Here is a 284358-nt window from a genome sequence, read left to right on the forward strand (position 1 = left end):
GCGAACCAGAGCTGCACACCAAAACACCGTTTACCTTCCCGCGGGAGCGGTACCTATTTATCTACTTGCACTTTGACGTGCTTTTGAACTGCTAGGTTGGCAGGAGCAGGGACCGAGCAACAGGAGCGCACCCCGTTGCGGGGATTCGAACCGCCGATCTTCTGATTGGCAAGCCCTAGGCTCGGTGGTTTAACCCACAGTGCCACCCGTGTCCCTAAAAGTGACATGACAATGGTATAAATAGGTTTTTAAAAAAGGTAAAAGGTATAAATAATATGGAGTTAAAACAAAACAACTCATGCCAGATAAAATTACATGCAAGGGGGCCAAGACACAGATCCTAGAATGGGACTTGACAGCTAGAAGCAAGCTTGATGTTGGTGGAGCATGGGACTCCCAATCTCAGGGTTGTGGATTCAAATTCCACATTGGACAAAGGATTCCTGGATTGCAGGGGATTGGACTATAGGCCAATTAGGGTCCCTTCCAACTCTACAATTCTATGGTTCTATGATTGCCAGCAGCTGGGGTCACAAGAATAAGGGAGCCAGTTTAGCCCCCACCTCCGTGGTATTCCTGAGTGCATCTCTGTACGTATTTCTCATATAAATCACTGGCTGTCATTCACCGATTAGTATGAAAGGATAGGGATGCACTTTACACATTCATTCTATGACAGGCATAGGCAAACTTGGCCCTCCAGATGTTTTGGGACTACAACTCCCATCATCCCTAGCTAAACAGGACCAGTAGACAAGGATGATGGGAGTTGTAGTCCCAAAACATTTGGAGGGCCGAGTTTGCCTATGCCTGTTCTATGACAACACAGCACTAGGAGATAGCATTGCAGTGGAGCAAAACCTGCTTGACTATCCATCCTCCACAGACAAGAGACACCATGGGGGTGGGGGGAGTAGGTCCAGCCCTACCTTGAGGCAGAGAGCCACCTCGGGTAGCAGAACAGCAAGGTGCTAGAGGATAGAGTTGCACAGCATCCTCTTAACTAGTCTGCTGCCTTCAGGCCTCGGAGAAGTGCCTATTCCATCACCAGTGTTGAAGTAAACGCCTGCTGCTAGTTTGGTTGTCTTCTGCACACAGAATGAGGTTTTTGGGGGTGGACACAGTGCTGGTGCCAGGCTATTTTGCATCCTTGGCAAGGCTAACTACTTGCACCCCCCCCCCAAATGCTAACTTCAATCTTCAAAAACGGGTATCTCGCAGGAAAAAAATGAAATGCACAAAACTCTAAACTTCTAGAGTTATTTTAAACTGCAAGGATAAGTAATGTAACCATCTTGGATTATCTTTCTCTAATGCAAAACGAAATGTTTTAGCACACGAGTCAAACTGTGGTGCTAAAATTTAAGTTTCTTAAAAGTTTCAGTTTCAGGGACATAAAGATCTCACTTTGCTTGCCTTTTCCTTTGCAAATTTTGCCACCCATTCCTTCAGATGTCGACGCTTCGGCAGATTCAACTGATATAGTTGGCAAGCCAGCTAGTCTCTTTTGCGGTATTGTTGAGCATATTTAAATCTGAGCTTTCACCACTTGTCGCTGACACTGGAAGTGTGAGAAGGCTCCTTAGAGCAGCAGAAACATTAGGCACATTATCCAGAATTTTTTGTGGTAGTATGAAGAGTTGTATGTACTCCTCACAGCAGCATAAACTTTGGAAGTCTTGGAGTTACTGCTATAAGTTCACAGCCCAGATGTTCAGCATCAGTACAGTATCTTTGTTTCCATTGTGCATCCATGATTTTTCCAAATTCTTGCAGACCTTAAGGACATCTTCAGTAGATTTTTTTATTGATATATATCATACAGAAAGCCAAATAGGGAATTATATTATTGTAGCTGTTGGAATCTCTCTTCAACAGATTATATGGCCATGTCTAAACAGCACAGTAGAAACCTACCGGTACTTTGGACACGCATTGCCTTTTCTTGGGCCTCAAACTGCCATTACTTTTCCTTTTTTTTCTAACTTGTTCCGTCTCAAAGTTTGGTAGTATTTCTAACTCATTTGCCATCTCAGTAGCATCTATCAAAACTTGTCTATCTGTTTCATATATTCATTTAAAAAAACACATTTCTAATATATTAATTTCTTCAAATATAATACAATTCTTCAAAATATAAAAGTAAAATATTATCAGAAATTTATAAGGTATAACAAAAAACTAATCTTTACAAAACTGTACATTTAAAGCGCGTTGTTTACCCCAAAGAATCCTGGGAGCTGTAGGTTGTAGAGCTATAATTCTCAGAAATATGTTGAATGCGTATGTCTAGAGACAACGGATGAAACAAATGCCATTTGTGTTTAATGGTTATCTCATTTGTATTTGCTTAAAAATCAATAAAAGGTGTTTTAAAATAATAATTCTCAGAAATACAACCCCCTCACAGAACTACAGTTCCCAAGATTATGGGGGAGGGGGAACCGGTGTGCTTTAAATATATGAGTCTTTTCAGTGCACATAATTGGGCCTGGAGAGGGCTGACTGATATCTGGTTTTGAACATCGTGATATATCACCAGCTAAACACTGCAATATACTGATATATTATAATGTATGAAATGTGGATGGAGCTATGCAGAGGCACTAGCCGGCTTCACGGTTTTCCCCACATTGTGATTTTTGCATAACACACACACAAACACACACATCAGGGTTTGCAATATATTGCCAGAGAGGGATTCCTCCCTTATTTTCCTCAGGGCCTGGAGGCCATGTTTGGTTTAGGGAGAGGGACAGATTTCAATAAACAGCACCTGGCCATTGCTCCAGTCTTTGGCAATGGTCTTTCCACCCATCCCACCGTCTGCCCCCCCCCCAACAACCACTAGTGCTTAAACAATTAATAATAACACCGTAATAATAAAATCCTTTCAGGACCATTCTTTCCCACATATGCAAACCTTCCCAAGTCTCCCTATTCTCCAGGGACAGTCCCAGATTTAAAGAAGCCATCCCGGTTCCTGATCTGATCCCAGAATGTCCCGCTTTTCCTTAGAACATCCCTATTTCCCTCAGAAAAATGTTGGAGGGTGTGGCAAGACACCTCTATTTTCATTGGAGAAATATTGGAGGGTGTGGCAGGGTGCCCCTATTTCCCTCGGAGAAATGTTGGAGGGTATGGCAGGATGCCCCTATTTTCATTGGAGAAATGTTGGAGGGTGTGGAAGGGTGCCCCTATTTTCATTGGAGAAATGTTGGAGGGTATGGAAGGGTGCCCCTATTTTCATCGGAGAAATGTTGGAGGGTATGGAATAAGACGTTCCCCAGGGCTTTTTTCAGCCGGAACTCTCCGGAACTCTCCGGTGGGCGCCATTCCCATTCTAAGAGAACGAGGGAGGTGTTCCTGGTGATCTCCGGCACCTCTTTTTCTAGAAAAATAGCACTGGGTTGTCCCTATTTTCATCGGATAAGTGTTGGAGGGGGTGTTATAGGATGTCCCTATTTTCCCTGGAGAAATGTTTAAGGTTGTGCACAACGTGCCTTCCACATGCACCATGTCAGGCAAAGGAGCCACTAGGGTGTGCGCCGGCGAAACTGACTTGCTGAGGTTAGGAAACAGGCTGTGCTGAGTATTCATATTAAAGCGCCTCGGGGAAAGCCTTGGCCTCTCCCTTCTGTAGCTCTGCAAATGGGAGAGGCAGTCAAGCCAGATGGAAGAAGAGCAGTCTCTCATTTCCTCGAGGGACAGAGCCTGGCTTAGAGCGTACTCAACAGGCCCCAGGGCAAGGATGCTTCCATTGTGAGAGGCACTGAGAAAATTCCTTGCTCTCTCTCTCTCTATAGATATATAACACAAAGACCCTTGGTGGCCTGCGATCTGGAGAGGGAACTTTTCTCAGGGCCTCAAGGGTGGAGGCCTTTTAGCTAGGTTATTTCCGGGTGCAGGGATTTAAGGACACATGGCGTCATAACTCACAGGAAGCTGCCTGGTGCCAGGTCTAAAAGTCCATCCATCCAGCCCAATAGTGCCTGATCTGACTGGCAGAAACTCTTCAGCGAATCAGGCACAGGTGTTTCAAATCATTTGATCTGATTTCTTTCCGCAGGGCCTGTAAGACAGAGTTGTTCCGCCTGGCCTTTGGCTTGGAGCCAATTTGATTCCCTCCCTCCCTCCATCTCTTTCTTTTTTCTTTTCCTTCCCCTCCTGTGATGAGGCTACATTTTAATATTTTGATGTTTCAATATTTTAATGTTGTATTTTAATTTTGTTTTTAAGTTGTAATCGTTCAACTTGTTTTTATTATTGCTTGTAAGCCGCTCTGAACCCGGCCTTGGCTGGGGAGGGCGGGGTATAAATAAAAATTATTATTATTATTATTATTATTATTATTATTATTATTATTATGTCTTACCTGATCACCTTTTTAACAGGAGGTTCAGGAGACCACTGGTCCCATCACCTCCTGGCAAATACAAGGGGAAGAAATGGAGGCAGTGAGAGATTTTACTTTCTTGGGCTCCATGATCACTGCAGATGGTGACAGCAGCCACGAAATTAAAAGACACCTGCTTCTTGGGAGAAAAGCAATGACAAACCTAGACAGCATCTTAAAAAGCATCACCTTGCCGACAAAGGACCGTAAAGTAAAAGCTATGGTTTTCCCCGTAGTGATGTATGGAAGTGAGAGCTGGCCCATAAAGAAGGGTGATCGCTGAAGAATTGATGCTTTTGAATTATGGTGCTGGAGAGTCCCATGGACTGCAAAAAGATCAAACCTCTCCATTCTTAAGGAAATCAGCCCTGAGTGCTCACTGAAAGGACAGATCCTGAAGCTGAGGCTCCAATACTTTGGCCACCTCATGAGAAGAGAAGACTCCCTGGAAGAGACCCTTTCCCTGATGTTGGGAAAGATGGAGGGCACAAGGAGAAGGGGACAACAGAGGATGAGATGGTTGGACAGTGTTCTCAAAGCTACCAGCATGAGTTTGACCAAACTGCGAGAGGCAGTGGAAGACAGGCGTGCCTGGCGTGCTCTGGTCCATGGGGTCACGAAGAGTCGGACACGACTAAACGACTAAACAACAACAGAAGACTAAGAATGGAACTTTCTGCGTGCAATGGCCTCAGGTATTCTGGTAGCCTAATGCATTTGAACATGAAAATTATTTTTAAAATTAAAATGTAAGACACGTTCAAAATTTTTTAATTAATGCCAGGCCCAAATGCTTGAGTGCCTTTGCATGACTTAGATCCTAGAAGCAGAGTTTTCAACGCTTAAAATTTTAAAAAGCACCTATCTGGGAGGGATCCATGGGCAGAGGTCAGGTAATTGATCCCAGAGTGGCTCTGAAACATAGCCAGGCCTGATCCTGAGCACCACTGTATTCGATAGGTCTTCCTCAGAGGTAACCATGCACAGAACTGTCACCACAGATGCAGTATTTTGGAAGCACATTATTTCAGAGTTTGAATGAAGCTCACTAGGAGACCTTGGGACAATCACTGTCTCTTGACCTAACTTACCTCACAGGGTTGTTGTGAGGATTAAATGGGGGGGGGGGGAGAGAGAGCTATGAAAACCTCTGAGGAAAAGGTGAGATATAAATACTACAATCAAATCAAGTTCAAAATTTATTGACACCAAGGATCATTGATTGATTGATTAAGTTTCTAGTTCTCATGAGACTCTTGGACATAAGGGAATGTCTGCAAAATATTGCAAGTGTCTACAAAACATTATTAACAAAACATTATGAACTCCTGTATGAACTATTGTCCAAAATCATCATTCCCTGGAGAATTCTCTTTTTCAAAGGCCTGCAAAAATGTCGACACTATTGGTAAGCAGGAAAACTACTGCCACCTAGAGGGTTGTCTAAGCATAGCTCCAGGACCAAATTACCTATACTTTTGTGCTGTGTAAAATATATATAATAACAGCAGCTCTGAACTACTCAAGAAGAAGGAATGAAAGAGGTGTTTCCAGCACCTAGATCAGAACTCTCTCTTGCAGCCTATGGATGTTTATTCAGAAGCAACCCCTAATAACACGGCTGAATTTGAATGAACAGCCCAATCCTATGCAAAGTTAGCTGCTCCTAAACCCATTGATTTAAATGGCATTAAACCCTGCACAGGACTGGGCTGTGTGTGTAGATAGTACTGCAGCCTTCGTGGGACTGAAGGAAGGAAAAGTTAGGATAAAGCCAGTCTTCGAGAAATCTCCCTTTGAGTAGATAAGCGTGAGCTTGGAGACTGGACTCCAGTTCCAGCACATATAAACCCCTGCATAATAACACCAATTGCAATGACAATAAGCAAATATTCTGTCCCTGCTGCCCCCCACTTCCTAATCTGTAAAGTGGGAACAGCATTCAGGATGGTGTTTTTGAATTTTTATTTTCTTTGCTATGTGCCAAGGGCGTTTGATCCTAGTTGCCTCGTCTCTTGCATGTCAACTAAATTGCACAACACTGAGTTGGAAATTGTTACCCAAATTAGGGGTGGCAAATCTGTGTGGGTAATCCTCTCCTATTGTGCTTGTTAGCAACTTTATTTATATATATAGGCCATCTCTTCAACCTTTAGGAGCATATCTGTATATACTGAAAGATTACTACTATTGAAATATAGGGACACGGGTGGCACTGTGGTCTAAGCCACCAAGCCTCTTGAGCTTGCCGATCGGAAGGTTGGTGGTTCGAATCCCCGTGACGGGGTGAGCTCCCGTTGCTCTGTCCCAGCTCCTACCAACCTAGCAGTTTGAAAGCACACCAGTGCAAGTAGATCAATAGGTACTGCTGTGGCGGGAAAGTAAATGGTGTTTCAGTGCATTCTGGTTTCCATCACAGTATTCCGTTGCGCCAGAAGTGGTTTAGTCCTGCTGGCCACGTGACCCAGAAAGCTGTCTGTGGACAAACGCCGGCTCCCTCAGCCTGAAAGCGAGATGAACGCCGCAACCCCATAGTCGCCTTTGACTGGACTTAACCGTCCAGGGGTCCTTTTTACCGTACCTTTTTACTACTGAAATGCATTGGTTCCTTCTGAATGCCAACAGGAACATGGTGACAGGGCTAACCTAAAACAAGCCCCATTGAGTTCAGCAGGGATTACACTCAGGTAAGTAGCCTGAATTTCTGAATGGCAGTTACAAAGCGTGATTGTTTCCTTACACAGTAGTCTTTAGAGAAAGCCTCCCCAAACAACAATTTTCTTTGGGCTTCATTGTCGGCCAGGTAAATCCAGTGGCGTAGCGTGGGGGGTGCAGGGGGGGCTGGCCGCACTGGGCGCAACATCGGGGGGGGGCGCTCACACTTGCAGCTCTCTGCCCCTACCTGGCTCACTCACTCTCTCTCACTGCAGTGCTGGCTGTGCGAATCCGATCCGAGCCGCCAGGTCGCCGCCCACTGTGGAGGGGAGGGTGCCAGGCGTGCGGTGCGGTGCGGAGAGAGAGAGAGGGACTATCTGGGGGAGGGACAGTGCAGGGGGGGCGCAAATTACTTGCCTTGCCCTGGGTTAGGGGGCGCAAATTACTTGCCTTGCCCCGGGTGCCAGTGGCGTAGCGTGGGTTGTCAGCACCCGGGGCAAGGCAAGTAATTTGTGCCCCCTAACCCGTGGATTTGCGCCCCCTAACCCTAACCCCCAGATGTTGCGCCCCGGTGCGGCCGGCCCCCCCCTGCAACCCCCACGCTACGCCTCTGCCGGGTGCTGACAACCCACGCTACGCCACTGGGTAAATCAACTGAAGCACGTTCTCTAAACAGGCCCTCTAAACCAATTTAAGTTGGGATCCACAATCTTAAATCCACAAATCCTTTTCAGTTCAAGCACAGTAAAGAGATTTCCACTAGAACCAACAGTCATGTGCTTTTTTAAAATATGTGTTTTTAAAGGAGGAACTGCACCCCAATGTTTCTTGCCTGCACACAAACACATACTTGTGGATATACATGACCTTTCTACCCATACAGTATATGCATTTTTCAAAAATGCAGGTTTGTCTTGCTTGCAGACCATGGTTTTCGAGTGTACGTGCTAAAAATCCAGTGTGCTTATAACACAGACCTAAGAAAGAAAGCCAGCCACGGTGCAAGCCCAGTCTGGCTCCTCTGCTAAATGATAGGAAATTGGAAACAATTATTTCCTTCCCCTTTGTGCTGGCCTCCTTAATCTTCCAAAATAAAGAGAGAAATGGTTTTAGTTTCTAGGAAATCGTTAACACATACTTTTCTGGAAAGTGGCAGAGAAATACCTGGCCTTAGCCCAGTACAACAACTGCGAGCGCATGCTTCTCCAACGTTCCCTAAACCGGAGAACCTAAACTCCATACCTGGACGAAATTATCTCTCCTTAGAAGAATTTAGCACATGCTAAATTGTGACTGTGGAAGCCAGAAATCCCACAAAGAAAGTTGTTCTATATTATATGATATAGGATATATTATATTTATGATACATATCAGGCATGTCCAACAGGTTGATCACGATCTACTGGTCGATCCTGGATGTGTCCCAGGTCGATCGGGATCGCCTTAGTGTTCCTTTTGCCAACCCTCCCCCCCCCCCAAAAAAACTTGACAAATTTTGCCAACCCTCCTCTAAAAAAGCTCAGCAGCTCCTGACAATGACAGTGGGTAGACCAGTATTATTTTTTTCCACAATAATATTTATTATTTTCCATACATAGACATAACAAAAGAAAAAGTTGACAATAATAAAATAATATAAAAAATAATATAAAACATAAAATACAACAAATCATCACTACACTAACACCTAATTAATTAAGATCCATTTTCGTAGACATATTATTTGACTTCCTCAAATCTCTTCCATCTGAATTTCTTAGTAATTATATATAGCAGTTTCCAATATCAATATTTCATAAAACCATATCACAGTCATAATCATATTTCCTAACTTTTTTTATCATACATTTTCTTATTTATATGTTTAATCCCAATGTAATCCTAGGCCTAATTAATTCTTCCAAGTGATTACATATCTTTAATATTACAGTATTTATTCAGATAGTCTTTAAATTTCTTCCACACAGCCAGTATTTTTACACTGTAGGTAGATCGCAGTCTCTTGGGAGATGGACGTGCCTGATATGGTACATGATATTATGATTATATGCGCCTTGCAAACACAAGCGGCGTGAGCAAACCGTGATCCAAGCCTCGATTATTAAACTAAAACGAAAACCCATGATGCTTCTGAAAAAGAGTTGGTGATGATGCCAGCCGATGTCAGTCACTTTCACAGTCCAGGGTCGGCGGTGATGCTTGCTTCCTATTCACTCAGTGCCTAAAGGCTGCGGGGTGGGAGCTGCATCTCTAACAACCTGTGAGCATCGCGCTATGACTCACCTGGAGTCTGGGAAAGCGCACAAAGATCTTCCCTCCCTCATTGGCGCGTTGCGTTTATTTACTTGTCGCTGATAGGCTGGAGCCGCTGCCCATCCCTCTCCCTCCCCCGCCCCCTGCTTGATGCTTTCCTTTTTAAAGGGCCAGAAGCCGAGCTCCTTGTCACTCCCCCCTCCCCCCCCACCAGCACCACCCCTGGATCTTCTTGCTGCCGCTTCCTCGTAGCATCAGACGCTCTCAAGCCCCTGCGACCTCTTGCTGCCGCCATGCGCTCCATCAGGGTCTTTCCAGGAGTGCTGCAGCCTCCTGTGATCCGATGGAAGAGAGGAACGGGACGCTGCCCTCCCTTGGGCAATGGCAGAGCCGGCTCCTCGGCCTCGGCTCAAGGCAGAGAGGCAGCGATGGTGAACGGGCGTCACCAGCAACACCAGCAGCTGACGGACCAGTAAGGGATGCATGGGCCATGTGTCGTATCACTGTGGTGGAGGGGTGTGTGCATAGGTGATGTCAAAGTGTATTTTGTTTTGCCCATCCAGGAACTGTATAGATTTTGTTAAGCAAGAACTGGGTGCAGGATTGAATTAGGGGACTCTGGTGTCCTCCAGATGTTGATGGACTGGGCATGGAGAGTAGTGGTGCAGCAATAAAACGGCTAGCACATTTGCAAAGCTAAGAAGGGTCCGGTATGGTTCCAAATTGGATGGGGAAACCATGTGTTGAGATTCCTGCATTGCAGCGGGTTGGACTAGATGACCGTCAGGGTCCCTTCCAATTCTTCAGTTCTATGATTCTATGACTTCCACGTCTCATCAGCCCCAACCGGCATGGCCTTTGGCTAGAGATGTTGGGAGTTATAGTTCATCAACATCTGGAGGTAGTGCCGGTTCACACACACACACATTAATGAATTGACTCCTCTACAATGCAACCTTTTGTTTGGCGCTAGCGAACTTTCCGCACTCAGATACCCAGCCCAGCTGATATCCTGGCAGAAATTATCCAGCCCCACTTTGCTTGTATGTTTCTTTGCAGAATGACCAGCTGACAAATGCTGCCATTCTTAGGAGTGCTGTTAAACTTAAGGTGGTGTGGGGGAAATAGAAAACCCGGGCTGTCACGATCGATGCGATTCTGGAATTGTGACGCACTTAGGGCTTCAAGCGCTGCCAAGCCTTGCACACTGAAGGGACACGTCTGCCCGTCCAGAGGCAGAGAAAAGAAGCCAGCTTGTCAGACTTCCAGACATACGGCTTTTGTCATTTCCGTGCTCTCTTATTTTTGATGCCAATTATTTCCGCCCAGCATGAAACACCTAAAGTGCTAAAAGTATTTGCTCCCTGCAGAAATGCTGGCTGCCGTTTGAAGCATACTCATAAAAGAGTAGAATTGCATTCAACATGGAAGAAAACACAGGAAATAGGAGGCAGGGGGATTGTGGTAGTGGCATAGCCCCCACTGCCAGTGTCTATGTGATTATGAAAACCTCTACAAGTGATTTGTTTTGGGGGGTTTAAATTATTTCTCCAGAATCTGAGCACTTTTCCCTGTATCACTCTAGTGGAGGAACTCCTACAGTCTTTTAAAGGAGCCCACTAGGGCTAAGATGGGATTGTAGTTCAAAATATCTGGAGAGCGCCAGAATAGCAAAAACTGGGTTAACCTGTCCCCAGCCACATTTTTAGTTCAGGTGGAGGAAATGTGCGGTTTCCAACAAAACGTAACATTGAAAATTTTCCAATACTGGGCTGCCTTCAGATGTTTTCAGAAAGTCGTATAGTTGTTTATTTCTTTGACATCTGCCGGGAGGGCATTCCACAGGGTGGGTACAACTACCAAGAAGGCCTTCTGTCTGGTTCCCTATAATTTCACTCCTCAACAGAGAGGGAACCGCCAGAAGGCCCTTGGAACTGGACCTCGAAGTCAGGGCTGGACAATGGGGGTGGAGAATCTCATTCAGGTATACAGGGTCAAGACCATTTAGGGCTTTAAAGGTCAGCACCAGCACTTTGAATTGTGCTTGGAAAAGTACTGAGAGCTGATGTAGATCTTTTAGGACCGCTGTTATATGGTCCCGGCGGCTGCTCCCAGTCACCCTTCTAGCTTCATTCTGGATTGTCAGTGTGGGTGATGAGATTTAGAGTTCAATGACAACTGGAGGTTCCTTACCACTGCTTTAAAAAGTCTTGCTCTCAAATCACCGGTATTTATTTTTAGAAATCTATAACCAACCCTTGCCAGGAGGGATATGTTCCTTTGCTTTATTCCTTTGCCTCTCTGTGAGTTCCATTCTCAGGCTGCTGCTACCACTGCTTGTTTTTTAACTGTACGCTTACCTGAGAGGTTGCCCATACCTGAAATGTGCAACATGAATGCTTTACATCAGTGTTTCCCAAACTTGGGTCTCCAGCTGTTTGTGGACTACAATTCCCACCATCCCTGACCAGTGGTCCTGCTAGCTAGGGATGATGGGAGTTGCAGTCCCAAAACAGCTGGAGACCCAAGTTTAGGAAACACTGCTTTAAATAAATGAGTGAATGTTATGTAGGGGTGAAACACGACCTGTTCTCTGTTGTGGCCTCTTGTCTCTCCGCAGGGATGTGTCAGAAAATGGGATGCTGCCTCGCCTTAGTGACCTCCTTTTCTACACAGTAGCTGAAGGCCAGGAATGTATCTCCGTTCATAAATTCACCAGTGTAAGATGCTTCCAGCTGTCCTAAAGGGTGGGTGGGAAAGGTGGGACTTGTGGGGGGGCATATTCCCAGGCCTGCCTGGAGATGCTGAGAGTGAATCTGGGACCTTGCGCACTGCAAGCAGATGTTCTACCACTTCCTACAACCACATGAGGAATCGGGCATCTAGAACCTCTGTCGAAATAGTGAGCAGAGCTTTACACATCTGCACCCATTAAAAAATCCATAGAAGCAGGAGGCTGGTCTCATTTTCTTTACTGCAAGAGCAGATACCTTCCCCCCCCCCCTTTAATTTTCACCGGATTTTTATTAGTTTTCTGTAACAAAGTTTTAAAACATTTTGTCATTTTTATACCTAAACCAAACTTAATGAAGGAAGACTGGATCGCAGGTGGATATAATACAAAGCACATGATTTTAAAAGGCTAGTTACGGTGGACCAGTGGCGTAGCGTGGGGGGTGCAGGGGGGCCGGCCGCACCAGGCGCAACATCTGGGGGGGCGCGCTCGCACTCGCAGCTCTCTGCCCCTACCTGGCTCACTCACTCTCTCTCACTGCAGGGCTGGCTGTGCGAATCCGATCCGAGCCGCCGGGTCGCCGCCCACTATGGAGGGGAGGGTGCCAGGCGTGCGGTGCGGTGCGGAGAGAGAGCGAGGGACTATCTGGGGGAGGGACAGTGCAGCGGGGGGAGCAAATTACTTGCCTTGCCCTGGGTGGTAACAACCCACGCCACTGCGGTGGTTTCTTTGTACACTTTTCCAATAGCTCAACTGAGAAAATAAAATAAATGGGAATGGATAAGAAGAGGGGTTTTATCCCTCTGCAAGAGCAGGGACGCGGGTGGCGCTGTGGGTAAAAGCCTCAGCGCCTAGGGCTTGCCGATTGAAAGGTCGGCGGTTCGAATCCCCGCGGCGGGGTGCGCTCCCATTTTTCGGTCCCAGCGCCTGCCAACCTAGCAGTTCGAAAGCACTCCCGGGTGCAAGTAGATAAATAGATAAATAGGGACCGCTTACTAGCGGGAAGGTAAACGGCGTTTCCGTGTGCGGCTCTGGCTCGCCAGAGCAGCGATGTCACGCTGGCCACGTGACCCGGAAGTGTCTCCGGACAGCGCTGGCCCCCGGCCTCTTGAGTGAGATGGGCGCACAACCCTAGAGTCTGTCAAGACTGGCCCGTACGGGCAGGGGTACCTTTACCTTTACTTTACAGCAGGAGATATGAGATGTTTATTCCGGTCCATATTGCATTTGAAATTTTGTTTGCGCATGAAATGGTTTTTAATTGTTTGTATATATACTGTTGTTTTTATATATGGTATTGTTTTCCATTGTTTCCATTGCTGAATTATTATTATTTTTTTACTGTGCAATCACTTCAGGATACTTTATAGGAAGCAATTCGAAAATGGAATCAAATAAACAAATAAATAAAAATACTCTATCCCGTTCTCATCGCCTCTTCTTGCTATGTGTTCATCTGTGTTGTTGGCAGAGGGCGCCTTCATTTTTTAAAAAAAACAACTCTATTGCAAAACAATTTACTTATAACAACACAGACAAAGACAATACCTCAATGACAACTAAACATCAACTAACAACACATCATCTAACATCACACACACTTTTGACTTCCGATTCACCTCATTGTGCTTTCTACGTATTTTTAACCTTTACGCATTTCCTGTTATATCTTTTACATATCCAGAAAATTTTCTACATTTATAGTTTCCCTTAATATTCAAGATTCAATCTAGACCTGTCAGGAGATTTTCATTTTCACAATATTGTTTTAGATATTCTTTACATGTTATCCATTCCTTGCACACTTTCTGGTTTGAGTTTCCTCTTATTCTCCCAGTCATTTTCTCACGTTCCAAGTATTCTGTCATCTTCGCCTGCCAGTCAAGAGGGCGCCTTCATGTGCTCTTCTCAATTCAGGCCTTGCAAGCCACTGGGCTTTGGACCTCGGATCCACGCCTTCGAGACTGCATGAATCGTCTGCAAAAGGCAGCGCAGGAGCCCAGCGCTGGTGGGTTGCTGAACCGGGAACTTTTCCGAAGGTAGGACATTCCTTAGGTACAGACAGGGAAGCTAGGAATACCTTTGCTAGGCTGACCTAGTTGGTTCCGCTGCCATGCAGGCAAGAAGACAGTTAAGGTGGGCAGTGTTGATTCAATTACAAGCAAACATCCCAATTCCCTCGTCCTCTAATGTCTTATGGCACATTACTCAGCTGCTCCCAATTCAACTCCCCACCTGTCTTTTCTGTCCTCAGGTGTGTGAGCAGCAACATTGTACTGCTGACCCAGGCCTTCCGGAAGAAGTTTGTCATCCCCGACTTCCAGGAGTTCACGTCTCATGTGGAGCAAATTTTTGAAAGCGCCAAAGGACTCCAGGAGGGCAAGGTAGAAAAATCAAGTAGGGCATGAGGGCAGAGGCTAAATACAAGCAAATCACAGTGCAAACCTATATATACAGTGGACGCTCTGGTTGCAAACGTGATCCGTGTGGGATGCACGTCCACAACCCGCAGTGTTCGCAACCCGCAGCGGCACGTCTGTGCACGTGCGGGTTGCGATTTGTTGCTTCTGCGCATGCGCAAAGCGTGATTTAGCGCTTCTGTGCATGCTTGTTGGCCGAAACCTGGAAATAACCCGTTCCGGTGGTGTAGTGGTTAAGAGCAGTGGACTCGTAATCTGGTGAACCGGGTTCGCTTCCCCGCTCCTCCACATGCAGCTGCTGGGTGACCTTGGGCCAGTCACACTTCTCTGAAGTCTCTCAGCTCCACTCACCTCAAAGAGTGTTTGTTGTGGGGGAGGAAGGGAAAGGAGAATGTTAGCCGCTTTGAGACTCCTTGGGGGAGTGATAAAGTGGGATATAAAATCCAAACTCCTCCTCTTCTGGGTTTCGGCTGGTCCATAACCCCAAAAAAATGCAACCTGAAGTGTCTATAACCCGAGGTATGACTGTACCTCCTTAGAAGTGAGTCACTTTGAGTTCCCTGGTAAGCATGCATAGCCAGCATGGGGAGCCACTGTCCCCAATTGTTGGCTATTCTGTCTGGGGCTGAAGGGATCTGCAGTCCGACAATATCTGGAGGGCCACAGATTCCCCCTCTCTGGAATATAAGATTGCAACCTCAATTTCTCTATCATCTTCCACCTGTCATTCTGTTGGGCGTCAATCAGGGCTGACTTTTGAGGTCCCTTCCAACTCTGGAATGCTAGGATGCAATAAATTATCTATGCTGAACAGGGAGAGTTTACCCCTCCCCAACAATAATCACCTCCCTGAAGTTTATATTGACATCCCTCAGAAAGCATACCTTTCCACCAATAGATAGTTTGGGTTCTGAAGATAGTGGGTTTTGCTGAATGGTAAGTTAATAGCTGGACGCAGGTGGCGCTGTGGGTTAAACCACAGAGCCTAGGACTTGCCGATCAGAAGGTCGGCGGTTCGAATCCCCGCAACGGGGTGAGCTCCTGTTGCTCGGTCCCAGCTCCTGCCAACCTAGCAGTTCGAAAGCACGTCAAAGTGCAAGTACATAAATAGATACCGCTCCGGCGGGAAGGTAAATGGCATTTCCGTGCGCTGCTCTGGTTCGCCAGAAGCGGCTTAGGCATGCTGGTCACATGACCCGGAAGCTGTACGCCGGCTCCCTCGGCCAATAAAGTGAGATGAATGCCGCAACCCCAGAGTCGGTCACGACTGGACCTAATGGCCAGGAGTCCCTTTACCTTTACCTAACCTTCCTCTTCAGTCTACTGATTTCCATCAGTTGAGTGACAGCACTGGAAGCTGCCTGTGCTGTCCTCCATTAGGTGGGCAGATAGCTGAGATGAGGATAACTATCCTTCACACACACACCCATCCCCATTGCTTAATTTGGGGCTGATTTCTCATTCCCTTTTCTAGGTGGCCAACTACATCCCACAGCTAGCAAAGTGCAATCCAGAGCTCTGGGGCGTGTCTCTTTGCACCGTGGATGGTCAACGGTGAGTGAAAGGGACCTGAACCTTAAATATGGGATTGAACACAAAGAGATAGGAAACAACTCTCCTGCTGAACATTGCTTGGTGCTGTCAGGTTTCAGGGACTTGTCTTCCTCCCCCCCCCCCTTTTGACAGAAGATAAGCAGAACAAAGAGAAAGGAGTCTCTTACCAGTTAGAGTTTTTAGTGATCACATCGAGAGAACAAATAATCCATTTCTAGGAATGAAGGTGCTCCCAATTAAGGTTTCCACCCTAGTCACCCACTTCACTGGGGACATTTCTGCATCTTGCAATCTGATCTCGCAACCATTGTACTTTCTGAGCAGCCACCTTATCTGCTCTCTTTGACCTTGGGCTGATGCTTTCCAGCAAAAGCGAGTCTGTTAACTCTCTCTCCCCCCCCCCCCCCGGTTCTTCTTCTCCTAGCTGTTCACCACCCAGTTCTTCCCAACTTCGGTCTCCTGAACTATGTCTCTCTGCAAACCACTGTTCCAAATCTACTGCCCCACTGTTCCTGGGAAGATTCAAGATCCTGAGCAGGGGATGGGGGAGGCTCCCACCATTCCTCCTCAGCAGAGGTGCATACAGTGGTACCTCGGGTTAAGTACTTAATTCATTCCGGAGGTCCATTCTTAACCAGAAACTGTTCTTAACCTGAAGCACCACTTTAGCTAACGGGGCCTCCTGCTGCCGCCGCACCGCCAGAGCATGATTTCTGTTCTCATCCTGAAGCAAAGTTCTTAACCCGAGGTACTATTTCTGGGTTAGCGGAGTCTGTAACCTGAAGCGTATGTAACCCAAGGTACCACTGTATTAAGGAGGCAGAGAAAGATGGTTCCTTCTGTCGTCAGATGTGCCTGTGGACCCCCGTAGGGATGGGGAACCTTGGGATCTGGCACCATTTGTTGCCCTTCAGTTTTCTGTGTCTGGTCCTCACTGTAATTCCCATGGCAGATCTATTTCTGGATGCAGACTAGGATGCCGGAATGTTCTGGGCTAAGCATAGACTCGTCTGCCCCAGGACTGGCAGGGAATTCTGGAAGAAAGAGCTACCAGTCTGTATGTAACTGTGAGCAAGCAAAGCGCTCTAAAATAAATCTCTTCACCTAACATAGTTGAAGATCGTGTTCTGGTTTTTAAGAGCCCCAGCCTCTGAACTCAGCCCCTGAACCCCTCCCAAAATCACATTTCTGCCAACCCTGCTCCGCACCCTCCTTAAGTGTTTTTGCTTGGCTAAAATTTGTCCTTGAACTCTGATAACAAGTCCTGCTTACCTGGATAGAGAACAGGGTAGAAGTTGGCCTACTGCGCAAAGGTAACATTTCCGTTCATTACTCCTCCAACGTTTTCCTCTGGCCCCATACATCACTGGTGTGCGGGCCCCAGAAGTTTGCTGAGAAGGGAATGTGGCCCTTGGTTTGAGAAAGGACCCCCACCGCTGGAGTAAGGGGTTACAGGAATCCCATGCGGATCCCTGGAAAGCCACTTCCGGTCAGTACAGATAACGCTGAACTTGTTGTTGTTTAGTCGTTTAGTCGTGTCCGACTCTTCGTGACCCCATGGACCAGAGCCCGCCAGGCACTCCTGTCTTCCACTGCCTCCTGCAGTTTCGTCAGACTCATGTTTGTAGCTTTGAGAACACTGTCCAACCATCTCGTCCTCTGTCGTCCTCTTCTCCTTGTGCCCTCAATCTTTCCCAACATCAGGGTCCTTTCCAGGGAGTCTTCTCTTCTCATGAGGTGGCCAAAGCATTGGAGCCTCAGCTTCAGGATCTGTCCTTCCAGTGAGCACTCAGGGTTGATTTCCTTCAGAATGGAGAGGTTTGATCTTCTTGCAGTCCATTGGACTCTCAAGAGTCTCCTCCAGCACCAGAATTCAAAAGCATCAATTCTTTGATCAATTCTTCTAGAACGCTGAACTAGGTGAACCCAATAGTTGGTAGAAGGAAGATTCCTATGTAACTCTGGCTTCTAGCACCCTTACTTATTAAAAATAATGATTTGGTCCCCTTGCTATTTTATCATTGGCTAGCTGAAGGTGGCAGGGTTAAGGTGGCATCTTCTGTCCTCAGTCGCCCTCTCTGTCCCTCCCAGGTATTCCATGGGCCACACCAAGACCCAATTCTGCCTGCAATCATGTGTCAAGCCCCTTAAATACGCCGTCGCCGTCAGTGAACTGGGCACTGACCGAGTGCACCAGTATGTCGGCAAAGAGCCCAGCGGGCTGCGTTACGACAAGCTTTCTCTCAACGAGGAAGGTAAGGTGGGCAGAATTCCAAATGACGAAGAATGGAGGAGTGATGGAGAGCAGCCAGTGTGTCTCTGTGTGAAATACCAAGGTTTGGATCCACACTGATCCAGCCACAAAGCTTACAAAGTCCTCTTGGGCAAGTCGCTAGCCATGCTCACGCGTAACACTAAACCATGGTTTGGCTATATACAAATGAGCTGAAGTGAACCCAAGCAAAGCTTTGGAGTTGGGTGTTTTCTTCCCTCTTCCCATATTCTTCAACATTTCTCTGATGAAAACAGGGACTGTTTTCCCTGCGGAGACTTTGAGTCTCTGCAATGGGTTTTCATGGAGCGAGACCACCAGGAATGAGCCAGGTCTGTGCAGATTTTGTTTTTGCTAATAAAGAGTTAACTGTTGTTGTTGTTTTCTAATAAAGAGTTAACACCACTTAATTCGTATGATCTACTGCTAGCTCGCTCCCAGCACTATAGCATGGGAACATGAACGTGCAAGATTGTTACCATCAGTCATTCCAGAACACTCTGTGTGTGTGTCCCTGTGTCAGACAAACCCCCCATAATTTGGGGCCAAGCTGAGGCATAATAAGAGGCAATGTTCCATGGTCATGTTCCACAATGATCACTGATGCCAGCTATATATATTTATATACAGACAAACCTTGGTTCCCAAACGCCTCCATTCTGGAACATTTCGGCTCCTGAATGTCGAAAACCCGGAAATGAGTGTTCCAGTTTTCGAACGTTTTTCAGAAGCTGAACATCTGACACAGCTTCCGCTTGAGTGCAGGAAGCTTCTGCAGCCAATCGGAAGCTGCACCTCAGTTGTCGAATATTTTGGAAGCCGAACGGGCTTCCGGAATGGATTACATTCGACAACCAAGGTTTGATTGTGTTTATATTTAATTTTCTTACACCGACATCCAATCTGTACATGTAACTCCCTGGTGGTTCCCCATTCAGGCACTGACCAGTCTCAGATCTGCTGAATAATAATAATAATAATTTATTATTTATACCCTGCCCAGCTGGCTGGGTTTTCCCAGCTACTCTGGGTGGCTTAGCTTCAGTAAGATGTTGTACCATCTTCATGCTACACCCTTGGTACATAACTGGATAGGCAAACAATATTATGCTCTTGGGCTGGCTGTAGGTTTTGTCTTGATGGACTTAAGCAAGGTGAAGTTTGAATAACCCTGCATTTTTCTTTTTGCGTCCAGGCATCCCCCACAACCCTATGGTGAATGCAGGGGCCATTGTCATCAGCTCTCTCATCAGGGTAAGGCATCTGTAGCCACAGTTCCAGAGGTGGGCTTGGGTTGCCCTGCACTCGATAGTACAAAAAGAAGAGGGCACATCACATTAAGGGGGTAGAGTGAGCACACCTATGGAACAACCAAACCCTGTCCTGAAGAATACGAACTGGAAAGGAAAGTGGCCCATGCCTTGAGAACCACTTTTGTCCTTGGAAGTTCTCAAGTCATGGACAAAACTTAAGAGGAATAACTGCATTAGGATCGCCTTTGTTGCCACCCAACAGCAAGCAGAATCGCAGAACCATAGAATAATGAAGTTCACAGCTCAGGATTGTAGTGAACTAGCAGCTTTGTGCCTGGTGTCGCTTGGATCTTCTAAGAAGCCAAAAATTTGGTGCAGTTTTGAAATCGGTGGTTTAAATCGGTGCAGTTATTGAAAGGTTCAGTCGGACATGTTGTTTCAAAATGGCACCCAGATTGTATCCAAACCTGCTGCTTGATCTCAGGAACGATTGTGCAAAATTTGATTACAATATTTTAAGAGGTGTTCAAATGCAGAGTGAACCGACAAGCATTTTTTTAAACTATAGATTATGCTGGTGTACCTCAGTCAAGTTAGTGGTTGTCGTTAACAATGGGCTGTAACTTAGAATGGCGCTGAGTATCAAGTGTGGCCTTTCTTCCTCGGTAAAGTGTAAACCTCACAGCTTTACCTGAGGTCTGGACTACAGCAGTTGTGGAAGGATTCCCAGGTTAGGTGACTGACCCATGGCATCAAGATCTGAATCCAGATTATTGCCCCTAATTTGGGGTCTCTGTGGTTGACCTGTATCTCTAAGATACATAAAATCATAGCCAATGAGGCGTAGCGTGGGGGTTGCTGTGACATACTCTCTGCCGCTGAATTTTAGTCCTACTCAAAGTAGATCCTTTGAAATTAATGGAAATGACTAACTTAGGTCTATTAATTTCACTGAGTCTACTCTGGGCAGGACTTCGCTGAGTGCAACTCAAAAGTTTTTCAGAGCTCAACTGACTCCTTTTCTTGTTTTCTTTTAGATGGGCTGTAAGAAAGCTGAGAAGTTTGACTACGTGAGTGTGGCCTTTGCCACTTATTTCAAATCTCCATTTTACAGTTTCTCAAGGCCCAGGTTTCTCAGGATGGCGGAAACCTATTCACTGGACAGTCATTTCTTTTGCAAAACAATCCTGAGTTCTGATTTGGTCTGGGATTCCAGAATCCCTTGGAAGCTAGTGCTGGAGAGTGAGGAACTTGCAGGGCCCACAGAGATGTACTTTCAAATGTGGTTTTTCCTCAGCTAAATTGCAGAACGACAGCAATATTTCTAAAAGGTCCAGTTGGAGTTTGACCTGAGGCAGCTCTAAATGACCTCGGCCCAGTATACCTGAAGGAGCGTCTCCACCCCCATCGGTCCAGCTCCGAGGGCCTTCTGCCGGTTCCCTCACTGTGAGAAGTGAAGTTACAGGGAACCAGGCAGAGGGCCTTCTCGGTAGTGGCGCCCTCCCTATGGAACGCCCTCCCATCAGATGTCAAGGAAATAAACAACTATCTGACTTTTAGAAGACATCTGAAGGCAACCCTGTTTAAGGAAGTTTTCAATGTTTGATGCATTTATTGTGTTTTTTATACAGTGGTACCTCTGGATGCAAACAGGATCCGTTCCGGAGCCCTGTTCGCATCCTGAAGCGAACGTAACATGCGACTTCACATGCACGGGTTGTGTTTTGCCGCTTCTGTGCATGCGCGTGATGTCGTTTTGAGCGTCTGCGCATGCTCGAGCAGCGAAACCCGGAAGTAACGCGTCCCGTGGAGCGCAACCCAAAAATGCTTAACCTGAAGCATATTCATCCCGAGGTATGACTGTATTCTATTGGGAGCTGCCCAGAGTGGCCGGATGGGCGGGGTATAAATAATTTCTTATTATTGTTATTATCAATGGCAACCCTCTGTCCATCTTTTGCCATGGGTAAGTTCCCTGTCTACAAGCTAATACATGTAGACTATCATCACCGTCGTCTATTATTACTGCTGCTACTCAGTTAATTGAATACTTCTCTTCAATTAATAAATAAAATGATTAAATAAAATGATTAAATAATAATACTACTAATAGGTGCCTATTCGTATATTAAGTAATACTAGTGTAACATAAAATGGACACTGAGGGGAAAGAACTCTTCACCGACTGACAATTTCAATAAGCAGGAAAAGGAAAGGAAGCTAAAGAGAGATGGGGGCGGTGGTCTGGATCACAAACATATCTGGAAGACCTTCTTGCTTTGATTCTAGGTATTGGATTATTTGAAGAAGATGGCCGGAAACGAGTATGTGGGATTCAGCAATACCACGTAAGGCCAGCAGGAGGGGCAACGGCACCCTGCCTTGCTTTCGCAAGAGATGCTAATAACGCTTGTTTTGCTAGTACAGTGGTACCTCTGGTTACATACTTAATTCGTTCCGGAGGTCCATTCTTAACCTGAAACTGTTCTTAACCTGAAGCACCACTTTAGCTAATAGGGCCTCCCGCTGTCGCCGCACGATTTCTGTTCTCATCCTGAGGTAAAGTTCTTAACCTGAAGCACTATTTCTGTAACCTGAAGCGTATGTAACCTGAAGCGTATGTAACCCGAGTTACCACTGTACTGGGTTTTTTTTGGTTTTTTAATTTAAAAAGTGTGGATGTGATTGAAATTGGCACGTAGGGCAGGGAACTCTCATTTTTATGTAAATGATAATTCTTGAAGGGTGGGCACCCAGCATCTGGAGAGAGAAATCAAGGAGTGTGTGTGTGTGTCTTAATAGGTTTCAATCGGAGAAAGAAACGGGAGACCGGAACTATGCTATTGGGTATTATCTTAAAGACAAAAAGGTAAGAAGGAAAGGAGGAGGAGGAGGAGGAGGGAGTTCTGTTTATTTTTTGATTGGTTGCTTGTATTTCGTTAAAATTCCATACAAGACTTAGAACCAGAAAATGGGGTAAAAGGTAAAGGGACCCCTGGCCATTAGGTCCAGTTGTGGCCGACTCTGGGGTTGCGGTGCTCATCTTGCTTTATTGGCCAAGGGAGCCCGCGTACAGCTTCCGGGTCATGTGGCCAGCATGACTAAGTCGCTTCTGGAGAACCAGAGCAGCGCACGGAAACGCCGTTTACCTTCCCGCCGGAGCGGTACCTATTTATCTACTTGCACTTTGACGTGATTTTGAACTGCTAGGTTGGCAGGAGCAGGGACCGAGCAACGGGAGCTCACCCCGTCACGGGGATTCGAACCGCCAACCTTCTGATCGGCAAGTCCTAGGCTCTGGTTTAACCCACAGCGCCACCCGTGTCCCCTAGAAAATGGGGTAAAGGCAGGGAAACATTGTTCCAGCAGATGAGGGACCCATCTTGGGTTGCTGGATGATGTTGAGAGAGGGTGCCTCGGTCCATCCTTGCCAGTGTCTGATGTTGTCGTATTCATTTTCTTCCCTGTGCCACAGTGCTTTCCACAGGGAGCGGACATGACGGCAGCTCTCGACTTATACTTCCAGGTGAGTTGGCTTTCTGGACCCCCTCCTCAGCTGGGCATTTGGGTTCCTCCTGAGTTATTTTCCAAGTTCAGAGGATCGAGGCTGAAAGTGTAATCCGTGAGAGGGATGAGTAAGCAAGATCTTTCTGCTGGGTGTGGCAGGACTGCAGCTGAACCCAGAACTGCAGTTTTTTTGTGGATGCCTGGATTTATCAAATACACTGTGTAACCTGCATCTCAATGGAAAATAACCATCTGTTTAAAAACATACTAAGAATAGATTATTTAGCAATTCTTAATAGCTAACAGAGATAGCAGGGTCACCGTTTTGAGAGGGCCGTTCCCAATGCAGTGCTTTATAACACAGGTTGCTGTTTCTGCAGAGCTCCTGTGCTCTTAAAATGCACAGCTTTTTTGCCATTTAATCTTGAATATATCCAGGATTAGGCCTTCACTAGAGTGGAAATAGTGAGACACTTGAAGACTTCCACAGGTTCTTTCCAGTGTGTCTGGCACATAGCTTTGGCAGAGAAACTGATCTAACAAAGCAAGATTTATGCATTGTAGCACAGTATCCATTTATTGCACACATTAATAAGTCCACATCTGGGTAATACATGCTCATTCTTTCTGGAACAAAACTCTTACCACTGACAGTCACAATCTGCTATTCATTTATCTCATAGTCTGCTCATTTTCTTATGTGCGAAATTATCTTGTATTCCTGTACTGTATCTAGTTCCCCTGAAAGTTGTTATTGGCTTGTTATAACTAACCATTGCATACTGCATTTTAATGAAAGTTCAAGAAACACACACACAAACGTGTGTATATATATATTTACCCCCTGGCTTATGTTAGTTGTTATTGGCTTGTTATAACTAACCATTGCCTACTGCATTTTAATGAAAGTTCAAGAAACACACACACAGAGTGGTACCTCAGGTTATATACGCTTTAGGTTATGTACGCTTCAGGTTACAGACTCTGCTAACCCAGAAATAGTGCTTCAGGTTAAGAACTTTGCTTCAGGATGAGAACAGAAATCGTGCTCCGGCGGCGCGGTGGCAGCAGGAGGCCCCACTAGCTAAAGTGGTGCTTCAGGTTAAGAACAGTTTCAGGTTAAGTACGGACCTCCGGAATGATTTAAGTACTTAACCTGAGGTACCACTGTGTGAGTGTGCGTGCGTGCGTGTGTGTGTGTATTTATTTATTTATTTATTTATTTATTTATTTATTTATTTCCAGGAGTAGGCCTTGAACCTCAATGTGAATTTTGTCTCTCCAGCTGAAATCTGAAATGGCACTCCAGTCTTTACAGATAAAACATGTTTTTCAAAAATCACAGTAACCTGCCCATCCCCCAATAACTTCAGTTATGAAAAGCCAACCTCAATAAGACAGATTTTCCCCAAACACCTGAACAACTGGTTCTAGAAAAGCACGGACAAATTCAGGTGCAGATTCTGCAACACACACACACAGATTCCCACGCCACGGTTAGTCTGCTCCTTAAGCGGGTTGAGGAACCTGGTTTGAAATTTCCATAGAATTATATTGATTTGAATCCTTAGTGTCCAACTCTGTTCCAAAGAGGGCATTCTTAGAAATTCAATTCTAGGTTTTCTTCTAGGCTGGTGATTCATGACGGAACCAAAAGTTCAGTCCAGTTTTGCTTCTTTTCCTAGAAGCAATCTGTACACTGCTCAAAATCAGGCAGATTCTAATCAGTGCTAAGGTTATTTTAGAACTTATGCAAACATAAGGGTGGGGTGAGGGAATAGATAGTAAAGCCCATCTTGGACTAGACTGCTTCAAAGTGCAGCTGAGGAGAGAGACTTTCCATGTTTGAATTGCAATCCATGTAAAAAACCTGTTGTACCTAGAATGTCAGTGAAAAGGGATTTCTCCCACATATGCTACTTTCTCACATGAAGGGAGATTTTGACGTGAGGAGTATTCAAATACATAATCTACCACCTGTAGTCTTTTAACTGGAAAGACGGCATATTTTTCTCTGTGTGTTAAACAGAGAGTTGTGCCCTTCAATGTCATGTCTCAGCAGAGTCCAGGGTCCATTTCTGGGACTTATTTATAGCTCCAGACCAGTGGTGACAAAACTTTTTTCAAAGAGGGCCAGATTTGTTTAAGTGAAGGGCCGTGAAGGCCAACCAAATGGCTGGCCAGAGTTGTTAACCCTTTTTTTTAGGATTTTACCCCAGGAAATAAACTGCCACAGGGGCTGGATTAAACCAACCAACGGGCCGGATTAGGCCCCCGAAACGGACTTTGCCTGCTCTAAACCATGGGTAGGCAAACTAAGGCCCAGGGAGTGGATCTGGCCCAGTCGCCTTCTCAGTCCGGCTCACGGACGGTCCAGGAATCAGCGTGTTTTTACATGAGTAGAATGTGTCCTTTTATTTAAAATGCATCTCTGGGTTATTTGTGGGGCATAGGAATTACAGTGGTACCTCTGGATATGAACGGGATCCGTTCCAGAGCCCTGTTCGCATCCAGAAGCAAACGCAACCTGCATCAGCGGGTCACGATTTGCCGCTTCCGCGCATGCGCGCGAGGTCATTTTGATTGTCTGCGCATGCGCAAGCCGCAAAACCTGGAGTTAACGCGTTCTGTTACTTCTGGGTCCCCGCAGAGCACAACCCGAAAGCGCTCAACCTGAAACACACTTAACCCGAGGTATGACTGTAGTTCTTTTTTTTCTTTTTCTTTCAAAATATAGTCCCGCCCCCCACAAGGTCTGAGGGACAGTGGACCGGCCCCCTGCTGAAAAAGTTTGCTGACCCCTGAGCTAGACACTGGAACCTATTATGATCCTCATACCTTTGAATATTGCTTCTTTGTTAATTATACAATAATGACTTTTCCGTTTCCCCCCCCAACCCCTTTCCCTCCACCCTGCAAAGCTGTGCTCTGTGGAAGTAACTTGTGAGTCCGGCAGTGTCATGGCGGCCACATTGGCCAATGGTGGCATCTGCCCCATCACAGGCGAGTGTGTGTTGAGCGATGAAGCTGTCCGCAACACCCTCAGCCTCATGCACTCGTGTGGCATGTATGACTTCTCTGGGGAGTTCGCCTTCCATGTAAGTGTCTGCAGTATCTTTTGGTGGGCTGCAAATGGGAGACAACAATATGTGCTTCAGTAGTGTGTGTGTGTGTGTGTGTGTGTGTGTGTGTGTGTGATGGTGATAATGATGATTTATTGAATTTATATACCACTCAATACCCGGGGGTCTCAGGTAGGGGCGTATGAAGGGGGGGCAGAGAGGGCAGGCTTCTGAATTCCAGTTGCTGGAAACTGCAAGAGGGTTGTGTTCAGGTCTTCCTTGTGTGCCCTTCTAATAGGCATCTGATTGGCCACTGTGGGAAAAGGATCATAGCTGTCAACCGTCCCTTATTTGGCGGGAAAGTCCCTTATCCCAGCGCTGTGTCCTGCTGCTGTCCCTTATTGATGATGTCCCTTAAATTTCCCGGGTTTCAAAGGAAGCAGCTCCTCTCCCTCCCTCCCTGCCGGCCAGGGAGGAGGGAGGCTCCAACTGTGTTGCTTGGCTGCGTTGCTCACCCAATAAGGAGTCTAAGAATGACTGGGGGGTGGAGCTTGCATGCCTTGTGCTGATCAAATCGGCCACGTTGCCTAGGGACTCGCCTTTGCTCAGTGCTTCCCAGCGGAGAGGTGACGGTGGTTTCCCTTGCTGCATCCCCTTTGCCGGGTTGCTGCGCTGTGGGAACCACCGCTTGAGGCTTCGTTTGGCTGCTGGCTGGGCTTTCTGCCTTTGGCTCGGAGGGGCTCAGAAGTTGAACATACCTGTGTTCGGAAAATCCCTTATTTTGGCTGCCGATCCCTTATTTCGAGGCTGCCGGTCCCTTATTTTCAAATCCGTAAGTTGACAGCTATGAAAAGGATGTTGGCCTAGAAGGCCCACTGGCCTGATCCATAAGAATATGCTCTTACAAAACATGAGGAAGAATTCTGTGCCACTCAAAAGCAAGCTCATTCCTCACCCTTCATCTAATTTCCCTCCCGCTTTTGCTTCCTCATTTTCAGGTTGGTCTACCTGCCAAATCTGCCGTCTCTGGCGCCATCTTGCTGGTGGTGCCCAACGTCATGGGTGTGATGTGTCTATCGCCCCCTCTGGATAAAGTTGGCAACAGCACGAGGGGGATTGGGTTTTGCCAGGTGAGTTGCCCCACGGCCATAACCGGTAGAATGAGTTCTGATAAAGCCATCAGTGAGAACCACCTGGTTGAATTGGGAGGGATGGCTCCGTGAAGGTCCCTCTTCCAACTTCCATTCCAGTGGTGCGTGATGAATTTTTTTGCAGGGGAACAGTTAGAGCCAGAGGCACCAGCTTGCAAGGGTGATTGGGGCAGGGATGTTGTGTGTGAGAACCGCACCTCCCTCCCTAAGCCAGGCAGAAGCTTCCCAGACTTTGGGAAGGAGGCACCAGGTTAACATTTAGGGGACTAGCCTAGTCCCCCTAGTCCATGGGTAGGCAAACTTAAGGCCCAGGGGCCGGATCCGGTCCAATCGCCTTCTAAATCTGGCCCGCAGATGGTCCAGGAATCAGCGTGTTTTTACATGAGTAGAATGTGTGCTTTTATTTAAAATGCATCTCTGGGTTATTTGTGGGGCCTGCCTGGTGTTTTTACAGGAGTAGAATGTGTCCTTTTATTTCAAATGCACCTCGGGGTTATTTGTGGGGCATAGTAATTCGTGCATTATTTTTTTTCCAAAATATAGTCTGGCCGGTCTGAAGGACAGTCGACCGGCCCCCTGGACCGGCCCCCTGCTGAAAAAAATTGCTGACCCCTGCCTAGTCCAATGACCACATGCCACCTCTCCATTCTGAAGGACAGCCTTTGCTGACTTGGTGCCTTCCAGATGTTTTGGGCTACGATTCCCTTCAACCTAAGCTGGCTTGGGCTGATGGGAGTTCCATGTCAGGGCACCAGATGGATGAAAAGCTGTTTTAGGAGTAAAGTGAAAATAACAGCAAAACTCCATCCGCACTGAATGAAGTCAGTATGCTTCTGAATATCGTTTGAAGGGCGTGGCTGGAGGGGAGAGGGCCGTTGAGCTTTGGTTCTGGTTGCATGCTTCCCGTAGTAATCTTGCTGGCTACTGTGAGAGCAGGAGTAGACCTGCTCATTGACCGGATCCAGCATCAATCTTCTTCTGTTCTTAAAGGAAGCAAATGGAGGCACAGGTTACAGCAACAGCCAAAGCGATATTTTTCCATCTTTGCCGTATCAACCAGTTGGTCCCTTACCTTTCTCGCCCTGATCTGGCCACAGTGATCCATGTGACGGTCACCTCCAGGCTTGACTACTGTAATTCGCTCTACGCAGGGCTGCCCTTGAAGCTGTCCCAGAAACTCCAGCGGGTGCAAAATGCAGCAGCGAGGCTCCTCACAGGTCCCTGCCATGGAAGCATATTCACCCAGTGCTTTTCCAGCTGCACTGGCTCCCGGTGGAGTACAGGGTCAGATTTAAGGTGCTGGTTTTGACCTTTAAAGCCCTTCACGGCCTAGGACCCTCGTACTTACGGGACCACCTCTCCCAGTACGCCCCACGGAGGACCTTAAGGTCCATAAATAACAACACCCTAGAGGTCCCGGGCTCTAAGGAAGTCAGATTAGCTTCAACCAGAACGCTCTGTCTCGTGAGACCAGGGCCCTGCAGGATCTGATTGCTTTCTGCAGGGCCTGTAAGACAGAGTTGTTCTGCCTGGCCTTTGGTTTGGAATCAACTTGATCCCCTCCCCCTTTTTCCTTTTTCCTTTCTCCTTCTGTGATGGAACTCTTATTTGGGGACTTCCCTGGCTTTTTTCTGGCCCACGTAGGACCAGTCTGGATAGTTGGTCTTGGTGAAGATTTGACGTTTTCATCCCCAAAAAGTTTTTGATTTGAGTTTCTGCTGAAATGAGGCTGCATTTTAATGTTGTGCTTAATCTTGTTTTTAAGTTGTATTTTAATCAGTTGTTTTTACCTGGTGTTAGCTGCCCTGAGCCCGGTCTTGGCTGGGGAGGGCGGGGTATAAATAAAATTATTATTATTATTATTATTATTATTATTATTATTATTATTATTATTGCATTTGTATAATCTATAAAAATCTAGAAGTTGCCTGATTTTTTTCTGGTGCAGACTTTGGATTTTATTTCAAACCTTCCAAGTTTGGGTTTCCCAAACTTGGATCTCCTACTGTTTTTGGACTACAGTTCCCACTATCCCTGACCACTGGTCCTGCTAGCTAGGGATGATGGGAATTGTAGTCCAAAAACAGCGGGAGACCCAAGTTTGGTAAACACTGGTTTAACCCTTTGAAGGTTTCATGGTGAAATATTCTGCTTGTGACTTCACACTTCGGTTCCCACTTCTGACCACTTTCCACTGTGCTTTGCATGTTCCTTGCTACCTTTTGACTCCTCTTTCTGCAGAAACTGGTCTCACTCTTCAACTTCCACAACTACGACAACTTGCTGCACTGCACCCGCAAGATGGACCCACGCCGTGAAGGAATCGAAGTTAGAGTAATGACGCAAACGGTTGTCTGAAAGATAATGACAGATTTTAGTGGAAGAGGGCAGAAGTGAAGTTTGGGATGGGATGGGATGGGATGATATATATATATATATATTGCACCAATGACCCCTCAGCATATTATGATAATAAGCTCTGGATTCTATGCTGTTGGGTGCTTTGACGATAAAAACTTTTTACTTGTCAGGCTGGCAACGACTGGACAAGTATTATTTACAAACTCCTCCAGATAGCTTCTGTGATAAGTCCCCACACCTCTCACCTTCTCTTTTTTCTTTATAATATTTATTAGATTTTCCACAAATACAGAAATTACAACAACAAAAGAATCTAACACAACAAAATAAAAAGAGGGAAAAAGCGGGAAAATACAAAAAACCCAAAAATGCATGGAAAAAGAAAACAGAGGAAAAAACAGCACCCTCCCTCCCCCCAACACAAAAAAGGAACAAAGGGGGGAAAAAGAGCAAAAAACAAAAACATTTAAAAAAATAGATTTCCATTTTCTAAATTCCGTATTTCAATAACTTATCCACCTCGCTTTTTGTATTCCTGTTGTTAATCAGGTCAGCAAATTCTTTCCATCTTTCACTGCTTACTCACTTATTTACCTTAATCCATTTAAGCCTTATTCTCTTGTCAGCATCACACTATAAATAAGCATCTAAAAAAGAAAAAATTATCCAATCTCCAATTCACTAAATAAAGAGAAGAAAAAGAATAGAAAAAAAGAGAAAACCTTAAATCTTATATTTTTAAATCCTAATATCATATACCCTTATATCCTAATATCTTAATCTTTATGTTACTTCCACTAAAGCCAAATAAAACCATTCCATCATCTCCCAAAGGTTCTTAATCATTCCATATTATTCCAAATACTATTTTTATTTTAAAATTCCCAATTTTTCCCACCACCTCTCACCTTCTCAGTCAAGAAATAACTGGCAGAAATATCCAAGCAGCTCCCAACCGCCACCTCCTTTCCCCAATACCATCAATTATTTGAAATATATTCCCAATTATCTGAAATATATTCCCAATTAAATTGCATTACAAATGCTAACATTTTTTGCTTTAGTTACAGGTAGGTAGCCGTGTTGGTCTGCCGTAGTCGAAACAAAATAAACAAATTCCTTCCAGTAGCACCTTACGAGACCAACAAAGTTTGTTATTGGTATGAGCATGCACACAAAAGCTCATACCAATAACAAACTTTGTTGGTCTCTAAGATGCTATGGGAAGATTTTTTTATATTTTTTGCTTTAATCAACATGCGTACGTTGGGAGGGTTGAACACCTCCAAAATGAGGAGGACTAGAAATAATAATAATAATAATAATAATAATAATAATAATAATAATAATTTATTATTTATACCCCACCCATCTGGCTGGGCTTCCCCAGCCACTCTGGGCGGCTTCCAAAAATATATATTAAAGCACTGCAATACATCAAACATTAAAAGCTTCCCTAAACAGGGCTGCCTTCAGATGTCTTCTAAAAGTCTGGTAGTTGTTCTCTTTGACATCTGGTGGGAGGGCGTTCCACAGGGAGGGCGCCACTACCGAGAAGGCCCTCTGCCTGGTTCCCTGTAACTGCTTTTCGCAGTGAGGGAACTGCCAGAAGGCCCTCGGAAGTGGACCTCAGTGTCTGGGTAGAATGATGGGGGTGGAGACCCTCCTTCAGATATAATGGACTGAGGCCGTATACCGGACATAACATTTTGAGTACTGTGTGGGTGAATCACAGAATACGAATAGTCCCAGCTGTAGCACATTCCATAAAGTTCAGAACTTTATACAGTGGTACCCCGCAAGACGAATGCCTCGCAAGGCGGAAAACCCGCTAGACGAAAGGGTTTTCCGTTTTTCGATGCGCTTCGCAGGACGAATTTCCCTATGGGCTTGCTTCGCAAGACGAAAATGTCTTGCGAGACTTGAGATTTTTTTTCGCTCCCCACCCCCTTTTTCTAAGCCGCTAAACCGCTAATAGCCTTTTAGCAGCTAATCCGCTAATCCCTTAAACCTTTAATAGCCGCTAAACGCCGCTAAACCGCTAATAGCGCTAATCCGCTAATAGGGTTGCTTCGCAAGACGAAAAAACCGTTAGATGAAGAGACTCGCAGAACGAATTAATTTCGTCTTGCGAGGCACCACTGTAATAGCTTCAAAATAAAGGTAAAGGTTAAGGTACCCCTGCCCGTACGGGCCAGTCTTGACAGACTCTAGGGTTGTGCGCCCATCTCACTCAAAGAGGCCGGGGGCCAGCGCTGTCCGAAGACACTTCCGGGTCACGTGGCCAGCGTGACATCGCTGCTCTGGCGAGCCAGAGCCGCACACGGAAACGCCGTTTACCTTCCCGCTAGTAAGCGGTCCCTATTTATCTACTTGCACCCGAGAGTGCTTTCGAACTGCTAGGTTGGCAGGCGCTGGGACCGAACAGCAGGAGCGCACCCCGCCACGGGGATTCGAACCGCCGACCTTACGATCGGCAAGCCCTAGGCGCTGAGGCTTTAACCCACAGCGCCACTCGCGTCCCCTTAGCTTCAAAATAGGATTAGGCAAATTCATGGAGGATAAGTCTATTGGTGGCTGCTAGCCACACGAGCTATGCATCGCCATCAGTTACTGGGAATCACAGTTGGGGAGAGTGCTGTTATGCCTGGGTTGCAGGCTTCCCATGGGTATCTCTTCTTCTTCTTCTTCTTCTTCTTCTTCTTCTTCTTCTTCTTCTTCTTCTTCTTCTTATTTAAAGTTTTTATTTATACAACAAGAAAAACAAACAAACAAAAAACACAAATACCAAATTATACACAAATTACAAAAATAACCATAGACACATAATATTCTTAGCAAACAATAAAATATCTATTGGTCTTAACACTAAAGACCCAACCTCCCGTCTATTCCATACTTCAAATTCATATTACTTATTGCCAATACACATTTTTTTTTATAATTAAACTTATTCTCATTAAATCTAATTTCTTATATCTACCTTACAACTATTACTGAAGTTCCTCGAATGCTGCAACAGAATTTAAACTACTATATTTATTTTTCAGATATTCTTTAAAAACCTCCCATTTAGAAACAAATTCCTGTTTTGATTTATTCTTTATTTTTTTCTGAAAAACCATCTAATTCAGCATATTCTGTCATCTTTTGGATCCAATCTTGAATAGAGGGGATTTCATTACTCTTCCATTTTTGATCAAAACTCTTGCTGCCACCGTGGCATATAAAAAGATACCCTTCCTCTTTTGTGGAATATCCAAATCTGTTATTCCCAGGAAGTAGGCCTCTGGTTTTTTATTGGGTATCTCATTGACCATAGTGAGAACGAGCCTTTGGCTTGATCCAGTAAGACTTTTCTTACATTCTTAACACCTCGCTCCATCTCTTTCAGAACAAGACCGTGGTGAACCTGCTGTTTGCTGCCTACAGTGGCGACGTCTCTGCTCTTCGGAGGTACGGGCCAGCCAGACTTAGGGGAAAGACAGTGCTGGGGAGAGATTTCTTGAACTGCCTTTCGATATACCATACAATATCTTTATTGTCATTGTCCTATACAGAACAATGAAACTGAAAAATCTACATAAGACATTCAAAAACCCCTAAAACCTCTGAAACCCCATTTAAAAATACAATATACTCCTATAGAGGGACGCGGGTGGCACTGTGGGTTAAATCACAGAGCCTAGGACTTGCCAATCAGAAGGTCGGCGGTTCGAATCCCCGTGACGGGGTGAGCTCCCGTTGCTCGGTCCCTGCTCCTGCCAACCTAGCAGTTCGAAAGCACGCCAAAGTACAAGTAGATAAATAGGTACCGCTCCGGCGGGAAGGTAAACGGCATTTCCGTGCGCAGCTCTGGTTTGCCAGAAGCGGCTTAGTCATGCTGGCCACATGACCCGGAAGCTGTACGCCGGCTCCCTCGGCCAATAAAGTGAGATGAGCGCCGCAACCCCAGAGTCGGCCACAACTGGACCTGATGGTCAGGGGTCTCCTTATACTGTGTTTAAAACCAGAATTGCATTTGGGTAGAAACTGCTTCTCAGGCGGCTAGTCCTAGTCTTTATGACCCTGAACCTTCTTCCAGAAGGCAGAAACTGAAGGAGATAATTTCAGGGGTGCACACTATCCTGCGCTATCTCTGCAGGTTTCTTATGGCACCTGGCAGCAAAAATTTGATCAAAGGTGGGAGGAGTGCACCCAATTATTCTCTCTGCAGTCTTTACAACCCTGGAACCCTGGGATGGGAAACTTGTAGCCTTCCAGATGTAGCTGGACTACAATACCCATCAGCTCCAGCCAGAATGGACAGTGGCCTCAAGGATGATGGGAATTGTAGTCCAACAACACATGGAGGGCCATAGGTGCCCCATCCTTGATCAAGTTCAGTGTTTCCCAAACTTGGGTCTGCAGCTGTTTTTGGACTCCAAAAAACAGTTGGATCTAGTTTATCTGACTATAGTTTAAGTTGCTCTATGTGGTAGTCCTCCTCAGAGTAGGCCCATTGAAATTAAGATACATGACTAACAGCCTGTTAATTTCAATGGGTCTATGAGCAGAACTAGCATTGGAAATAACACTGACTCTCTTCTTGGCTTCCCTCTAGATTTGCCCTGTCAGCCATGGACATGGAACAGAAAGACTACGACTCCCGCACAGCTCTTCATGTAGCTGCAGCTGAAGGTAGCATGCTGGGGCCACAAATGTTTCATGAGTCTAGGGCCATGTTTGCACCTTGCAGACTTGCACAGCCCCAACGCACCTCAGGCCTTCAGTCATGCACTTCTCTGGTGTGCTTCTGCCCAGTGTTTTTGCACCTGGCTATGGACCACTTAAGGTCGGCAGTTTGAATCCCCGTGACGGGGTGAGCTCCCGTTGCTCGGTCCCTGCTCCTGCCAACCTAGCAGTTCGAAAGCATGTGCAAGTAGATAAATAGGTACCACTCCGGCGGGAAGGAAAACGGCATTTCCGTGCACTGCTCTGGTTCGCCAGAAGTGGCTTAGTCATGCTGGCCACATGACCCGGAGGCTGTATGCCAGCTCCCTCGGCCAATAAAGTGAAATGAGCGCTGCAACCCCAGATTCAGTCACAACTGGACCTAATGGTCAGGGGTCCCTTTGCCTTTACCTATGGACCACTTAATGACCAAGTGAAGATGCCTGGGTGCCAGGATGGTACCTGACATCTCCACCTTCTGAGGATCATTGGATATGGACTGTTCCCATACACCAGGCATGGCCAAACTTGGCCCTCCAGATGTTTTGGAACTACAATTCCCATCATCCCTAGCTAACAGGACCAGTGGTCAGGGACGATGGGAATTGTAGTCTCAAAACATCTAGAGAGCCAAGTTTGGCCATGCCTGCCATACATCAATGCCCCACCCTGTTGAATTCTATCAGTTATATTTTATCTGCACAAGCAGAATAAATTTCTGGATCCCAAATGCTTTTTCCTGTGCAGCCTGAGCAGGAGCAGTCACAATTGAGAAAAAGAGGTCGGAATGTTGTTGTTTAGTCGTTTAATCGTGTCCGACTTTTCGTGACCCCATGGACCAGAGCATGCCAGGCACTCCTGTCTTCCACTGCCTCCCGCAGTTTGGTCAGACTCATGTTTGTAGCTTCAAGAACACTGTCCAACCATCTTGTCCTCTGTCGTCCCATTCTTCTTGTGCCCTCCATCTTTCCCAACATCAGGGTCTTTTCCAGGGAGTCTTCTCTTCTCATGAGGTGGCCAGAGTATTGGAGCCTCAGCTTCACGATCTGTCTTTCCAGTGAGCACTCAGGGCTAATTTCCTTAAGAATGGATGTGTTTGATCTTCTTGCAGTCCATGGGACTCTCAAGAGTCTCCTCCAGCACTGATAATCATAGTCCATCACTTGAAAAACAAGACTTTAGAGCTATATTATGCAAAAATAGCAACTAGTCATTCCATTTTGGCGACTGCAACCTTGGTTTAAGGAGCCATTTTGCACCCAGATTATATATCTGAGTTTCTAACACTGCTTCTGCCGTAAAAGTGGAGCCTAGTGTGGTGGCAGCGCTATGGGGTCAATGGTGCATTGCTTCAATACAATGCGACACACCGTTTCTGTTAAGTGCACTCACCATGTTCTTTGAGATTTGTTGTTGTTTTGTCATTTAGTCATGTCCGACTCTTCATGACCCCATGGACCAGAGCACGCCAGGCACACCTGTCTTCCACTGCCTCACGCAGCTTGGTCAAACTCATGCTGGTAGCTTCAAGAACACTGTCCAACCATCTTGTCCTCTGTCGTCCCCTTCTCCTTGTGCCCTCCATCTTTCCCAACATCAGGGTCTTTTCCAGGGAGTCTTCTCTTCTCATGAGGTGGCCAAAGTACTGGAGCCTCAGTTTCAGCATCTGTCCTTCCAGTGAGCACTCAGGGCTGATTTCCTTAAGAATGGATACGTTTGATCTTCTTGCAATCCATGGGACTCTCAAGAGTCTCCTTCAGCACCAGAACTCAAAAGTATAAATTCTTCGGCTATCAGCCTTCTTTATGGTCCAGCTCTCACTTCCATACATCACTACTGGGAAAACCATAGAGGAACATAATAAGAATCAAAGGCTATCAAAGATACTGAACCAGGGACATAAGTGGGGAAGAGGATTTAGGTGCAAGGATAGTGAAAATGGCCAGCGAAAGATAGAAGGCATCGGCTGGGAACTGGAGGTACCTGACGAGAAGAAAATAAAGCTATGTATTGATGCTGAAGAGGTTTCCATTAGAGATGGAAATGTAAGGTACCAAAGCACAGGTGGATAACCTGTACCCACCATTCCAAGATCTTTTTTTTTTTTTAAGATATTTATTGAAATTTCAACATATTACAAAAATAAAAAAGAATAAGAAGAAAAAGAAAATACAAAGTAAAAACAGTTAAAAACAGATCAGTCTTTTCATATCTTATCTTTCATTTGCTTGTTTCCCTGACCTCCTCACACCTCCCTTTCTTGTATTCCAGTTCAATTAGTTAATTCAGCAAATCCTTTCCCTCTTTGATTTTATCCTAATCTTTTATCTTAATATATTATAGCTTTAGATTATCCCCTGTTAACAATCCATTTTTACATATTCCTTTATAACATTGCTGCTAAAAACCACTTAACTTCAATCCAACATCATTCTAACATTAATTAATTTTGCAGTATTTCTGTAAATAGTCTTTAAATTTCTTCCAATCTTCTTCCACCGACTCTTCTCCCTGGTCTCGGATTCTGCTGGTCATTTCCGCCAATTTCATATAGTCCAGCACCTTCATCTGCCATTCTTCCAGAGTGGGTAAATCTTGTGTCTTCCAATACTTTGCAATAAGTATTCTTGCTGCTGTTGTAGCATACATAAAGAAAGTTCTATCCTTCTTTCTTTATGTGAGGGCGATCTGGCTGCGACATCTGTCACCCCATTGATCGCCAGGGTTGATTCGGCTGATCTGGCTGGCTAGGCGGGTGTCCCCTTCCTCCCTCACCGCTCCATGTGCGTCCCTCCCGAAGCTGCGCGCTCGGTGGAAGAGGACGACCATCCCAAATAGAAGGAGTGTACCGTTCTTCGGTCAAGGGTATACGATAGCTGCGCTCCCCTGCTAGAACCTCCAAACAAGCCCACCATTCCAAGATCTTCTTGGACTCCAACTCCCATCAGCCCCAGGATGGTGGGAGTTTAGGTTTCTCTCCCCTGCTCTAAACTTTTACATGTCTCCACAAACTCTATGCAACCTTAGGGATAAAAGATGCAGGAATCTCTGTCTCTCCCCCCCCCCCCTTACATTCCCAGCTAATCAATTTTCTGTGTTTTAAGACAAAAGTTAATTTCAAATATTTTGACTAAGCAGTACTATACAAAGTAATGCTTGTTTTACCCTGGGGCTGGAAAAAGTCCCAGGCTTTAATGTAGGTTAACGAGTATTTTTAAGGCTCTGTCTTAATGAGAGGTTAGCAGACAGTCACAGCTCATACACAAGGAACTCTGGTTTTGTAGCAAGAAAGGGACCTCAGATTAAACTATCACTGTGCTCTCTGCAAGCTATAGGGGTTTGGGGGGCAGACCAGGGGGCATTTAGGAAGAAATAAACCTCTTTCAAGGCAGCTTAGGTTTACAGTTTCGCTGTGTCCATCTATTGCTATGAGTAAGCTACTTGCTCTGTAATAACCTTCCTGCAATCCACCAACTCTCTGCTTAAATAACTTTGTGACTTGTTGGGGGTGGGGGTGGGCCAAGAGGTTGAAACTTAAAATTCTGTTATTCCTCCCCCCTGCCCAGGTCACCTGGAGGTTGTGAAGTTTCTGGTGGAAGCCTGCAGAGTAAATCCTTTTGTCAAAGACAGGTGAGGGATAGTAGGCTTATGAAGGACTGGGGAGAGGGCAGGTCTGTTCTTAGCTGGGACATCAGGGATTGCCACAGCCGAAGACAAGATGTCAGAGAGCTTGTTGGGCCTTCCCATTTGGCCCACTGGTGTATTTTGGCCCAAACCACCCCTACCTATCAATCTGTCCATCACCAGACGACATACAAAATTGGGTGCGACAAGTAAACACATGGAGCCAAACTGAACAGGATTAATTGGGCACAAACTTTAACCTTGCTTCTTCCTTTCCAGTAACATAAGGCACTTTTTGAATGAGGTACCCATCTATGGTGGCTGAGAAAAGCACCCATTTTTATTTTTTAAAGCACCAAATTCTAGCTTGATATGAAGAATCAACAACATACTGTATTTTTTGCTCTATAAGACTCACTTTTTCCCTCCTAAAAAGTAAGGGGAAATGTGTGTGCGTCTTATGGAGAAAATGCAGGCTGCGCAGCTATCCCAGAAGCCAGAACAGCAAGAGGGATCGCTGCTTTCACTGCGCAGCAATCCCTCTTGCTGTTCTGGCTTCTGAGATTCAAAATATTTTTTTTCTTGTTTTCCTCCTCCAAAAACTTGGTGCGTCTTGTGGTCTGGTGCATCTTATAGAGCGAAAAATACGGTACATAAGGGTATGCTCCCAATTCATCCTTTCCAGCTGCAACCATGGTTTGAATTCAAACTGCACCAACAAAGATGCACTCCTCCTTCTTCCTTTGAATCACCTAGCATCATACCTCTTCTCGTGACTGACAGGCAGGCAGTCCCAGCCACCCATCAAAGTGATCTGTGTTGAGTTCTAGATCTGGCCTACTGACTAGATCCAGTTTCTAAATAGATAGTAGCTGCACATGCCTTCATCTCTTTCCTTCTCTGCAGGTGGGGGAACATTGCCTTGGACGATGCTACGCAGTTTAATCACTTGGAAGTGGTGAAGCTACTCAAAGATTACCAAGACACCTACGTATTGGGAGCCAGCCAGGCCCGGGAAGCAGCTGAGGACCTTTCCAAGGAGAACTTAGAAAGCATGGTGTGAAAATTGTGAACTATTCTGTTAGCTGCATTTCAACACAGATTTAACTAGGTCACTTGCTCTCATTTCTGAAAGGAGGCAGACACACCAGCGGACATACTTCTGCTTAGGATTTGAGCTGAGATGTGGTTGGGTGGGTGGGTCCATCCTAAAGGCTCTTCCTGAAGTTTCATGTGGTCGGTCTCCCAATTCTTGGGTTATAGGAAACACCTACACCAGTTAGTTCCATGCACAAGCTCGTTACTTGGTGCCACAGCAGTAAACTTGAGTCCACAGAAACTGAGCTAGCAGATATTGCGCGAGACCAAAGTGGGACCTTGTCTCTTAAGTGCTGACACTTCACACTGCCTGTAGATCAAAGCAGACACTGCTTACATAGGCAAAAGGCATTTAAGGGCCAAAGTAGGCCTGCCCCTTTGCCCTACACTGTTATCCCCACTAAGTACTATGACTTTCTGTTGCTCCCTTCTTTCAAATAATTATGAACCTCAGCATGCAGTCCTAGTATTTGTGTAATTGGGATGGGGGAAGCTTTCAGGCTATGACTGCAGAGTTTTATCTTTTTTAACATTGCCATTTGATATACAATTTGTTAGGGTGGTTTGCAAAACAAAAATACTTTAAAACACCAGCTTTGAAGACCAGAAAGGGGCAAAGTGTACACCCACCTCAAGCCGTGCCTGCAATGCTAGAGATAAGACAATCTCTCTGGGCCTTAGTTTTCTAGACAAACTAAATATTGCCCTAACTTTCTAGACAAGTCCCAGGATAAAAGTGGCAAGATCAAGAGGTGCGGAGCGATGTGGTAATACGGGTAGACAGAGTTACAACCCTAAGCATATTTGTTCAATATTTAAGTGTTAAGTCCCAACTGAATTTGCATGAGTCGAACAAGTGCATTCAGAATTGCACTCTGGAATAAAGAGAGAAGTTCAGAGCAAATCGTAGTGTTTTCGTCACAGAGCCTATCTCCTTTCAGCAGCAATTCTAGACTGAAAGGTTTGTTTGTTTTAAAGCTTTTCTTAAACCATGGGATATTTTCAGGAAAAAGCACTGGTCAGTCCAAAGCAGCTTAGGAGAGCACCAACAGAAAATACAGTGTTTCAGATAAATTTATTTTTATTGATTGTGATAACTACACAACTGCCAACACACATACAGTTAACAGAATGCTGCTCTTCCTTGATTCAAAAAAATAGCTCCTTGTTGTCTTCAAGTTGTGTTCTATAAAATAAAGCATACCTCTGGAGAACGTGTCAGTGTGCTAGATCTGAGAGTACTGTGAAAAGAGTGACCACAGATAGCTGTTTTCAGAACATTTCTGGCTTGATTTGTCACCCATATATTGCTGCTCCATTAAACACAGACAAAACCCTGTACAAGGAAACTCCTGCTAAGCCAGGCTATAATGGAATGAGGTGGGATTATTGGGCTGTGTATTAAAAGAAAGTAATTCCTGTATAACTGATTATGTGCCACAAAGTTTATCAGTACAGGAGGATTAGAGCTCCAATGGGTATGTCAGCATCTTAGATGCAGGCTTAGTTTGTCCTCCCACTGGCCCAGCAGAGGGCAATAGTGGCTATGCATTGTACACAGAGAGATCCAAGTGGAGTTTCCCTGCCTCCAGACATCCGAAAGCCTAGGCAGATACTTAGGCTGAGCAAGGGGACTCTATACATTATTAAGGACATGGGATAAGAGCACCAAAAGGTGTGGCTGATCACACACAATAGCTGCAAAGAAACAAATTTGACCGTGGAGCAACCACATACATTTTTCCATATGGATGAACCCTAATTTAAGTCAAGTGTATCCCGTGTTTGTAGACAGCCAACCAACCTCCTTTTACGAGAATATTGGAGCAGAGACAGAAAATCAGAATATGTGGCCTTCAGTGCTCTGAATAATATTTTACTACATTCCAAATGAGATACGTTTCAACCCAGAATCCAAAGGTCTCATCTTTTCCTAAGAGAGAACAGTCAATGGGCTGAATGGTATATATAGATATGAAACTTTGGCTCCTATGACAAGGGTATTGCAGGAGAAGGATTCCTTCTTTTATGTACCACTCTGAAGCCCCATATTCCAAGCAGTTTGTCTCTCCAAACATCACTAAGCTGGAGAGGTTTTCAGTTCCTGTCGAGATTTTCAGGTACATCGAGGCCTGAATGCGTGATCAGTTCACCATCCCAGAGGGCAAAGGCGGGCACTAGGGGGCCTTGGAACTCAGCAAAGATGCTGTGGACGGACACATGTTTGCTGACATCCACCAGGCTGAGTTTCTTGCTGTCGTAGTCCAAGAACAGACCCACTCTCTCTGGGTGGCCGATGTTCTTGATTGGAGTGGTCTCATTAGCGAACATGGCATTCCAGTGCCGGTTCGCATAGGAAAAGACCCAGGAGCGGTCATCTACTCCAACGCAACCGTCCCGGGAGATGTCCACGTCTGCTACCCCTATGCGGAATTGCTGCGATTCTTTGACGGTCACTTCCCAGTAGTGACGCCCACTGGAGACAGCCGTGTCACCCAGTACCACAGCCCAGTCTCTGAAGCGTTCAGGATTCCGGGGAACACTGGTGGGGTCGATCCCCACCATACGGTAAATGACACCAGTGTTCTTTTTGAACAGATCCAAGCTGCTGTGGGCCGTTCTCTCATCCAGCTTGAAATTGATCTCTGCAGTAAGAAAGAAAATTGCATGAGAGTGCATACGTTTCTCTGCTTCTCTCAGAAAAGGAAGCAAGGTTACCAGAACCATTTTACTCTGTGATCGCCAAGGATTTCCGCCTTACAAGAGGTGAAGAGATGTTGCTGGACTCCCAACTCACACCATCCTCAGCCAGAGTTGTAATCCAGAAACATCTGGAGGACCACAAATTCCCAACCCCTGACCCTGCCTTACAGTTACATTTGTTGAACTAAGGGAACTATGATGTTTCCTTTTGCACAGATAGATGTTACTAGAAATAACAACACACTTCTACCATAGGGGAAATGGGTGTACAGTGGTACAGTGGTGATGAATGCCTCGCAAGACGAAAAACTCGCTAGACGAAAGGGTTTTTCGTTTTTTGAGTTGCTTCGCAAGACGAATTTCCCTATGGGCTTGCTTCGCAAGACGAAACGTCTTGCGCCTTTTTTTTTTAAACCGCCAATGCATTCCTATGGGAAACCGTCAATACACATTGGTGCTTCGCAAGATGAAAAAACTCGCAGAACGAATTAATTTCGTCTTGCGAGGCACCACTGTACTTGCTAAATAATTAGACAAGCATAAGACATCAACTTGGAGAAAAGGTTTAAGGGAATAGAGCTATCATTCAATTAGACATTTCAGTTGTTCCAGTCAAAAGCTGCAACAGTTTCTGTAAGAATAAAAAAAATGTTCTAAAAGCAAAGTATGGTTTTTCTTCAGATTCATGTATTTTCCTGAGATTAGAATGAGAAAGGCACCCCTTTTTATATTTTATCAGAGCATAGACAACATAAATTAGGCTATCCCTGTCTAATTAAGGGCATAACTGGGCCACCAGCCATAAATATGGAGGGGAGCGTGGATTATAAACAAGGTCACTCAAATAACAACTCTCTCCCCTCTGCAAAATGCAATTCCCAGAAATGCTATGGTTACCAACACAACCATTCAGGAGGCTGGGTAGTACCCAGCTGTGCCATATAGTAACTTCATCCTTCTTCTTCTTCTTCTTCTTCTTCTTCTTCTTCTTCTTCTTCTTCTTCTTGTGATTATTTCAGCTGGCACCTTCATTATATACTTTTAGATGCCTGGCACAAACATGCCTCTTCAACCAGACCTCTGGCTGATTAACATCCGATACCTTTTTAAATGTGTTGTGGCAGAGGATGGGAGGTTATGGGTTTGTTTCTATTATGTATTTTGTGTTGTGAACCGCCCTGAGATCTACGGAGGAAGGGTGGCAAACTGATTTAATAAACCACAACAGCAACTGAAATAGTAATATTTTACTGGATGAACACTCCACCACTTTATAGCCAAGAGTCAGCATTCAGCAGTCGTCTATGTAGCATTATGAATCAAAAGGCAATCTTACCCCAGAATCTACACAACTATACACTCTCTACTTCTGTAAGGGTTTTCATAGCAGCGTAATTGTTCCTCTGTGGTAATGTATAGACTACAGTAGATCAGATAGATAGATAGATAGATAGATAGATAGATAGACAGATATAGATACACACACGTACACAAACACTTACGGACTTACATTAGGGATATCTGGAATCGAATAAGGAACTTCCTGCCTGCAAAGTCTGTGTTTTAATACTGAGCTACAGAAGCTCTCTTTAAATCATACTATGAAGAACTGCAAAACTACAGTGGTACCTCGGGTTACATACGCTTCAGGTTACATACGCCTCAGGTTACAGATTCCGCTAACCCAGAAATAGTACCTCGGGTTAAGAACTTTGCTTCAGAATGAGAACAGAAATCGTGCTCCGGCGGCGCGGCAGCAGCAGGAGGCCCCATTAGCTAAAGTGGTGCTTCAGGTTAAGAACAGTTTCAGGTTAAGAACGGACCTCCAGAATGAATGAAGTACGTAACCAGAGGTATCACTGTATTGGCAAAGAGTCTTGCAGGAGAACCACTAAGCATTATAAATGGCAGCCATGGGCTTAGCCAGGATTAATGGGGATGGGGGCAGAGCCAACCTATCTGTGATGCGATGGGTCAGTTAGTTAAGCATTTTAAGTATTTCCTTCTGGGAGTTATAGGGGTAGAACTACCTAAACAGTATAGAAATTTATTCATGTATGCAACTACAGCAGCAAGAATGTAATTTGTCCCAAAAAGGAAAGACGACGACCTGACGAAAGAAGAATGGACACAAAAACTTATGGACTATACAGAAATGGCAGGGGCGGGAATCAGAAATCAAGATAACTAACTTTTTACAAAAGAATGGAAATGGTTTATTGATTATTTGCAAATAACTACCCGACTTTTAGAAGACATCTGAAGGCAGCCCTCTTTAGGGAAGCTTTTAATGTTTAACAGACTACTGTATTTTAATACTTTGTTGGAAGCCGCCCAGAGTGGCTGGGGAAACCCAGCCAGATGGGCGGGGTATAAATAATAAATTATTCTTATATTATTATAAATTGTAAATAGATAAGGACATTGTCAGGATTATCGTTATAACTGGCAGTTTTGTAAGAGTATATAATTAAAGTATGAATAAAATAATAAGTTAATTTAGAATATGAAGGAAAATATTTTAAAAAATTAAGGAACCGCAGAAAGAGGAAGTTGAGTCTTGAAATGTTTAAATGACTGTAGAACTACTGATATGCATATAACTGAAAATTACAAAGTATTTTCATTTGTTTACTTGATTTAGGGGGGCAGCTACCCCCTGCACCTCCATGACTGCTACAGTGAATAATATATTCAGCTTCGAGTCTAAGCTAAGCTGATTTATTTATAGCACTTATACACCACATAACAACAACAACAACAACAACAAATTCTAAGCAGGTTACATACAATATTCTATAAAAGTCGCAACAACACACACACACGCCATGTTAAACTCATTTTGCTGGCCAAAAATCAGATGTTCTGAGGCCCTCGAAGTATCCCGCCTCTTTATGAAGGGCTTTGCTACTCATTAGCAAATAATGGTACTGCTCTATTAACTATTCTTATTCTTATTCTTATTAGCAGCAGCAGCAGCAGCAGCTACTTAACGCGAGCGACTCAAGGACCCTTAATTGGTAAAGGTGCAAAAGAGTCGACTCGGCAGAGGTCCTGCGCGTTTAAGAGCATCGTAGCAGGCAGAAGTTCAACCGGTGCAGGTTTGCTCGATGTGACGGTGCGGAGCCATCTGCCTGCTGAATTTCTACCTCAGCTATCATAGCCCAAGGGAAGGATGACGAGCAACCCTAAACACGGTATCATCGTGCCCGAGGAAAGAAACATTCGTAAGCAGCGCAGAGCCGCCATTGGGTATAACCGCAAGTACCTCTCCGGGGCGCTTCTCTCCCTAAACGGCGCCCCGCGACACACAAGCTCCCGCCTCGCTGTTTCACACCCCTCAGCATGGGCGCCGCCATTTTGGAAAGGGCACTGCTCAACCACGCGTGGACGACGCCTGCGCGATTGCTCTTTAAGGCTGCTGCGGCCGCCATCTTGGAGGAGGGCAACACCCGCCCCCGCCTGCGGATCTCTCCCGCCATCTTAAAGCCAAGCTGTCGCTATTGGTCCGGGAGAGCCGAGCTTCAGGGTCGCCATCTTCTCATAGGGCGCGGCGCTTTCTGACGCCGCCGGCGCCATCTTGAAGCGGAGGGAAGGCCGGCGAAGCCGTCATTTTGTTCCTGTTAGAGGGGTAGTGCGTGGTTGTGGGCTAGAGAAAATAAATTGTTGAGATTCTTTTGGGAACGAACCCAAATTGTTGAGGGTTTTTTTTTGGGGGGGTTAGAAATCTCCCCCCGCCCCAGAAAATAGTGGTTTTAAGCTTTTGTTTTTATATATATACAATTTTTATTAAATTTTCTGTTTTACAATTTAGAATACTCATTTAAACGTCTTTAAAATATCCATGACTTCCCTTCTTCTCTTTCCATGGTTCATTTTACATATCATAAATTCCTGCATATTTTACATAAACTAAAGCGTTCAGTATTCCATTATTACATCCATCAAAACTGATTTACACTGTTGAATTTATCTTAATGCTGCCAACGTTTCCAAGCATACACAATTTCCCCTCTTATGTTCGATAAACATTTTCCAGTCTTCTCTCAACATACCTTCTTGTTCTCTTACCCTATATGTTAATTCCGCAAGCTGCACATATTCCATCAGATTTTAAGCTGTTTAATGTGTTACCGCTGCCACACATCTGGGTTTTCCCTGACATTTTGACGGTTTGGCAAATTTACCCCCTGACGCCATTTTTACACCCTAAACCCAGGACGTGTCAGGATTTTTCTTGACGTATGGGAAGCCTAGTTAACCTACTTGGCTAACAAGTGCATCTGGGAAGAACTTTACGTATTGTGATTTCTATCTGCTCTTAAACTTCGCTATAGGTGTACGGTTGCAGCCTTTGTTCTGGCAAAATACGATTCCCATCCTCTCTGGTGCTGAAGTGACTCCAAAGCAATCCATTATAATCTATTGCAGCCTAACAGGGTGGCCCCTCTGAAATTATTTGTAAATCTGGGCAGAGAACTCTGCATGACTATTTCAGGCCTGTGGCAACACATCTAAAAAGGAATATGAGCCTATAAAAACTACTTGTGGTTGTGTAAACAGGCCTGCTTTGTTTTATGTTTAATGTTTTGAGCCAGAGCTTTAGCATGGCTAAACCGCTTCTGGTGCAACGGGACACCGTGATGGAAGCCAGAACGCATGGAAACACCATTTACCTTCCCACCGCAGCGGTACCTATTTATCTACTTGCACTGGTGTGCTTTCGAACTGCTAGGTTGGCAGGAGCTGGGACTGAACAACGGGAGCTCACCCCGTTGTGGGGATTCGAACCACTGACCTTCTGATCGGCAAGCCCAAGAGGCTCAGTGGTTTAGACCACAGCGCCACCCGCATCCCTTTTATAAATTTAATAGTGTGTGTGTTGGTTCAGTTAACTGCAAAAGTTTAAAAAGGTTTGAAAAAACACACTCAAAATTCCATGTCACTTTTGCAAACTGCTTATGTTTAACCTGACAGAATCACTATGTTTGCAGGTGAATTAAGACAGTCGTTTGGCACCAGTGGAAATTCAGCCGCAAAGGACATAATAAAATGATACAAAAAACACAACAACAACACAGGTTTTTTCTTCCTCCTTGGATTTCAGTGACAAATGTACAATAGCACTGAGAGTTTTTGATGGGCTTATGGTGGTGGTTCTAGCAGTGAGTAGTTAACCATTGGTATTAAGTTACCGTATTGCTAAAAGGTTCAGCAGTTTATTGCCGTTTCCCTGGGTTGCATGGGAAAATGAAGTGCATAGAGCAGGAATGGAGAACAATTTAGTCCTGCTATCATGGGCAGAAATAGTTTGAGTAGAAAATAATTTACAATAGCAGTGTTTCCATACATCATTATTCCGGGCAAGGGGATATGGAATTGCACATAGTTTTCTGTTGCATCAACTTCCATTAAAATTGTGCATCTCCATTAAAATTTATTGAGTTTGGGCACATATCAACTCCCTGAGCTAGTTTAACATCCAATCATTTATTGCATGTTTAAGAACAATTAAGCCCACGTCAGTGGGCTCTGATTGCAAATCCCTTCTACAGCCTTTCCAGTCCCAATTTGCCTAGTGTATTTCTTATCCCCAAAGCAAGGATGGCTCAAGGGATGGTGTTTTGTTGTTGTTGCCACCTAGAATCCTCTGTGTCATTGCAAAGGATTGTGGGATGCATTGCACTACAGTAATTATAATTTGTCCAGGAAGTCAGTCATGCTGGACATCAGATTTGCATGTTGCTTTATATATAGTGGTTGTCTCAGTGGTCAGTTACAGATGTGTCTCCTTCGCTGTACAACCTGAAGCGTTTTTGAAAACATAAGCATCACTACCTTGAAAAACAGGTATGTGAGATATGGATGATGGTGATGCCACTGCTACAAGAACCTATTGGTATTTATATACCTCTTAATGTCAAAATAGGCTTCTAAGCAGTTTACAAAATATAAAAAACAGTCAACAAAAATTTTAAAATATAAACATCTATAATTAAAATACACAGTAAAACCATCCCATTAACAACAAAGCGATTAAAGCAGGAGACGTGGGTCAAGAGATCAGAGGGAACTAAGATTTGAGAAACTCTTAGGGTTTGAATATTTGTACACCAATTATCAGAAACATTTTGCACACCGTACGGCCCCATTGGTGTTCAGTGCCCTAGTTTGAAAAGACCCCCCTGTAGATTTCAAGTTGAAGCTGATTATTCAAGCCTTCCAGTTTTGGGCAGAAGACAGGGATCTGTTCCTGCTCTCCGTTGCCTGCTTCGAAATGGCTGCCATATTGTTCTGTTTCCAATCTTTCGACCCCAAAGACTCTGCTGGATGCTAATTAAATGTGACAGGGACATATGAACGCTGCAGGCTGTAGGGAGGTGGCCTTTGTTCCCACCTTTTCATTGACAGGATTGTTCTGGCTCTTTGCAGCAAGTCAGCAAGCGGTGGCCAAAGAAAAGAGAGATGAATAGAGCGAGAGAGAGAAAGCATATGCCAGCGAGAGGTCAACAGAAGGCCTTGCTTTTGCTGAGCCAGGTGCTGACTTTACAGAAACCAGGAGAGGGATTCTACTGAGTTGTCAACACATGGCACGCAGTAGGTTTGAAGTAACCACCCAGACCACTTCCTAAACCCCGCTATGGTCTCCCTTCAGTACTAAAGCACACATTCTGGTGTTAGGAACGGAGGAAGCCGAGTAGTGGCTTCTGAAAGCTGAGATGTGTTTTCTGCTAAATTAAAATCGGAGGCACGCTTCACTTTTTACATCTGAAAAGGTTGGGTTTTAGAGCATGTTAAGAGTTAGCGTTTATACACCCTCAAAGCAGCTGATCCCCTTGTGTTCCTGCATGTCATTGGAACAGGGCTTATCCAAAGCAGTGACTCCTGCAGAGACACAACAGGCGACTCTCCTGTGAGCAAAGGTGTTTCTGCTCTCTGCATCAGGAGTGGGGGGGGGGGAATGTTCCAATCACTTTCTTTGGGACACTTTATGAAGTTTAAATGTCCTTGCTACATGTGCTAAGCATCACATCTGAACATTTAAAGCACCTTTGCACCACTTTAACAGCCATGGCTCCCCAAGGAATCTTGGGAAGTGTAATTGAGTTAAACGTCCCAACACCCTTAACACAGTTCCCAAGAGTGCTTTCAATGTAAGGTGTGGATTTGTGTACAGTACAGTACTGCGAACATGCCAGCAGCCCATTCACCAGGGCCATCGATTGCTTGGTGTGACATTAATGGGCTGGCATCCATGGTCCTGAATGGGGTAACTGTGCCCCTGAAGGACCAGGTGCGCAGCCTGGGAGTCATTTTGGTCTCACAGCTGTTCATGGAGGCACAAGTCAGTTCTGTGTCCAGGGCAGCGGTCTACCAGCTCCATCTGGTACACAGGCTGAGACCCTGCCTGCCCACAGACTGTCTCTCCAGAGTGGTGCATGCTCTGGTTATCTCCCACTTGGACTACTGCAATGCGCTCTACGTGGGGCCACCTTTGAAGGTGACTCGGAAACTACAACTAATCCAGAATGCAGCAGCTAGACTGGTGACTCGGCGTGGCTGCCAAGACTTCTATAACACCTACATTGGCTCCCAGTACGTTTTCAAGCAAAATTCAAAGTGTTGGTACTGACCTTTAAATCCCTAAACGGCCTTGGCCTAGTATACCTGAAGGACTTTGAGGCAAATTATTTTCAAAGCATAGAGTAATGCAGAAATGGAACAGAATTCTGAATAAAACATGCACAAAAGTAACCAGAAACAGTAAGGATCTGTCCAATTCTAGCAAAGGTTAGGGATTTAGCTGGTTTGGTAACTTCTGTGTCTTGTCTGAAGGAGCGTCTCCATCCCCATCTTTCAGCCCGGACACTGAGGTCCAGCGCTGAAGGCCTTATGGCAGTTCCATCACTGCAAGAAGTGAAGCTACAGAGAACCAGGCAGAGGGCCTTCTCAGTAGTGGAGCCCGCCCTGTGGAATCAGATGTCAAGGAAATAAACAACTATCTGACTTTTAGAAGACATGTGAAGGCAGCCCTGTTTAGGGAAGTTTTTAATGTTTGATGTTTTATCACATTATTATTATTATTATTATTATTATTATTATTATTATTCTGCTGGGAGCCGCCCAGAGTGGCTGGAGAAACCCAGCCAGATGGGCAGGGTATGTATGTATGTATGTATGTACAGTACATAAATAAGGTTAATTCGTTTAAATGTGATCGGGCACACATGGAAAGCTTACAGGAATATTACCTTATCCTGTAGCCCTCAAGCAATATAAAAGCAAAGACAGATGAAACCTCAAAAGAACTATTGAGAATGATTATTGTGTCCTATCACTCTTTTTCCAGGGGCAACTTCGTCTGATGTCATCCATTCCAACACATCCAAATCAGTTTCCTACTATAGCTCTACAAGCTGAGAGGGTGGGCGGGAATAAGCTGTTCAATGCCATACCTACTGTTCAATGCCATATCTGTGCTGTGCTGGTCTTCTGTTTGCAATGCATGTGTTTCCACTAAAAAATACTCAGAAGTTATACAGTCCATTCTACCAATTCAGAATTCGTAACCAGGCTTTTCCCAAAAGTCTTTGCTTAGCCGGCTTTGTCATTGGCATGGCTTTTGCTGCTAGTTATTATGCCTTTTGTTCCTAGCTGTTTCCTTCGTGATGGTGTTGCATGTTGTCCTTCATGTTGCCTTTATTGTGCCTTGCTGTTTTTGCTTGTCCCTTTGGGATTGCCTTGGGTAAAGAAAATGAGTTATGAACAACAACAACAACATTTATAGGGCACACACTATTGCTGCATTCTTGGAAGTAGATGCAAGAGGAACTGTCCCAGACAGAACAAGAATGTTGTGACACAAAACGTTGCTGTTCCAGGCATGCAAACTGAGTTTTCTGCATTGGCTTCATAATCTCTTCCTTCCTCCTCTCTCACATTGCAAAGGAACTGGGGATCAATCCAGACTGGGCCTGAGCATGGCATGTGTCCTACTTGGTCCTGCAAAACATTACCTACAGATTCATGTCCACTAGGATGCAAATTTGAACTTATTTCTGTGCATATTCAGTTACCACTCTTGTGCTCACTCTCAGCAATGGAAAAGTCAGCATCACATCTAACTGCATGATCTCTCTTTGGGGGAGGGGGAAAACACCTCTATTGCCTGTTTCATATTTAAATTCATTGAAATGTGTGCTATCCATCTTTGATCATACAGAAATGAGTTCCAGCCTGGGGCAATGGTAACTGTGACAACTCTCTTCAGATGAGCTTCAAAGGAACCTGTTGCCTTGACATCTTCAGTGTCAACCCAGAGATTCCCAACATGCACGCGCACACACACACACACACATTAAAGCATTAAAAAACAACAAAATATTTTGTCTTTTCCCTCCCTAAAGATTTCCCCCTTTATCCCTTCCCCTCAGACCCTGGACGGGGAAGGACAAGGCTGATAGTAGGATGCTAGTTGACCAAACCCAGCAGGGCTGTGTCAAGGGCATTGTAAGAAACTGTGTTATGACGATGTATCATGAGTTGAGGACACTTACTATGAATAATGGGCTTTAGAGACTTCTTGGAACATCTCATGAACTCCAGCACCAAATTCTACTTCAGATCATTTGGCTGTTCCTTGATATCCTCCCTTCATCGTCCTCTGGATTGTTTCTGCTTCACCCTTAATAGGATGCTAACAGGGGAGGGTGAAGGGAGGGAGGGAAGGAGGATGTGGGAGAAAGGTGGACCACTAGATGAAAACAACAAAGCACCTTCCCTCACTCAGATCAGAATTTGCAGCCAGACACCATGGGCATCAGGGAGGTAAGAACATCCTTCTGTGACTATAGGAGGCAGTCAAATTGGATGTATTTTGATAGTGTTCACCCACAACTCCCTTCCTATCATGTAGTTGACGTCCACCTGTTTTCCCCTGTAACAATCCATCTATACACTTGATCAGTCATTTCTGTCAGTAGGTTCTGTCCTTTTCACCTTTTCTGATCCCTCAACACATTTTGCTTCAGTTCATCTGTCCACTTTGAAAACGTTCACCAGATCCAGAAAACGGACAATGTGGCTGCTAACAAACAGTAGACTTAACAATGCAGACAGCATATTTTCCTCAGGGCCGGTATAAGTATCAGGGTTCAGAATCGGAAAAGAAATGTTTTAAGTTGCTAGCAGATACTGTACCCGACGGAAAGTACAGAATAATTTTTGTCAATGGATGTTTTTAAAAATCAGGGGCTCCGTACTGGTGTCCCTTAAATCAAGTTCTGAGTCACTAGCTGAAGACCAATGGGATAGCTAGATGGATTTGATAGCCTGTTATTGGGACTTAAATTGATTGAAAACCTTGTGTGTCATTCCAGTTTGGGATGCCAATTCTTTCGTTGTTGTTTTCTTGCATAACACACAAAAGGCTACATGCATCTTTCTTATTCTTTGGCGATTACTCGTGGCTGAGTAAGATTGTCTTCCATAAACATGGTTTTAAAAGTGACTGTGGAGGCCAATTCTGGATCCACACATCCTTTCACAGTGGGGACATAGGTTTCCTGGTGGGAGTTGATCATGGTGAGGGTTTGCCAAGCGTGCCTTCCTTTTAGCGCATTTCTCCCTTTCATCCTGAGTTTGAGCATCTTCAAAACCCACGACACCTTTGGTAAAGGCTGTTCTCCAACTGGAGCGCTCGCAGGCCAGTGTTTCCCAGTTTTTGGTGTTTATACTACATTTTTTAAAGATTTGCCTTGAGAGAGTCTTTGAACCTCTTTTGTTGACCACCAGCATTAGGCTTTCCATTTTTAAGTTTGGAGTAGAGTAGTTGCTTTGGAAGATGATAATCAGGCATTTGCAGAACAAACACCATGGTGCGCACAAGGGATTGGAGGGGGAGATTCCTAATCCTGTTGGCCAATAGAGCACAGGTTGTGTTTTCAAAGTCAATATACCTTTGACTGCCAGATGCTGGAGACAACTATGGGATGGATATGCCGCCCACAAGCGTTCTTTTGTGAACACCTTTTGGCATCCATTTGGCAACTGGTGGGACTCCTGAATGGTCTCTTGTTTTGTTTTGAACTGTATTTTTATTTAAGATTTTCTTGGTTTACAAAAGTATGTGCAATGTGTCTCTCTTCTTTTCCCCAAGTAAACATTTTTTACAGATCAGTTTCATTTGTTGAGGAAGAAAAGGGGGAAAGAGGTGGAGGGCGGGAGAGATGAGTGGGGTTGGGGTTGGGTGGCGATGTTTCTATTTTACTTAATATATGTGGCGCTTTGTGTCAGCGTCACTTGTGCAGGTTCTCTGCTATTCACTTGTGTTCCTTTGGTGGTGAGAGATGTTGGGGTTGGCCTAGGGTGTGGTTATTCATTTGTAGTTGGCTGTGGTGGTGTTCTTCTTCTATTTGTCTTCTATTTGTCCCCGTGTCGGTTTCAGTTTATTGGTTAATTTTTCTAGTAAGGCTGTTTCCCATACTATTTGGTACCATTGGTCCATGCTTACTCCTGACAGGTCTCTCCAGTGTCTGGTTATGGTGTTTCTGGCTGCTGAAAGTAGGTGGGTTATGAGTTCTTTGTGGTGTAAATGGGCATTATTGTCTTGGAAGATGTTTAGTAGAGCCAATTCTGGGGTGATTTCTAATACTTGCTTAGTTATTTTACATATTTCTCATATGTCTGCTGTCCAGAATACTTGGATTTTGGGGCACTCCTACCACATGTGGAGGTATGTGCCTATGGAAGTGCACCCTCTCCAGCATTTTGGTGAGGTTCCTGGGCGTATTAGCGCTAGTTTTTTGGGTGTTAGGTACCACCTGTAGGTGAGTTTCAGAGTGAGTTCTTTTCTTTTCATTGATATGGATTTAAAGGGGGGGGGCGGGTTTAGACCACATTCTGGTCCATTGAATGGTCCCTTGTTCTCACTAAGCCATGATTCTTATGTTTTATTTGCACATACTATGTTTCCACAGTGCATGAGATCAATGGATCCCTCATTGAGATGCCATTTCATTATATTTCTATGCTGCCAGCATCACAAGGAGCTCAGAGTGTCCCCTCCCTCTTGTACCATCAATTTCATCTTCACAGTAACCCTTGAGGTAGGTTAGTCAGGCTGAGAGAGAGTTACTGACCCAAGGATCACTCAATGAACTTCATGGCCATGTGAGGAGTTAAACCCAAAGTCTCCCTGGTTCCACCTGACACTGACCACAACACCATGCTGGCCTCCGTGATCTTTGGGCTTGATTTCTCTTACCATATTTATTCTGGTGGTTCAATAGATATGGGGCTAAGCCTGCATATTTTCTCCCCAGGATCAATCCTCTGCCAGTTGGGGGTTTGGGTTTTAGAGAAAGAAGTTACCTCTGAGAGGCATTCCTGCTTACATAGGCACACTCAAGGTACTTCATGTGGCCTGCATCACATAATGGGGTGCGGATGCATAATAAAAAGGTTTCTGTACTTTGAGCCTTGAGGGGCAGGCATTAGAAAACAGACTAGGCCAGCTGGAATCCCATTCCAAACTGGACTCCCTCCTACTGCTTAATAACTCCTTTTAGATCAGGAGATAGGAACCTCCAACCCACAGACCAATCTTGACCACCAGGGGTTTCAACTAGGCCCACAAGGTTGTTGTTGCTGTTGCTGTTTTGCCTACCTGCAAATCAGGTGACATCACCCAACAGGAAGGTAGCCTAAGCTGTTGCTAGGTTTGGCTGTGTGAGCAAATCGTCTGTAGCCTGCAGAAGGCAGGACCGAACCCTTGTCTATCAAGTGAATATCCTATGGGGAACTTGCATTTGTAGCCAGAAAGAGAGAGAGAGGTGTAAAACAAAGAAAAAAGACTTCTACTCACTGTCCATTGGCTGGAAGCAGAAGCCTCCTTGATTCAGGTATCAGCCCTCACCCACAGACCTCCTTTGACAAGACAACCCACTTGCCAATCATCTGACTTCAATAAGATGTCAGATGGTCAACATGTCGCATGCTTGATCCCATTCAGTTGCCAAAGCTGGCTCACAGATTGGCCCACGGGCTCAAAAAGTCCCTCACCCTTGTTTTCAATTAAGTCATTCATCTCAACAAAGATATTAACCAGAGGAAACCCCTAATGCCCAGCTGTTCTGGTGCATTTGGGGATATATTCCAGCTCCTCCCTGCATCATGGACTGGAAAAAAATCCATGGAAACTGAAGACTGGAATTTGATTTTCTATTGTACTTTGGCCGTGTGAAGAAGATAGGTCTGATGTTAAAACATATGTAGAGAATGGCTTGCGTTAGCAGGTCAGATGGTTGTAGTGGCCCATTCCTGGAACAAGCAGAGTCTTCTGTGTCCATCTGCAGGTGATAACGTCCCTTGACTCTTCCTTCTTCCCTCAACTCCAGGAACTGCAGAGCCGTCAGTTCTGGTGCCGCCTGCTGGCAGAGGCAGGAGGCACCCTGATCTTCGTTTGGGTGGTGCTGGGCGCCTCATCCCCTGTGAGCCCCAAAGAGGTGCTTCCTTCCCCGCTTCAGCCAGCCCTTGCTGCAGGGCTGGTAGCTGTCAGCTTGGCTCACTGCTTTGGCGACATCAGCGGTGCCCAAGTCAACCCGGCACTCACGGTGGCCTTCCTCTGCACCCGCAAACTGGACGCTCTGCACGCAGCAAGCTATATCCTGGCCCAGTGCTTGGGCGCCATCTTAGCTTCAGGAGTCTTCTACCTTGTGTTGCCCACCTCAGCCATGGGGCAATTGGTCACCAAGGTGAGTAAGCTACACTCCTTTCTCCCTCCTTCTTCCCCCCCATGAGGCATTTTAACTTTAACTCTGCCCACTTTAGCCAGGAATAGAAATAAAACAGAGTAGCCATATTTGGAAGAGCAAAAAATGAGGACACGATGGATAGAATAATTTCCAGTTGTTGTTTTTGTGTGAAAAATCAATAAATAAGATTCACCCAAGAGAAAAAAAGGAACATCCTAAGAAAAAGCGGGACATTCCAGGATCAAATAAGAAACCGGGACAACTTCTGTAAATCTGGGACTGTCCTTAGAAAATAGGGACACTTGGAGGGTCTGTGTCAGGAATGAGCCAGCTCCAAGCAAAGGTTTGCAGCCAACTGCTGAAAGCAGCCCAGAACAGAGAAGCTTAGATGTTAGTCAGGCAGGGGAGAGCCGTCAGCTGCAGAGCTCGGCTCTTTGGGACCTTGACGGTCTGGTTGATAAGGCAGTAGCTGAGAGCAAGCTAGAACACAGCCAAAGCTCGCAGGAAGTACAAAAAGGTGTGAATAGAAACAGCCTCTCAGAAAAGGAAGAGGTTGGAGCTGATCCACTAAGTCTGAAGAGTCAGCGAATGGGAGGGCTGCTAGATAGGAAGCAAAACAAGAGATGTAAGGATTGTAAATTCAATATCTTCTGTCGCCGCCAGAAGGAGATTTCAGAAGGGTCACCTTGAGTAATGAAGCCAGAGAGAGAGCCTCAAGGTTCATAAATAGCAACATCCTAGTGGTCCCAGGCCCTAAGGAAGTTAGATTGGCTTCAACCAGAGCCAGGGCCTTTTCAACACTGGCTCCGGCCTGGTGGAACGCTCTATCTCATGAGACCAGGGCCCTGCAGGATCTGATTTCTTTCCGCAGGGCCTGTAAGACAGAGTTGTTCTTCCTGGCCTTTGGCTTGGAGCCAATTTGATTCCCTCCCCCTCTTTCTTTTTTCTTTTTCCTTTCTCCTCCTGTGATGAGGCTGCATTTTAACATTTTCATGTTTCAGTATTTTAATTGTTGTATTTTAATCTTGATTTTAAATTGTATTCATTCAACTTGTTTTTATTATTGCTTTTTAGCTGCCCTGAGCCGGCCTTGGCTGGGGAGGGTGGGATATAAATAAAAATTATTATTTTTATTATTATTTTTATTATTATTAAACTGGTTTTAAATGGAGTCATAGAATTTGGGGGGAGCCCATCAAGTCCACTCACATGCTGAGTGCAACAGGAAGATCAGCTGGTTGAAGACATTATGCAGTGTACTAACAATTTCAACATAAAAACAGTTCAAACTGCAATATTTCAGGTCAGCAGCGAAGGGAACGCTGGACAGGCCTTGGGAATGGAAGCTTTTTCCACTTTCCAGCTAGCTCTCACCATCTTTGCTGTAGAAGACCATCGGAGGCGTGAGTTGGGCGAGCCTGGAATCTTGGCCATTGGCTTCTCTGTAATCGCAGGAGCACTAGCTGCGGTAGGAGCCTTTGCTCGTGGTTTATAAAGTCCAGATTGATTGAAGGTTTTGTGGCTCGAAACCTGGGCCCAACACCTCAAGTTGCCCACGACTGAAGGCTGATTTTTAAAGTCATTCCCCCACTTCCCCTGGTGTTTCAGATGATAGCATCCCTCCTACTGTTTCATAAGACGCATGGAATGTCAGGTTGAATTACAGTGGCACCTTGGTTGTCAAACTTAATCTGTTCCAGGAGTCTGTTCAGAACTGTTCCAAAACCAAGGCGCGGCTTCTGATTGGCTGCAGGAGCTTCCTGCACTCCATCGGAAGCCATGGAAGCCACGTTGGAAGTTCGGTTCCCAAAAAACGTTCGCAAACGGGAACACTCACTTCCGGGTTTGCGGCTTTCGGGAACTGATTTGTTTGGGAGCCAAGCCATTCGACAACCAAGATACCACTGTACTTAAAGAGAGCAATATCCTAGTCCTCAACACTTCAGAAAACAATATATATACACTGGAACCTCTACTTACCACCATAATCTGTTCTGGCAGTCCATCCTTTAGGCAAAATGGGTCACTGGTAGAAGTGCCGTTGTGCGCATGTGCAGACGACGGCAGCCACTTCTGCGTGTGCGTGAATCACGGCAAACCTGGTATTTACTTCTGGGTTTGCCACGGTCGCGATTTGGATCAGGCGGTTATAAGTAGAGGTTCTACTGTAATTTAAAAGATGCTCTGTCTGCAAAGCTTTGACCACATTGGCTTTGTAATTGATGTACCTCCCAAAGTACAATCTTATATTCCTTGTATTGCTGGCTGTACCCTTCTGTGTCAGCCAAGTGATTGTGACTGAAAACCGGAGATTGAAAGAATCATGCAAAATTGGCTGGATAAAGAAAGAGTAAGCTCAGGCCTCAAGCAGGGAATTGATTTTAACAGCTGCACACACAGCACTGCATTCAGTCCTGCTGCACAAAGGAGGGCTGACAAATCAGAAAGTATACCAAAACCAACTGGCACACACAGAAAAAGTTTGTAAGGAAATACATACATATTTGCACAATGGATTCAGATCACAGAACGTGGGGCTGTTGGCTGAAGAATCAGGGTTTTTCTTTGTGTTTGTGTTTGTGGTTTGCAGAAACCTTTACTAGTACTTTACTAGTACTAGTACTGTAATTCGGGAGTGAAGCAAATTTAATACCAATGGTTGGGAACAGATTTTGAGACCCTATGGGCAGGGGGACTTACTTCTATGTAGCACCTAGCACATATTAAGTCATTTATGAACAATAGATGATGTTCAGCAAGACACACTCTTGGTTGTTTTTGAGATAATGACAACAAACTAACTCACAGAACAATCAGCCCAAAGGAGGGAGATGGACCACCACTGACTATACCATAATGATATCTCTGCAGGGCACGTTCTCCGGAGGCAGCATGAACCCAGCTCGGTCCCTGGGACCAGCTGTCGTGACAGGAATCTGGGAACATCACTGGGTAAGTGGATGGAGGAGAGCCTTTTGAGAGGCGAGTGGTTCTTTGTCCTCCCCCTTTTCTGACTTCATGTCTTTCAGTTGGCCCTCAGTGCTCCAGTTTTTTCCCTTCAAGCTTTTCTGGCTTAGTGTAATTATTTTTCATTTTTTAAATATTCTTTATTGAATAATAAAAAAATACAGAATTACAAGTGCGCCGAGTAGGATAAGACACACACACACACACAAAAAGAAGAAACAAGAAATAGCACCCATGTAGAAAACTAAACAGAAAAACAACAAAAAACACATTGTGTGCCTTACAAAAAAAAAGGGAGAAATTGCTTTGTAGTTAACAATTGTAGTTAATGTATTTTAGTTGGCCCTCAGTGCTCCTGGTTATTATTATTATTATTATTATTATTATTATTATTACTGCCTGGGGTGCCAACTTGAATAAAATATTGGTGGGGGCAGGTAAGCCCTGACCCACATAATCGATCACATGATACGACGCACATACTCCATTTGAATGGCAATGTGCATGAATTTGGGGGGAGGCCCCCTCAAATATTTTATTGGAGGGGCTGAAAGTACCTCAAGCCCCTAGGAGTTGGCTCCTGTGAAGGCTGCTTAGAAACCCTGAGTGTTGCGATTCTCTGCCTCTCTTGGGATCCCCAGTGGCGTAGCGTGGGTTGTGAGCACCCGGGGCAAGGCAAGTAATTTGCGCCCCTAACCCGGGGCAAGGCAAGTAATTTGCGCCCCCCGCTGCACTGTCCCTCCCCCAGATAGTCCCTCGCTCTCTCTTCGCACCGCACACCTGGCACCCCCCCCCCCACAGTGGGCGGCGACCCGGTGGCTCGGATCGGATTCGCACAGCCAGCACTGCAGTGAGAGAGAGTGAGCGAGCCAGGTAGGGGCAGAGAGCTGCGAGTGCGAGCGCCCCCCCCCCCAGATGTTGCGCCCGGTGCGCCCGGCCCCCCCTGCACCCCCCACGCTACGCCACTGGGGATCCCACCAAGTTGATTCAGTCACTTTAAAACTGCCTCCCTTAACTCATCCTGGTTGCTTTCGGGCCTACTTCTCTATCCTCAAGGATGAGACAGGTGCTTCACAGGTTGCCTCTTTTGCTTTCTCTCTCCTCCCCTCCTTCCAGGTGTACTGGCTCGGCCCCATCCTCGGCGCAGTCCTTGCCGGCGTCTCCTACGAATTCTTCTTTGCCAACAATGCTTCGCGGGAGAAGCTGGTTGCCTGCCTGACCTGCCGCGACATAGAGATTGTGGAGGCGGCCAGCATGTCTCGTTCTTCTGTCTCCGCTGCTGCCGCTGCCAAGCCGCCTTGCAATGGGGAACACAGCACCGAATAGAAGGCAACGCCTTTCCCTCTCCGGCTTCCTGCTGCTACCCCCATGCAATAATAATATAATAATACAGTGGTGCCCCGCAAGACGAATGCCTCGCAAGACGGAAAACCCGCTAGACGAAAGGGTTTTCCATTTTTCAATGCGCTTCGCAGGACGAATTTCTCTATGGGCTTGCTTCGCAAGACGAAAATGTCTTGCGATTCTTGCAATTTTTTTTCGCTCCCCACCCCCTTTTTCTAAGGCACTAAGCTGCTAATAGCCTTTTAGCAGCTAATCTGCTAATCCCTTAAGCCTTTAATAGCCGCTAATAGCCGCTAAACCGCTAATAGCGCTAATCCGCTAATAGGGTTGCTTCGCAAGACGAAAAAACCGCTAGACGAAGAGACTCGCGGAACGGATTCTTTTCGTCTTGCGAGGCACCACTGTAATTTATTATTTATACCCCGCCCATCTGGCTGAGTTTCCCCAGCCACTCTGGGCGGCTCCCAATCAAGTATTAAAAACAATACAGCGTTAAATGTTAAAAACGTCCCCGAACAGGGCTGCCTTCAGATGTCTTTTAAAGATAGGATAGCTGCTTATTTCCTTCACATCTGAAGGGAGGGTGTTCCACAGGGTGGGCGCCACTACCAAGAAGGCCCTCTGCCTGGTTCCCCCTAACCTCACTTCTCGCAATGAGGGAACCGCCAGAAGGCCCTCGGCGCTGGATCTCAGTGTCCGGGCTGAACGATGGGGGTGGAGATGCTCCTTCAGGCCTACTGGGCCGAGGCCGTCCTGTATACCTGAAGATATACAAAATTCTCTCCTCTTAGCAAGGCTTCCACTTTTACCCAGCTGCTATCTTCCATATATAATCATCTGTGCTCTGGCACTAGGATGGGACTGGAATCTGAACCCCTCAAGATGGCACAGCCTAACATTGGTGGCACAGAGCACAGCCACTGGTTCTGGCCCCAACTTAGAGAGTATGGCGGCCTCATAGGCTAACACAAGCAAGAGCTGGAAACCAGGATTCCTGGGTTCTCTCTGTGTAAGGTCCAGCGAGCTAGAACATGGTGTTCTGGTTTCTGTGCCCAGGATGACGGACATGGCAGACAAGGAAAGGCCTGGAAACCAAGGCTGCTAGGTTCCATTCTACACTCCGTTGGCAATTTCATCATGTAAAACCCTGGACCAGTTGACAGAAGACACATCTGGGTTCACTGGTATATCGCCAGGTGATTCATAGGTAAATCAGCATGGAGTATGATGATTCCCAATTGTTTCAACAACAGCAGCAACCCCTCGCTCTCTCCTCAACTATACTACCAAAGAAAGCTTGGTGCAATTATGTGTGTATTTTTTGTGGTGGTGGTGGGGAGGCCTGTGATTTCTGGTTTTTCTGGTTCTTAAAAAAAAGAAAAACATTTCTGGGATCAGAAGTAAAGGTCTTTTGCTGCAACCTCTGCACACCCTCCAACATTCCTCCGATGAAAATAAAGGTAAAGGTACCCCTGCCCGTACAGGCCAGTCTTGACAGACCCTAGGGTTGTGCGCCCATCTCACTCAAGAGGCCGGGGGCCAGCGTTGTCCGGAGACAATTCCGGGTCACGTGGCCAGCATGACATCGCTGCTCTGGCGAGTCAGAGCCGCACACGGAAACGCCGTTTACCTTCCCGCTAGTAAGCGGTCCCTATTTATCTACTTGCACCCGGGAGTGCTTGTGAACTGCTAAGTTGGCAGGCGCTGGGACTGAACAATGGGAGCGAACCCCGCCGCGGGGATTCAAACCGCCGACCTTTCGATCGGCAAGCCCTAGGCGCTGAGGCTTTTACCCACAGCGTCACCCGCGTCCCTCTCCGATGAAAATAGGCTTGTACTATTCCATACCCTCTAACATTTCTCCAGTGAAAATACTGTCGTACCTTGGTTCTCGAACAGAATCCGTTCCGGAAGTCTGTTTGTCTCCCGAAAATGTTCAAAAACCAAGGCGTGGCTTCCAACTGGCTGCAGGAGCTTCCTGCACTCAAACACAAGGCACAGACATTGCGTTGGACATTCAGGTTCCAAAGAAACGTCTGCTTCCTGGTTTGCGGCATTCAGGAGCCAAAACATTCAAGTCACAAGGCATTCGAGAGCCAAGGTACAGTACAACTGTAGGGACGTCCTACCAGGCCCTCCAGCATTTCTCTGATGAAGATAGGGATGTTCTAAGGAAAAGCGGGGACGCGCGTGGCGCTGTGGGTTAAGCCACAGAGCCTAGGACTTGCCGATCAGAAGGTCAGCAGTTCGAATCCCTGCGACGGGGTGAGCTCCCGTTGCTCTGTCCCAGCTCCTGCCAACCTAGCCGTTCAAAAGCAGGCCAGTGCAAGTAGATAAATAGGTACCGCTCTGGCGGGAAGGTAAACGGCATTTCCGTGTGCTGCTCTGGTTCGCCAGAAGCGGCTTAGTCATGCTGGCCACATGACCCGGAAGTTGTACGCCAGCTCCCTCAGCCAATAAAGCGAGATGAGCGCCACAACCCCAGAGTCGGTCATGACTGGACCTAATGGTCAGGGGTCCCCCCTTTAAGGAAAAGCGGGACATGCTGGGATCAAATCAGAAACCGGGATGGCTTTTGTAAATCTGGGTCTGTCCCTGGAAAGTAGGGGCAATTGCTGGTGGGTTTGGGGGTGCTAGTACAGTGGTACCTCAGGTTAAGTACTTAATTCGTTCCGGAGGTCCGTTCTTAACCTGAAACTGTTATTAACCTGAAGCACCACTTTAGCTAATGGGGCCTCCTGCTGCTGCCGTGCTGCCGGAGCACGATTTCTGTTCTCATCCTGAAGCAAAGTTCTTAATCCGAGGTACTATTTCTAGGTTAGCAGAGTCTGTAACCTGAAGTGTATGTAACCTGAAGCGTATGTAACACAAGGTACCACTGTAACAGCAACAACGAAACAGTAGTCGCTGCAAGCTTCAAGGATGCCCATCCTTACCCCATGCCTGTGTCTCATTTGCCCAAATATTAGTTGCAGCGCTAGAGAGAGCATCTCAGAGTCACCACTGTGTCGCTCTGTTCTCTTTGCCACATGGGTGGAGTTCAACAACAGGTCTAAGCCAACGTCCCTCTCTAAACCCGATGCACACTATCAAGCACAGTGAGGAGTGCTATGGAGTGAGGGGGGGACGCATGCTGCCTCCCCTCCCCCTGTGCCTGGAACACGCTGGGCCAGGGAAAGGGCTGAGCCAGCAAGTCCTATTATCCTTATCCTCGCCCCTTTCAGGCCTGATCATTTCCCTCCCTCCGGCCCAATCACAGAGCAAGCTGGCAAATCCCCTGGAGCCCAGAGAGAATTAGAGTCCCTTAAACAGATCTGACTAAACCTCGCCTCCATAATGCTGAGGTGACAAATATCCCAGAGAGGCCTCTTTCTAAGCACAGGGGGGGCCTGGTTTCATCCACATCCCCCCCTCTTTTTTTTGTTTTTTGTTGAGTGGTTAACCCCTGAAACTCCAGCCACAGGAGTCCTGTCTCCAGCGTTATCTCCTCTGTACAGTTTTGTTTGGTTCCTTAGCATACCCTCCAACATTTCTCCGATGAAAATAGGGATGCCCTAAATAATAATAATAATAATAATAATAATAATAATAATAATGTTGTTGTTGTTGTTGTTATATTATTTATACTCACCCATCTGACTAGGTTGCCCCAGCCACAATGGGCGGCTTCTAACATGGAAAAAACCTCATAGTAAAGCATTAAACTTTTTTTTAATAAAAAAACCTTCCCCATACATGACTGCCTTCGGATGTTTCTACGGGTTGTATAGTTACTTATCTCGTTGGTTCAGGAGTCACATAATTCCATATCCTCCAAAATTTCTCCGATGAAAATAGGGCTTGCCGATCAGAAGGTCGGCGGTTCGAATCCCCGCGACGGGGTGAGCTCCCGTTGCTCGGTCCCTGCTCCTGCCCACCTAGCAGTTTGAAAGCATGTCAAAGTGCAAGTAGATAAATAGGTACCGCTCTGGCGGGAAGGTAAACGGCATTTCCGTGTGCTGCTCTGGTTCGCCAGAAGCGGCTTAGTCATGCTGGCCACATGACCCGGAAGCTGTATGCCGGTTCCCTCAGCCAATAAAGCACGATGAGCGCCGCAACCCCAGAGTCGGCCACGACTGGACCTAATGGTCAGGGGTCCCTTTACCTTTAAGGAAAAGTAGGACCTTCTGGGATCAAATCAGAAAGCGGGACGGCTTCTGTAAATCCGTCCCTGGAAAATAATGCTTCCCAGCAATTGGCATTCACTCTGGGCAGCTTCCAACACATATAAAAACATAACAAAATATTAAACATTAAAAAACGTCCCTATACAGGTCTGCCTTCAGACATCTTCTAAAGGTTGTTCAATGGAACCTCAGTTTTGGAACGTAATCTGTTCCGGAAGTCCATTTGACTTCCGAAACGTTCGAAAACCGAGGATCAAAGGGCTGTCAGCAAGTTCAGTGGGGAAAACTGAGAAACTCTCCTCAGAAGCCATTTGTCTTCCGAGGCGCATTCAAAAACGGAAGCATTCACTTCCGGGTTTTTGGTGTTCGGCTTCTGAAATGTTCCACTTATCTCCTTGGCTTGGGGGTTGCAAAATGCCCATCAACTTTGGGGGACCATGGCCCCCTCAATATTTTTTTGAAGGGACTTAGTCCTTAGGAGTTGGCTCCTATGGTCCACAGCCACTAGGCCATGCTGTACCTTGTAGCACAAGTAAACTTAAGAATCCCAGGGGTTTGGCTAGAATAGGAGAATCCCCAGGATAAGGTAAAGGGATGTAAATGTGTTTGCTGGGATTAAGGGCTACTCCAGAGCATGGGTGGGCAAACTAAGGCCCGGGGGCCGAATCTGGCCCAATTGCCTTCTAAATCCAGCCCACGGACGGTCTGGGAATCAGCGTGTTTTTACTTGAGTAGAATGTGCCCTTTTATGCATCTCTGGGTTATTTGTGGGGCATAGGAATTTGTTCATTATTTTTCTTCAAAATATAGTCCAGTCCCTCACAAGGTCTGAGGGACAGTGAACCGGCGCCCTGCAGAAAAAGTTTGCAGACCCCTGCTCTAGAGCCTGGGAGTGATCTGGCTTTGGTTTCAGATGAAGGAACCATTATGGGGACTGGAAGGAACGACAGTTCAGCTAAAATTAGGCTGTTATACACACCAGAGGTTTCTTGTTCCTCAGTCCAAAGCCCATGACATGAAAGTGATGGCAGGTTCTCCTGACTGAAGTCAATACAAGTACATTCCCCTCCGCATGGATCGACACATCTCAAATCGACCTTGTGAATGGTCTTGATCTCAACATAGCATAACTTGCTGCAACCTACCTTTTGGAAGGATTTTCTCCCTGAGCAAACCAAAGTACATTTCAAGATGTGCAAATCCAGTGGGAGGGAAATGCCGGACAATATCATCAGAAATTACTGCTCAGTAAAGAGGTTTAGATTGGTGCAGAAAATTTTGTTTCCCCACATCTCAACACACAAGAAACACAGGCAACAAGGCCAAGGGAACCCTGTGGCACGGCCTTATAAAGCAAAGAAAAACACACAAGGGACATCACTGCTTCAAACATAAGCAGACACTTTAAAAAAAGACATAAATCCAGGCAGGCTGCAGCAATAAGCAAGCAAAGGAACCCAGTGGTTAATCTGCAAAGCATGTGCAAACATGCTCAGCACCAGGGATGGCCCAGTTGGTCTCAAGTTTGTGGGTTCAAGCTACACTGCGCAAAAGAGTCCTGCATGGCATGGGATTAGATGACCCTCGTGGTCCCTTCCAACTCTGTGATTCGTTGAGGAAGCTGTTGGTTCAAATCCACACCTTGGCTTTCTATTTTTACCCTTCCCCAGTTGCTATTGAACAGGAGATGATCATAACACTTGTGGAGACACATGAAGGTTCAGGACAACGGAGGGCAGAGAGGGGAGGCGGCAAGGAGTGCTTGGCTCTCAAAAGCCAGAAATATCCCCACTCTGGCTATCACCCCCCCCTGGCTGGTGAGGAGTGATGCATCACGTACTGACAGGAGGACACAGGGCCTATGTCACTGCAGAAACCACTACCACACAACACAGTTGGCTGGAAGGAACCCACACTTGTCAAAACGGTCCCTGGCATTACAACCAGGGCCTCAGAGTGGCACGCATGGCTGTGAAACATGCATTTGGGAAGCTGAAGATGCGTTGATGGCATCTTAACCACACAAGAAGATGGCAAGGTTGAGAAAGGGTGCGTCGTGGTGTAATGGTTAAGAGCGGTGGACTCGTAATCTGGTGAACCGGGTTCGCGTCCCTGCTCCTCCACATGCAGCTGCTGGGTGACCTTGGGCTAGTCACGTTTCTCTGACGTCTCTCAGCCTCACTCACTTCACAGAGTGTTTGTTGTGGGGGAGGAAGGGAAAGGAGATTGTTAGCCGCTTGGAGACTCCTTAAGGGGAGTGAAAGGTGGAATATCAAGTCCAAACTCCTCTTCTTCTGTGGGGCTTGGATAGGATGCTCCTGAAAGGGAGTTCTCAGCAATGCATCAGATCCAAGATCTACATGTCATTGTGGTCCAGGGATGCACCACTAGGAGTCCTTTAGGGACTATGGGGAAAATACAAAGCAGCCATGGGCATCAGGCTGCTGGATCGAGGTGAGCAAGCAGGTGGAGGAGCTGAAGAACAGGTGAGCATGGGCAGCAGGGCACTGGGCATGCCAGAGCTGTTGGGGACAGGGGACACTGTGCCCATAATTTGCTGGGCTGGTTTCAGTGAACACAGCTGCTCAGAGACATTTGCTGCTCAGTCACGCTGTCAGGAGCGAGCCAGCAATAAATCACACAGAGTAAGTGAAGTTAACTCTTTATTGGAAGAAACAAGAACTGCCCAGGAACTGCTAGGCCTAAAGAGCACAGCAACTCTTCTTCGGTAAGTCTTGCCCCTATGAAGCAGTTGTGGAAACTGAAGGTCTCCGCCTTCCCGCAGCTGCATAAGTCTCCTCCTCTCCTGGGTCTTTGCTTCTCCCACTTCATACCTCTCCTGGTCCTGTGCATAACTGTCAACTTACAAATTTGAAAATAAGGGACCAGCAGCCTCGAAAATAAGGGATCAGCAGCCAAAATAAGGGATTTTAGTCAACCAGCTGAAATACGAAGTTAAAAGGGACCAGATAATTTGGGAGAGCAGTGCTGGTTTTTAGCCCTTCGTTTCCAGAGGTTGCTGCTCAAGACACCAGCTGATGAAACACTGCAATTAAATAACTACAAGCAGCAACCACTTTTCGCGCAAAACGAAGTCCAAGCTACGAAGATGCTGCTGCAGTTCTGTATCTTTTCTCTCGTGCTCCATCTGCAGCTCTCAATTCCATCAGGTGGGGTGGGAGGAAGGGGGGGGGAAATAGCACCCAAAGTAAACCCGCAGATCAGACCATCTATGCTAGTCTACCACTACAAATCTATGGGAGAAGCGCTTGCGGTCCTTCCTCCACTTTCCCCCTCCATGGTTAGCCCTTGGAACACCTGCCCGCGCCTCTGCCTCCTCCTCCTCTCTCTGAACTGCTTTCTCTATGGTTGCCCTCACTCTCCTCTCAAGGCTCCTCAGCAATTCATAGGGCACGCCAGGCTGCCCATCTCATTCGGGTCCTTTGGCAGTGCAGTCGCAGTATGGCCTAGCGGGGGGGGGGGGGCGGCAGCAGGCAGAGGGGAGGCCCCAGGCAGAGAAGCTCAGTTCGGCAGCTGCAAGGAGGATGGCGGTGGAAGGGCCCGAGGCTCCCGCCAGTCCCGGCAGGGAGGGGCTCCTGGGGGCCGAGGCTGGTGAGAGGAGGCCGGGGGAGAGGGGCCGGGCAGTCAAGCAACACAGTTGGAGCCTCCCTCCTCCCTGACCGGCAGGGAGGGAGGGAGAGTAGCTGCTTCCTTTGAAACCCGGGAAATTTAAAGGACATCATCAATATGGGACAGCAGTGGGACACGGCTCTGGGATAAGGGAGTTTCCCGCCAAATAAGGGACGGTTGACAGCTATGGTCCTGTGAGACCACCGGGGAGGGGAGCTTGTTGCAGCAGGAGGGGGAGACACCCTGTCTTCTTTACCAGCCTGATTCATCTCTGCCTCTTGGCCGCCCTCCTCTCTTATTTCTGATTCTGGACTTCTTTCTGCCACGGACTCTCTCTTCTCACTAAACCCTGTTGCCTCTTCAGCTTCCGACACCTCCTCCCAGTCTGCTCCATCTTCTCCCTCTGACCACTCACAGTTGTCCCACCACCAATCCCCAGGCTCTGAGCCTTCTTCCCTTGGAGGTTCTCCAGCTGGTCGCCCCCCCCCCCGCCATTCTTCTGTGTCCAACCAATCCATGACACACATCCAAGACAACCGCCAGCAGGAGACAACCACCACATGCTCCCAGGGCAACTGTTGGACTTGCAGGCACATCCTGATGACATCCTTGCCAAGGGCAGCATCAGTTGGTGCTGGACTGTCTGCCACGTGCAAGGAGACTGGCAGCTCTGTAGGGAACATCTGGCTGTGTGCTGGCCAGTGCTGGGGGAGACTGGGTGGGCCTCTCTCATGATCTGTGCTGCAGAAGGGAATATTTTTGGGACAGCTTACAGTACATAGGTATGAAAGCGATTTAAATGCAAGTAAGATGCGGGTGGCACTGTGGGTTAAACCACAGAGCGTAGGACTTGCCGATCAGAAGGTTGGCGGTTCGAATCCCCGCGACGGGGTGAGCTCCCGTTGCTCAGTCCTAGCTCCTGCCAACCTAGCAGTTTGAAAGCACGTCAAAGTGCAAGTAGATAAATAGGTACCACTCTGGCGGGAAGGTAAACGGCATTTCCGTGCGCTGCTCTGGTTCTCCAGAAGCAGCTTAGTCATGCTGGCCACATGACCCGGAAGCTGTACGCCGGCTCCCTCGGCCAATAAAGTGAGATGAGCGCCGCAACCCCAGAGTCAGTCATGACTGGACCTAATGGTCAGGGGTCCCTTTACTTTATCTTTACCTTAAGACATTAAACCATAACCAAAGCAACAGAAGATGCAGAAACAAAACTCACTGTACCCCTGGTCCAAAGTTAAAACAGATATTTAAAGAGACAACATTATTAATAGTATTAGTACAGTGGTACCTCAGGTTACAGACGCTTCAGGTTACAGACTCCACTAACCCAGAAATAGTACCTTGGGTTAAGAACTTTGCTTCAGGATGAGAACTGAAATTGTGCAGTGGTGGCGCAGCAGCAGGAGGCCCCAGTAGCTAAAGTGGTACCTCAGGTTAAGAACAGTTTCAGGTTAAGAACGGACCTCCAGAACGAATTAAGTTCTTAACCCGAGCAACCACTGTATTAATATACTCCCTATACCCACAGGTCTCAGGTGGTTCACAGGTTAAAATTGCAATATTAAAACACAAAATATATAATCAAAAGAAAAACAGAAACAACCACTCCCCAGGTCTTCTGGCAAAGACTCAGGCAGTATAAGCTATTTAAGTTATGCTTGGTGCAGACTGCCTAGCCGTTTGTCAGACGGCAGTGGATCCAACTGCCACAGCAGGTCGCCATGAATGGATAAGACAAGGAAAAGTTCTTACCAACTGCTTTTTGTTCTATATTCACAGAGAGAGGCTTGGAAATGCAGTCTCTTGGAATAACGGTGTTGCCACGAGTGAGTCTCCACCCCCTTCCTCTCTCCCCTCCCTCTCTCCATTCATGCACCATCACTACGGGTGCTGAGAAGTGCCCTCTGCCTCTGAGCTCTCTGCTCTCCTACTTTCAATGCTCTCCGGGTTCTGGGAGGGGGGTCTGGAATGCTTTCTAAAGAGACTGTGTCCGTCAGCTGCCTCCCCCTCTGGTGCTCCTTCTTCTTCCTCCTCTCCCATTATTTCCCCTCGTCTGCCTCTGAGCTGTGATCTCCCTCAAACCCCTGTTGTAATTCTGAACTGTCTTCTTCTCTGGAAGGGGGAGGTGGTCTCCACCATTCCTCCTGTGCCCAGTCCCTGACACCTTTGCCAGCAGAGCTTATCTGCATACTGGATGCAGCACCTCCCTTGTGTGATCTGAAAGGCAAGAATCATAGAGTTGGAAGGGACCCCAAGGGTCATCTAGTCCATCTAGTGTTAGAGCGATAGAGCGGAAGAAGAAGAAAACAAGTTTTCCACATTTGGTAAAGAAAGTGGGGCATGGAAGATGGCAATAGGGGTTATATGTTGCAGGAAGTGTCATGCCTCTCCTCTTTTCCACCTGTGTGAGATGCTCTGTTTGGTACCCCAGTTACTGGAAGTGGGCGGGAGCTTACCAGCATGGGGGGGGGGGGATGGATGTCTCTCCTGTGTGGGAGGGATAGCACTCCTTTCCTGCTGTTGTGAGGGGAGTAATATGGGTCAGACATATGACATATGACAAAGTGTGGCAAGGGAGGCCCTCACAGCACAGGTGTACTTTATAGTGAGGCTGAGGCTTCCGGTTCCGCCCCGCCTTAATGGAGGCAGCCCCCACAGCAGCAGGAGATCATTGGCAAAGGAAGAACAAGAATGATTGAGGGTAATTATCCTTGCAAATTCCTTCCAGGGATGGGGGGGAAAGAGCTTCACTTGCAGTTCATCTCGGTACCTGGCTCTCGCTCTGGCATGGAATGCGGGGTGGCAGAGAGGCGCTGAGTGCAAAAGCACATCGCCTGTCAAAAACTCTCCAATGCTACCATTAAGCAGCAGATGTTCTCCTGTTAATTAGAGCTTAATTGGACTAAAGTACAGGCACGTACTAGAAGAGGTGAGATCACAAACTGTCGAACAAACCAACTGCAAGAACTCGAGATAAGATTTAATTCAGTGCAAAAGAAGGTGGGGGGAGGGGAGCCTACGGTTTCTTTATCTAAAGTTTTCTTCTCTCCATTCATGATTTGGCAATCCTCCTCTGAAGGTTAGTTCAAATTATATTTGTAAAGGTTCACAATAGAAACTTAGAGCTGACTCTTCCCCATCCTTTATTATTTACGAAGTGAACTGAAAAACGCTAAGAGGATTTGGGATTTAATTTAATTGGAAGTATAATTGCTCATATATCTTCAGTTGGAAGGAAGGATGAAAGGAGTCTATGAACTACCAAGGAATTTATAAGGCACAGTGGCATATTGTGCATTGCCAGCGCCCGAGGCCATGCAGAGGGGTGGTAGGGAGGGAAACAGATGGAGTACACATGTGCATTCAAGCATCCGTGTCACCCAGGAGATAGCAGCCGCAGATGTAAGAATAGAAGGAGTCGTTCCGTTGTCTGGAGAGGTCACTTCCTGTTTTGCATGGAGATAAAGAACAACACAACTTTTAGAAGGCATCTGAAGGCAGCCCTGTATTGGGAAGCTTTTTAAGTTTGACGTTTTATTATATTTTTATGTTTGCTGGAAACCGCCAACAGTACCTGGGGCAAGACAGCCAGATGGATGGGGTATAAATAAAATAAAATAAAATTTGAATGGAGCCCAGCAACGGAAGTGTGCAGCTGTATTGAGGCAGACCAGGTGTTGAAATTTTGTGCCCCTAACAATTTTACGTCAAGGGCAACCACCCCTGTGCCCCCCATACCATACCACTGCTGGTGCAGAGTTGGCAGTGTGCCCAAGTTCCTACTTGTCTTGCCAGAGTGGTGCATGCTCTAGTTATCTCCCGCTTGGACAACTACAATGCGCTCTATGTGGGGCTACCTTTGAAGGTGACCCAGAAACTGCAATTAATCCAGAATGCGGCAGCTAGACTGGTGATTGGGACTGGCCGCAGGGACCACATAACACCGGTCCTGCGAGATCTGCATTGGCTCCCAGTACGTTTCCAAGCACAATTCAAAGCGTTGGTGCTGACCTTTACAGCCCTAGACGGCCTCGGTCCAGTATACCTGAAGGTGCGTCTCCACCCCCATCATTCAGCCCGGACACTGAGATCCAGCACCGAGGGCCTTCTGGCGGTTCCCTCATTGCGAGAAGTGAGGTTACAGGGAACCAGACAGAGGGCCTTCTCAGTAGTGGCACCCACCCTGTGGAACGCCTCTCTTCAGATGTGAAAGAAATAAGCAGCTATCCTATCTTTAAAAGACATCTGAAGGCAGCCCTGTTCAGGGAAGTTTTTAATATTGAATGCTGTACTGTTTTTAACATTTGATTGGGAACCGCCCAGAGCGGCTGGGGAAACTCAGTCAGATGGGCGGCGTATAAATAAATTATTATTATTATTATTATTATTATTATTATTACTTGTGTTGTGAGGTCAGGCTGTATTATGCAAAGTGCTTCCTTTTTGTTCAAAGTGCCCTCAATGCCAATGTTCCCAAATGTGCATGACATGACGCCAGGGGCATATTACCTCATGCCAGGCATCCTGCATACAATTTGTGGCCTCCCTGTGTGTGGTTTATATACTGGGAGTGGTGAGGTGTGTGATTAGGTGCTGAGCTGCACTGTATCCTATGCTCTGACATGGCGACGTTGGCTGCATGGCCATTAACATGGGGGTGGCCACTGTGATTACCTCACCCCCAAAGTCAAGAGGAAATCTAGGTCTTGGGCTGGTGTAAAGCTCTCTCACTGACAGTGATGTAGCCATGGCTCGAAGGGGTATAGGATCAAGCCAACCTGGTATTGTCCATATAGTCTTGGACTACATCTGGAGGGCACTAGGTTGCCTTGGACGCGGGTGGCGCTGCGGGTTAAACCACAGATCCTAGGACTTGCCGATCAGAAGGTCAGTGGTTCAAATCCCTGTGATGGGGTGAGCTCCCGTTGCTCAGTCCCTGCTTCTGCCAACCTAGCAGTTTAAAAGCACATCAAAGTGCAAGTAGATAAATAGGTACCACTCCGGCGGGAAGGTAAACGGCGTTTCCGTGCGCTGCTCTGGTTCGCCAGAAGCGGCTTAGTCATGCTGGCCACATGACCCGGAAGCTGTACTCTAGCTCCCTCGGCCAATAAAGCGAGATGAAAGCCGCAACCCCAGAGTTGGTCACGACTGGAGCTAATGGTCAGGGGTCCCCCCTTTACCTTTAGGTTGCCTTAGATCAGGGTTTCCCAGCTGATGTTGGACTACAACTCCCATCATCCCTAGCCAGTAGGACAAGTGGTTATGGATGATGGGAATTGTAGTCCAAAAACTGCTGGAGACCCAAGTTTAGATTAGGCTTAGATTCAGCAAAGTGCTCCTCCCCGTGCCACTCCTTTCCTGCTCATGACTCCGCCCTGTCTTAGCTGTTCCGCCAGTGAATATTCACTGGTGTGTCTCAGGCATTCCTCTCATATATTTTGTGTGTGTGGTGGCGGGACCTTTTGCACTCTGCTGATGCTGCAGGGCTTCTGCAGAATCCTGTAGCTCCTCTATCGATGCATTTTCAGCATAGGATTGCTGCCTCAAATCAGTTAAAAATAGGTATATCACCATATGTTCTTCTTTAAAGCGCCAACGGTTTCCTGGTGTCTAAACAATGCATCCAGGTATATCACGGCTTGGAGAAGAATATCAAACACACGGCTTGGAGATGAACAAAATCGGAGGTGCATTTCAGACAAACTAAGCGTTGGTTATATCCATATTGACTCAAATGGGAGGGTTATGATTACCTCACCCACTGCAATCCCTGGGATTTAAAAAGGCTAAGATTTGATTGGATTACGCGATGTAACAATGCCATTAGCCAGTACGGAGGTAGGATCAGCTAAAAATCCAGTTTTAATATGTGACGAACAAATCACAGAATAAATATTTCAGCCCCAGCGTGGATACAGGTCATACCTACCTTCCAAGGGCTATCTAATTCTGTTCTTCTTCTGTGACGGAAAGTTGCAGGATTCTTGTTGTGGCAAGAAAAGAACTCAGTCTGGGTGTGGGGATCTGAAGGCCAGGGTTTTCCTATGGGGAAATTTGACACCATCAGATCAGGAGCATATATATCCATGATTTGCAGAAAGAGACACAGATGTGATTTGACAGCAGTAGTTTCCGAAGGTACGCAGCCGAGATCTGGAAAAAAAATATCCGTTAGAATTGTGATGCATTTAGAAAGAGGGTGCCAGGCTTTCTCGTACTAGTATAACACCAGCCTGTCTTTCAGTTGTTGAGTGGATGCTACAAGGCCTAAAAATGACCTCACCCTGATGCCATACTCTTCAGGGATCATGTTGCATGGTCTCTGCTCCCTCCTGCACAAAGCTTGTTGCAGCACTAAAGACATCATGTCTGCTCCATTCTTTTGCATAGGGAAGAGTTTTGGCCTTGCAAACAGAGGAGCTTTGGAGACGAGTCCGTTACACCTCGGAAAACCTGCAACTTGGGGAAGCCCCTCCTTGAACCGCCCCAGTTCAGAGAGGAGGACCGATGCCTTTTCTATACCAGGCTGCAACCAAAAATACCCCCACAAATTGGCCCCTTGTGCTGCAGTAGCATCCTTGGGAGTTATGACCCGTCTACCCCCAGCCAGGAGTGTTTCCGTGAAGCTCCTTAGCTGAAAAGTGGAAAGAGGGAAACGTAAATGCACAAAGGAGTTGATCTATGAGGAGGATCAAAACCCTGAAGCCGGAGCAGGATCTGGCTGTCTCCTTGTGTACTCCTCAGCCTTTTTTATAAGCACCACCGCAGCTTCCCAGGCCAGGCAGGGAAGAGTTAAGAGACCCCAATCAGTTGAACTCAGTTCCCACCTCCTGGGCTGGGCTAGGGAGCCTTATAAATCTCACAGCCGGGGTAGAAGGCAATGGGCTTAGGTGGAGCTCAGCAGCAGCAGAGAGGAGCTTGGAGACTGCCCTGCTGCCGCTGCGCACCGCACCTCCACCGCCGTCCTGCCTCGCCATGTGGGAGGCGCGTTCCTCCTCCTTCTGGAGGGCTGTCTTTGCCGAGTTCTTCGGCACCATGTTCTATGTCTTTTTCGGCCTGGGGGCCTCGCTACGCTGGGTGGTCGGCCCCCTGAACGTTCTGCTGGTGGCCTTGGCTTTCGGCTTGGTGGCGGCCACCATGGTGCAGTCTCTAGGCCACGTGAGCGGAGCGCACATCAACCCAGCCGTCACCATGGCCTTCCTGCTGGGCTCACAGCTCTCCCTGTTCCGCGCCATCTTCTACATGGTTGCCCAGCTGCTGGGAGGAGTGGCCGGCGCAGCCGTGCTTTACGGAGTCACGCCAGCAGCGTTGCGGGGTAACCTGGCACTCAACACGGTAACTGGATCGGGCAGAGGGTGTTTGAGGAGGGTGGCACCCCTATAATCTAAACATCCAGAAGGTCATATTGCTGCATGCGAGAGCTCCACTGATTGCATAGCATAGTGGGGGGTTTTTAATTCTGAGTTATTAGGGACAATCCCAAGGGTGCTAGAAGGAGGAGAGGGATTCATAAGGAGTCTTGAGTCCCGAGATCTAGGAAGGAAACAACCCACTAGCATAGGGCCTGGAGCCGGACTCTACATGCATTTGTGGGAGATGCATGAAACATTTGTCTCAGCTGCTATCTTTGATTGACAGCTTGTCAACATGACTTTGGCTTCATAACTGGGTGGCACCTGATGTGTGTGTGTGTACATGTGTGTGTATATGTGTGTGTACTGTGAGGGAACTGAGGAGGATCACAAAGGAATGCGAGAGAGGAATATTTGAGGATGATTGTGTCATGAAGACAGCATAATGGGACTTCATAAGTGTCGGCTTGGGCTATACGTAGGTTTTCCACGCATCAAGCGAACAAACGCCTTTGTGGCTTCTGCCAGCTGGATGAGCGCCATGCATGTGAACGTTGTTAACTGCCAGACAGAATGCAGAAGAGGAATCTTGCAGCCAATAAAGGTTTTATGTTTGCGTTATATATTGATTTAAGAAAAAAGGCAACTTAACCCTTAGGCATGAAAAGGCCTGTCATCTGTTGAAGCCCACACCTAAATAATCTGCTGGTTTTATAATGATTCTATCTTTATTTCAAGATCAACTTAGCTTCTTGGGAGGATGTTTTGTCGTTTGTAGCTCACAAAGAGCCCAATCCTAAATACGTTTACTTAGTCAGAAGTATGTCCCGCTGAGTTAAATGGGATTTGCACTGCGGCAGGTTTTCATAAAATTTAAGCTTGTGCCCGTAATGAACACCTCCCATTGTTTCATGGGCTGTGGGTTGTTCCTCTCAAAACTCCCTCAACCGCATGTGATCTGATAGCTCAGTTCATTCTCCTAACAGAACGGTTTAAAGGAAACCCAGAATTACTAGTTGGTTTTTCGGCATCCGTCTGTCTCGGGAGCTAATGGAGGAATGTGGTATATTTTAGGTACCGTAATAACTGACTACATGACTGTTCCTTTATGGAGTTGAGAGCAGAACTGCCAAAGAAGCTGGCAAATGACCATAGCTGAAATTTAAATTTCCCAAATCAATTTTGTATCAGGAGTCCTTCTCCTTATTTAAATTTAGATGCTTCCACCTCAGAGATGTTGGTTTGATGCCAGATGTTCAGATTTCTTACTCTGCCTGTTGGTGTGATTTAGGCTTCCCTAGAAACATGTTTGGATTGTCAGAATTTACACTTCCTTCAGAAATTACATCAATCTGTTCTAGGCCAGTCTAAAGGATTTTGGCTCTGGTTTTTTGTTTGTTTTTTTAATGCAGTGCTTCACAGCTTCAGCTGGAGACATTTGATTCAGGTAGGACTGGGATGAAGTTTGGGATAACTCAGCCAAAGATGTCAAGACCTGGTACCTACGCTTAAAATAGGCTAGCTTAAATTTTGGTCCACTCAGTGATTAAGAAAGCGAAAGCATCTAGAGCAACAAAGATAAAGAGATGAGTCTAGGGATTTAAGATCTACCAAAAAAAAAACAAAAAAAAAACCCATAAAGTAAGAGTATGTATACAAACAAAAAAATTAACATTTGCAGAGCATTTTTTCTCCACTAGGTTGAACCTACCTTCCCCCAAGCTTTGTTGCATGAAGGTCAGACATAAATTCCTAATGGAGATGCAGTCATGATTTCAAATTCCCCTTTTCTCCAGGGAGGCTGCAGGTTGTTTAAAAGAAATAGAATGTTTATCCAAACACTTTTTGGGTGTATTGAAGGAGAGATAGCAGATTCAGCGCTAGCACCTAGAGCCTGGGGCAACTGCTAGGCAGGGATCACCACTAACACCCCCCCTCAGGGGACGATGGGTGGGGCAAAACACTTTATTTTTCATGGTCCTGTATGGTCAGTGGCACCAAGTGCCTAACTCCGGCTGCCATTTAAATTTCCCACAATGCCCCTGGTGGACATGATGGAAAAATAAAACCAAGGTCCAACCCAGGCTTGACAGATAATTCAAAGCAGTCCTAGCCTTCTTAGCTAGGGCAGGGGGGCAGGGAATTGGGCTTGTGGGTTTAATTAGGTGCCCCCTTACCACCACCCCAGATGGGACGTGGGTGGCGCTGTGGGTAAAACCTCAGCGCCTAGGACTTGCCGATCATCAGGTCGGCGGTTCGAATCCCCGCGGCGGGGTGCGCTCCTGTTGCTCGGTCCCAGCGCCTGCCAACCTAGCAGTTCAAAAGCACCCCCGGGTGCAAGTAGATAAATAGGGACCGCTTACTAGCGGGAAGGTAAACGGCATTTCCTTGTGCTGCGCTGGTGCTGGCTTGCCAGAGCAGCTTCGTCACGCTGGCCACGTGACCCAGAAGTGTCTGCGGACAGCGCTGGCCCCCGGCCTTTTAAGTGAGATGGGCGCACAACCCTAGAGTCGGACACGACTGGCCCGTACGGGTAGGGGTACCTTTACCTTTACCTTTACCACCACCCCTGCAAATAATTCAAGGATGGATGATGATGAGAAAATTGAAGAGAGCTACAGTGGTACCTCGGGTTACAGATGCTTCAGGTTACAGATGCTTCAGGTTACAGACTCCACTAACCCAGAAATAGTACCTCGGGTTAAGAACTTTGCTTCAGGATGAGAACAGAAATCGCATGGCGGTGGCACAGTGGCAGCGGGAGGCCCCATTAGCTAAAGTGGTGCCTCAGGTTAAGAACAGTTTCAGGTTAAGAACGAACCTCCGGAACAAATTAAGTACAGTGGTACCTCGGGTTACATACGCTTCAGGTTACAGACTCCACTAACCCAGAAATAGTACCTTGGGTTAAGAACTTTGCTTCAGGATGAGAACAGAAATCGCATGGCAGCAGCGGGAGGCCCCATTAGCTAAAGTGGTGCCTCAGGTTAAAAACTGTTTCAGGTTAAGAACGGACCTCCAGAACGAATTAAGTTCTTAACCTGAGGTACCACTGTATTTAGGCTTATGTCGCCCTTAGCCTAATTCCATGCAGGCAACAAGGTGGGGTAGGGTGGGGTGGTAAAAAGAGAAACAAAAATGGGGGGTGGTGTGTGTTTTCTCTCTTTTGGCTCTGCCTCCTGCCACTTGTTTTGGGCTCTAGTTTTTACAGATGGCTTTGGTTTCCCCCTGACAGATCACAGGAGGAAAAGTTCCCAATTCCTGCTGCAGCACATAGCTTGGCACACTTGCTAAATTAATGTCAAGGGAGGCAGTGTGGTGCAGTGGTTGGACCAGAACCTATTATCACTCGAGCCACAAAGCTCAGGAGAAAACACTTGCTTGCAGCCACCCTCTCTCCTCTTCTTTTTTCTTTCTTTGTCTTTTTATTATTAGCAAAATCATACATACATAACCGATAAACACATAAAAAGAAGAGGAGAAGAAAAAGAAGGGGGGCAGAAAAAAGAAAAATTAAAAAGAAAATAAAGAAAAAAATAACTATATCAAAATGACACCTTAAACAATAAGAATACCTATCTACTGATAAATACTGTTGAATATAATTCAAACCTATATTGATATTTATTGTATATTCTAACCTTCAGTTTGGATTGAATCCCTTTACCATTTATTATGTTATTGACATCCTTCTGCCTCTTTACGGTTTTGGTTCAAGTTTTCCTGTTTTATACCCCGTGTTTAATTATTTATCCTCATCTTGGAATGAATAAAAGACATTTCCCTATTTGCAGAGTTATTCAAAGCACAGCCAAGTCTTAATATTGGAACCTTGTTTCATCAAATACTTGTTAAAACATTCCCATTCTTTTTTAACTTTGTTGATTTATTTCTTATTGACTCTGTAATTTTCGCGAGCTCCAAGTACTCGCATATTTTTAGCTGCCATTCCTCTCTTCATGAAATATCCACTCTCTCTCTTCTTAGTCTATCCCACAGGGTGCAGATTAGTCTGAACTTCTTGGAATAAGATGGAATATATACAGTGGTACCTCGGGTTAAGTACTTAATTCGTTCCAAAGGTCCGTTCTTAACCTGAAACTGTTCTTAACCTGAAGCATCACTTTAGCTAATGGGGCCTCCCGCTGCTGCTGCTGCGCCGCCGGAACACAATTTCTGTTCTCATCCTGAAGCAAAGTTCTTAACCTGAAGCACTATTTCTGGGTTAGCGGAGTCTGTAACCTGAAGCGTATGTAACCCGAGGTACCACTGTAATATGATAACACTCTTTGTCCAAGGGCATTCTTATCTGCTCCCTACTTTTTCCACACAGTGGTCTCAATTTGCATAGGGTGTTTTATAGTGGGGTGTCAGGGAACTGCCATCGGCTCAGAGGTGAGAGGTGGAAGGGCAGTTGGGTTACAGGAAGCCTCCAAACTTCGTGAGAAGCAGCACTTCCTCCATGGAGGAGGGAAGCCCTGCCTTTAGTGGGGAAGAGATACAGGGCTCGGAGGATGCAAGAGAGAGCCAAGACACCGTGCATGAGCAAAGCGGGGGGGGGGGAGGCAGGTCCCCCTTTAGCCACGCCCTCTCTGCGCAGTAGGTTTACGCACAGAGAGGGGGGCGTCGGCTGGGGGTCAAGAGACTACTCTGCTGGGGAAAGTTCAAGGACTGCCCACTCTCAGATTCTGCTAGTGACTGAGCAAGACATGGAATTGAGACGTTCTCAGTGGCGTAGCGTGGGTTGTCAGCACCCGGGGCAAGGCAAGTAATTTGCCCCTAACCCGGGGCAAGGCAAGTAATTTGCGCCCCCCCCCCCCCGCTGCACTGTCCCTCCCCCAGATAATCCCTCACTCTCTCTCCGCACTGCACGCACGCCTGACACCCTCCCCTCCACAGTGGGCGGCGACCCGGCAGCTCGGATCGGATTCGCACAGCCAGCACTGCAGTGAGAGAGAGTGAGTGAGCCAGGTAGGGGCAGAGAGCTACGAGTGCGAGCGCCCCCCCCCCCAGATGTTGCGCCCGGTGCGGCCGGCCCCCCCTGCACCCCCCACGCTACGCCACTGGACGTTCTGCACTGTAAATGTTTTTGCAGCAATAATAAACCCTTTGCAAAGACCAGTGGGGATCTTGCCTGTTCACTCTCGAGCAACCACGCCGGGGGGGGGGGTGTTGTTAGAACTTTGTGGGTGCCAGACTCCCCTGTGGGTGCCAGACTCCTCTGTGTTATGAGTTTCAGGCTCCCTCATGTTATTAGTTTCTGGGTGCCAGACACTGAACCTCTGGATTCAGCAATTGTTAAAATATTAAGCCGGGCTAGTTTCCCAATGAGGAAATTGCCTGTGGTGATGGGCCATTAGGAAAGCTCTGCCCCAGATGGCAAATAGGAAGGGGCCCTCCCTCAACTCAGAGTTAGAAGACAAAAGCCAAAGTTTAGAGGCTTTAGAGTTGGCTGGGATGTGACCTGGAGGATAAAGGTTGCAGTCTGGTAAAGGCGGCAAGATGGAAAGCCGCGGCTAATTTCTGTCCTGAAGCCACGGCTGCTGCTATGGGAGAAGCAAGACCCGCTTGGGGTGCCACTGCTATGAACCCCTCTATCATAGGCTCAGGTTGTATATATGTGTAAATAAACCACATATCATAAAGACACCACAGTCTCCTCTGTGCCTCATTTCCCAAAGGAAACATGAACCCTGGGTAAACATGCCTGGAACCCCTGGACTCTTGCATCACTCAGAAATTGGGGTGGCATGCAGCAATCTTCTCCTACTTTTGTGAGGGTATGGAGGGCTGGTGGTCAAATTAGAAGGCTTTTTGGGGGGTACCCACCAGCTGAATTATTCTGTATTTGCCTAGGGTGTTAAAACTAACCTAGAATTAGTCATATAGCCCTTGAAGAGTAAAAGCATATCATCATTAATGCATTTTAAGCGAGTGAAATAGTGTCTTAAACTATGTGGACTCTCACTAATTGGAGTCTGAAGCTCCAGTGTCATGACAGTGTCATGACTTGCACCTTTGCTGGGCTTATGGTATATACCTGAGACTTGATGGGTAGGATTCTGTCACCACTCAGCTCTGGAGGGAACTGGCATGTCTTTACATCAGTCAACCAGATCAAGTCACTAATATTCCCTGGTCCCTACAAAGGCTTCCTGGTGCTTTTTTTAACCTACTTTTCTCCCTTGCCTCCCTTCACTGTTCGACAGTGGAATTTGCTGCCAAGGAGTGTGGTGGAGTCTCATTCTTTGGAGGTCTTTAAGCAGAGGCTTGACAACCATATGTCAGGAGTGTTCTGGTGGTGTTTCCTGCTTGGCAGGGGGTTGGACTCGATGGCCCTTGTGGTCTCTTCCAACTCTATGATTCTATGATTCTATGATTCACTTCTGTTGCCTCGGTCAACTCCTAACACCACTGGCACCAAGTCTGACAGACAGACCTCCGCATTGCCACCTGGTAAATGCTTTGCCCAAATCTCTACATCCAACTTTTGATTAGTAAAGGTAAAGGGACCCTTGACCATTAGGTCCAGTCTCGGACGACTCTAGGGTTGTGACGCTCATCTCGCTTTATTGGCTGAGGGAGCCGGCGTACAGCTTCTGGGTCATGTGGCCAGCATGACTAAGCCATTTCTGGCGAACCAGTGCAGCGCACGGAAACGCCGTTTACCTTCCCGCTGGAGCGGTATATATTTATCTACTTGCACTTTGAGGTGCTTTCGAGCTGCTAGGTTGGCAGGAGCAGGGACCGAGCAACGGGAGCTCACCCCATTGCGGGGATTTGAACTGCCGACCTTCCGATCGGCAAGCCCCAGGCTCTGTGGTATAACCCACAGCGCCACCCGCGTCCCTTAACTTTTGATTAGCTCCATCAATATTTGCTAGGCATGGAAAAGATGCCGTGAGAGTTGCCTTCCGTATTGTAAACTGCAAAGTTCTGGACACCATGTCAATAATTATGCTATGAAGCTTATTGCATGGTCAGAACAGTAGTAGGGGGAAGGAATGAGGTGTGGGCTTCTGTCGTTTCCTCATGGTTCTGTCCTCCTTTGTGTCTCCCTGATTTCAGATACACCCCAGTGTAAACGTAAGCCAAGCTACAGTCGTGGAGATCTTCCTGACCTTACAGTTCGTCCTCTGCATTTTCGCCACCTATGACGAGAGACGTAACGGGCGCATGGGATCTGTAGCGTTGGCTGTGGGATTCTCCCTCACTCTTGGACACCTCTTTGGGGTAATGACTCTGTGCAAGATGCACAGATGTGGTACCAGATGTAGCCTATTTGCACAGCAAGACAGGGCCAGATTACCTTCATATTAGCCATGCGTACTTCTATCTCGGTTCTGTGAACAGCCCCACACATAGCGCTGTGCTGCCCTCCTCCATAGCTGTCAATTTACAGATATGAAAATAAGGGACCAGCAGCCTCGAAAATAAGGGATCAGCAGCGCAAATAAGGGATTTTGCTTAGCTTATGAGTTCCATCGGCCCTTCCCCACCCGAGAGGGAGGGAGAGAGACTCTCGCCCATGCCGCCCGCAAGCTTGGCATGAGGTGGTTGCGGTACCGCGGTGGCCGCTGAAGCGCTGGCCTTCTGTGTCCCTCCCCTTTTCCTCCTCCCTCAGGCTGCCGCCGCCTCCGGCTCCCCCTGGCAGAGCAGCGGAAGCCTCGCAAGAGAGGGGCTGCCTGCCTGTCCGCCGCCACCCGTCTTTCACAACATGCACCTGAGGGGAAAAGGGAGAGACGGAGATGCGGCAGCTTGTGTGCTCGCTCTTTCGAGGCGGAGGATCCCGAGCCGCTGCTTCCCTCCTGAGCCGGGCGAGCATGAAACCCGGGAAATTTAAGGGAAATCATCAATCCAGGAAAGCAGCGGGACATGGTGCTGGGATAAGGAAGTTTCCCGCCAAATAAGGGACCGGTTGACAGCTATGCCCTGCCCATGCTTTAGCACAAACCTACTTTTCCATCAGTTTGCAATGCAACAGATCATGTTGGCTGCCTTGCTGTCGAGATTATGGGGGCCTTTTCGCATGTGATCAAAAGGATTTCCCAATATGGGAGTGGCCATATATGGGAGTACAAATAGAGCAATACTGAGACATTCAGAGTGAATCACAGCTGCTGGAAAAAGGGAAATATTATGGTGTTTGTTGACCGTCCATATCACTGCATTTTAGCAGAGGATGTGACAGAAAGCTACGGGATCATATATAAATCCCACCAAGCCTTTAGCTGGAATGGGGAATGAATTCAATTCGATTCACATTTAAAGGCAAACACACATAATTTGCACTTTCTAAAATAATATGCAAACTGAAATGTAGCCGTCCTTCAAAATGTGCAGTTCTCAGAATTTTGCAATGAAATTCTCTGACCTAGTAAGGCATACAAATATGTATATCCTAGGGTAAAGTTTGCATTGAAATGTACACACTAGTGGGGGAAAAACATGCAAACATTATATTCATGAAACTTGCTTTGCAAAAATGTATGTGTTGGGCAAAATTTGCACTAAAACGTGGACAAAATTCATTGTGGATTCTAAAACCAACCAACCAACCAGAAACTGATATGCAAGAACTGACTTAAAGACTAAGAAAACGAGACACTGAAATTGACAGCTTGGTGTGGTGTCAGCCTTTAGAAAAGAAATTGGACCTGCTTGGGGTCCAGGGACATGGGGGGAAACAGTTTCTCCATTCTAACCTTACTGTCTTGCAGATGTACTTCACAGGAGCTGGCATGAATCCTGCCCGATCCTTCGCCCCGGCTGTCATCACCCGCAATTTCACCAACCACTGGGTAAGGAGAGGGTTTGGGGGTAAGAAAGCAGGCTTATTCATAATCAGGTGTGTAACAACATATCAAGCTAAGGGTTGTGGAGAAAGCTCTGAGCTGATCAGGCCGGATTCCTCCAAGGCTCTGTTTCACATATTCTAGGGTTGCCCCTCCTACCCAGCCAGATGGGTGGGGTATGAATAAATTTATTATTATTATTGTTATTATTATTATTATTATTATTATTATTCCTCTCCCTGAAAATCCATCCTTCATGAAGGCAGTGCTGAGCAGGACACCTAGTAGATCTCTGCAGATGCAAAGCTCAGATTGGAGACGGGTTCAATTATTGTGTCTGGTTCAAAGGAGTATTTGGGTCAAGGGTGACATGGAAGCACCCTAGAACTCTGTGTCACCCCAGATAAAATGAAGATAACCCAAGCAGAAGACTCCCATGTCAATATCTTCAGGTCACCTCATAGGGGAGCAGGTTATGGTGCCCCGTGAATAATTTTAAACACAGTTGCCAACACTTAAAAATAAAATAAAACAAAGCCCTGAAGTGTCTGCCCTTAGTCTGTGCCAACTTTGTACCAGCTATTTTTCCTGGTTATATGCACTAATTAGGACATCCTGGAATAGCTGGTGCAGCCCTAAACTAATATTGGGTGGTATCCATCATGTTTGTTCCTTCAAGGTTTCTAGAGAACTTGAAATAATTCTTTTACGTCTCTTTGCACATGTATACTAGACCCAAGAGCAATAATCCCAGGACCAGGAGGTGCAAATAGAGGAGAAAGGAATTTGCCAACAGTATTGGTGCAGACACGCCCTTAGGACAAAGACAGGCAATCATTCTTAAGAGAGCTGACATGATATATACATTGTTATGAGGGGAAAAACCTGCTCCTTTTCCCTTATGGGGTACCCAAGAGGCCATATAGAGTCCTTTTGTAGGTTCTCTATGGGTAGGAGAAAATAACAGAGACCAACCAGAGAATATTGAGAAGCAAAGCAGCTAGTAAGCCTGATATTTAATTAAAGCTGTTGAAACACACACACACAGGAGGGACCGCGAGCCATGCGCACAAGCACTTATATAGACATTTTAAATTGCCCGCCCTGGAGTCCAAGGCCACCCCCAGAAACATCATACATACATCACAGAAGGGGTGTGGCCCAAGACCACCCCCTTAATACATCAGAGAAGGGGCAGAAATCTATCTGGGTGTGTTGTTTCTTCCTGTCTGCCAGGTTACCTGATTGCATTATCTGGGTTTTGGCCACTCTTTTGTTATGATAACTACTCAATTCCTGAACCCGGGTCACAGGTCACAGGCTCACACACTATTCATATCTTGAATGTGCTCTTAAGACAGGATTTGTGAAAGAGACATTGGGGAGATTTCCCATTTCCTTCAACCTTGCAGAGAAATATTTGAGGTGATTTTGGGAGAGAGAAAATGGTTTCAGGACTTTTCTGTGGGGTTCAGACATGTGGTTTACACATTTGTATGTGTTTGCTTGGTACATTTAGGAACATCTATGAAATAAACTCGGAGTCGAGAGTGGATTTCATACTCTTTATTCAGCTCATTAGTGGTGAGGAGGAATGGAAGTTCCCCCAGAATGTCTGCTTTATATACATTATTTACACAATGGGCCCCACTTGATTGGCTAATTCCGGGATTCACCTGTAGGCCAATCAGGTTGCGGATTCACTTCCACCTGGAGCTGGATTGGGTGGCTCCTGTGGACCAATCAGACTGCTGCATTCTGAATCCTATTGTTCTAGGGCCAATCAGACTGCTGCATTTTGGATCCTATTCAACTCAGTACATAACAATCTATTTTATATATATAAGACCTTCAAATTCTTATAACAACATGCAGCCTATTCATTTGCCTCATGGTCACTTCTGCTGTGGAAACAATACGGGTTGCTAATATTCTCTATTTTAGAGTCTGTGAGGTCATTCTTTTTGAATACACACCAATGTAAAAGTTCCTTTTGTGTAATAAACTAGAACAGCAAGTGAAACTGTTTTCTTTTGTTTCCCCCACACAATCCTTCTGAAATTTGAAGTGGTATTGCTTCCAAACTCCACCACCTTGCTCTGCCAGCTTCGTAACTGTTATGTACTGAAGTTCTCACCCTGGGCCAGCAGGGGGATACTGTAGATAGTTCAGCAGCTTCCGAGGCCACGGCCTCCTCAATGGCTTTCTGCAGCGTGAGGTTTGGCTTGGCGAGGAGACACCGTTGCAGACGGATGTCCCGGACCCCGCAGACGATTCGATCCATCAGGGCATCATCTAAGTCTCGGAACTCACAGTGCATTGCAGCCTGTCGGAGGGCAACAGTGTAGTTGTTAATTGACTCCCCCTCTGCCTGGTTCCGGTGGTAGAACGCATGGCGGGCAGCAATCTTGGACGGCTTTGGCACATAGTGGTTGCAGAGCTTCTCTTTAATCGTGTCCTACGGTGCTGCCTGGACTGCTACAGGTGCAACCAATGCTCGGGCCGTCTCAAACACCCCAGGCCCACAAAGGCTGAGGAATAGGCCCCGCTTCCGCTCCTATGATACTTCCATCAGCTTGTTGGCTTGGAGGTAGCAGTCGAACCGAGCGAGGTAGGAGTCCCATGATTCAGAGGCTGGGGCAAACGGCGGTAGAGGCACAAGTGAAGCCATGGTTCCGATGCTGACGTGGAGGCGATGGAGGGAACACTGTGCTCTAGCCAGAACGGTCAGCTCTGAATTGGTTTTGCTCCGTGATTTTGCTCAGTGTTTCAGCTCAGTGATTCAGCTCAGCTCAGAGAGTGGCCGCATCTGGCTATGCTCTGATGTCCATCGATCCCATCATCGTCGCCAGTGTTAAGTTGTGGGTGAACATATCAGACGACACAGCGATTCTCCAAACAGCTCTTGTTTATTCACAGGTCAGAACAGAACTGAACTGAAGGGTTCAGCCAGCCTGCTTATATAGAGCTCCAGTACAACGTAACTGTAACAACTTTCTGTAACTATCCAATCACTGAACGTCACTTTCGATCCCTTATTTGCATATGTGGACCTGAACTATCTACAGTATCCCCCTGCTGGCCCAGGGTGAGAACTTCAGTACATAACAGTAACTGAAGCTCAAGGAGAGTTATAAGCCTCTCCTGTGTCTCATCGCTCCTCCTTTCTCTGTGCTTCCTCCTCTACTTTCTAGGTGTATTGGGTTGGACCAATTGTTGGCGGTGTGATGGGCGGCTTCCTCTACGACTTCATCCTCTTCCCCCGGATGCGCGGGGTCAAAGAGCGTATGTCTGTCCTCAAAGGCGACCGGCCAGCTGAAACCAGCGCCCCGCCAGAGCCTCCTGGGGAACCCGTGGAGCTGAAGACGCAAGCGCTATAAGCAGTGACCTTAGGGTGACAAAACCACAGCACACACACACACCCCTCCTCTGGGGAGAGAGGGGGCAGCAACCACTGGCCCAGTATACAGACTGTTATTGCTCCTGGCCAGTAGGAAGCGGTGCCTTAGGAGACACAGATCCGAAGGGACAGTTTGTTATCCGGTCTCTCTCTCTTTCTCTCTCTTTTCAAACAAACGGGACGATGGAATGGGGAGAGCGGGTGGGTGGGGGAGATGGTGTCATTGCCTGATTTTTAAAACACTTTTTTTTTGCGGTGAGAAATCTTGAAAAAACGGCTTTAGGGGGAAAGGTGTAGGAGAACAATTCCTCCTGATCTCCCTGTTTGAATTCCTGCAAAACTCCAGAGTTGCTTCTATATGTGTGTGTGTGTGTGTGTGTGTGTGTGTGTAACTGGACATGTGGAGTCCTTGCCACTTAGTGCTGGGTGTATGCATGAACGAGTGTGTGTGTGTGTGTGTACATATAAATATATATATATATATATACATATATATATAGGAAGGCATTGAACAACATCTATTCCCTTCACAGCTTTCCATTTAAGGCCCCCACTGTTTTCCGCTGCTAACTTTCTTGGAGACAGTTCATCTAGCGTAGGATTGAGAGGCCAATTCAGGCTCCTCTGTGCTTTGTCGCAGCCTCCTTTCACTTCCCTCCCTGCTCTGATCTGGTCCCCATCTCATCTCTGTGGGCTTATGCCAGCAATAATAATAATAATTTTTTATTTATATCCCGCCCTCCCCAGCCGAAGCCAGGCTCAGGGCGGCTAACAACAATAAAATAACGCAACATTCTAAAATCATTTCATTAAAAAATTACTTCAAATCAAATTGATGGCAACCATTGGTCCAGAGTTCTATGAGGATTACAGAAGGAGGGGGTCAGGCTGTGCCTCAGCTAAAGGCCTGGTGGAAGAGCTCTGTCTTGCAGGCACTGCAGAAAGATGTCAAGTCCCGCAGGGCCCTAATCTCTTGTGGCAGAGCGTTCCACCAGATCGGAGCCACAGCCGAAAAAGCCCTGGCTCTGGTTGAGGCCAGCCTAACCTCTCTGTGGCCCCGGATCTCCAAGATGTTTTTATTTGAAGACCGTAAGGTCCTCCGTGGGACATACCAGGAGAGGTGGTCCCGTAGCTACGAGGGTCCTAGGCCGTATAGGGCTTTAAAGGTTAAAACCAGCACCTTAAACCTGATCCTGTACTCCACTGGGAGCCAGTGCAGCTGGTATAGCACTGGGTGAATGTGATCCCACAGCGAGGACCCCGTAAGGAGTCTTGCCATGGCCTTCTGCACCCGCTGGAGTTTCTGGGTCAGTCTCAAGGGCAGCCCCACGTAGAGCGAGTTACAGTAATCCAGTCTGGAGGTGACCGTCACATGGATCACAGTGGCAAGGCATAAAGGCTTGGCTCAAGAAGGGATTAGGGGAAGGAAGCAGCAGGTGAAAGGGAGAGAGTGGAGGCCGAGAAGCAGTGTTTTGACCACCAAGCGAGATCATGGCTGAGGTGACTTTTGAACCAGAGATGTCCCAGTTCATACTCTCAGCCGTTGTACAGCTTCCCCTCTCTGACATCTCCCTCCATTGCTGCTTCCAGACATTTTAGGAGGTGTGGACAAAAGGCATCCTGCAGGTTGTATATTGCCTGCTTCTGGTTCTGGGTATTTTACACTGATCTTCCTGGCTTCATTGATCTTCAAGCAACAGGAGACGGAAGGTTCTCCACTGTCTATGCTTGGTTCTGTGTACTCTTTATCTATATAAACAGTGCACTATAAACACTCAGGCATGTTCCTCAAAGACGAAGGACATGGCTGGAATTGCAAGACCCTGCCTTGAAGGCAATTCTAGAAATCCTGCATTTTCTGTTCTCCATGCGCAGTCACTTTTGACATCATTTCATGTCCCTTTCCTCATCTTCTTACAAGGAGATTGTATGCCATCTTCCCTTGGGCATGGTATTGCCTGAGATTTATTGGAGAGTGAAAGCATTCATATATATTAAAAAAGGCATGAAGGCTTCCTTTAATTTAAAAAATGAAAGCATTGCTCAAAACATGTTGTAGCATATATTCTGATCAAAATAAAAATTAACACATAATAAGACGAGGGCTAATTAACAAACTCAAAAGATACCAGTTTCAGACAGCTCACACCTGAGAATCCTCAAGTTGTACATTCAGTTTATGCCCTGAAAATTAATGAAGTATCTGCAAGTTGTGGGGAACTTGTGGAATTCTCTTTAGTGGTGCTATGCTTTGCGCAGGCAGAAGCTTTCATCTTCTCCATAGCTGAGCACAATGTGAGACTTCCGCCAATCCTGTAGCAGAGGCACATAACTTGGGAGGTGGATGGGTGGTTTCTTGATCTTAAACAACTTTGGTCTCAGATGAATTGGTTGAAAGCCTTATATATATATATATATATATATATATATATATATATATATATAATTATGAAATACAGAGAAGAACAAGCCTCGCTGAAGGGAATCAGCATGGCTTTTAAAAAGGAAAGTCCTGTCTTGACAAGCTTTTCGAATTCTTAAAAATATCAACAAATGTGTGGATGGGGCAATCTGATACAGACATTAGTGTTGCCAAAAAACCCCAACACCCCACCATTTGCTGAAGGCCCTCACCAACTGCCCCTGAGAAAATTTAGCAGTCATGGTATAAGACTGCCATCGTCGAGCTGGTACCCTCCAGATGTTATTATTTATTGAAGTTCTATACCACCCTATACCCGAAGGTCTCAGGTCACAGAACAAGATCAACATATAAAACCACAATATATATATAATCAAAATAAAACAACCCAATAACACCCCCTCAAAAAGAGCCACATTTTAAAAGGGCATAGGATGTTATTGGGCTACAACTCCCATCAGCCTTAGCTAGCAGCATCTGGTTGGCACCAGGTTGGTATAAAAGGACTAGAGGATTAGAAGGTAGGAATATATTGATTTCCCCCCACAATGGAGGGAAGTAACCCATGGAATCCCTCAAGGACAGGTGCTATAGAACATAAATCATTCAGAGTTTGGTGGAGTGTGGTGGAGTCTCCTTCTTTGGAGGTCTTTAAGCAGAGGCGTGACAACCATATGTCAGGAGTGCTCTGATGGTGTTTCCTGCTTGGCAGGGGGTTGGACTCGATGGCCCTTGTGGTCTCTTCCAACTCTATGATTCTATGAGTCAGGATGAGCCATTTATAGACTGCATTAAATTACTAGTACAGTAGCAGTAATGATCCAGCACAATTTCTCCAAACTGGGTGAGTGGGCACCATAGTGCAAATGAGATTTAAGGTAAGTAAAGCAATGCACACTAGGACCAAAATATCCCAACTTGACATATACACTGATGGGATGTCTTTTACTTTACAAATAAAGACCTCGAGGTTGTGATGGACAGCTCAATTAAATTTCACTAATGGCTTATATACACTTTGCTTTCCTTCGCTCTTTCCACGATTTAAAGCTCTGTCCATGTGACCTTTTGTTGTTGTTGTTGTTCCAGAGCCTGCGAAAACCTGCTCTTTAAAGATGATGTTTGCTCTGATTCAGTTTTAAAAAGCAGGTTTTCGTAGGGAAAGCTCAGGACGAAAAAAGAGGGGCATTCAGACCCAGAGCTTTTAGGGAAGTGTGGAAAAGCCCTAAATGTGCAGCAATAGTTGGAGGAAAAACAAATCAGGACATAAATTTAAAATAAAACTGCTGGTCTCGGAATGCCATCATATAAAACCAATAGCGTAGTGCATTTAGAACGCTGTGTACAGTTTTGGCGTACCATCTCAAAAAGGAAAGAACAGAACAGGAAAAAGTAAAAAAAGGGGGGGAACAACAAAAATTGTCAAAAGGTTGACGCCTCTTCCTTAATCATTTGTAGCTTTTTAGTTCAGCAAAAAAAGCCATGGGGATGGGGAAGACATGACAGAGGCTTATAAAATCACGAATTGTGTAAAGAAAGGGGACGAGGGGAAAAATATTCCTCCTAATAGTCTCTCAATTGATTGGGAGTAGATTCAGGGCGGACAAAATCAAGGAACTTATTCACACAATATGGTCAATTGTGGAATTGGATGGTCACTGGCTTGGTGGTTTTAGATGAAATTGAGTCAACAGGCACAGAGAGTAGGTCTCTCAATGGGTATTAACTATTCTAATTAAATGGAACTTCCCTGCTCAGAGAGGTATTATACCTGAATGTCAGTTGTTGTTCTCTGGGTGTCTTTATTTATTTATTTTAAGGGAGGGGGTTGTTGCTGCCTTCATTTCTAGCTTGTGGGCTTCTGAGACGCTTCTGACAAATGCATGTTGGGAAAAGGATGCTAGACCAATTGGGCCCTTGGTCTGAAACAGCATAAGTCATATTCTTATGGAGCTAGATGAACCATTTGTCTTACCCAGCATAGCCATTCTTTTATGCTCTTTATTTACCACCAGGGAGTAGATCATTTTCAAGTACAGACTGACCTGTCTAGACTATTTCCAAAAGGAACTGTACTGTAAGAGTCCTGCGCAGAGATGGGAAAGACCTGTTGGAGTGAGAGCGGGTGACTGATGGTTTCATAAGAGAAGAAACTCGGATGAAGTGAGATTGCAGATGTTTCCACCTGAAAGCAAATGCTTGTTTTCTGCAGTGTTGGCATGTTTTAGCGGTGGATCTTATTTTTCAGATATATTGGTGTGAATTGGTTTTTGGAGTCTCTCTGCTGCAACGTAAATAGTAAAAACTGATGTGATTTCAAAGCCTCATCAATGGACTCAATCTGGAGCCACTACATTGAGGTCTGTGGGATTATATCCACCATCATATAAAGCAACATGAACAGGATGAAATCACATGACTCTAGAATCTCTCCTCTGCAATAGATTTCCTTCATTTGGGTCAACAAGTGGTTTGAATCTGGACTCACTTCACAGCAGCCAAAGGGGTTATGACTGGAGCCAATGGAACTGAAACTGATAGCACTGAGATGATAGATGATAGATAGATAGATGATAGATAGATGATAGATAGATGATAGATAGATGATAGATAGATAGATAGATAGATAGATAGATAGATAGATGATAGATATAGATAGATAGAGATAGAACAAGTGATATCAACGACCACTCCTCTGAAATCAGCAGACAAACAGTTGGTGTGAGTTCAGTCACTTCACTGAAGTCGGTGGAATGACACTAAATCACCCCGTTAGCTGGGTTTATACTGAAATCAAAAACTGGCCCATCCAGAAGATTTGCTGTGTGTGAGACACCAATGATTTATTTGTTCTTCCTCGCTTTTTTTCCATGCTGGATGGTAGCATGTCGCCTTTTCCAGTGAACAGATTAACCTTCTCTTTCACAGGTATAAAGAACTCCTTTGGTTATTGTGTTGGAATTGTATTCTTTAATTAAATGCTGTACTTTATTTTTGGTAATAGCTCTCCATCAGGGAAATCTGTCAGCTTGACGTAGTTAGAAGGACACTTTCCACGACAAGGATGGTATAGGCTCTGTGATACATGATATGTTGCAGAAAATGAACTCTGGGTCTTATATATTCAGGCCTTCAGCTGATCCAGGTCTGATCAGCTCAAGAAATTAAATATCACTGACCTATTAGACCTTAAGATACAGAGGTTCAGGCTGAAATTCTAAAATACACATACTAGGGAGCAAGCCCCATTAAATCTAAAGGAATTTACTTCCAAGTAAACATACATGCCAACCTAGCAGTTCGAACTGCTAAATACACATACTAGGGAATTCTAAATGAACATACTAGGGAATTCTAAATACACATACTAGGGAGCAAGCCCCATTAAATCTAAAGGAATTTACTTCCAAGTAAACATACATGCCAACCTAGCAGTTCGAAAGCACGTCAAAGTGCAAGTAGATAAATAGGTACTGCTCCGGCGGGAAGGTAAACGGCGTTTCCGTGCGCTGCTCTGGTTCGCCAGAAGCAGCATTGGCATGCTGGCTACATGATCTGGAAGCTGTATGCCGGCTCCCTCAGCCAATAAAGCGAGATGAGCGCCACAACCCCAGAGTCGGTCACGACTGGACCTAATGGTCTGGGGTCCCTTTACCTTAAACATACATAGATTGCCTTCTAAGAGTTATACCAAGGCATTTTATCATAGGATAAGTTTATCGACGGCAACATTCTACAGATTTCAGTGAAAGTGGGTCTCCTTCATGTCCTGCTTCCCAGCGGAATCTAGTTGACCACTTCATACCAGATGGATCTTTGATGTGATCCAGCGGAGTTCTTCATGATATCTGTCATTGGTATACAACAGTCAGGATTCTGGAAGTCTATTTCCAGCATTAGAAGTAGAGTCAATATTTTTAGCCAGAGGTGAAATTTAAATTCCAATCTGGATTGTGCAAATGTTGCCAATTACAGGAGGTGATTAGGAAGTTGGTTTAAATTTAAACATGCATGCAAGTCAATCTGCTTTACATGCCCAGGACCTGAGACCGAGCAACCAAACCTGGAAAATGTTTGTTGAGTAGAAACACCTCACAATTGCATAGCTGTCAACTTACAGATTTGAAAATAAGGGACCAGCCGCCTCAAAAATAAGGGATCAGCAGCCAAAATAAGGGATTTTAGTCAACCAGCAGCCAAACGAAGCCTCAAGTGGTGGTTCCCACAGTGCAGCAACCCGGCAAAGGGGATGCAGCAAGGAAAACCACCGTCACCTCTCCGCTGGGAAGCGCTGAGCAAAGGTGAGTCCCCAGGCAATGTGGCCGATTTGATCAGCACAAGGCATGCAAGCTCCACCCCCCCAGTCGTTCTTAGACTCCTTATTGGGTGAGCAATGCAGCCAAGCAACACAGTTGGAGCCTCCCTCCTCCCTGGCCGGCTGGCAGGGAGGGAGAGGAGCTGCTTCCTTTGAAACCCGGAAAATTTAAGGGACATCATCAATAAGGGACAGCAGTGGGACATGGCGCTGAGATAAGGGACTGTCCCGCCAAATAAGGGATGCTTGATAGCTATGCAATTGGTTAAGAAGCAACTAACAAAATTTCAGGACTTCCATACTCCTGCATCCAAACAGAAATTATTCTTAGCATTTCCAGTAGTGTCTATTGTAACTGGAGCTTTCCTGGGCTGCATTATTCCTAAACGAAGGAGGGGAAGGAAGCATAACTAAAGGAAATGGGAAAGGTGCTTCACATTTTTAACAGGACTTGCAATGTTACTAACCCAGATCTTTGCTTACTGGCATTGCAAAACCCCTTCTACGCTACAGTACACATTTAATAAATCCAAATTCTCAACATCTGGAGAGCAGGCCTGCCATTTGCCAGACATAGGGTGTCCCTTAGAAGAGCTGCAAAATAGCTGAACATCCCATTTAAAACAGCCATACAACGCAGATGAGACTTGGCAATAGCAACCTGCCATATCAGAGCAGAGGTAACAAAATCGGGGCAAAACACACACATGCTGTGCCCCATGGAGAATTCCCTCCACAGTCTCCCCACATAGACGCTACCGGTGAATTCACATAGGAAGCTGCCTTACAGTGGCGTAGCGTGGGTTGTCAGCACCCGGGGCAAGGCAAGTAATTTGCTCCCCCTAACCCTTGAGCCAGGTAGGGGCAGAGAGCTGCAAGCACCCCCCCCCAGATGTTGCGCCCGGTGTGGCCGGCCCCCCCTGCACCCCCCACGCTACGCCACTGCTGCCTTATAACAACTCAGACCTTTGGTGCACCGAGGTCAGTATTGTCTACACTGACTGCAGCTCTGCAGGGTTTTGGGCAGCGATGCTGTGAATTGGACCTGGGATCTTCCGCTTGCAAGATGAGCTACAGCCCTTCACATTTTAGTCATGCGGCTGTGAGCGCACGCCTTGCTTGATTTTATTTTTCTCTTTTTTTGTGCAACCCACATCGTTTCCCCAAAGCTTGACTTTCCCACCTGAAACATAAGGCCTGAGAGAATTATAGCATGTATTTACCTCAAACCCGTTAAGATATCCACACCCTCACACTTCCACAGTGGTTGTAGATCTATTATTATTATTATTATTATTATTATTATTATTATTATTATTATTATTATTCCCCCTGAAAATTGTCCTCAAAATGGTTGCAGGCCTTTGAGGTGGTTTCTCAAGTCTTCAAATCAGAATTGTCTGTAGTCTCAAAATTTCATTTCCTAGGACCCCCTTGGAAAAAGCCAGTTTTCTCCTTGTGGTGTATGAATACACCCCAAGACAAGTTTGATCGAAGCACAAGTACCCATTATGTCCATGTAGCAAATGTCTCCTATTTCCTGCAACTGTTTTCCTTTAGTTCCCTCCCAGTTTTATCATGAAAATGTAATGAATAAAGGCCGGTATTCCCCATTTCTTACCTGGTTATTTGATCAAAGGTTGACTAAACTTTCAGCACTTGAGCACTGCCTCGGAAACAGCCACAACTAATTTTTTTTTTTAAAAATGCACATTTCGGCATCAGCGGCACGTTTGGAGAGAACGCTGTGATGTCAGCACATTCCAAGTACAGTGGTACCTCAGGTTAAGTACTTAATTCGTTCCAGAGGTCCGTTCTTAACCTGAAACTGTTCTTAACCTGAAGCACCACTTTAGCTAATGGGGCCTCCCGCTGCTGCCGCACGATTTCTGTTCTCATCCTGAAGCAAAGTTCTTAACCCGAGGTAATGTTTCTGGGTCAGCGGAGTCTGTAACCTGAAGCGTATGTAACCTGAAGCGTATGTAACCTGAGCTACCACTGTATGCACATTTATTTAAGAATTTCCACTGAGTTCAAATGGGCTTATTTCCAAATAGGAGTGCATAGGCTTGTGCTGCCCAGCTGGGCCTGGTGCCACGCTCTTTTCTAGAGTCCCACATCTTTCTGACTCACGTAGATGCCCACACAGGCAGCTTCCATCTTGCTAATCCCATTTCACATCCACCCCAGTATAGACAACTGAGAGCACTTCCAGACAGAATCTTATTGTGAAATTAGTGCTGCTCATGTGCCAAAGTTTTCCCACCACCCACCCAACATTATCAGAAGAAAAATGCCAGCCTGTTCTTTTTCTGCATTTAATTCTGAATTTCCCATTCTGCAAGAAACTCACTTAAGTCAAAAAATAACCTGCTGTACATCCACATTTATTACAGGTGTGAAGGCTTTTTTGCACTTGTTTTCTGGAGGCCTGTTTCCCACAAGAATGGTGAGGTTTCAGTGGGTGGGCTTTTGTTGCCAGACCGCTAATTCTATTCATTCCTCACCTGAGCAAATCCTTGCCATTTTGTTTCTGGCAGCCCCAATGATACAAACATACCTATATGTCTAAGGGACTCGGGTGGTGCTGTGGTCTAAATCACAGAGCCTAGGGCCAGTGGCGTAGCGTGGGGGGTGCAGGGGGGGCCGGCCGCACCGGGCGCAACATCTGGGGGGGGGCGCTCGCACTCGCAGCTCTCTGCCCCTACCTGGCTCACTCACTCTCTCTCACTGCAGTGCTGGCTGTGCGAATCCGATCCGAGCCGCCGGGTTGCCGCCCACTGTGGAGGGGAGGGTGCCAGGCGTGCGGTGCGGTGCGGAGAGAGAGCAAGGGACTATCTGGGGGAGGGACAGTGCAGCGGGGGGGGGGGCGCAAATTACTTGCCTTGCCTCGGGTGCTGACAACCCACGCTACGCCACTGCCTAGGGCTTGCCGATCAGAAGGTCGACAGTTTGAATCCCCACGACAGGGTTACCTCCCGTTGCTTGGTCCCTGCTCCTGCCAACCTAGCAGTTTAAAAGCACGTCAAAGTGCAAGTGGATAAATAGGTACTGCTCCGGCGGGAAGGTAAACGGCATTTCCATGCGCTGCTCTGGTTCGCCAGAAGCGGCTTAGTCATGCTGGCCACATGACCCAGAAAAACTGTCTGCGGACAAACGCTGGCTCCCTCAGCCTGTAAAGCGAGATGAGCGCTGCAACCCAAGAGTCGTCTGCGACTGGACTTAACGGTCAGGGGTCCCTTTACCTTTACCTATATTTCTATCAATTGCCGCCTGCAGAGGGCACATGGGACTTTCAGCAGCCTGGTTCAAAGGATTTATTCTTCTCAAGATCTCTGCACAATGCATGTGGGGAATCAGCTGGGAAACTGTAACTGCAGTACATACCGTACATTGAATCTTAAAATGTATATATATTTACACACATGCACAGATACATACACACACAGATATCTTCCCCGAGACCTCTTTATCAGTATTTCAGTATATAATTCCTGCTGTGTTTATATTATTGCAGGATGGGGGATGAGAGGAATGTGTGGCTGTGTTGTTAAGGATCACAGGGCACTAGAGGGTATGGATATTGCCACCACCCACTAAAACAAATAGCATACCCTCCAACATTTCTCTGATGAAAATAGGGACATCCTATAGCAGATAAAAGGTAAAGGTAAAGGGACCCCTGACCATTAGGTCCAGTCGTGACCGACTCTGGGGTTGCAGTGCTCATTTTGCTTTATTGACCGAGGGAGCCGGCGTACAGCTTCCGGGTCATGTGGCCAGCATGCCTAAGCCGCTTCTGGCGAACCAGAGCAGCGCATGGAAATGCTGTTTACCTTCCCGCCGAAGCAGTACCTATTTATCTACTTGCATTTTTGGCGTGCTTTCGAACTGCTAGGTTGGCAGGAGCAGGGACCAAGCAATGGGAGCTCACCCCATCGCGGGGATTTGAACCACTGACCTTCTGATCGGCAAGTCCTAGGCTCTGTGGTTTAACCCACAGCACCAGCTAAATATCTGTCTTATGCAAGACCCCGGTATTATTTCCTTTGCCTTCCCCGCAAAGAGACACCAAACAGATATTGTACCATCAACATCAACACCACCTTGGGGGGCAGGGACAACATGACACCATTTTGTCTATTGTGAAACATGATAACTAAGGGCTGCTAATATCTGTTTTGTGTACTACTGGTGCATATATATATATATATATAGGTGCAATATATATATATATATATATATATATATATATATATATATATATATATATATATGCATGCACACAAAGAGGTACAGAAATATGGGTGCACATACCTGGAACAGATGAGGGCAGTGGAGGGTGAGAAAAGAGGGAATGAGGGAAGGGAAGTAAAAATACAGCACAGAAACTGTCTGTCAGGCTCTGCCCACTGATGTGTGGATGGCATAGCGCTGAATAGCAACAACTATCCAAGCACAATGCCACAGAGATAGATAGATAGATAGAGAGAGAGACAGAGACAGAGACAGAGACAGAGAGAGACCAAGAGAGACCTGAACAACCCTTTTGTAAAATAAAGGCCCCCCAAGTTATGGGCTACGAAGTTCACAGGGAGACAGAAACCCATTGTGAACCTCCCTGAGGGCATCCTACTGAGGCTTCAGAAACTTCTTGATTTTTTTCCTTCCAGCCAAATAGTTCTACCAAACCCAGAAAAATCTTGATTGCAACCCTGGACGGACCACCATTATTCACTACTGTTGTTTTAAACTTTTAACCACACATCGAAATCTATTTTAAAAAGCAGGTTACACTTAAATCCGCCTCTTCCTTCAAGGAGTTCAGAGTGTTTAAAGATTGGCTGGCCGTTTCTGCATCTCCAAAAAAGTGGAAATGCATCATTATAGGGTCATCGAGTCCAACCCCCTGCAATGCAGGACTCTCAGCTAAAGCATACTTGGCAGGTGGCCATCAAACCTCTGCTTAAAAGCCTACAAGGAAGGAGAGTCCACGGCCTTCCACGAGTCCTGATGCTGCTATCAAGGCACACGAAGCTCAGCCTTTGTGAATGAGCCCTGAAAGCTTTCCTCCAGGCATTCCTGTCATATTAGGGGGAGAACTTTTTTGCAAAGTGATGAAAAAAAGGCATGCACTTTGCAATTTTTCAAAATAAACTTGTTCACCGCATAAAAGGTATTTCCCTGATGGTTTGTTGTTGTTTTTTAACTTCCGAGTTTTCAAATGATTTAAGATTTAGACAGATTTTTTCCTGAGCGCCTGGCGTCAAAAGAAAGCAATTTAAAACCACTGTTGTTGAGACATTTCATTTCGAATCTGCTAGACAGGGCCAGACACAGATTATGGTGACAGGTGGGCGTCCTAACCAGCCCCCAAAATCCTGGCTACGCCCAGGGCTGGATTTAGATTTGATGAGGCCCTAAGATACTAAAGGTAATGGAGCCCTTTACAGTGGTACATCAGGCTAAGTACTTAATTCGTTCTGGAGGTCCATACTTAACCTGAAACTGTTCTTAACCTGAAGCACCACTTTAGCTAATGGGGCCTCCTGCTGCCGCCGTGCCGCCAGAGCACAATTTCTGTTCTTATCCTGAAGCAAAGTTCTTAACCTGAAGCACTATTTCTGGGTTAGCAGTCTGTAACCTGAAGCATATGTAACCTGAAGCGTATGTAACCCAAGGTACCACTGTATATGTCCAGCTGTCCTTTATCAACAACAAATTGTTGCTGTTTTTTGTGTTGAATATATGGTAATTTATGGACCTAATATGGTAATTTATGGACCTAATAGGACCTAAATATGGACCTAAACCGTTTGCACAGAACAAAATATGTATTTTATCAAAGTACATCCTGTGTTTTTCCCCTTTAATTTTTTTGGGGGGGCCCCAAGAAAGTGGGGCCCTAAACTTTAGCTTAATCCAGCACTGACTACGCCCATGGTTGCTCGCAAAGCCTTCCTTTCTGCGCGCGCCTCCCCAACGGGCTGCAAAATTAACTTTTCGCTCCACCCCGTGGAAAGCGGAGGCGAGTGAACGCTCGCTTAAAAGGGCAATGCCAGGCTCGCGCGGCCGAGTTGAACCGAATGGCCTTACTTCTGAGCAAAAGGCGGCAGAGTCCTGCGCCTCCTCTGGCTAAGCCGGGCCTGTCGCCGGTGGCCCTTTTAAAAGGAGCGAGAGCGCATTCGCGCGCCATTTGGAATCCGGGAGGCGCGAGGAAGTCGGCAGCGCGGACAGGGAGGCGCTGCTGCTGCTGCTGCTCCTTCTCCTCCTCCCGGTGCAAAGTTAGGGCGGGAAACGACGCCGGTGCAGATGGAGCGGCTCGCGCGGGGCGGGTAAATATGGCGGTTTGGGGAGGCCGCGGTTCAGGTTTGCAAGGCGCATTGCTAAGCTCTTGGGGAATGCGCGCAGCCTGGCGCTACCCGGCTGCAGCCCGCTTGGCATTTGCTAGGGAACAAGTACAGTGGTACCTCGGGTTACAGACGCTTCAGGTTACAGACTCTGCTAACCCAGAAATAGTGCCTCGGGTTAAGAACTTTGCTTCAGGATGAGAACAGAAATCGTGTCCCGCGGCGCAGCGGCAGCGGGAGGCCTCATTAGCTAAAGTGGTGCTTCAGGTTAAGAACAGTTTCAGGTTAAGAACGGACCTCCGGAACGAATTATGTACTTAACCCGAGGTACCACTGTAATGGGATGGGGGGGGGGGGGAGGTGTTGGCAGGCAGTGTTACAATATGGCCTTGCCCTATCCAAGATGGAAGGGTATCTCTGTCAGAACAAGTCACAACTTGTTTTGAAATGAATCCCACTGGCTTGGGTAGAACTTAGTTCCCAACAGGGTTGTTGAGGTATATTTGGTCATTTTCTGTCCTCCCATTTTCCTGCAGATTCATGTTTGCGTACACATGCTTTAGATTTTAAAGGGGGAAGATAAACTAATCCCAAAGCATCTTTAAGCTTCTAAATACAGTGGTACCTCGGGTTACATACGCTTCAGGTTACAGACTCGGCTAACCCAGAAATAGTACCTCGGGTTAAGAACTTTGCTTCAGGTTGAGAACAGAAATCGTGTTGCGGCAGCGGGAAGCCTCATTAGCTAAAGTGGTGCTTCAGGTTAAAAACAGTTTCAGGTTAAGAACGGACCTGAACGAATTAAGTACTTAACCTGAGGTAGCACTGTAGTAGGGATGGGGGGGGGGGAGTCTGAGGTGTTTCTGCTGGCAACCTGGAGAAGGAGTTCAGGTTTGGGCGGAGGGTCCGGATGGGGGCATTAAGAGCACTCGGATGCCGTTGATCCTCCGTAGTCATCCTTGTTGGCCTTGGCGGTGGTGAGGTTTTTTGGGGAGGTGGGAGGACCGTGGCTTTAACAGCCCGCTCTGCGTCATCTACTGTATTGGGGGCAAGAGCCCCTATTCCTGTTGTTGTTGTTTAGTTGTGTCCGACTCTTTGTGACCCCCTGGACCAGAGCACGCCAGGCACTCCTGTCTTCCACTGCCTCCCGCAGTTTGGTCAAACTCATGTTCGCAGCTTCGAGAACACTGTCCAACCATCTCGTCCTCTGTCGTCCCCTTCTCCTTGTGCCCTCCATCTTTCCCAACATCAGGGTCTTTTCCAGGGAGTCTTCTCTTCTCATGAGGTGGCCAAAGTATTGGAGCCTCACCTTCAGGATCTGTCCTTCCAGTGAGCACTCAGGGCTGATTTCCTTCAGAATGGATAGGTTTGATCTTCTTGCAGTCCATGGGACCCTCAAGAGTGTTCTCCAGCACCATAATTCAAAAGCATCTATTCTTCGGTGATCAGCCTTCTTTATGGTCCAGCTCTCACTTCCATACATCACTACTGTGAAAACCATAGCTTTAACTGGGCGACCTCAAAACCAATCAAAGTTTGTAAAGAATGTATTTCCGGCTGCAGCAAGAAAGGGGCGCGGATGTTTTGACACACCAAGATCTGCGCGCTGTACAAAGGCTTGTCGCTCATACTTCTATGTTCTGTGTCGTCCCCGTCCCCCCCCCCCCCGCTTTTATGATTTGATTGCCTAAATTATGCCAATAAAGGCCGAATGTGTGTTCTTCTCCAAAGCTTTCACGCCAAAACAGCATGATGAGACAGCATTGGTTCTCCTTTGCGTGATGAGCTGTTTTATTAGTTGCGAAAAGCACGTTGCAGCCGGATTTTTTGTTGTTGTTGTTGTTAACACACTTTCCACCCGGCAGTGATTTGTTGGTTTTGGTCACCCAAGGAATGGGGGCGTTTCTCACCCCCCCCCCAACAAAAGCAAGCATTGTGCGGACCCGGAGACGTAACGGGAGGGTTGCGCTTGGAGATGTTATAATCTGAGGATGGAGATTTGTGAGAGAGGAGTATACTTCTCGCCAGGCATTCGCTCTAGCTGCCAATAACCCCGCGGCCGCTTAAAGCCCACCGATTCCCCCCGGTGGGATTTCCACAAAGCTAGCCGTAGCTCCTGGGATTTGCAAAGCGATGACACGCGCGTTTTGCAGAGCCTTGCCTCTTGCAAGCCTTGCTGCAGCTACCTGCCCGTTTCCCGCCTTCGCCCTTCCTATAGGCGCTCAGGAGGTTTTAAATTTTGCAGGAAGGCAGGACTCGCGCACGCGTCTCCCTGGCACGGCACCGAAGGCCTCTTCCCGTGTCGAGCAACTTCCGCTTGCGCGGAGGCTGTCATTGGCGGCTGCACGGCTTTGCGAGCATCTTGAAAACGCTGGAGACGCCGGATCTCTCCACCCACCCTCCCCGCGCTCTGTTTTCGGTATTTCTTGGAGATCGTAACAACACGGAGGAGACTTCTCTTTTTAAATAGCAGTAATAATAATTCAGGACCCGACCCCCCCCCCAGACCTTGCAAAGATTTCCTATATTCCATCTGCTCCAGATTAACGACCCCGGGTTAAATCCAGGTAAGGAAAGCACTTTTTCTGCCGCCCTTGCAAAACTTCTCGGCGTTGTTTTGTTTCGCCCTTGAGGTGGCTGCTTTTTTGTGATTGCCGTGGCAAGGAATCTGATGGAAGATAAAGAGGACATTACTTGGTCACAACAACTAAAGCGGTTGCTAACCAGTTTAGTGTATCTCTGGGGTCGATCATTGGAACTAATAAATGCATTTCAACGTGTGTGTGTCCCACCCTCCGTCATTATTTCAAACGTGTCTCCAACTGCTCATTTGTAATTTCTCTAGGTATTGCTTCTGCTGAAGGGAGACTGGTTTTTCCCAGCACTCAGAAGCAAAGTATTTGTATCTTTGGAGAATTGCAGCCTTCATTGCTAGGTGCCCACAACACCTTTAGCATACTGTTGTTCACAGCACCCTGAGAGGATTGAAGGTGCAGGAGCAGTAGGAATGCCTACTAGTATAGATGAGCAGCACTACTTATAATTTTACATGTTTTGTATTTTTTTTATTGCAAGCTGCTGTGAGGACCTTGGAGTTAAAAAGTGGGGGGGGGGGGGGGGATATAAACAGGTTTTGCCATCTCTCCTTGCCTGGGCAGAGCATTAACTTTTCATTTTTGCTCCTTTAAATTCTGAGAGCTCAGTACTTGCAAAATTGTGCAATATTTGATTGTTTTATTAAACTAGGAATAACTGCTCGTCCTCATCTTTTTCATCTCTTTAGCCATATACAATGGTGCCCCACAAGACGAATGCCTCGCAAGACGGAAAACCCGTAAGACGAAAGGGTTTTCCGTTTGCAGAGGCGCTTCGCAAGACGAATTTCCCTATGGGCTTGCTTTGCAAGATGAAAATTGACGAAAAATTTTGAATTTTTTTTCCGCTCCAAAACCCCTTTTTCTGAAGCGCTAAGCTGCTAAAAGCATTTTAGCAGCAAAACCGCTAATCCCTTAAGCCTTAAAAAGCCGTTTTTAGCCCTTAAACTGTCAATAGCGCTAATAGCGCTAATCCGCCAATGGGCTTGCTTCGCAAGACGAAAAAACCGCAAGACGAAAAGACTCGCGGAACGGATTCTTTTCGTCTTGCGAGGCACCACTGTAAACCTGTTCTGCTTCCATTACATTGTAACCGGCTACAGCTGTGCTACTGATGCTGACCAACACTGACACAAGCATAGAGTTAAATTTACATTATTCTTCTCTTCCCTCCCCTCCCTCAGTTTTACATTCACATCAATCCTGTGAGGTAGGTTGCACTGCCAGACTATGACTGGCCCAAGGACAGCCAGTAAACTTCACTGAGGAGTCTTTAGTCCTAATCCTCCCTACTTTGTACTACTTTGTTGTTGTTGTTGTTGTTTAGTCGTTTAGTCGTGTCCAACTCTTCGTGACCCCATGGACCAGAACTCCTGACTTCCACTGCCTCCCGCAGTTTGGTCAAACTCATGTTCGTAGCTTCGAGAACACTGTCCAACCACCTCGTCCTCTGTTGTCCCCTTCTCCTTGTGCCCTCCATCTTTCCCAACACCAGGGTCTTTTCCAGGGAGTCTTGTCTTCTCATGAGGTGGCCAAAGTATTGGAGTCTCAGCTTCAGGAGTCTCACTCCTTCCAGTGAGCACTCAGGGCTGATTTCCTTCAGAATGGAGAGGTTTGATCTTCTTGCAGTCCATGGGACTCTCAAGAGTCTCCTCCAGCACCATAATTTGAAAGCATCAATTCTTCAGCGATCAGCATTCTTTATGGTCCAGCTCTCACTTCCCTTAGTACTCCTAAGCCCTGTTGAAACCAATAGACTTGCTTCTGAATAGGCATGGCACAGATTGCTTTGGTGAGAGCGGACTTGAACATGGTCTTCCCAGTACTAATCTGACACTACCCAGTACAGCACACAGAATATTGCCATTCGCAAAGATTTAAGCTAGAAAGACTCCAATCTTCCTTCCAGTGTTGTGGTGGTTTGTCTGGCAGGACCATATATCAGTCTGAGTGGGTATGGCAAGAAAGCAGTCTTGAGTGGGATGTGGGTGTTCATTTCCTGAACAGAAAGTCTGAGGGTACACACTGTATTCTAGAAATTCTGCTGTCTGAAATTCGTTGGCTTTAATACATTGCCTTCATTTAATACAAAGACTTCATTTGCTGTGCAGAATGTTCTGTCTCAGTCTACAGATTTCTTTGCTATTCAGGCATATCCTTAACTTTATGAATGCAATGATTTGCATGGTACGTGAAGTGCTTATTGCATCCTATGTAACAGAATATTCTTGCAACCTTAAGATAGGTTAGATCACATCTCATTCTCTTTGAGTATCTCTTTTCCAACAAAGAGACATCACTCAGTGCTCTGTTTTAAGTGTTCGTCTTGCCCTGGCCATTTCCCATATGTGCCTGTCCTCAGGGCCCATCTGTAGACTAAACTCCAAAATTATTATTATTGTTAATGTTATGATTATTATTAAATTTGCAAACTGCCCTTGATCTGTAGATCTCAGGGCAGTTCACAGCATCAAACCACAAGATAAAAATACAAAATGCATAATAAAAACAAGAACGAAACAATAACCACCCTCTCCCGCCCCCCCCCCCAAAGTACTGCAACCATAACACCAAAATTCAGCAATCCCAATGAACTATAAAAACATTTGTGTAAATTCTGCACAGGTTATTGCTTCTATGGTGCAGGTTACTCTTGGCAAGGAAGAGTTTAAAGGAGAAGAACATATTTGTGGAACTTATCAAAACAAAAAATGAATTGTTTAAATTTTGAAAAGAAAGCAGGAATGGGAGGTGATTTCATGTGTTCCTGTTAAAGTCCCAAATGGAATTAATAAACCTTTTAAAAAAAGAGTCTGTGTAGTATTTGATGCATGCACTAGATCAGGGGTCAGCAACCTTTTTCAGCCGTGGGCCGGTCCACCATCCCTCAGGGCATGTAGTGGGCCGGACTATATTTTGAAAAAAAAATATGAATTAATTCCTATGCCCCACAAATAACCCTGAGATGCATTTTAAATAAAAGCACACATTCTGCTCATGTAAAAACAACAGGCACGCCCCACAAATAACCCAGAGATGCATTTTAAATAAAAGGACACATTCTACTCATGTAAAAACACACTGATTCCCAGACTTAGGTTGCCTATCCCTGCACTAGAAGGACGAGAGAAAGAGAATGGTTCCACTGATTTATTTGGGAAGATTTAAAAGCTAATTCAAATAATTCTTTTAAGTAGTGTGCGTAAGGATAACTGAATTCAGGGGGCTTCCAAGTGTGTTTAAGGCTGCATTCCCATCCTGTGGACATTGAAGAAGTCTTACTTATGAGTAAAATTGCATAGGCTAGCATTGGAGAGTCCGGGGGAGGCATATACTATAGTGTTTTTGTCCTCCCATTTTAAGTGATGCACTTGACTCAAGGCTCCGTTGGTACTTTTCGGTGAGTGACAGTTTTCAGTATTCAACACCTTGAGAGGCTGTGCAATTAGCCCCACGTGCCCCCTTCCTTTCCCTTCTCCCTCCTGCAGCCTCCCCGCACTGCTAGGTGTTCAAAAGGAATGCTAGCGTTATTATCACATGCAAGTGCCCAGCATTGCCTTCTACTCCTGTCACGTTGCTTTCCTATATTCCTTTCCCGCCTGCTTTGCCCTGCTCACGTGTGCATGCCGGCTGCTCCCACCCTGCTTGCAGAAACGGAGGTGTGACGATCCAAGTAGGATGGGTTGCTGGGTTTGTCTCTTCTTTGCTCCCTGCTTAATTTCACAAACTTGTAAATATATGTGGCTTGCTCTGTTGCTTGCAAGTTTTATTCAAACCTGTCGCTGTTTCATTCCCTCTGGGGATCTGTATAATTTGCATAGAATATTAGGTGGAATTTGCTGTCTCTTCTCCTCAGTTCACAGGCATGTGTGTGCAGACTTTGACTGGATATGGAAATCTGTCGCTTTCCAATTTTTGCTGCTCACTCAGCTGTGATGGAAGTACGCTATTAGCCCTTTCTAAAATTCAGCTCGTTTGGAGAAGGAACTTCTGAGTGAACTCTTGTGCCTTGCAAGCTGATGAATCTGCACTAGCCTTTAAAAATCCTGGAGAGATTGTGTTTTTTGGGGAGTGGGGGGGGGGGTCTGTGCCACAACTGTACAATGCAGAGTTCTAAGACTGCAAAAACCACTGAGTGCAACAGGAAAAAAGTTTCTGTGTGCACCAGCAGTAGGGCTGGTGCACACAGATATATCACCAGCTAAATGTTGTGATAGGGCCACGGGTGGCGCTGTGGGTTAAACCACAGAGCCTAGGACTTGCCGATCAGAAGGTCAGCGGTTCGAATCCCCGCGATGGGGTGAGCTCCCGTTGCTTGGTCCCTGCTCCTGCCAACCTAGCAGTTTGAAAGCCTGTCAATGTGCAAGTAGATAAATAGGTACTGCTCCGGCGGGAAGGTAAACGGGGTTTCCGTGCGCTGCTCTGGTTCGCCAGAAGCGCCTTAGTCATGCTGGCCACATGACCTGGAAGCTGTATGCTGGCTCCCTCCCTCGGCCAATAAAGCGAGATGAGCGCCGCAACCCCAGAGTCGGTCACGACTGGACCTAATGGTCAGGGGTCCCTTTACCTTTTTAAACATTGTGATATATCAGTATATCACAAGGTCTGAAATAAGGATGGAACTATGTAGAGGCGAAAAGTAGGGCTTGGGCGTTCAACATCGTGATATATCACTAGCTAAACAGCTAGTGTAGCATCGCAATTCGCGATACGTGACCAGATCAAAAGTTATGAAACCGTTATTACGCTATGGACATCAAGCTGGTTTTGGACGATATATTGCCCAGCCCTAGTGTGTGAATTAAAAATAGCTGGGGGAGTCTGCAGTACCCCCTTCCCCCCCACATACTGGGGGGACTAGTCCCCCTCCATCTAGATATCTGATCACCTTGTGAGTACTGATGGAATCAAGGTAGCTCATGGTCTTCTTGTTGTTTTTTAAATGTGAAACATGCAGGAATAGTTTGCAGAACAGTAATCTATTTGAGGAGGGCTTCCGTACATGCTGGTGATGGTTGGAAATGGGGTAAACTTGATGAGTTGTGCAAAATGCTTGCAAATGGGAGAGATTCAAAGCGTCGTCGTTGGCCAGCTAGCCAGGCCCTGTAAGTTCTGCCACCCATGGGCAAAATTTGCTTTGGACACAAAAGGAGAACGTTTTCCTGGCCATCTTCAAATGATGCCTTGTCTCTTTTGAAACACCTTTTGCCGATCCATCAGTGTTGTGCTGGGGGTGGGGCTGCTTTCTTGACCCACTTCACATTCACTGGCTTTTGTTAGCGCACACAGCGGTGCAGAGAGCGGTTGAGAATGCGGCCTGTTATCCAACTCAGGTACACTTTCCCTGGTAGGCTATTGACTTTCTCATACTTCCCCAGGGGGCCAGTTTCCTTGGAAATTTGAATGAAACTAGGCCCCAGTCACCTGCGGGGAGGAGCAAGAAACCACATGTGAGCTGTGGCTCACAGGGTGCCTAAATAAGCTGTGGTGTGCAGGGTTGTTTTGGATCAATGTGGTTGCATTGTAAGAACTGAGGCCAGTGAGGGCTGAAAACAGTTTTCCTGGGGATTCTCATTGTCTTCATTTTACTCCAAAATTTCAAGAAAAACCCAGGGTCCTGGTACCCCCAAAGACCTACCTGTGCACACAACAATTCTTTCTTTCCTTCTTTCCTTATCTTAGTTTTACTTCGTTTTAACTGCAGATTCAGAGAGATAGGAAAGTTGTAAGCGCCATCTTTTATATAGGGCTTTATAGTGTATACAGCAGGCCTTTGCCCCCTGATGTTGTACTCCAGCTCCCATCATCACTGGCCATTGGCCATGCTGGTTGGGACTGGTGGGGGTTGGGAGCCCAGTAACACCTCAAAGGTCACAGGTCCTCCCCATTCTCCTGGGTTATTATTATTATTATTATTTTAATATAATATTTATTACTTTTTGAACAATTCAAACATTACAAAACCAAACATAGACAGAAAAATAAAAACCTATACAATACAATATAAAAACACCACATAACACTAAACACAAAAACTAAACAAAACAATATAAAACACTCAAACAATTTCAATATCATATCTTTCATTCACTTCTTTCACCAACCTCCTCACACCTCCCTTTTTGTATTCCACTTCTGTCAAATGTTTCAGCAATTCCTTTCCATCTTCCTCTGTTATCTGTCCTATAATTATCCTAACACATTCTAACCTTATTTTACCTTTAAAATTCCATTAATCTATTTATACTTAAATCCTTATAACATTTCTACTGAAGCCATATAACTTCATTCAAGCATTTTAACCCCATTCTTCTGGGTTATAACGCTTTGCATATGACGTCCCAATCCTTAAAACAATTCCTGTACGGTAGGTTAGCGTTTTGTCCATACCGGAGATGGAGGTGAGTCACAGCTTGCCCAAATCCGCATAATTATGACGCAAGAATTATACAGTGGTACATCAGGTTACAGACGCTTCAGGTTACAGATTCCGCTAACTCAGAAATAGTACCTCGGGTACAGAAATTGTGCTCCGGCAGCGGGAGGCCCCATTAGCTAAAGTGGTGCTTCATGTTAAGAGCAGTTTCAGGTTAAGAACAGACCTCCGGAACAAATTAAGTACTTAACCCGAGGTACCACTGTACTGATATCTCCTAGTCTATATGCTGTTCTAACAGCCAAGTGTCAGAATCTCCTTTGCCACGATGAAGTAGGGCCGATGCTTACAAATGAAGAAATGCATGGAGGACGTGAAACCGCTTGCTGTGCCAGTGAGATGTTGATAAATGGTGGCTCACCCAGTGTTAGAAGCTGAGATGTTTAATCTAGGTGCCAAATGACTCCTTAAACTGGTGGTTTTCAACCAGTGTGCCATAGCACCCTGGGCTGTCTTGAATGATAGTCAGGGATGCCGTAGGCAACACTGGCCTCTGTCCCTCCATCCTCTGACGCCCTCTCACATCTCTGCCTCCCAAAGGCTTGCATAGCTGTTTATTGCAGCAGCCCTGGCTATAAGCTCCATAGGTGAATGGTGCCTCTGGGAGGGCACCTCTATTTGGGGCAGGGGCGAGCAGCTCAAAGACTGGGGCAGCAGCTATGGCTGCCCAGAGGACTCCCAAGGAGAGGGGAGAGGAGGCTGAGGGAACACTACACAAGGGAGGGTGTTCAAAAAGGGTGAGAGGCTGCCAGCTTTGCAGGCAAGGAGTGACACAGCTGGGCTCCTGAGCCACACAAGGGTGCCCAAAAAAGAATATAGTTGGTTAAGGGAGCCATGAACTCAAAAAGGTTGAAAACCTCTGCCCTAAACCAAGGTTGCAGTCACCAGAACGGAATGTCTATTTGCCATTTTGGGGCACAACTGCTCTAAAGTCTTTATTTTTCAACTGATGGACGGACTGACTGATTCTCAGTTAAACATCTGACTAGTTCAGATGACAGCCTTGAAAGCCAGGCTAAGAACTTTGAGAACTTAAAAGAAGAAAAGTTACTTGATCCAGGGATATATATTGGCTTATTCCAACCTCTTTTTCTTAATGGTGACTGCTCTTGCTTGGGGGCAATTAGGTCCCAGAAATACTTTCCGCTGATCTGGTTAACGCGGTCCTTTTCCCTGAAATTTGTAGTGGTTCAAAGAGATCTATCTACCTGCTGCTGCTCATGTTCATGTTATCACACAGAGTAGCTGCAGCAAAATGAAGTGGCCACTGTGGAGATTCTGGTTCCAAGACACATCATCTTTTGGTTTTGAAATGGAGGAGGTGGCAAGGTTCAAGCCTGACTGGGAGCCATGCTGCATAACCTCAGGTGGTGGGTGTGACTGATCTTCAGTGGAAGATCTGTACTCCCCTGCGGGCATCTCCTTGCATAATTATGGTTGCTTCACATGTTCCAGGATTAAGCCCTTGGTTTCAGAGTAGGTTTTAAGGCAGAGCCTGACTCAGAGCACTGGGCCTAGACCCATAGGAAGAGAAGGATTTAATGTGAGCAGGCCATTTAGAGTTTTTTAGCAAGGCCTGCTCAGCCATTAGGCAGGGTGCGGCTGCTGCCTCAGGCAGCAGAAGCCCCTGAAACAGCGCCCCCACGGCCGCCCTGCCTCCACCACTGCCAGCGACGGAGAAGCAGCGCCAACATCTGCACCAGTTTCGGGTGAGATCACATCCATTTGGGGTGTGAGCTCACCCCAAACCAGCATGATTTCGCCTGAAATTGACATGGATGCAGCACAGCGGTTGCGGCAAGCAGTAGCGGCAACAGGTCTGGTGGCGGCAGTGTTAGAAACTCAGAGATATAATCTTTGCTGTTTAGTCGTTTAGTCGTGTCCAACTCTTTGTGACCCCATGGACCAGAGCGCGCCAGGCACTCCTGTCTTCCACTGCCTCCCGCAGTTTAGTCAAACTCATGCTGGTAGCTTCGAGAACACTGTCCAACCACCTTGTCCTCTGTCGTCCCCTTCTCCTTGTGCCCTCCATCTTTCCCCGCATCAGGGTCTTTTCCAGGGAGTCTTCTCATGAGGTGGCCAAAGTATTGGAGCCTCAGCTTCAGGATCTGTCCTTCCAGTGAGCACTCAGGGCTGCTTTCCTTCAGAATGGATCGGTTGGATCTTCTTGCAGTCCATGGGACTCTCAAGAGTCTCCTCCAGCACCATAATTCAAAAGCATCAATTCTTCGGCAATATAGATATAAGCTAGGCGCCAATTGTCTCCATAAACCAGGGTTATAGCTGGCAAAACAGACGACCTAGTTGCCATTTTTGGGGCCGGACGGTTCAAAAAGTTATATCTTTCAATACGACTTTTAGGTTCCTGAAATTCATTCCGATAGTGCAGATAAAATATACTGGATAGAGTTCTACAGGATGTGGTTGCTAGTGTGTGAAAACAGTCAAGATTCAAGGACACCTCAGGCACGCACCTCCAGATGGTGGAGACATCTGGTGCCATCTTGGTGCCTGAGCATCTTCACCTGGTCGCAAGAGGCCGATAGCCAGGTACAAAGTGCGCTTGGCGCCTGGGTAATTTCGAACGGTGGTCAGCCTGCCCCTACAGCGCTGGTCTTACTTGCCAATTCTCCATAACGAGACTTCAAGCTGCCGCTTGCCAGAGGTTGTGCTAAAATGTCAAAATCCCTATCTTCCCCCACTGAATATTGCATCCACCTAACCAAGATACCCCAGAGGTATCTGAGCATGAGTCTTAAGTTACCGTATTTTTTGCTCTATAAGACTCACTTTTTCCCTCCTAAAAAGTAAGGGGAAATGTGTGTGCGTCTTATGGATCAAATGCAGGCTGCACAGCTATCCCAGAAGCCAGAACAGCAAGAGGGATTGCTGCTTTCACTGTGCAGTGATCCCTCTTGCTGTTCTGGCTTCTGAGATTCAGAATTTTTTCCCCCCTTGTTTTCCTCCTCCAAAAACTAGGTGCGTCTTGTGGTCTGGTGCGTCTTATAGAGCGAAAGAAACGGTATGTGGTTGCAGAAGAGGTTTGGGCTCCCAAACATTTCTCCTCAACTTGCACACACACACATACGCATCCTCCCTGCTGCATAGTGACCTAGGTTATCGTGACATCCTAGAGACTGGAAAGTAGGTTAGAATTCTGCAGCGCTTTGTGTAAGTGGGCCAGTTACACAAACCAGGTTACGTCCTGTCATTTTGAACTCAGCGTGAACTCCAGTAGCGGTGGATTGGGGTGAGTTAAGAAGGGGTTGCCTTGTCGAGAAGTGGTGGAGAAAACGCATCTCCTTTTCCTGCTCCTCTTTAGCAGCCCAAAGTTTTGCCAGTTGTCTGCAGTCTTCTAGTTCCCAGCAGCTTCTCTCTTTCCCTCTCGTCTTAAAAGCGCCAGGAATTTTGGAAGCAATCCAGCTGCATTCGTCTGAGGAGTTTGCGTGCATGAAGCCCCAGGAACCGGAAGGTTCTGCTGGTAAAATAAACTTACACAGGAGTAACGTGAGAAATCCCTTCTCTGCTTTCTGATCTGTAAGCCAGGAAAGGAGTTTTATCTGTCCTCCCTCTCTTGATCTTCTTCATGGTTCTTTAAGGCTGTGGCAGTTCTGTGATATCCCTGCTTCAATAGCCTTGGCTATTGGAAAAACCAAGGTTCAGGGCATGGGCAGGCGATGGCAGAAGCGTTTCTGAAGATCTATAGTCAATTTGCATGGAAATCTTAGTTTGCTGTAGAGAAGACCTATGCAACAGCTCTGCCTGTTTTAGCATGCTTTAGCTTCTGAGCAAAGGGTCTGCAGATTTTGGCTGAGATTAATAGCCAAGCCTTGTTTCCGGCGAAGTTCTACTTTTTCACTTGTTGACCTGCAGAGACAAGGTAAGTCTCTTTTGCATTCCCTGGCAAGGGACAAGTAGCGGCTGTAGCACGTTTACGGCAATCTTTCTTGTCCATCCCATGACTCTGGTTGGTGCTGTGTCCCAGCAAACTAACTTAAATGTCTGTTCACCTGCTGGTAGTAATATTTGAGGATCGCAGCTTCTGAAGTTTGCTAATTGCATGGGAGAGGGGGGCAGGGAGCTGCAATTAGCTAATTTGTGGGGTAATAAAGGGACGCGGGTGGCGCTGTGCGTTAAACCACAGAGCCTAGGGCTTGCCGATCAGAAGATTGGCAGTTCGAATCCTTCAACAGGGTGAGCTCCCGTTGCTCGGTCCCTGCTCCTGCCCACCTAGCAGTTCGAAAGCACGTCAAAGTGCAAGTAGATAAATAGGTACCACTCCGGCGGGAAGGTTAATGGCGTTTCCATGCGCTGTTCTGGTTTGCCAGAAGAGGCTTAGTCATGCTGGCCACATGACCCGGAAGTTGTACTCCGGCTCCCTCGGCCAATAAAGTGAGATGAGCGCCGCAACTCCAGAGTTAGCCACGACTGGACCTAATGGTCAGGGGTCCCTTTACCTTTTTAAAGGGGAAGAAAATTGCATAGCCATAGGAAAACGTGGATTGTATGAACCCGATCTCCTAATGTGGCCAAACAAGGGTGGTCTTGGCTGTGTCTACCTGATAGCCAATTAGTAGGTGATCCGTTTGGCTTCTGTTGATTCTGCATTCGCAAAGGATTGTGAATTTTGACTTGGTTGTGTGACTACTACAGTTGGGAGACTCAGGTTCTTGATAGCATCCCTTTAAAAAAAAAAGCTGTGTGGATAAACATGAGTTCACACAGTCATTTAAGATCAGGCATAGGCAAACTCCGGCCCTCCAGATGTTTGGGATTACAATTCCCACCATCCCAGACCACTGGTCCTGTTAGCTAGGGATGATGGGAACTGTAGTCTCAAACATCCGGAGGGCCGGAGTTTGATTATGCCTGCTTAAGATGGTGGTTCTGTGGATCCTAGGCAATGAATTTGTATCTCAGTTGGGAGACTATAGGAGAGTCTGTTGTATTAATTTTTTGTAGCCAACGTTTATTTATATAGAGTATGACATGTTGCAGACGCCTGCAAAAAACCACCAGGGCAGTCCCTCTGACTTTCAACACTGCCCTCAGTAATTACTTGGGCCACGCAGAAAATGGCATGTGCTTTAAAAGGATTATCAACATCTGGGGATATGAGAGGGAGTGTATGAGAACTATGTGGTATTTTATTTCCTTTCTCCAGATTTTGAGATAATGGCAAGAGTTGTTGCCAGCTTATCTTGCTTGCTGAAGCCAGACATACTGTACATTATTTTATTTTTTTGCATTTGCACTCCATGTTTCCCCCTTCAATATGCCATATATGTTTTATGCCTATCCTCAGTTAATTCCCACAACAACCGATGTAAGTGAGGCTGAGAAGCAGCAACAGAGTGGGGATTTGAACCCGAGCCTCGTAGCCCAGAGCCTATTAGAACAGCAATCAGCAGAAAAAGGAGGGGTCATCAAGGAGGACTGTGCTTCAAAATACAGTGGTGCCCCGCAAGACGAATGCCTCGCAAGACGGAAAACCCGCTAGACGAAAGGGTTTTCCGTTTTGGAGGTGCTTCGCAAAACGAATTTGCTATGGGCTTGCTTCGCAAGACGAAAATGTCTTGCGAGTTCCTGCGGGGTTTTTCCCCAGCCCCTAAGCCGCTTAACAGCTGTTCTCTAAGCCGCTTAACAGCTGATGCTAAGCCGCTTAACAGCTGATCTAAGCCGCTTATCAGCTGATCCACTAAGCCGCTAATAGCCTTTTAGCAGCTAATCCACTAATCCCTTAATAGCCGCTAATCCCTTAATAGCCGCTAAACCGCTAATAGCGCTAATCCGCTAATGGGCTTGCTTCGCAAGACGAAAAAAACCGCAAGACGAAGAGACTCTCGGAACAGATTCTTTTCGTCTTGAGAGGCACCACTGTATTAAAATTGAGAACAGTGTGGAAAAAGCCCCCTGCGTGATTATAGAAATAAGGAATGGTCAAATAAAACAAGATAGTGAGTTATACCAGCGACTGATCGCAAGAGGAGATTGTTAATATCAGAATTGGAAAATTGTGAAGTAATAAAGAAGATAGCAGAAAGATAAAGGATGGGCATTTGGCTTTTGAAATCCAGAACACAGGAAGTCCCACTGAAATTAATTAATTCGGATTATATAATTGGCTATATTGTTTTTTGCATGTGGAAAGATTTGGTTTGAATTTGTTATTAATATGAATGTTTTTTTTAATTGGAAAATGAATAAAAATTATTTACAAAAAAAGAGGGGGGAAAGAACCCTAGCCTTGTGAGGTTTTTTGTTATAAATACATTTTATTAGTTTTTAACATATTAATTAACATTCATACAGCAGAACTTCACATCTTATACAATATTTTTTGGACTTCCGTCAACGCCTCTGATGATTTTCCGTTCTTATCACTTATTATACATTTCTTAATTTCATATTACCTTTAATTATCTTTAACTAATAATTCTCCTCATTGTCTTTTTTGCAATATTTCAAAAAAACCACCTTACAAAACTTCTTGCAAACCTACTAGTGTAATCTGTCCATCACAAATACTTTTCAAATGCAGTAGTGCATAAATTTCCTCGTCTTCTGAGAATCTCTGGTCTCACAGGTTTCGAATCCTTCCTGTTAGTTTATCTAATTCTGCATAGTCCATCAATTTCATTCTCCATTCTTCTTTCATCGGTAATTTTTTTGCTTCCAGTTTTGTGCCAAAGCCTCGTGAGATTCTAGTCCGACACAGTAACCCCTGGCAAGCCAGTGCCTGGATTTCTGCAGGCAACAAAAGCCGTTTTGTTTTACTGAGCTGCTGCCCTTTTTTGTGAATGACCATGCAACTCCATAGGGACGTGGGTGGCACTGTGGGTTAAACCACAGAGCCTAGGACTTTGCCGATCAGAAGGTTGGCGGTTCGAATCCTCGCGACAAGGTGAGCTCCCATTGCTCGGTCCCTGCTCCTGCCAACCTAGCAGTTCGAAAGCACCTCAAAGTGCAAGTAGATAAATAGGTACTGCTCCGGCGGGAAGGTAAACGGCGTCTCCGTGCGCTGCCAGAAGTGGCTTAGTCATGCTGGCCACATGACCCGGAAACTGTACCCTGGCTCCCTCGGCCAATAAAGCGAGATGAGCACCGCAACCCCAGAGTCGGCCACGACTGGACCTAATGGTCAGGGGTCCCTTTACCTTTATGCAACTCCATGGCTTAATATTGCTTCTGTTCTCCGCAGGCTCCCTTCTTTCATTTAGGCTGAGATTTATGGACTTGTACATGATGAATTGCGAACTCTTGGCGACGTGCAGTGCCCTGGGCTTCTTGGAAGGGGACATCTACCACAAAGAGCCGGATTGCTTAGGTGAGAGACCCCAGGGGGTAGCAGGTGTATATTGGAGATTTAAAGAGGGGGCGGTATGCCTGTCACAAGGAGACTCATTAATGGAGCCAGTTGATATGCGGATGTGGATGGGGGATGCATTTTAGGGAAGCGTGTGATTTTTATACACTTAGGAAAAACCGATCCGTCATTAGAGCACAAGACTCTTAATCTCAAGGTTGTGGGTTCAAGTCCCACCTTGGGCAAAAGATTCCTGCATGGCATTAATAATAATAATAATAATAATAATAATAATGTAATTTATATCACGCCCATCTGGCTGGGTTTCCCCAGAAGGTCGGCGGTATGAATCCCCGCGACGGGGTGAGCTCCCATTGTTTGGTCCCTGCTCCTCCCAACCTAGCAGTTCAAAAGCACGTCAAAGTGCAAGTAGATAAATAGGCGGGAAGGTAAACGGCATTTCCATGTGCTGCTCTGGTTCGCCAGAAGCGGCTTAGTCATGCTGGCCACATGACCCGGAAGCTATCTGCGGACAAACGCCAGCTCCCTCGGCCTATAGAGCGAGATGCGTGCCGCAACCCCAAAGTCATCCCCGACTGGACTTAACGGTCAGGGGTACCTTTACCTTTACCTTCCCCATCTGTTGCTATTAAACAATATATAATGATATATGTGTTCGTGTTTTAGTATTGTTAAGATAATCAGGGGTTTCTGTTTTTCCATTTTTAAAAAGGGCTTCTTTTTGCAGCAATAATATAACCTTGCTTAATTTTTAAGTGGTGGGATAGGAAGGCCATGTGCTTTTTTGTTTCACATCCTTTCCAATGTTGCTCCCACATAACCCTTCTCTCCCTGCCCATCTCTCCGTGTTCAGAGAGTGTGAAAGACTTGATCCGCTACCTGCGCCACGAAGATGAGACGAGGGATATTCGGCAACAGCTGGGGGCGGCACAGATTCTGCAGAATGACCTGATCCCTATCATCGTCCAATACCCTCAAGACAAACAGCTCTTTGATGCTGTTATCAGGTAACCCGCGTGGGTGAGGGATGACTTGCTTGGCTCCTGTAGGTTTAATAAAACCCATACATTAACATTATAATAATCAGGAGCTCACCAAGTTAGTGGCTAAATATCTTTAGCTGGTTTTTTGTCATCGAAACACATTGCAGACATATGATCTTCCCGGAGACCTAGAGATGTAATGTTAGACTCCTTTGCCTCTTTCATTTGACAAATGTTTTGTGTCACTGGGAAGGCGGTATTTCTGTATTGATTTGCTATGGATGTCTGTATGTGATGCCAATAAAAGGTTTGATGAATGAATGAATATTATTCATGTACGTACAATGTTCCCTGACAGCGCTTTGATGAGAGACAGGACTAATAACTTATTTCAGTCCAAAGCCTTGATTGTGAAGAAGTCGGAGGTCACAGTGTAAGGGCATACAATGCATAAATGAAATTGGGATATATCTAAGGAGTGACCCTTTATAAGGAGATACAAAAATACTCTGAAAAAAGGAAGGCCTGCAAAAATTGTGGCCGGAACTTTGATAATGTTCCCAGCTTTCTTTAATTTTGATCTGTCATGGAGCTACGGCCCGATGGCAAAGCACCACTCTCTGATCTGGATCAGGACTGTATACTTTGTGGCCCACAAAGCTGAATGCAGCCCCCTAGGGATTCGATAAAGGGAAGAGTGCCATTCAACCAAGTTTTATTCAGCGTTAAAATGAATTTGGTCGTATTGATTCATTTCATTGGCTCTGCTCTGAGTAAAACTTGGTTGAATGCCACATAGAGTTTCTTAAGATGAGTGTTCCTCCTGAGACAGCCCTTTCCCTTGTGGCCATATACCTAGAATCATGGAATTGTAGAGTTTGAACCCAATGGTCATCTAGTCCAACCCCCTGCGATGCAGGAATCTCACCTAGACCTTCCAACCTTAAAAACCTCCAAGGCGGAGAGTCCACCATCTCCCAAGGGAGCCCATTGCACTGTCAAACAGATCTTACCATCAGAAAGTTCTTCCTAGTGTTTATTCAGAATCCCCTTACTTGTAACGTGAATCCATTGGTTTGAGTCCGGAGCAGGAGAAAACAAGCTTGCTCCATCTTTCATGTGACAGCCCTTTAGATATTTGAAGACGGCGATCATATTACCTCTCTGTCACCTCTTCTCCAGACTAAAATACCCAGCTTCCTTAGCTGTTCCTCATAAGGCTTGGTTTCCCTCTGAAAGCAGGATCCTGAATGTGGCTTTGCTTAATGGTCCGAAGAGATGGGCCTGTTTTTTTCCTACTATGAGAAAAGGTGCTTCTTTGTAATGCACTCTTATAATTTTAAGACCTAAAATGAGTCCCAAAGACTGTATCATCTGCTGGTTTTAAACCTGGCTCCAGAAAGCCTCAGGTAAAATAAATTTCAGTTCTTCCTCCTTATTTCTCACATTCGCTCTCCTTGAACAGAGCAGGTCAGCTAGTGGAATCTCTAGTTTTATCACTGGCAGCCTTAAGCAGAGAACCACTAGCCCCATCAAGGCTGCTTGCTCGCTTAGGACTCCGTGAAGCTATTTCACAGTACAGTGGTGCCTCGCAAGACGAAATTAATTCGTTCCGCGAGTTTTTTCGTAGAGCGAGTTTTTTCGTCTTGTGAAGCACCACGGCGGGGAGGGGTGGGGAGAAGCAGGGCAGCTGCCGCAGCCGGTCCTTGGACTCACCCGCGCCTTGTGGACACCGTGCGACGCGGCTGCTGGAGGGCGGCGGGGCTCAGGAGCACGACTCCGGCTGCAACGCTGGCTGCTGGCGGCAACGGCTCCTGAGGGGAGCGCGTGAGGGCGGTGGGCAGCGGCGCGAGGCAGCCAGAAGGTCGGCCGGAAGGTCGGAGGAGCCGTCAGCAGGAAGGTGGGAGGGAGCCGGAGGAGCGGGGAAGCGAGCGTGCGTGCGTGCGTGCAGTGACTGTCGCCATGACAGGAGAGGCAGGGCTGTTTCGTCTAGCGAAGCAAGCCCTTAGAAAAATCCGTTTTGCGAAGCACCTCAGAAAACGAAAAACCCTTTCGTCTAGCGGGTTTTTCGTCTTCCGAGGCATTCGTCTTGCGGGGTACCACTGTAATTGTTGGAGCCTCTTATTTTGTTTTCTTTTTCTCCTAGGTTAATGGTAAACCTAACCCAGCCAGCTGTCCTCTGCTTTGGCAAACTCCCCCAGGAAGCCAGCTTCCGACACCATTTCCTGCAAATCGTCTCTTATCTGCAGGCTTACAAAGAAGTGAGTGGTTCGTAGCAGGAGCTCGGCCTACACTCAAGTAGGACCCTGGTGGGGACACATGCCCAACTGGCATGTTCCCTCCCTCCTGGTCGGTCGTTCGGGAGCTTTCTTCACCCCGAACATCACAGTGACCGATGCCAACAGACATCGGCACACTTAGCGATCCTCAGAGTTTGTGCAACTTGCGTGACAGACCTCAGCAACTCAGCATTTTGGCTAATCTACTTTTTTTACATATTTACACACGGAGCACTGCAACATGCCTCCCTCTCTCTAGCATCAGACAGCTCTCTAGCATCAGACATCACAGAAGGGGTGTAACCTAAGACCACCCCTCAGATACATCGCACCTACATCACAGAAAAGGCGGTCTAAAACAGAAATTTGAATATTGATTTTCTCTTGTTGTTTATCTCCTGTCTGGCAGGTTACTTGATTGGATTGCCTGGGGAGCCTGGCCAGTCTTTTGTAATGAAAAATACTTAGTTCCTGGGCCAGGTCAAAGGCTCACACCCTATTCAAACACAGACATACCCTTAAGACAGGATTTGTGAAGGAAAAGACAATGGGGAGGCTTTTCTACTTTGACCTTGCAGAGAAAACATTTGGTCACTTTGGGACAGCTTGGGAATCAAAATGGTTCCAGGTCGGTCTTCCTGTGCTGATCTATGTATGTGCTTGGTTGGTACACTTATGAACATTACCATATATCTAAGGCCATAAAATTCCTATCACAGGGGAGACTAACACGCTTCCTTCTCCACCTTGTAGGCATTTGCCAACGAGAAGATCTTTGGGGTACTGAGTGAAAAGTTATATGACCTGCTGCAGCTGGTGAGTAATAATAATAATAATAATTTATTATTTGTACCCCGCCCATCTGGCTGGGTTTCCCCAGCCACTCTGGGCGGCTTCCATAGAAACAAAAAATACAGTAAAATATCACAGATTAAAAACTTCCCTGAACAAGGCTGCCTTAAGATGTCTTCTAAATGTCAGGTAGTTATTTATCGCTTTGACATCTGATGGGAGGGCGTTCCACAGGGAGGGCGCCACTACCGAGAAGGCCCTCTGCCTGGTTCCCTGTAGCTTTGCTTCTCGCAATGAGGGAACCGCCAGAAGGCCCTCGGTGCTGGACCTCAGCGTCCGGGCAGAATGATGAGGGTGGAGACGCTCCTTCAGGTATACTGGGCCGAGGCCGTTTAGGGCTTTAAAGGTCAACACCAGCACTTTGAATTGTGCTCGGAAATGTACTGGGAGCCAATGAAGGTCTTTCAATGAAGGTAGTACTGTTTTGGCCCCCAGTCCCAGAAGTGGCACTTTGTGGGGGACCCGATCCTCAAGTGCAAGGAGCCAGAAGGGATTTAGGGAATGGATGTGGAAGGGGACCAAAAAAAGGGGGTGGGAGGGCAAGGTTGGGTTTTGGGCAGAGGCAACAAAGCTCTGCCCTGTGACCCACTTGTGTTGTGGGGGGTTTATATATGATGACCTGCCCCTTCCTTCCTGCCCCCAGGACTGGGAACAGCGTCAGGAGGAGGATAACCTCTTAATCGAGCGGATCCTGCTGTTGGTGCGCAATGTGCTGCATGTCCCGGCCGATCCCAATGAGGAGAAGGTACTCGCATGTCTGAAGGGTGGGCACCCAATTGCGGTCAGGCTGCTACTGGTCTAGGGCTTTGCCTGAAGGTGCGAAAGAAGCACCTGAGCTTTTGCAGAGGTTCACCTACCTGTATCTCTGCTTTCACAGTAGTCACTGCTTTGGTTTTTTTTTATACCCCGTTTTAGGGTGAATTACTGTACTTTTCCGTGTACAAAATGAGGTTTTATATTTTAAAACCGTGTTTAAAAATTGGGGGGGTTGTCTTACACAGTGTTACCTCAGGTTACATACGCTTCAGGTTACATATGCTTCAGGTTACAGACTCCGCTAACCCAGAAATATTACCTCAGGTTAAGAACTTTGCTTCAGGATGAGAACAGAAATCGTGCTTCAGCGGCGCAGCAGCAGCAGGAGGCCCCATTAGCTAAAGTGGTCCTTCAGGTTAAGAACAGTTTCAGGTTAAGAACGGACCTCCGGAACGAATTAAGTACTTAACCCGAGGTACCACTGTACACGGATAGTACACATAGGTGGGACTTGGTTTTTGTTGCTGTGGTGAGCTGGAGATTGTCAGCGGCTATTGGGCGTGTTATTGGTGGCTTCGGCAAGGGCACCCTGCCCCCAAAAGCTCAACAGATCTGGGCAATCCTTTCCGTCTTATACATGGGGGCGTGTTATACACGGAAAAATACTGTATATAATAATGGCTTGACTTAGGCTTGACTTGAAGCAGAGGCTTGCTGGTTTACACATTCACATTATACGCACATCACTACACATTCACCACGCTATCGTTAAATCTGCTGGATAAGGGGTGGAGGGGAACGGGAACAGTCATAGGTTTTGCTTGTCTCTGGTATATTGCAAGAGATTTGCTCGCTATGTCACGCTAGTACGTGAATTGACATGATAGATTTCCACACACAACCTCTGCAGGAGTGAGGTGTGTCAGTAGTTCTGCTTAAAATGTGCATTGCACATTGTCTCCATTTAGATTATATAGGAGTAACCCTAGCAAAAAAATTGAGGGATTTTGCTCCTGGTCTGACATTGCAGACTAGGTTAGCACTGCTGAGCTACGGTTTCGGTAGTCGATCGGACTCCTGGAACAGATTATGTTCGAGAACTACGACACCACTGTATATATATTTAACACAAACTTATTGTTCCTTGGAATGCAGTTTGAAAGCCAGCAACGGATAGTGTCCCTGTCCTCAACAACCACAGTGTCCTTCCTTCCTTCCTTCCTTCCTTGCTTGCTTCCTTGCTTCCTTCCCCTCACCCCTTGGTATCCCTACTCAGAAGAAGAAGCACCTTAGGTCATGAGGACCGCAGTGCCCTTGTACTCAGGCTCCTGTGGTCTTTCTCATAGAACATTGACGACGATGCCAACACTCACGACCGGGTGCTATGGGCCATCCACATCAGTGGCATGGATGATCTGCTCAAATTCTTGGCCAGCTCCCAGAGCGAGCAGCAGTGGAGCCTACATGTGCTTGAGATCATCTCCCTTATGTTCCGTGACCAGGTAAGTAAGGGGAGGAGGAAGAGGGTTGGACAAGGCGGGCGATAGTCTTCAGGTGGCTGAACCCAGGCCTGTTGAATTGCTGGTTGGGCTGTCCTTTGGATACAGTCTGTGTTAGAAGTTGGCAGTGCTATTTTTCTAGAAAAAGAGGTGCCAGAGCTCACCATGAACACCTCCCTTGTTCTCTTATACAGTCGTACCTTTGAAGTCAAACTGAATCCATTCCAGAAGTCTGTTCGACTTCCAAAACGTTCAGAAACCAAAGTGTGGCTTCAGATTGGCTGCAGGAAGGTCCTGCAGCCAATCAGAAGCTCCGTCGGCCGTTCGGCTTCCAAAAGAATGTTTGAAAACCAGAACACTCACTTCTGGGTTTCGATCTTTCGGAAGCCGATTTGTTTGGGAGCCAAGGCATTCGAGATACACAGTACGACTGTAATGGCAATGGCGCCCGCCAGAGAGGTGCCGGAAATGAGTTTCCGGCTGAAGAAACGCTCTTGAAGTGGGAATGAAGCCCCAGGAATTTAGTGGCATTCAAAACATATATACTGTAGAAAGGGAAGAAGGAAAAGGGAGAGTTTGAATACAAGACGAAAGAGGAGATGGCAATAGTTTTCACCTGTACTTGTGAGAGATTTGTGGGGTTTGGTGTAATTGGGACAGTTTTTGGTGGGTTGGGAAACAGCGGTTGCTAACAAAACTAGTGAATAATAATTTTATTTATTTATTTATACCCCACCCATCTGGCTGGGCTTCCCCAGCCACTCTGGGCGGCTTCCAACAAAATATTAAAATACAGTAATGCATCAAACATTAAAACTTCCCTAACCAGGGCTGCCTTCAGATGTCTTCTAAAAGTTTGGTAGTTGTTGTTCTCTTTGACATCTGGTGGGAGGGCGTTCCACAGGGCAGGCGCCACTACCGAGAAGGCCCTTTGCCTGGTTCCCTGTAACTTGGCTTCTCGCAGTGAGGGAAGCGCCAGAAGGGCATCAGCGCTAAACCTCAGTGTCCGGGTAGAACGATGGAGGTGGAGACGCTCCTTCAGATATATTGGACCGAGTATATCTGTGATACATAGGAACAGGACTTCCAGGTTTAGAGACAATGTGCCTTCAGATAACGCATGCGAAGGGCAAAAACGGACATGTCTTGAGCGTGGTCATTTTGTGAGTCTTTTCACTTGGTCACTGTTAGGTGAAGTGATGGGTGAGTTAGTTGACATTTAGATCTCGCTGTTCTCTAGCAGGCTGCCTTGCTGACCAAGCCAGCAGGGCCCAGTGGCCGGGCATGTTGGGTGTTTCAGTCCATCAACATCTAAATGGCCACAGGTTAACCTTCCCCGGTCAAACCTAACACGGTTGTCCTTATGTTTAGCATTTTGTAAGCCTTCTCAAAGTTGGGAGGCACAGAAGACAGGCAGAAAGATTGCCTTGTCCTATAGGCAACCTGCAGTGACTACTCTGCCTGGGATGGGCTTGGCATTGGGTGAGCCTAGCTTGGCTTGCAGGAAGTCACAGAAGTCCGTGTCCCCAACAGAACCCAGAGCAACTGGCAGCAACAGGGCAGGCCCGCTCAGCCAAGGAGCAGAGCGCAGACGCCGCTGAATTGGAGCACCTGAGGCAGAAGGAACTGGCTGAGAAGAAGAGCCGGGTTCTCCAGCGGAGCAGCAGGTGAGGCAGGGTGGATTCGATGTAAATCAAATCGATTTCAATCACTAGTCAGTAAGACCTGTGCTTCTAACACTTCTGATCCTTGATTCAAACTATGCTTGTTCCCCTGATATATGCATCTGCTTCTCCCTTTCCCCGCAGGCACTCTCGTTTCGGTGGCTGCTACGTCATTCAGGGCCTGAAGTCTTTTGGAGACAGAGATGTTGTGATGCATAAGGGACTGCAAAATGTAAGTTGATGTGGGTGCAGGTGTGTGTGTGTGTGTGGTGGGGAGAGTTGTTCCCTTTGCTACTTTGGGTTGTGAAGTGTGTTAAGTATAGTAATTTAATTCGCAGACATTGTCAATGCTTGCATGTGTGTAAAGGTAAAGGGACCCCTGACCATTAGGTCCAGTCGTGGCCGACTCTGGGGTCGCGGTGCTCATCTCGCTTTATTGGCCAAGGGAGACGGCGTACAGCTTCCGGGTCATGTGACCAGCATGACTAAGCCGCTTCTGGTGAACCAGAGCAGCGCACGGAAACACCGTTTACCTTCCCGCCGGAGTGGTACCTATTTATCTACTTGCACTTTGCCATGATTTCGAACTGCTAGGTTGGCAGGAGCAGGGACCGAGCAACGGGAGCTCACCCCGTCACGGGGATTCGAACCACCCACTTTCTGATCGGCAAGCCCTAGGCTCTGTGGTTTAACCCACAGCGCCACCCCACTTGCATGCATTACTTTGTGTTTAAATTGGATTGGTTGGTAACCAAGTTCAGAGAGTTTTGTAGGGGTTCTCATGCGATTGGCTCTCGTTGGTCACATTGGGGGCATACAGTGAAGGAGAGACTCTGTTTTATGTGAGGCAAGATGGCTGTGTTTTAGAATCCACAGTGAACACCGCTAGGTTGAATTGAATGTTGGAGTGCTTCTCCGCTTGGGAGAAAGAGAGCAAAGATGCAGGAGAAGGCAAAAGTGGGCAATCTGTCATAGGAGCTGCAAGGCCTGGCCTGAGATACAGAAGGCTGAGTGCTGAGCTCTGGAAAGAGGAAAATACAGTTGTTTGGAAGTTAGAAGAAGAGACCGTAAGCCCATGCTTGAACAAGCACGCGACTGTAAATATTATGTTTTAAATTATCTTATAACTAGAGTTTCTGCAAGTAAAGCTTTTGAATGTTAAAGTCTGGGCATTGGTTTAATTTCCAAAGAAGGGTGTCAGTCATGGTTTGAGCTTCTTAGCTGCGTTTTCGCTACTCTTATTTCAACAAAAAAGTGGTAGCCCAGAAAGCCCTCACTTGCCTACCCTTACAAGCCCCCTCAACTGCAGAGGAAGCTGCAGTTGTGGATTCTGTACCTATACTCCTCCTCTGGTGCCCCTCAGGTGTGGAGAACCTGTGGCCCTCCAGCCATCGCTGAACTACGCTTCCCTAGCAGCCCCAGCAAGCATGGCCAATGGCCAGTGATTATGGGAGTTGTAGTTCAACAATATACAGAAGGCCAGGGGTTCCCCACACATGGTGGGCAGGAATGGGGCAGGAGAAATAATAATAATAATTTATTATTTATACCCCGCCCATCTGGCTGGGTCCCCCCAGCCACTCTGGGCGGCTTCCAACAAAACACTAAAATACAATAACCTATTAGACTTTAAAAGCTTCCCTAAACAGGGCTGCCTTTAGATGTCTTCTGAATGTCAGGTAGTTGTTTATCGCTTTGACATCTGATGGGAGGGCATTCCACAGGGTGGGTGTCACTACCGAGAAGGCCCTCTGCCTGGTTCCCTGTAACTTGGCTTCTCGCAGCGAGGGAACCGCCAGGTGAAAGATGGGGGGTGGAGACGCTCCTTCAGGTATACAGGACCAAGGCCGTTTAGGGCTGTAAAGGTCAGCATCAACACTTTGAACCGTGCTCGGAAACATACTGGGAGCCAATGCAGCTCTCTCAGGACCGGTGTTACGTGGTCCCGGCGGCCGCTCCCAGTCACCAATCTAGCTGCCACATTCTGGATTAATTGTAGTTTCCAGGTCACCGCTGCAGCCATCCCCACCTTCTTATCTTCTCTGCTCTCTCCTGTTCCTGGGCAGGTGAAGAACTACAGCCACGATCTGGCCAAGGAGGTACGGCGGGTGCCAAAGAGGCGCCAGCTTGCCCGCGACGGCGAGGGCGTCTCTCGCCGCTCAGCCCTCAACGTGAGGCTTTTCCTCAAGGAGTTCTGCGTGGAGTTTTTGGAGAACTGCTACAATCGCCTGATGTGTCTGGTCAAGGTGAGAGTGGTGTCCGTATCCTGCCAAGCGAGTTTGGGGGTGGCAAATGGAGCGTCCTGGAAAGGGGAAGCGGGAGGGGAGGGATGTTGGTGGTGTTGGGCAGAGCTGCAGCACTGCCTTCCCCGGGGATATCGGTTCCTTAACATAAAAGTGCCAACTCAGCCGGATCTGGCAAGACATCATCCTTATTTCTGTTCCAGATCAGAACTTTGTATTTTAAGGATTTGATTTTAACTTTTGTCATTGGGCAGTAAGAGTTTAATCCAGTGACGCCGTTGCACAAACAGAACAGTTTCCACTTGTGCTACAGACCCTCCCCCACCTCGAAAAAAATCTGCATCGGAGAGTTGGAGGAACTCCCAGAATGGATTGCCGGTTAATGACTTTGCTGGATACAACCCAGTATAAATATTGTAAAGAAAAACCGGTGCTGGTTGGTGTGATGGGTGACAAATGCCCTGGAAGCACATGGAGATGAATAGGTCTCATAAAGACCTCCCTCCAGTCCTTTCTTATTGTGCAAATAAAGAAAGGTAGAAAGGTGCAAATGTTCATATTTTACAGTGGTACCTCAGGTTAAGTACAGTGGTACCTCAGGTTCCATACGCTTCAGGTTACACACGCTTCAGGTTACAGACTCCGCTAACCCAGAAATAGTGCTTCAGGTTAAGAACTTTGCTTCAGGATGAGAACAGAAATCGTGCTCCGGCAGTGCGGCGGCAGCGGGAGGCCCCATTAGCTAAAGTGGTGCTTCAGGTTAAGAACAGTTTCAGGTTAAGTACAGACCTCCGGAACGAATTAAGTACTTAACCTGAGGTACCACTGTACTTAATTCGTTCCGGAGGTCCGTACTTAACCTGAATCTGTTCTTAACCTGAAGCACCACTTTAGCTAATGGGGCCTTCTGCTGCTGTCACGCCGCCAGAGCCCGAGTTCTGTTCTCATCCTGAAGCAAAGTTCTTAACCTGAAGCACTATTTCTGGGTTAGTGGAGTCTGTAACCTGAAGCGTATGTAACCTGAAGCGTATGTAACCTGAGGTGCCAGAGTATATAGAAGTTACCACCACTGTGCTCTGCATCTGAAATTTCTTGCAGTCCACAGTGCACATAATAGGAACCCAAACAGAGGAGCAGTAACAGGATCAGCTGCTTCCTCTTGATGTTCCTCTTCTCCCCTGTTCTGCAGGATCACCTGATCAGGGAGAAGGCCCAGCAGCACGATGAGACCTACTACTTATGGGCCATGGCTTTTTTCATGGCCTTCAACCGGGCTTCGTCTTTCCAACCTCAGCTGGTTTCTGAAACGGTTAGCGTTCGGACTTTCTACTTCATTGAGCAGAGCCTGACCAAGTACTATGAGATGTTACTTATGGATAAGAAGGAGGCTACTTCTTGGTCTAGAAGGTAAGGGGCCTTAGTCACCCTGTGGAAAGGCCTGCTGGGTTTCCCCCTCTTGTTTTGGCTGTGCGACTGAGTCCTTTTGTCCCTTGTCTCTCTCTCCAGGATGCATCTGGCTCTCAAAGCCTACCAGGAACTGCTAAGGACGGTGCACGAAATGGACCATTCTCAAGAAGAAGCTTTGCGCAACAGCAGTCACATCATAAAGAGTGAGGATTTTTAGTTGTAGAAAACACAACCTCTTAGGACAGAGTCCTTTTGGAGTCCATGGCTCCCTTGACCAACCACATTCTTTCTGCGGCACCCCTGTGGGGCTCAGGAGCCCAGTTGTGTCACCCCTTGCTTGCAGAGCCGGCAGCCCCTCACCCTTTTCAAAATACCTTCCCCTTGGGGAGTGCTCCCTTGGCCTCCTCTTCTCCCCTCTCCTTGGGAGTCCTCTGGGCTGCCGCCCCTGGTCTCTGAGCTGTCCTCCCTGCCCCCAAAAGAGGTGCCTCCTCACACTGTCTCACAGGGGCCTGGGAAGCACCCCCTGGCCAGCCCCAGAGGCACTATTCGCCTGCGGAGCTTGAAGCCAGGGGTGTTGCAACAAACAGCTGTGCAAGCCTTTGGCAGGCAGAGATGCGAGAGGGCATCAGAGGAGGGAGGGAAGGGAAGAGGGACAGAGGCCAGTGTTGCCTGTGGCACCCATGTCCACCATTCAAGGCACCCCAGGGTGCCACAGCACACTGGTTGAAAACCACTGTCTTAGAACAATGTCCTGTCTGTGCTTAAGACCCAGTTCTTACTGAGAGGCAATGACTTGAGAGCTTTATGTGTTGGGCGGATGTGCTGTGTTAGGTAGCCTCAGGAGCACATAGATGATAATGGAGAAGAAAGAAACGGTTGTCCGTTTGCTATTGTTTTCAATTTATGAATTGCCATTTATACACGTCTTTTTAGAAATATTATCTCTAAGAAACAGCTAAGCCGCTGAAGATCTTGTTGGAAAGTCAACAGAAAACAAGCGCCCAAAACAGAGACTTTTCCATACAGCTGGAAAAGCTTGTCAAAACAAAAATGTCTTCTGTTTCACGGAAGTACTGATAGTAGGCACTTGTCAGGGATACTGTTCCACAGAACAGGGGCATCTGCTGTACTGTGGACAGGGCTTTTGATATTTTTTGGACTTGGAAGGAGAAACTCCTTCAGGACACAGTGACCCTACTAGGTCTATAAGGCAATCTCAAGGAACCTGGTCGTGAGCTGTACACAGGTTGCCCGGCCCCCAAGTGGATTTAGCATAAAGTGCTTAGGATCCTATTCCTTCCGCTATTTTTTAATTTCTTGTAGAGCAGGAAACGCTGGCTTGTGTGCACGGATAACACTAACAACATGACCACCTCTTTCTCCCAGACAACATTTTCTACTTGATGGAGTACCGCGAGCTGTTCCTCACCCTCTTCCGTAAGTTTGATGCCACAAAGCAGCCGAGGTCATTCCTGAAAGATCTGGTGGAGACCACTCACCTTTTCGTGAAGATGCTGGAGAGATTTTGCAAAGGGAGGAACAACCTAGTGGTCCAGGTATATTGGTGTCTGGGGACAAAGTCCTTTCCATGCAGGGAAGCTGGCGGGTCCCAAGTAGGCCGCACTAGGCCTCTCTATTTCAGCCAAGCCACACAGACCCATAGCCGTCAACCGTCCCTTATTTGGCAGGAAAGTCCCTTATCCCAGCGCTGTGTCCCACTGCTGTCCCTTATTGATGATGTCCCTTAAATTTCCTGTGTTTCAAAGGAAGCAGCTCCTCTGCCTCCCTCCCTCCCTCCCTGCCAGCCAGGGAGGAGGGAGGCTCCAACTGTATTGCTTGGCTGCATTGCTCACCCAATAAGGAGTCTAAGAACGACTGCGGGGTGGAGCTTGCATGCCTTGTGCCGATCAAATCGGCCGCATTGCCTGGGGCGCTTCCCAGCGGAGAGGTGATGTGGTTTTCCTTGCTGCACCCCCTTTGCCGGGTTGCTGCACTGTGGGAACCACCGCTTGAGGCTTCGTTTGGCTGCTGGCTGGGCTTTCTGCTTTTGGCTTGGAGGGGCTCAGAAGTTGAGCATACTTGTGTTCGGAAAATCCCTTATTTTGGCTGCTGATCCCTTATTTTCAAATCTGTAAGTTGACAGCTATGCACAGACCTGCCCTTCCCTATACATAATATAGGGTGTCAGGTGCGGGGATAGGTAAGGGTGGGGCTTTGCAGACACCAACAAACAGCTGATTGCCAGTACCTGCGAAACCCCTTCCGCAGCGCTTCCTAAGCTGATCGTTGGTGTCTGTGAAGCACTGCACACACTTTCTGGGCAAATCAGTTTCATTTGTTGAGACATTAGGAAGAATAGGGGGAAAGATGAGTGGGGGTGGGGTCGGGTGGCGATGTTTCTATTTTACTTAATATATGTGGGGTTTTGTGTCAGCGTTGTTTGTGCAGGTTCTCTGCTGTTCACTTGTGTTCCTTTGGTGGTGAGAGAGGTTGGGGTTGGCCTAGGGTGCGGCTGTTCATTTGGGGTTGGCTGTGGTGGTCTTTGTTTTCCTGTGTGAGAGGGGTGGGTGGGTGTTTTGGATCAGGTTAGCCATACTGATTTGTATGCTGTTGGTGGATTTTTGTCATTGTCTTGTTGGGCTGTGTATGTGATAAAGGGGAGCCATACCGGGGTGAAGGTGTTTGTCCCTGTGTCGGTTTCAGTTTATTGGTTAATTTTTCTAGTAAGGCGAGAGGATTGATTTAATCACTTTCCCTGGGCCGTGCTTGTGGACAAAGGGCTTTAGCATTGCTACACTTCTGTCAGCAGCCCCTTTTCCTCAAAAGCTGGCCCAAAAACCAGGAAGCTGTTGGTTGGTTTGTTGCAGAGCAAGAAAATCAAGAGGAAGAAGAAGCCTGCTAGGTCGGCTGTGCAGCCCCGAGCACCTGAGGAGCTGGAGAAGATGTGGACGAGGCTGGCTGAGCAAATTGATAAATGCATCAAGGTAGGATAATGGGAAATAACCAGTCTTGACACAGCAGCTTGGGGGCTTCTGTATTTTGTTTTCTAGCTGACCGGAAACGGAGAGCGGCGCTTTTGCAGCTCTCTTGTTTGATCCAGTTCTAAAATGCACAAGGTTCTGAAGTCATAAAGGTAAAGGGACCCCTGACCATTAGGTCCAGTCGTGGCCGACTCTGGGGTTGCGGCGCTCATCTCGCTTTATTGGCCGAGGGAGCCCGCATAGAGCTTCCAGGTCATATGGCCACCATGACTAAGCCGCTTCTGGTGAACCAGAGCAGCGCACGGAAACGCTGTTTACCTTTCCGCCGGAGCGGTACCTATTTATCTACTTGCACTTTGACGTGCTTTCGAACTGCTAGGTTGGCAGGAGTCTGAAGTCATAGGAACACACAAAAGGGAGCTGCCTTTTGCTGTCAACTTAGGCCATTGGCCCACCTAGCACTCTCTTGTGCAGTGCCTGTCTAGGGTTTCAGAAAGGGACCTTTGCAGTCCCCATCTGACTGGGCTTGAATCTGGGGCGCTTCTACACACAAAGCTCTACCATTAAGTTGCAACCACTCCTCAAAAGTCATGCAGAGCTTTGCATATAGATACGAGTACAGAAAATAAAATCAGACTCAAATATTCTGGTTGTTTTTTTTTAAGTCTTCCAAGTGCATGGAAAAATGTAAATAAGGCAGAGGGGGTAAAACCCCTCACCCACCTCTTGAGCAATTTTATAGTAAAGGGGACCCCTGACCATTAGGTCCAGTCATGGCCGACTCTGGGGTTGCGGTGCTCATCTCACTTTATTGGCCGAGGGAACCAGCGTACAGCTTCCGGGTCATGTGGCCAGCATGACTAAGCCGCTTCTGGCGAACCAGAGCAGCGCACGGAAACGCCGTTTACCTTCCCACTAGAGTGGTACCTATTTATCTACTTGCACTTTGACGTGCTTTCAAACTGCTAGGTTGGCAGGAGCAGGGACCAAGCAACGGGAGCTCACCCCATCACGGGGATTCGAACCACCAACCTTCTGACTGGCAAGTCCTAGGCTCTGTGGTTTAACCCACAGAACCACCTGCATCCCTAATATTTTGCAAAAGGAAGTAAACTGTCTGTGTTCAGTTGGAAAATTCTATTTATTAGATATTCCATTTGTATCCAGCTTTTACTGCAAGAAGCTCAAGGTGGCATGCATGGTTCCCCCCCTCCCTTTTTATTTAACCAACAACCCTATGAGGTAGGTTGTGGGGGGAGAGGGGGTGACTGGCCCAAGGTCACCTTACACCACTCTGGCTCTGATAGTACTGCCTAGTGTACTGATCATATTTTCTAGTTGTGTGAAGTCTGGATATTGGTCTGTGAATGTTCAGTTGCCAACAGTGGCTTGGTGACACTTGTTTTGCAGTTTCGCTTTTGCATCTTGCTAAAATCTTCTCAAGAGAGGTGTGAAAACCGATGTTAGTAGTGCAATAGCCCACTGAATTTGCTCAGCCATCATTCATGCAGTGCCTTCTGGAAGCCAGTAGAGGGGTTGGGCTGCTAACTTGCCAGATGTTGAGCTGGTTTTGTAAGTCCTCTAGCCCTATTTTGAGATGGCGCCACAGCCTCCTTTCCGAAGATTTGATAAAAAGCATGTGTTTGGAAATGCAGGCAGGCTTGCAGTCTGAAAAACGCGTTAAAATTAAAAATGTTCCTATCATTTGACGGGCAAAGAATTCCGCCCTGGTCGAATAGAACTCTCCAGTGCGTGTGGCAGAAAAACCTTAGTGTGAATCTGCATTCAATCCTTCCTCTTTGAAAGTTGACTTACTTTATTAATCTTGCCCTCGTTGGGAATACATCCAGCATCTATCTTTTATTTATTTATTTATTTATTTATAAACCTAAACTTTTCAGGTTTATACATTTAATTGATTTTACAATCACTTTAACATTTCAAAGCTTGACTTCCTTCCCCCTCTTTCTGCAGTTCCTTGAATTTATTCATTAATATATTATGCATATCCAAATTCATTTATTTATCTACTTTAAATATATACCCTTACGAAACTGCAGGTTATTACCGTAATACTGCCCATTGGTTTTATCTGTTTGTAAATATTGAATAAACCATTTCCATTCTTTTACAAAAAGTTTGTTGTCTTGATTTCTTATCCTTCCGGTTAGTTTCTCCATTTTTGCATATTCCATAAGTTTTTGTATCCATTCTTCTTTCGTCAAGACTTCTTCTTTCCATTTTGGGGCAAATAACATTCTTGCCGCTATAGTTACGTACATAAATAAATTTCTGTACAATTTAGGTCAGGGGTAGGCAAACTAAGGCCCGGGGGGCCAGATGCGGCCCAGTCGCCTTTTCAATATGGCCCGCGGATGGTCCAGGAATCAGCGTTTTTTTACATGAGTAGAAAATGTCCTTTTATTTAAAATGCATCTCTGGGTTATTTGTGGAGCATAGGAATTTGTTCATTATTTTTCCTCAAAATATATTCCGGCCTACCATGTGGCCTGAGGGACGGTAGACCGGCCCCCTGCTGAAAAAGTTTGCTGACCCATGATTTAGGTACAGTGGTGCCCCGCAAGACGAATGCTGGGCAAGACGGAAAACCCGCTAGACGAAAGGGTTTTCCGTTTTGGAGGTGCTTCGCAAAACGAATTTCCTATGGGCTTTCTTCGCAAGACGAAAATGTCTTGCAAGTTGCTGCGATTTTTCCCCGCTCCCCACCCCCTTTTTCTAAGGCACTAAGCTGCTAATAGCCTTTTAGCAGCTAATCCGCTAATCCCTTAAGCCTTTAATAGCCGCTAATAGCCGCTAAACCGCTAATAGCGCTAATCCGCTAATGGGGTTGCTTCGCAAGACGAAAAAACCGCTAGACGAAGAGTCTCACGGAACGGATTCTTTTCGTCTTGCGAGGCACCACTGTAGTTCTGTCCCTATAATTCCCCAAAGAAAAGCTTCTGGGTTTTTTTACAAAGGTTGTTTTCCGGCATCTCTTTCTTGCCGTCAGGGTCCTGAGCCTCTCCCAGAGGATGTTGTCCCTTTCGATGCTGCATCGGAAATTCCACTGGAGGAGCAGCGAGCTGAGGCCATGATACGGATCCAAGACAGTCTACTGGCTGGCCAGGCACCTGAAGCTCTGTCCCTCTTGCGGTCAGCAAGGTAAGGAAGTGGCTTCAAGGAATGTATCCGTGTCCTTTAATCATAATAATCATAATAAAATTTTATTAATATCCCGCCCTCCTCAGCCGGGCTCAGTGCGGCTAACAACAGTAAAAGTAACACAGTTTACATAAAATCAGAATCAATTAATTGAAATACATTCTAAAATCAATTCATTCTAAAATCAATTCAGAGTCAAATTAATGGCAACCATTGGGCCAGAGTTCTATGAGGATTACAGAAGGAGGGGGTCAGGCTGTGCCTCTGCTAAAGGCCTGGTGGAACAGCTCTGTCTTGCAGGCCCTGCGGAAAGATGTCAAGTCCCGCAGGGCCCTAGTCTCTTGTGGCAGAGCGTTCCACCAGATCGGAGTCACAGCTGAAAAAGCCCTGGCTCTGGTTGAGGCCAGCCTAACGTACCTGTGGCCTGGGATCTCCAAGATGTTTTTTGTTTGAAGACCGTAAGGTCCTCCGTGGGACATACCAGGAGAGGCGGTCCTGTAGGTACGAGGGTCCTAGGCCGTATAGGGCTTTAAAGGTTAAAACCAGCACCTTAAACCTGATCCTGTACTCCACCGGGAGCCAGTGCAGCTGGTATAGCACCGAGTGAATGTGATCCCGCAGCAAGGACCCCGTAAGGAGCCTTTCCGTGGCATTCTACACCCGCTGGAGTTTATAATAGTCTGTGAAGCACAATTGGTGAATCAGAGGAGCTGGAATCACAGAGTTGGGAGGGACCCAAGGGCCATCTAGTCCAACCCCTTGCAAATACAGGAATCTCGGCTAACACATCCATGACAGATGGCCATCCATCCACCTGCTTTATAACCTCCAAGGAAGGAGAGTCCACCACCTCTTGTGGGAATCTGTTCCACTGCCGAACAGCTCTTATTGCCAGAAAGTTTCCCCCGTATGTTTAGTTCGGAATCTCCCTTCTTGTAACTTGAAGCCATTGGTTCGAGTCCTACCCTGCAGAGCAGGAGAAAACAAGTTTGCTCCTCCAGAAGCTCGGCTCTGCCCTCACCGGTCCTGGAAGGATCCTTTAAAAAAAGTCCCATATACTCAGAGACTTTGTGCCTGTTCACTGAGGGATAGAGGAAGCCCAGAGCGCTTGTTCTTTAGATGTCCCTTTTATGAAGAGGCACGTAGTGAGAACATTGATCCCCTGCTGGTGAGGCTCGCTGACCTCCCAGAAAAGCAAAAATTTGACCTTTTCCTGTTAGGCAAAGATCATAAGACAACCTGGATGATCGCCAGATTTTGTGTAGGCACAGACCATCCCCCAACCCAAACTAGTTCGTTAAGAAAATCCCCAAGTTTTACGTGTCTATACACTTATTGCATTTATAAATTTTAAATTTATTGTGCATTGTTTTAAATGTTTGCTTTCCTTCTAGGATTGTACCCCCAAGTGTGTTTTATAAACTGCTCTCCGACCGTAATAAATTATCTATATCTATCTATTTAACAAGCTTGCTCCCTCTTCCACATGACAGCCTTAAGGTAGTTGAATATGGTTATTTTGACACGCAAAGTTGACCATCTCTGTTGTAAGAAAGCTGAAAAGTAAAGGAAGTGTTGGAAGCAGCTAGGTTTTCAGCGTCATTGAGTGGTTTTTAGCAGCACCGTTTAACAAATGAACGTGTGCAGCAGAAGGGTCTTCTTCCAGAAATGCATGGCAAATGTCCCAAGCGGCTTGCAATCTAAATGTTGACACGAGGGACTAAGAAGAAGAGGAGATGATCATGGGTTGGGGAGGAGTGACATGGGCAATATGGGGGTTCTAGCCCCCCCAACTAAGAAGAGATTGCCAGCTTCACATAGGCCTATTTTGTTCTTTAGACATTTATCTAAAATGTTCTTAGGAATGTTATTTGGAAGGAAGCATTTATGAACGTATTCATGAAGGCCAGTTGGATGCATCTCTATGCACAGACATAGACGCAAGGCACACAAGTAGAGATGTTTGCTGGATTATCACCCTTGTTCACAGTTCTGTAGTTGCTAAAGGGGTGTGTGGGCATAGAATCATAGAGTTGGAAGAGACCACAAGGGCCATCGAGTCCAACCCCCTGCCAAGCAGGAAACACCATCAGAGCACTCCTGACATATGGTTGTCAAGCCTCTGCTTAAAGGCCTCCAAAGAAGGAGACTCCACCACACTCCTTGGCAGCAAATTCCACTGTCGAACAGCTCTTACTGTCAGGAAGTTCTTCCTAATGTTTAGGTGGAATCTTCTTTCTTGTAGTTTGGATCCATTGCTCCGTGTCCGCTTCTCTGGAGCAGCAGAAAACAACCTCCCTCCCTCCTCTATGTGACATCCTTTTGTATATTTGAACATGGCTATCATATCACCCCTTAACCTCCTCTTCTCCAGGCTAAACAGGCCCAGCTCCCTGAGCCGTTCCTCATAAGGCATCGTTTCCAGGCCTTTGACCATTTTGGTTGCCCTCCTCTGGACACGTTCCAGTTTCTCAGTGTCCTTCTTGAACTGTGGTGCCCAGAACTGGACACAGTACTCCAGGTGAGGTCTGACCAGAGCAGAATACAGTGGCACTATTACTTCCCTTGATCTAGATGCTATACTCCTATTGATGCAGCCCAGAATTGCATTGGCTTTTTTAGCTGCCGCGTCACACTGTTGGCTCATGTCAAGTTTGTGGTCAACCAAGACTCCTAGATCCTTTTCACATGTACTGCTCTCAAGCCAGGTGTCACCCATCTTGTATTTGTGCCTCTCATTTTTTTTTTGCCCAAGTGCAATACTTTACATTTCTCCCTGTTAAAGTTCATCTTGTGGACTTGGTTTTGACCCAGTTCTTGATGTTGGAGTATCAACCCTCCTCTACCCTACCTGTTGCACACAGCTAATAAGTCCTGCTTTCCTTCTGTTCCGTAAGGGAGGTGTGGCCAGAAGGAGATGTTTTTGGATCGTCCTCCCTTGGCCCGGATGAAGAGACAGAGCTGCTGAGACAAATCTTCTTCGCCAGCCTGCCTCGTGAGTGTCCGTTCTCCATGAGTCAATAGAAAGGACAGCAACAGGGCGGGGGGGGGCTGCGAAGGCTCTTCCCAGGGGAAGTCCCGCCTTCCCTTACGGTGGATCCTCAAATGTCCTTACATTTGACACACCCCTTCAAATGCACGCAGGACAAACAGCACCCGAGACCGATGAACCTGAGGAGGCAGCTGAAGAAGAGGAAGTCGCTGAGGAAGAGTTGGCGTCTGTAAACGTGTCAGAAAAGGAGTTCAGTTTCCTGGATTACATGAAGCGGTAAACAGGGTGTTGTTGTTTTTTGTAAGAGCTCCCCCCCCCCCATCCTTCTGCGTGCCCAGGGCGTTTCAAATGTCTTGAGGCTGTTTCCTCTGGCATTTTTGTCCGTGTCATTTTTTAACACCCTTCCCCCGCCCCCAATCCATCATAAGGACTAGAAACTTTACTTAACGAAAAGAAAGAGAGACTGAACTTTAGGAAGCCGAATTCTGTGCCCATTACCACGTTTTGCGCTTCTATGCAGCCCAGACTATAAATATCTCGCCCTGGTCTTTACGCTATGGTTACCAGATTTTTTTCAATGAATCTGGAATCTGGGGACACTTTTTTTTTTTTAGCTGAGTAGCAACAGGGAGGCAGTAGTGAGGGGTGGTGAGGCAAAAGACCCTGGGACTAAGCACACATGCATATTGTATAAAGGTGCAAAACCCTTCTTTCACACCCTGTGAAACAAATGCACAGAGGTTTTTTTAAAAACTGGGTAATGGCTGCCCGTCTGCGGCTCCCGAGCCTCCCCCAATCTGTCAAAACAAAGGGGGAAGGGGCCAGGAGATCTGTACTGCCGGACATCCCCGGTTTCCCTTCGGCAGCGGCAGTCAGCAGCCTGGAGTCAGCCAGAGCCAACTGCGCTACCAGGCTGGCTCCGGGCTGCTGAGGCTGCCGCTGCCATGTTTCCCGGGGACAGATTTGCAAATCTGGGGACGTCTGGTAGCCCTACTTTACGCTGAACGTGTTTGATATCTACACCCTGGTGTGCAGGTTTGCCAGTGCCAGTGTGGTCAAGGCCTATGTCCTGCTCTTCAAGAACTACCAGCAGAACAGCGCCCACACTAACCACTGCGTGGTGAAAATGTTGCACCGCATCGCCTGTGACCTCAAGATGGAGGCACTCCTCTTCCAGCTTTCTGTCTTCTGCCTCTTCAACCGGCTGCTCAGTGACCCTGCTGCTGCAGCTTACAAGGTGAGGTTCACGGTAGCTGGGTTGCCCTGTGCATCATCAGAAACGTGAAGGCTGCAATCCTAAATTCACCTACTAAGGAGCAAGCCCCACTGAACACAGGGGGACTTTGTTCCCAGGTAAACGTGTGTGGATTGATCTGTGAACAGGGAAATTGCAAATTCAAACCGTGCCTCTACCACCCAGATGACTGTAGCAGTCTTCATCCTCTCTACCCATAAGATGATGCCTTGTTGCAAGGTTGTTGTAAGAAATAATGAGAACATTGTTTTGAATGTTTTAAGGCACCATGTGTACTCGATTCCTCCCTTTTGTTTTTCAGCAGTACCTAGCCCTTTTATCTGCATGTCAAAAAGGGAGGGGCCTTTTTACATGATCTTTTGAGAATCATCAGGAATGCCCTTTTGGATTAATGTTTGTTTCCTTGGTAGTTTGCCGAGGAAGGAATCTGGCATGAGTCAGTTGCAAAAAAAAAAAGTTGCTTAAGTTTTATAAAGCAAGCTAAGAAGTAGAAAAAAGAAAAGACAATTCCCAAATCTGCAGATTGTTTTTTTCTGCGTGCTTGAATCTGACATGTATCCTATCTCCTCCTATGTATGCACTATTATTAAGGAAACCTAAAATACCTCCGGGACCGCCTCTCCTGGTATGTCCAACAGGGACCTAACAGTCTTCAAATAAAAACATCTTGGAGATCACAGGCCACAGGGAGGTTAGGCTGGCCTCAACCAGAGCCAGGGCTTTTTCGGCCATGGCCCCAATCTGGTGGAACACCCTGTCACAAGAGACTAGGGCCCTGCAGGACTTGACATCTTTCCACAGGGCCTGCAAGACAGAGCTGTTCTACCAGGCCTTTGGCCAAGGCACAGTCTGACCCCCTCCTTCTGCAATCCTTATAGAACTCTAGCCTAATGGTTGCCATTAATCTGATTTGAATTGATTTTATAACGAAATGATTTTAGAATGTTGCATCATTTTAATGTTGTTAGCTGCTCTGAGCCCGGCTTCGGCTGGGGAGGGCGGGATATAAATAAAAATTTATTTATTTTTATTATTATTTAATCATGAAATATTCCCATAGTGCTGAGCAGCAGTGACTGCTGAGCCCTGAGATTTCAAATAAATAAATACTTCTCTCCAACCCTAGGAGCTGGTGACCTTTGCCAAATACATTGTGGGCAAGTTTTTTGCGCTTGCAGCCAACAACAAGAAGGCCTATGTGGAGCTGCTGTTCTGGAAAAGCACGGCTGTGATTCGGGAGATGACTGAAGGCTATGCTTTGGCAGAGGAAGATGAAACGTGAGCTCCTGGAGTATTTTTCCAGTAACTTTTAAGTTTCTGAAGGGGCATTTCCAGAAAGGAGTGGCCACACTCTCAATATATTCCTTTTTTGTTTTGTGGGGATGGTGATTATTTAACAAATATCTATGTGTATAAAGCAGACAGTGGAACAGGGAAAAAACCTCATAGGTCAAAATTACAGTATGATGCAATATAAAACTATAAAAATCCTTCCCAAAGCAGTGGCGGCAGCACATTTTGAAGACATACAGCAAGTGAGGGGCCTTTTTGCCTTTAAATTGAGGGGCGGAGGGAGGGAGCACAGTATTCAAGGACTTCCACGCAGGGTTGCCACATCATGGCAATGACAGGAGAGTTTCCGGCATCTTCTGCCCACTTTCCCTCACGTGCTTTTGGTGAGCAAACCTCCAGCTGAGTGTGGGTATTCACATGTGAAACAATCCCAGGTTCACTTTTTAAATTACAGTGGTGCCCCGCAAGACGAATGCCTCACAAGACGGAAAACCCGCTAGACGAAAGGGTTTTCCGTTTTTCGATGCGCTTCGCAGGATGAATTTCTCTATGGGCTTGCTTCGCAAGACGAAAATGTCTTGCGAGCCTTGAGATTTTTTTCCGCTCCCCACCCCCTTTTTCTAAGCTGCTAAACCGCTAATAGCCTTTTAGCAGCTAATCCGTGAATCCCTTAAGCCTTTAATAGCCGCTAATAGCCGCTAAACCGTTAATAGCGCTAATCCACTAATAGGGTTGCTTCGCAAGACGAAAAATCCGCTAAACAAAGAGACTCGCAGAACAAATTAATTTCATCTTGCGAGGCACCACAGTATTCCACATCAAATACCAAGTCAGAAGAATTAAAGTTAAATCTCTTTTTATTGGGGGGCGGGGAGCGTAAAAGCACACGTCAACCTTCCCATCTAAGTATTTATTCTCTCTCCTTCTCCAAACAGCTCTAACTCCCTCAAGGCTGTTCAGTGGACTGAGGAAGACGAGGAGGAGCTGAAGGAGCTTTTCTACAAGTACAAGGAAGTGGAAGGTACCAAATGATATGGATGGGGGGGGGACAGCGTTGCAATCTAAATACAGTGGTACCTCTGGTTGCGACCTGAAAGAAACGCAACCCGAGTCTGTGCACACGTGGGTCGCATTTCGCCGCCTCTGCGCATGCGTGTGATGTCATTTTTGCGCGTCTGCGTGAGCGGCGAAACGCGGAAGTAACCCTTTCCGGTACTTACGGGTCGCCGCAGGACGCAACCTGAAAAGATGTAACCTGAACCGAATGTACCAAGAGGTATGACCGTAGAGCAAGATTGAGACTTTCAATATAGGATGTCTGTATTTTATCCACTTGGATAATAGTAATAATAATTTATTATTTATACCCCGCCCATCTGGCTGGGCTTTCCCAGCCACTCTGGGCGGCTTCCAAAAAAATACTAAAATACTGTAATACATCAAACATTAAAAGCTTCCCTAAACAGGGCTGCCTTCAGATGTCTTCTAAAAGTCTGGTAGTTGTTGTTCTCTTTGACATGTGGTGGGAGGGCGTTCCACAGGGCGGGCGCCACTACTCAGAAGGCCCTCTGCCTGGTTCTCTGTAACTTGGCTTCTCGCAGCGAGGGAACCGCCAGAAGGCCCTCAGAGCTGGACCTCAGCGTCCAGGCAGAATGATGGGGGGTGGAGATGCTCCTTCAGGTATAATGGGTCGAGGCCGTTTAGGGCTTTAAAGGTCAGCACCAACACCTTGAATTGTGCTTGGAAACATACAGGGAGCCAATGTAGGTCTTTCAAGACCGGTGTTATCTGGTCTCGGCAGCCGCTCCCAGTCACCAGTCTAGCTGCCGCGTTATGGATTAGTTGTAGCTTCCGGGTCACCTTCAAAGGTAGCCCCACGTAGATAGGGTTGAATGCTAAATTCTACCTCAAAAAGGACTTCTGGACCCAAATTTGGGGGTGGGGGTGGGGAAGGCACTTTGAGCTGGCCCCATGTTGCAGTTTGGGATGAGTGGCAGGTGCTAAATCTGAAAAGGCTAATTCTGGTTGTAGGTGCCACTGTATTCTGCTCTGGTCAGACCTCACCTGGAGCACTGTGTCCAGTTCTGGGCACCACAGTTCAAGAAGGACACTGACAAACTGGAACGTGTCCAGAGGAGGGCAACCAAAATGGCCAAAGGCCTGGAAACGATGCCTTATGAGGAACGTCTGAGGGAGCTGGGCATGTTTAGCCTGGAGAAGAGGAGGTTAAGGGGTGATATGATAGCCATGTTCAAATATATAAAAGGATGTCACATAGAGGAGGGAGAAAGGTTGTTTTCTGCTGCTCCAGAGAAGCGGACACAGTGTGAGCAGGCAGGTGAGCGAAATATGTAGGCCGCTTCTTGATTAGGGAAAGCCTTTTGCTTCTTTATTTTTCTTGCATGAGGGTGGAGAGCCTGGTCTTCCTCCTCACCCAGCCACTAAGCCTCTCCCCTTTCCCCTTCTCCAACACCAGGTGAAGATATCCTTAACAACATCCTTTCACACCTGACCACTCGCAACTGGACGCGCAAGCAGGTGGCCAAGCGATTGGTGCGCTTGGGGCTTGCAAGGAGCCTGCGGGATTTCCCTCGCGAGAGGTAGGTCTTTGTTCAGAGGGCTGCCTCGGGGCTATGGCATTCGATAACAGTTGTAGGGAAAGAGTGTGGCTTGCCTCTTCAATAATAATAATTTTATTTATACCCCACCCTCCCCAGCTAGGGTGGCTAACACCAGTAAAATTACAGTAAAAACATAATGGGGGGGGGACAATTTAAAATACAGGTTAAAATGCAATTTAAAATGCAGCCTCATTTTAAAAGTAGCCCTTAGATCAAAACCATAAGGGGAGGGAAACATAAGGGTCAGACAGAGTCCAAACCAAAGGGCAGGCGGAACAGCTCCATCTTGCAGGCCCTGCGGAAAGATGTCAAGTCCCGCAGGGCCCTAGGCTCTTGTGACAGAGCATTCCACCAAGTCGGGGCCAGTACTGAAAAGGACCTGGCCCTAGCTGAGACCAATCTAACCACCTTGCGACCTCCAAAGTGTTGTCATTTATGGACCTTAAGGTCCTCCATGGGGCATACCAGGAGAGGCGGTCCTGTAGGTACGTGGGTCCTAGGCCACATAGGGCTTTAAAGGTCAAAACCAGCACCTTAAACCTGACTGACACTCTCTCTCTCTCTCTCTCTCTCTCTCTCTCTCACTCACTCTCTCTCTCTCTCTCACACACACACACACACACACACTTTCCAGAATTCCTAGTGGATTCTGGTTGTAGGTGCAGAATTTGAAGCCCTTGTACACAAAAATCGTGATTTTTTAAAAAGAGCAAATATTGATTTTCCATTGAGTTGTTAGGCGGCATGCAGAGGCTGCCTGTGGAAGCCTCTAGAAAAGCTGCTGCACCCTTTTAAGTGCCAGGTTTTATTTTGCAAGATAATGATACGCTTGAACATTTAGATAATCTCTTTTAGGGCACGCAATCTGAATGTCCTTCACTCACGTTTTAAGCGCAACAAATTGGGGCATCCCATGGAGTTGTTCCCATCCTAAATATTTGTACCTGCATATCAGAATTGTCCTTCCCGATAATGCCAATTTTATGGTGAAAATGTACTGTATTTTGTGACGTGTGTAAAGCATCAAAGAAACACATTTGCTTATGTGCTGAATAGTCTGTAACCTGAAGCATCTGTAACCCAAGGTGCCACTGTACCGTATTTTTCCGTCTATAAGACGCCCCCATGTATAAGATGCCCCCTATTTGGGGGGGCTCAGATTTAAGAAAATCCATCCTCGGCGCTATCTTTGTATAAAACGCCCCCTAATTTTGGACATTATTTTGGGGGGGGGGCCTAGTCTTATACACGGGAAAATACGGTATATAAATAAAAGATTGTGCAATGCAACGTTACAGAATTTGCACAGCCCTGCCCTTTTCCCTCGTGTAATTCAGTCCATGCAGGCTTCTTACTGGAGAACCTTGTCCTTTTTCTTTCTTATCCTCCTTTGCTGCACCTTATAGTTTCACCCCCATTTCCTTGCTTGCTGGGAAATGTTGAGGCGTGGCAGGGAGCGCCATAGTTGCTATTGTACGCTTTCTTCGGCAGGAAGGGGACACGCATTGCATTGTGGACGGAGGATCAGGAGCTGGAGCTTCAACGCCTCTTTGAGGAGTTCCGGGACACAGATGGTGAGGGTCTGCGTGGTTGGAGAGTCCCGAGTTTGCAACCACAAAAGGGATGCCTGCTCTTGTAGAGGGGGCGGAGCTTAATACCTTCTAAACCAGGGGTGGCCCTCCCATATTTTGTCGGTCTGCAACTCCTGTCAGCCCCAGCCAGCAAGGCCACTGATGATGGGAATTCCTGCCTCCTTAAAGCCACACTCACAGACTTTTTTGGTGCCAAGTTTGCTCCAGTGCCGGGGTTATTTTTCCAGCAAACCTCCAATAACCAGGGTTATTAACCCCCCTTCACCCACATCTGCTTTCCCCCCCCCCCCAGCTCCAGGATAATATTATGTGCAACACTTAAACCAGAGCTTTCCAAACGGTGTGTCGTGACGCATTAGTGTGTCCGCCTGCAGCGTGTCACATAATAGTGTCTGTTAGATAGGGGTTAGTTTAACCTCTGGTTTGCTAGTAAAACGGAATTACGGTGTCGCGAAATGATGCACGTGTAAAAAGTGTGTCATCAACGTGAAAAGTTTGGGAAGCTCTGACTTAAGCAGTAATATATGTACGTTTAAGGGACGTGGGTGGCACTGTGGTCTAAACCACTGAGCCTCTTGGGTTTGCCAATCAGAAGGTTGGTGGTTCGAATCCCTGCAACGGAGTGAGCTCAGTCCCTGATCCTGCCAACCTAGCGGTTCGAAAGCACACCCAAAAGTGCAAGTAGATAAATAGGTACCTCTCCAGCGGGAAGGTAAATGGCGTTTCCGTGCATTGCTCTGGTTTCTGTTGTGCCAGACGCAGCTTAATCATGCTGGCCATATGACCCAGAAAAACTGTCTGTGGACAAACGCCGGCTCCCTCGGCCTGTAAAGCGAGATGAGCGCTGCAACCCCAGAGTCGTCTGCAACTGGACCTAACTGTCAGGGGTCCTTGTCCTTTACCTTTTTATATACAGTGGTACCTCGGGTTAAGTACTTAATTCGTTCCGGAGGTCTGTACTTAACCTGAAACTGTTCTTAACCTGAAGCACCACTATTGGGGCCTCCTGCTGCCGCTGCACCGCCAGAGCCCGATTTCTGTTCTCATCCTGAAGCAAAGTTCTTAACCTGAAGCACTATTTCTGGGTTAGCGGAGTCTGTAACCTGAAGCGTCTGTAACCTGAAGCGTATGTAACCTGAGGTACCACTGTATACATTTGGCATTTCACGTATGGGGGTTTTAACAGAGGTGATGCCAGAATGGTCTCTGAGAAGAACGATGCGCTCAGCATCCTCATAGCCGTGTTCCGTGGGGGCACACAGAAGTGAGGGAAAAACATTCGTTCTTGGGAGCGAGTGCAGAGTGAGTCCTTCCTCGGTTTTTCCCTCTCTGCAGATATCCTGGCCAATGTGATGAGGCATATCACCGCTAAGCGCTCCAAGGCCCGCGTTATCGAAAAGCTGCTCAGCATGGGGCTGGTGTCCGACCGAAAGGAGCTCTACAAGAAACGCAGGCGCAAGCCTGGCTCCCTTGCTGCGGTATGGCACCCACTTTCTGTTCTGTTCGTTCTTTTCTCCTGCACGCAGGCGAGTGATAAAATGCTTCTGTGAATGTGCATGGTTACCTCGGTATCATTGGACAGGTCTTTTTTATTATTTTTATTTTATTGAATTTATTGAATTTAAAGCCCTAAACGGCCTCGGCCCAGGAGGAGCGTCTCCACCCCCATCGTTCTGCCCGGACACTGAGGTCCAGCTCTGAGGGCCTTCTGGCAGTTCCCTCACTGCGAGAAGCAAAGCTACAGGGAACTAGGCAGAGGGCCTTCTCGGTAGTGGCGCCTGCCCTGTGGAATGCCCTCCCATCAGATGTCAAAGAGAAAAACAACTACCTGACATTCAGAAGACATCTTAAGGTAGCCCTGTTCAGGGAAATTTTTAATGTGTGACATCTTAGTGTCTTTTTGGTCTTTGTGGAAGCTGCACAGAGTGGCTGGGGAAACCCAGCCAGATGGGCGGGGTACAAATAAATTATTATTATTATTATTATTATTATTATTATTATTATTATTATTGTACTGCGCTATACAGTGGAACCTCTACTCACGTACGGAATCTGTTCCAGAGGTCCGTTCATGAGTCGATCGGGATCGCTAGTAGAAGCGCCGTTCTGTGCGTGCGCATTCGGCGGCAGTGCCGTTCTGTGCATGCGCAGATGGCAGAAGCCACTTCTGCGCGTGTGCGAATCGTGACAAACCCGGTATTTACTTCCGGGTTTGCCGCGGCCGCGAATCAAATTGTTCGCTAGTAGGGGCGGTAGGGTGGCGGGTGGCGCTGTGGGTTAAAGCCTCAGTGCCTAGGGCTTGCCGATCGAAAGGTCGGCGGTTCGAATCCCCGCGGCGGGGTGCGCTCCCGCTGTTCGGTCCCAGCGCCTGCCAACCTAGCAGTTCGAAAGCACCCCCGGGTGCAAGTAGATAAATAGGGACCGCTTACCAGCAGGAAGGTAAACGGCGTTTCTGTGTGCGGCTCTGGCTCGCCAGAGCAGCGATGTCACGCTGGCCACGTGACCCGGAGGTGTCTTCGAACAGCGCTGGCCCTTGGCCTCTTTGAGTGAGATGGGCGCACAACCCTAGAGTCTGTCAAGACTGGCCCGTACGGGCAGGGGTACCTTTACCTTTACCTAGGGGCGGTGGTAAGTCGCGGTGCTACTGTACCTGGGGGTCTCAGGGCTGTTCACAGAATAAAATCGAGATGTAAAACTGCAGAATACATAATAAAAATAAAAACAACAACCCAGTAGCCCCCCCCCCAAAAAAAATTCTAAAAGGGCATAGGATGTAAATCAACCAAAGGCCTGGTTAAAAAGGAACGTTTTTGCCTGGTGCCTAAAAGAGTATAATGAAGGCGCCAGGCAAACTTCCCAGGGGAGAGCATTCCGCAGACGGGGAGCCACTGCAGAGAAGGCCCCGTTCTCGTGTTTCCACCCTCTGGACCTCTTGAGGAGGAGGCACATGAAGAAGGGCCTCAGAAGATGATCTCAGGGTCTGGGTAGGTTCACATGGAAAGAGGTGGTCCTTGAGGTATTGCGGTCCTGAGCCATTTAACCAGCCGTCTTGGGCTGGTTGGCTCCCTTTTCTCCTCCAGCGACTTCAAGACAGGCCTTGCTGGGATTGTTACCTTTGGGTTTACCTGTGGGTAATGGCTTGATTTTATTTCTACGTAGTGTTTGTGTTGGTTGTTGGAGGAGTAAGATGCCTCTTGTTAACTATGTTCCCCTTAGCGAGCTGTCTTCTTTTCCCTTTCAGAACAAAGACATGTTCCCCAAGGATTTTGCAATACCTGACCTGGGCGAGGCTGAGGAAGATGATGAAGAAGAGGAGGAGGAAGAAGAAGAGGATGACTTGGATAGTGAGAAAGAGGGGGAGTCAGCCTGGAAGGATGGTGGCCATGATGCGGGTGGGCAGCCTAACAAGAAGGGTGGAGCTGCCTCAGCTAGAGACTGCCAGGAGCTTGTGCAATGCCTAAGGCAGGAAGGTATTATTATTATTATTACTATTATTACTATTATTATTATTATTTATTATACCCTTCCCATCCGGCTGGATTTCCCCAGCCACTCTGAGCGGCTCCCAACAGAATATTAAAAACACGATAAAACATTAAAAACTTCCTGATAAAGGGCTGCCTTCAGATGTCTTCGGAAAGTCAGGTAGTTGTTTATTTCCTTGACATCTGATGGGAGGGTGCTACCACCAAGAAGGCCCTCTGCCTGGTACCCTGTAACCTCACTTCTGGCAGTGAGGGAACCTCCAGAAGGCCCTCGGAGCTGGACCTCCGTGTCCGGGCTGAATAATGGGGGTGGAGACGCTCCTTCAGATATACTGGGCCGAGGCCGTTTAGGGCTTTAAAGGTCAGCACCAACACTTTGAATTGTGTTCAGAAACATACTCCTCCCTCCCTTAACAACTGGTCTGCTGGGAAACCCTCAAAATGCCTGCTGCGAAACCTCCGGGAGGTTCTTGGGAGCATGCACAGTTCAGGAAGTTCCTGGCCTGGCCTCTTAGGCATTTACCATCAAACTGCATGACTTTGCGTGAACCTTTGGAGATGCCCATTGCTCCCCTGTGGCCACATTGGAAAGCTGCAAGAGGCTTCCAGGGATTCTTAGGATTGCCCGGAAGACCTTTCTGAATGTTTCCTAGATTTGGGGATCAGCATTGGGGCAATCTTTGGAGTGTGGAGATAGCAAGAACGCTGATTTGGTGTAGTGGTTAAGAGTGCCGGATTAGGACCCGGGAGGGCAGGTTTCAAACCCCCATTTGGGCATAGCTCACTGGGTGGCCTTGGCCTAGCCACTGCCTCTTAGCCTAAAACCTACCTCACAGGGTTGTTTTGGGGATTGAGTGAGGAGGTGGAGAACCATGTATGCCACGTTTTTGGAGGAAAAAGTGGGATATAAACACAAGGAGTAATGAAGTACAGTGGTACCTCGGGTTAAGTACTTAATTCGTTCTGGAGGTCTGTTCTTAACCTGAAACAGTTCTTAACCTGAAGCACCACTTTAGCTAATGGGGCCTCCCGCTGCCGCCGCACCACCGGAGCACGATTTCTGTTCTCATCCTGAAGCAAAGTTCTTAACCCAAGGTACTATTTCTGGGTTAGCGGAGTCTGCAACCTGAAGCGTATGTAACCTGAAGTGTATGTAAGTCGAGGTACCACTGTAGTTTTTACGGTTATATCAAAAATTATGACTCCCATCATCCCTAGCTTAGCAGGACCAGCAGGACAGCTGGAGGCGTAATATTTACAACCAGATGAAAGTTTCAGTTTTGGAGTAATAAATTTTCAGAGTACAGTGGTACCTTTGGTTACGTACTCAATTTGTTTTGGAGGTCCGTTCTTAACCTGAAGCACCACTTTAGCTAATGGAGGCCTCCTGCTGCCGCCGCACCGCCACTGCACAGTTTCTGTTCTAATCCTGAAGCAAAGTTCTTAACCCGAGGTAATATTTCTGGGTTAGCGGAGTCTGTAACCTGAAGCGTATGTAACCTGAAGTGTCTGTAACCCGAGGTACCACTGTACCTTCTCCCCATGCTTCTCTGTTTACCCACACAGTATTTGGGCCTAGGATGGCAGAATGGACTTTATGCCTCTTCAGGTGGGAAGTACAAATTTTGTTCAATTCCCCAGAACATCCCATGCAAATAACACAAAGAATCTCCAGCCCAGTCATTTGCCTGCAGTGCTGATTTAAAAGCAATAATACAGAGGAATTTAAGCATTGCAGGGGGCAGGGAGCATTTTAAAACGCTGATTTCGCTGACCTATCTAGTTTTTTACCACCTCGCCCCTTTCACACATATCAGAGAAGGCCTGGTCTACCCAATAACACTGGGCCTTTCCTAAAGTTATCGAAAGGGGGAGCCCCTTCATCTTTCCACCCACTTTTGTCTTTGTAGGTCTGTCCGGCCCTCTGCTATGGCTCCAGAACTGCCTGAACCGGACAGCTTGTGACCGAGAAGAGGATGGTAAATACAGGGAGAAGGTTGCAGATTCCTGGTTCTTGCGGAGGCAGGGGGAGGCTGAGGAAGAGATTTAATATTCCCCTTCTGCTGCTCTCAGCCTCCTCTGGAGGAACGATGTGTGGGCCAGCTAGCAAATAGCCAGCACGTGTAGACACAAAGTCAGAAAAGCTAAAGCACAGAATGAACTCAGGCTTGCTAGAGAGGTTAAAAGCAACAAAAAAGGCTTCTATGGGTATGTTCGTAGCAAAAGGAAGAACAAAGAAACAGTGGGGTCACTCAGAGGAGAAGATGGTGAAATGCAAACAGGGGACGCAGAAAGGGCTGAACTCCTCAATGCCTTCTTTGCCTCAGTCTTCTCCGATAAAGAAAACAATGCCCGACCTGAAGAATTTGGAGGAAATGATTCAGCAGAGGAAACACAGCCCAGAATAACTAAGGAGATAGTACAAGAATACTTGGCTAGTTTAGATGTATTCAAGTCTCCAGGGCCAGATGAACTGCATCCAAGAGTATTAAAAGAACTGGCAGATGTGATCTCAGAACCACTGGCAGTCATCTTTGAGAATTCTTGGAGAACAGGCGAAGTCCCGGCAGACTGGAGGAGGGCAAATGTTGTCCCTATTTTCAAAAAGGGGAAAAGAGAGGACCCAAATAATTACCGCCCAGTCAGTCTAACATCAATACCAGGGAAGATTCTGGAGCAGATCATTAAGCAAACAATCTGTGAGCACCTAGAAAGGAATGCTGTGATCACCAATAGTCAGCATGGATTTCTGAAAAATAAGTCATGTCAGACTAACCTGATCTCGTTTTTTGACAGAATTACAAGCCTGGTAGATGAAGGGAACGCAGTGGATGTAGTCTACCTTGATTTCAGCAAGGCATTTGACAAGGTGCCCCATGATATTCTTGTAAAGAAGCTGGTAAAATGCGGTCTTGACTATGCTACCACTCAGTGGATTTGTAACTGGCTGACTGACCGGACCCAAAGGGTGCTCATCAATGGTTCCTCTTCATCCTGGAGAAGAGTGACTAGTGGGGTGCCACAGGGTTCTGTCTTGGGCCCGGTCTTATTCAACATCTTTATCAACGACTTGGATGATGGACTCAAGGGCATCCTGATCAAATTTGCAGATGACACCAAACTGGGAGGGGTGGCTAACACCCCAGAAGACAGGATCACACTTCAAAACGACCTTGACAGATTAGAGAACTGGGCCAAAACAAACAAGATGAATTTTAACAGGGAGAAATGTAAAGTATTGCACTTGGGCAAAAAAAATGAGAGGCACAAATACAAGATGGGTGACACCTGGCTTGAGAGCAGTACATGTGAAAAGGATCTAGGAGTCTTGGTTGACCACAAACTTAACATGAGCCAACAGTGTGACGCGGCAGCTAAAAAAGCCAATGCAATTCTGGGCTGCATCAATAGGAGTATAGCATCTAGATCAAGGGAAGTTATAGTGCCACTGTATTCTGCTCTGGTCAGACCTCACCTGGAGTACTGTGTCCAGTTCTGGGCACCACAGTTCAAGAAGGACACTGACAAACTAGAACGTGTACAGAGGAGGGCAACCAAAATGGTCAAAGGCCTGGAAACAATGCCTTATGAGGATCGGCTAAGGGAGCTGGGCATGTTTAGCCTGGAGAAGAGGAGGTTAAGGGGTGATATGATAGCCATGTTCAAATATATAAAAGGATGTCACATAGAGGAGGGAGAAAGGTTGTTTTCTGCTGCTCCAGAGAAGCGGACACGGAGCAATGGATACAAACTACAAGAAAGAAGATTCCACCTAAACATTAGGAAGAACTTCCTGACAGTAAGAGCTGTTCGACAGTGGAATTTGCTGCCAAGGAGTGTGGTGGAGTCTCCTTCTTTGGAGGTCTTTAAGCAGAGGCTTGACAACCATATGTCAGGAGTGCTCTGATGGTGTTTCCTGCTTGGCAGGGGGTTGGACTCGATGACCCTTGTGGTCTCTTCCAACTCTATGATTCTATGATTCTATGATTCTATGTCACCTCCCCTCCAAACTTCATTTAAGCCAGGTTCCTTGAGGTGCAGCAAGACCAGTACAGTGGTGCCTCGCAAGACGAAAAGAATCCGTTCCGCAGGTCTTTTCGTCTTGCGAAGCAAGCCCATTGACGGAGTAGCGCTATTAGCGCTATTGACCTTTTAAGGGCTAAAAACGGCTTTTTAAGGGGTGGGGGATTAGCGGTTTTGCTGCTAAAATGCTTTTAGCAGCTTAGCGCTTCAGGAAAAGGGGTTTTGGAGCAAAAAAAAAATTCAAATTTTTTCGTCATTTTTCGTCTTGCGAAGCAAGCCCATAGGGAAATTCGTCTTGCAAAGCACCTCTGCAAACGGAAAACCCTTTCGTCTTGCGGGTTTTCCGTCTTGCGAGGCATTCGTCTTGCGGGGCACCACTGTACCATAAACTTTTATAGTTGGTTAACTTTCATCTTGCTTTGTTTTTCTGTACTTAACCTAGGTTATTTATTTCTTTTGTAATACTGAATTTATTCCGCGTTTGTGAAGCTGTTGATTTGTCATTTTATTTTGCTAACACGCCCTGTATTTTGCCTATTATGTTTTCTCCTACGCTCTGCGTTTTAATGTTTCCGTAGAGTTGGAAGGGGACCTCAGGGGCCATCTAGTCCAACCCCCTGCCGTGCAGGAATCTTGTGCCCAATGTGGGGTTTGAACCCACGACCCTGAAATTAACTTTGTCTCATGCCCTACTGACGGAGCTCTCCCTTCAGTCCAAGCTGCTTTGGGCACACCTCATTGTGGGAAAGCAGCATATAGACTCGAATCAATCTGGGTTGTCTAATAAGGAAGACAAAGGCTCCAGAGCCAAATATCCACCAGGATGTTGTAGACAAGAATACTATACTGCTCTTTCCCATATGGCTCTAGAATTAAGCTTGATAGATTCCTGTTTCTCCAGGATGTGCCCAGCCAGTACCTTTGGTGCCACTGTCTGAAGACAATGAGGATGCCATGGAACACAAGCCCTTCCAGAAGCTTCTGCGTAAAGTAGGGATTCGAGCCCCAGCCAGTGAACAGGTAATTGTTTTGCTAGAGGATATAAAGGTAAAGGGGGACGCGGGTGGCGCTGTGGGTTAAACCACAGAGCCTAGGGCTTGCCGATCAGAAGGTCGGCAGTTCGAATCCCGTGACGGGGTGAGCTCCCATTGCTCGGTCCCAGCTCTTGCCAACCTAGCAGTTCGAAAGCACGTCAAAGTGCAAGTAGATAAATAGGTACCGCTGCGGCGGGAAGGTAAACGGCGTTTCCGTGCTCTGCTCTGGTTCGCCAGAAGTGGTTTAGTCATGCTGGCCACATGACCTGGAAATCTGTCTGTGAACAAATGCTGGTTCCCTTGGCCTGAAAGCGAGATGAAAGCGCCGCAACCCCAGAGTCGGTCATGACTGGACCTAATGGTCAGGGGTCCCTTTACCTTTATAAAGGTAAAGAACCCCTGGACGGTTAAGTCTTGTCAGAGGCGACTATCTATCTATCTATCTATCTATATATTATAAGATGTTTATTAAAGTTTTCAATATATTACAAAAATTAGAGCAGAAAATAAAAATAAAAAGAGTAATAAAAAGAAGAGAAAATACAAAATAAAAACCTTTAAAAACAAATCAGTCTTTCCATTTCATATTTTTCATTTACTTATTTCCCCGACCTCCCCACACCTCCCCTTCTTGCATTCCAATTCAATTGGTTAATTCAGCAAATCCTTTCCCTCTTTAATTTTATCTTAATCTTTTATCTTAATATATTATAGCTTTAAGTTATCACCGTTAACAATCCATTTTTACATATTCCTTAACACTGTTGCTAAAAAATCCCGCTTAACTTCAATCCAGCATCATTCTAACATTCATTAATTTTACAATATTTCTGTAAGTAGTCTTTAAATTTCTTCCAATCTTCTTCCACTGACTCTTCTCCCTGGTCTTGGATTCTGCCGGTCATTTCCGCCAATTCCATATAGTCCATCACCTTCATCTGCCATTCTTCCAGAGTGGGTAGTTCTTGTGTCTTCCAATACTTCGCGATAAGTATTTTTGCTGCCGTTGTAGCATACATGAAGAAAGTTCTATCCTTCTTTAACACGAATTGGCCAACCATGCCCAGGAGAAATGCCTCTGGTTTCTTCAGAAAGGTATATTTAAATACCTTTTTCATTTCATTATAAATCATCTCCCAGAAAGCCTTAATCCTTGGGCACGTCCACCAAAGGTGAAAAAAAGTACCTTCAATTTCTTTACATTTCCAGCATCCATAAAGAACCCCTGGACGGTTAAGTCTTGTCAGAGGCGACTATGGGGTTGCGCCACTCATATCACTTTCAGGCCGAGGAAACCGGCATTTGTTCACAGACAGCTTTCTGGGTCATGTGGCCAGCATGACTAAACCACCTCTGGCGCAATGGGACACAGTGATGGAAACCAGAGTGAACGGAAACACCGTTTACCTTCCCGCCACAGCAGTACCTATTTATCTGGTGTTCTTTTGAACTGCTAGGTTGGCAGGAGCTGGGACAGTGGGAGCTCACTCTCATCGTAGGGATTCAAACCACCGACCTTCTGATCGGCAAGCCCAAGAGGCTCAGTGGTTTAGACCACAGCGCCACCTGCATCCCATAGAGGATATGGAAGGAGAATGGGTTTGTGAGTGTAAAATGTTTTTTAAAGAACAGGCCTTTTATGCAATACAAACTTAAGTTTACAAACTTAATCCGTTCCGGAAGTCTGTTCTTAAACCAAAGAATTCTTAAACCAAGGCGTGCTTTCCCGTAGCAGCGGGGGACTCAGTTTACAAATGGAACACACTCAACAGGAAGCGGAACATGTTCTGCTTCCAAGGCAAAGTTCACAAACCAAAACACCTACTTCCGGGTTTGCAGCGCTCTTAATCCAAGTTGTTCATAAACTAAGCTGTTCTTAAACCAAGGTACCACTGTGTTGTATTTATTGTGTTTTGGAAGGGCAACTTTAATAATTCATTGAGAAAGACTATTTCATCATCATCATAAATTTATTATTTATACCCCACCCATCTGGCTGGGTTTCCCCAGCCACTCTGGGCGGCTTCCAACAAAAGATTAAAAATCCATTAAAACATCAGTCATTAAAAACTTCCCTAAAGAGGGCTGCCAGATATGTTCCTTCTTTCCCTGCTTTAACTGAAGCTGGGTTTCTGTGAGATTAGCTATTTCCTGCTTAGAATAAGACAGCCGAGTGTCGCTCCTAGGTTAAAGTGACCCAGAAGAACTTGAAATGCATCCAAGATCCTAAGTTAACACATGTTAAAAAGTATGAGCTCCAGGAATGTTTGGTACAGTCCCACACCAAAAAAAACCCTCTATTTAGCCCTGTTCATCATTTGTGGTTTTTTCTGCTTTGTATATACATTTTTGGAGATGACTGAGGACAAAATGTTGAAAGAAGTGGGAGAAATATAAATATATATTCAGGAAAGATGAGCAAAAGCATTCCCAAATGCTCCTAAACAAAGATGGAAGTGCTTCAGTCTCATCAGCCACAGTTTTGTGTTAAGTTTGTGGCTTTGGTAGAACAGCAGCTTGTGTTCCTTTATTGGCTCTCGCTCTGTCTGCAGAAATATTCCAGCGTTTGTGCTCTGTTGCAACGTTAAACGTTCAGTTGGCTCTTTGTAATCTTGCCTTTCATACAATCATAGAAGATAAGATAATTATGAATGTGGTCCTCCCCCCATTTATTTCGTAAAGGTTTGCCTTTCTATCTTGGTATCTGTCCTTTCTCCTTTTTTGACTATGTTGAAGTGTTTTGTCCCAGTGATTTATGACCAGAGCAGGTTTGGATTATGTTCTCCTGTTTGCCCAAGGCCTTCTTGCGAAACAGAATTTTCCCTCCCTCTCTCCTCCCTTCTTAGTGTCGCCTCCACACATTGCATCTGCTCTGGAGCCAGTGGATGAACCCCTAGAACAGATTTTTTTGGGGGGGTCACACATGAAGAGGATAAGTTCCATTGCACAAGTGGAACTCCTTGCACGAATGAAACGACTTCGTTGCATACAACCCTTTGGTTTAAAACCAGGCTGGCGCAGCAATCCTTGAGCTCTGCTGCTCTTGCGACTAATTTGCGGGCAATCCCCTCCTTTAGCTCTGCTGGGGACAAGAAGCTTGCAAGAGGGAGCCAACAGCAGAAGCAAACAGGAGCTGTTGTTGTTTAGTCGTGTCCGACTCTTCGTGACCCCACGGACCACAGCACACCAGGCACTCCTGTCTTCCACTGCCTCCCGCAGTTTGGTCAAACTCATGCTGGTAGCTTCAAGAACACTATCCAACCATCTCGTCCTCTTTCGTCCCCTTCTGCCCTCCATCTTTCCCAACATCAGGGTCTTTTCCAGGGAGTCTTCTCTTCTCATGAGGTGGCCAAGTATTGGAGCCTCAGCTTCAGGATCTGTCCTTCCAGTGAGCACTCAGGGCTGATTTCCTTCAGAATGGATAGGTTTGATCTTGCAGTCCATGGGACTCTCAAGAGTCTCCTCCAGCACCATCATTCAAAAGCATCAATTCTTCGGCAATCAGCCTTCTTGATGGTCCAGCTCTCACTTCCATACATCACTACGGGGAAAACCATAGCTTCTACTATACAGACCTTTGTTAGCAAGGTGATGTCTCTGCTTTTTAAGATGCTGTCTAGGTTTGCCATTGTTTTTCTCCCAAAAAGCAGGCGTCTTTTAATTTCGTGGCTGCTGTCACCAGGAGCTAGCAGCATGTATTTACCTTCTTTACTTCCTACAGGAATCTTTCTGGCGCATCCCAGCCAAACTCAGCCCAGAGCAACTACGACAAGCAGCTGCTTCCATTGCCTCAAAAGAAGTGGAGGGGGAGACCAAAAATCAAGTAGCCGGTAGGTGTATGGAAGGGGAAACACACTGAAACAACCCTCTGCCTGTTGAAAAGGCATGTCACTCCCTTGTTCCAGCAGCGCCACTGGCTACCAGTCTATTCTGGGCACGCACAATTCAAAGTGTTGGGTACAACCTATGAAGACCCATATGGCTTAGTTACAGGTAGGTAGCCATGTTGGTCTGCCGTAGCCGAAACAAATTAATTAATTAATTAATAATTCCTTCCAGTAGCACCTTAGAAACCAACTATGTTAGTTACAGTGGTACCTCGGGTTAAGAACTAAATTCGTTATAGAGGTCTGTTCTTAACCTGAAACTGTTCTTAACCTGAAGCACCTCTTTAGCTAATGGGGCCTCCTGCTGCTGCTGCCGCTGCTGCGCGATTTCTGTTCTCATCCTGAAGCAAAGTTCTTAACCTGAGGTACTGTTTCTGGGTTAGCGGAGTCTGTAACCTGAAGCATCTGTAACCTGAGGTACCACTGTATTGGTATGAGCACACAAAAGCTGGTCTCTAAGGTGCTACTGGAAGGAATTATTATTATTATTATTATTATTATTATTATTATTATTATTATCATCATTATTATCATTATTACTATTACTACTACTACTACTACTATAACTATTTTGTTTTGTTTTGTTTCGACATATGGCTTAGGTCCAGGCTATTTGGGAAGCCATGTTCCCTCATACAAACCTACTTGGGTTTTGAGATCAGGAACTAAAAAATGCAGAATGAATGAATTAGAAGCTCAATTGTTCCTAGGCCCTCTGAAGGTCTCATTCCCCTTGCCAGATAAACCTTTCACTTCCCTCAACCTCCATTGTTTGTCATCTGTAGAGCTGAACCTGCTGCCTCAGAATTTCAGAATGTGAGCGGTACATGACATCACAGAAGCTCAGCCAATTCACACACACAGACAGAAAGCAGTTCTAGCGTGTGTGTGTGTATATATACACAATCTATTTATTTAGAGTCTGTTATTGCTGTACATGCACCCTCTGTGTGCTGTTGTAAAATGAGGGCGTATTTGTGCACTAGTTTTCTTCCTCCTCTTGGCAGTTGTCCATATAACATGGAAACGGTTTCACATGCTACTTTTCTGCGTTTAGGTGTCTTAAAACACCCAAGTACAAATAAAGGACAGGCACTAAAAGCATCAGCACTAATGCCTAAACTCAGCCCTCGCCTATTGCACAACTCGGTCTAGAATAACTTCCTCAAACTGGTGGTTAATCTGTAACCCATTTTAGCATCCTAGCTCATACTGACATTATTGAACCCAAAAGCGTTAATCTGGATGGGCATGCTCTCAAATGCTTACACAGGGTTCTCCCCCTCTTCAAGTTTAAGTTTCGTTTCTTAAAAAACATGTGAATTTGCGGAATTGGTTGCTGCCGTCTCATATCGTTGCATTTATCTGGGTGGGGAAAGATTCTGGCAGTCCTGGCAGAATCAGGGAGACATGGGAGACAGCATCTGTAATCAGGGCAATATGTTTTTCAGGCCTAACCAGCCTTTGACCCCTTGAGCAAGACATAGCCCAACTAGCATAGTAACCTTCCAGGGGCTTGATGAACCTCCTGCTTTTATACTCTCCTGGTATGCCCCGCAGAGGACCTTAAGGTCAATGAATAATCATAGTTTAGGGGTCCCGGGCCCTAAGGAAGTCAGATTACCCTGGGCCAGGGCCTTCTCAGTGATGGCTCCGACCTGGTGGAATGCTCTGCCCATGAGATCAGGGCCCTGCAGGATTTAACTTCCTTCCGCAGGGCCTGTAAGACAGAGCTATTCCGCCTGGCTTTCAATTTGAACTTAGCCTGGTCTTTCATTCCCCTTCCTTCCCTCCCCTTTTTATGAAGATTACCCTCTCTGGGATCCCACAGCTAATTCTCTTGTGGTCTCCTCGCTGGCCCAAGTAGGACTAATTTAGCCAGCTAGCCCTGGTGATCATCTAATGTTTTTGGATGGATTTCCCCCCTAAATTGATTTTTGAATTATGAATTTATTGTTATTTATGTTTTATACTATATGCTGTTTTTTGTTGCATCAATTAAGTGTTTTAAATTTGTTGTTAGCCGCCCTGAACCCGGTTTTTTGAACCAGGGAGGGCGGGATATAAATAAAAATTCATTATTTATTATTATTATACCTGACTGGGACAAGGGAGCACCTGGCAAGCCATAAAGCAGGCATATCCAAAGTCTGTGTTGATTTAATCTGACCCCCGTGGCAGTATATAAAGGTAAAGGGACCCCTGACTATTAGGTCCAGTCGTGACGGACTCTGGGGTTGCAGCGCTCATCTCGCTTTACTGGCCAAGGAAGCCGGCGTACAGCTTCCGGGTCATGTGGCCAGCATGACTAAGCCGCTTCTGGCGAACCAGAGCAGCGCACAGAAACGCCGTTTACCTTCCCGCCGGATCGGTACCTATTTATCTACTTGCACTTTGACGTGCTTTCGAACTGCTAGGTTGGCAGGAGCAGGGACCAAGCAATGGGAGCTCACCCCGTCGCGGGGATTTGAACCGCCGACCTTCTGATCGGCAAGTCCTAGGCTCTGTGGCTTAACCCACAGCGCCACCCGTGTCCCTCTCCAGGAGATGCACATAGTGTAATAAAAGCAGCAAAGTTAATAATAATAATGATGATGATGATGCTGCATTTTACTCATTCAGTTGGGAAGACTTCTCAGAACAAAAATGTCTTCAACTGCTTCTGGAAAATCCAGGTAGTGAACACCTGTTGCATCTCCACAGGAATGCTGGTTGCACTGAAAGCCCCACTCTGAGTTACTGTGGAGAGGGCTTCTGAAATCCTTGGAACTTGCAGAAGAAATTCTTCCTTCATGAGGCAGTGACCTACAGGGGTTACAAAAGGGACATCTCAAGTAACCTGTCCCTGAGCTGTATTAGGTGAATACAGCCATGGGCACAAAATTCTATAGACGTTGCTATGCCTGAGATGTTCAGTAATTCATTATAATTACAATAGCCTGTGCTGCAGTTGGGTGTTTGGGAGACCAGCTGTTCTGGAAAGTTCTAGCACCTTCCTTAGAGATCTATTATTCAAATTAAGTTTGTTGGGAACCTTCAACTGAATTAAGTGCAATTCAGTAACTAGTTTGCCTTGCTACCAGGCCGCCACCTCCCTTTGCAGAGCTTGGCTTTGTCTTTCCAGCTGACGCGCTTTCTTTCTTGTCGGTTTCAGCGGAGGAGCATCTCGAGACAGAGGAGCCAAGATGCCTGACTGCGGAAAAGTAAGGACTGTGGGGGCACCGGGGTGTGGGAAGATGACAACGCCTCATACAAAGTGGGCAAGAAGAATTGTAATAGCTTAAAAGCATGGAGGAGACTGTAATAGCCAGAAACAAACTCAGGTGTATCATGCAAAATGCATTCATACGTTTTGTCCATATCTTGGGCAAAAAAAGTGAGAGGCACAAATACAAGATGGGTGACACCTGGCTTGAGAGCAGTACATGTGAAAAGGATCTAGGAGTCTTGGTTGACCACAAACTTGACATGAGCCAACAGTGTGACGCGGCAGCTAAAAAAGCCAATGCAATTCTGGGCTGCATCAATAGGAGTATAGCATCTAGATCAAGGGAAGTTATAGTGCCACTGTATTCTGCTCTGGTCAGACCTCACCTGGAGTACTGTGTCCAGTTCTGGGCACCACAGTTCAAGAAGGACACTGACAAACTGGAACGTGTCCAGAGGACGGCAACCAAAATGGTCAAAGGCCTGGAAACAATGCCTTATGAGGAAGGGCTAAGGGAGCTGGGCATGTTTAGCCTGGAGAAGGGGAGGTTAAGGGGTGATATGATAGCCATGTTCAAATATATAAAAGGATGTCACATAGAGGAGGGAGAAAGGTTGTTTTCTGCTGCTCCAGAGAAGCGGACACGGAGCAATGGATCCAAACTACAAGAAAGAAGATTCCACCTAAACATGAGGAAGAACTTCCTGACAGTAAGAGCTGTTCGACAGTGGAATTTGCTGCCAAGGAGTGTGGTGGAGTCTCCTTCTTTGGAGGTCTTTAAGCAGAGGCTTGACAACCATATGTCAGGAGTGCTCTGATGGTGTTTCCTGCTTGGCAGGGGGTTGGACTCGATGGCCCTTGTGGTCTCTTCCAACTCTATGATTCTATGCAGAATACAGGAAGCTGCCTTTATTCAAAGTCAAGACCATTGATCCATATAGCTCACTGTTGTCTACACGGACTGGCAGCAGTGGGGATTCAGGCAGGAGTTGTTTCCTAGCCCTAGCCAGACTTTCCAGGGGTTGCAAAACTGCTATGACTCTTCCCCTTTCTATATTCATTCTAGTTCTTGGGTGGGGTTCATTTATAATGGAATTGAGCGGCTCTGTGCTTCAAGCCGAGGATTTTTTTTTGCATATCTGATTCATAGAGGCAGAAAACAATGAGTCACATGCAGCCTTGCACTTCCAGCTGTCAGACTGAGAGCTGCCATCTTCTGAGCAGGAGCACAACAAGGAGAGAAGTTGGCTGCTTCCTGCCCGCTCCCATTTGCTGCCTCTTTTTGTTTGGTATTTTCTGAATTCAATCGATGACCAGCCATCAGCAACTGGAATGCTGCTGCTCTGATTTTTCTTACTTGGTTTTCTTCCCCATCCCCCATTCAGTCCACGTTCTTTTCAGAAGCTTATAATTTGATACAAAAGCAAAAACCTGGCACACCGTTATACAATGGTACCTCGGGATGCGAATGGGATCCGTTCCGGAGCCCTGTTTGCACCCTGAACAAAACGTAAGATGCAACTGCGCGTGCGCATGACATCATTTTGACCGTCTGTGCATGCGTGAGCCATGAAACCCAGAAGTAACGCGCTCCGTTACTTCCGGGTCGCCGCAGAGCGCAACCCAAAAGCGCTCAACCTGAAATGTATTTATCCTGAGGTATGACTGTACAGTGGTACCTCGGGTTAAGTACTTAATTCATTACGGAGGTCTGTACTTAACCTAAAACTGTTCTTAACCTGAAGCACCACTTTAGCTAATGGGGCCTCCTGCTGCTGCTGCTGCGCCCCCGGAACACGATTTCTGTTCTCATCCTGAAGCAAAGTTCTTAACTTGAAGCACTATTTCTGGGTTAGCGGAGTCTGTAACCTAAAGCATATGTAACCCGAGGTACCACTGTATAGGTTTGTGCCACCTGAGCTACAAGTTTTGTTGGTGGAAACCTGCCTAGAGCACTGGGGGTGGGAGCTGTAGCTTCTGATTCTGCATTCTTCTCTCCCTATGTCTGGCATTTGTATGTGGCAGGCACACACCAACACCCCTCTTTCTTGCCCTTGTTTCCAGGGAGCAGCCCATCCAGCCCCCTCTGGGACCCAAGCGAAGGCGCTTGGTCATTGACGGTGAGGAGCAGGAAGAAGGCAACAGCCAAGGTATGTTTCGTGGCAGCAGTGTAGTTAACTTCCATCAAACACCTTTCCCCAACCGCCATCTCTTTCCCAGCCCCTACAAATAATCCCTTTGATGCTTCTCCTGGGTGCAACTTGATCACAGATCATCTGTTAGGAGTGTTGCTGGTTGTCCCCAAGTTGTGGAGACTCATTTGGCATCCGTATGAAAACTTGAGCCTTCAGAGTTAATGACTCACTTCTGTGGAATGTTCTCCCAATAGGGCTCATCCACACTTACCGTATTTTTCGCTCTATAAGACGACCAGGCCATAAGACGCACCTAGTTTTTGGAGGAGGAAAACAAGAAAAAAAACATTCTGAATCTCAGAAGCCAGAACAACAAGACGGATTGCTGCGCAGCGAAAGCAGCAATCCCTCTTGCTGTTCTGGCTTCTGGGATAGCTGTGCGGCCTGCATTCGCTCCATAAGACGCACACACATTTCCCTTTACTTTTTAGGAGGGAAAAAGTGAGTCTTATAGAGCAAAAAATACGGTAACCGCCACCGCCACCCCCTGCTCTTTCCAGGAACAGGTCCATGCTTAAAAGCTTTGTGTCTGAGCGGTTTTTCTCCCCGCAAAACCCACAGTTAGCGCTCAGTCGCAGCATATGTCAATTCGTGTTTTCTGCAGAGTGCCCTTTGCACCGATCGAGCTTTAAAGGGCGGGTTTTTCAGGGAAAACTCCCGGGCCAAAAAAACACACACCCAAAAGTGCTCAGATGTGGAGCTTTCCAGGCACCATGACCTGTGCTTTTAAGAGCGTGGAGGAAAAGCAATGTGGATACGACCTCAGCTGACACTTTCTATATTGACTTCCAAGCATTTACTGAAGGCTTCTCTTTGCTTCCGGTCTTATGCAGACAATTAAGGAGGAGGGACATCTGTAATAGTCAAACTGGTGGTCTATGTTAATTTTTGTGGTGTTTCTATTTTAACTGTAACCCGCTTTGCTGTTGTTGTGCTTTTAATGAAATTGCAGTATACAAATATTTTAATAAATAAAACGAACAATATCCGAAAGGCTGTGGGTTCCCCATCCCTCATGTAAAGGCTTCTGTGAGCTCAAAGTACCTGCCCATGAAGGAAGCTACCTACCTTGTCTGCATTCACCTGGTCAGCATCGAGGTGCAAGGGAATAGCAGGCCATTCTGCCCTATTTCTGCTGCAGATGTTGACTGTATTTCCTCCCCCCTTAGTAAGACTGTCATTGTTTTATGTTTCCACGAATTAAAATCAATTGAAGAACAATAGAGTAGCAACCCCCCCTTCACCCAATTGAGAAAAATAGGGAAGTAGGGGGATGGCAGAGGCATCAGTAGGCTACTAGAACAACCAGCAAGATATACTAGGAGATAAGAGAGACAAAGGGCTCTTGATAGAAGTTGGGGCAATGGTCTGCAGAAGAAAGACAGTGCTGTGATTAGATCATTCCATCCTTCCTTCACAGTACAGAGAGGGCAGCAGAAATTACCTGCCACCCCCTGCCCAAAGAGGCTGCCCGCTGCCTTTATGCATGAGTCACTGCTTTGAGTCTCCTCCTAATCACGAGGCATGACTAGAATCCTCAGCTTATCAGAACTTCAGAAACCCTGCCAAGAATACATTACTGAGGTTCGATTGGGGGGGGCAAGGACAGCAGAAAGGATGTTCATTATTCGGTAATGGATAGCAGTGAGAGCAGCTTCTCATGCGCTCTCTGTGTGTTTATCCTTCAGCTTCTTTCCCCAGAATGCTGAATAATTCCCACTTTCTGCAAAAAATCCCTTTAAGTCACAGCACGGCTTTTTCCATCGCCACTTTATCCCTTGCTCTCTTAAGATCACGCTGTGTTTTATCTTTGGCACCGCAGGGTCCAGTGACGAGGACGAGCCTCAGCCTGCTGGCAAAAGGAAGTGCCGGCGAATTGAAGAGGAGGAAGAAGATTGAAGGAGTTGGCCCTCCCTGGCCCAGTTCGGACCAGTTACACCCACTGTCAGCTCTGGAGCTGCAAGAACCACCTCGGGCAGAGGGGTCCTTGATGAAGCAGCCTGGAAAATACCTCTCTCTTTCTCTTCCCCAGCCCCGGTCTCCCAGTCTTGGTGCACAACACTTCATAGTTTTTGGGAATGGGATGCAGGCAGACTGAACATGTGAATGAGGCCTGCTAGAGAACGAATGCGGGGAAAAGAAATGGGAGACCTGCCTAAGGAGGGAAGAGGAAAATGGGCTTTCTGCCCTGCTCTGTTGAAGCTGGTACAGGAAGAAGCTTCGCTTTAAACTGTTCTGTAACCATTTGTAGCTTACGACACCTGTGACACGGGGCGTTTGTTCTGAATGATGTCTGCTGAGAGCCAGCAAAAGCCACCCTGACAAGCCTGACCTGCCAGGCAGAAGTAAGGCATGTTGGCTCTTTGAATCTTAAGGCTACTTGGCTTTTGGATTCGCCACCGCTCCCTTTCCGAGCTTGGCCAAAACACGACCTCATCCCTGTGCTCAAGTCTCACATTGCCTTACAATACATGCGCGTGGCCTTCTGTCTCCATTGCGCCTAGGCACCTACCCCTTGACATTCCTTCTTCAAAAATGGGTGCTTGTACTGGAATCACATAAGACTCGTTTGACGTTGGGTGTCAAGAGTTGAATTGTTTTGGGAGGGTGGGGTTCAAAAGCAAAGGTGTGCTCCTGTGCTGAATTTTGCTCCCAGATTATTGTTCTCACCACCAGTTGCTTCAGCAGTTTTCCTTGCCGACAGCTATTGACTTCGTTCCTTGGGTTGTTCCAGGCAGAGGCAACGTCCGAGATGTATAAGGGTTGCCTCTCATTCATGGCAGAAGGGCAGGAATGTTAGCACGTGACTTGTGTGCTTGTGTTGTGTTTTCATAATAAAAGTCCCCAAAACACCCTTGGCTGACTAGTTCTAAAGAAATAATAATAATAATAATAATAATAATAATAATAATAATTATTATTATTTATTTATACCCCGCCCATCTGGCTGGGTTTCCCTAGCCACTCTGGGCGGCTTCCAACTGAATATTAAAAACAGTACAGCATCAGACATTAAAAACTTCCCTAAAGAGGGCTGCCTTCAGTTGTCTTTTAAAAGTAAAATAGTTGTTTATTGCTTTGACATTTGCTGGGAGGGCGTTCCACAGGGCAGGCGCCACTACCAAGAAGGCCCTCTGCCTGGTTCCCTGTAACCAAAGTTCTGTTCCCAGAAATCCCAACGTTTCTTCCTTGTTTTACATAGCTGCTGAAAAATGCAAGAGCTTCTTGAGAGAAGAGGATGAGGGCTTTGCAATGGTTTCAGCGCGTTGACTTTCCTTAAAAAGGAGGAAAGCAGTAGTAATCCTGCTTTTAGCAATTTCAGGTTTTTCTGTAATTTGAGTATTCCCACATTTGCACATGGGCTCTAGCTCTATATGTTTGCATCAAGCCTGATTTGTAACCCAGGCCCTGGGATGGGGAACCTGGTGCACTCCAGATGTGGTTCGTCTCCAGCTGCCATCAACCCCACACAAAAATGGTAAAAGTAAAGGGACCCCTGACCATTAGGTCCAGTTGTGGCTGACTCCGTGGTTGTGGTGCTCATCTGACTTTATTGGCTGAGGGAGCCGGCATACAGCTTCCGGGTCATGTGGCCAGCATGACTAAGCTGCTTCTGGCAAACCAGAGCACGGAAACACCGTTTACCTTCCCGCCGGAGTGGTACCTATTTATCTACTTGCACTGGCATGCTTTCGAACTGCTAGGTTGGCAGGAGCAGGGACCGAGCAACAGGAGCTTACCCCATCACGGGGATTCGAACCACCAACCTTCTGATCAGCAAGCCCTAGGCTCTGTGGTTCAACCCACAGCGCCACCCGCGTCCCTACACAAGAATGGACTCATCCACAATTCTGCACACCCCACTGCTTTCCCCCGAGAAATCTTGCTGAATCGGAGCAAAATGTCAGCCGGTTTTTTTTTGCAAATTGAGGTTCACTCCTATTCAGCCTGGGTTTTCCTAGGGGAAAACACGGGACAATTGGAAAACCTTTTGACCCTTTGCTTTCTAGGCATGGAACAAGTGTGGACAGGCCCTGTGACATTGTAGTCCAATATCTGGAAAAACACAGGGTTACCAGCCTAAACCTTAGAGAGCAATTGCTGGGAGTTCCGAGTGGGGAGACTGTTGTTGGCACTCATGACCTGTGTTGTGAGCAGCGTGGGGTTTTCTGGTTGGCCACTCTTGAGAACAAGGTGCCGGACCAGATCGGTCTTGGGTCTGATCCAGGACATAAGTGCAACAGGTATTCCCTGCAACCGGTATTCAGGGACAGGTCTGCTTCTTACACTGGAAAACACGGCCAGCAGTAGCCGTACTCTCTCCATAAATTTACCCTAATCCTCTGTTGGAACAAGACTAGCTGGTGGCCATCGCTGCATATTCTGGGAAGCAGTTGCATTGACTTAACTATGTGCAACTTAAAGAGTTGCCTTCCGCTCTGTGCCCTGAATCGGCATTCAGCTTCACGCCATGCACAACTTTATAGAACCCTTATCATGTCTGCCCTTAGTCCTTTCCACACTCGAAATCCCCAGATGTAACCGTTGCTGGTTAAGTGAGTAGCTCCAGCCCCTTGATCATTTTGGTTGCAAAGGACTTCTTCGGGAATTCCCGCTCAAAGTAGCTGCTGAATCAGCGCCAGAGAACTGCAGCAGAAACCAAAATGAGTTGAGGATGAATACTTCTGTGCCCCTTGATAATGAATTAACTTGATAATGGAGCCAAGTGTTGCAATGGGGTCTGCTGATAAGACCCCAGAATATAGATATATAAGCACTGGGGAAACAGCTCTTCGTTCCCACCTTGGTAATTATACGCTTGTGCCTCGTCTCCAAACAGGTAAGCTGCTCCATTCTGGTGGATGGGCAGGGGCCAGCATGCTATGGGGGGGGGGAAGAGATTTTAGGAGACTTGTATAGGGGCAAACCTTAGGGTTTCCGTTTGAAGATGAGGGCCAGGATAGTGTGTTAGGCTAGCAGGGAGGCCCCTTATGTTTCCAGAATGAGGATCAACATCTGGAGAAAATAATAATCTTGGCATGTATAATGTGGCTGTTCACTAGAAGCAGCTCGGATGCTGTGATATTGACCAGATCTCTAGGAGTTCCTTGTGCAAGCAAACTTGGCTGCTTGCAATTCATGGCTGACTCAGCTGCTTTATGAGATTGTGTTTCCCAAGTGCCGGCACCAAAGGGAAAAGACACTGCTTTGTCATAACCTTTTCCCCCAGTGAAGAACCCTGATTGCTATTGTTTTAAGCAGCTTTGACAGCGCCATATGGAACTCTGACCTGTACAGGATGTAACCTTCAGAACATAATGGGGTTTTTTTCGAACGCTCGGTTGTTCATTTTTCGTCTCCCACCATATCTTGACCTAGATCTTGAGGGTTTGAACAAGGAATGGGGAATCTTGAGAGTTAAACAACAACTAAGGGAAAGGTAAAGGGACCCTTGACCATTAGGTCCAGTCGTGACCGACTCTGGGGTTGTGCGCTCATATCATTGCCAAGGGAGCCAGTGTTTGTCCGCAGACAGCTTCTGGGTCATGTGGCCAGCATGACTAAGCCGCTTCTGGCAAACCAGAGCAGCACACGGAAACGCCGTTTACCTTCCCACCAGAGTGGTACCTATTTATCTACTTGCACTTTGACGTGCTTTCGAACTGCTAGGTTGGCAGGAGCAGGGACTGAGCAACAGGAGCTCACCCCGTTGCGGGGATTCAAACCGCCAACCTGATTGGCAAGCCCTAGGCTCTGTGGTTTAACCCACAGCGCCACCCGCATCCCTAAACAACAACTAGACAGCCACAAATTCCCTTGCCATGATTTTCCTCTGCTCTTGTTTTTTCAGGAGGCACATGACAGGCAAGCTGTTTTTTCTGCCTCCTCCCCTTCTGAAAACATTCTGCTGCTTTCACACTTGGAAATAGCAGCTACTGTAGAAAAGTAGGTGAGTGGGTGGGATGCCACTGGCAAACCCTCCAAGTGTCCCTATTCTCCAGGGACAGTCTCAGATTTACAGAAGCCATCCCGGTTTCTGATTTGATCTCGGAATGTGCTGCTATTCCTTAGGATCTCCCTATTTTCATGGGAGAAATGTTGGAGGGTATTGAGTTATGCAACCCCCAAGCCAAGGCGATAACTTTAGAAAACATCTGGAGGCAGCCCTGTATAAGGAAGTTTCTTTTAACATTTTACTGTGTTTTTATATGTGTTGGAAGTGCCCAGAGTAGTTGGGGCAACCCAGTCAGATGAGCGAGGTATAAATCGTAAACTTAGTACATAGGTAAAGGTAAAGGGAACCCTGACCATTAGGACCAGTTGTGGCCGACTCTAGGGTTGCGGCGCTCATCTCGCTTTATTGGCCGAGGGAGCCGGCGTACAGCTTCCAGGTCATGTAGCCAGCACAACTAAGCCGCTTCTGGCGAACCAGAGCAGCGCACGGAAACGCCGTTTACCTTCCCACCAGAGTGGTACCTATTTATCTACTTGCACTTTGACATGCTTTGGAACTGCTAGGTAGGCAGGAGCAGGGACCGAGCGACGGGAGCTCACCCTGTCACGGGGATTCGAACCGCCGACCTTCTGATCGGCAAATCCTAGGCCCTGTGGTTTACCCCACAGCGCTACCCGCGTCCTGCAAAACCTACTATATAGGATATCCCTATTTTCATCAGAGAAATGTTGGGAGGATATGAACTAGGAGAAATGGTTCCAGCCTCCTGTTCTTAAAGCCATCGCCTTCCGGCCAAAATGTGCTCCTGATGAAGGGCTGAATGATACATTTAAAGCACATGACGTCCCCAGATAATCCTGGGACCTAGTCTACTCAGTTGTGGCTCTAGCACCTTTAATAAACTACAGCTCCCAGAATTCTTTGGCAGAAGCCATGTGCTTTCAAGGTATGGAGTGCATGTGACCCTTGTTTCAAGGCTTTCTATTGGCTGATTGAAAGGCCCTGTGTGGGATTACTCATCAGCAGAGTAGGTGTTCCCTCAAAATCTCTGTCTAGACCTGACAAAGAACTTGGGGTGAGATTAATTCCCTCTTAAGGGGAAGGCTGACTTTCACTTCAATCATCCAAAAAGAAGTGAAGCATTTTGGGGCACGGAGTCCAAACTAAAGCAGCTTTTCCTAGGGCACATTCTTCACAGAAAGCAGCTGCAAGCGGAGGTTTTTTTAGGAAGCCACTCTCATTTGAGTAAACACAAACTCCTAACGCCCTAAGCAGACTTAACTCTGGCTGCTGCCACTGCTGCGAGGGCATAGGTCCCAGCATGATGGTAACTGCTTTAAACAGTGATTGCTTCCCCTGAAGAATCTTGGGAGATGTAGTTTGTTGAGGGTGCTGAGAGTTGCTGGGAAACCCCTATTCCCCTTCTAGAGCTATACAGTGGTACCTCAGGTTACATATGCTTCAGGTTACCTACGCTTCAGGTTACAGACTCCGCTAACCCAGCAATATTACCTCAGGTTAAGAACTTTGCTTCAGGATGAGAACAGAAATTGTGCTCCGGCGGCAGCGGGAGGCCCCATTAGCTAAAGTGGTGCTTCAGGTTAAGAACAGTTTCAGGTTAAGTACAGACCTCCGGAACGAATTAAGTACTTAACCTGAGGTACCACTGTACTTAATTCGTTCCGGAGGTCCATACTTAACCTGAAACTGTTCTTAACCTGAAGCACCACTTTAGCTAATGGGGCCTCCCGCTGCTGTTGTGCCGCCAGAGCCCGAGTTCTGTTCTCATCCTGAAGCAAAGTTCTTAACCTGAAGCACTATTTCTGGATTAGTGGAGTCTGTAACCTGAAGTGTATGTAACCTGAAGCGTATGTAACCTGAGGTACCAGAGTATATAGAAGTTACCACCACTGTGGTAGAACAGACCTCTGGAATGAATTAAGTACGTAACCAGAGGTACCACTGTATACAGAGTGGTTTAAGAGTCCATTCCTCTTCCCAGAGTTACTCCGGTAACTCTGAGGAGAATAGGGGTCTCCTAACAACCCTAGTCCATGTACTTAAAAGTCTGCAGTCCCCAGTCAGTCTAAACCACTGAGCCTCTTGGGCTTGCCAATCAGAAGGTTGGCGGTTCAAATCCCCATAACGGAGTGAACTCCTGTTGCTCTGTCCCACCTCCTGCCAACCTAGCAGTTTGAAAGCAGGCCAGTGCAAGTAGATAAATAGGTATCACTGTGGTGGGAAGGTAAATGGCATTTCCGTGTGCTCTGGTTTTTATCACAGTGTTCCATTGCACCAGAAGCCGTTTAGTCCAGCTGGCCACATGACCCGGAAAACTGTCTGTGGACAAACGTCAGCTCCCTCAGCTTGAAAGTGAGATGACCCCATCCAGGGGTCGTTTACCTTTTTACCTATCCCAGTGCCACACTCCTCCATACAGATTCTCAAGTAAGAGCTATATATTCTTCTGTCTCCTTTCAACAGGACTTCCAATGAATCTGTCCAACATGTATCGGCCCTCGCTGCCTCCCAAGGCCTTCTTGACTTTCTTTGTCTTCTTGCTCCTATGCCATGAATCGGAAGTCCACTTGCTGTCCATGGCGAATCCCAGGGAGAAGGCCTCTGAAGACCACCCACTGACCTCTGACTCCCCCTCTGTTCCTCTCCGCATCTTCCTGAGCTCCATCTCCCCCAAATCCCCCCAGTTGCCCCGAAAAGGGGTTTCCTGTGAGGACTTGATGCCTGAAGCCCTGGACGGTTTTGCTGATGTGCCTGAGCTCTCCCAGACCCTCATCCGAGCCGCATTAGTGCTGGCCCTGCAAAGGGCAGGCTGTAGCCGGCATGCGGAAACCCTCGTCTTGCACCTCTACGAGGAGCTGGGACAGGTAGATTCGGACGACCTCCTGTTTGTGATGGCCGGGTCTCTGAACACCACTCTTTCCCCCGGTCAGAGGAAGAGCAGCGTTGCCTTGCAATTCAACTTGGACCAGCTTGCGCAAACGCCGGTCCATCACTGCCGAGGTCTGTTGCCGGTGAACGGATCCCTCCTGTACGGCAAGGCGCACAAAGTCTACCGGGGTTTTCCGGCGGCTTCCAAAGCCTGCCACCGTCTAGGGGATTCCTGTGCCGGAGTGGCCTCCAATGACAGCAGCAGCTTCTATGTGGTGGAAAGAAAGGGCAGCTACTTCCTGCCCCGCCATGGCGCCACCTCCTGGCTCCACCAGTGCCGCAGGCTTGGAAGAGGCCGCCGTTCCACCGCGGAGGACTGCGACAATGAGACCGAGGAGAAAATCTACCTTATCCTGGACTGGATTCCTTGGGTCGGCGCCCTCTACAGCTTTGCCACCAGCGTGTACTTTGCAAAGCTGAACTGCATGGAACTGGCGCATCAGCGTGCTATGAGCTGCGCCATAGACATAGGCCATGATTTGCTGCTTTTTGCGACTGGCGGGGCCAACGGCGTTCTTGGCATGGGGATTTATTCAGGGCTAAAGCCAGGCTTGAAGACGGCGGTGCGTGCCATGCTGAGGTATTTCAGAGCGGAGATGCACCCTTTTCCTGTCCCTTCCAACTACTCTGGCCCAGTCACCACCTTCTAGCTGCTCCATAACTGTTCCTAGCCCAGATGAAGCGACTCTCGTGAAGGCTCCATCGCCTAGAGAACACAGATGTTTTTTGGGGTGGCGAAAACAGAGGATCCTTATTTGCTTGCTTTTGTCTGCTAGAAGTGCTAGTTCAAAGTGCTGGTTTTGAAATTATTAGAAAGGCCTGGGATAAGATATCTGTAAGCAATGTGGAAAATGATTGTTGTTTTTTTTAAAAAAACTGAAGTTATGCTATTGAGTTGTACAGGAATTGTTGGACTTATTGAATAAAAGACTTTGCTCCTGTACATGAGAGTGGGTGCCAGGCCAAGACCAGCCATCCCTACAGAAGGAAGAAGCAAAGAAGATGAAGAAGATTGGCAAACTAAACTATTGAACTATTTAGGTTAATTTAGTCGATGTAGAATCCAAGACAGAAAGAGGACTTTGATTATTGAAAAAGATTTGATGCTCGTCTTTTAAGCTTTGTATATATACTTTTAAGTTAGTATAACTTTTGAAACTCACTTGTATTAAGATGAACAAGGTTTAAAAATTGGACTATTAAGATTAAAAGGTTTTTAATCATAATATTAAACATAATAATTCTCGAAAATATCTCAATCAAGAGAGACTTGACTGTGAATGCTCTGGATCAGTGTCTGAATGCATTGGTTTTACTGGTTGAGGCTAATAAATTGTGCTTGAATTTTAGGAAAGCAAGATGCTATTTGGGTGGGTGGTCTGGGAAACAGTCAAGTTACCTGTTCTGGATGGGGTTGCACTTACTTTGAAGGTGCTTCTTCTTCTTTGGCAATCCCTCGTAGCCGAGTAAGATTGTCTTCCATGAACATGGTTTTGACAGTGAGTCCATAAGTGAGGCCAATTCTGGATCCACACGTCCTTCCACAATGGCGACATAGGTTTCCGGGCAGGAGCTGATCATAGTGAGGGTTTGCCAAGCATGCCTTCCTCTTAGCACGTTTCTCCCTTGTGTCCTGAGTTTGAGCTTCAACGTCCAAAGTTCGTCTTCAAAGTCCATGACACCTTTGGAAAAGGCTGTTGTCCAATCGGAGCGCTCACAGGCCAGTGTTTCCCAGTTGTCGATGCTTATACTACATTTTTAAAGATTTGCCTTGTCTTTAAATCTCTTTTGTTGACGTTATGTAGTTAGGCATTGTAGTATGAATGAATTTTGTTCTGTATTCTTTGTTTTATAGGATATATATAATAATGTTATGTTACTAAGCAAATTTAATAAAACAGAAAAAAATTAAAATCTCTTTTGTTCACCACCAGCATTACACTTTCCATTTTTAAGTTCAGAATGGAGTAGTTGCTTTGGAAGACGATAATCAGGCATCCGCACAACATGACCAGTCCAATGAAGTTGATGTTGAAGAATCATTGCTTTAACACTGATGATCTTTGCTTCTTCCAGTACACTGGCCTGTCTTCTCAAATGATGTGTAAAAAATTTCGGAGACACCATTAATGGAATCTTTTGAGGAGTTGGAGATGGCGTTTATAAGTGATTTATAGGTGGGCCACTTATGAACACCATCTGAAAGAAGCAGGTGCATAGCTTGAGGATACTTCTGGATCTATCTGTCATCCATAGTGCCCTTGATGGCAAGGAGTGGCTTACGTGGGTGGTGCTGTGGGTTAAACCACAGAGCCTAGGACTTGCCGATCAGAAGGTCGGCGGTTCGAATCCCCGTGACGGGGTGAGCTCCCATTGCTCGGTCCCTGCTCCTGCCAACCTAGCAGTTCGAAAGCACGTCAAAGTGCAAGTAGATAAATAGGTACCACTCTGGTGGGAAGGTAAACGCCGTTTCCGTGCGCTGCTCTGGTTCGCCAGAAGCTGCTTAGTCATGCTGGCCACATGACCCGGAAGCTGTACGCTGGCTCCCTCGGCCAGATAAAGCGAAATGAACGCCGCAACCCCAGAGTCGGTCACGACTGGACCTAATGGTCAGGAGTCCCTTTACCTTTACCTTTAAAAGGACATAGCTCCAGCTCTTAGATTGTGTTGGTTGCAAAGGACTTCCCCTGTGTTCTGTTCTCGGGTATCCCTACTAAAATAAGCTGCTGAATCAACGCAGGGAATGCTGGGAAAAAAAAAAGTTGACAATGACCCTTGCAAAGAACTTGATAGTGAAGCCGTGTGTTGCAATGAGGTCTGCTGATAAGACTGACCAACCAGGGTAGAGATCTATAACACTGGGGCAAAAGGCTCCAGATTCCCACCTTGATTCTCTATATGCTTGTGCCTCCTCTGCAGAAAAGGTAAGCTGCTCCTTCCTGGTGGCAGGCAAGTAGGTGGGAAAAGGCTGGCGTGGGGGGAAAGGTTTTAAGGGACTTGCAGAGGAGCAAACCAGGGTTTCATTCTGGAGACAAGGTAGCAGGACAGAGTGCTAGGCTGATAGGATCAGCACCTGACATAGCATTGCATTCCTTTATTTCATTTCTATTCCACCCTTTCTCCCAAAAGAGCCCAATATCAAATATGGTCTTGAAAGACCTACATTGGCTCCCTGTACATTTCCAAGCACAATTCAAAGTGTTGGTGCTGACCTTTAAAGCCCTAATCAGCCTCGGTCCAGTATACCTGAAGGAGCGTCTCCACCCCCATCGTTCTGCCTGGACGCTGAGGTCCAGCGCCGAGGGCCTTCTTGCAGTTCCCTCGCTGCGAGAAGCCAAGTTACAGGGAACCAGGGAGAGCCTTCTCGGCAGTGGCACGCGCCCTGTGGAACGCCCTCCCACCAGATGTCAAAGAGAAAAACAACTGCCAGACTTTTGGAAGACATCTGAAGGCAGCCCTGTTTAGGGAAGCTTTTAATGTTTAATAGACGATTGTATTTTAATATTCTGTTGAAAGCCGCCCAGAGTGGCTGGGGAAATAAATATTATTATTATTATTATTATTATTGATCAGACCTGTGAGGGTTCCTTGTGCAAATGAACTTGGCAGTGTAGCAAAGAGTCATGGCTTACAGAGAGCTTGTCCACATTGGAGGAAAATGTGGATTTGAACCAGCCTACCTCCCCATTAATTTGGGCAGGTCCATATGACAACCCCCCTCCCCGCCCCAGTGTTCTCCCAAACCTTTCCCTCTTTTAAATGTGAGGTTTTCCCATCCTTGGAAAGCTCAACGTGGAAGAACCCCCCACTTGAAGTGGGAAAGGTCTGGAACAACACTGGGTTGGAATCCAATTTTATTATGACGCGGTCAAGCCTTGAGCTGTTTTAACTGACATTTGTAAGATTTGTAAAATGGGCTTGAAGTGTCTTGATTTGCTTCTTAAACACCACATACAGTGGAAAGTATCTTCTGTCCTTCGGCTTAGCGTTCTGTTTGTGATGGAGCTCCCTGTCTCACATTTGTTTGTTTTAAGCCAGCTCAGACAGCTCCATGTGGGACTCTGACCTGTGGAGCATGTTCCCTTTAGATGTTTGGGCTCATCCACCTCCTCTTTCCCCCAGGAAAAAAAAAGGCTCTTTATTCTTTCATTCAGGCATAGGCAAACCCGGCCCTCCAGATGTTTTGGGACTACAACTCCCATCATCCCTAACTAACAGGACCAGTGGCCAGGGATGGTGGGAGTTGTAGTCCTAAAACATCTGGAGGGCTGAGTTTGCCTATGCCTGCCTTAATTGGATCAAATGGCATTTCAGGTTTTCTCTGGATTGACGTTTGTTCCGATTGAGAGGTAAAGAGCGGTTTTCCCTGTGGAAAGGAACAGGGCAAGGAGAAATCTGCTGGGACCTGTGCTTTCTAGGCATGAAACACGGATGAGCCCATAAAAGCATTCCCCCCCCCCCAATGCTCCTTTATTCATTATCTCCAACTCCCACTGTTTCTGGTTCCGGGTATCAGTGGTGTAGCATGGGTTGTCAGACCCGGGTAAGGCAAGTAATTTGCGCCCCCTGACCCGGGGATTTGCGCCCCCTAACCCCCAGATGTTGCGCCCGGTGCGGCCGGCGCCCCCTACACCCCCCACGCTACGCCACTGCCGGGTATTGAAGGTTTGCACCAAGGATTGAGCAACTGTTGCTGGACTACAGTTCCACTGGACTGATGGAAGTTGGGAGTTCAACAATATCCTGGCAGCCACAAGCTCCCTTACCCTGATTTTCCTCTGCTCTGTTTTCCCAGGAGGCAAATGATAGGCAAGCTGTTTTTTCCTGCCTCCTCCCCTTCTGAAAACATTCTGCTGCTTTCAATCTTGGAAAGAGCAGCAAATGAAAAATGACAAGCAAGTTGGTGGTTGAGCTGCCACTGGGAGAAAGGGTCCCAGCCTCCTGTTCTTAAAACCGCCTTCTTTCAGCCAAACATTGTGCTCCTGATGAAGGGAGGAAGCACTTTTGGTGCCCAGGGGCAGCTCTTGGTCCCATCCGTATCAGACTTTTAAAGCATGTGACTTTTCCCAAAGAATCCTGGGAACTGGAATAGAGTAGAGTAGTTTGGATTTGATATCCCGCTTTATCACTACCCTAAGGAGTCTCAAAGCAGCTAACAACCTCCTCCCCCTTCCTCCCCCACAACAAACACTCTGTGAGGTGAGTGGGGCTGAGAGACTTCAGAGAAGTGTGACTGGCCCAAGGTCACCCAGCAGCTGCAGGTGGAGGAGCGGGGAATCAAACCCGGTTCCCCAGATTACGAGTCCACTGCTCTTAACCACTACACCACACTGGCTCCCTGTACTGTAGTGTACCTGCCGCAGACCTGCAGCTCCCAGCAGCCTTAACAAGCCACAGCTAATGTGATTTAAAGCTTTGTTAATTAAAGGTGTGGTGTTCCTGTGCCCCTGGAAGCTGATCCAAAGGACTGTGGAGCTCAGGGCCCCTAGACCATCTCATAAACATATGAGAGCTAGATATTTCTCAGTTTCCTCCTTTCAACAGGACTTCCAATGAATCTGTCCAACATGTATCGGCCCTTGCTACCTCCCAAGGCCTTCTTGACTTTCTTTGGCTTCCTGCTGCTATGCCATGGATCGGAAGGGCGCTTTCTGCCCATGGCGAATCCCAGGGAGAAGGCCTCTGAAGACCACCCACTGACCTCTGACTCCCCCTCTGTTCCTCTCCGCATCTTCCTGAGCTCCATCTCCCCCAAATCCCCCCATTTGCCCCAAAAGGGGGTTTCCTGCAAGGACTTGATGCCTGAAGCCCTGGACGGTTTTGCTGATGTGCCTGAGCTCTCCCAGACCCTCATCCGAGCCGCATTAGTGCTGGCCCTGCAAAGGGCAGGCTGCAGCTGGCATGCGGAGACCCTCATCCTGCGCCTCTACAAGGAGTTGGGACAGACAGATACAGATGACCTCCTGTTTGCGATGGATGGGACTCTGAACACCACTCGCTCCCCTGGTCAGAGGAAGAGCAGCGCTGCCTTGAGATTCTTCTTGAACTTGCAGGCGCAAACACCGGTCCGGCACTGCCAGGATCTGGTGCCGGTGAACGGATCCTTCCTGCACGGCAAAGAATACAGAGTCTACCGGGGCTTTGGGACGGCTTCCAGAGCCTGTTACCGCCTACGGGATTCTTGTGCCGGAGTGTCGTCTAACGGCAGCAGTTTGTTCCATGTGGTGGCACGAGAGGGTAGCTATCTCTTGCCCCAGCGTGGCGCCTATTCCTGGCTCCGTAAGTGCCACGGGCCTGCAAGAGGCCGGCGTTCCACCCCGGACAACTGTACTAGTGAGACGGAGCAAAAAGTCCATGCAGTCATGAACTGGATTCCTGGAGTCAGCACCGCCTACAACCTTGGAACCACCATTTACTTTGTGGCCAAGGACTGCCAGGAGCTGGCAGAGGAACGCGGTATAGATACCCTTGTAGATGTCAGCCAGGATACACTGCTCGCAGTGACAGGCGGGGCAGGCAGCCTTTGGGGGGTGGGGATTTCTGCAGCTCTAAGGCCGGCGGTCCGAAGCGGTGTCCATTCTTTGATACGCTACTTCCGAGAGAAGGAAGAGCCTTATCCTGTCCCCTCCAATCACTCAGGCCCCGTCATCGTCATCTAGTTGCAACAAAACGCTTTCTCTTCTCAACCAAACGTTTCTTGCTATAAAATTGTATGCTCAGTCTGTTATTTGTCGCATGCTTTTGCATACTAGATATTGTAATAAAATCTGCCCTTACTCCCTTATGGGGGGACACAAGAGCCCTTATAGAGTCCTTTGTAGGTTCTCTATCGGTAGGAGAAAATAACAGAGAATACTGAGAAGCAAAGGAGCTAGTAAGCCTGATCTTTATTGAACTGTTGCAACAGGGTGCTCCCCTCACACGCAGGAAAGGAGGAGGACCCAGAACCAAGGTGTGCCTGCCGTTATATAGACATTCTAAATTCCCTGCCTTGGAGCTCAAGACCACCCCTCCATACATCATACATACATCACAGAAGGGGTGTAACCCAAGACCACCCCCCACAAACATCATACCTACATCACAGAAAAGGTGGTCTACAACAGAAATTTGAATGCTGTTATTTTTCCTGTCTGCCAGGTTATCTGATAATGCCTTATCTGTTTGCCTTTCCTGGTAGTCTGGCCATTCCTTTGAGATGGTGCTTACCCAATTTCTGAGACATTGGGAAGGTTCCTTCACCCCCTCCCTCCTTGCAGAGAAAACATTTGGTCAGTTTAGGAGTCAAAATGGTTTCAGGGCAGTCATGTCTGCTCCAGACATGTGGTCCACATATCTATGTACATGCTTGGTTGATACATTTATGAACACTTATTATATATATAAGACCTTAATTTTTTTTAAAATTTCAATATGCTTTGGGCATACTGTGGTACCTTGGTTCTCAGACTTAATCCATTCTAGAAGTCTCTTCCAAAACCAAAGCGTTCCAAAACCAAGGCGCGCTTTCCCATAGAAAGGAATGCAAAATGGATTCATCCGTTCCAGACTTTTAAACACAACCCCCGAAACAGCAATTTAACATGGATTTTACTATTTGACGAGACCACTGATCCATAAAATGAAAGCAGTAAACAATGTACTGCAGTCACACAATCAATCAATCAGTAGCTGAACTGGGCTCCTCACAGTCACAAAAACAAAACAAGAAAGAGCTGCAGAAACAAAAACACAAAATAAATAGCAAAAACAAACAGACCTCAGTGTAACACTCAAAACGGAAGTGTGGCACTCAAAACGGAGCACGTTCGGCTTCCGAAAAATGTTCGCAAACCGGAACACTTACTTCTGGGTTTGCAGTGTTTGCGTTCCAAGTTTTTTGAATACCAAGGTGTTTGAGAACCAAGGTATCACTGTATCTAGTATTTGGGCATAAAGGTTTTGCATCTTGCAGTGGGTCTTATGGAGACTTTTAGGAGGGGTTGGCATTAATGCCCGAGCAGATTTTTTGAGCACCAGATACATTTGTTACATATTGATTTCCTCCTTCATTTCTTCTTGTCTGCCTTGCATCTCATAATGCAGTCCTTTCTTGCAAGCTTTCTCCCTCCCTCTCGCACTTGCTTGTTTCCTTTTCCTCGTTCCCTACAAAAATAATTGCACGCGAATCTTTGTGCTTATTCTACCCATTTAGAACAGGCGTTTGATAGCATTTGCAATCTGGAAATGCGGTGCTTCCTGAAACATGCTTCTTCCACCCTTCAGCCGCCCAGCATTGCCTGCACTCAAAGCGTGTGGGAATTGCTATCAGAATGATGCGCCGCCACGCTAATTTTGATTGTGGTTTGGAGAAGGCCAATGTCATCGCTCCCATTTCTGGTCAAATGTCACCCTCGGCAAATGCAGTGGGTGGGTGTGCAGTTATGCAAATATATAAGAATTGGAAATAAACAGTCAAAGGTCGCCTATAGATGAACCACTCTTGCCAGAATTGTTCCCTCTTATTTCCGATGTTCAGGCTATGAGTGCCGTCGTGTGAGGAGCGGAAGTGGCACCACCCACACACAAGATAGAGTTATCTGAAAGCTTGGGTTTGGGGGGAAACTCCCAAGATTTGCAACACTAATGAATCCTGTATGCTCAGCGATCACAGCATACCATGAAATGCAGGAACCGACTAGGGTGGCTGGAATTCTGAACAAGGTGCAAGATTCTTGTTGAAGGTTCTACTGACATTTATCTTATTTTTTAAAAAGGGGTTGGTGCTTCTGGGTTTCCCTTAAAGCAGCCTTAGATGTTGCTGGACTACAACTCTCATCATGCCTAGCTAGCAGGACCAGAGGCCAGGGATGATGGGAGTTGTAGTCCACCTGAGAAAGGCTGCTATAAATGAAACCTATGGTCTATAAATGAACCTATTGTCTATAAACCTATGGTCTATAAATGAAACCTATGGTCTATGGACACAGGTGGCACTGTAGGTTAAACCACAGAGCCTAGGACTTGCTGATCAGAAGGTCGGCGGTTTGAATCCCTGCGACGGGGTGAGCTCCCGTTGCTCGGTCCCTGCTCCTGCCAACCTAGCAGTTCGAAAGCACATCAAAGTGCAAGTAGCTAAATAGGTACCGCTCTGGCGGGAAGGTAAACGGCGTTTCTGTGCGCTGCTCTGGTTCGCCAGAAGCGGCTTAGTCATGCTGGCCACATGATCCGGAAGCTGTACGCTGGCTCCCTCAGCCAGTAAATCGAGATGAGCGCCGCAACTCCAGAGTCGGCCATGAATGGACCTAATGGTCAGGGGTTTGGATTTGGATTTGATATCCCGCCTTTCACTCCCTTTAAGGAGTCTCAAAGCGGCTAACATTCTCCTTTCCCTTCCTCCTCCACAACAAACACTCTGTGAGGTGAGTGGGGCTGAGAGACTTCAAAGAAGTGTGGCTAGCCCAAGGTCACCCAGCAGCTGCATGTGGAGGAGCGGAGACGCGAACCCGGTTGCCCAGATTACGAGACTACCGCTCTTAACCACTATACCACACTGGCTCTCAGGGGTCCCTTTACCTTATGGTCTTTACAGGCACAAGGGATCACAAATGTCAAACAACCCTCTGCACATGGCCCATCAATGAAGTCTGCTTTAAGCATTAAGTTCACATGCAGCCCATGCACATTCTAGAGCAGGGGTGGGGCACATTTTTGGATCTTTATCTGCCCCCCCCCCACCCCATGGGACAACAGTGATAGGTGGATAGAGCAATCAGCTGGTGTAAACAATCAGAGGGCGTTTCCAGTCCTCTTGTTGGCACTTTATGCTTTCAGACTTGGGACAAAGGAGAAAGAACATGAACCAATTTGAAACCACCAGCCTGTTAAACTTTGGAACCACTCCCTTTGCTCAAATTCAGCTTTTACTCTTAATATACTCAGAGGAGCCTTACATTGGACGTTTCTTCACATGTTCTTCTATGTCGCTATGAAAGAATATGAAGCAATTGCTTTGGGTAGCAGATACTGGTCTTGGCGGTGAGCAAACTCAAGCTCTGTCTTGTTTAGAAGACAATTGGGGGGGAAATGTTTGCCTTTGTTTCAGATGCACACTGCATGAAGAAAGGAATAGGGGATTTACACTCACAAGTAAGATTTGGACCACTGCAAATCATACAACCACATGCCCATGAAACTAGATAGCGCTGAGTTGCGTCTGACCCAACACTTGTTCTTCAGTCTTCAACCATTGAGCAAAAGCAGGCTCAGGCATGCATGTTCAGTGGTTGATAACTGCAGCGCCATGTGATGGCTTACACTTGTGATTGGATTGTCAGAGATAAAACACCACAAGCAGGAAGAGCTTATCTCCACAGGCCAGTACTTTTCAGTGGGCTCAGTAGACTACTGCAATGCGTTATATACATGGAGGTGCTTCTGAACTGAAGATGGTTTGGAAACTTTAGCTGGTGCGGAATTCAGCAGCCAGGTTGTCCACCAGGGCAAAATGGCATGAGACCATAACACTAGTCCTGGCCTGACTGCACTGGCTGCCAATCAGTTTTCAATTCAAAGTACTGGTTTTGAAGCACTTGAATGAGATACAGTGGTACCTCTGGTTACGAACTTAATTCATTCCGGAGGTCCGCTCTTAACTTGAAACCGTTCTTAACCTGAGGCACCACTTTAGCTAATGGGGCCTCCCGCCGCTATTTCTGTTCTCATCCTGAGGTAAAGTTCTTACCCCAAGGTACTATTTCTGGGTTAGCGGAGTCTGTAACCTGGAGTGTTTGTAACCCGAGGTACCACTGTACAGCCTTAAGCGAGAACAGGCCTTTTCTGTGGTGTCTCACTGTTTGTGGAATGCTCTCCCCAGGGAGACTTGCCTGGAACCAGGAGTACCAACTTGAATACAGTGGTACCTCGGGTTAAGTGCTTAATTCGTTCCGGAGGTCCATACTTAACCTGAAGCACCAATTTAGCTAGTGGGGCCTCCTCCTGCTGCTGCTGCGCCGCCGGAGCACAATTTCTGTTCTCATCCTGAAGCAAAGTTACAGACTCCGCTCACCCAGAAATATTGCCTCAGGTTAAGAACTTTGCTTCAGGATGAGAACAGAAATTGTGCTCTGGCGGCGCGGCGGCAGCAGGAGGCCCCATTAGCTAAAGTGGTGCTTCAGGTTAAGAACAGTTTCAGGTTAAGAACGAACCTCCGGAATGAATTAAGTACTTAACCCAAGGTACCACTGTAAAAGTTGTTTATTATTATTATTAGGTTGCCCTGGGCAAATTGAAGGACTAATATAATTAAATAACTAATTAATTTATTTTTTAAAAAATTAGGAGTCATTAAACAACTGCAAAGAATCCAGCCAATGCCCAGGGCTCAGTCTCCGCCCCCGTCGCTGACGTCATTCCTGGGAAATCGAAATTCTCGGCGGCTCATTCCTCCTTCGGGTCGCCCCTCCCTCCGTGCCTAAGGGCCGCTGGGCTCTTCGTCCAATCGCGCGGAGCGGTGGGCGGGGCAGCACCCTTTGCCCCGCCCACCTTCCTTCCAAGCCGCCGCTTCCTCCAGCGCCGAGGGAGGGAGGGAGGCGAAGGCGCTCCCTGGAATTGCAAGCTGCGAAATAACTTTTCTCCAAGGCGGCTGAGCGCCGGGTCTTGCGGTTTTGCACAGGTAGGAGAAATGTATGGGTACCAGGCCGGGGGGGGGGGGGAGCAGAGGGCCAGCTTGGGATCGGATGAGTTGCGTGTTAGGGGGGGGGGAGGGAGTAGCATAGCACTGTTGATCTGCCAGGTGGATCTGGAGATCTTGGCATCTGTTTCCGCTTTGGCAGAAGATCGCGGCTCTCTCAGATACCTGCACTGCTTGCAGTAGGTCGGCAAGGATTTCTGGCTTCCAGTTGCTTCACAGTAGGAATCGCAACCACGACGACACCCCGCCCCAAATGCATTATATTGCTGCGAAGTCCGGAAAAATAATAATAATAAAAGCTTGTGGATCTATAACCACGGGGCGATGAGCTCTGTTCACTCCCGGAATTCAACAAATAAACCCCTGAGCTCGGGATTTTTAAGTTGCAAGCACGGTATCTGAAGGTATAGGGAAGTTTGTTTTAAGGTGTCATGTTTTATGTATGTATGTCTCTGGCTTTTCCTGAGACCCCGCATTTCTGAGACCCTAAACCATTGCAAAAGCCTTAGGTAAAGGTACCCCTGACCATTAGGTCCAGTCGTGGCTGACTCTGGGGTTGTGGCACTCATCTCGCTTTATTGGCCGAGGGAGCCGGCGTACAGCTTCCAGGTCATATGGCCAGCATGACCAGAACAGCGAACCAGAGCAGCGCACGGAAACACCATTTACCTTCCCGCCAGAGCGGTACCTATTTATCTACTTGCACTTTGACGTGCTTTCGAACCGCTAGGTTGGCAGGAGCAGGGACCGAGCAACGGGAGCTCACCCCTTTGCGGAGATTCGAACCGCCGACCTTCTGATCGGCAAGCCTTAGGCTCTCCACATCCCTTCGCAGAAGTCTCAGAACACAACAAAACAAAAACGCCTTGACCAGAAGGTACCGTAACTTCAGGAAGCTCAGGGAAGGGGCATTTCCTTGCACCCCAGTCTCGCATTGTTCAGGAAACTGCACCCCAGGCTCTGGAGAGTGTTTTACCTGGGGTCACACAGGTGGTCCTGGCGAGGCGGAAAATGGATGGGAAAGTCCTCTTTGAAAACTTGCTTTGTTTTAGGATTCCAGTCAAGGGCAGGTAGCATCTTCAACTAAGTTCTATTTCCGGAGGGGGTGGTCTGCCCCAGGGCTCCCTTGTTGAACTTTACGGCTCCCTTGACCAATAAAGCGAGATGAGCACCACATCCCCAAAGTTGGCCACGACTGGACCTAATGCTCAGGGGTCCCTTTACCTTTAAACCCTATATCATGCAGATAGCACACTCCCACGAAGCCCGGAACCCCTGGAATCTCGCACTGCTCAGCGATTGGGATGGCGTGCAACAACAATAACGTTTTTGCTCACTTTCTTCCTTCAACATGTCCTCTGGTACTTTCACTTCAGAGGAAGGAGACCTTTCTTCTTGGCTGCCTTCCTTCTTGCTTGCCAGGAGTTGCTGGCATGGCTCGTGGCCAGGGAAGAAGAGCGAGGAAGGAAAACTGGGCAGGCGGTGGCACTGAGGCAAACTGATGAGTCCTGTTCCACCGTTTGAGAAACAGCATTTTTAGATTTATGGGTGAAGTGGGCTGTGGTTGCTCCGTTTGTTCTGTGGAAAACCCTGGTTTTTGGTGCTTCCAGGCTTGTTGTTGCAAGCAGGTAATTCCCCCCCCCCCTTAATTGGTAGGGTTTTCTTCCAGAATAATTTGTTGTTGTTTAGTCGTGTCCGACTCTTCGTAACCCCATGGACCAGAGCACGCCAGGCACTCCTGTCTTCCACTGCCTCCCGCAGTTTGGTCAAACTCATGCTGGTAGCTTCGACAACACTGTCCAACCATCTCATCCTCTGTCGTCTCCTTGTGCCCTCCATCTTTCCCAACACCAGGGTCTTTTCCAGGGAGTCTTCTCTTCTCATGAGGTGGCCAAAGTATTGAGCCTCAGCTTCAGGATCTGTCCTTCCAGTGAGCACTCAGGGCTGATTTCCTTCAGAATGGATCGGTTTAATCTTCTTGCAGTCCATGGGACTCTCAAGAGTCTCCTCCAGCACCATAATTCAAAAGCATCAATTCTTCGGCGATCAGCCTTCTTTATGGTCCAGCTCTGGATGAAATCAGGGTTGGGTGGGCAGGGGACTGGAAGAATGATGCCGACAGAGACGTGTGGACGATGTGAAAACTTGGCATTCATCCTGCAACTGATACCCATCTGGAAGCACCTTCCTTTGCCCCATAGGGAAAAGTGGGTGAAAGGCATAATGTGACTAGATAACAGCTGGCTGCAATGATGCTCAACCCAGACAGTATCAATTGGTTTGAATTCCTGGCTGACAACTCCTGACTTGCTTTGAAAGCCATTGAGAGTCAGATTTGTTACAGTCCTAAGGCTTTGCATTTTTATTTGTAATTTTCCTATTGGATTTTAACTACTGTAAACCATTATTATTATTATTTTTTAAATGAAATTGCAGTATACAGCTTAAAAAACCAAATAAATAATCTGACCTCTGCATAAGTAAATCCCTTTGACTGCTTTTAAACCCTGTTGGGTTTGAATAGGCTCTTGTTGAGAACTTAACTTTCATGTTTCTGAAAGTCTTATGGTATCTGGTTGCTTATTATTATTATTTGTTTGGTTTGAATTGTCCTGTCTTCCTCCCTACCCCCATTGCTTGGCATTTTCTCTCCTTGGTTTCACATCTCCTTTTAGTTTTTGACTCTGAAAACTGGCAGAGTTGCTTAAATCTCATGGTAGCAGACTTTTGTAACTGAGCATAACTCAGTTACGATTTCTGATTCAGAGGTCAAATTGGAGTCTTTTTTTAATGTTAGCATTTTATTGTCGCTGTTTTTATTGGTGAAGGGAAAATTGCACAGCCAAGAACTAAAAAGAAATAGTCATAGTGCACTATTGCATCCATTATTTGTGAATTGCTCAAATTAAAATAATTTAACCGATTGCATGTTAAACTGGAGAAGTATAAAGATAAATATATATAGTAAGAAACTGAAATATACAAAACGCTTGCATCACGTTGTTCTAGCACAGGGGTCAGAAAACTTTTTCAGCAGGGGGCTGGTCCACTGTCCCTAACCTTGGGGGGCCGGACTATATTTTGAGGAAAAAAGGAACAAATTCCTATGCCCCACAAATAACCCAGAGATGCATTTTAAATAAAAGCACACGTTCTACTCATGTAGCCTGCCCATGTCCTAGCATAATGGAAGAAGAACAATAAAATACTTACAGTTTGCTGTAAGGATAAAAAATTTTTTTATATGTCCCCTAAAAGCAAATTATGGTTATTACAATCTATTACCTACTCTTCACCCTAAGGCCTTAGGGCAGGTTATAATAATTAAAACACAATGTTAATATTAAAACACAACGAACAACTTACAATTACAGAAATAAAGTGGGTCTTTAAAATATGCATCTCAGGTGTCAAAAGCCAGGGGAAAGAAGTTTGTACAGTCACCAAAAGCTGTACAGTCGTACCTTGGATCCCAAATGCCTTGCGAGTTGAACGTTTTGGCTCCCAGACGCCGTAAACCTGGAAGTGGGTGTTCCAGTTTGCAAGCATTCTTTGTAACCCGAATGTCAGGTGCGGTTCTGTGGCTTCTGATTGGCTGCAGGAGCTTTCGTAATATTTACAACTAGAAGAAGGTTTCATTTTTGGAATAATAAATTTTCAGAGTAGTTTTTACAGTTAGATCAAAAATTACTTATTTGGTTATACTATTAGTAATACATAGACAGATAATTATGAAGTTATTGTGAGGTTTAATGAGTTAACTGTTTATATTTGGACAACTTTTCTGCTGTGCTTTATTGGAAGGAGAAAAACAATCATTTCCTTTATAACAATTTAAACAATTTATTTAAGGAAAACAGTAACATTATAGCATATGTATCCATGTTTGTTAACTGATGTGCTTAAATGGTGTAAAAAACACACACACACCTTAGACTGAGTTTCAGCACACATGAAAAACTTAAAACAAATCCTTATTTCCTGATGAATGGTCGTTGGACGATAATGTAACTTAAATAGGAAACTATCTTTAGAAAGATATTTTTCCTCCAAAAGCATTTAATTTTGAAAATCTGATTTATATTTTAAAAATTGATTTAAATTTTGAAAATCTGATTTTAAAAAATCACTAATTTTTATCCACCCTGCATTGTTTTTAGACTTATGTACAGTGGTACCTCGGGTTAAGTACTTAATTCGTTCCGAAGGTCCGTTCTTAACCTGAAACTGTTCTTAACCTGAAGCACCACTTTAGCTAATGGCGTCTCCTGCTGCCGCCACGCCGCTGGAGCACGATTTCTGTTCTCATCCTGAAGCAAAGTTCTTAACCTGAGGCACTATTTCTGGGTTAGCGGAGTCTGTAACCTGAAGCGTATGTAACCTGAGGTACCACTGTGTCTTTAATCATCAGCTATCCACTTGCCAATACCTGCACATGCAATATTTTAGCATCTGCTGTATATACAAGTGAGGTTACTCCACAAATGAGCCAATCCACACTAAATCAGTAATTGTCATTTCTAAAATAATTCTCTTTCCATCTCTATATATGAAAGCCCAATAGTTCACTTTTACTAGGCGTTTTCTCTTTTATTCTTATCTGCGCAGTTCACTGTGTCCAAGCTTCCTTCCAAACCTCTTAAGTTTCCGGCCCAAACATCTCTTCTTGTCACGAAGGATGAGGAGGTAAAATCAGTTATGATCGACTGGGCCAAAGATATAGGGCATAATATTCAAATGGAGGATTGGGAAAGACTTTGGAAAGATGGTTTAAGATTCACTGCATGCACAGTTATAAAAGAAAATGTTATGAAAATGATGTACCGATGGTATGTAACACCTGTGAAGTTAGCAAAAATGTATAAGATAAGCAACAAATGTTGGAAATGTAAAGAAAAAGAAGGTACCTTTTTTCATATGTGGTGGGAATGTAAGAAGGTAAAATGCTTTTGGGAAATGATTTATAATGAATTGAAGAAAATGTTGAAATGTACATTTGTTAAGAAACCAGAAGCATTTTTACTAGGCATTACAGGTAATGAGATAAATAAGAAAGAAAAGAAGTTATTTTTATATGCAGTGACAGCAGCAAGAATATTGATGGCCCAGAAACGGAAACAGGAGGAATTACCTACGATAGAAGAATGGAGAACTAAAATGATGGATTATGCAGAACTGGACAAAATGACAGGAAGGATCCGGAATCGACGAGATCAAAGATTTACAGAAGATTGGGAAAAGTTTATCCAATATATGCAAAAACTGAGTGATAATAAAATTACGTTTGTAAGCTTTAAGGAAGCTCTGTGAGGGGAAAGGGTTAAAAGGGCAGAAATGTGTAAAAAGTAACAATAGGGAGGAATGGCAGACAAATTGAGGGAAGTAAAAAAAGAGAAGTAAGATGTAATTAAAATGTATGGAATGTATAAATTTGCTTTTGTATTTGAAAATTAATAAAAATATACAGTGGTGCCTCGCAAGACGAAAAGAATCCGTTCCGCGAGTCTCTTCGTCTTGCGGTTTTTTCCGTCTTGCGAAGCAAGCCCATTAGCGGATTAGCACTATTAGCGGCTATTAAAGGCTTAAGGGATTCGCGGATTAGCTGCTAAAAGGCTATTAGCGGCTTAGATCAGCTGATAAGAGGCTTAGATCAGCTGTTAAGCGGCTTAGCAATCAGCTGTTAAGCAGCTTAGCGAACAGCTGTTAAGCGGCTTAGGGGCTTGGGAAAAGGGGGGGAGGGGGAAAAAACCCCAGGAATCGCAAGACATTTTCGTCTTGCAAAGCAAGCCCATAGCAAATTCGTTTTGCGAAGCACCTCCAAAACGGAAAACCCTTTCGTCTAGCGGGTTTTCTGTCTTGCGAGGCATTCGTCTTGCGGGGCACCACTGTAATATAAAAAACAAACAAACAAACATCTCTTCTCGTCATCTGTTGTCCATTCTAAAATAGGACCTGTGACTTGCAGTTTCTCTGTTCGCTATGAAGGACTCCTTTCAAACTTTTCATGTTCTGACTTGCTTCCTCAGGCATTGTCAGCTGTGAGGAGCCCAGTCTTGACCCTTCCGCCAGCAAACATGTCTCAGTGGCAGCAGATCCAGAAGTTGGATGGACCTTACCTGGACCAGGTGCACTACCTTTATTCTGAAGACTGCCTGCCCATGGAAGTACGAGAGTACCTTGCCTATTGGATCGAGGAGCAGAACTGGTAATGCCACCTGGGTCGCTGTCAAGAAAGGAAACTCCTATTTCCTGGCTATTTCTTGCCCCCCAACCGCCACCATTATGGGTTGTCCACCATTTTGGCTTCTCCATTGTGTATGGTTGACACCATATTTAACACACTATGATATACCCAGGCCATTCCCCCCCCCCCAGCCATAACTCAGTTCCGGCACCTCTCAGGTGAGCTCCATTTCCATTATAAGAGAAGAAGGGACGTGTTCATGGTCAGTTCCGGCACTTCTTTTTTTAAGTAAAAATAACCCCCAAAGAATTATGGGAGCTCTGTTTTGTCATGGATGCTGAGAGTTTTTAGGAGGTTGGAAATTGATGGCTGAAATACCGTATTTTTTGCTTTATAAGACTCACTTTTTCCCTCCTAAAAAGTAAGGGGAAATGTGTGTGCGTCTTATGGAGCGAATGCAGCTGCGCAGCTATCCCAGAAGCCAGAACAGCAAGAGGGATTGCTGCTTTCACTGTGCAGCGATCCCTCTTGCTGTTCTGGCTTCTGAGATTCAGAATATTTTTTTTCTAGTTTTCCTCCTCCAAAAACTAGGTGCGTCTTGTGGTCTGGTGCGTCTTATAGAGTGGAAAATATGGTATTTTTGTGTTTTCGTATTGTACTGTTTTGTTTTGTTGAGTTATGTGCTGTGTGTTTTATTTTGTTGTGTTTTCTTTGTGTGTCTGTGTAGTTTATAAACCAATAAAGACTGATTTTTTTTTTAAAAAAGAGAGAGTTCTTAGGAGATGCCCCGATTCCATTCACGGAGCTGCAATTCTCAAAGTGGTTTAACAATTGATACCTCTTCACAGGGAACACTGGGAATTTTAGCCCCATGAGGGAAGCAAAATGTTATGTTGTGTTGTTCCCATTCCTCACCCACACACCCTGGAATTTATTTGCTGCCTCACCCCCCCCCCCCAATTTCCCCCATCAAATAGCAGTGACTCTGTCACTGGGAGTCCCAAGTGCGAAGTACTGCGACTCCTCACCGGCTGCTCTTGGGTAAAGCACCCTTGTGGCCAAGGTGGATTTGATTTAAATCAAATCGATTTAAATCACTAGTCAGTAAGACTTTATTTCAGTCATTATTATTTTTTACAGAAAGACTCATTCTTGCTGGTATAATCTTAATATTTACAACCAGATGGAAGTTTCATTTTTGGAGTACTAAATTTTTCAGAGTACAGTGGTACCTCGGGTTGCATACGCTTCAGGTTACAGACTCCGCTAACCCAGAAATATTACCTCAGGTTAAGAACTTTGCTTCAGGATGAGAACAGAAATCGTGCTTCAGTGGTGCGGCGGCAGCAGGAGGCCCCATTAGCTAAAGTGGTGCTTCAGGTTTAGAACAGTTTCAGGTTAAGAACCACTGGTACCTCGGTTAAGTACTTACTTCGTTCCGGAGGTCTGTACTTAACCTGAAACTGTTCTTAACCTGAAGCACCACTTTAGCTAATGGGGCCTCCTGCTGCCACCGCGCCACCACTGCACGATTTCTGTTCTCATCCTGAAGCAAAGTTCTTAACCCGAGGTACTATTTCTGGGTTAGCGGAGTCTGTAACCTGAAGCATATGTAACCTGAAGCGTATGTAGCCCGAGGTACCACTGTCGTTTTTACGGTTATATAAAAAATTACTACGACTCCCATCATCCCTAGCTTAGCAGGACCAGTGGTCAGGGATGATGGGAACTGTAGTCCAAAAACAGCTGGTGGCCTAAGCTGGGAAACCTTGATCTACAGTCATAACTCGGGATGAATACGCTTCAGGTTAAGCATTTTCGGGTTGTACTCCGCGGCGACCCGAAAGTAACGGAACGTGTTACTTCCGGGTTGCGCTGCTTGCGCACGAGCAAACACTTGAAATGATGTCATGTGCAGAAGCGGCAAAACGCGCTGTTGCGTGTTACGTTCGCTTCAGGATGCGAACGGGGCTCCGGAACAGATCTCCGTTCACTTCAGGATGTGAACAGGGCTCTGGAATGGAACCTGTTCGCATCCAGAGGTACCACTGTACAGTGGTACCTTGGGTTACATACAGACTTCGCTAACCCAGAAATAGTGCTTCAGGTGAAGAACTTTGCTTCAGGATGAGAACAGAAATTGTGCTCCGGCAGCGCGGTGGCAGCAGGAGGCCCCATTAGCTAAAGTGGTGCTTCAGGTTAAGAACAGTTTCAGGTTAAGAACGGACCTCCGGAACAAATTAAGTACTTAACCCGAGGTACCACTGTATATCCTTGTTTTTGTGCGTTTGAGCCAAGGATTCACCCTCCCTCTGCCATTTCTCCTTCGTGTCCCTTTCAGGAACGAAGCGGCACGATCCGAGGCTTCGCAGGCTTGCAACCTTTTCCACACCATGCTGGGGCTGCTCGACGATCAACTCGGACGTCTCGTTTTGGGGGAAGAAAACAATTCTAACATGGTCCTCAAGCACAACCTGCGCCGCTCCAAACTCAACTTACAGGTATGGGCCCGGGGTGTTAAGCTTTTATCCATATTGGAGGGCTGAGACGTAGGGAAACAGCCAAAGCAGAACTAGTATTTCCCTGGGAAGATAGGCCGTGGAGAAGGCAAAGGCATACGAAACTATAAAAACCAGTTTAAGACCCTAAAATCCATGTAAATGAAATTCTATATACAGTCGTACCTTGGTTTTTAAACAGCTTAGTTCTCCAACGTTTTGGCTCCCGAAAGATCGAAACCCGGAAGTGAGTGTTCCAGTTTGCGAACGTTCTTTTGGAACCCGAACGTCCGACGGGGCTTCCGATTGGCTGCAGGAGCTTCCTGCAGCCAATCGGAAGCTGTGCTTTGGTTTCCGAACGTTTTGGAACGTTTTGGAAGTTGAACAGACTTGTGGAACGGATTCCGTTCGACTTCTGACGTACGGATGGATGTAAACATGATTTGAATGGTTAGAGTAAAATATGCAGGGATGTATGTGACATGTAAAATGAACCATGGAAAGAGAAGAAGGGAAGTCACTGGATATTCTAAAGTTTGTAAAACGTTTATTTGAAATTGCGAAACCGAATTTAATAAAATTATTACACACACACACACACAAAAATACAAAATTAAAATTGGTTGAAACAACTTCATAATTGGAAGAATGGGATGAGTCTGTATGTATATGTGCATTTGTGTGTGTTGTATTGTGGGGAAAAACCTAGGTGGACTGAAGCCCACTTTATCGTATACATTGAGGTATATCTTTAATATCTTCAATATATTCTCAGTTGGCAGTGAGGGAGAGGTAGGGGATTCATATTTATGTGTGTTACACACACATGCATGAGCAAAGAGAGAGAGAAAATGTGAAATGAAAAAAACATAGAATTCCTCAAGGTTGTGATGCGATGTAACCTTTGGGTATAGGGTGGTATAGAAATAAAATAAATAAATAAATATCCCCCCCCCCTTTCTGATTTTTATTGAGTTTTGTGCAAATATAAACAAGACGAGACAAAGCAAACAAATCTACAGAAAATCAAAAAAAGAAAAACGGGGGGGGGGGGGGGGGAGAAAAGCAAATCATGAACAAAAATGAAATGAATTTAACTATACAATACTATCCAAAACATCAATTCTCAAACAAAATACTTTCCTTTTGTTATCCTATTTTCAACTTCCATCTACCTCTCCACAATTCATTCTATCTATCTGGTACGGTTTTTTCCTGTATTTCAATTCCTGTCCTCATTTTGGAAACATTTTTTCTATTTACAGATTTATTCTAGGCACAACCATATTTTGCTTGTTGAATCTTGTCTCACTAGACAAGTGTTAAAGCGTTCCCACTCCTTTTGGACTACATTGATTGCTTTATTCCTTAACTATTTGGTCATTTTTGCAAGTTCCAAGTATTCGCTTAACTTTAATTCCCATTCTTCTCTAGCAGAGGTTAAATGAATGATTGAATGAATGTGGGAAGTACCTCCTCCTCCTGTCAGTACTGTAACCGGATTGTTGCAGCATGCTTGCATGTCCTTTTGGGTCATTTTGCTGTGGCCTTTCCTTCCAGGCCAAGTATCAAGATCATCCAGAGCAACTGGCCAACTTCATTGATGGCTTGCTGAGAGAAGAGCAAGGGATCCTCGCAGAAGCCTTGGCTGGGTCGCGGGTAAGAGAAACTCGCTTATAATAAAATAATAATAATCTATTATTTATACCCCACCCATCTGGCTGGGTTTCCCCAGCCACTCTGGGCGGCTTCCAACAGAACACTAAAATACAATAACCTATTAAACACTAAAAGCTTCCCTAAACAGGGCTGCCTTCAGATGTCTTCTAAACGTTTGGTAGTTGTTTTTCTCTTTGAGCGCGTTCCACAGGGCGGGTGCCACTACCGAGAAGGCCCTCTGCCGGGTTCCCTGTAGCTTTGCTTCTCGCAGTGAGGGAACCGCCAGAAGGCCCTCGGCGCTGGACCTCAGCGTCCGGGCAGAACGATGGGGGTGGAGACGCTTGGTGCTCATGCTGGGCTGCCGGATCTGCTCCTTGTGCTACAGTTCTCCTCATCCTCCTTCCGAGCGGCACAATGTCTCTTGGTCATAGCCCTAGTTTGTTGGAAGCTTCCGCCTCCTTAATTTCCTCCCATCGTTTGCTCTCAGCACATGCTTCTCTTCAGTACAGTGGTACCTCAGGTTAAGTACTTAATTCGTTCCGGATGTCCATTCTTAACCTGAAACTGTTCTTAACCTGAAGCACCACTTTAGCTAATGGGGCCTCCTGCTGCTGCCGTGCTGCCGGAGCACAATTTCTGTTCTCATCCTGAAGCAAAGTTCTTAACCTGAAGCACTATTTCTGGGTTAGCGGAGTGTGTAACCTGAAGCGTATGTAACCGGAGGTACCACTGTATTTATGCCACGAGTTGGCAAGGTTTACCGGCCATGGGCCGAATCACTCCCACAGAGATTGTCTGTGGCCCGGTCTGGCGCAGTGCGATGCTGGAAATCGCATCTGCCCATGTATGCGGTGCCGGAAAACGCTTCTGCACATGCCCAGACGCCGAAAATCACGCATGCGCAGAAGCGATTTTTGGCGTCTGGACATGCGCACATGCAATTTCTTGTGCGGCTCGGTTCAGGGGTGGCTCATGAGCTTGTAAAACGGTCTTTGTGGGCCTCATCTGGCCCATGGGCCACACGTTGCCGACCCCTGATTTTCACTGAAAATGAGCCATACTAGTTACTAAATTGTACAGTAGTACCTCGGGTTGCATACGCTTCAGGTTACAGATGCTTCAGGTTACAGACTCCGCTGACCCAGAAATAGTACCTCGGGTTAAGAACTTTGCTTCAGGATGAGAACAGAAATTGTGCTCTGGCGGCGCGGCAGCAGCAGGAGGCTCCATTAGCTAAAGTCGTGCTTTAGGTTAAGAACAGTTTCAGGTTAAGAACAGACCTCCGGAACAAATTAAGTACTTAACCTGAGGTACCACTGTACTGTGAGATGCCTTTACTTGCTTTTTTTGCATCCATGTTTTCAGTTTGCATCTTAGAACTGAGCTTGGCATTGGAAAATTTGCCAAATCTGCGCTCACTCTCTCACTCACACACTGGTGTTACGGTAGCGAATAGAAGAACGGTCCAGATAAGCGAGTAATAAGAGCAGTGATGTGTGGTTGACAGAAAGAAGAACAGGGAAGTATTCACGTAAGGTGGTCAGTCCCTTTTGAATTTGTTTTTCAAATGAATTTTCACAACAGTGTGGGCTAGAAACTTTAAAATGGCTGACACCTTTGGGGCTCTACAACAGGCTTGCTTTCTGTGTGTGTGGAACTGGAGAAGATGGGCAATCCTAGGCACATACTCTCTCTGTGGGCCTTCTGCAGTGATGATCCTCAGCACCAGTGCATAGTTTCCAAGTCCGTCTGTTTTGTTTCCTCTCCCTCCCTCTGCAGGCACGGGTGGAACCACCCCCAAGTGCCTCTGTGGTCCTCAACCCACATCACAACATTGAGAGCCGGCTCGTGGATATGCGAAGGGCTATTCAGGTAAGAGTGCGTGTGTAATACCCGCTGGGTTGCTTGCCTTTCGTTGCAGTGTTATTTGCAGGGATTTCCAGTTCTCGGATGTGTTAATTCAACGGATCCTGTACGCTACCCATTTTGTGTGCAATATGCTGTGATCCTCTCCCTGACCCTGTTCATGCAGTAGATGCCAGGAGCTATAGCTGATATATATGCAGTGTATTTGTATAGACCCCCTCCCCTCCCATGACCTGTTGCAGGGTTTAATTTTGTTGTTGTTGTTGTTGTTGTTATTATTATTATCGTAACGGGGTGAGCTTCCGTTCCTCGGTTCCTGCTCCTGCCAACCTAGCAGTTCGAAAGCATGTCAAAGTGCAAGTAGATAAATAGGTATCACTCCAGCGGGAAGGTAAACGACGTTTCCGTGTGCTGCTCTGGTCTGCCGGAAGCGGCTTAGTCATGCTGGCCACATGACCCGGCAGCTGTACGCCGGCTCCCTCGGCCAATAAAGCGAGATGAGCGCTGCAACCCCAGAGTCGGTCACGACTGGACCTAATGGTCGGGGGTCCCTTTACCTTAGGCTTCCTTTTCCCCCAAGCATGTTGCAGGGCATGAGCATATTTGCCTAATATTTGCATATTGTAATTTTTTAAATAGAGGGATGCAAATGTAAGTGGTGGGTGACTGGGGTCTTCATCCCACTATATCATTTTCACCCCACTATATCATTAAGAATATCAAAACCGTTTACAAAAGTATCTGCATATAATAAAAGCACACACGCAAAAATTAAAACTGTGGCTCATCAGCTAACGGTCATGGAAAGATGGGTTCTTAATCGCCTGCGTAAACCTGCCAGAATCGAAAGGTTTTCAGCAAGCGTTTAGAGGTTGAAACAGAAGGCGCTTGCTGAATCTCTGCTGGAAAAGCTTTTTGCAGGCCTGGTCCGATGACACTGAAGGCTCTATTTCCTGTTGATGTCAAAAGAGCCTTGGGGCAGAGCCAACGTGCGGTTTGGTAAATGTGAAGCTTGAACGGAGCTTACAGAGAGAAATGCTTTTTTCCTGAATAGCAAATACTTCCTGTAGCCCTATACAAATCGGCTGAGTGTCGAAATGGTTTAGCCCCTATGGTAAATATCTCCTGGTCTAGGCCATTCCCCTGCTTAAGGGAAATTGGCAGTAAAAGGTAAAGGTAAAGGTACCCCTGCCCGTACGGGCCAGTCTTGACAGACTCTAGGGTTGTGCGCCCATCTCACTCAAAGAGGCCAAGGGCCAGCGCTGTCCGAAGACACTTTCGGGTCACGTGGCCAGCGTGACATCGCTGCTCTGGCGAGCCAGAGCCGCACACGGAAACGCCGTTTACCTTCCCGCTAGTAAGTGGTCCCTATTTATCTACTTGCACCCGGGAGTGCTTTCGAACTGCTAGGTTGGCAGGCGCTGGGACCGAACAGCGGGAGCGCACCCCGCCGCGTGGATTCGAACCGCCGACCTTTCGATCGGCAAGCCCTAGGCACTGAGGCTTTAACCCACAGCGCCACCCGCGTCCCGAAATTGGCAGGGGGACCCTCAAAAGTAAATAACGGGGGACCCACCCTTACAACTTGAATTGGAATAGGCTTGGAAAAACGGATTGTCAGCCTCCCCCCAAGAGAAAACGTGCCGTTTCCGTTGGCCCCTTAGTCCAGTGCAAAGTTCAGACCCTGTTGGTGCCTGTTGATGCCTTCCGGAACGCTGAGCGGTCCGAGACTTCCCCCTCAATTTACCCGGTTGTGGAGGCGGCAACCTGATGTGAGGCCCTCAAATGTTGCCCCGGCAGAAATCATGGGAATTTACTGGGGCAGTATTTGAAGGTGGCCTTTTAGAGGTCTTGCCATAACATCTCCCCCCTTGCTGTTGCCACACAGATCACAATGTCCCACACACTTCAGTGTTTGTCTCACAACCTCCTGTTTTAAAAAAGGGAGTACAGTGGTGCCTCGCAAGACAAAAAGAATCCGTTCTGCGAGTCTCTTCATCTAGCGGTTTTTTCGTCTTGCGAAGCAACCCTATTAGCGGATTAGCGCTATTAGTGGTTTAGCGGCTATTAAAGGCTTAAGGGATTAGCGGATTAGCTGCTAAAAGGCTATTAGCAGCTTAGCGCCTTAGAAAAAGGGGGTGGGGAGCGAAAAAAAATCTCAAGAATCGCAAGACATTTTCGTCTTGCGAAGCAAGCCAATAGAGAAATTCGTCCTGCGAAGCGCATTGAAAAACGGAAAACCCTTTCGTCTAGCGGGTTTTCCGTCTTGCGAGGCATTCGTCTTGCGGGGCACCACTGTAGTTGCATCCCTTCACTCCCGTTTTGGGAATAGGCAGCTGCTTGTCTGGCCAGAGTTGGTTATTATTATTATTATTATTATTACCCCGCCCATCTGGCTGGGTTTCCCCAGCCACTCTGGGCAGCTCCCTACAGAATATTAAAAACACAATAAAGCATCAAACATGAAAAACTTCCCTAAACAGGGCTGCCTTCAGATGTCTTCTAAAAGTCAGATAGTTGTTTCTTTCCTTGACATCTGATGGGAGGGTGTTCCACAGGGTGGGCGCCACCACTGAGAAGGCCCTCTGCCTGGTTCCCTGTAGCTTCACTTCTCGCAGTGAGGGACCGCCAGAAGGCTCTCGGAGCTGGACCTCAGTGTCCGGGCTGAACGATGGGGGTGGAGATGCTCCTTTAGGTATACTGGGCTGAGGCCGTTTAGAACACAGACAGGCTCTCGGTGTGGGAGTGGGTGGGCTCCTGTTCAGCCCTTACTCTTCAGGGTGGGTTGTCATGCAGGCAGGGCACCCCTGGTCCCGCCTGTTTGGAGTTGCTTATGTTGACTGAGAATGCCACCTGGTTCTGCTCCATAGGGTCTGAAATGTTCCGTAGGCCATCTTGAAGATCTGCAGGATGCCTTTGACTTCCGTTACAAGACGCACCAGATGCTGGGTGAGGAATACAAGAAGAGTTCACCTAGTCCAGCATCCTGTTCTCCCAGTGGCCAATCAGATACCTTTGGGGAGTCTGCAAGCAATACACAGTCCTCCATCCACCTGTGATTTCCTTCAACTGGTATTCAGAGGCATGGCTAAGATTGGAGGAGAACTGTTCTCTTCAACTGTCCTTAATTGCTGGGGGTGGTCTCTTTTAAAAACAGACAACTTGCCCTGCTTTCTCTTGCAAAGTCCACAATCTTTGCCTTCTTGTCTTCTGATTTCCATGCCACATGCCTAAAAACAGCTGGCAGGTGTGGGTACGTGGGTTTCTGTGTGCCGAACCATTGTGGTGTCTCTAATCTCCCAGCTTAGATTCTGTAGATGCCTCCATCTTTCACATCTCCCCTTTACAAACTCTAGTGGGCTAGCCATGCCAATCTATTGTGGCAACAAATAAACAAAAAAATTACATTGAGGCACTTTGAAGACTTATTTATTGACGGGACTTTTTGCAAAGCAAGGAAAGAGATAGTTACTGTCACACCAAAACAGCGACTGAAAGCAAAACTCTTTGGTCCTGAATGGGGTAACTGTGCCCCTGAAGGACCAGGTGCGCAGCCTGGGAGTCATTTTGGACTCACAGCTGTCCATGGGGGCGCAGGTTAAGTCTGTGTCCAGGGCAGCTGTCTACCAGCTCCACCTGGTATGCCGACTGAGACCCTACCTGCCTGCGGACTGTCTCGCCAGGGTGGTGCATGCTCTAGTTATCTCCCGCTTGGACTACTGCAACGTGCTCTACGTGGGGCTACCTTTGAAGGTGACCCGGAAACTGCAATTAATCCAGAATGTGGCAGCTAGACTGGTGACTGGGAGTGGCCACCGGAACCACTTAACACCAGTCCTCTGAGAGCTGCATTGGCTCCCAATACGTTTCCAAGCACAATTCAAAGTGTTGATGCTGACCTTTACAGCCCTAAACGGCCTCGGTCCTGTATACCTGAAGGAGCGTCTCCACCCCCCATCTTTCACCTGGACACTGAGATCCAGCGCCGAGGGCCTTCTGGCGGTTCCCTCATTGCGAGAAGTGAGGTTACAGGGAACCAGGCAGAGGGCCTTCTCGGTAGTGGCGCCTGCCCTGTGGAACACCCTCCCTTCAGATGTGAAGGAAATAAGCAGCTATCTTATCTTTAAAAGACATCTGAAGGCATCCCTGTTTAGGGAAGTTTTTAATATTTAATGCTGAGTTGTTTTTAACACTCGATTGTGAGCTGCCCAGAGTAGCTGGGGAAACCCAGCCAGATGGCTGGAGTATAAATAAAAAAATATGATTATTACAAAATTATTATAAAGAACCCACAAAGGAAGCACATCCGTAATGTGTCTTGTGTTTCCTGCCTACCCTTGCTGGCTGGCGAGACGACAGGAACCAAACTTCCCTGGGGCAATAGTTGGCAGCTTCCGGTGGGTCCTTCTTGGCTTGGAGGTAGCTACCGCCAACCTCACCCGTGGTATTAAATGCAATTTTTCTCTTGCAGGAAGTACGCCCACTCCTGAGGCTGCAGCCCAAAGAACACGGGCATTGCAGGACATGGTGAATAATGTGAACCGCTGCCGCAAAGTGAGTCTGAGCACTATCCAGCACAGCCATGTGGTCTTGGGGTTGGTAAGAGTAAGCATGGGCCCCTTTACCCAAAATTGTATGTGTCTTTCTCTCTCTCTTTTCCAATTATATTTTATTAAGTTTCAACATTTTTAACACATGCAATAAAATCACAATTTCGTCTTTTCTCTTATTATTATTTTTTACTTCCCATCCCATTTTCCTTGGAGTTGTTGTTTCTGCCCTTTTGCTGCTCCCTATCTCCTATCTATCAAATCGTAGCCACAATATTATAATCTAATTGCTTCTGTGGCTCGTAGCTCAAATCCTGCTCCTGAGCTCATCGTAGTATAGTCTTTCTTTAAACTGTCTGAGAAAGGCATCCATTTTCCCATGAATCCTAGCTGCAGTTGTTACATACATAAATAACAAATTTTGGGGGTATTTCTGCCCCTATAATCCCTAACAGAAATACTTCAGGGTGGTTGTTTTTCCCCATGCTCCCTTTAAACATCTTTTTTATCTCGTCATGTATCATTTCCCAAAACACAGTGGTACCTTGGTTCCCGAATGGCTTAGTTGTCGAACAAATCGGCTCCCGAACACCACTAACCCAGAAGTAAGTGTTCCGGTTTACGAACACTTTTTGGAAGCCGAAAATGTTCCGCTTGAGTGCAGGAAATCCCTGCGGCCAATCGGAAGCCACCTTCTAACAGTTTTGGGAGTCAAATGGACTCCCAGGACGGTTTAAATTTGAGAACCAAGGTACCACTGTACCCTTGTGATGTACCCTATTTTTCGCTCTATAAGACACACTTTTTCCGTCCTAAAAAGTAAGGGGAAATGTGTGTGCATCTTATGAAGCGAATGCAGGCTGCGCAGCTATCGCTGAAGCCAGAACAGCAAGAGGGATTGGTGCGCAGCGATCCCTCTTGCTCTTCTGGCTTCAGCGATAGCCACGCAAAGCCTCTTGAGCGCAGCGGGAGTGCTCCTCCCTCTTCTCTCAAGAGGCTTTGCATTGCTTTCTTGTTTTCCTCCTCTAAAAACCAGGTGCGTCTTATGGTCGGGTGTGTCTTATAGAGCGAAAAATATGGTATGTATCTTTCTCAATGTCTTCACTGTACCAGGGACCGTAGGACCCTCTCCAGTGATGCCTTGACCCCTTTGCCACTCCACTTAGGCCTGTGTTTGTAGGTACACTCTTACTTATTCACAGTCTTTCCACCAGGAACTGCTGGATCGGATCAACGAGCTGCTAGGCCGCTCCGATACCCTGAGGGACTTTCTGCTGGCAGAGCTAGCGGTGTGGCAAGATTGCCAGCGGCGTGCGTGCGTTGGGGACAATTGTGACACCAGCTTGACAGAACTGGAGAAGTGGTAAGTCTCAATGGGAAGGTCTGCAGTAAGTTCGCCTGCACCTCCAGCCTGTGCTCCTACCATCTGTTTCGCTTCGCCGTAGGTTCACGGGGAGTGCTGAGAACCTCTTCCATTTGCTGCTGCTGCTTCGCACCCTGGAGGAGCTACGCCAGAAGGTGTCCTATGAAGGAGATCCCCTGCGGGTCCAGTTGCCCCAGCAGGAGAAGCGACTGAAAGAGCAAATTGCCTGTCTTCTGAAAAGGTGCCAAGAGGAAGGGAGGGCACCCGTCAAATAAGGGGAGAGGAAGAGTGAGTAGGGGGAGATTGTGGGTGCTGAAGATCTTTCTGCTTTCTCCCCAGCGCATTTGTGGTGGAGATTCAGCCTTCCATGCCATTGCCCAACCGCCGGCCTCTGGTGCTGAGAACCAGCAACAAGTTCTCTGTCCGTGCCAGGTGAGGAGAGAGGTCCTTAATCCGGCAGTGGCTTCCAGGTGGCGGCCATTTTGGAATGAATTAAAAACCACTGGGCAAACAGCTTGGGGTTCTCCAGTTGTTGTCAGGCTGCCATTGGCCCCAGCCAGCATGGCCAGGGGGCAGAGGCAGTTCTGTCCTCCACCAGGGCCTTTTCAGTGATGGCTCCGACCTGGTGGAATGCTCTGTCCCATGAGACTAGGGCCCTTCAGGATTTAACCTCCTTCTGTCTGACCTGTAAGACAGAGCTATTCCACCTGGCATTTAATTTGAATTCAGCCCGATCTTTTATTTCCCTTCCCTCCCCCTCCCCTTTTATGAAGATCACCCTCTCTGAGACCCCACAGCTAATTCTTTCCTGACCTCCTCGCTGGCCCAAGTAGGACCAATTCAGCCAGCTAGCCCTGGGGAGTATCTAATTGATTTTTTATTTTTATTATTCATGTTTTTATACTGTATTTTATGCTGCTTTTATAATTAAGTGTTTTAAATCTGTTGTTAGCTGCCCTGAGCCCGGTTTTTGAACTGGGAAGGGCGGGATCGAAATAAAATTTTATCATTATTATTATTATTAAGGCAGTGCAGCCATTTCCACCCCACTGGGCACTGAGCTTAGGGGGCACTGCGGTGGGTCGCAACTACGACCTAGTGAATTGAGCAGAACGGGAGGGAGGAATGGGGCGCCGGATTTTGGCCTTGCGCAGGGCGTTACTGAAATTTGAAAGACCAAAGCCAGCCCAGGGATGAATTGGACTTGGGAGGCCAGCAACATCTTGGATGGTCACAGTTTCCGCCATCCCTGATGGAAGAGGTGATTGGATGAGGAGGCTTCTGCTTAGATGCATCCAAGAGACATATTCAGCAAAGAACATTGCAATAAAAGCCACTGGATTTTAAAATGAGGGAGCAGGGAAGATTAGGTCCAGGACAGAGGCCTGCTGTCAGTGAGGCCTGGTGGTGGGGTTGTGGCAAGGTTGCCAACAGCAGGTGGCGCCAGATCCCACTAATTCTACATTTGCTCCCATCCTCTGTCCTGCTGAAAAATGGAGACTTAAGGAGGAAACAGAGCCATGCTCACACTTGCCCTTACGGAGCGAAACTCCGCTGCCTGCCACTTTTGATCTCGTGGGTTATAACAAACTGTTGTTGCCACTTAATTCAGGCTCCTGGTGAAGCTCCTGGATCGAAACCACCCGATGGAGGTGAAGATAGAGATCGACCGGTGAGTTCCTCTTGGTGAAGTGCCAAGGTGTTTTTGTTTTATAGTTGCAAGGGCAGGGCTGAAGATTGCAGCGGTGCGACTTGTGGGGAGGGCATAGGGCTGGGTCATCTTCCGCTAAAAACTCTTTCTTTTTCTTCATCTCTCACAGGAACGCTGCTAATTTGGAAAGGTAAGCAACAACTGTGGAAAGACAATGGAAAATAGTGAGCCTTGCCCATTGGGAGGCTGGTGGTGGGGTACAAGTTCTGATTTGGCACCTACATGGCAGAGGAAGGGGCAGGCTTTTGCTTACCCAGCAACTTGGGCCCCTTGAGCCAGTGTGGTGTAGTGGTAGACTTGTAATCTGGTTAACCGGGTTCGCTTCCCCACTCCTCCACATGCAGCTGCTGGGTGACCTTGGGCCAGTCACACTTCTCTGAAGTCTCTCAGCCTCACTCACCTCACAGAGTGTTTGTTGTGGAGGAAGAAGGGAAAGGAGAATGTGAGCCGCTTTGAGACTCCTTCAGGCAGTGATAAAGCGGGATATCAAATCCAAACTCCTCTTCTTCTCTTGCCATCTTTCTTATTTGTGCTCTTGATATTATGCAAACCCTGCTTTCAGTCCTCTGAAAGTTTCAGGGTAGACATACACTCATACCTCGGGTTACAGATGCTTCAGGTTGCACGTTTTCAGGTTATGGACGTGCTGAAACCTGGAAGTACCAGAACGGGTTACTTCCAGGTTTTGGCGCTTGCGCATGCGCAGAAACACAAAACCATGCTTTGCGCATGCGCAGAAGTGCCGAATCACATCCTGTGCGTGCGCATACGCGGTGCTGCGGATGCGAACGTGCCTCCCACATGGATCATGTTCACAACCCAAGCTTCCACCGTATTGCTTTGATTCCAATCAGTGCATCTCCCGTAACTTCCTGCTGAAATCCCATAACTTTTCGTACCAAAAAAACACGTTCCAGGTTGTTGTTTATTTATCTTGCTTTTTTTGCACTGAAGTGTGGGTGCCCCTCCAAACGGCAATAATGTAATTAACATTGGTGGGGGGGGGCATCGCGGGACAACTAATAAACTGGAATGGCGATTGGACAGTCCAATACAAATTGACCACAAACGTATTATTGTTGCATCGATAACATGTTGCAGAATACCTCTACAAAACACACACACACCAGTTTGGAGATGGCGATGTGAAATTTGCTTGCTTGCATGGTAGGGGAATTGGCAGCAGGGAGGTGTCTTCTGGGATGTAGAAAAGACTCAATCCAAGTCATTGCTCATGAAAGCTGAACCCCAGAACTGGTGAACACAAGCAGAAGGAAACATGGCAGCTGGGCTTCCTATTCTGCTGTTTGAGCAGAATAAAGGTAAAGGAACCCCTGACCATTAGGTCCAGTCATGGCCGACTCTGGCTTTATTGGCCGAGGGAGCCGGCGTACAGCTTCCGGGTCATGTGGCCAGCAGGACTAAGCCGCTTCTGGTGAAACAGAGCAGTGCACAGAAACACCGTTTACCTTCCCGCCAGAGTGGTACCTATTTATCTACTTGCACTTTGACGTGCTTTCGAACTGCTAGGTTGGCAGGAGCAGGGACCGAGCAACGGCAGCTCACTCCATCGCGGGGATTCGAACCGCTGACCTTCTGATTGGCAAGTCCTAGGCTCTGTGGTTTAACCCACAGCGCCACTCGTGTCCCTTCTTGAGCAGAATAGCATAACAATAAAACTCAACCTGACTATAAACTTGTTACTGGCCAGCTGGGAATGGCAAGCTTTCACAGATTACGTGTGTGTGTGTGTGTGTGTGTGCACGCGCTTTTTAAAATCTCTCCCTCTCTCATTTGTAGGTTTCGGAGGTTCAACATCTTGCCGTCAACCACCAAAACCATGGTGATGGACCGGCCCCAGGTGGAGGGGCTCATCTGTGACTTCAAGTATATTGTAAGGGCCTGGTGATGGGGGAGATGCAAAACTCCTGTTTGTTTGCAGCTCTGGGATGGGAATTTGTGTTTGTGCAGCTGTGCTGGAAGAAAGACTTGACAATTCAAGTCTTGAGCTCTGGGATGACTCACTGTTATCTGCTATCTTTAAGGAATACATCAAAATTTATGTGGAAAAAGTAGAATTTCTGACAGATATTGAGTGAATCCAGAAAATGATAAGAGTGAAAGGAGAGTAAAGTCAGGATAGAAGAAGAGATTAAAAAAATAATGAAATGCGTTTAAGCTAGTTGGAAAAATAAAGCAGAGTAACAACGGCTGGAAGTCAAGTCACTTGGTGGGTGTCCGTGTGGGGTAGGTGTGTAGGTATGTTGATATGTACAGTATAGGTAGATATTATATGGAGCAATGTAGGTATGTTTTATGTTATGAAAATAAGGTAGTATGTTGTGTATGTGTATCGTGTAAATGTATATATGTGTTTTATATGTTAATAAGATTTAAATAAGGCCTAGGAAAGAGCACTGTATCCCCCCATTTGGGACCTGCTAGGAGGCCTAAATATTTATGAAGAAGACTTGAGCCTGGTCTTTCTGGGGCAGGGAGTGGGGAGGAACATAATGTATGGGCCTTGCTGTGTATTTTTTTTAGTACATGTATGGAACACACTGCCTCTTCATTTTTGCTCCCCATAGCAGCCATTTTGTGCTGGGACCCACAGCCACTTTGATAGAGAGATTAGTCCTGGTGCCTCATTTCTTTAACACCCCCCCTCCAAAAAATAAAATAAAACCAACAACGACACCCACTGGCCTTATTCATAGGCAGGTTATGATTAAGCATCAAATGCGTGGCAGGAAGGATTTTCCCTACCATCAATTGGGCCTTTGACATTCATTTGCTGTAGCTTCCCTCCTCTCCCCCTTTAATAATGATTACCAGTCTCCCATTTCTCAGTGAGTCACTCTCTGTTCTTCCTCCTCTGAGCTTGTGACGCCCTTTGTGGTCTACGTTTGCACGAAGAAGGATCTTCTTAGAGCAGGGGTAGGCAACCTAAGGCCTGGGGGCTGGATCCGGCCCAATTGCCTTCTAAATCTGGCCCGCAGACAGTCCGGGAATCAGCGTATTTTTACATGAGTAGAATGTGTTTGGCGACGCAGGTGGCACTGTGGGTTAAACCACAGAGCCTAGGACTTGCTGATCCGAAGGTCGGCGGTTTGAATCCCCACGACAGGGTGAGCTCCCATTGCTTGGTCTCTGCTCCTGCCAACCTAGCAGTTCAAAAGCATGTCAAAGTGCAAGTAGATAAATAGGTACCACTCCAGCGGGAAGGTAAACGGCGTTTCCGTGCGCTGCTCCGGTTCGCCAGAAGCGGCTTAGTCATGCTGGCCACATGACCCAGAAGCTATACGCCGGCTCCCTCGGCCAAAAAAGCGAGATGAGCACCGCAACCCCAGAGTCGGCCACGACTGGACCTAATGGTCAGGGCTCCCTTTACCTTTTTAGAATGTGTTCATTTGTTTCAAATGCATCTCTGGGTTATTTGTGGGGCCTGTCTGGTGTTTTTACATGAGTAGAACGTGTGCTTTTATTTAAAATGCATCTCTGGGTTATTTGTAGGGCCTGCCTGGTGTTTTTACATGAGTAGAATGTGTGCTTTTATTTAAAATGCATCTCTGGGTTATTTGTGGGGCATAGGAATTCGTTCATTCTCTCCCCCCCCCCCCCCAAAAAAAAAGTTCGGCCCACCACATATTCTGAGGGACGGTGGACCGGCCCATGGCTGAAAAAGGTTGCTTAGAGGCATGAGAACAGCTTTGACCTCTGCCAGGGGGCGCTGCCCAGCGTGATGGCATCTGGTTGCTTCCAGCCCTGTAAACATGTGGTTCTTCTTCTCTTTGCAGATGCTGAAGGAGCAGAAAAGCGGTTTGGGCAAAGGCAAGGGCAGCAAAGGGCTCAGTGAGGTGGGTTTGCCTTTCCCAAGAGTGGCCGGCTCACTGCAGCCGTGATGTGGCTCCTTTCTGGCCTCCCAGCAGTGCTATTGCTGCTGCTTACAAGAGGAGCAGGCTTAGTGGGGTGGCTTTGTAAGCACACCAATCCGATCCAATCAGTTTATTACGGCCATAGACCAGCAGTTTAAAAATGGCTAAAAAAAAAACAATTATAAAAGCAAGATACAATAGTTATAAGAACAAGCTGGAATAAAAACAGAGAGACAAGTGTCACTAACCAGCTAGAATTTTAGCTGCTACTGGAACGATCCAGTTGAACACTGGATTGTCGTGTGTCTAAAATGCAAGATTTCATAAAGGAAATAATAATAATAATAGTAGTGCCTCCATAAGGCTTGCTGTCCTTGATTTATCACGATTTCCCTGCGGGTAATATCTGATGCACAGAATCGTGCTAGTGTGTAATCAGAGGGTTTTTATCTGATAACAGGCATTTTAAAGAGAAGGCCTCAGTTCTCCGCAGACTTAGGTACAATATTGCCATCTCTCAACCTGGGTTTTCCATTGACTGCTGGAGATCCAAGGCTCTTAGACATAGCACAGACAGAAAAGTGTTTTTCAAGTTAACTGTGCTCTGTCATTATTTCTTTTATTATATTCATCACTTTCCACAGGAAGATGTCTCGAAGGGACTTTGGAATCTGTAAAATACAGAACAACTTGATAATAAACTGAAAGCCAAGTGTTTTTTTTGGGGGGGGGGATACAACAATGCATACAGTAGAGTTAGTTTGCTTGGAAGCTTGGGGCATCCTCATCACAATAGAATCATAGAATCATAGAGTTGGAAGAGACCACAAGGGCCATCGAGTCCAACCCCCTGCCAAGCAGGAAACACCATCAGAGCACTCCTGACATATGGTTGTCAAGCCTCTGCTTAAAGGCCTCCAAAGAAGGAGACTCCACCACACTCCTTGGCAGCAAATTCCACTGTCGAACAGCTCTTACTGTCAGGAAGTTCTTCCTAATGTTTAGGTGGAATCTTCTTTCTTGTAGTTTGGATCCATTGCTCCGTGTCCGCTTCTCTGGAGCAGCAGAAAACAACCTCCCTCCCTCCTCTATGTGACATCCTTTTGTATATTTGAACATGGCTATCATATCACCCCTTAACCTCCTCTTCTCCAGGCTAAACAGGCCCAGCTCCCTGAGCCGTTCCTCATAAGGCATCGTTTCCAGGCCTTTGACCATTTTGGTCAAAGGTCAATAAACTGACATTGTACTGTATTTCATGGCCTTTTTGGCACAGACACACCTAAGTACCGTATTTTTCGCTCTATAAGGCGCACTTTTCCCCTCCTAAAAAGTAAGGGGAAATGTGTGTGCGTCTTATGGAGCGAATGCAGGCGGGAGGCTCTGCTCAGTGCTCCTTTTAAAGAGCCGTGTGGAGCGTGTGTGCGGCTCTGGGGGGCTTTTCCCTGAGGAGGGAGAAGGGCTGCCCGTCTCCCTCCTTGGGGAAAAGCCCCCTAGAGCCGCATACACACTCTGTGCGCTCTTTAAAGGGAGCGCGGCTCTTGGGGGAGCCTTAGCCGCACGCAGCCCCCCCCCCCCCCGGGGGGCAGGGGATGAAGTCTCCCGTTGCCCGGGAGAGGCTGCGCGCAGCTATCCCATAAGCCAGGACAGCAAGCGGGATCTCTGCGCAGTGCTCCCTCTAGCTGTTCTAGCTTCTGGCTTAGCCGCGTGAAGCCTCAGCAGGGCACAGCCTTCATCCTGCTGCCCTGCGGAGGCTTCGTGCAGCTATCCCTGGCTTTTGCGGAAGGCGGGGGAAAGGATAGAGCCGCGCAGCGCTGTCCCTTCCCCCACCTCCCAGAAAAGCCCCCAAGAGCCACGCTCCCTCTAAAGAGCTTGCGGCTCTTTGGGGAGGAAAGCCAATAGGCTTGCTTTTGCTGAAGCTAGGAGGGCAAGAGGGATTGGTGCGCAGCGATCCCGCTTGCTCTCCTGGCTTCAGGGATAGCCCTGCAAAGCCTCCTGAGCGAAGATGGAGGAGCGCTCCCTCTTAGCTCACGATGCTTTGCGTTGCTTTCTTATTTCTTGTTTTCCTCCCCTAAAAACTAGGTGCGTCTTATCGTCCGGTGCGTCTAACAGAGCGAAACATATGGTTCTTGGGAGTGTGTATAGTCCGTTGTTCTAACACTTCCCGCATCTGATGGATGGACTCTAGTGTACAGAAGTTCACAACCCAATAAATCTTTAAGGTTCTAGAAAAACCTGTATAAAATAACAGACTCAGCTAGGTGTGTGCCTCTTGCCTTTGCTAATTCTCATTCTCTCTCCCTCCCATAGGCATTATTGCCTGTCACAGAGGAGCTTCACACCATCACTTTCATCCTGGACTATTGCTACCAAGATTTTACCTGTCAGCTGCAGGTATGAGGACCTCACTGATGAAGTTAGGAGTTGGTTGTGGTGGTGGTTGAATGCAGTCCTCTTACTGGCCAGGTTGCTTGAAGTTAGCCTACTGAAGAAATGAACCTATGCTGCCAATTCTCATACTAAACCAGTATGAAGTAAGCAGCGCATAAGCAGCACACAAAACACTACCAAGCAAACCATTCAATCTTATATTAATAATCCAAAAATTGAGAGAACAAGGTACAAGAAGCCACAAACCGAAAACTCATTCAAATTGTGTCCAAAAGGAAAATTCAGTCTTTAAAGTTCCTTTAGCCAGGCTCCTGTAGATTTCAACAAAGGTAAGTTTGATCAAACGAGATGTCGGCGATGTTATGCTCAAGGGTCAGATATCAACGAAGATTAAATAAAATTTCTAAATAATATCTGAACAGGCAAGTACAAAAGTCTCTACTTGGAGTCCATATGTTACATTCCTTCTTGGCTGAAGCTACAATATTTAATTTCTTTCTTCAGGAAATTCTCCCTCAAGATTTTGGTGTGTTTACATACATTCACTGGTGATAAAAAACCAAAACCTGATTAACCTTTAAACATTCATTATGTAATTTCTGAGAATATAAATACGAAAATCAATACTTGCACTTCATATGCTAAGTTCTTTCTTGACTTAAGCATTTATTTTATTTAAACACTAATAAGTTTGGGTTTGTACCACCAGTGAATATTTATAAATATATCAAAACCATGAGAGAGAATTTACTGAAGAAGCCCAAGACTCTTCATGGGCGAAACACCGGCACCCTGTTTATCTCTTATGCGTAACATCACCGAATCTTCGTTTGATCAAACTTATCTTCGTTGAGAATATTTTTGTCACTGCAGAAGAACGAGATGGCGCTGAGAGGAGATTGGGAAGAAAGAAGATCCAATAGGCCCATCTGTCGACTGCCTTCTTTGTGTTTTTGCCTCAGTTTGTGAATACTGGTCAAGGAGAGAGCGGAATTTGTCATATGGGGACGAAGGCCTTTTTAATTTGGCCCAGGGTCTGGGATCGGCATTTATTGCTGCTCTTTCAAGATTTGTGATTTTTCTCCTCTTAGACATCCACTTTGCCGGTGGTGGTCATCTCTAATACCAACCAGATGTCCAGTGCTTGGGCCTCTATCTTATGGTACCTCATGTTCAGTCCAAACCCAACGGTAAGAAACATACTACATTTCTCTTTTTTTTGGAAGCCTTCTCTGTGGGGTAGGGTTGACACCCCCCAGCCAGAAAGCATTTCATTTCATTTCACTTTTAATTTGTATACCGCCTTTTAAAATTACTATACATAAGGTGGTTCGCAAGCTGAAGAAACAACAAAATACACAAAAAAGATCATAACCTTATAACAATCTGATCCAATACAAAAAAATCATAATAAAAACATAACTTTGAAATAAACGACTTATGTCAAGCAAAGTAATATTCAACAACCCATTCGGATATAATACTACATAATAAACTTATATCGCCTGAGGCCCTTCTCTGTGTGCCTTCTCAGCGTGAGCTTCCGGAAGGTGGCAACACGAGAACAGGGCCTTTTCTGCAGTGGCTCCGCGTTTGTGGAATGCTCTCCCCAGGGAGGTCCGGCTGCTGCCTTCATTATACACCTTTAGGCGCCAGGCAAAAACGTCCCTCTTTACCTTTGGTTGATTTGATTGACATCCTGTGCCCTTTTAAAATGTTTGTGGGGTGTGTGTGTGTTATTGGGTTGTTGTTTTTATTTTATGTCCTTTGTGGTTTTATATTCTCGTTTTATTCTGTGAACCACACTGACACCTGCAGGTATAGGGTGGTATATAAAGAATAAGAATAAATAAAGCAGCAAATAATAATTTGATTCAGAATTCCAGTGTAGAAACTGCTGTCACTTAGATGTGGATACCTTGCCCATGTTTAGCCTGTAGCGACCCCTCAGTTCAGAAGATGGCAGATTAATAGCCCCCCCCCACACACACCTCGAGCATGCTTCAGAGGATACCCAGAGACACTCCCTGGAGAAACAACCACTAACTTTGGCGCTGGTCGCCTTTTATTTCCGGACTCCATTCCTTGTGTGTGCTCCACAGCACACGACACTGTACAGGGCATGTCCCTGCAGCAGTCTTGCACATGTGTCGACCCGTGACTTTTCTCCCCACAGGCAACCTGCTCTTCCTACATGAAAGTCGCTTCTGTGTACAGTGGTACCTCAGGTTACATACGCTTCAGGTTACAGACTCTGCTAACCCAGAAATATCACCTCGGGTTAAGAACTTTGCTTCAGGATGAGAACAGAAATCGTGTAGCGGCGGTGCAGCAGCAGCAGGAAGCCCCATTAGCTAAAGTGGTGCTTCAGGTTAAGAACAGTTTCAGGTTAAGAACGGACCTCCAGAACGAATTAAGTACTTAACCCGAGCTACCACTGTAGACAACATGGCGCTCTCCCAGATGTTGTTGGATTCCAGATCCCAGCAGCCTCAGCCCCATGGCGAACGACGGGCCTGGGATGAAGGGGACTTGGAATGTAGTAACACCTTCAGGGTTCCATGTTGGGTTTTTGTAACTCTTGCGACGTTGTCCCGGCCAGTTTTGTATCCAAAGCTTTTGATTGTCCCGGATTTCCCTCCAACCTCATGCCCTGTGTCCCTCCTGTTCCCTAAATTGGTCTCGCCTGGCTCACTGTGTGTGTTTTCCATCTCCCCTCCTGTCGTTCTCTCAGAACCAGCTATTTTTCTGCAATCCACCTGCTGCCACCTGGGACCAGCTGTCCCCTGTCCTGAGCTGGCAATTCTTGGCTGCTACTGACCGAGGCCTAAACACAGATCAACTCAAGATGCTGAGAGAGAAACTCTGTGGTAATGGGGGAGTCTGGTAATGCGGGGCCAGTGTAGTGCAGTGGTTCAATTTATTTTGGATTTTCAGAACCCCACCATTTAGCTTTTATCCATTTCCGCAGTCACACAATCAATCAATCAATCAATCAATCAGTAGCTGAACTGGGTTCCACACGGTCACAAAAACAAATGAACTGAAAAAGCCTCAAAAACGCAAAATAGATGGCAAAAAGAAAAGCGCCAAACTTAATCCGTTCCGGAAGTCCGTTTGACTTCCGAAATGTTCGAAAACGTAGGCACAGTTTCTGATGGGTGCAGGCTCCCCGGAAACAATAGCTGACAACCACATCGGACATTCGGCTTCCAAAAAATGTTGGGAAACCGGAACGCTTTCTTCTGGGTTTTCGGCATTTGGGAACCAGGGCATTTGAGAAGCAAGGTACCACTTTCCATCAGTGACCATGAATGTAGAGTCAGGGTTGGTGGTAGCTGTTCAAGATAGAATGAACAGAGTGTTACCGTATTTTTCGCTCTATAGGACGCACTTTTTCCCTCCTAAAAAGCAAGGGGAAATGTGTGTGCATCTTATGGAGCGAATGCAGGGGGGAGACAGGCGGGGAAAGCCCCCAAGAGCCGCACACAAGCTCCATGCGTCTCTTGCGGGCTTTTCCCCAGGAGGGAGAAGGGACCGACTGGCCGCATCAGTCCCTTCTCCCACCTCGTAGAATAGCCCACAGGAGCCACGCACCCTTTAAAGAGCGCGTGGCTTCTGCGGACTTCTGCGGGAGATGGGGGAATTCTCCCACCTCCCGCAAAAGCAGGGAGAAGCTCTGGGAGAAGAGCACAGGCTGTGCGCTTCTGTCCACTTCTCCCAGAGCTGGGCGGGGGGGGGATTACATTTCCCCCCTTGATTTCCCCCTCTGAAAACTAGGTGCGCCCTATGGTATATGGTATATGCTTTGTAGAGCCAGTGTGGTGTAGTGGTTAAGAGCGGTAGTCTTGTAATCTGGGGAACCAGGTTCGCGTCTCCGCTCCTCCACATGGAGCTGCTGGGTGACCTTGGGCCAGTCACACTTCTCTGAAGTCTCTCAGCCCCACTCACCTCACAGAGTGTTTCTTGTGGGGGAGGAAGGGAAAGGAGAATGTTAGCCACTTTGAGACTTCTGAAGGGGAGTGAAAGGCAGGATATCAAATCCAAACTCTTCTTCTTCTTCTTCTATGGTCAGGTGCGCCCTATGGAGTGAAAAATACGGTACCTTCTGTTCCCTCAAGTCCATAAAGTGGAAGTAAGGGTGGGTGGGGGGGGTGCCAAAGAAGGGTCAACTAACAGGCCTCACCCCCCATTTCTGTCAGAACAATTATGCAGCTCACTTCTTGCCTTTTCTTTCCACCGAAGGACCAAATGCAACATCGCAGAGCACAGTCGCCTGGGCACAGTTTGCCAGGGTAAGCGCCGCCCCTGCCTCCTCCTGCTGCTCCCCGAAGCGCCTTTCCCTCTTCTTATTTCCTCTCCCCTTTCCCCCACAGCCTACTTCGTACGCTTTCTCCTTCTGGACCTGGATTGATGGCATCTTGCTCCTGATTAAGGAGCACCTCCTGCAACTCTGGAACAACAAGTAAGGAGAGGGGTGGGGAAGAAGAGGGGGGAATTTGGCTTCTTCCTTCTCCAATAGCAGAACTCGAGGAGTCGCACAAAGCCTTTAACGGCAACGGCCTCAGGAGGGCGCTGTTTGCTAGGGGGCCATTTGCCTGTCTCCACCACTCGTTGCAAAAGCCACCTGAGTTCTTTGCAAATACGCCAAACCCCCTTTCATAGAATGATAGTTGTAGAGTTGGAAGATATTTGTCTTGCCCAATACAAGATGATTCTTTTCAAATTGGATTCAGAAGCAACACAAACGCAAGTGGGTAATAATAATAATAATAATAATAATAATAATTATAATTTATTTCTACCCCGCCCATCTGGCTGGGTTTCCCCAGCCACTCTGGGTGGCTTCCAACAAAGATGAAAAATACATTAAAATGTCACATATTAAAAACTTCCCTAAACAGGGCTGCCTTCAGATGTCTTCTGAATGTCAGGTAGTTGTTTATCGCTTTGACATCTGATGGGAGGGCGTTCCACAGGGCGGGCGCCACTACCGAGAAGGCCCTCTGCCTGGTTCCCTGTAACCTGGCCTCTCATAGTGAGGGAACCGCCAGAAGGCTCTCAGAGCTGGACCTCAGTGTCCGGGCAGAACGATGGGGGTGGAGACGCTCCTTCAGATATACTGGACCGAGGCCGTTTAGGGCTTTAAAGGTCAGCACCAACACTTTGAATTGTGCTCGGAAACGTACTGGGAGCCAATGTAGGTCTTTCAAGACCGGTGTTATATGGTCTCGGCAGCCACGCCGAGTCACCAGTCTAGCTGCCGCGTTCTGGATTAGTTGTAGTTTCCGGGTCACCTTCAAAGGTAGCCCCATGTAAAGCGCATTGCAGTAGTCCAAGTGGGAGATAACCAGAGCATGCACCACTCTGGCGAGACAGTCTGCAGGCAGATAGGGTCTCAGCCTACGTACCAGATGGAGCTGGTAAACAGCTGCCCTGGATACAGATTTGACTTGTGCCTCCATGGACAGCTGTGAGTCCAAAATGACTCCCAGGCTGCGCACCTGGTCCTTCAGGGGCACAGTTACCCCATTCAGGACCAGGGAATCCTCCACACCTGCCCGCCTCCTGTCCCCCCAAAACAGTACTTCTGTCTTGTCAGGATTCAACCTCAATCTGTTAGCCGCCATCCATCCTCCAACCGGGTGAGAAGGTTACAGATTTTATTCCAAGCAGCAAGTAGTGTATACATTACCAAGCAAGCACTTCACTCCACGGGGAATTGGCCCCAGGTAGCCTTTGATGCTCAGCTCTGCGGCAAACAGATTGTGCTGAACTCCCAACTGTGATACAGTGGTACCTTGGCTTACATATGCTTCAGGTTACAGACTCCGCTAACCCAGAAATAGTACCTCGGGTTAAGAATTTTGCTCCAGGATGAGAACAGAAATCGTGCTCCGGTGGCGCGGCAGCAGCAGGAGGCCCCATTAGCTAAAGTGGTGCTTCAGGTTAAGAACAGTTTCAGGTTAAGTATGGACCTCCGGAACGAATTAAGTACTTAACCTGAGGTACCACTGCATTCAAAACAACAGGTGAAATTTGAAAAATTAGAATATCGTGGGAAAGTTAATTTATTTCAGTAATTCAACTTAAAAGGTGAAACTAATATATGAGATAGACTCATGACATGCAAAGCGAGATGTGTCAAGCCTTTATTTGTTATAATTGTGATGGTCATGGCGTACAGCTGATGAAAGCCCAAATTTACAATCTCAGAAAATTAGAATATTAAATGAAATCAGCAAAACAAGGATTGCAAATAGAGCAGTATTGGAGCTCTGAGAAGTAGAAGTAGTAGTAGTAGACTTTATTTGCGTAGCCGACAGGCCATAGGACAAACACCAACAGAAATACATTACAGATATAGTTACCATAAAATCTTGTGACCTATTAAAACCCTAGGTAAATTAATAATCTCAGTACTTAAAACTTGGCAGAAGTAATAAAATAATAATAATAAAACATAATGATAATAATCATAAAATCCTAGGCGAGGAATCCGGGTGACGACACTGGTGTCATTCAGATAACAGCTCTCAGTCTCATTGCTCTCTCGATAAATTTGGCAACCTTCTCTGTTGTCGAGCTGTTCTGGTCGGCTAGGAGTGAGAACAATTTGGCTCTGCAAGAGCGGCCCGGGATGGCAGATAGGAGCGGCGTGATGGTCTCGTCCCTGAGATCTTTATATAGGGAGCAAGACAAGAGAACGTGTGACACCGTCTCTACATAGCCAGCTCCACAGGGGCAGAGCCGGTTCTCAAATGGAATTTTTTGATATCTACCTTCGAGAACAGCTGAGGGTAACATATTTAGTCTGGCCAGTGTAAAGGCCCGTCTGAGTTTTGGAATGGTTAAGGTAGACAAATAAATAAGGTGCCCGAGGATCAAAATGGGAGGGGGGCAGATAAGCGTACCAAGCACTAAATTTCTTAATATAGGCCAGATTATTCTGCTGCTCAATATCCTTCATGCGCTGATCAATAATTGAGAAGTAGAAGCATGCATATGTACTCAGTACTTGGTTTGGGCCCCTTTTGCATCAATTACTACCTCAGTGTGGCATGGCATGGATGCTATCAGCCTGTGGCACTGCTGAGGTGTATGCCATGACCATCACAATTATAACAAATAAAGGCTTGACATACAGTGGTACCTCAGGTTAAGTACTTAATTCATTCAAGAGGTCCGTTCTTAACCTGAAATTGTTCTTAACCCAAGGTACCACTTTAGCTAATGGGGCCTGCCACTGCTGCACGATATCTGTTCTCATCAGGTTTCTTCAGGTTCTCATCCTGAAGCAAAGTTCTTAACCCGAGGTACTATTTCCGAGTTAGCGGAGTCTATAACCTGAAGCGTATGTAACCTGAGGTACCACAGTATCTCGCTTTGCATGTCATGAGTCTATCTCATATACTAGTTTCACCTTTTAAGTTGAATTACTGAAATAAATGAACTTTTCCATGATATTCTAATTTTTCGAGTTTCACCTGTAGATACTGTCTCAGCTATGAGCCACCCTGCCCTACATCCAAGTCACATACTGGCCAGTGCATGTTTTCAGTAATTGAGTAAATTCCTTGTCCTTGTCACTCAGGGGAGGGGGCTGCAGGAAGAGATCGTCATAAAAGTAATTTTATTATTTGTACCCCACCCATCTGATGTGAGGCTACAGTTGTCGGGAGGGGGTTACGGCAGCGCAAAGGTGGCAGCTGTTTGACCTCGATATTTCTCCTCTTCCCACCTGCATCGCATCCTAGCCTCATCATGGGGTTCGTGAGCCGCAAGCGGGAGAGGAGTTTGCTGAAGAAGAAGAGGGCAGGCACCTTCCTGCTGCGCTTCAGTGAGAGCACCGCAAATGGGGGCATCACCTTTACCTGGGTGGACTTCGACAACACAGGTTATTTCCTGGAATTCTCTCCCTTGCCTTGCCTTGTGGGGCCAGTGTGGTGTAGTGGTTAAGAGCGGTAGTCTCGTAATCTGGGCAACCGGGTTCGCGTCTCCGCTCCTCCACATGCAGCTGCTGGGTGACCTTGGGCTAGTCACACTTCCTTGAAGTCTCTCAGCCCCACTCACCTCACAGAGTGTTTGTTGTGGGGGAGGAAGGGAAAGGAGAATGTTAGCTGCTTTGAGACTCCTTAAAGGGAGTGAAAGGCGGGATATCAAATACAAACTCTTCTTCTTCTTAATCATCACAGTGTGTGTGTTTTTCTGCTGGTTTTTTTTTTATTCTTCTTGGGGGGGATGTTAAAAAACAATTTTTCCAATGCTTCATTGTATTTTTTAACTTACGCACTGATTAGAGATGTGAATCCCTTTTAAAAAAATCTGTGAAAATGGGGGTGGAAAATGGAGAACAGTTGTCCCTGTGACAACTTTGCCTTGCTCAGCAGGGGAAATATAAGTATGATTTCTGTGTAGCAGTTAGAGAGTTTTTACCTTACTTCCCTCTGCCATGTTAAGCTGGAAAGTTAGTGCCCCTTTGTGTCAGCACACAGAAAATTTATGGTTCAAAGATGAGTTTTTAGGCTTGCAGCAAATCCGTTTCCTTTAATTAGTATAACTTAATCAAGCATTCGGACAAGAAGATAAGCAAGGTTAAAAACAACATGCAGTCCAAGCTACGATTGCAAATCTGAAGTATTGATTATTGATGTAGAGCTGGGAAATGCTAATTAAATCAAGCAAGTCTGGGCTGTCTCTGAAGGACATGACAAAAACCAAAAGAAGCCTTTTATTTTCATTTGTTATCATTTTAACTGGATTGCACTGGGGTAAGGAAAATCAGCTATAGGGCCTGTTCTTGTGTCCCTGGAACCAGGAAAAACAGGTGTGGAAGTGGGAATATTTGCCACCAGCCCCCCATTTTCAGGGAGTTTCCCCCCCCCCCAGGCCTTTCCATCTCTATACCTGATAAGTGTGTATGATAACTTGGGATGGAGAAATCCATTGCAGTTCAGTCCCAGTTCTACACGGGGGCAGAACTAAGTCCATCTCCTTTTGCTTTCCTGCAGATTTGAAGGTGAAAATCCTTTAAATACAATTATTATTTAAGTACTTACAAGGTGGTCCAAATAAATAAATAGAATGCATGAACCAGCACCAGGATTTTCCAAAATGAGGTATTGATACACCCTCCCATTTTTGGCAGTCCTTCTGAACTCTCCTCATGTGTTTAGTGCAGTGCCAGATTTACATATAAGATAAACAAGCGGGTGGCGCTGTGGGTTAAACCACAGAGCCTCGGACTTGCGGATCAGAAGGTCGGCAGTTCGAATCCCCGCGACGGGGTGAGCTCCCATTGCTCGGTCCCTGCTCCTGCCAACCTAGCAGCTCGAAAGCACGTCAAAGTGCAAGTAGATAAATAGGTACCGCTCTGGCGGGAAGGTAAACGGCATTTCCGTGCGCTGCTCTGTTTCGCCAGAAGCGGCTTAGTCATGCTAGCCACATGACCCGGAAGCTATACGCCGGCTCCCTAAGCCAATAAAACGAGATGAGCGCTGCAACCCCACCCTCTTGGGGGGCCCCAAAAAAATTTAAAGGAAAAAACCTGGATGTATTAATAGACTTATTCTTAATTGTATGTCAGTTCAACAATTGCTTTGATAAAATACATATTTTGTTATGTGTAAATGGCTTTGGATACCTATTAGGTCCATAAATTACCATATAGCAGATATTCAACACAAAAAAGCAACAATTTGTTGTTGACAAAGGACAGCTGGACATATAAAGGGCCCCATTACCTTCAGTAGCTTAGGGCCTCATCAAACCTAAATCGGGCCCTATGCTGGTGAGATGTAGGCAGACGATTTTCATTCTAAGCCTGCCTGTCTGTTTTATTTAACTTTTATATAGCTGCTATTCAGTAAATATTCCCTTGGTTTCTTGTTACAAAACAATGATTTAAAACCAAAACCAAAAACCCAGTAATAGAATCTTTATAATCGTCAACAAACGGTGGGAATTCTTGCAACAGAGATAGCCTAAGAAGAATTTACGTATTTAAAATGCAGTTTTGAAAAAGCTTGCATGAACAAAACTAATTCCACCTGACGACCTGGCTGGTAGCCAGATTCTGCTCTCAGATTTGTAGGAACAGATCATTCTCTAGAATAAAATAGCTTACTAGGGAAATGCTGAAGTCGCCGTTTGGGGCGCCTCAGGGTCAATTTCTATGGTAGCCCAAATCTCAGTTGTACGCGTGTATGTATATATCTCAATTTTAACTCATGAGCTATTGCTGCAATCTGCTCTGATTGTCTATTTTAACTTTGTGGACACTGTTTTTACTGTGTTATGCGAGCTGGTCTTTGACCGTAATAAATTATCTATCCATCATCTGGATGGGTTGATCTCCACACAAGATCAGAAAGAACTCCACCTGACACTTTGACTGTGTGTTTCTAACCTCTGCAGGTTCCCCCAGGTTCCAGTCAGTGGAGCCCTACACCTGCGTCGAGCTAAAGTCCCTGGCGCTGCCAGACATCATCCATGACTATCACTTCCTGGCTATGGAGCAAAAATCTGAGAATCCACTGAAGTACCTCTATCCTGACACGCCCCGGGATTCAGCTTTTTCTCCTTACTATAGCGAACGCCGGGAAGGTATTCCTGCCTGCCAGATTGTCATGGGGTTCCCTCTTTCATGACACTCTTCTATGCACTGAATTCCAGGGCATTCGGATGTCTTGCACGTTTATGGGCCCGGCTTATATGTATTCAGTATTTCTGTAATCTCGCCGTGCAGAATTCAGCCTCCTCGGGTGATGAGTATGATTTACTGAATTTATATACCGCCCTATACCCAGGGGTCTCAGGGATAAGATAGAAAACCACAAAATACCGTATTTTTCGCTCTATAAGACACACCAGAGCATAAGATGCACCCAGTTTTTGGAGGAGGAAAACAAGAAAAAATAATATTCTGAATCCTAGAAGCCAGAACAGCAAGAGGGAGCGCTGCGCAGCGATCCCTCTTGCTGTTCTGGCTTTTGGGATAGCTGCGCAGCCTGCATTCGCTCCATAAGACACACACACATTTCCCCTTACTTTTTAGGAGGGAAAAAGTGCGTCTTATAGTGCGAAAAATACGGTACATAATAAAAGTTAAAACAACAACCCAATAACACACCTCCCCCAAAAACCCACATTTTAAATGGGCATGGGGTGTAAATCAGATCAACCCGAAGGCTTGGTTAAAAAGAAATGTTTTTGCCTGGTGTATAATGAAGGCGCCAGCCGAACCTCCCCAGGGAGAGCATGCCACAAACTGGGAGCCACTGCAGAGAAGGCCTGTTTTTGTATTGTCATCCTCTGGAACTCTTGAGGAGGCGGCACATGAAGGAGGGCCTCAGAAGATGATCTCAGGGTCCGGGTAGGTTCATGTGGGAAGAGGCAGTCTTTAACGGATTGGGGTCCTGAGCCGCAGAGAACTTGATTGCTGGTGAGGTGGGGTTTTGAAACAACACCTGCAGCTTTTATGGCTGCCATGATGATGATGATGATCAGGCTTTTTTTAGCCGGAACTCACTAGATGTCAGTTCCGGCACATCTCAGGGGAGCGCCATTGCCTTTGGTTATCCTCACAGAACTCTAGCCCAATGGTTGCCATGAATTTGATTGGAATTAATTCTATAATGAAATGATTTTAGAATGTTTTATCGTTTTACTGTTGTTAGCCGCTCTGAGCCCGGCTTTGGCTGGGGAGGGCGGGATATAAATAAAAATTATTATTATTATTATTATTATTATTATTATTATTAAATAAGGGAGGTGTTCATTGTGATTTCCGGCACCTCTTTTTCTAGAAAAAAAGCACCGACGATAACTATGGTAAACTTTATATGCTGCCATCTATGTCATAGAACTTCACAGAGTAACATAATTTACAACAAAAAGAAGAGAAAGCCAGAGCCTCTGCTCTGCGGAGTTTACTGTCTAAGGGTGAAGACAGATAATAATTATACAAAACCGGAACGTGCAGCAAATTTTTCAGCTCTGGTGTGGGCCTGGCTTAGTCCCAAATTTGGACATGCACACCAGCAAGTTGAAGGTTAACTCAGCTGTTAGTCTTGCCCTCATACTTCAAGTAGGCTCTCCTTTTATTTTGGGGAAATTAATAAAGGTTTTACATGAAGGCTTACCTACTTATTTGCCATTGTATTGGCTGTTAAGAAATATTTTTGAAAGTGCAAGACTTCTCTATGGGTTGGGGTGAAGGGAGCAAGGTTCATTGGTCACATCATCAGGGGAAGGCCAATCAGTGCTGCTGGCTTCTGCTTCACACTTGAAAACCGCCTGCCCCTGAGCTTGTCTCTTGAGAATTAAAATACCGGAATTTTTGCTCCATAAGACTCACTTTTTCCCTCCTAAAAAGTAAGGGGAAATGTGTGTGCCTCTTATGGAGCGAATGCAGGCTGCGCAGGTATCCCAGAAGCCAGAACAGCAAGAGGGATTGCTGCTTTCACTGCGCAGCGGTCCCTCTTGCTGTTCTGGCTTCTGAGATTCAGAATATTTTTTTTCTTGTTTTCCTCCTCCAAAAATTAGGTGCGTCTTGTGGTCTGGTGCGTCTTATAGAGCGAAAAATACGGTACACTTGGACATTAATCTGGTGCTGGGGCTTCATAGACCTCCATAGGTTCTACAGTAAAAGTGTCACCCTGAAAACACTTCCAGAATGCTTCCACAGCTCTAAAAACATTGTGTCTGCCTTCACTCTTAACACAGCATCCACACAACATTATTGGCCAACCTGTTTCCCCCTCTAGATCAGTGTTCCCCAACCTTGGGCCTCCAGCTGTTTTTGGACTACAACTCCCATCATCCCTCGCTAGCAAGACCAGTGGTCAAGGATGATGGGAATTATAGTCCAAAAACAGCTGGAGGCCCAAGGTTGGGGAACACTGCTCTAGATAATCCAGATTTCCCCTTTCCTCTACACAGATGATATTTGCTTTTTTGAAAAATAAATAAATCATAGTCACTAACTCTGCAACTCAAAAACTTCAAAGTAAATTATTCCTTTTTTATATATAAAAAGGTGTGCATTTGCATATCAACAAGACAGTTTTCCAGATCTCTTCTCAAGCATAGAATTCGAGTAACATTTGTAGAAACTTCAGGCACTCTCTGAATGCAGAATCCACTGAGGCAGAACTCACGGGTGCTGAGCTCAGTGCTGTCTTCCTTGCTTTGGTTGGTGAGGGGTCCAATCCTGCTTCTAGCTCCCTTACACACCCTTTTTTCTCTCCTTCCCAGCGGACCTGACAGAAGAGAGACGCTACCTGAACCGCCGCCTGATCAGAGTCTCGTCTCAGTGAGTTGTGCCATCTCATCCCATGTCAGCCTCTTCGAGAGCTTACCGTATTTTTTGCTCCGTAAGACACACTTTTTCCCTTCTAAAAAGAAAGGGAAACTGCCTGTGCGTCTGAGCGAATGCACTGGACCGCAGCCATGGCTCCCATCAGTCAAGCAAAGTGGGAGCCGCTTACAGGGCTCCTGTCCCGCTTTGCGCGGCTCTCCCTTTGTTTGCTTTACAGCGAGCCGGGAGGAGGCAGGCGATTCAGAGCCAGCAGGTGCTTTTAAAAGCGGTGCCTAGCCAGCAACAGCTGCAGCAGCCTCAGCTAGCAAAGGTCCGCACGCTCCCTAAACGGAGCAATGAGGCTGCAGAGGGACGGCAGGGCACAGGAGGGGTTGGATCTGGAAGGATAAAATTTAAGCAACCAGCAGCAAAAAAACCCCAGCCTCGAGCTCTGAGCCACAAGCGCAGTGAAAATCAGGAGGTAATATAGGAAGGCTGCTGGGGACTGGAAGGCAGGGGATGCGGGCGAGGGGGAAATTACGCAAATCCCCCCACGTCTCAGCTGGTCCGCTGGCTCCTTGAGCATGCACACTAAACAAACATACAGCTCCTGTTCCTCTCAGTCTCACTCTGATATACCAGTAGCTTATTAAATAGTTTAGTACAACATTTGCTTCAGAATATTTTTTCCCTGTTTTCCTCCTCTGAAAACTAGGTGCGTCTTAAGGTCAGGTGCGCCTTATGGAGCGAAAAATACGGTACTTGCCATGCCAGATCTCATCACACCTCTTTCAACTTCTGAGCCTATTGGGGACATCAGAAATTTGGGGCTGCCCTGCATACTTAATCCCCTGGGCTGGGGTTGTGGGGAGGAACATCCTGGGCTCCCCCCATCTACAGTGGGCCACTTTGACCTGACGTTTCTATGAAGTCTGGTGACTCCAAGCACTAAGGGAACTCCATAGTGTAGCTGATCTTCAGAGGACCAGCTCTCACCACCCATCAGCATATCGGTGATGTCACATAGAATGTCAGGTGTAAGGCAGGTGGGTCAGATGTCAGAAAAGGTTATTTATGTATGCCACTACTACGGCCCATGTTTCGTTAGCCCCAAAATGGAAAATGAGCGCGGTCCCAACCAGAGAAGAATGGCAACTTAAGCTGACAGAATATGCGCAGCTTGCAGACTTAACATATAGAATAAAGGAACAAGGAGAATATACGTTTAGAAAAGATTGGAAAACGTTTATTGGATATATTCAAGTGTACACCTGAAAATGTTGGCAGCAGTAAAATAAATTGAACAGTGTAAATAAGTTTTGATGGATGCAATAATGGAATACTGAATGGTTTGGTTTTTGTAAAATATGCAAGGATTTATGGTTTGCAAAATGAACCGTGGAAAGAGAAGAAGGGAAGTCATTGATATTTGAAGGATGTTTAAATGAGTATTTTAAATTGTAAAACTACACCCACCCACCCATATTTTCCTGTGTATAAGACAATACTTTTGACGGAAAAAAAGGCAAAAATTGGGTGTCGTCTTTGGCAATCGGCTGTGGCAATTTCGCAGGCGATTGCTGGCTGCAGCAAGTGGGCGGGCGGGGTGTTGGAGGTGGCGAGTGGGCAGAAAATTGTTGGCTGCAGCGAGGTGTGCAATTGGCAGTGGCTGTGGCAAGCGATCAGCTGTGGTGGGCAGACGGGTGAGTGATTGGGTAAGTGACCTCCCCACCCCCCAAAAAAGCTAAACAACTTAATTTCGGGTTTTAAAAAAATAGTGTCGTCTTATACATGTGGCGTCTTATACACAGAAAAATACGGCATGCATATATATATATATATATATATGTTCTTATTTATCCAGGCAGCCAGAAGAGGCCCAGGTTCCCAGGCCGAATGATTTGGCCCTTGCAGACGATGAGCACTTGAACCACGATCTGGCGGGATTGGAGCACTGTGTTCAAGTTCCCAGGCTGAATGGTTTGGCCCTTGCAGACGATGAGCACTTGAACCACGATCTGGTGGGCTTGGAGCAGGGCGTTCAAGCTCCCTGGCTGAATGGTTTGGCCCTTGCAGATGATGAGCACTTGAACAATGATTTGGCGGGCTTGGCGCGCGGCCTGCAATGCCTTCTGTCCGACAGGCAAGGTGAGTGGTGAATCTGTGGCCCTCTTGAGGGGTGAAGTCCTTGCAACAGAGAGTAGTCACCTGGGGCTACATTTGCAATGCTTTGGGTTTCTATTCTGGGTCGCAGCACACCAGATCTCTACAGTATTTCCTCCTTCAGTTCCCGGATGATTCTCTCCTTCTCTCCTGTTACCAGATCCTTTCCTTCCACTGCCGGGTGATGATCAGCAGTTGCTACCACCACCCATTCGTCTGTTTGAGACACCTGATGAGATCCCAGAACTGAATGTGATGCCTTATGAGATCCCAGAGCTGAACGTGACGGCTGATGAGATCCCAGAGCTGAATGTCGATGAAAGCGATTTTCAATAGGTGATGATTTCTGGCAAGATGGAGGCCTAAAACTGTGGCTCTGCTCCCTTCTGACTGCCTACTGTCTTCCTTGTGCCCCCGCCATGGAGCATGGCTTTCTTATTAATCAATTCAAAGAGGATGCTGAACCACCTTTGAAGTTGCTCTTGAGTGTTCACATAGAGAGAGAGGCTGGAGACTGGGAATGCCTGAAAATGGGTGTGTAGGCAATCAGAGTTTGGGTTTTAGGTATTTGGGGGCTACCATGCTTGCCCTTTCCGTGTGCGGCTGCCAGCTCAACCTGTATATTTGTAAATAAGCATGTCCTGCCCATAGCTGTCAAGCGTCCCTTATTTGGCGGGACAGTCCCTTATCCCAGCACTATGTCCCGCTGCTGTCCCTTATTGATGGGTGTCCCTTAAATTTCCCGGGTTTCAAAGGAAGCAGCTCCTCTCCCTCCCTCCCTGCTGGCCAGGGAGGAGGGAGGCTCCAAGTGTGTTGCTTGGCTGCCCGGCCCGCCCCCCTCCGGCCTCCTCTCACCAGCCTCGGCCCCCGGGAGCCCCTCCCCACCGGGACCGGTGGGAGCCTCAGGCCCTTCCGCCACCATGCTCCTCGCGGCCGCCAAACTGAGCCGTCTCTGCCTGGGGCCTCCCCTCTGCCCGCTGCTCCCGCTCCCGCTAGGCCATACTGCAGCTGAGCCGCCAAAGGACCCGAATTAGATGGGCAGCCTGGTGCGGCCTATGAATTGCTGAGGAGCCTTGAGAGGAGAGCGAGGGCAACCATAGAGAAAGCAGTTCAGAGAGAGGAGGCGGAGGTGTGGGCAGGTGTTCCAAGGGCTACAAGGGAAGGACCGCAAGCACTTCTCCCATAGATTTGTAGTGGTAGACTAGCATAGATGGTCTGATCTGCGGGTTTACTTTGGGCGCTATTTCCCCCCCCCTTCCTCCCACCCCACCTGATGAAACTGAGAGCTGCAGATGGAGCACGAGAGAAAAGATACAGAACTGCAGCAGCATCTTTGTAGCTTGGACTTCGTTTTGCGCGAAAAGTGGTTGCTGCTTGTAGTTATTTAATTGCAGTGTTTCATCGGCTGGTGTCTTGAGCAGCAACCTCTGGAAACGAAGGGCTAAAAACCGGTGCTGCTCTCCCAAATTACCCGGTCCCTTTTAACTGGCTGACTAAAATCCCTTATTTTGGCTGCTGGTCCCTTATTTTCAAGTCTGTCAGTTGACTGCTATGGTCCTGTCCTTATGATGCATTATGATGTCTTGTCCAGTCCAGCTTCTCCAGAACTTCCCATCATTTGGAGAAGTAGAGGGTGCAAATCAAACTGCATATTGGTACCTGCAAACATGGACAGAGGTTTCTCTTTTCTCTGGAATTTTGGTCCTTCTGTTCGGTCGTCTTTTCCAATTTGTATTTTTTTCAGAGACTGTTCTGCTAATGTCATTTCCAAATCATTGCAAAGGCCCACTCTGCAAGACCTGATCTATGGCAGGGTTGGGGGTTTTGTGTGTGTTTGTTTTTGTAATAAAATCCACTTTTGCTGGCTCCACGGTTTTCTCCACATTGTGATTTTTGCATCGCACACACATAAACACACACACATCATGATTTGTGATACGTTGCCAGGTCAAAAACTGTGGAACTGTTATCATGATATGGACTTCAAAACAGTCTTGGGCAATATATCGACTTTGGAAGTTGAACTGAATCCATTTCGGAGGTCTGTTTGACTTCCAAAACATTCAAAAACCAAATTGCGGCTTTTGATTGGCTGCAGAAAGCTCCTGCAGCCAATCAGAAGCTGCGGAAGCCCTGTCAGATGTTCGGCTTCCAAAAGAACGTTTGCAAACTGGAACAATCACTTCTGGGTTTGCGGCATTTGGGAACCAAAACGTCCGAGTTCCAGGGCGTTCAGGATCCAAGATATGACTGAATTGCCCAGCCCTAACGGTAGGTTGTGTACATGGCTTCCCATTAATCATTTCCTCATCCCACACATTTTCAGTGCATTTCCTCGCCACTTTCCTAACTGCAGAATACCCCTTGGCTGTTGGGTTTTTTTGGGGTTTTTAAATGGATTTGTTGTGCTCATACATGAGGCCTTTTAATCCTTTTTTACTTGTGCAAGCCTACGTTCCCCATAATGCCCTTGAGCCTCTCCCAAAACAGTCTGGAGGTCTCCTTAATTGCTCCTCACATTTTCCCCACTTCTGACCGGGTAGGGAAAGGTGGCTTTAATTATAGTGGTACCTCAGGTTAAGTACTTAATTCGTTCCGGAGGTCCGTACTTAACCTGAAACTGTTCTTAACCTGAAGCACCACTTTAGCTAATGGGGCCTCCCGCTGCTGCCGCGTCGCCAGAGCACGATTTCTGTTCTCATCCTAAAGCAAAGTTCTTAACCTGAAGCACTATTTCTGGGTTAGCGGAGTCTGTAACCTGAAGCGTATGTAACCCAAGGTACCACTGTACTGGTTTTGTCACGTCGTGTAATCCCTGCCCCTTTAAAAACAACAATGAAATAGTGGTATTTTGCTATTTAAAAATGAAAGAGGGCGAGGGAATAAAAGAGAAAATCCTGCCACACAGCTACGGTTGTTCTCTGGATGTTGGGGTGTATTATCGGCTGACAATGAAATTCAGTAGGGCCAGAGGCACCGCCAGTAAGAGGGGCGGGAACATACCCCAGGAGAAATAGAAGAACAGAAAGAAACAGGGATGTTACTCCACTTTGGCTAGGCTTGATGGTTCACCTTTATGTCTCTCCCTGTAACCTTCTCTTCCCTCTTTTCTGCAAATGGAATGCCGAGCCGTTTGCACACGGAGGACTAATTTTTAAAAATAGCTTTTAATGGAGTAAGTCATACAAAATATGTGCAACATTCATGCACCCCCCCCAAACAAATCATCCCTCAAAATGGAATGAATAAAACAGCATGCAAAGAAACAAACAAATAAATAATAAAAAACGTGAAAATGTGGAAGTTATTCAACAAACCCCTCCCCTTTAAAAAAAACATTTTAAAAGTTGGCACATGGATCCTCCCCACATAATAATAATAATAATAATAATAATAATAATAACAATAACAATAACAATAACAACAAAATAAAATATAATAATAATAATAATAATAATAATAATAATAATAATAATAATAATAATAATAATAATATAAAAAAACAACAACAATAACAACAACATATTTCTACTCGCCCACCTGGCTGGGGTTTCCCAGCCACTCTGGGCAGCTTCCAACAAAAGAATAAAAATACATTAAAACATCAGTCATTAAAAACTTCCCTAAACAAATCTTGGCCCCTTTGTCTTATCGCCGGGTTTCTTACTAGCAAGGGATCTGGGCCAGCGTTTAAATAAATAAATAAATACATTAAATAAAAATGTTAAATAAAAGCACGACAGCACGTGTGCTATCAATAAATTAAGTACGTCTATTAAATGCAATGAAAAGCGTACGACTTGGACGCACAAATCCACCCTTCCGCGTTGGGCTTCCCTCCTCTGATCTTAGTTTGCATTCCTGGCTAACGCTGCGCAATGGGAAATGACTCTTGCCACCACGACGGCGAAGGACTGCAGGCGAAGCAGGACGGGGTCCTGCAAGGCTTGCTTCTGCCATTCTGCCGAAATGAGTGGGAGGTCTGGGCTGCTGCTTCCCATATTTCCTCCAACCTGTAGGAGACAAAAGTATCGGGGTTAAGAACGCAGGAAAGAGCCCTGCTGTTGAATCAAGGGAAAACATAGGCCAGCATCCTGTTTAGGGCTGGGTGATAAACTGGTACAGTGGTGCCCCGCAAGATGAATGCCTCGCAAGACGGAAAACCCGCTAGACGAAAGGGTTTTCCGTTTTGGAGGTGCTTCGCAGGACGAATTTCCTATGGGCTTGCTTCGCAAAACGAAAATGTCTTGCGATTCCTGGGGTTATTTTTCCGCTCCCCTCCCCCTTTTTCTAAGGCACTAAGCTGCTAATAGCCTTTTAGCAGCTAATCCGCTAACCCCTTAAGCCTTTAATAGCCGCTAAACCGCTAATAGCGCTAATCCGCTAATGGGCTTGCTTCGCAAGACGAAGAAACCGCTAGACGAAGAGACTCACGGAACGGATTCTTTTCGTCTTGCGAGGCACCTCTGTATTCATCAACGCGATATATCGCCTGCTAAACATCGCAATATACCGATATATCACGATATCTTAAATTAGGATGGGGCTAGGTAGAGGCACTGACTGGCTTCATGGGTTTTTCTAGCATCGTGATCTTTGCATAGCTTGCGTACATCATGATTCGTGTTCTATTGTCAGGTCAAAAATGGTGAAACCGATAATCACGATACGGATTTCAGATGGATTGAGCTTCGGTGTGTAAATAGGGTAATGGTACAAACCCAAATTTATAGTAAGTCAAATAATATGGAGACAGTAAAGCTTAAGCGCATGTTTAAGGAATTTAAATCAGGAATGCAAAGGGAAGATCGGAGCACTTGACAAATTTAATCTCAAGTGGATGTACAAAGCAAGCATTAGTTAAAGAATGAATAATTGTTAATTTCCATTTTGCCTATAATATCTATTGTATACTTCTGTTATAAAGTTTTCAATCAATAAAGCAATCAAAAGCTAAAAAAACAAAAACAAACCGGTTTGGGACGATATATTGCTGCGCCCTAATCCTGTTCTCTCACTTCCATACATGTATGGAAATGAGAGCTGGACCATAAAGAAGGCTGATCTCCGAAGAATGGATGCTTTTGAATTATGGTGCTGGAGGAGACTCTTGAGAGTCCCATGGACTGCAAGAAGATCAGACCTATCCATCCTGAAGGAAATCAGCCCTGAGTGTTCACTGGAAGGACAGATCCTGAAGCTGAGGCTCCAATACTTTGGCCACCTCATGAGAAGAGAAGACTCCCTGGAAGAGACCCTGATGTTGGGAAAGATGGAGGGCACAAGGAGAAGGGGACGACAGAGGACGTGATGGTTGGACAGTGTTCTTGAAGCTACCAACACGTGTTTGACCAAAGTGCGGGAGGCAGTGGAAGACAGGAGTGCCTGGCGTGCTCTGGTCCATGGGGTCACGAAGAGTCGGACACGACTAAACGACTAAACAACAACAATCCTGTTCTCACAATGGCCTGCCAAGTGGTCCTGGGAAGCCTGTAGGTGCAAAAACGCTTTCCCCCCTCCTGTGATCTTCAGAAGCTAGTACTGTATATAGAAGCACACTGTCTTTGACAGGAAGTGGTACCTAGTCATCTGGGTCAGTAGCCTTATCCTCCCAAAGGGTTAAATACGCTTCCAGCCCAGGTGGCTAGTTCTGTAACAATGCCTCTGCCCTTATCCCACAATATATAAGCTTAGAAAGGCACGTGACCAGTGAAAGCAAACCAACCCTGGTTATTTCATGATCGCTATTGCAAGACTGCTGTTTTGCCAGATCATTTTTTGACAGCTGACAATTCAGCAAGGATGCAATTTGTTGGGTGGGCGGGTCCCCAGGCAAGTGTATCCAGGGGGATATTGCACACTTTATAATTTGTAGGTGATGCAGTACATCTTGGCATGTATGTGAAGGAAGTATATAGCCCAGAGAGCATTTGCATAGCGAGTTTCAGTTCAGCTGCATAACACTCCGTATCTTTGAATCTTTATTTGCATCAGCCACCAGCCATAGCAATAAAACACACAATACGATATGCAAAGAATGAAGATAAAAAAATCAGTTATATAAAATACATGTTGGGGGGTTGGGATCAATAGTCAAATAGTGGATCTTATTCTAATTGCCCCGGCTAAAAACCTTGCAACCTTTGCTGTCACCTGCTCATCTTGATCTGCCAAGAGAAAGGACACTGGCAATGTCTGGGTGACCCAGAATGGACAATAAAAGAGGGATGATAACCTCATTCCTCAAGTCTTTATAAAAAGTGCAAGTCAGAAGGCATACACCACTGATTTGGTACTGCCATCTCCACAGGGACATAGTCGTTTTTTGTGTGGAATTTGTTAAACTCTTCCCTCAAGTACAGTGGTGCCCCGCAAGACGAATGCCTCGCAAGACGAAAAACTCGCTAGACGAAAGAGTTTTCCGTTTTTTGAGTCGTTCTGCAAGACGAATTTCCCTATGGGCTTGCTTCGCAAGACAATACGTCTTGTGAGTTCTTGCAAGTTTGTTTCCTTTTTCTTTAAGCCGCTAAGCCGTTAATAGCCGCTAATAGCCGTGCTTCGCAAGACGAAAAAACCGCAAGACGAAGAGACTCGCGGAGCGGATTAATTTCGTCTTGCGAGGCACCACTGTACAGCCGAAGGCGGTATATTCAATATTGCGAGAGTAAAAGCTTGTCTTTATTTTAGAATTGCTAAATTATGCAGCTAGGGTGCCAAAGACTTGAGGTGGGTAGGTGGAAAATAGTCATTCCACGGGCAAAATTTCCTTATTGTGGCCAGACTGGTCTGTCAGCTGCACAACACTGCAAAAGTGAATCACGGCAAGTGGAATTTGGAGATTTTGCTGGTCCCAAGTGCTTTCCTTGGGAGAACTGGCGCTTTATAGCTCAATCGGAGCAAATGGCAACCTGCAGAAAACCTAATTGCTGTTTGGTCCAATTCTGCGGTAGAATGTGGGTTTACCTGGGGAAAGCTCTGGGACCAAAATAAGTGCTCAGAGACGGACCTGGAAAACCCGGGCCTGTGCCTAGAAAGGCGATGCGAAGGTAAGGATGAACTCTGTATTCCTTCCCTTTCACTGCCAGCTGTAGGTTGTCTACTCATCTGGTTTCTGTCTCTGCAGCCACTTGAGGGCGCTATGCCATCTTTCCAGCTCCCCTATAGGAAAACTGCCGTTCAGTGGGACTCCTTGGTTTTAAGTTACGTATGTCCATTGAGATCCAGCCACCCCCTAGCAAGGAGGAAGTGAGCGGCCGGAAGCCAGGGATTTATTGCCTTACTTGGAACACTTCAATGCAGTTAAATTGCACCAATCTAAATCTCTGGTCCCATGCTTGAGTTCCCTCCTGCAAAATAGAGGCAGTGTGCGGGCATCTGTGGGTGACTTATATTTTTGTGATTATGGTTGTTTTTTTTAACTGTTTAAAAGTTTTAAAACTCTCTTTTAAATTGTTGTAACTTGCCCTGGGAGGAAGGGCTTGGTAATAAATTTCAAAGAATCGTAGTGTGGGAAGGGACCCCAGGGGTCATCTAGTCCAACCCCCAGCAAAGCAAAGTTCTTAACCCGAGGTAATATTTCTGGGTTAGCGGAGTCTGTAACCTGAAGCGTATGTAACCTGAAGCATATGTAACCCAAGGTACCACTGTATTATTATTATTGTCGTTGTTGTTATTGTTATTATTATTATTATTACTACTACTACTACTACTATTATTTATTATTACTACTATTACTATTACTACTATGATGATGATGATGATGATGATACAACAGCATATACAACCATATGCAGCCGGTCTGTGCAGAGCCTCCAATGTAGAGGGAATGCAAACATAACCATTGCATTTGAGACTTGGGGACTCTTGCAAAGCAGAACAAGACTGCACCTTTGGTTGCGCTGTCCTAGCGTAGCTAGACTCAGGTGTGCCTTCCTCACAACTCCTGCATCCTTCTATATTATCTCCCTTTCCACTTCCTTCACCAACTGTTTAGCTCACTGGTCGTCTAGGATTGTGCAGTACAGCAGCGACGTTAGCATGGTTGCTTTAAAAACAAAAATCCATCTCATGTCCGCGTCCCTTTGCACTGTTTGCTACATTGACTCTTTCAATTTGCCTCCGACCTTCATGTATGATCCTGAGGCCTCCCTGTTTCCAAACCCATTCAACCCTTATAAAACATGTACCCACCTTTGAAACGAGTTGCAATAGTTTATACAGGGTGTTTTTGAGCTCAGTGTTTGACGTCGGGGGGAAAACGCGCACCAGAAGTTCATGATAATGGTGAAGTCCTTGCTGGATTTTTCCCAGGCAGCCCTAGGAAGGAGAGTAGAAACTTATTTTATTTTGTTAGTTTACAGGACAGGCTCAGGCTGCAGCAAGCATCAGATCTTGCAGCGTTGGGTGCAAAACTGCTGAGAGTCACATGTAAGAGTCACAAAACTGCTGAGAGTCACACCCTTTGATCTTGAAATTCTGCTCCCTAATTTGATGTTATGAGACCAGGCTAAAGGCTCCTGCAGGGTTTTAACCACTTCTCTTGTAGCAATTCTATGTCAGGAGCTCGTCCTACACTCGAGTAGGACCCTGATAGAGAGACATGCCTGACTGACATGTTCTCTCCCTCCTGGTCATTCGTTTGGGAGCTTCAAAGGCTTTCTTTAGCCCAAACATCACAGCGACCGATGCCAACAGACATCGGCACACTTAGGGATTGGCAGAATCTTCGCAGTTGCCTAACAGACCTCATCAACTCAGCATTTTGGCTAATCTACTTTATTTATATATAAACACATATGGAGCACTGCAACATGGCTCCCTCTCTTTCTAGCATCAGACAGCAAAAAGAAAAAGAAGAAAGGACAATAGTCCGACTTCACGGAACACAGTAACACAAACATCCTGTCTTCGTCACTTTCCACTCTGTGGAGTCAAAACATACACCGTCATGTGATAGACAAAAATCCCATGATTGCAATCATGGAGAAGGAATTCTAACATTCTAATGCATGGTGCTAGATGCTGCAAAGTTAGTAATTGTGTTCTTTTTATTTTGATGCTTTTCTTTCTTGCACTGTAATTAATTTCATTTGCTTTTCACAGAATTAACGTAGCAATGCAATAAAATGCAATGCCAGAATATCATCACTTGACGATACTGGAAACGTTAACTAATATACGAGCAGGAATTACCAAAGGGATAGCTGATGGATACGGATAAAAGAAAAAACAAAAGCAAATTAAAGATAACTATGACATAAAATCAGCAATAAGGGATAATTAATTATCCAAGAAGGGGGTGGGAAATCTTTTTCTTTCTTTTTTAAAGTGGTATAAAATTTGCTTAATCTGCTATGGATTTGTTAAAAATTTGGAAAACCAATAAAAAAATAACTGGCAAGAAAAATACAAGGCAAGAAATAAAAGCAGTGGAAGAAATAATACAAATTTAATAAATAAGAATGACAACAAAAGCAGCAATTAAAAAGCAATGTGGATCTGCTGTGGACCACCTGAAGGAAGCTTATAGACCACAGGCCATGGTTTAGGAACCAGGCCTTCCAGTGCCAGAACCGAAAACACTCTCAACACTTCGCTCATCCCTTAGGTTTGTAAGAAAGAGTCTGGATAATTATATAGTGTGTGGTATAACAACTTTCTTTCTGCCTTCAGGGAACCATTTCCACATCTAAGTGCTTGCCAAGGAAACTTGTGAGTGTCTGCTGTGGAACTTCCTGGTTGTTGCTAAGCTTTGTGGAACGAGTTCCAATGCATGTTCATGGTTTGGAAGAGGGCACTGTGCCGAGCCTCTTGGGTCTTCTCCATGTTACCACAGGGAATGACCGTGACTTCAGGGAAACACCCAACACATATTGCGTTGGAACGTCCGTTGTCTTCCAGCGAGATCGATTCCCAGTTGACAAACTAATGCTATGCTTCCAGCCAGCGAACCCAACTTCACCCAGAATGCAGTTTTGATAGCATTATCCTAATTGAAACTGAGGGTGGGGCGGGGAGGTAAAAAAAATAGCTGCTGACTATTGCCAACTTAGCCTGGTTGCCTTTGCCCTTAACCTGAAGCCAAATGTAAAATGCACACTAGAGGAAGCGACCAGGAATCCTTTTACAAATCTGTTGTTGTTGTTGTTTAGTCGTTTAGTCGTGTCCGACTCTTCGTGACCCCATGGACCAGAGCACGCCAGGCACTCCTGGCTTCCACTGCCTCCCGCAGTTTAGTCCAACTCATGCTGGTAGCTTCGAGAACACTGTCCAACCATCTCGTCCTCTGTCGTCCGCTTCTCCTTGTGCCCTCCATCTTTCTCAACATCAGGGTCTTTTCCAGGGAGTCTTCTCTTCTCATGAGGTGGCCAGAGTTTTGGAGCCTCAGCTTCAGGATCTGTCCTTCCAGTGAGCACTCAGGGCTGATTTCCTTCAGAATGGATCGGTTTGATCTTCTTGCAGTCCATGGGACTCTCAAGAGTCTCCTCCAGCACCATAATTCAAAAGCACCAATTCTTTGGCGATCAGCCTTCTTTATGGTCCAGCTCTCACTTCCATACATCACTACTGGGAAAACCATGGCTTTAATTATACGGACCTTTGTTGGCAAGGTGATGTCTCTGCTTTTTAAACAAATCTGTTATGATATATTTAATAAAACGTTCTGCTCCCCTGTTCCGCTGCCCAAAAAATTCTGGGCATTGTCGATTACCCCTCAACAGAATTACAGTTCCCAGAAATTCTTAACAAACTCCAGCGCCCAGAAATCTTTGAGGGAAAGAATGTGGTTCAAATGTGCTTTAAAGGAATAGCGTGTACACAGCCTTAGTTTTTAAGGCGCCACAAGACTCCTGCTGTTTTTCAGCAGAAACTAGCAAATACAGGTTGTGCAGTTAAAGTGGATTTGGTGCTCTTGCGCAACAAACACACTCCCTCCCCCCCCCCAAATATCTTCACTCTTTTTGTGGTTAGGAACTTGACAGGAAAATGAAAGGTGAGGCGTTAACTTCCTGGAAGGCAAGTTGGAATGAATTGTCAATAAATGACAGACATTTATTAAATTCCATGCAAACCTTGTGCAAAGAAATCAGGATTTAAGGCTCAGTAAACAGGCTGTCTAGAAGTGACTTTTGTTGTTTTTGCTGCAACAGACTAATGCCCCTTTGGAAACAGAGACAGACAGGCTTTATTATTTTTTACTGACCATGTTGTCTTTTAGATAAATTTGGGGGAAATTACCGGGGGTCTGCTGGTCAAATTATGAAACACGTCTGTTCCTTGTTCCCTAGCCTCCTTTGGTGCCATGCGCATTGGGGAATGCGTGGCGGCTGGCTCATCTTCCCCTCATTCAGGCCTCTGACATTAAGTTCTCTGGGCCTACTCTGAAGGTCAGGATCCGGTCTTCAAAAACTGACCAATTGAGGAAAGGGGTCACCTTAACACTGGCCCCGGCAGAACAGGAGGGCCCGTGTTGGTGTCCGGACATGGGCCGGATCCTCAGGGTACGTCCCAAGCACAAGGGCCCTTTCCTCAAGCAGTCTTGCATAAAGTTACAGTAGCCTGTGGCGGTGACCCCCTGAAATACTTTGGGCACTCTTTTCATATTGGGGCTGCCACTTTAGCGGCAGACCAGACTCTGCCAGCATCAAGGTTGCTGGCGTTCTGCGGCGTACAAGGGTTACATTCGTCCCGGCATGCCATCCTTGTTGTTGTTGTTGTTGTGTTTTGTCGTTTAGCCATGTCCGACTCTTCGTGACCCCCTGGACCAGAGCACGCCAGGCACTCCTGTCTTCCACTGCCTCCCACACTTTGGTCAAACTCATGCTGGTAGCTTTGAGAACACTGTCCAACCATCTCGTCCTCTGTCGTCCCCTTCTTCTTGTGCCCTCAATCTTTCCCAACATCAGGGTCTTTCCAGGGAGTCTTCTCTTCTCATGAAGTGGCCAAAGTTTTGGAGCCTCAGCTTCACGATCTGTCCTTCCAGGGAGCACTTGGGGCTGATTTCCTTAAGAATGGATCGGTTTGATCTTCTTGCAGTCCATGTAACTCTCAAGAGTCTCCTCCAGCACCATAATTCAAAAGCATAAATTCTGTGGCGATCAGCCTTCTTTATGGTCCAGCTCTCACTTCCATACATCACTACTGGCTGCAATTTAGTTTTCTTGCAGGTCTGCCCAGCACGAAGATATGGATGGTGGGGCAGAGCATCGTTCACGGGGCGGCAGCCTATGCCTCGTTGCTACTGGGGCCGCAGTCTTGACATCCACCCCAAGGTACATGTCTAGTGGGTGGGCCGGCAGGGCATGCATGGGCCCGCCTTGATGCCCATGCTGCTGAGGGCGGCAGCTGCGCACAGACCACCAAAAGTTTTGGTTCTGCACCTGGGAGAGAACGACTTGGTGTGGGGGAAAGGCGCTGCCCTGACCCTGGCTGCCAGGGCAGACGTCAAAAGCTTGCAGGCCATGTACCCGGCAATGACCATCTGCTAGTCCAATCTCCTTCCCCGCCTGTGCTGGAGAGGGGTTAACAGGCCCTCTCGCATCAATTACGGTATGCGGTGCAGGAAATCAACAGGGCCATGGGCAACACCATGCGGCCAATTGGCAGACTATTCCACATCCCACCATCAGAGTGGAGAAGGGCGGGCTGTTTAGGACTGATGGGGTGCATGTGACCCCCCCTGGGAAATGAACTTTGGCTGCATGACCTCAAAGATTGGGCGGACAGGTGTTTGTTCTTCAGCTGTGGGTTTCTTGGCGGCAAGGCCCCTTAGGGCCTCGGGTGGCGGTTTTTAGGCCTTGGCGAGGTATCCTTTAGGGACATGGGTGGCGCTGTGGGTTAAACCACAGAGCCTAGGACTTGCCGATCAGAAGGTTGGCAGTTCGAATCCCCGCAACGGGGGGAGCTCCCGTTGCTCGGTCCCTGCTCCTGCCAACCTAGCAGTTCAAAAGCACTTCAAAGTGCAAGTAGATAAATAGGTACCACTCCGGCGGGAAGGTAAACGGCGTTTCCGTGCGCTGCTCTGGTTCGCCAGAAGCGGCTTGGTCATGCTGGCCACATGACCTAGAAGCTCTACGCCAGCTCCCTCAGCCAGTAAAGTGAGATGAGCGCCGCAACCCCAGAGTCGGCCACGACTGGACCTAATGGCCAGGGGTCCCTTTACCTTTACCTAAGGTATCCTTTAGTCTATCTTCAAGTTGGGGGGGAGGCATTACATGCACCCGCACGCGGCGGTGTTTGCAGGGCCCATTAAAGGGTTGATTGCGGGAGTCCCTGGCCCTAGTGTGGCGGCATGTAGGTCAAACTCCCGGCGGAGGTAAGGTGGGAGGACATGCTGTGTAAGTTTGTCCTTTACAGTCCCCTCCAACTGTACCACATTGCCCTGCACACCCTCAGTCCCAGACGGGCTGAGAGGGTTACATGCCAAGGCCTATGCCAAATTTCCCACATTCTGAAGTTAAATAAAGTTGTGGCCAATTTGAACCCATACTTTGGTCTCTATTCTCTCTCTTTGGGGGGTAGGCTCCACGGACAGGGTTCAGCGTGTGTGCTCGCAAAAACACTTACCATTTTATTATTGTCCAACGAATCTGGATCACATTTGTCACTGCATTCAATCCTCTGGGGAAGTGGAACACTCGTATTTGCCTCCTGGGGGGGGGGGTGATAAAGAGAAACTCGGTGTAAAGATGTATCTTGAGCAGGCCTGAAGCCCCGCTTCTGGTATTCCTCCTGCCTTGCGTTCCACCTTACAGTCTCTCTTTCTCACCTCTGTTGTTTCATTCCTTTTTGCGGGAAATTCCCTTATTCCAGCGCCATTTCCCGCTGCTTCCCGCTATCCCAGATTGTTAGATATCCCGTAGACTGTCCCCCGGACAGGTGAGGCTGCTGATCCTTTATTTTCGAGGCTCCCCAGGACAGGTGAGGCTGCCGATCCCTTATTTTCGATCCCTTATTTTCAAATCTGAAAGTTGACAGCTATGTGCTTTGCACCTTGAGTACTTTTACCTGGATGATATGCGCCTTTGAGCTCAGATAATAAATAGCAGGCAGTGTTGTGGGGCAGCAGCACTCACCTGGCCTCTGTTCAGTTGTGTTGCTGCTGCATACTGGGAGGTAGAGAGAGGTAGGGGTGAGATGGCAGAGAGGGTGGTGCCGCGGTGCAAATGCATCAGGGGGATCTGTTCCTGTACTCCTGCCAGTGTCTGTTTGCACCGTGCCAACCTTTCTGTTCCCCTTCTGCCTCCCAGTAAACAGCCACCACATGACCGGGGGTCAGGTGAATGGCCTGTTCACCACGCTGTCTCAGATCCTCCAAGTGTCCTTATTTTCCAGGTATAATCCCAGTGTTACAGAAGCCATCCCGGATTCTGATTTGATCCTGGAATGTTCTGCTTCGCCTTAGGACATCGCTATTTTCATCGGAGAAATGTTGAAGGGTATGGAGTTATGCGACGCCTGAGCCAATGAGATAAGTAACTATACAAAGCCTTTAGAAGATATCTGAAGGCACAGTGGTACCTCGGGTTAAGTACTTAATTCGTTCCAGAGGTCCGTTCTTAACCTGAAACTGTTCTTAACCTGAAGCACCACTTTAGCTAATCGGGCCTCCTGCTGCCGCCGCACCGCTGGAGCACGATTTCTCTTCTTATCCTGAAGCAAAGTTCTTAACCTAAAACACTATTTCTGGGTTAGCGGAGTCTGTAACCTGAAGCGTATGTAACCTGAAGCGTATGTAACCCGAGGTACCACTGTATAGCGAAATTTTTAAAAATGTTTTATGTTTTTATATAAGCTGGAAGCCACCCAGAGTGGCTGGGGAAACCCAGTCAGATAGGCGGTGTACAAATAATAAAATTATTATTATTAAGGAATAGGATGTCCCTATTTTCACCGGAGAAATGTTGGAGGGTATGTTGTCTGCTCTTGCTGGTAATGCTACTTGGTTGCCTGGAGGGAGGGTAATGAGGTGTTTGTGTGTGTAGAAACTAGCCTACTAGCCTCAGGTAATATATTCAGGTTGTTTGCTTGGCCCACCTTTGTCTCTGATCCCACCCACCATTGACATGAAGGTTGCTCAGAGAGGAATGCAGCTTACAAGCTAGAAAAGGTTTGCAGCAAGCATTTCCTGGGGTTTGAGAACGGTACCTGACAACCTGTCACTTTCTTTATGTGTGTGTTTGCCAGATCATTCCCTGTTTGCCCCTAATATTGGAAACAGTCCAACGGATCTTAGCTATGCATCTACACATAGCCGAGTGGGCATTTGAACCCTGGTCTCCCAGGTCCTAATCCGACTCTAACCTCTGCACCACTCTCTCTAATGTTGATGGCAGCCCTTCTCCCTTTTAGAGTCGCCTGGTTCTCCTTTGCATCTAGTTACTCGAGAGCAGGGGTGGCTAAGTTGCAGCCCTCCTGATATTGTTGGACTCCTCATACTTGGCAGCAGTCAAGAATGATGGGAATTGTCCACAGTAAGGTTAAAACCATCTGAAGCATTAGGTTGCATCTGAGTGGTAGAATTTTAATTGTTAGACTCGCAGGCTTCCTCAAACTCGGCCCTCCAGATGTTTCTTGGCCTACAACTCCCACGATCCCTAGCTAGCAGGACCAGTGGTCAGGGTTGGTGGGAGTTGTAGTCTCAAAACGTCTGGAAGGCCGAGTCTGAGGAAGCCTGTTTAGAGAATGGTAAAAGTATGGAGTTTCCGCTCACAATCATGTGAAATCGAGGACCAATTATGCTGCAATATTAGAATATTAAACGGGGGGAAACAAACAAACAGCAATTGCTTCACCTCACAAGGTTTCAAAACAAAGAGGAACGAGAGAGAATGCGAAACTTTTAAAACCACATGCGAGGAGGAGTTGCCGTTTTCAAAATGTGCTGGGTCAGACTTCACTGTTCGTTCGTCGCTGTGAAGAGAGCCGTGGGAAATGTTCCGTGCAGTTGTTTGTGTAATTCTTAACCCCCTGCTAAATGTCACTGGGTAAAGATGCTAGCTTGTCATGCGACACAGTCAAGTACATTGTGTCACATCCTACACAGTTGAATGTCTTGAGACTGACATGTGGCAAGGGTGGAGAAACTCAACAAGACAGGGATGCTATATATAACAAATGCTATATATAACAAATGCAAAGAAAACTGGTGTGCGCATGTGCCCTGCTTTGTTTTATTTCACCGATTATTGAAAGGTATAAAAGCTGTCAAAACCCTTTGCTTAGGGCAGTTCCCTTCAGATTGGCTCTGGGGGTGCTGCCCTGTGGCAGCAGTAAATAAAGAGGGTATTTATGGCCTCGGCTATTATTTAAACCAGTGTTTACCAAACTTGCATCATCAGCAGTTGTGATGGTGGTTTTTTTTGACTACAACACCCATCATCCCTTGCTAGCAGGACCAGTCGTCAGGGATGATGGGAATTGTAGTCCCAAAACAGCTGACGCCCCAATCTTGAGAAACACTGATTTAAACTGATCCCTGCCTGGGGACAAACTGAGGGGAGTGGGCCTTCTTTGACATGGGTAACTGAAAGTGTTCAATATTTAGAAAGGACAATTTAATACCAGAAAATTCTGGAATGACTTTATAGGAGAACATTGCTCATTAACTATTTTGTTGTCCTTCTCTTCTCCACTTGTGCCGGGGGCAGACTTTGCTAATCTTTCGTAATATGGCACCCTCTGCGAGGCCAAAATTTGGCGCCCCCAAATGGATTGTCTCAATTATGGATCTTTCTCCATTTTTGTGCCCCCTCAACTTGTGGCATAACACCCTAAATCTGGCACTACTTGTCTACACCAGCGACTGCCAGTGCAGAGCCAGGGGGTGGTAGTGACTCTGGATTAAGGCTACAATCCTATGCGCATTTACCCAGGAATAACAGCAACTGAAAATAGTGGGACTTACTTTTGACTGAAGTAAACATGAATAGGATTGCACTGTAAGTAACATGGAACTTATGTATGTGGTCTGAAGATAATCACTACCTCTTGTCTCTCGTTAAAGTAGGGGTGTTAGTGGAAACTACACCAGCGATTTAGCACTGATTCCTCCCAATATACACATGTTTGCATGCAGTTTTGCCAAATACAGTGGTGCCCCGCAAGACGAATGCCTCGCAAGACGGAAAACCCGCTAGACGAAAGGGTTTTCCGTTTTTCAATGCGCTTCGCAGGACGAATTTCTCTATGGGCTTGCTTCGCAAGACGAAAATGTCTTGCGATTCTTGCGATTTTTTTCCGCTCCCCACCCCCTTTTTCTAAGGCACTAAGCTGCTAATAGCCTTTTAGCAGCTAATCCGCTAATCCCTTAAGCCTTTAATAGGCGCTAATAGCCGCTAAACCGCTAATAGCGCTAATCCGCTAATAGGGTTGCTTTGCAAGACGAAAAAACCGCTAGACGAAGAGACTCGCGGAACGGATTCTTTTTGTCTTGCGAGGCACCACTGTACATCTTTTGTAGAACAATTTTGGAATGCTTCGAACTCCTTCTCAAGGGGACAACATTGGACACGATCCCTTCTGGCTTTGGCTACCCCTTTATTTGGGGCTGTTTTTAGCTGAGCCAACTGCCTGTGTTTTAACGGTTTACGGCAGCGGTTTTCAACCTTTTAGAGTCCATAGCTTCCTTGACCAACTACAGTGGTACCTCAGGTTAAGTACTTAATTCGTTCCGGAGGTCCATACTTAATCTGAAACTGTTCTTAACCTGAAGCACCACTTTAGCTAATGGGGCCTCCCGCTGCTGCTGCTGCTGCTGCTGCGCTGCCGGAGCACAATTTCTGTTCTCATCCTGAAGCAAAGTTCTTAACCTGAAGCACTATTTCTGGGTTAGCGGGGTCTGTAACCTGAAGCGTATGTAACCTGAAGTGTATGTAACCCGAGGTACCACTGTACAGTTGTACCTTGGTTCACGAATCCCTTGCAACTCGGAACATTTTGGCTCCCGAATTCCGCAAACCCGGAAGTGAGTGTTCCAGTTTGCAAACATTTTTTGGACGCCGAACGTCCGACGCGGCTTCCGAGTGAGTGCAGAAGTTCCTGCAGACAAACCGAAGCCATGCCTTGGTTTTCAAACGTTTTTGGAAGTCGAAGAGACTTCTGGAACAGATTCTGTTTGAGAACCAAGGTACGACTGTTCATTCTTTCTGCAGCACCCCTGTGGGGGTCAGGAGCCCAGTCGTGTCACCCCTTGCCTGCAGAGCCAGCAGCCCCTCACCCTTTTTCAAACACCCTTGTGGAGTGTTCCCTCACCCTCCTCTCTTCTCCCCTCTCCTTGGGAGTCCTCTGGGCAGCCGCTGCCCCTGGTCTCTGACCTGCCCCCCCTCGTCCCAAAGCGAGGTGCCTCCTCACACTGCCCCACAGGGGCCTGGGAAGCACGCCCTGGCCAGCCCCAGAGGCATCATTTGCCTGGGGAGCTTGTAGCCACGGAGGCTGCAACGAACAGCTGTGCAAGCCTTTGGGAGGCAGAGACGTGTGAGGGCATCAGATGAGGGAGGGAAGGAAAGAGGGACAGAGGCCAGTGTTGCCCGTGGCACCCATGTCCACCATTCAAGGCACCCCAGGGTGCCACAGCACACTGGTTGAAAACCACCAGTTTACAGTGCTGCTGATTTAGAATCGCACTCCTCCCCTTAAATTGTTTAATCTTCTGCCAAGAGGAATTAACCAGGTGCCTTCTGTGCCAACTTTTAAATGTGCATAATATCTTTCTATTCTGCCAAGCCTATGCAGGCAATTAAGAATATTTCCTTCCACAGTGGTTAATGGATGTCTGTTTTTTTTGTTTTTCTTTTTTTATATGGATTTTGTTGTACATATTTAATTTTTATTGCTACAAACCACTGACATACTTTTAATGATATAAATATTTTTATGAATAGAATAATAATAACTAAAACTAGTTTTACAGGAGTGCCCTGCCAGATTATGACAGGTTTTCAGCAGCTGTATAAAATGACTATGTTTTACTGAAATGGATAGAACAGTTTTATGTATAAACCACTTTATGAGGGTTTTCTCTGAAAGACAGTATGGGGAGATTAAATAAATATAACTAAATATAAATGCAAAAGAGTGGCTCCACCACTAGGGACGGGGGAAGAAAGTCAATCTAGTTCTCATTTACAGGTGAATCTCCCTAATCTGCACTTTCTAAAACAATATGAGAACCAAAAGACAGCCATCCTTTGAAATTCTTTGAACTTCTCCGAATTCTGCAATGCCAACCTGGGCATAAAAATGCATATACTGAAGTAAAGTGTGAGTATAAATGCATAAAATGGTGAAAATAACATATCAGAAATGCTTCATATTACGGGAAATTGGTTTGCAAGTAATAGTAATAATAGTAATAATAGTAATAATAATAATTTAATTATTTGTACCCTGCCTATCTGGCTGGGTTGCCCCAGCCACTCTGGGCAGCTTCCAGCAAATATAAAAGCATAATAAAACATCAAACATTAAAAACTTCCCTAAACAAGGCTGCCTTCAGATGTCTTACATATCTCCTTGACATCTGATGGGAGGGCGCTCCATAGGGTAGGAGCCACTACCAAGAAGGCCCTTTGCCTGGTTCCCTGTAACTTCTTCCCATAATATATCAGTGCAAAATTGCATACAAACTGCTGGTTGCACTAAAATGCTGGTGGATTTTCATGAGGACTTTGAAAAAACAAATTGCCAACTGAGGTGGAAATGTGGAGAACTGTACTTCATAATTAAAAAAAAGGGAAGACACTGAGAAAAACTGAAATGGATCATCTCCATCTCTAAACCGCAACCTCTCCCCTCTAGGTCACTTTTCTGTGAGGGATGCTCAATCATGAAACGCCCCACAAATGAACTTTTCTGAACCCTAAGCCAGTCTGGGGAACAGAACAGTTCTGCTTTCAGGCTAATTGTCAGTGTCCGTTCTTTGCTATCCTTTAATTCATTTCCCTACCAAACTCGCTCCTTTACATTCCAGCCCTCCACTGGCATGTGCCCCCAATGTCTGCCAATTCAGGATACCATTTCATATGCATCTGACAAAGTGGTCCAGAAAAAGCATAGGCCATAATAAACCGGCCTTGAAAAGTGTCACGATGCAAACGTCTTCGCCGTTGGAGCTCTGTCGCGATCCACGCTCCTCTTTGGAACCTCAGACTGCTTTGCTGAGCGAAAGCAATGAATTCTATTTTTACTCACCACCATCACCTTCTCGTCTAGCCTCAGCTTCCACAACTCGCTGAGTATCTCCTGAGAGGCATCTTTGCAATCCTTCCAGGAAGGCTTGTTTTCCCTGGGCAGCCTCATCCCCCTGGAAGCAGCAACCAGTAGCAGCAAGAAGCCCAGAAGACAGCTTGCCCTGAGGTTCCTTGAGTTGTTCTGCATCTCTGAGGAATTCAGATAGAGCCTGGGATGATTCACGAGGACTTGCCTTGAGTCTGTTTGTTTGAGGAACCAGGATCCCTCTATTTATATTCTCTGCCACAGGTTGACTCAGGCAAATAGTGGGGATTTCCCTTCTGGGCCTGACAGGTGGGGATTGTACTACAACTGCAGTGATGTCAGGGAGCAGAGCTAAGTCCAGCAGATCCCATTCATGGTGACAGTGACACTGCTAAGTCCACTGGAAGAAAAGCAGAAGTGATACCGTGTTCTGGGCACTCCAGTGTGGATTGTGGGTCACCTCAGAAATTGGTTCATTTGCCTAATGGGTTTAGAGCGTAGGCATCTCCAAGCACGGTGGGCAAAGCACAAAACTCCCTTTTCTCTCCCTACCTGCACACAGAAAATCCAAATCATACATCATCTAATACCTATGTCAGAAAATTATCTGGGAAGAGGAAACCAAGAAGCTGGTCTTCTATTTCCCCAGCTCCCTCAGCACCCCTTTCTCCACCACACATACAAAACCCTCCTTTAAAAAAATAAAACAAAAAAAAATAAAGCCCCTGTTATTTTCAAACCAGTCAAAAAAATGGCAGGCAATTGCAAATGTAATAACATTGCTGGTGATGTGAGCACATGACGTCATAGAATCATCCAGATGCAGATCAATGTCAAACATGTCTTTTCACAAGTGGCCAGGCATGGTCAGTAGTTGTTGTCTCTATCCCAATGTGTTGATGAATTGAATAAAGGAATAGCAAGTGGTGGAAAATGTTGTCTGTTTTTGTGGGTGCTTTTTGAAGTTGACAGGTTTATTCCTCAGCTGAAGCAACAGTCCAAACCTGACCATATCGTGAGTCGAGGGAATGACGCTCACGCTCCTCCAGTGCGTTATCTCTAGATGCACTGGCAGTAAAAGATGAAGCAACAAGTCTTTAAAGACAACATCTTGGTTAGCATCTTAAATAAGTTCAATAGGGCTAAGGCTGGTGGCGTATTCAAAGGCTGATCTGTGAAAAAGAGTGGTTTCAGAAAATAAAATTGTCCCTAGGGCATGGCCACCACACGTGGAGATAAGTCCCAAGCTCGCCACAAGATCTTCAACAGTCTGGAGTGGCTTTTTTGGGTGTACTTTCTGTAATCCTAATACCCAAGTCCTATCTCCTGCCTTTCACCAGATTTTTTAAAAAACAGAAACCTACAAGCAGAGCAATAAACACAATCACAGAGTTGCCCATTCAAATGTTCACTCTGGTTGCATCCAGATGACCTTTTCGTTGAGCATTTCTCCTGATTTGTTTGCAGGAAGGTTAGACGATTTTTGCTATTTATTGAGCACACATTCTGCTTTGTTTTCAGGAAGCTTAGATGATGCCAATATTTTTCTACACTTCCCAGTGCATTCACCTTCACTTTCCTTATTGCAAAAAGTCCAGAGAGAGGGGCTGTTGTGCAAGAGCAGTTATCACCTGAATTTTCCAATATGTGAATTGAATTCTACATGAAAATAGTGACAATGTGGAAGCTCCCTCTGTTATTGGCTGAGTGGTTTGTTTGCCACTGTTGACAGAAGTACTGTTTTCATCCCAGCTTCTCTTTTCCTTTCAATTTTCAGTGTTCAAGCCTAAAGGGTTTAAAGTTAAGTAGTATCATATTGAATTAAGCCCAGAAATTAACTAAAAATGAATGGGAAGAAGAGCAATATAAGACAATGGGGCACCCATTTTTGCCACGTCCTAAATCAGCTGAAGTTTCTGAACTGTCTTCAATGGCAGCCCAAGGGAACAACATTATAGTTGTCAAATTAAGAATTCAAAATTCAAATGAGGACCTCAAGTGAAGTTACAGGGAACCTGGCCGAGGGCCTTCTCAGTAGTGGTACCCGTCCTATGGAACGCCCTCCCATCAGATGTCAAGGAAATGAACAACTATCTGACTTTTAGAAGACCCCTGAAGGTAGCCCTGTAGCAGGAAATTTAAAATGTTTGATGTTTTATTGCAGGCATGTCCAACAGGTAGATCGTGAACTACCGGTAGATCACTCGATGTCTGTGGTAGATCAGTGGCTCCCACCAAAGAAGCTAAAAAACTTTGGCTCCCCTAAAAAAAGCTCAACATATTTCCCTGCACCCCTAAAATGACCTGAACCACCAAAAGGCCCACAGGGCTTTTCTTCCTTAAAAAAAGTTCAACGTCGCTTTCCTCTTCCCTAAAGAAGCTCAACAACTTTGACCTGAACCCCCCAAAAGGGGGTAGATCACTGCCAGTTTTTAACTCTGTGAGTAGATCACACTCTTTTGGAAGTTTGCCATCCCTGTTATTTATATTTTTAATATTTTGTTGGAGGCCACCCAGAGTGGCTGGGGAAACCCAGCCAGATGGGCGGGGTATTAATAATAATAATAATAATAATAATAATAATAATAATAATAATAATAGTGTTGGCTTCCACATTTCTGCTTGCACCTAACCCAGATCAGTTTATTAATCCATACATATAGCATTGACATTGTGCTTGGCACTGTACAGCAGTGTTCTTCAACCTTGGATCCCTAGATGTTTGACCACAACTCTCATCATTCCCAGCCAACTTAGACAAGGGTCAGGAGTGATGGAAGTTGTAGCTCAACAGCATCTAAGAGAACAGTGCTGTAAAGTGAAATGGCCCATGTTTAAATGCTTCACAATATACATTGGAGGAGAGGGGGATAGATAGAGAGATTAGCAATAGTGGAAAGGGTTTCAGGGGGCAGGAGTTGGCTTCACCTGTTGAGCAGCAGCCTGAACGAGCGGAAGGTGAAGTGACTCCACCTACTGCTGATCAGCCTTCATGCTTCTGATGGGAACCACCTGGTTCCAGCTTTCTTAAGCAGTGCTTCCAGCCTCAGTCAGTTGCTGGAAACATTAACATTCGTTGTTCCTGACCAGGTCTTGCTGCTTCTTGCTTCTCGTGACCTTGGACACTCGGCTTTCTTGACCCCCGGATCGTCCGACTACGCAAACTGAGGTAACTCCTGACCTTAGGACTGGATAGTACAAACAAACTCTACTAACACCAAACACTGTTGTTAAAACATAAAGGGGGCAAACCATCAAAAGAGGTTTGAAATTTTGGGAGGTTGGACAGTTACAATGGACTCGTTTCAGTGGTGGGGTGCACATATTAATTCCTATTTATTAATTATTATTAAAAGGTAAAGGGACCCCTGACCATTAGGTCCAGTCGTGGCCGACTCTGGGGTTGCGGCGTTCATCTCGCTTTATTGGCCGAGGGAGCCGGCGTACAGCTTCCGGGTCATGTGGCCAGCATGACTAAGCCGCTTCTGGTGAACCAAAGCAGCACACGGAAACGCCGTTTACCTTCCTGCTGGAGTGGTACCTATTTATCTACTTGCACATTGACCTGCTTTTGAACTGCTAGGTTGGCAGGAGCAGGGACCGAGCAACGGGAGTTCACCTCGTCGTGGGGATTTGAACCGCTGACCTTCTGATTGGCAAGTCCTAGGCTCCGTGGTTTAACCCACAGCACCACCCGCGTCCCTCATTTATGATTATTACTTTGTTGAAATAAAATAATAATTATCTCCCTCCACTGAGCTCTGCCGTGGCTGGCAGCACAGGCCTCTGTCAGAGGCATGGGAGAATTAGGGTAAAAAACTACGTTTAAGATGAGGGACAGGAGAAAATTGATTGAAGTATGTATCGTGTAGAGAAAGTGGGTAACGGTATGATCCTATGTATGTTGACTCGGAGTTAAGTTCCACTGTATTGTGGGATTTTCTCTGGTGTACCTGTGCATAGGATTGCAGCCTAAATAGATGTTTTCCCTCCCTCCATCATACTAGAGCTCAGTGAAATTTATTAGCAGTAGATACAGGACAGAGGAAAGGTGATGATAGCCACTGGCTTAGCAGGATTCACAAGGTGTTTAAATTAATCTGAAGAAGAAGAAGAAGAGTTTGGATTTGATATCCCGCCTTTCACTCCCCTGCAGGAGTCTCAAAGCGGCTAACATTCCCCTTTCCCTTCCTCCCCCACAACAAACACTCTGTGAGGTGAGTGGGGCTGAGAGACTTCAAAGAAGTGTGACTAGCCCAAAGTCACCCAGCAGCTGCATGTGGAGGAGCGGAGACGCAAACCCGGTTCCCTAGATTACGAGACTACCGCTCTTAACCACCACACCACACTGGCTCTCTTATATGTGGAGGATAAGAGCCATATGGGAACAACGAACCCCATATATCAGCCATAAACAGATTCTCTATATCCAGAGGTAATATTCCTCAGAATGCAGGGCTCAGGACGGTATATTATAGGTGAGATCTATTTCTATCACACGCTACCTATGGACTTCCTGAAGACAACTGGTTGACTGCTTCAGGAAACGGGATCTAGGACTGGGCAAATCCAGCAGAGCTCTTTTTAAGATCCTGAGGTGGCAGTCAAAGGTTTTGTTTGCTAGACTTGAGCCAAGGGCTCCCCATCTTTGACCTAATGCAATCAAACCTACACACAGCATTATTTGCCTGTAACACAGAATTATTGGGAGGGAGGGAGGTTAGAGAAGTATCTCATAAAGAGAGACAGCAGGTCACCCTCCATGTTCAGACAACAACCTTTAATTATTCCATTAAAGTTTTGCACAGCACACTAGTAGTACTCTTGCAGAACACTAGGGGGCCTTGATATAGAATTTGGGAATTGTTTCGAACCAAATACTGCAGATTTTCTGCAGAGCTACTGCCAGAACCCAAGTACAGTGGTACCTCGGGTTAAGTATTTAATTCGTTCCGGAGGTCTGTACTTAACCTGAAACTGTTCTTAACCTGAAGCACCGCTTTAGCTAATGGGGCCTCCTGTTGCCACCGCACCGCTGGAGCACGATTTCTGTTCTCATCCTGAAGCAAAGTTCTTAACCTGAAGTACTATTTCTGGGTTAGCGGAGTCTGTAACCTGAAGTGTATGTAACCTGAAGCGTATGTAACCGGAGGTACCACTGTATTTTAATTGCCAGATGCTGAGCTTACCTATTAGGCATCTGCTTTCAATCTATTTTGCTTGATTTTTAATCCATGTGATATTTAGCACTTTGGATCAGCCACAGACTCGTGCTGGCACCAGTTACATAAGTAAATTTCCTTGTCATCACTGTTCCTGCATGTGAACCACTTCTGAACTGAAGTGGCTTCACGTTCTGGGATGTCCCTTCTGGGAAGCTGAATGACGCCACGGAACAAAAGGCAGCTTTTGTCTTCCATCAGGACATTCAATTTCCTGTCCTCAAAACACTCTGACATAACCACCGGTGTGGGAAGGAATTGATGCAATATTTGTGACATCATAGTCCCCGTCAGCTCGCAGCGTTACTTTCACAAGTACTGTAGTGAAACCGCACATACACACATACAAATGGCTGCATTGAAACTTGCCTCCCTGGTAATGTACGCTACACGACATGGGACCACACCCATTTTGAAAAAGCCTCTGGGCAACAGATTGCGCGCATTAAAAGATGCACAGAGATAGCAAACAAAAACGGATGGCAGGCGATGGCATTTAGGATAATGTGAGCCTCTCTCTCTCTGCGGGATCCTAAGTTTCCTTGTAACAAGGGCTTTCTTCATCCAGGGACACTTCCTGAAACAGGGCCAGAAACTATGACGGCCTCGGAGCTGACATAGTTAATTCCTTCTTGACAATGGGATGGAATTGGGAAAGAAAATGTTGACCCACCTCCATCTGCTCTGAGTTTGACCAGTGTCAGTAAGTTGTTGTTGGTTAGTCTTTTAGTCGTGTCCGACTCTTTGTGACCCCATGGACCAGAGCACGCCAGGCACTTCTGTCTTCCACTGCCTCCCGCAGTTTAGTCAAACTCATGCTGGTAGCTTCGAGAACACTGTCCAACCATCTCGTCCTCTGTCGTCCCCTTCTCCTTGTGCCCTCCATCTTTCCCAACATCAGGGTCTTTTTCAGGGAGTCTTCTCTTCTCATAAGGTGGCCAAAGTATTGGAGCCTCAGCTTCAGGATCTGTTTTTCTAGTGAGCACTCAGGGCTGATTTCCTTAAGAATGGATAGGTTTGATCATCTTGCAGTCCATGGGACTCTCAAGAATCTCCTCCAGCACCATAATTTAGAAGCATCGATTCTTCGGCGATCAGCCTTCTTTATGGTCCAGCTCTCACTTCCATAATCACTACTGGGAAAACCATAGCTTTAACTATACGGACCTTTGTTGGCAAGGTATCAGTGGGTAGCATTTAGGAAATGGCAGCCACACCTTCTCTGGGGTCTCTTCAGTATCTCGGCCCTCTTCTTCTCTCCAATCTTTCCCTCTTTCTCAGGTGGTGTACGCATGCCGTACTTTCAAAGTGCATTCATCCCCTTAAAAAATTCTGGGCATTGTAGTTGGCAACTCCTCACAGAGTTATGATCCCCAGTAACCCTTAACAAACGTCAGTCCCCAGGATTCTTTGAAGGAAACAATATCTTTCAAAGTGTGTACACAGCCTAAGAATCTTCTCATTACTCCGAACCTCCTCAGATCAACGTTGGTTCTGACAGGATGAGTGCCCTGTGCCCCTCACACATGGAAATTCGTTGCAGCGTCCACATAATGACCTTGGTATTAAAATGCCAGCCTGTGTTTTATTCCCATTTAATCCAAATTTACCCTTTCCCAGGGGAAATCCAGTAAGTTAAAAACAACAACCAACCTGCTGCCAACAACCCATTTGTGATATCTCAATGACTCATTGGCATCTGGAAGCAAAGGACAGGATTTAACTAAGTTGTTGCGTGTGTGGAATGAGGTCTGCTCATACAACAAGACTTCCCCTCTTCTCCTGCCCCATAGGCCCTGTGTGCCCCTTAAATCTAGGGGAACCCTCAGAGCAGGTTTAAGGGGTGCATGAGGAGCAGGGGGGAAGTCTCATTGCAAGAGCGGACCTTGTTCCACGCACACAAATACCCCACAACAAGAAATTGATTATAGGAAAAAATAAATAAACAGGGTGATACAATGACACTAATCATAAAAATTATCATGCATGTGTGCTTGTCATCAGATGGCTGCTCAGATGACTTAAGCATTTCTCTTTCCTGCCTCTGCCATGCTCAAGGAACATAACGGGATATGAAAGAAGCTCAATACTTCCAATAGTGTAGAAACTAGAAAACCATTTGCTGTTCTGCTTTCGGCTTACAGTGGAAGAGCAATGTTTGGGAATCACTGGGAGCCAGCCTACAGGACGCAGTCTTAAAACAAAAATACCAGCAGCAAAGAGAAGGGACAGTGAATGACGTGTGAGGAAGACGACGAGACAGCCTAACTGATGATGGCTGGTGTTCATGGAGACAGGGCGGAAGACAGGGAGCCCAAACCATAACTGAAGTAAGAGCCAATGTTGGGTGGAGCCATCTCACTGTAGTTTTGTCTCCATCCTTGATGCTGAGTTTAACAAGGGCAACACTGAGATGGAAGAGGAGGAGAAGGAAGATAACAGCTAGGGCCATTCTCTAAGCATGAAGGCAGACGGGAAGGGACTGGCTGAAGGCAAACCAAGGTTGATGGGGCAGCTTCCCACGTGCCCTAATGGATCAGCCTCTACTGCAGTCAAGGCTGGATGGGAGATTGCCAGAAACTCAAGGTGAGAGTGGCATCATCATTCCCTCTAGTTCAGAGATGAATGTCGGTCCCTATGTCACCAAAACTGGACTATATCCACACAAAGAGAGAAAGGTATATGATATCTGGGAGAGCCCCAAGGCATAGTGGGGAAAACCCAAAGGGCAGGAAATATCCACAAATATTTCAAATGAATAATAAGTATGGAAGTGGCATTGGAATGACTGTTGGGGAGTGGATTGAACAGGAGGACAGAGGGATGCATTTATTTTTTGAAGTAATTTTGCACTTCGGATGGCTCCATTTCCCCCAGCCTCCCAGGCCTTGGGCAGATCATAGGCTATTGAGCCCCCATGAAGTAGACTCACCTGACCCCAGTGAAAGTTGTGTTGTGTCTCCACCAGCAACGTTCAGCGCAGACACTGAGGTCCATCCCTGAGGGCAGTTTGGCACTTCCCTCATGGCAAGAAGTGAAATTACAGGGAACCAAGCAGAGGGCCTTCTTGGTAGTGGCACCCGCCCTGTGGGAACACCCTTCCGTCACATGTCAAGGAGATAAAGAACTACACAACTTTTAGAAGACATCTGAAGTCAGCCGAGTTTAGGGAAGTTTCTAATGTTTGATGTTTTATCATGTTTTTTACATGTGTTGGAAGCAGTCCAGAGTGGCTGAGGCAACCCAGCCAGATGCGTAGGGTATTAATAACAATATAAATAATAATAATAATTGTTATTTCTGCCATTCGTAGTCCACCCGCACCACTGGCCTCTCAAATGCTAGGGGAACAGCAGGCAAAGCAGATTGGGGAGTCACACACTGAAGCGAGTATGATAAACTCACTAAGGACATTGACTGCATCCAGGCAGAATGCCTCTTTGCATTAGGAATGCACTACAGTGGTACCTCGCGTTAAGTACTTAATTCGTTCCGGAGGTCCGTACTTAACCTGAAACCGTTCTTAACCTGAAGCACCACTTTAGCTAATGGGGCCTCCTGCTGCTGCTGCGCCGCCGGAGCCCGATTTCTGTTCTCATCCTGAAGCAAAGTTCTTAACCTGAAGCACTATTTCTGGGTTAGCGGAGTCTGTAACCTGAAGCGTATGTAACCCGAGGTACCACTGTACTTCCTTCAAGTGCCTTTCTCAATCCACTGAGAAAGCAACAGGAAGGGCGAAGCAGCCTGGGGGCGGCATTGTTTTGGAGTGCTATCCTTTCAGGCCTTGAGTCTTCTGTAGGTCTTGAACAGGTAACATTAGGGTTGTCAGGCAGGGATTCAGTCTGCATGCCACCCTCGTGCTCTGGCGAGACTTCTCCATGGTCTTCAACCTTCCTCAGAAATGGGCAGACTACAACTCCCATCATCCTTGATGGCTGTGGATGATGGGAGTTGTAGTCTACCCACAGCTGGGGACCAATGGACTCAAGGGAGCGGCTGCAGAAAGACCGAGCACACCAGCCAATAAAGCCTCCTTGTAGCAATAGGCTTGCCCCTCTCTTGGTTAACTCCTGTGCTGTTAATTCCTGCAAAAGGGTCTGCTTATTGGTCTGAGCAAGCAGGATACCTGCTCTTGCTGAATGCTAATTTATCTAATTAAATCCATTTGTGAATTGCTTCCTATGAAACATCTCAAAGCAATTAACAATAATAACATCAACATTTTTTTTAAAAAAAAAACATCCCGCAGAGGTACGTCATTTCATCTACAAAAACAATTCAAATCCAGTGCAGATACAGGCTACAATCAATCAATAATTCTCCATGGTCCCTTCGAAGTCTTCAGTTCTATGATTCCACTTAAAAAGTTGGTTGAGAAAGAAAGGTCTTCCAAAACAAAACAAAAAACCCGCAGTAGAATACAGATCACCTTTGCCTTCTTCCCCCTTTGCTTTGTGTTCTACAGCTCAGAATTCATGTGTGACACACTGAAATTTCCAAGAGTTCTGGGAAGTTTCTCTGTTATCACTGATCCAGCAACGTTGATATGACATTCATAATGATGGAGGAAATTCTCGTTTCAGATGAAAAGCCTCTTTTAAATAAAGGATGTTCGCTCTAGTGTTCTGGGTGCACAGAGCGGCAAAGGTTCTCCAAGCATCGCCAATGTGCTATGTGAGCACCAACGACGAGGATCCTATTTCCTTAATAACTGCATTTAGCACTTGTGTTGTTGAAGTGGCTGGCGCAGAAGTTACAGGTCTTTAGGGCATTAGGAAGTGCACCCCTAGATCCTAGAGTCAGAGGAAGTCATGACTCTGAATACCAAGGTGCTGGAAACCTTTGGAGGGAAAAGGGCTCTCTTTGGCGCAGGTCTTCCTTACAGGCTTCATGAATTCATGTGATAACAGGTTGCTGGACAAGATGGGACACAGGCCCAGTGGCGTAGCGTGGGTTGTCAGCACCCGGGGCAAGGCAAGTAATTTGCGCCCCCTAACCCGTGGATTTTAGTAGGGGCAGAGAGCTGCGAGTGCGAGCGCGCCCCCCTCCAGATGTTGCACCCGGTGCGGCCGGCCCCCCCTGCGCCCCCCACACTACGCCACTGCACAGGCCTGATATTCCAGAGCTCTTATGATGTTCTCAGAGCTGCAAGGCATCCCCAAAGCTTACCACGCCCAGATTTTATAATGGGAGAAGCAAACTTGAAACTTGAAAGTGAAGCAAACTTGAACGTGAAGCAAACTGGAAAGACTGGCCCTTTAAATATTTGGCCCTTTTGAAACAGCTGCCCCAAGTTTGTGCTTGTAAAGATGTGCGTCAGTTTCCTGATTAGCCTGTACAACAAAGATAACCCACTGTTCAGAGTGAAATCTGAAGGCGCAGTAGACTCCCTGGATTCTTCAACAGCCTGCCTCATCTGGAGAAATGAGAAGGAGAGAGTGGTTTCATGCAGACGCGGTTTCTGATTGCTTGGAAAAAACCGTGGAGAGGATGGGAAAGCAGGGGCCGTCAGTCCTCACAACTGCCTCATTGGGGCACGACCGACTGAGAAGAGTTGCTGGGATCACTTGCCTGTACAGTGGTACCTCGGGTTACATACGCTTCAGGTTACATACGCTTCAGGTTACATACGCTTCAGGTTACAGACTCCACTAACCCAGAAATAGTGCTTCAGGTTAAGAACTTTGCTTCAGGATGAGAACAGAAATCGTGCTCCAGCGGCGTGGCGGCAGCAGGAGGCCCCATTAGCTAAAGTGGTGCTTCAGATTAAGAACATTTTCAGGTTAAGAATGGACCTCCAGAACGAATTAAGTACTTAGTACCAAGGTACCACTGTACTGTTTTGGTTTCTTTGAATAAAGAGTTAACTTCACTGACAATGGTGGGTGTTTTTTTTATATTGTTGACCCACACCTGACTCCGGCTCCTGACATTTTCATTCCCGACCACAGACGAGCAGCAATTACTGCTTCCTTCTCCATTTTCGTCAGGCTTCTCTGACCGCCCTTCCTGTGGCTAATCCGCTTCCTAACAAGAGTTTAATAAGGAGATTGGGCAGGTATTAAAGGAGGCAGGTGATGAAGCAAGTTACAGAGCTCAGGAAAGCATCCTCCCACCGGGTTTTTGCTTTCCCTCTACGTTTTCCTCTACTGCCACACCCTAGCGGGGGGGGGGGGGAACCCACAAACAGGGTTACTTCATCACCATGAATGTCACTGTAGGGGCTTCCCCTTTGAGCAGCCGGGATCTCTTAGCAAAATAAAAGAGAAGAGCAGGGGGGAAGATGGCCCAAGGGAACGGTTTAAAGCCGAAAAGCATTCAGTTTTCTTAGAAAACCAGTTTCATACTGTCATCTAGATGCCAAAGACAAGCCCATGCAGGTCCATTTCAACAGGAAATGGAGCTCACAGTTGCACACCCGATGCCATGCCCGAAACCCAGATGAGCCAGGTCATACTATTTGTTGTTGTTGTTTAGTCATTTAGTCATGTCCGACTCTTCGTGACCCCCTGGACCAGAGCACGCCAGGCACTTCTGTCTTCCACTGCCTCCCACAGTTTGGTCAAACTCATGCTGGTAGCTTCGAGAACACTGTCCAACCATCTCGTCCTCTGTCGTCCCCTTCTCCTTGTGCCCCTTCTCCTTGTACAGTGAAACCTTGGGTTGCGGACATAATCTGTGACGGAGGCACGTCTGCAACCCGCAGTGTTCAGTCTGAAGTGCAGCGTCTGCGCAGGCACCGGCGAGATTTGGCACTTCTGTGCATGTGCGAGCGGCGAAACTCGGAAGTAACCCGTTCCGGTACTTCCGGGTTTCCCGCGGTCCGCAACCCAAATCACGTAACCTGAAGCCTCCATAACATGAGGTATGACTGTAAAAATGGATTATTTAAAAAAAAAAGAGGAAATAAGCGAAGCAGTTGAAAAAAGATTGAAAATGGTAACCATTGAAGGGCAGAGGGAAGTCAAAGGATTCAGGGAATCCTAAATGATGATGATGCTTAATGTTTGAATTTAAATATGCAGTGTAAAATTCAATAAAGAAGATCTGCAAAAAAAGAAAGAAAAAAGAATGCTGTTGTGGTTTGCTGGCTACAAGATGAATAGAAAAGGCACATCTGCCCACATGTCTGTTGAGGAAAAAAGGCCTTTGCCAGAGTAGTGTGGGATGATCTGTGAAGGACCTTCCCAGTAAGGTCCCCAGTTCTGCTTTTGGACTCCCCGGTTGGAGAAAGGCAATCTGGAGATTCTTCTTGCTCTGGAATTCACTGCAAGGTCCAGTGTGCCCAACACACAGCCAGCCTAGTGGAGATTCTGACCATTCCTAACTGAAACCTAAACTCTCCAGGGGAATGTCCTGTCCTCCTAATAATCCCACATTGCACAGAAAGGTACAGCACACAGCTTTGAAATCCACATGACATATTTCACTGCCACCGGCCAATTGCCACATTCTTGCTTTCCCCACGTGCTCCCTTTGTTTGACAACATAAGCGTGTGTCTGCGAGGAGGGGAAGAGAAGACGGTGCTGGCGTAACATATAAACCTCCACATAAGCTGTGTGCAAGCAAACCAGGATGAATGTTTGACACACAGCATTTATCCTGATTTGCTTCCATGGAGGTAACACATCTTCTGTCAATCAATTGCTTATTCCCCACTTTTTATTGGGTTTCCCCATCACTTTCCTAGCTGCAAAAAGTCTTCCTTTTTTTAAGTGGGTTTGTTGCAGGAGAGCACATACTGATCCATTTTACTTCTGCAAACCTAAATTTATGGTACGTGCTTGAATCCACCCTGAAAAACACTGACATTCTGGAGGCAAAATTGTACTTTGGCTGAAGAGACCTGGGTTCACATTCCTGATCAGCCAGGTGCCTTGATTGCAATTCCATGGATGCTTATCTAAAGTAAGCTCCCTTGAGCTCAGTGTTGCCTGTTTCAACTTGTAAAACACAATGAGCCTTACAAAAGATCTTCAGTCAACTGAAATAAAATAGCCTGGGTTCACAGATCCTCCTCAGTTTAGTATTGCATCTCTTTCATAACCTGGAAAAATGCTAGCATGAACATACCTTGTGGGCTCTTCCCACCTGTCCCAAATCTCCTGATACCAGTGGAGCTGTGTGAAAGGATTGCATGCTGTGGCATCGTGGTTCTCAGGAGGACCAAACCCACCCTAGAAATAAATTAGGCCTGGGCAGTGCTTTTTTCTGGGGGGGACACAGAGGTACACATACCCCTACACATTTTGTGAATCTTTGTACTTTTGTCCATTAACTGTATTTATTTTTCCTGATTTGAACTATAGAATGACGATTTTGTTGAGTCAAAATGAGAGTACCCCCAACCAATTTTTTTGTAGAAAAAAAGCACTGGGCCCTGGGCTGCCAAAATTCCAGGGGCACCGGCTGTCTCAAAATATCTTGGGAAGAGAGAGAGAGCCACTGCCTTTTAAGGAAGCTTAGAAAGGCAGCCTAGTGGTACATTGGATGTTCCCCTCTGTTCTAGGGCAGGGCTGGGGAAGCTTCTAGTTGGGTGGGTGGACATCATCTGATGTCATTATGGCATGAGATGATTGCTAGGTGGGTTGTTTCGCCCACCTGTTCAAGTCCCCTTGCAGTGCTGACAGTTGGGTGCTTGGGAAACAGAACACAAGGGGTTTTCCAGCCTTGTGTTCAGCACTTGGGAAATGCTGTCAGGAATTTGGGAAGCACTGTGCAAAACGCTTTGCAAGCCCTGCGCTCAGTGGTTCTGAAGTGCGGAGCCTATGGCTGGCGAAGCTGATTTCTGCAGGGGTGAGCTTTGTGGCTGGAATCCCCATGAGGAACTCAGTTGCATAGTCAATCCAGCAGGCTTGATGCCTACAGTGGCAGCTTTCTGTGGGGATTGACTGCACAGTCAAGTTGCCTACCAGGAACCTGGTTGCAAAGCCCATCTATCCTACCTTCTCCACACCTGATGTCCCAGATGATGTCAGGTGTGCAGAAGGTTTGGGGAAAATGGCCTCATGGGCCAAATTTTGGCTCTATGCCAGGCCAGGTTTGGCCTGTGGGCTGGAGGTTGCCAACCCCTCTTCTAAGTAAGGCAATCCAGAGCCGCCTTATTTCCATTGTCTGTGGAGGATATGGAAACATTGACAAAGAAGGGGAGAAGGGTGGAGGGCAGAGAAGTGAAAGACATTAAAACTTAAACGTGAGAAAATATGTCAGCGTATAGAAGTAAGATTATCTGCTCTGCGAGAGCACTCTTGCTTTCATCTCATTTCAGAGCTGAGCTCTGGAAAAACCAGTTTTGTCAGTTTGCTGCAGAAGCTAAATGTGAATACAGACCCTCCAGGTGTCTCTATTTTCCAAGGATGTCCCTGATTTAGAGAAGCCGTCCCACATTCTGATTTGATCCTGGAATGTCCCACTTTTCCTTAGGATGTCCCTATTTTCACTGGAGGGTATGGAGTTATCCGACCCCTGAGCTGTCTGAAGGCAATCCTGTGTAGGGAAGGTTTTTTTAATGCTTAATGTTTTATTATGTTTTTATATATGTTGGAAGCTGCCCAGAGTGGCTGGGGCAACCCAGTAAGATGTGTGGGGTATAAATACTAAAATTATCATTATGGAATGGGACGTCCCTATTTTCATGGGAGAAATGTTGGAGGGTATGTGAACAGCACTGATCGACTAGAGTTCGGTACATCATGGCTCCTGCCACCCAAAACAATATTAAAAATCCCCGGAAGAGCTTTGAAACTCTTCTAAAATGAGTTGTGATTTTTTAAAAATAACAGGAATAGACATATGTTTAGATGAATAAACTAAGATGCCAAATAAATAGCCAAATAAAGGCACCCTGTCCCTCCTATTTTTCTTAATTGGGAATTTCTTTAGATTTGTTGTTGTTGTTTGGTTAAGGAGGGGTCCCTTTAAAAAAAAGGTGGTCCTTGATTCCACCTTGCTCTATTTATTTCTTGAAAAGGGTGTAGGTGTTTTGCCTCTTTTTGTGGAAGGTAGAGTTTGGCACTTTGCCCATTTTTCTTCTGTGAAATAGGTACTTCTATCTGGAAGGACACTCTTGTGCTATAGTGCAACTAAGGTAGGACAAAACCCTTCCCCCAACCTTCCTCCTTTGCCTCGTCTTTAGCCTCAAGTGGATCTTTGAGGAGGAAAGTGATATAAGAAAAACAACAACTGCTCCTTTTCCCTTATGGGGTACCCAAGAGCCCATATAGAGTCCTTTTGTAGGTTCTCTATCGGTAGGAGAAAATAACAGAGGCCAACCAGAGAATATTGAGAAGCAAAGCAGCTAGTAAGCCTGATCTTTATAAACCCTGTTGCAACAGGGTGCTCCCCCACATGCAGGAGAGAGGAGGAGGAGCCAGAACAAAGGTGTGCCTGCCCTTATATAGACATTTTAAATTGCCTGCCCTGGAGTCCAATACCACCCCCAGAAACATCATACATACATCACAGAAAAGGCAGTCTACAACAGAAATCTGAGTGCATTGTTTATCTCCTGTCTGGCAAGTTACTTGATTGCATCATCTGGGTTTTGGCCACTCTTTTGTTATTATAACTACTTAATTCCTGAATCCAGGTCACAGGTCACAGGCTCACACCCTGTTCATATCTTGAATGTGCCCTTAAGATAGGATTTGTGAAGAAAGAGACAATGGGGAGGTTTCCCACTTTGACCTTGCAGAGAAATATTTGAGGTCAATTTGTTCAGGACCTAATCTGTGGGGTTTCAGACATGTGGTTTATATATAAAGTTATGCACATTTAATGTCTTTATATATGACCTTAACATTCTTATAACAAAAACTTTATCCTTCTTTTATATGCCTGGCTAATTAGAGCTTTGCGTGAAAGGCCTTTCCACCGAAACCATCACCAGTTGAGGGTTGAAGAACGCTTGTGGTTAGCTTCCATTTTGGAAGGCAGGGCTCCTTCTCAATGTGCAGGGGATGGGGAAGGAAGTATGCACAGGGGGTGGCGAGGAGATAGGGGGTCAATGCACAGAAACCAGAGCAGCAGGACCCATCACCAGATCCAGAAGGGCCCCTGTCTCCATGAACACGGTGGGCTCTGAGGCATAGGAGCAGTGGGGAGGAGTGCTCTAGGACAGGGACGGCCAACTCCTAAGAGACTGTGATCTACTCACAGAATAAAAAACTGGCAGTGATCTACCCCTTTTGGGGGTTTGCGGGGGGGGGGCAGTTCAGGTCAAAGTTGTTGAGCTTTTTTAGGCAGAAAGGGGGAAAGTTGCTTGCCAAAAGATCACTGCGAAAACTCCACCTTACATTCTGGAGATCATGCAACAATGGAGGACGGAGGGCAGGGGCGGATTCTATTTTACCACCACTAAGGAAAGGGAAGGGATGCGGGTGGCGCTGTGGGTAAAAGCCTCAGCACCTAGGGCTTGCCGATCGAAAGGTTGGTGGTTCGAATCCCCACAGCGGGGTGCGCTCCTGTTGTTTGGTCCCAGCGCCTGCCAACCTAGCAGTTCGAAAGCACTCCCGGGTGCAAGTAGATAAATAGGGACTGCTTACTAGCGGGAAGGTAAACGGCGTTCCATGTGCTGCGCTGGTGCTGGCTCGCCAGAGCAGCTTCGTCACGCTGGCCACGTGACCCGGAAGTGTCTCCGGACAACGCTGCCCCCCGGCCTCTTGAGTGAGATGGGCGCACAACCCTAGAGTCTGTCAAGACTGGCCCGTACGGGCAGGGGTACCTTTACCTTTAGGGAAAGGGAGCCAGCGATCGACCGCGATCTACCAAAACCTCCCGGGGATCTACCAGTAGATCGCGATCAACCTGTTGGACGTCCCTGCTCTAGGAGGCTGAGGCAGGCAAGGGCCCACAGCCAGCTCCTTAGTTGGCCAGGTGAGTCTCACTAGCTCTGGGAGGAGGTGTGTGTTCCCTTGGCTGGAGTAGGCTGCCATCAGCACATAAAGTACAAAATGGAAGCAGAGCTGAGGTGCTCAACTGCCCATGTTGATGGGCCTTGACTTCAATGCTCCTGAACCTCTATGGGGCTGTGCTTTGGGTTTGACTCTGGACAGTATCCTGACTGCTGGACTTCAGACTTGGCTACTTGGATTGACCCTGGACTGTGTTTCCAGACCTTTGGAATTTGCTTGTTTGGATTGACCCCTGGACTTTGAATTCTGGAAGGAATACGGATTTCCTGCCAGGTAGGCCAGGGGTTCAGGACAGAGGTTTGACCAGGGTGGGGGCTTGCCCAGCTTCTATTTTACTGTCCCTCCAGAGAGCAAGAAATGTGGCAGCAGTAGGGAACCATCGCAGGACAACGAATAAAGCAGAATAAATCCACACCTAATGCACTATTAGTGTTGCCAGAAGCATGTTGCAATAAAACACCAGCCTTCTTGATTGCAGGGATAGAGATGTGATGAGACAAATTTGGAATTCCCTGAGCCTACTCAAATTAGTGAAATTCCATTCATCTTAGAAAACTGGAAAACCAACAGAGAGCCAAATATGGGTGGGCAGGTTGTTTTCTAAGTAAAGGAAATTCTAAGTTTCGTTTATGAGCAATAAACAATTGTGTAGCTGGGACAGTGGCTCTGAGCAAAGGTGCTGCCTTTTGTTATGCTAAGATTGCATTCTGACTGGGGGTGGTTTTTGACAGGAAGGAAAACGTTTTGGTATTAAAGAAATTCCTTTGTAATACACCAAAAAATCCATCCCTTTGAATGTTGTTGTTCTTATTAATCTGTCCATTAATCCTATTTTCTAATGGTTAGAAAGGGAAGTCAAACTGGGAAGGTCAGCGGCTCTGTGGTTAAATATGTGACTGAATTGAATGTCTCTGGGTTTTATTTTTAAAAAAACAACAGCAGCCAAAGACAAAAGGAGTGGGGATCGGTATCAGAAAAGCGGTGCATGGGGAGGAACGTTCAGTTCCACACACATACCCTCCAACATTTCTCTGATGAAAATAGTGACACCCTTTTCCATAACAACAACAACAATAATTTTATTATTTAAAACCCACCCATCTGACTGGCTTGCCCCAGCCACTCTGAGCTGCTTCTAACAGCCAATGAGATAAGTAACTACAAAAACTTTAGAACAGGCATAGGCAAACTCTGGCCCTCCAGATTTTTGGGACAACAATTCCCATCACCCCTAGCTAACAGGACCAGTGGTCAGGGATGATGGGAATTGTAGTCCCAAACATCTGGAGGGCTGGAGTTTGCCTATGCCTGCTTTAGAAGATATCTGAAGGCAGCTCTGTATAGGGAACTTTTAAAATCATTGTTATATAAAGGGCTGTCTTCAGATATCTTCTAAAGTTTTTGTAGTTACTTATCTCCTTGGCTCAGGGGGTCGCATAACTCCATACCCTCCAACATTTATCCAAGAAGATAGGGACGTCCTACCATACCCTCCAACATTTCTTGGATGAAAATAGGGATGTACTGAGGAAAAGCGGGACATTCCAGGATCAAATCAGAAATTGGGACAGTGTCTGTAAATCCGGGACTGTCCCTGGGAAATAGGGAAACTGCCCACACGTCCTCACACCAGTGATGCATTCCTGATGACAAAAGAGCTTCATGGACCAGCCTTTCCCCATGTAAACAGTTCGAGACTGTGTTCCTCATCTGGGGGCCTTCTTCGTGTGCCTCCTTCTTGAGAGGTCCGGAGGGTGGCAACACGAGAACAGGGTCTTTTCTGTCGTGGCTCCCTGTTTGTGGAATGCTCTCCCCAGGGAGTTCGTCTGGTGCCTTCACTATATATTTTTAGGCGCCAGGCGAAAACATTCTCTTCAACCAGGCCTTTGGCTGATTAATATCCTACAGCCTTTGAAATGTAAAGGGTGTGTGTGTTACTGTTTTGTTGCTTGGGTTTTAATTATTTACTTTTGTTTTTATCTTGTATTTTATTCTGTGAACCGCCCTTGATGCTTCAACTTTGTTTTTCTTTGTTTCAACCTCAGCCAATTCCAATCTATTAAATGTTCGGAATAAGTCAGAAGCCCAAGGCAGTATAAGTTCCTTAACTAAGTTTATTCAACATTTGTCAGTGACAACAGCTTACTCATAGGAACACAAGAACCAAACTGACTGGACAACACACTAATAATTCTGAGCATGAACTGACCGTTGACAGTTGAAGTGCATGCGCTTACTTGCCTTTAGAACGTTCATCTAACGACTCTTCTATGATTGATTAGAATGCGCCTTGTAACATAAAATGTGTTAAACCCAATACATAACACAATCTTAGTTTCATCATCTCTAATTCAGTACAGTGGTACCTCGGGTTAAGTACTTAATTTGTTCCAGAGGTCCGTTCTTAACCTGAAACTGTTCTTAACCTGAAGCATCACTTTAGCTAATGGGGCCTCCTGCTGCCGCTGTGCTGCTGCTGCACGATTTCTGTTCTCATCCTGAAGCAAAGTTCTTAACCTGAAGCACTATTTCTGGGTTAGCAGAGTCTGTAACCTGAAGCGTATGTAACCTGAAGTGTATGTAACCCGAGGTACCACTGTACTAGGATTCTCCTCAGATGCAGCAGCTCCCTGCCCTTGGTCATCCCGAGTCTCTTTCTCTTGGCACTTGCTGGTCATTTTCTGACAGGAAATTTTTCTCCTTTTAATAAAATAACTTCACTACTTTATTAAACTGGTTGTTCTGTGGCTCTGGGTACGTTACTGTGTGGGTTTTAACTTTGCATCACGTCGCTGCCACTAATTAATATACGACGGGCTCGGCGCCTCAGTTACTGCTCACGCAGATGTGCCTGCTCTCACTTAAATATATTACCCCCACCTCACTGAACATCCTTTTACCTGAAGGCTTAAAAACTAAACCTAACTATCCCAGAGTATCCTGTGGGGGACTTTTGTGAGGGGAATAACCAATAAGTTGGAGTCTCAAGCAGGTGTTCTTTAAATAAGCAATAAAGATTTATTTTTAAAACGAGGTAGTACAGTGGTACCTCGCAAGACGAATGCCTCGCAAGATGAAAAACTCGCAAGACGAAAGAGTTTTTTGTTTTTTTGAGTTGCTTCGCAAGACGAATTTTCCTATGGGCTTGCTTTGCAAGACGAAAATGTCTTGCGCCTTTTTCTTAAAACCGTCAATGCATTCCTATGGTAAACCGTCAATGCATTTCCTATGGGAAACCGTGCTTCGCAAGACGAAAAATTCACAAGACGAAAAAACTCGCAGAACGAATTAATTTCATCTTGCGAGGCACCACTGTACAGGGTGAGTCCTTTAAAAGAGGCCACAGAGTGCACATGCTCCACGGGGCCTCTTTTAAAAGACTCACCCTGTATAATACAAGTGGAGAGACTTAGGTTACTTCAATAATAATACGCTAGTTGACTTCAAGCCATTTTCAGAGGTTTCGGCTTTATACAGTGGTGCCTCGCAAGACGAAAAGAATCCGTTCCGCGGGTCTTTTCGTCTTGCGAAGCAAGCCCATTGACGGAGTAGCGCTATTAGCGCTATTGACATTTTAAGGGCTAAAAACGGTTTTTTAACGGCTTAGGGGATTAGCGGTTTAGCGATTCAGAAAAAGGGGTTTTGGAGCGAAAACCCCCCCCGAAAATTTTCATCAATTTTCGTCTTGCGAAGCAAGCCCATAGGGAAATTCGTCTTGCGAAGCGCCTCTGCAGACGGAAAACCCTTTCGTTTTGCGGGTTTTCCGTCTTGCGAGGCATTCGTCTTGCGGGGCACCACTGTAGTTTGGTTCCTTTCCAAGGCGGTACTTTCCTTCAGTTACCCACCCCTTTAATAAATCCAGCTCCTGAGGTAATTTCAGTAATACAGTGGTGCCTCGCAAGACGAAAAGAATCCGTTCCACGAGTCTCTTCGTCTAGCGGTTTTTTCGTCTTGCGAAGCAACCCGATTAGCGGATTAGCGCTATTAGCGGTTTAGCGGCTATTAGCGGCTATTAGCGGCTTAAGGGATTAGCGGATTAGCTGCTAAAAGGCTATTAGCAGCTTAGCGCCTTAGAAAAAGGGAGTGGGGAGCGAAAAAAAATCTCAAGAATCGCAAGACATTTTCGTCTTGCGAAGCAAGCCCATAGAGAAATTCGTCCTGCGAAGCGCATTGAAAAACGGAAAACCCTTTCGTCTTGCGAGGCATTCGTCTTGCGGGGGCACCACTATAATCTTAAGGGCCCACTACACACACCCCTTCCTTCACTATATTTTGGGAGTCTCTTCTTTCCTCTGAAGTCTCTCCCCTACAGACTGGTTTGAGACTAAGTAGACTGGTCTTTTTCAGCTCCTACTTTTCCTGTCTCACCCTCAGTCTCCCAGCAAGATCCAGTCCTATTACTCCTGCAGGACACTACACGCAGTCCTTCACTGTACACTCGGAGTGGATGTTTTCTCCAGAACCAACTCTCCCTCCTTAACACTCTTTATATTTCTTTATATTTCAACCTGACTCCTATCCTGTCTCCCTACCTAACTCCCAACCTCTCCAACCTCCCTCCTCAACCACCCTCTCTCCCTCCAAAGCCTCTCCTTTTAAGCCATGGGTAGGTAAACTAAGGTCCGGGGGCCGGATCCGGCCAAATCGCCTTCTAAATCCAGCCCACGGACGGTCCGGGAATCAGTGTGTTTTTACATGAGTAGAAGAAGCCCTTTCATTTAAAATGCATCTCTGGGTTGTTTGTGGGGCCTGTCTGGTGTTTTTACAGGAGTAAAATGTGTGCTTTTATTTAAAATACATCTCTGGGTTATTTGTGGGGCATAGGAATTCGTTAATTAATTTTTTTCAAAATATAGTCCGGCCCCCCAAAAGGTCTGAGGGACAGTGGACCGGCCCCCTGCTGAAAAAGTTTGTAATGTAAACTCTCCCTCCTGGAACCACATCCAATCAGAGGCTGCCGTTCTTTAACCATTTGCTGGCAGGATAAAAAAGTAAAAAGAAACACTTGTGGAACCAACTTTTCCATCACACGCTGCCCCTCAGATTTCTCACTGGCCAAGGAAATAGGGGGTGGTCAGACTTTATGGATGTATGCGTTCCTCCTTTTGCTTTCTCTTTTATTCCTTACATTTCTTGGGAAGATGCACAACACTGTGTGAGGATACTTTGATTCTGTATACCCAGATACATGCTGGCACACTTGGATGCTGCGACAGACATTGTTATTTTCTATGCCAATGTTTGCCAACCTGGTGCCCTCTGGGTGTTTTGGACTACATAGTTCTGAGGTTGAAGGGAGTTCTAATCCAAGGCATCTAGAGGGCAGCAGGTTGGGGAAAGTTGCTCTATGCCACAAAATACTAAGTCTGGTTGTTGTTGTTGTTGTTAATTGTCAGTCACTTTGAGGATCTTCTACGTGTCCTTGTTTGTTTGTTTTTTTAAAATAATATTTATTAGAAGTTTAAGAGTTACACAAAAAAGAAAAACAAAGAGAAAAGAGAAGAGAAAAGAAAGAATAAAAAGTTACATAGAAAAAAGCAAAAAAAACACAATACATCAAAACACACACAAAAAATACATAAAAAAACACATAATACATCAAAATCCTTATCTTTCATTAACTTATTTCCTCGACCTCCTCACACCTCCCATTTTTGTATTCCAGTTGTTAATTATATCAGCAAATCCTTTCCGTCTTTCACTGCTTTCTATCTTTTAGTTATCTTTATTTTTACCTTATCTTATCATCAAAACCTTAAAATTTATTTATGCTTAGCTCCTTATAATATTTCTACTAAAGTCATGTAATTTCATTCCAACATTTCCTAACATTCATTAATTTTACAATATTTCTCTAAATAGATTTTTAAAATTTTTTCCCAAACTTCTTCCACCGTCTCTTCTCCCTGGTCTCGGATTCTGTCAGTCCTTTCTATCAGTTCTACATAGCCCATCAGCCTGGTGATCTTCTATCCGAAGCTCTTAACTCTTCTCCATGTCCCATCTGCAGGTCTTCTTCAAATTTATGCTTACACTTTACTTCCATCTTGACAGTTCCTTTATTCCTTGTCGGCAAGTCAGCCCATACTCCATAGTCCTACGTGTCCTTGTTTGCGTCCCATTCCCTGTGCGCCATTCCTTGGGTAGCTGGACACATCAGTTCCAGGAATCTTCGTAAAATGCGGTAGCTGAGGTTGCTACTACAACAACTTCCCTGTGTCTGCAGTTTTGCTTTTTATCAATGGAATGCAGAGGGGGAGGAGGTTTGAGGAGGAAGAAGCTGCTTGCTGTGGCTTTGTGGGAGAAGAGGAGGGATGGGGGAGAAATCTCATTACCTTGAAATTGTGCTGGGAAACACAGAAAGCCAACACAGATCTTTTAAAACAGGCATGTATTCAGATGTGTGGTGCATCTGTTCCACTAAGACATGCATGATGGACACATCTGGAGTTTCCATAGTCGCAACTAGCCTGCAGGTGTGTTTGTTTAATTTTTGAATGCAACCAAGAGGGGAACCACAAGTTCACTTCTGAATTGCTTGATATTTTTTTTCTTGAATGAAAGGTTGCTACTTCATTGCTGCTTTATAGTGCATGCAGCCGCATTCATTGGTATATTTTTAAATTATCCTGCCTTTGGCTTTCTTGTAAAGAGGCTGCGTTGTTGTTGTTAAATTCCTTTCCCACCCTTCCTTGCAAAAGAGCCCAGGATGGCAAACAGATTCACAATTTAGAAGTAGAGCAAAAGCACTGTCCTTTAAGGTTCATCGATGTTGGTTGGTGTCTGTCTGTCTGTCTTGGAAGACGATGGAGGAGCATAGCTGTCAACTTACAGATTTGAAAATAAGGGAACAGCAGCCTCGAAAATAAGGGACCAGCAGCCAAAATAAGGGATTTTGCTTCGCTTATACATGAATCCGGCACTGATGGAGCCATGCTGCTTTTGCAGTTATGAAAGAGTTATGAAAGGGATGCAGGGGGAAATCACTACATTAAGATGCTGCACTGGTTGGAGGGTATGCTAAGCAGCACGTCGGGGCTGCCGTCATCCTGGTGCGAGGAGTTCCATCGGCCCTTCCCCACCCGAGAGAGAGGGAGGGAGGGAGAGAGACCCTCACCCACGCCGCCCGTGAGACCGGCATGATGTGGTTGCAGCGCTGCCGCGGCCGCTGAAGCGCCGCCCTTCTGCGTCCCTCCCCATCCCCTCCTCTTCCTCCTCCCTCAGGCCGCCTCCTCAGCCACTGCTGACACCTCCGGCTTCCTCTGGCAGCGCTGCAGAAGTCTCACAGGAGAGGGGCTGCCTGCCCGCCTGCCCGCCTGCCCGCTGCCACCCGTCTCCTCATGACGCGCCCCTGAGGGGGAAAAGGGAGAGACGGAGACGCGGCAGCTCATGTGCACACTCTCTGGAGGTGGAGGACCCCGGGCCGCTGCTTCCCTCCTGAGCCAGGAGAACATGAATCCCGGGAAATTTAAGGGACATCATCAATAAGGGACAGTAGCGGGACACGGCGCTGGGATAAGGGAGTTTCCCGCCAAATAAGGGATGGTTGACAGCTATGTGGAGGAGTGTGCCTTTGGGAGTGATGTCAAACCGTTGGAAGGTTGCAGCGCCTGATGTGGCTGTAGAGACCAATGCAGGCGAGACATGTTTTGTTGTAGCTGGGGTGGATGAAGGAATCTGATTGTGCTGCTGTACCTCCCTCTGTACTCCTCTCTGCTGTCATTCCTCCTTTGGTCACTGCTATGGATACATGACCTGACCATAGCTGTCAACTTACAGATTTGAAAATAAGGGACCAGCAGCCAAAATAAGGGACCTGCAGCCTCACCTGTTCCAGGCACTCCAGTCTTCCTGTCCTCCTTCAGTTTGGTCAAACTCATGCTGGTAGCTTCGAGAACACTGTCCAAACAACTTTGTAACCAGAGGTTCAACTGAATAGAATCTGAATCACATGCACCACAAGGCCTATGCAGCCTCAACTTAAGACGGCTCCCCAGCCTGGCTTTGCACTGCAAAGTTTGCAGCAGCACATGCAACAAAATGGCGTCCAGCATTCAAAAAACCCCTCAGCTTGCATTAACTAGCCGCACACAAGGCATGCAAGCTCCACCCCCCAGTCGTTCTTAGACTTCTTATTGGGTGAGCAACATAGCCAAGCAACACAGTTGGAGCCTCCCTCCTCCCTGGCCGGCAGGGAGGGAGGGAGAAGTGCTGCTTCCTTTGAAATTTAAGGGACATTCTTTAAGGGACATCCATCAATAAGGGACAGCAGCGGGACATGGCACTAGAATAAGGGACTGTCCCTTCAAATAAGGGACACTTGACAGCTATGGACCTGACTGTCTCCAAGCACTGGTCATCTGGAAGGGATACCCACATGGCAGAGTGGATGTTTGCAAACGTGACATGAAGGCTGTTTGCAAACGTGACATGAAGCCAGTGTGGTGTAGTGGTTAAGAGCGGTAGTCTCGTAATCTGGTGAACCGGGTTCACGTCTCCGCTCCTCCACATGCAGCTGCTGGGTGACCTTGGGCCAGTCACACTTCTCTGAAGTCTCTCAGCCCCACTCACCTCACAGAGTGTTTGTTGTGGGGGAGGAAGGGAAAGGAGAATGTGAGCCGCTTTGAGACTCCTTAAAGGGAGTGAAAGGCGGGACATCAAATCCAAACTCCTCTTCTTCTTCTTCTTCTTCTTCTTCTTCTTCTTCTTCTTCTTCTTCTTCTGCAGTTAGTTTGCCAAGGAGCCTGGTGCCTGAAGCCAGCTCCTTGGGGATCCTGCCACTTTCCATTTTGTGGACATGACCAAGCCAGCGTAGACATTGTTGAGACAGGAACGCAAACATGCTGGGAATAAGGAGAACACAATCGTTTGAAACTCTGTCCTGCCACATGACACCCAAAATTTTCCTGATGGAGCGCATCAGGCATCCATCCTGCAGGGCCAGATTAATCATTGTGCCAACTCCTAGACAGAGCATTCTCTCAGTCAAGTTGGGGTTCTTGTGTGATATAATTATCTGGAGTTTCCAGTGCAGCAACAATCCCTATCTTATTCCTAGCCCAGAAATTTAAGATTTCTGCAAGGTGTCAGACTGGTGATCAAAGAAGTTGTCATATCCTGCCATTTATTTTCTTACACCATCACCAAGATTCATTCATTTGTCTCTGTTCTCCACTAAACCATTTTTTTAGTGCTCTAGTAATTTTTCACTACAACTTCCTCCTCCTTTTGAACTTTCTGTGATTGTTTCTGGTCCTGTGGAAGCTTGTATAATACGTCCAAACAAAGTGAGAGCAACCATATGATCAGAATTCTGCCAGTATGTCTGAGGGAGATACTGCATTACATACCCAAAGGCTGTTTACCCTGTTTACGCTGCAAATATCTGAATGTATCCACACTTTGGCTATTTTATTTCCCCCTTCAAGGGGAAATCCACCTTCTCACCCTTTAAATCCCTCCCCTGCCCCAATAGTTTGTTCTTCCTGTTCTGCCATGGCTATGTGTGCTTGCGTGTGAAACGTAATGTCCATACATTTTGCACAGATGGTCCTATTTACAACTATTTCCAAGGTGCTCTGTGGTTTTCTATGTAGAGGCTGGATCAGAGATGTTTCCTCCTGCCTGGCCATGCTTTGCCCTGTGGTGAGGTGTGCCTCAGTGGGCTGCTAGTTCTCTCTGTGGCAGGGTGCTTTGCTGCCAGTGAGGGTATAGCCATCAGGCTGAGCTTCTCTGTTGTGTGCCACAAATATATATTTTTATTACTGAAACAGTTGTTTGTGCCAAAACTGAGGTTTGGGCTAGGGGAGCATGCTTTGGGGTAGTTTCAGGAATGGCAGCTCATCTCCTGAGTCCTCCTTTTCTTTACCTTCAGGCAGTTGCAAACTCAGATATATGATCTAATTGCCAGATGGCATCTTAAACTTGGGCTGTGATCACCACAAGGGAATGTCTATTATTATTATTATTATTATTATTATTATTAATTATTTCCACTTCTGTACCACTTAATAGGGACACGGGTGGCGCTGTGGGTTAAACCACAGAGCCTAGGACAGGCCGATCAGAAGGTCGGCGGTTCAAATCCCTGCAACGGGGTGAGCTCCCGTTGTTCGGTCCCAGCTCCTGCCAACCTAGCAGTTCGAAAGCACCAATGGCAAGTAGATAAATAGGTACCTCTCCAGAGGGAATGGTAAACGGTGTTTCCGTGTGCTGCTCTGGTTCGCCAGAAGCAGCTTAGTCATGCTGGCCACATGACCCGGAAGCTGTCTGTGGACAAACCCCGGCAACCCCAGAGTCGGTCACGACTGGACCTAATGGTCAGGGGTCCCTTTACCTTTATACCACTTAATATTTTAAAGAACAACTCTCAAAGCTGTTTATAACACATTAAAGCATCAAATAAAACAATCCAGGATAAACCTGAGTCTGGCTTCAAGGAAAATATTTCAGATCCTTCTCTTAGTGAGAATTTCCTTTCCCCAGTCGCCAACCTAGCACCTAGAGATCTCCGTGTGGTTGAAGATGGACTCACACCAATCGCAAAACGTGCCCAGCTAATTTCAAGTACTGCCTGCAGGCCACTTGCCCCTTAACAGCCTTTGAGTTATTGATTCTGATTTCAGAATATCATTGAAAACACCAAGATAAATTTGGGAGAAAGGGGTGGGGGAACTTGGAGGCACAAAGCCAAAATCATTCATGTATGGACAAAAGGGCACAAAAGCATACATGATAAAGTCAGGTTTGTGCAACCCACAGAGGCACTGAACACCTTTGTGTGGGCGGCACATCTTTAAAGGTGCCACAAAAGTCTGTTTTGATTGCTAACACAGGCTATCGCAGCCAGCGGCACAGCTAGCCACTCGGGCACCAGGAGTGGCGAACATGTGTGCACCCAGGGGCGGGTCGATCTGCCCCGGAGGCTCGCCCCCCATGGGAGCAGGTCAATCTGCCTGGGGGTGATCGGTGTGGTGGCAATTCGCCCGGGGGAATTTTGTCACCCATCCCCTTAGGGATGACAACTGGGGCGGACCGCCCCCACCGCCCCCCTTCCTACGTCCCTACACCACTAGGGATATTAGTAAACAAAGGTTACTAGTAGCCATCCTGACCACACATCCTTGATAAATTACCATATCAGTCATTTGTGGCTAGATAGGAGTGGGAAATCCAAAAACCCTGTTCTTAGCTTGTCTTAAGTCATATTTGATGGGCTGGAGGGGAACTTCCCTCTGAGTGTGTGAGGACACGCCTACTTTTCCAGCTAGCTCGCTGAATTCCATGCGTCGAGTGACTAATGGGCCTCTATTCCATATAAAATATGACAAAGGCTTTCGTTGGAAAAAAGGAAAAGGGAAAGTCTCACACCTCTGTGTATCCACTGTGTATGTGTGACTATCCTGTTGCTAATACGTACATAGGGTTCATCCACAGTTACCTCCAATCCGCACAGGTCTGTGTTTCCCTGGTTAGTCCGAGCGCTTCCCCACCCTCTACCTCCTCTATTTTCCCTGTAAAAAAACCACTCTTTACCGCTGAATCAGAGAAAATGACCATCTGCGGAAAACCCGGATTGCTGTTTGCACCAATTCAGAGATAAAGATCGGGTTTTCCTGAGGAAATCAGGGGGTGGAGGAAGTGCTCAGACATGGACCAGGAAAGCACTTTCTGAAATGCCTAGAAAGTGCATATCATGCATACATATTATGGAACATACAAAACCATAATGAAATAAAATATCTGAAAAATACATTGCTATTTCTCTAAACGTACCCGAGAGCAGACCCTCTAAGGATCCCTATTTTTCAGGGACAGTCCTGGATTTACAGAAGCTGTCCCGGTTTCTGATACAATCCCGGAATGTCCTGCTTTTCCTTAGAACGTCCCTATTTTCATCAAAGAAAGGTTGGAGGGTATGGACCTGTGCCTAAAAAGTGCAGGGCAAAAAGTGTGGAGATGTCCAAACAGTACATATGGTAGAATATACTGAACAGCAATAAAATTAAAGCCCTGAAAAATACACTGCTCCTCTCTGAATGTATCCGAGAGTGGAAACTGGATGTTGCCAGATCTCGTACCACACTATAATCTCTTCCTCTCACCACCAAAATCTGAAATAGTCCACTTATCTATTCCCATTGAAAGCTTCTCTTCATAGACATCTGGAGGCAATTCTTAATCACCACTGGCACTAGGCTTTTGCAATGCTGCCATACAGGACTACTAACCCAGTTTGTAATCTTGGCACATGCACCCTTAACCCCAGGTTTACTGGGAAAGTGGAGAATGTGGACCTAAAGGCACTTACAGGGAGCAGTTTGTAATTGCTCGTGCTGAAGTACATTCAGTACTTTTCTCTTCAGGTGAAGCGAGCCTTTCTTTTGTCTGATCATTCACAAGGAAATTCAGGTCACACCCACACTATGCGTCACAGTTTTACTCCAAGCAGACTGACTGAAGTGAGCGCCACAACCCCAGTTGTCCACGACTGGACCTAACCTTTACCCTTACCTTAGGTCCATTAATTTCAATGTGGCGACTCTTGAGTAGAACACAATAGGCTACAACCCCCTACATTTAAAGCATGCTGAATTTTGGCCTTGCACAGGGCGCCACTGAAATTTGAAAGACCAAAGCCCGCTTCTGCACCAGGTGCAATGTTTTTTCAAATTTGGGTCACCACCCATCATCCGTAGCCAATGGTCAAGGATGATGGGAGTGGCAATGTTTTTGTCGGCATGTCTCGAGAGACAACGGAGTGCCCTTCCGGGGGTGAAGTCTAACTACTGCGTTAATAGCACCAAAGTGACTTCACCAGGGAGCAAGCCTGGGCAGTGGGTATTGTTGTAAACAAAAACTGCCCTTTTCCCTTATGGGGTATCCAAGAGCCCATATAGAGTCCTTACATAGGTTCCCTATTGGTAGGAGAGAATAACAGAGGCCAACCAGAGAATACTGAGAAGCAAAGCAGCTAGTAAAGCTTGATCTTTATTGAACTGTTGCAACAGGGTGCTCCCCTCACCCGAAAAATGCGCGCAAGGCCTTATAAAGACTTTTGAAATTCCCACCCTGTAGATCAAGTTCACCCCCAGAAACATCATACATACGTCACAGAAGGGGTGTAACCTAAGACCACCCCTCATATACATCATACCTACATCACAGAAAAGGCGGTCTTAAAACAGAAATTTGAATGTTGTTTTTCTCCTGTCTGGCAGGTTACTTGATTGGATTGCCTGGGTAGCCTGGCCAGTCTTTTGTAATGATAAATATTTAGTTCCTGGGCTCACACCCTATTCAAACACAGACATACCCTTAAGACAGGATTTGTGAAGGAAAAGACAATGGGGAGGCTTTTCCATTTTCCTTTGACCTTGCAGAGAAAACATTTGGTCAGTTTGGGACAGTTTGGGAATCAAAATGGTTCCAGGTCAGTCTTCCTGTGCTGATCTATGTATGTGCTTGGTTGGAACATTTAACATATACAGTGGTGCCCCGCAAGACGAATGCCTTGCAAGACGGAAAACCCGCTAGACGAAAGGGTTTTCCGTTTTGGAGGTGCTTCGCAAAACGAATTTGCTATGGGCTTGCTTCGCAAGACGAAAATGTCTTGCGAGTTCCTGCAATTTTTTTCCGCTCCCCACCCCCTTTTTCTAAGGCACTAAGCTGCTAATAGCCTTTTAGCAGCTAATCCGCTAATCCCTTAAGCCTTTAATAGCCGCTAAACCACTAATAGCGCTAATCCGCTAATAGGGTTGCTTCGCAAGACGAAAAAACCGCTAGACGAAGAGACTCGCGGAACGGATTCTTTTCGTCTTGCGAGGCACCACTGTATCTAAGACCTCAAAATTCCTATCACAGTATGGAGGTCCTGGGCCTCCCAGACAAGACCTCCCCCCACCCCGGCCTCGCTGATGCGTTCTAGAGGAAAGCAGAGCAACACATTGGGCACCAGCTGGGCTGCAGGAGTTGCTGGAAGGAGGCATACGGGTCCAACAACAGCAGAGGGCCTTTTCCTGTCTCTACTCTTCCCATAGCGATTGAGTTGGCCACTGTGAGCAGGAGGAGGGTGGTGGTGTCGGCGGCGATGAATAGATGAGCATTTGACCTGATGCCCCAGGGTTCTTCTCACGCTGCCAGTCTCCAGCCCCTCCTAATATGGGCAACTAGCCAAACCAACTGGATCACGGAAAGCTGCTGCCGTTTCTCGCAGCATTGCGCAAAAGGAAGCTGCATGATTTGCACGCTGGGCAAGGCACTGATTCATTGTGACAGGAAAGTACAGCTGTTCGATTTATTTCTGAGATTAAATTCCTTTTTGACCTTTTTTTTAAAAATAGGATGAAGTAGCATAGCTGCAGGCAAGCAAAATCCCAGTCAGGTGGATTAACATGCTTCTCCCCCTGACATTGCATGCCAGGGAAAATAAACTAGCCCGGCTTTTCCTTGTTATTGTTGAGTCGTTTAGTCGTGTCCGACTCTTCGTGACCCCACGGACCAGAACACGCCAGGCACTTCTGTCTTCCACTGCCTCCCGCAGTTTGGTCAAACTCATGCTGGTAGCTTTGATAACACTATCCAACCATCTCATCCTCTGTCGTCCCCTTCTCCTTGGGCCCTCCATCTTTCCCAACATCAGGGTCTTTTCCAGGGCGTCTTCTCTTCTCATGAGGTGGCCAAAGTATTGGAGCCTCAGCTTCAGGATCTGTCCTTCAAGGGAGCATTCAGGGCTGATTTCCTTAAGAATGGAGAGGTTTGATCTTCTTGCAGTCCATGGGACTCCGAAGAGTCTCCTCCAGCACCATAATTCAAAAGCATCAATTCTTCAGCGATCAGCCTTCTTTATGGTCCAGCTTTCACTTCCATACATCACTATTGGGAAAACCATAGCTTTTACTACACGACATTGCATGCCATGCTTACACTATATGACATTGCATGCCAGGCAAAATAAACTAGCCTGGCTTTTCCTTACTCATGACTAACAGGAGTAAACAAAAAGGTACAACTCCCACCAAATGCACCCCACGCAAAAACTGAGGGGCACGGAGTTCACAGGTACAGCTAACCATTTCCCTTTAATTCACTGACTCACACCCGTTAAAAAAGAAAAACCCCACTCTTTTTGTCCCTTCCGCAGCGCCATCCCTCCAGCGCGCGCGCGCACGCAGCGTCATGCATGTAAATGACGAGGGAGGCGCGGCCGCCGCCACTTCGCTTTGATTGGGTGCTCCCTCCCCAAGGCAGCCTCGCCATTGGTCGAGGGCACGCGGGCACACACCCCTCCCCTTCTTGAGGCGCCGCGGGTGAAGCCGAACGGGGGGGGGGGGGAGGAGAGAAATGAGAAGGGCTGGCGTTGCCATAGCGGCGGCGAAGAGGGCGGTGGGGAAAAGGCAGCGGCGGAGGGAAGGGGACCCGGAAGAGCAAAGGATTGTGGGTAACCCATAAAATAAGCTTGGGCTAATTTGCATGGGCTGGGGGGGGGGGGAGATTGGGGTTATTCAGAAGCAGAGATGTGTGACTAATTCGTCCCCCAACCCCCAAGTTATGGGTTAGGAGGGTCTGGGTAATTTACCATTGTCTCACTTCCCTTCCTCCCGCAGTGGATTCTGGGTGGTTGGCCCCTGTGACGTAAAGGGTTATGGGTAACCGCCAGGCCCTTGGGGCTTTGACCCACTCCCAGTTTTTCAAGCCTGTCTTGGGGGTGCACGTTAAACTTTTGACCTCTGCTATGGTTCTCTGGCTGGAAGCGAGGATGTGGGCAGCTCCAGCTTTCGCCTTCCCTTGCAGTGCAGGCTGCAAGCGCTGCTTCTGTGTAACCACAGAGGAGTTGCATCATTGCACCTCGCTGCCTTTCTGTTTCTCTCAACAAGAACAACAGCGCTGCCGGAAACGAAACGTGGTAACGAGGCCACTGTCGCAACCCTTTCTAGATTTAGGTACAACCCATGTGTGTGGGCTGACCTTCCAGCTGAAGTTTTAGTGTACATCAAGGAGGAGGATGATTAATAATAATAATAATAATAATAATAATAATAATATATTATTTATTCCCCAGCCACTCTGGGTGGCTTCCAACACTAAAATACAATAACCTATTAAACATTAAAAGCTTCCCTAAACAGGGCTGCCTTTAGATGTCTTCTAAAAGTTTGGTAGTTATTTATTTATACCCCGTCCATCTGGCTGGGTTTACCATGGGGTAACCTGTGGGTAGGGTTGCCAAGTTATTCACATGAACCTGCTGCCATGCCTTTTAACTTGCAGCCTGAAATCACCATTTCCAGAATTATTTATCCATTCATTTCTCCCCAGGTTAGGAATTAGCACCTAGCCAGTTTAATTAGGGCAAGCCAAGCTTCTGCTTGAAGGTTCAGGAGCAAGGTTTATTAAAAAAGAAGTTGGCCGCCAAACTGTGGGTGCCAGTAGCACATTTCTTCCTATCTGACTGGAGTTTTTGTCGACAAAGAAACAGGTGCCACTGATCCAATTTCGCTTTGCCTTGTGGCAGTTTAGAGAAAACAGCCTTTAGGGTAGATTTCTGATTGTTGAATCTTGCCTTCTCCCTGACCTAAAACTGGATACATGCTCCTGTGTTATACATGCACAGTCTTATCTTTGTAGTATGAAAGTGTAACCATTGTCAATCTTCAGAGAAGTTCACCCAGTATGTTTGTGTGAGTTACTGTTCAGTAATTCATGTTTGTGTTGAGTTACTGTTGTGTGAGTTACTGGTCACTCATGGAGAGATGCAGTGGGCAGCCTCTGAGGACTTGTAATTCTGCCACATTTCTGCACTGAGAGTGATTGTACAATTTAATTGCGCTCACTACAGAGATACAGAAGATTACCCACCTCCTGCGAAGGCTGCTTGGAAGGAGGCAGGACCAGAATAGTGTCATGCAGAGGTGCAGTAGGCAGCCTCCTCTGAAGCCCTGTTTAGAAAAGTTTTTAATGACTGATGTTTTAATGTATTTTTAATCTTCTGTTGGAAGCCACCCAGAGTGGCTGGGGAAACCCAGCCAGATGGGTGGGGTAGAAATAATAAATAGTTATTCTTACAGTCATACCTCGGGTTGAAGTAGCTTCGGGATGAATATTTTCGGTTGCGCTCCATGGCGACCCGGAAGTAACGGAGCGTGTTACTTCCGGGTTTCGCCACATGCGCAGATGCTCAAAATGACGTCGCGCATGCGCGGAAGCGGCAAAACGTGACCCGCGTACGCGCAGTCGCGTGTTACGTTTGCTTCAGGATGTGAACGGGGCTCCGGAACGGATCCTGTTCACATCCAGAGGTACGACTCTATTATTATTTTTATTTATTTAATATTTTGGTTCCCAGTTGATGCAATAAATTAATATATTTTTCACAGCACAGCACGTTTCGGGCAGCAGTTACAGCAACTAGTTTAGGAATTGCTGTATTGGAGCAATTTTTATGGAGGAATATGTGGCGCTTGGTCTAAACCACTGAGCCTAGGGCTTGCCAATCGGAAGGTCAGTGGTTCGAATCCCTGCGATGGGGTGAGCTCCCGTTGTTTGGTCCCAGCTCCTGCCCACCTAGCAGTTCAAAAGCATGTCAAAGCGCAAGTAGATAAATAGGTGCCGCTCTGGCGGGAAGGTAAACAGCGTTTCCATGTGCTGCTCTGGTTTCACCAGAAGTGGCTTATTCATGCTGGCCACACGACCTGGAAAAACTGTCTGCGGACAAACGTCGGCTCCCTTGGCCAGTAAAGCAAAATGAGCGCCGCAACCCCAGAGTCGTTCACAACTGGACTTAACCATCAGGGGTCCTTTACTTTTACCTTTTATGTTTATCTTGAAAGCTTCAATCTGTCAGTTACTGTCCTATGCTTTGGTCCGTATTAGAGATTGTGTTTATAGCAGGCATTATGTTAACTTCTCTAGCATGCTTGCGCTGCACAGGTAGTGAAAGATTCTGTCTTCTTGAATTCCTTTCTCTGCCTTGCAGGTAAACCTCCGCCATGAATTTTGAAGGTCTTGACCCAGCCCTCGCAGAGTATGTACCTGCCCTGCACCCTGCTCTGGATCCGCACCTCAATGCTAGCCTACTACAGAATGTGGAGCTGGATCCAGAAGGGGTGCCATTGGAGGGCATCCCTGTGCCTGACTCAGTGCATATCATGGAGGGCATGTACTCGGAGCTCCACACCGTTGTCTCTGAAGTGGGCGTTCCTGTCTCCTTCTCACACTTTGACCTACATGAAGAAATGCTCTGGGTTGGGAACCATGGGGTAAGGGATTCTCATTACATGTCAGTGATGATCAGAAGAGTTATACAGTATGCTGGATCATACATTGAGGAGGGTTGGGATTAATGATACGATCTTCTAGAAACTCCTGTAAGCTGATTTCATCTCCATTGAGGAAGGCTACACACACCTATAAGATTCTTGTTTTCTTGTAGGTTCCTGCTTAGAATGCCAAGGATTCTAGCTTTCTTTTTTAAATTCAGTGTATATCCTATCCTCAAGGAAATCAGCACTATCAGGAAAGACACAAGTTGTCCACCTATGTCTTTAAAACCGTGGTAACTCTTAGTGTTATATTCAACAGAAATATGGCTTGTTCAGCGGAGAAGGTAAACTGTGGTTGGGGGGGGGGGAAGTAGATGAAGGAGCCAGAAGGTCTCATAAATATTAAAATGAGCTGGCTACATGCAGGATATGTTACAGGTCAAATCTGATGTGAGGGTGACTTGAGTTGCCTCCCTCTTTTTCAGGGTCATGCCACTTCTTTCTTTGGCCCAGCCCTGGAGCGTTACTCTTCCTTCCAGGTGCATAGTAGTGACGACATTCGACAGATCCAGAGTCTAGAGAATGGGGTACTCTTCCTGACCAAAAACAACCTCAAATATATGTCCAGAGGGGGACTTATAATCTTCGATTACCTGTAAGTGCCTTCTGCTGGGGGTGTGGTGGTTTGAGCATTTTTGGAAATGGGCCCTGCCCAGTCTTTGCTCTCTGTGTAGAGTTTACTTGGAAGAATGCCAGTTATAGCCTTAGGAATATTATGAAATCCATGTACCTACAGTCACACATCTGGTGTGGGAAGCTGTGTGAGATGTGCACAATTTGCAGGCTTTAATTATTTGGTATATTCCAGGGCAAGCTTGAGAAGAGGGCTTTGATGTCATATCCTGTTGCTCCTCATGAAGCATGTGGACGTGCTTCAATGTAGCACTTCCTGCTTCCTTTATAAAATTTATTGCTTGAGGACTTCTAGATGGGAAATTTGCATCAATATAGTTTAGCCACCTCCTTTTTCCTGGAATGGTCCCCAAAGGTTTCATGATGCAAGATTCTGATGTCACTTTGATTTACTTGGTGAGCTCACATGTAGCAATGACTGAATGGAAAATACTAGGTCAGCACTGGTTCTCACAGTTCCTCTTTCTCCTCCTCTAGCATGGATGAGAGTGAGGACATGCACAGTCTACTACTGACTGATCCCAGCACCTTGCTTGTTGGGGGGCTCACCAGCCATGTGATAGAGATAGACCTCAATACAGTCCAAGAAACTCAAAAGGTAACACACGCTTCTCACATATCTGACCCTAATGCGTTGCATTGATTCTGATTACCCAGAACCAAAGATGTTGAGGTTTTGTCATGTTAAGCTTACACAAAGATGAACAGGAATCTCCACTGGATAACAAAATGACTGGTTTAATCTTAAACAAATTGTAACTCTGGAGCAGAACAGCAGGAGGAGATCTTGTTCCTTGTTGTGATGATGTATCCAAGTAGGCTTGGCTCCTGTTACCGCCAGTCCAAAATATTTTTGTCTCCCAACCTAAAGAGATGCTTTGGAGATATAATAATAATGTTTTTGTCACCAGAATTTTGATTTAACATAAAAGTAACGGGTTGAAGCCAAAAGTTCAAAAGTTCAAACAGAAAGTGAAATGTCAACATTCCTGTTTCTGACCTCATGAAAAGATATTAACTTTCCCATTTTTTTAATTCTTCAGGAAAAAAATGTTGCAACACATCTATAGGTTTCCCTAATAATATCATTTTTTTAAAGTGGAGCTTCTCAGCATAATAGTGTGTATGAAAGTAATGTAAGTTTTTTTCTGTAACAAAAATTGTAGAACCTTTCCATAGTATTATCTGGATGTACTGGATCAATAGATGGATAGAAAGATACGGATACATTTATTGATCTTGTTTGTATGTAGTGCTATAATAATAACATAATTTTGTTACTTATTCCTCACTCATGTGATTGGGTTGCCCCAGCAATTCTGGGCAATTTCCAACGTGATATAAAAACACAGTTGGACATCAAACATTAAAAACTTCCCGATACAGGACTGCCTTCAGATGTCTTCAGAAAGTCATGTAATTGTTTATTGCTTTGACATCTGATGAGAGAGCATTCCACAGGCTGGGCGCCACTACCAAGAAGGCCCTCTGCTTGGTTCTCTGTAGCTTCACTGCTCACTGTGAGGGAACTGCTAGAAGGCCCTTAGAGCTGGACCTCATTTTTTTTTATTGTATCCTTAATCTTATGATAGAAGAAGGCTGCATGCCATGTTTTATTTTTGCAAACAGATGTCCATTCAAAGGCATTGCCACTGAATAATTTTTATTTTCCCTTATATTGTCATTCAGGTTGTTTTGTTTTTTAAGCAAACTTATTTCTTCCTTTGGTGCTGCGTGGGAAATAATAGCGATTCAGCACTTGGCAGTTCTACCCTTTCCCCCTGAATCATGTAGCATCTGTATATTCATAGTGGTCTGCTTTGCCTCTGTCCAGATCTTAACCCCACTTTTTATATCTCTATTTTAGTACACAGTGGAAGTGCCTGGGGTCACTATCATGAGACAGTCAAACCGTTTCTTCTTCTGTGGCCACACATCAGGAAAGGTAACACTGAGCATCTTATCATCACTGCCCCCCCCCCAAATGTTTGAGAGCTACAGGCACTCCAGTAACACAGTGAGAGCTTGTGACTTATGAAAATCAGTTCTTTTTCCCTTTAAAATTGAAGCAAGACATTCCAGTGCCAAATTTTCCACATATGTTGGTTTGACGGGGTGAATTTGGGCTTGGAGTATTTTTTAACATTTTTTTTAATGAGTAGGAATCTGTACGGGTTACACCACACAGAGTCTGATTGTTATATTTGAACTTGGGGAGCAGCTTTTATTCCCCAAGTAGGACTGACTGGTTTTTGCAGTTGACAAACCACATTCTGGCTTCAAACAACATGACATACTATGCCATACTATGGCTTACAGTGGTACCTCTGGATGCGAACGGGATCCATTCCAGAGCCCCATTCGCATCCTGAAAGGAACACAACCCGCATGTGTGGTTCGTGATTCGCCTCTTCTGCGCATGCGCGTGATGTCATTTCGACCGTCTGTGCATGCGCGAGCGGCAAAACCCCTGAAGTAATGCGCTCCATTACTTCAACCCGAGGTATGACTGTACAGTGATACCTCGGGTTAAGTACTTAATAAGTTCCGGAGGTCCGTTCTTAACCTGAAACTGTTCTTAACCTGAAGCACCACTTTAGCTAATGGGGCCTCCTGCTGCCGCCGCGCCGCTGGAGCCCGATTTCTGTTCTTATCCTGAAGCAAAGTTCTTAACCTGAAGCACTATTTCTGGGTTAGCGGAGTGTGTAACCTGAAGCGTATGTAACCTGAAGTGTATGTAACCCGAGATACCACTGTATTTGTGCCATGTGCAGCAACTGAGTGATGTACAAAGGAGGTCTCTGACTTTACAGGAGGAACACAGAGAGAAAAATGCCCAGTTAATTCACTCGACACCATTCTATTCCATTGTTCTCTCGTGGTGCTTCTTTTAAATCAGATATATTAGGGTGTCTTCTGTTCCTTCCTTAGGTTTCCTTGCGTGATCTCCGCACTTTTGCTGTGGAGCATGAGTTTGATGCCTACTCCGGTAGTCTGTCAGATTTTGATGTCCACGGCAACCTGCTGGTGACCTGTGGCTTCTCCAGCCGAATGAATGGCCTAGCCTGCGATCGCTTCCTCAAGGTGTATGACCTGCGCATGCTGAGAGCCATCACACCTCTGCAGGTCCACATTGACCCTCTGTTTCTGAAGTTCATTCCTACGTACACATCTCGCCTTGCCATCATCTCCCAGACAGGTAGGTAGCTAGACCACAGAGGCCACGTTGCCTCACCCTCTGCTTTGGATGTGCTGGGACTTCAGAGTCCTGTCCTGTTTGAATCTAGCCACCTTCAAGAGATGCCCACAGTGTGACCAATCGAGTCAAGCTCGGGACAGTTTGCATTAAGAGACCTGCAGAGAAACCACACATCTGATTTGCTCTTCCTTTCTTTTTTTTCCTTTTCCCCCAATAATTTTTATTAAGTTTCATACAAATATAGCACATACTGTAAAACAAGTACAAAAATAAAAAACAAATAAAACTAGTAAAATGAATAAAAACAGAAAATATAACAGCAAACACATAAACAACACAGATTAGTTAATTAATTAAACTTCCAATATCATAAACATATCATTTGACTTCCTCTAGTCCCTCCCATCTGAATTTCCTTGTATCTGAATGTAACAGTTTTCCAATATCATTATTCAAAAACAATATTCCAATTTTAATCAGATTTCTTAACTTTTCTTAACATTCTAAATCTCATTTATTTAACTACTAATTTAATCCTAAGCCTGTTTGGTGCTTTCAAGTGACTTCTAATTTTTAATATTACAATATTTATTCAAATAGTCTTTAAATTTCTTCCAATCTTCTTGATATTCCTCTTCTTTCTGGTCGCGGATCCTTCCGGTAAGGTCAGCTAGCTCCATAAAGTCCATCATCTTCATC

At 46.5% G+C, this 284358-nt stretch overlaps 9 protein-coding genes and 1 long non-coding RNA gene across 27 annotated transcripts in view; 8 read left to right on the forward strand and 2 right to left on the reverse strand.

Annotated features, from left to right (window-relative positions):
* Positions 1 to 2858: 2858 nt before the first annotated feature.
* On the forward strand, positions 2859 to 39957 carry GLS2 (glutaminase 2). Of its 7 annotated transcripts, none has more exons than XM_083427557.1 (18): positions 2859 to 3181; positions 11925 to 12024; positions 13956 to 14077; positions 14293 to 14422; positions 15933 to 16012; positions 18104 to 18267; positions 19480 to 19538; positions 20575 to 20607; positions 21827 to 21885; positions 22340 to 22406; positions 23013 to 23063; positions 25966 to 26142; positions 27105 to 27236; positions 29499 to 29606; positions 33013 to 33074; positions 34222 to 34298; positions 37898 to 37961; positions 38862 to 39957. In XM_083427557.1, the coding sequence occupies exons 1-18, from the start codon at positions 3000 to 3002 to the stop codon at positions 39016 to 39018; spliced, it is 1824 nt and encodes a 607-aa protein (XP_083283683.1). In that variant the 5' UTR covers positions 2859 to 2999; the 3' UTR covers positions 39019 to 39957. The 7 variants fall into 7 exon arrangements, with proteins under 7 accessions (XP_083283683.1, XP_083283688.1, XP_083283686.1 ...); XM_083427562.1 differs by having other exon boundaries at positions 2860 to 3181; positions 29499 to 29585; XM_083427560.1 differs by having other exon boundaries at positions 2862 to 3181; positions 29499 to 29591.
* A 159-nt stretch (positions 39958 to 40116) lies between these two features.
* SPRYD4 (SPRY domain containing 4) lies at positions 40117 to 45253 on the reverse strand. The gene is made up of 2 exons (XM_083428021.1): positions 45025 to 45253; positions 40117 to 41698 (listed from the first exon to the last, which is right to left on the reverse strand). The coding sequence occupies exons 1-2, from the start codon at positions 45236 to 45238 to the stop codon at positions 41151 to 41153; spliced, it is 762 nt and encodes a 253-aa protein (XP_083284147.1). The 5' UTR covers positions 45239 to 45253; the 3' UTR covers positions 40117 to 41150.
* A 5958-nt stretch (positions 45254 to 51211) lies between these two features.
* LOC310671638 (aquaporin-4-like) lies at positions 51212 to 61075 on the forward strand. 3 transcript variants are annotated; one of them, XM_083428005.1, is made up of 5 exons: positions 51212 to 51584; positions 55154 to 55510; positions 56814 to 56978; positions 58382 to 58462; positions 60878 to 61075. In XM_083428005.1, exons 1-5 carry the CDS (start codon positions 51570 to 51572, stop codon positions 60962 to 60964), a joined length of 705 nt encoding a protein of 234 aa, XP_083284131.1. In that variant the 5' UTR covers positions 51212 to 51569; the 3' UTR covers positions 60965 to 61075. The 3 variants fall into 3 exon arrangements, with proteins under 3 accessions (XP_083284131.1, XP_083284129.1, XP_083284130.1); XM_083428003.1 differs by lacking the exon at positions 60878 to 61075 and adding an exon at positions 59594 to 59848; XM_083428004.1 differs by lacking the exons at positions 51212 to 51584; positions 60878 to 61075 and adding exons at positions 52067 to 52262; positions 59594 to 59848.
* Positions 61076 to 74522: 13447 nt separating this feature from the next.
* Positions 74523 to 87344, forward strand: MIP (major intrinsic protein of lens fiber). The gene is made up of 4 exons (XM_083428013.1): positions 74523 to 74955; positions 82041 to 82205; positions 83693 to 83773; positions 86962 to 87344. The coding sequence occupies exons 1-4, from the start codon at positions 74596 to 74598 to the stop codon at positions 87145 to 87147; spliced, it is 792 nt and encodes a 263-aa protein (XP_083284139.1). The 5' UTR covers positions 74523 to 74595; the 3' UTR covers positions 87148 to 87344.
* Positions 87345 to 99978: 12634 nt separating this feature from the next.
* Positions 99979 to 164874, forward strand: TIMELESS (timeless circadian regulator). 4 transcript variants are annotated; one of them, XM_083427296.1, is made up of 30 exons: positions 99979 to 100239; positions 116486 to 116611; positions 117465 to 117618; positions 119741 to 119855; positions 120627 to 120689; positions 121369 to 121470; positions 122828 to 122983; positions 124514 to 124647; positions 124789 to 124876; positions 126711 to 126890; positions 128077 to 128294; positions 128394 to 128497; positions 129681 to 129850; positions 131162 to 131278; positions 134286 to 134437; positions 137335 to 137432; positions 137582 to 137705; positions 138465 to 138666; positions 139811 to 139962; positions 140913 to 140998; positions 142454 to 142577; positions 144090 to 144172; positions 145526 to 145668; positions 147432 to 147660; positions 149586 to 149654; positions 152600 to 152718; positions 156454 to 156562; positions 159774 to 159822; positions 161892 to 161977; positions 163845 to 164874. In XM_083427296.1, exons 2-30 carry the CDS (start codon positions 116515 to 116517, stop codon positions 163919 to 163921), a joined length of 3600 nt encoding a protein of 1199 aa, XP_083283422.1. In that variant the 5' UTR covers positions 99979 to 100239; positions 116486 to 116514; the 3' UTR covers positions 163922 to 164874. The 4 variants fall into 4 exon arrangements, with proteins under 4 accessions (XP_083283422.1, XP_083283420.1, XP_083283423.1 ...); XM_083427294.1 differs by having other exon boundaries at positions 100102 to 100239; positions 159744 to 159822; XM_083427297.1 differs by lacking the exon at positions 99979 to 100239 and adding an exon at positions 102506 to 102821.
* Positions 164875 to 173770: 8896 nt separating this feature from the next.
* On the forward strand, positions 173771 to 177649 carry APOF (apolipoprotein F). The gene is made up of 2 exons (XM_083427847.1): positions 173771 to 173851; positions 176472 to 177649. The coding sequence occupies exon 2, from the start codon at positions 176480 to 176482 to the stop codon at positions 177584 to 177586; it is 1107 nt and encodes a 368-aa protein (XP_083283973.1). The 5' UTR covers positions 173771 to 173851; positions 176472 to 176479; the 3' UTR covers positions 177587 to 177649.
* Positions 177650 to 182439: 4790 nt separating this feature from the next.
* STAT2 (signal transducer and activator of transcription 2) lies at positions 182440 to 226028 on the forward strand. Of its 2 annotated transcripts, none has more exons than XR_014508005.1 (24): positions 182440 to 182580; positions 188625 to 188803; positions 191124 to 191283; positions 192841 to 192939; positions 194719 to 194811; positions 197676 to 197754; positions 199277 to 199359; positions 200570 to 200718; positions 200801 to 200959; positions 201058 to 201150; positions 202331 to 202390; positions 202539 to 202559; positions 204230 to 204323; positions 206227 to 206286; positions 208615 to 208698; positions 209787 to 209885; positions 211430 to 211565; positions 212941 to 212990; positions 213072 to 213160; positions 216453 to 216592; positions 219112 to 219300; positions 221953 to 222057; positions 223860 to 224143; positions 224319 to 226028. XR_014508005.1 is itself a non-coding variant. In XM_083427457.1 (24 exons), the coding sequence occupies exons 2-24, from the start codon at positions 188673 to 188675 to the stop codon at positions 224492 to 224494; spliced, it is 2586 nt and encodes an 861-aa protein (XP_083283583.1). In that variant the 5' UTR covers positions 182470 to 182580; positions 188625 to 188672; the 3' UTR covers positions 224495 to 226028. The 2 variants fall into 2 exon arrangements, 1 of the variants encoding a protein (XP_083283583.1); XM_083427457.1 differs by having other exon boundaries at positions 182470 to 182580; positions 221953 to 222010.
* A 1565-nt stretch (positions 226029 to 227593) lies between these two features.
* Positions 227594 to 245574, reverse strand: IL23A (interleukin 23 subunit alpha). 2 transcript variants are annotated; one of them, XM_083428104.1, is made up of 4 exons: positions 244349 to 245574; positions 237725 to 237808; positions 232349 to 232474; positions 227594 to 228171 (listed from the first exon to the last, which is right to left on the reverse strand). In XM_083428104.1, exons 1-4 carry the CDS (start codon positions 244532 to 244534, stop codon positions 228007 to 228009), a joined length of 561 nt encoding a protein of 186 aa, XP_083284230.1. In that variant the 5' UTR covers positions 244535 to 245574; the 3' UTR covers positions 227594 to 228006. The 2 variants fall into 2 exon arrangements, with proteins under 2 accessions (XP_083284230.1, XP_083284231.1); XM_083428105.1 differs by lacking the exon at positions 244349 to 245574 and adding an exon at positions 238234 to 239585.
* On the forward strand, positions 239649 to 247896 carry LOC310671773. 2 transcript variants are annotated; one of them, XR_014508174.1, is made up of 3 exons: positions 239649 to 241098; positions 243287 to 243418; positions 247463 to 247896. It is a non-coding gene; the product is annotated as an uncharacterized lncRNA (long non-coding RNA). The 2 variants fall into 2 exon arrangements; XR_014508175.1 differs by lacking the exon at positions 247463 to 247896 and adding an exon at positions 244128 to 245306.
* Positions 247897 to 276664: 28768 nt separating this feature from the next.
* Positions 276665 to 284358, forward strand: part of PAN2 (poly(A) specific ribonuclease subunit PAN2) — a 32921-nt gene continuing 25227 nt past the window's right edge. Inside the window, exons 1-6 of one of the 4 annotated variants that reach the window (XM_083427298.1) lie at positions 276665 to 276942; positions 279482 to 279764; positions 280253 to 280422; positions 280938 to 281058; positions 282328 to 282405; positions 283392 to 283659. In XM_083427298.1, coding sequence (XP_083283424.1) covers positions 279495 to 279764; positions 280253 to 280422; positions 280938 to 281058; positions 282328 to 282405; positions 283392 to 283659 — 907 coding nt within the window. In that variant the 5' untranslated portion in view covers positions 276665 to 276942; positions 279482 to 279494. Of the gene's footprint in view, positions 277076 to 279481; positions 279765 to 280252; positions 280423 to 280937; positions 281059 to 282327; positions 282406 to 283391; positions 283660 to 284358 lie in introns of all 4 variants that reach the window. The other 3 variants (XM_083427299.1, XR_014507988.1, XM_083427300.1) reach the window with 3 other exon arrangements.

This window comes from Podarcis tiliguerta, assembly GCF_965153285.1.
Source record: "Podarcis tiliguerta genome assembly, chromosome: 2".
Classification (NCBI taxonomy): Eukaryota; Metazoa; Chordata; class Lepidosauria; order Squamata; family Lacertidae; genus Podarcis; species Podarcis tiliguerta.

Excerpts from the sequence above, each read along its gene's own strand:
- GLS2 (XM_083427557.1), top strand. The coding sequence starts at position 3,000 with ATGTCCCGCTTTTCCTTAGAACATCCCTATTTCCCTCAGAAAAATGTT. Across the intron at positions 16,013-18,103 it reads TGCACCGTGGATGGTCAACG|GTATTCCATGGGCCACACCA; the intron begins GTGAGTGAAAGG and ends TGTCCCTCCCAG. Across the intron at positions 34,299-37,897 it reads TCATGTAGCTGCAGCTGAAG|GTCACCTGGAGGTTGTGAAG; the intron begins GTAGCATGCTGG and ends CCCCCTGCCCAG.
- SPRYD4 (XM_083428021.1), bottom strand. The coding sequence starts at position 45,238 with ATGGCGGGAGAGATCCGCAGGCGGGGGCGGGTGTTGCCCTCCTCCAAG. Across the intron at positions 41,699-45,024 it reads GAGAGAAGCGCCCCGGAGAG|AGATCAATTTCAAGCTGGAT; the intron begins GTACTTGCGGTT and ends TTCTTACTGCAG.
- LOC310671638 (XM_083428003.1), top strand. Across the intron at positions 55,511-56,813 it reads TGGGGCAATTGGTCACCAAG|GTCAGCAGCGAAGGGAACGC; the intron begins GTGAGTAAGCTA and ends GCAATATTTCAG. Across the intron at positions 56,979-58,381 it reads TCGCAGGAGCACTAGCTGCG|GGCACGTTCTCCGGAGGCAG; the intron begins GTAGGAGCCTTT and ends ATATCTCTGCAG.
- MIP (XM_083428013.1), top strand. The coding sequence starts at position 74,596 with ATGTGGGAGGCGCGTTCCTCCTCCTTCTGGAGGGCTGTCTTTGCCGAG. Across the intron at positions 74,956-82,040 it reads GTAACCTGGCACTCAACACG|ATACACCCCAGTGTAAACGT; the intron begins GTAACTGGATCG and ends CCCTGATTTCAG. Across the intron at positions 82,206-83,692 it reads CTCTTGGACACCTCTTTGGG|ATGTACTTCACAGGAGCTGG; the intron begins GTAATGACTCTG and ends ACTGTCTTGCAG.
- TIMELESS (XM_083427294.1), top strand. The coding sequence starts at position 116,515 with ATGGACTTGTACATGATGAATTGCGAACTCTTGGCGACGTGCAGTGCC. Across the intron at positions 122,984-124,513 it reads CCCTTATGTTCCGTGACCAG|AACCCAGAGCAACTGGCAGC; the intron begins GTAAGTAAGGGG and ends TGTCCCCAACAG. Across the intron at positions 145,669-147,431 it reads AGCCTGGCTCCCTTGCTGCG|AACAAAGACATGTTCCCCAA; the intron begins GTATGGCACCCA and ends TTTCCCTTTCAG.
- APOF (XM_083427847.1), top strand. The coding sequence starts at position 176,480 with ATGAATCTGTCCAACATGTATCGGCCCTTGCTACCTCCCAAGGCCTTC.
- STAT2 (XM_083427457.1), top strand. The coding sequence starts at position 188,673 with ATGTCTCAGTGGCAGCAGATCCAGAAGTTGGATGGACCTTACCTGGAC. Across the intron at positions 202,391-202,538 it reads GTGAAGATAGAGATCGACCG|GAACGCTGCTAATTTGGAAA; the intron begins GTGAGTTCCTCT and ends CATCTCTCACAG. Across the intron at positions 212,991-213,071 it reads CCTGGGCACAGTTTGCCAGG|CCTACTTCGTACGCTTTCTC; the intron begins GTAAGCGCCGCC and ends TTTCCCCCACAG.
- IL23A (XM_083428104.1), bottom strand. The coding sequence starts at position 244,534 with ATGCAGAACAACTCAAGGAACCTCAGGGCAAGCTGTCTTCTGGGCTTC. Across the intron at positions 232,475-237,724 it reads CGTTGGACAATAATAAAATG|GGCTGCCTGGGAAAAATCCA; the intron begins GTAAGTGTTTTT and ends TCTCCTTCCTAG. Across the intron at positions 228,172-232,348 it reads TATTGCAACTCGTTTCAAAG|GTTGGAGGAAATATGGGAAG; the intron begins GTGGGTACATGT and ends TGTCTCCTACAG.